Source organism: Ursus americanus, chromosome 3 (assembly GCF_024610735.1).
Source record: "Ursus americanus isolate L20-20 chromosome 3, mUrsAme1.1.p, whole genome shotgun sequence".
NCBI lineage: Eukaryota > Metazoa > Chordata > Mammalia > Carnivora > Ursidae > Ursus > Ursus americanus.
Genome location: NC_142129.1, coordinates 67,387,175 through 67,675,532, shown reverse-complemented (window position 1 = coordinate 67,675,532; position 288,358 = coordinate 67,387,175). Strand labels below are relative to the sequence as shown.

The window sequence follows — 288,358 nt, the reverse complement described above, 5'->3', positions numbered from 1 at the left end:
GGCAATGCTAGGAGGAAATAAACAGCTCCTGATGGCTACTCTCACAAACTCAACCCATACAACCATGAAAAAATACAAAAATTCCAATGATATTGTTACAGGCACGATCATATTGTTTTAGAATCATACTGTTTTAGAATTGCTGTTCCTTATGTATTGATGTACCATTTTTAAAAAAGAAAAAAAAATGATAAACCTGGCACAGTTTTGAATATTCAGATAGTCTGACCCCAGTGGAGTGGAATGTCTGTTGAGTGACCCACTTAGAAGAATTCATGATGAGGAATGTTCTTATCCTGGGAGTGGGTATCAAGCTCCACTCCCCATTCCCAAATATGTGTGCATTACTGGGGCTTCAAAATGCAGGACTAGAGAAGAAAAAGTCCTATTACTGCTTTAAACTGTTAAGGAGCAGTCAGAGAAGAGACACTCATCTTGGGACATCAGCAACACCTCTCAAGGATGTGCCCAGTATTCTAAACAAGATATTCTTGGAAAACTTTCCGTCACTAACAAAAGAATAGCAAAAGATTGACAAAGACTTGAAATTATCTTGTCCCTAATATAAATTATAAGTTCTTCATTAAAAGCATCAGAATATGTTCTAATGAGGAGTTTTCAGCTTAGAGAGGCTGTTCTGCCACTCTCCACGTTGAGACCATTCCAGGGAGAGTAGATTCTATGATTAAGGTGATTAAGGTAATCAGCCTGGCTGATTCAGACACTCAATCCAGCTGCTGCCAGTGGACCTGCTGGTAATCACCAGAAGAGTGCACTTTGGAGGAGAATTTCTCTCTACAAGTGCTCTTGTGTTTGTTCAAGTTGAAACTTAGTTGGAGAAAAAACCGTGCTTGAAAGTTTTCTAAGCTGTACAAACTACAACTTTCATTAAAGTGTGTCCCTGACCGGAAGGCCCTGACCACATACCAGGGATTATGCTCCTAAGGCCTGCATCACTTTGTCATAAACTGCTCTGCACACAGTGAGTCCTGGATAAATTGTTGTGATAAGGGGACTAAAAAAAACTCCAACTTTAATTAATCAAGGTCCCTTAAACCTTATGGTTCTATCATCAAGGCCACCATCTTGATGAGATAACTTGAGTGTTGATGAAAGCTTCCACCCCTTGATAATTTTCTTTTTTATCAAGTGCTATGATATTTGCTAGCCATATTGACAAAGTTCCTCTTACCCAAAAGTTTTAGTCCCAGTGCCCTTCCCTTCTGTCTACACAGATATTCTTACTTTGGAAACCCTTCCATTTTTTAAATTTTAGAGCTGGAAGAAAACAGAGAATTTAATCCAACCACCTCCCACCTCCCACGTGGACCTATGTTTTCCAGTATAGCAGCCACTAACCACATGTGGCTATTTAAATATAAATTGGTTAAATAAACTTTCAAATTTAGTTCATCAGTTGCATTAGCCACATTTCAAGTGTTCGATACCCACATGCAGCTAGTGGCTACCATACTTAACAGCAACAATGTGGAAAGTTTCCATCATCACAAAGTTCTGTTGGATAGCACTGAAATAGACTAAGGAGGGTGTTACTAGTGCTGCATGATTGTAAGTGGTATACAAAGGATCTTTTTTAACAGCTGTTATTTTAACCTGCACTAGAAATTGCCATTTCTTTCACAGGTATTGCTGAGGATAAAAGCTAAAATATGCATTTAAGTTTAAAATGAGAGTTGATTCAAAGGAAAATATAGTGCAAGGGTTACTTAGATATGACAAAAGTGTGAAAGTGGTGTGTGAATGAGAGAGGCTTGGGAAGTGGGGGGGGGCAGTGTTAGATGTTAAAATAAAAATAAAAAAGAATGGGTAGAGTTTCCAGTATTATCCTAGAGTATCTTATGTCCTTCTAACAAAGATTATCAGATAAAGTGACCAACCAGCTAGACAAGATGAGGAGTGAGATATACAGAGCAGAGGAATGTACATGGGGAGGGTAGCCTAAAGAAGCAGAGAGGGCCACGGTAGTGTGAGGGGAAGGGGCAGAAAGGTCATGTCTGTGCACATCAGGCACTTGTTGGGGACAGCACAAACAAGGAAAGAGGGTACGGATTTTCAGTTTGGGCAAAGTCGAGAACCTCATGAAATCATTCACTGTGATTTACTAAGTTTTGAGGTTTTGATGTATATAGTGAATGTCTAATGTGAACATATTTCCAAAACTCTCAAAACTATAATCTTCCTCGCTACTTTCACTAGCTGCGAAATTTTATTAGAGAAGATTTGAGTGGAAAGGTAAAAGCAGTCACAATAAAAGATTATTTAATCTCCTAAGTAAATTTTCGAATTTACTGATCCTTGAGCTAATCCAATAAAACCTTCCAATCTTGCCAAGTCACATTTTGGGGAGCTACAGGTGTTGATGGTTCTTCTGCAATGATCTGTCAAACAGCCCCAAGTGTTCATTACATGGTCAGCATGGCAGTACAAGAGGCTGTAACTCAATATTTGATTTCACATTCCAAATCCAGTGTCCCCTGGAGAATGTTTAGTACTTTTAGCTAGATTCAAGAAGTCCAAGGAATCTGAGGATCAGACTGACATGTATATGTAGAGAGTAGAAGCAGTGTCTTTACAGCAAAAGCAGCAAAAGCAGCAGAGGGAGAGATGTATTCCTTGAGAAGCTGAAAAATGTTATCAACAAGATATCCTCAAAGAAGAAGCTTGCAGCCGTTGTGGGGACATGAGAGGTTGCCCTGGGAATTCTAGAAACACTTGGATGGATTTTTGGAAGAAAGAAAGCAAGGTGTGAGGGACTGTGGTTTTGAAGATGAAAGTAACTGGCCAGCAAAATCTGATGATAAATGTTAATACAACCTGACTTGTCACCACAAAAATGCACGTTCTCAGGTTGATTGAGTTGCACTTGGCAAATATGTCTGCCCTTAATCTCACACAAACCCTGTGAGAGTATTATCCACTGTGAGGTATCATTGCCATTTTGCCAGGACTAGAGGGTCCTGAGTTTCAGAGGAAATATGTTACTCAGCTTGGTCCATCCCAAAGAACCAAGGGAATCTGAAGTCCATACCCTGCATTTCACTGCTTTTTTAAGAAGATGAGCTAGAGACTTCACTTTCAGGGAAGTAAGTTTGCAGGCACAGTACGTAAAGACCTTGGGTCACTGGGGCTGGGAGGCAATCAGATTTCATTGTACCTAGGATTGGTTCTGCTTCCTATATGTAAGCACACAAGAGCCTCTTTAGGTCCAATGATTGGTATGAAAAAGCAAAAATCAAAAGAATTGCAAAAGGCTAATGCCTGTCTCTCCCTTCCAGGAAATCTTTATCACAAAAGATGGGCATATACTGAGCCCCACTAAAGATGGCCTCTTCTTTTTTTTTTTTCTTTTTTTTTTTTTTATTATATTATGTTAGTCACCATACAGTACATCCCTGGTTTCTGATGTAAAGTTCGATGATTCATTAGTTGCATATAACACCCAGTGCACCATGCAATACGTGCCCTCCTTACTACCCATCACCGGTCTATCCCATTCCTCCACCCCCCTCCCCTCTGAAGTCCTCAGTTTGTTTCTCATAGTCCATAGTCTCTCATGTTTCATTCCCCCTTCTGATTACCCCCCCTTTCTTTATCCCTTTCTTCCCCTACTGATCATCCTAGTTCTTATGTTCCATAGATGAGAGAAATCATATGATAGTTGTCTTTCTCTGCTTGACTTATTTCACTTAGCATTATCTCCTCCAGTGCCATCCATGTTGCTGCAAATGTTGAGAACTCGTTCTTTCTGATAGCTGAGTAATATTCCATTGTATACATGGACCACAACTTCTTAATCCAGTCATCTGTTGAAGGGCATCTCGGCTCCTTCCACGATTTAGCTATTGTGGACATTGCTGCTATGAACATTGGGGTGCATATGGCCCTTCTCTTTACTACGTCTGTATCTTTGGGGTAAACACCCAGTAGTGCAATGGCTGGATCATAGGGTAGCTCAATTTTTAACTTTTTAAGGGACCTCCACACTGTTTTCCAGAGTGGCTGTACCAACTTGCATTCCCACCAACGATGTAGAAGGGATCCCCTTTCTCCACATCCTCTCCAACAATTGTTGTTTCTTGAAGATGGCCTCTTCTGATAGAAAAGAACCTAAAGCGTCATCATCAGGAAAAAAGTCATCATGTAGTATGATCAAAATGTTTCCCAAAGCTTCAACTCATATTTGCTTAGAAATATCTCCATACGTTATTACCGGGTCTAACATTCACACCAGAAAGAAACTATTCCTTTTGAGTTTACTTTCTCTTTTTGGAAAAAAAAAAAAAAATGGAGGCATTTTATTTTTTCTTTTCTTTTTGGCTACGTAGCATCCATTTTCCTCCTCTGACATTAACTTCACCCCTCCTTTATTGGCAAAATAGCAAGTCCAAGTGCCTGCCCCCCTGCTATAGAAACCAAAGAAACTCCTCCTGCCAAAACTCCCTCTCATCACCATACCACCATCCCATGCAGCCAAAAAGTGAGTGTATGACCCAAAGTTGGCCAATTGAACTTTCTTAGAATTTTGAATCTTGAGGTGTCCAGAGATGGAAGCAGCAGAGTCCACTCTTTCCAGCTGCAGTGCCTGGGATAGAGTCAAGCAGTTCCAATCATTGAGACCCTTCAAAACTGCCTTTTCAGTAAATTCTATTTTTCACTTAAAAAATAGTTATTTGAAACTGTTGTAGGTTGAATTATGTCCCTCCAAAACTCGTATGTTGTAATCGTAAACCCCGGGACCTCAGAATATGCCCTTATTTGGAAATAGGATCATTGACGATGTCATTAGTTAAGAAGAGGTCAGGGGTGGTTCAGTCAGTTAACTGTCTGCCTTTGGCTCAGCTCACGATCCCAGGGTCCTGGGATGGAGCCCCAAGTCAGGCTCCCTGCTCAGCTGGGATTCTGCTTCTTCCTCTTCCACTCCCTCCCACTCCTGCACTCTCTCACTCTCTCTCTCTCTCTCAAATAAATAAATAAATAAATAAATAAAATTTTTATTTAAAAAAAAAAGAAGAGCTCAGACCAGAGTAGGGCATGCCCCTAATCCAATATGACTGGGTATCTTTATAAATAAAGAAATTTGGACACAGACACACATGCAGAAAGCATGCCATGTGAAGATGAAGGCAGAGGTCAAGGTGATGCTTCTATAGGCCAAAGAAATCCAAGATGTTGATCTTGATCTCAGACTTCCAGCTTCTAGAATGAGACAATAAGTTTCTGTTGTTTAAGCCACCCAGTTTGTGGTACTTTGTCACAAGCAGCCCTAGCCAACTAATTGTGTAACGAAAACACCTAACCTGACTTTTCTTTTTTAAACATGAATATTCCTGGGGGAGTTTAAGGGAACAGATTCACATGAAGTTATTGGTTAGGAAAGACCTGGAAGACCTGAGGAGGGGAGTTGCTAAACTGGGGAAATCTACATAGAAAGATAATAGACTGGCCTCTAAATTTAGATATGAATATTTCATAAAAAGCCTCTTTTCCCTGCATTCACAGTCAAAAATTTTGAGGAGAGCAAGCAGCTGATTTTGCAGTTAGCAGATAAAGAAAAGGCTGGAAATAAACAATAACACAACTTGAACAGTTTGAGTTTGAGAAAAGTTATATGATGCATGACTGTCAGGATAAGTTTCTCTGTTACAAGAATTAAGTTTTTTGCTTTTGCTTGTTGTCTAAAATATGATGGATTATATTCACTATTCTCTTGTTGATACCTTGATATAATGTTAGCATCTGCTCTGAGTCAGATGTTAATATGGTGTGGGCAGAAGGCCCAGGCTTGATCTGATTAAGGTAACTGACTTTTTCTTTTTAGTGCCCGAGGATTAAATGGTCCCTAATTAACTCTTATTTTTTTCAGCAAATATCTATTGAGTATATACTCTGGGACAGGATAGGCTGGTGAATAAGTTGGGCAGGTTTTCAACTCTACCTTGGAGGAAGCAACAAATGACATAGGAATTAATGGTCGGGTGTATTGTGGGGAAGTAACATTTCATCTGACAAGTGAAGGTCAAGTGAGATTTAGCAGGCCCAAAGACAGGGTACATTGTCTGAGGGAGGACTGTCTCTGGCAGAGTAGAAGGTACTATGAAAGCCTAGAAGAAAATGAGAATACTTTGGCAATATGGAGACAGTGAAAGAAGTTCACCATGGCCAGAAGATGAGGCTGGGGAGACCAGGAAAGCTAAATTAAGGAGTCTAAATTATCCTATTAGTAACATGAGGAACCATAAAAGAATTTTAATGTGGGAAGTGACTTGATTAGATTTGCTTTCCTTAAGAAATCATTCTAGTCACTGTTTCGAGAATGATACATGGAACAGCTAATCTAGATGCATAGAAACCGATTAGAAATCTGTTGGCATGGTGAGCAAGACAGAGATTAAACTAGAATAGTGGTCATGGACAAGGAGAGGGTATCATGTCTGGGAGAGGAAAAATGCCATGTCACCTGACTGGGAAGATTGCCTTTCATGCCGGTTTGGCCAAGGCTGCCATTCTCGCTTGTTGCCTCTGTGTTCCATGAGAATGCATGGTAGTTCTAATGTGCCTCACTATTAAAGATCAGTGAACCACCCTGGTAGATATCCCCATGAGACTTGTTGGGGGGGGGGTACTCTGTGATTTTTGACAGATGCCCAATAGACTGGCCATGATCCAGTCCTTTTACTCCTTACAGCACAGCACATCTGGCAAGCCTAAGACCCCCATCTCATCTACTTTTTCCAGACAACTCTTAGAGCCACAAAATGTTGAATTAGGGAAAACTAGGGTGTGTGTCTTAGCCCCAGGCTTCCTTTACCTGGGAGTTCTGTCACTTCTTTCCCGAATTGCCTTTTCCTTCTTTTCAGCAGTGCAGGGGCAGGCAGCAAGTCTACTGGCTAAGCAGAAGTCCAGCTGGGAAACAAAATGTAAATGCGGTGCATGCAGCCATCTTCAGGAACACTGAGTTTCCCAAAAGGGAACTAACTCTTTCTCTCCCCATAGAAGTCCTTTTCTATTGAAAGGGGTGTGGGGGAGTTGTATTTATAAGGTTTATTTTCTGCAGAAAGTTGTTTGGTCACAGCAACTGTTGGTTTCTTGCATTCAGAATTCTAGGTACCTAGTACCTTTCCCGCACAGATTTGGGACTTGCTACAACTCAGAGCAAAAATTAAAATTCTGCTCAACCTCTTGTTGTAATAACTCAAACATTTTATTATAAAATTCCTTGGGGTCCTGAATATGGGAATATAAAATTGTAGCAGGACACTTTAAAAATGGCACGATGGGTTAGCTATCTACCGTCTGAAAGCATTTGATTGGAGTATGTTGTCTTAAGTATTGAAATGCTTATGTTTTAAGTGTAGCTACTCACTTAGTAGGCAGTGACTATTATGAGTACTTAATTGATTTATTTAAATTTTTATTTAAATTCAATTTAGTTAACAGAGTATATTATTGTTTTCAGGGATAGAATTTAATGATTCATCAGTTGTGTATAACAGTCCTCATTACATAAAGTGCCCTCCTTAATGCCCATTACCCACTTACCCCATCCCCCCACCCACCTTCCCTCGGCAACTCTGTTTCTTCCCTATAGTTAAGAGTCTCATATAGTTTGCCTTCCTGTTTTTATCTTACGTTATTTTTCCTTCCCTTCCCCTGTGTTCATCTGTTTTATTTCTTAAATTCTACATATGAGAGAAATCATATGGTATTTGCCATTCTCTCACTGACTTATTTCGCTTAGCATAATACCCAATGCCCTCTAGTTCCATAAGTACTTTATTTACATATATAATGTATTTTATATATATATATTGTGTGTGTGTGTGTGTGTGTGTATGGGATTGGCAAAGAAGAGGCATAACTAATTGAAAGAATGGCATTTAGGATATGATCAGGCAAAAAAAAAAAAAAAATTGACTTGTGAGGCTATCAGCTCCAAATCCGCAATCTCATTTGTTTTTTATTAAGAGTTGATCTATAGGCCAGATCAGCCTGTCAAAAAAATAAAATTTAAGGTGATTTTTGAATACACTGAACTTGAAGTTCCAAAACTTTCCACGAGTCAAAGGTTAGGTATCTCACCCAAGTGGACCCTGAGTTCTCAATATAATTAAGGCTGCTGCTTCTGGCTGTATTTCTGAGGTCACTATGGTTACATGGCTGATTAGATTCCACTCCTGAGAACAGATACTAAACACATTCCCAATGACAGCAATTGCTTTAAACTCCTTAAAGCCTTCAAAATAGAGAAAGTTTAATTTAGAACTCTTAGTTAAAATAATTAGCAATTAAGACTCCAGGAAATTACATTTAAATCACTCCTGTAGCATCCTTGAAAAGTTCCACACCAATTCAGAAGTTCCTGTATGATAAAAGAAGAGAGTGTTCATTGTTAAAGTTTTTGAACTTCCTTTTTCTCCAACTTTTTATTAAATCTAACGCAACTTGAACGTAACTCTAACTGAGCACTAATCCCTGGGTAGGTGTACTTCCGGGATCCCTGAAGTGGTGAAGAGGCCCACCCGCTGGGGCATTTTCTTTGGCAGTTTGATGAATAATGGCTCCTCTTCAACTTCATCCTAAAATAGGAATCCACCCCTTTCACAGATCCAAAGATTTCAAAACAGCTTTCCTCATTACACAAAACGAACAACTTGGGTTTTTTAAATTGCTCTGTGCATTTATTAGCTAATATTAGTTCAGCAAAGAAGGAACAAAAGCTCACAAACACTCTGCACAGTTTCACAAGACACACTGTAGGGGGAAAAGTGACTTAGAAGGATCAACAATATTCTAGGGTCTTGGGGGCTGCATTCCTGGGGAGTTGAACCTCTAATTCCTGGTGGGAGGTGTCTCATTCCTGGAGGGGACATGCCTATTGGCGTCCTTCGAGCAGGGGGAAGCCCAGTTGGTGGGCCTGTGGGTGATCTCATACCAGGTGGAGGCGCCATAATGCCTGGAGGTGGTGTTGCCCAGCCCACAGGAGTGGGTCGTGTCCCTCCTACTGGTGGGTACTGAGTTGAGGCTCCAGCAATGCTGACAGCAGCAGCAACTGCAGCAGCTGCTACAGTGCCTTTTCCCTGTGGAGTTATTACCTGTTGGGATGCCCCCCCCCCCACCCCTTGGACAAGGCCTTCTAATCCAGCGGGTACCTGGGGAGTTGGACCGCTAGCTGGCACTCCTCTGCCAGCTGCCCTGCCAACCCCAGGGCCTCCTGCAGTTCCTGCAAGTGGTACCCGAGCAATGCCAGTATCTTTGGGGAGTGGTATTGTAAACTCCCCCTGCCTCCGAGAAGCAGTTCTTTCATCAACTGGAATTTAAAAGATGATTCTGGGAGCTGCGCTTGTGAGTTTGTGGCAATTCTCAGCCTTTAGTTCTGCTCCACCCTCCCTGTCTGCTCTTTCCCCCTATTCAGGGTCCATTATTCCCAGCATACGGTGCTCTATGCATCCTTGTGAAGGAACAAGGATCCCTCTTAAGGCAGTTCTTTCAATACTCTAGCCCAATCCTGGCTCACCTTTTCATCAAAACTACATGCCCTGTGTCCCAGAGTTTTTCAGGAAGCCAGCAATTTGACATGCTTATTTTAAAATGTATCTCTACTAAGGCATTAATGAACAACAATGGCATATCTTTCTCAGAAAACATTTGCTGTCAAATTTCAGCCTTCATTACCTTAACCTGAAACAGTGACACTCTGGCAAAGACAGAGGAAGAGATATTGTGACACAGAGGAAAACTTTGGCTCTTCCTCAGTTCATATATCCAGTTACCACTTAGTTTTATAACTGGCTGCACTCACATATTTCCTAAAATTGCAAAACCTTAGAGCTGAAAAGGATTTAGAGGTAAATCAACACTTCCACTTTAAAGATAAAGAAAGTAAAACACAGGAAGGTTAAGAAAACAGTCCCACAGTTACTGAACAGAGAGAGAAGCTGGAACTCCTGGCTTCAGTTCTGACACTTGTCCCCTTATCTCTTAGATTCTGTTAATGAGCTTTCCAGAAAAATACATGTGCACTGCTAATTCTTTCTGTGATTTCCAGTGGGATGAGGGGAGTTGGGTTGGAGAGAGCATATATATGCATTTCCAAAAGGCATGTTCAGATTTAAGAAGCATAATTAATATCAGAATATACTTCCAAATTGGGAAAAGGAAAATGCTATCGCTTTAATAACAAGAATGACAAGTAGTAACTTGTAGCAAGACACTGGCAGGTAACAATTCCATTCTATCCATGTCAGTGATTCTCCAAGACTGATGGCGGTGGGCACTGGGGGCACATCAAACCCTCCACAGGAAGACTGAGGCACCTAGCTTTATCTGAAATATAGAAAATATTTTGGCTCTTTGTTTTTTGAAAATTGTGGCTCCAATTATGAAATTTTTCAAATACAAAAATACAGAAAAAGCATAACTTCACATATCTCCCCACTGTATTCAAACCACATTGTTCTGTCACATTTGCTTAATAGGTCTCTTTACTGTTTAACTTTTTAAAAGAAGTAATACATACAGGCACAGATAAAAATCCACCAGCAGTGTGCCTTTCTTCCCCTCTCCCTGAGTAACAGGCACCCTGATCAAGTATGTATGTATTTTTGCCTCTTAAGTTATTCTCTTTTATCACATATGCATGGATGCATAAATAATGCATATTATTGTTTGATGTATTTTCAAATTTTATTTAAATGATACTAGTGCCTATATCTTTTTACAATTTGTTTCTTTCATTACATACACTATTCACGAGGGTTTTTTTTTTTGATATTGACATCTGTAGATCTAGTTAATTCATTTGACCTGCTGTATAGTATTTCTTATATAAGTAAACCCAACTTACCTGTCCAGTCCCCTACTAAGGGACAGTTATATTGTTTTTACTTTTTCACTGTTGTAAACAGTGCTGCAATGAAAATCTTGACATATGACCCCTTGTGCGTATGTATGAGTGTTTTTCTAAAGATGTATAGATATAGATAGAATTTTAGGATACATGAGTATTCATGCATACTAATTAATGAAATATTGTTTTCCAAAGTGGTTGTGCCAGTTTATCCTACTGCTAACATTACCTGAGTCCTGTTTCCCCACATCCTTACCAACATTTGTTGATATCAGACTTGTCTTTCTTATTTCTTGGGAATGAAATTGTTTCTCATATTATTTTAATTTGTATTCCCTATATAACAACGAATTGAGTATATTTTCATATATGCATGAAATACTCCAGTTTCCCCTTCTGTGAACTGCTTTTTAATATCCTGTATCCATTTTCTAAAAGGTTGTTTTTCTTTTCCTTATTGATTTATAGAAGATGTGTGTATACTGAATACTGTTCCTCTGGCACTTATATAGATGCAAAATATCTTTTCTCAGAGTGTGTTGTTTTGTTTTATTTTATTTTATTTATTTTATGTTTTGCTCTACTTATGGTATATTTTGTCATGCACAGGTTTTTAATGAAGTCAAATTTATCATCATTTTCTTTTATTTTGCTATTTTTTGCTGTTGTTTAAGTAATACCTGTCACTTGAAGTCATATAATATTGTCCTGCATTCTTTCTCGAAATTTTTAAAGTTTTGATTTTTACACTTGGTGTTCAATCCATCTGCAGTTTGTTTTTGTGTATGGTATTAAGTAGGAGTCTGCCATTCTTTCCTCTGTGGATTAGCCTGATGTCACATCACCAGTTACTGACCAGCTTTCCCTCATGCATTTGTAAGACCACTCCACTTTGCACAAAGTTTTCCTACATAGAGATGGGTCTGTCTTTAGGTACTCTGTTATCTTCCATTGATCTCTTTGTCTCTCCCCACGTCAATAACACTGCCTTATTTAATATGATTATATCAGAGTTTACTCTTTGTGGGGTATATCTCTGCTTTTTATTTTCCTTCTCGTCCTGAGCCTTATTCTTACTATTGTTGCTCAAAATCTTCCTATTTTGGTTCTTTACCACTGTGTTTGGCTGACAATATTGTTTCTTTGTTTCATTATTCCACTACATTTTACTCATTTTTTGGACAAATTGTATATAAATTTCTAGGCTTGGAGTTTCTCAAACAGAGTATTACAAAATCATATCTAAGCTCTATGGAGTGAAGCAAAGGCAAGGGTTTGTGATTTCCAGGGAAGATGTCTTCATTTTTACATTTTCTTGTTATCTCTCCATGCTGCCTGGGTGGGTTTTTTTAAGGCCACCTTTTCATTTCTCCAAGGGACTTAGCTTTAGGCAGTACTCTTAGTGTTACCTTCCCTTCCTTGTCTGGACCCACAGCCCCCCTCTTCAGATCCCATCTAGGTGTTAGAACCAAACATCGGAATTTCCAGGGCCCTATATGCTGCTCCCCGAGGCAGGATTAGCCTCCCTCACTTGCCATTGAGGTTTCTAGTTTTTTCTTCAGTTCTAACTCATGGGGAGAATTCCATTTCTGTTTTTTGGGGGAGGGGGTTCAAATATCTAATAATTTTGTTGTCATTATTATTTCATAATTTCCCATTTTCTAGTAGTTTCTAACAAGAGGGTATGTCTGTTATCCTAGTTGACCAGCTTGTTGAAAGAGAAAGTTTTCAATTTGTATTTTAAGACACATAAATTCAATATTTAGAGAATTCATACTTCTGTTTTTCTGTTAGATTATATTTAAAAGTGCTACCATTTATAGAACATGCAACAAGGTACAAGATGCTTCATTTTGATTGTTGTATTTAGTTTTTAGAAGAACTATTTTACAGATGAAAGAACTGAGGATTGGGGTTGTTAAATTATTTCGCCCAAGTTCACACAGTTATTCAGCACCAGAGGATGCAACTCACATCTATCTGACCTCAAAAGAGATGTAACTGATTCTCAAGCCCCTAGGATTCTCTCCCACCTTGGGCTGCTTTTTTTTTTTTTTTTTTTTTTGGCTTTTCTGTTGTTAAGCATCACCCCTTTCTTATATAAACCTACTAGTTCCAGGAATTTCAGTAAAAATCTGAAGGGCAGGAAAAACTCTCTATGACTTTCACCTTAAAATGCCCCCTAGACACTCTCTTTACCCCCTAAAAAATTAGTAACTATGTTTGAATAATAAACATTATAAACATTATAATTATAAACATTGTAATTTAAGAAGAGAATTAAGGAAAGAGAAGCATGGATTTCAACATCAATTGGATCATTTTTGAAGGTGAATTCCAAGCATGCAAATTTATTTCAAAGCTTCCCTGAGGATTGAGTGCAAAGCAGCTGGCTGGTACTTTTAAGCCGCTCACAGTTCGGCACATGGCTCCTAATGCTGGCAGAGCTCCTGTGTCACCAGGATCTGCAGAGCGTGGCAAGCCAAATGAAAGAGGAAGTTTGCAATTAATTAAAAATAAATGAAAACAAAAATCTTCCCCCAGTGGCTTGCTTCTCATCTTGGTTGTAATCCACAGTCAACATGTGGAGGCCACGTGGGGCATTTACCAAATGGAAAAGGTATAGGACTGTGTCGAAGAAACCACAGACTGCCGCTCTGGACCACACTAATAATTCTTTTAAATCCTCTCATTCCACCTCGTCAGGAGACACAGCAGCATTTTAAATCTGACTGACCCATATAAATTACCTTTCTACTCATCCGGCTGTGAAATTAACAGTCGAGGAAGACAGGTCCTGTCAAGCTTGCTGTGCTGAGCTGCCGAAGGGTTCAGAATAAATGGGGGGTGGGGACAAGAGACATTGCGCTTTAAGAAAACAAGGAGCTGGAGAGCTGCAATCAGCACAGCAGGCTCCAGTACAGCGCCTGCTGCTCTGGAGCCTGGTACCAGCTCGGGAAGGGGGTTCAGCGAGAAGGCACATGTTGTGTGGTGCCATCTGTTGCACTGAAATGCAAAGTGCTGTGAGCCTGGGGGTCTGCTGCAGAAGTGGCTGGGACAGATACCACTTACCTCAAAAAGGTTAAGCCTTTGGAACTTGAAAAATATATCCAGAGGTACTCTCCATTCTTAGTGTCACCTAAACTCACTAGTGTCCTGAAATAAGGCACTTAAACTTTCTTGGTCTTGGTTTCCTAAATATTTATGTAATAGTATTTCTAGATGTTAATAAAAAAAAAAAAAAAAGAAGCTACCTTCTAAAGAAGTTTCATCGGTAAATCATCCTATAATTTTGTGTTGTTTGAAGATGTCATTTGGAAGAGGTAGAATGAACCTCTTACTCTTAAACTCCCATAATTTATTCCGTAGCCTCACCAATCTCCAAAATGACAATGTCAATAATTTCTTTCCTCTATCCTCCTATGTCAATACCTAGTCTGACTTAAGAAGAATTGGCTTTATCTTTTGTTCTACATCAGAAAAAGACCAGTCTTATCATCAACTTTTTACATATTAGAAGATGAAAGCAACGGGGTGGGGAGATCCCCCTGCCAGTCTCCACTGGACACGTGCCTGTGCACGCATGCCTGCACACACAGACGCGAACAGAAATATAGCCTGATGTAAATGCAGCAGCACCTATGCACACTTCGGCCTGCAGTCTGTGTGAGTTGGCCACATGACAGCATGGAAATAAGTAGACAAAGAATAGCTTTGATAGCACTGCATGCCAGAATACCAGAGAAGCACAGGCAAGACCATTAGTTGGTAATTGCTATTAACCATTTTATTAATATTATTGTTATGAAGGATTATGTTGGTGACTTTTTATTTATCATCTGATGTTTTCTTCAAAAAGATTTTGGACAGATTTTATTCCTCTTTCATAGATGAGACTCTTTGGCCCAGTGATGTCATGTAATATCAAAGAGCACAACTTATAAGACAGAATTGGAATTAAAACCAAAGTTTGATGCTAAAATGTCACAAAAACTTTCAATTCCAGAGTCCACTGTAACTCAGAAAGAAGAGAGAAGACTAACATTGAAACAGTAATACTACTAATACTCAGGCAGTATAGTCCTTTCCTCTTCTTTTTTCCAAAACACCTACTTCTAAAAGAGAAAACAAAATCAAGAACATTCTAGAATGAATGACTTCTGCTCAGACTACTGAAACTGAAAAACCTTGAAGATCGTTGCCCGTATTCCTCTTTCAAATAGAGAAAGCTGAAGCTCAAAGAGCTACTTACAAATGGTCTCAGTCTCTAATGCCAGAGCCAGGACTAGAAATAGACAACACATATTCCTAGACCAGCTCTCTTAATTTCATCAAAAAAAAAAAAAAAAAAGGCATTTTCAAGATCAGAAAGTTGCTTTCCTCATTGTTCATCTGCTTCCATGGTCCTTAGTCCAGAAACCCTAGAATAATTTGGAGAATGGATGAAAAGAAAGGATGAAGAGAAGGTTTTTTCTTTGTACACCGAAGGCATGAATTTACAGTTAGTGCTCTCCCCGACCAGAAAGGAGAAAATCAAAGCTATTATATGAGAAGATGTTGTGTCACTTTTCAGAGAAAGCTATATTTTGACATCAACATATTCTTCTTTTCATCCTTAGCTCTCTGACAAGGAAAGTTCTGAATGAGGTCAGTGGTGTTAATTTTACTTCAATTTTAACTTCCCGAGTGAGTTAGTCTGTAGAGTTTCTATTTTGGTAATTTGAGTTTTAGCAGTTAAGTTGTACTCTGATATTCTGTATTCCATGAAATTAGACACTAGAGGGAATACCTTTGAGACATGAAGAAGTCTCCAAAGAAGAAATTCATAATCTTCAAGCTAGAGAAAATTTGATTTACAGGAAAGTTAAACAACAACAACAAAAAACCCAAGCAGAATAAATAGGGATGACGGGAGCAACTCTGCCTGTGCAGCTACATATGAATAAATAGGCTAACATTCATATTAGAAATTTAATCCTACTTTGAAAATGTAATTGAAATTGATCCATCTTTATTTGAGTTTCTAACCAAAGTTAAGAAAAATGAGTTTCTAAAAGTAATTTTCTGGGCTGTTTTATCTGAGTTCCAAATGCATCCTTCTTTCTTCCTTACTCTGTTTTGGAGAAACTGGGGCTGGAGTTCTCCGAAATGTATTTCTCCTTTGCTGGCTGCCTTCCTGCTGGCTTCTGCAGCTAGGAGGCCATGGAGGGAGGCTGAAGACTGGGGAAGGGGAGCAAGTTATTTCCTCTTCCTGTTGGGTTCAGCCTGAGGCTTCCTTCAACACTCTCAGAGCCAGGGTCATCTCCCTCTCCCCAGTGATAAGACCATGAGGCAGGCAGTTCCCCAAACTCAAGCGCTGAGCCGTGGCTTAACAGAGGCCCTCCTCCAAGCTGCTGAGGGGCCAGCACCAATGGGAAGCACTGCCTTCCCTGTTGTCTGATTGCCAGCATCACAGGGCTCTTTCTTGAGCCAATGAGGTATGGCAGCAGCCTAGCACCTCTCTTCAGAAGTGTGAGGGCCAGCTCCACAGAGTTCCCCTTCAGGCTCCTGAGAAACCAGAAGCAGTCCAGACAGCATTCTCTCTTCAGTCCCAGCTCTGCAACATCCCCCTCCCAAACACTGGATTCCCCTGAGAATCCCCAGCCCTAGAATGATAGCTGCATCCTGCAGTCATTACGTCTGTGTTTGCTTTTTGCTTTTTTCAATCTTTTAATTCCAGTTTAATCAGTTCCCTATATTAAATTATCTTGTGAAATACCTTAGCGTGTTTTTTGTTTTCCTAACTATACCCTGACATAGAAGTAAAAATGAAATAATGTGTGGAGAAATAGGTGAAGTTGGTGGCCTAAAGGATTTGGAGTGAGAAACACTAAAGCATGAAGTTCATGACTATTATTTTAAGTCTTAATGAGAAAGTGAGGGAAGGAATCTCTCATTTTCTTAAATGCAGCTGTTTTTAGTCTCCCAAGAGCTATCATTGGTGGACAGCCTGTAATACTACTAGATACCAAGTGGGTAGAACCTAGGGGTCCAGAACAGGACAGCATGGCAAAGCTGAACTTCCTTTTCCATGACTTTCTTAATGGTCAGCGGAATCCTTAGCTAAGATGGTCAGTGAATAAGAGTATTGTAGAAGAGATTCGATTTAATATTCTCAAAACCCCAAGATTCAATGCTTCTAGCAACAGCTGGCAATCAATAGAAAGGTAGAGGAGGGCTGTGCATTGGAGCATCCTTATGCTAGGTTTACTGTTACAGTCCAGAAGCAACAAGGACCAGTCCCATTGCCTGTGAGATCATATTGAGGACCCAGAAATTGATCTTTAAAATTCCTGGGAAAAAATGCAAATGGTGGGGCGCCTGGGTGGCATAGCGGTTAAGCGTCTGCCTTCGGCTCAGGGCGTGATCCCGGCATTATGGGATCGAGCCCCACATCAGGCTCTTCCGCTATGAGCCTGCTTCTTTCTCTCCCACTCCCCCTGCTTGTGTTCCCTCTCTCGCTGGCTGTCTCTATCATGTTGAATAAATAAATAAAATCTTTAAAAAAAAAATGCAAATGGTAATTGACTAATGTAGTCACCTCCTATCTGATATGACAAAAGCAATGTGAGAAGTAAGTAATTTTAAGAATTAAATAATGTAGGGTTGAGGCACCAATTGTTTCCATAGTAGAGTGCCATCAGGGGGTGAACTAGCCAGTGTGTGATATCAAAGACTCTGGAACCTGGAAGCACAACTCTTAAAAAAATATTCTTCTAATATTCTAGTCTAACACTATCCTGAGATTTCCTTGCTCAATATTGCATTTACGTAAACTTCCAGTCAGGAATATCCAAAGATAGCTGAGGGAGACTAACTCTCTAATCAAGTTTATAATAGAATAGAAAAGTAAAAATGAAAACACAGAGACCTTCTAGTCAGCAGGTGTTCCCGCATGCTGCCCCTTTTCTTTTTAAATTTTTTATTTAAATTCAATTTAGTTAACATAGAGTGTATTATTAGTTTCAGGGATAGAACTTAGTGATTCATCAGTTGCATAGAATACCTAGTGCTCATCACAACAAGCGCCCTCCTTAATGCCCATCACCCAATTACCCCATCCCCCTGCCCATCTCCCCTCCAGCAACCCTCAGTTTGTTTCCTAGAGTTAAGAGTCTCTTATGGTTTGCCTTCGTCTGTTTCCATCTTATTTTATTTTTCCTTCCTTTCCCCTAAATTCCACATATCAGTGAAATCATATGGTATTTGTCTTTCTCCGACTGATTTATTTCGCTCAGCCTAATACTCTTTAGCTCCATCCATGTCATTGCAAATGGCAAGTTTTCATTCCTTTTGATGGCTGAATAATATTCCAGTGTGTGTGTTTGTGTGTGTGTGTGTGTGTGTGTGTGTGTGTGTATCACACTTTCCTTTCATTTCCATTAAGTGTTCTCCCCAAATCCATGCACTTACTCCAATGCTCTGAATCTAAACTTTTCATTTCTATGATACAAGTTCGGTTGGCCTTTTCTTCTTAGCTCAGAAGAACCTCATAGTATTCAAGCCATAAGAAATTTCCAAATAACAGTGGCCCTTCGAGGCAAAAATAGTTATAAAAGACCCAATAACATGTATGTTCAATGTTTCAAAGGGTATCTGAATGTCATGTGTTTGCCCCTCAGTAAGTTTCTGAATGTAGGTAATCAACACAAATGTAGGTGAAGGAAAAAGTCACACATCTTGCCTTCTTTTCATTCCATCTTTCTCTCATCATCCCCTTGAAGTCCTCTCTAAATGCTGTAATTCTGTAAAAGCAGTTTAGAATATACGCTCATTATGGGACTTTCATTTGATTTTGGGAAATATTTCTGCCCCCTGAAAACCTCTTGGGAAGTTTCAGTTTTCACGAAAAAGTTTCAGTCAGAAATTAATGGGGAAAAAAAGTGTAATGCGAAACAGCTAAAGTTGAGCTCAAACCCCAGAGCCTAAGGATAAAGCTCTGTGCAATTTTAACCATACTCTTCACCCAATAAATATTTACAAATGTAGATATGACAAGACCCATCCAAAGAACTAGCATTATAATGTCATTTCTGAACAGCTGTTTCTTAACATACTATGTGTTATAAAGAAGTCTCACTGCTGGGGCGCCTGGGTGGCACAGTGGTTAAGCGCCTGCCTTCAGCTCAGGGCGTGATCCCGGCGTTAAGGGATCGAGCCCCACATCAGGCTCCTCCGCTATGAGCCTGCTTCTTCCTCTCCCACTCCCCCTGCTTGTGTTCCCTCTCTTGCTGGCTGTCTCTATCTCTGTCATATAAATAAATAAAATCTTTTTTAAAAAAAAAAAAAAAGAAGTCTCACTGCTTGTCTGCATCCTTTAGAAAGTGGATTCTTCTACATCTTTATAATACATTTACATATGATGGGTCTTTGAAGTTTCGTTTTGATTTGTTTTGTTTATTAACACAGTGGGCTTCAGGTTTGAGTTTCCCTCAGAACTTGCCTGGAGAGCACCAAATGCTGGTTTGGGAGACCTGCAGTCAAGAAGTCAGGTCTGCATACCAAAAGCAGAACATAGCTAAACGCAAAATGAGGGAATTTAATCAAGACCTCCACAAATTTGTTAAGAATATGGGTGGCTAGTGGGGCACCTGGGTGATTAAGCGCCCAACTCTTGATTTCGGCTCAGGTCATGATCTCAGAGTTGTGAGATCAAGCCTTGCGTCAGGCTCTGCATCGGGCATGGAGCCTGCTTAAGATTCTCTCTCTCCCTCTCCCTCTATCCTTCCCTTCCTCCCCACTTCACACCCCCACCGTCACCCCCACTCATGCACTCTAAAAAAAAAATACGGGTTGCTAGTTACATCTCTTCATTTAAGCAAAAATGGAATCTTATATGAGTAGCCTTCTGGAGGGCCTTCTGGAGGGTAGTTAGTTGTTGCTTTCCCTAAATGTTCTTAAGAATACATTAGGCACATATTAGGCCACCATGGACAGTCTGGAGACCCACACATCCATGGACCTAGAGCTGTTGTCACACAAGGGTGCAGGCTGAAAGCAATCACTGGAGTTCCTAATTTGATAAGAGATATGTTAACCACATATAAAGACTGTGGTACAGCATCCTTAGCTTTGATTTTGCAGAGTGGAATTAACTTTTTATCTTCACCTTTGTGAATCTTTCTCATTCTTTAAGACTCAGCTCAAGTTTTACCTCCCCCAAACAAATCTTCTTAATTATACTCAATCAGTGTTCTCTTCATCCCCTGAAGTCTATAACATATAGTACTTGCCTGGGTTGGCAATTATCTTGTCACAGGCATATTGTCACCTCCCCAGCCAGGTATTACATTTCTTTATATCCTCTAAAATGCTTAGCACAGTGATAAAGATATAGTAAAAACTCAAAAATACTTACTGATTAGATAATCAATCGGTTGAAGGTTTTATCCAAAATCATTTTAAATACTTCTTCCAACCTTCAGTCTTTTTTCTTTGCAGGGAAGATCTGTTTTTTTTTTTACTTTACCATTTTGGCTTTCCATTGTACTCATTAGTTATACAAAATTTTACCTTGGTTTGCACATGTAGACCAGGGATGATATTCAAAATATTTAAAATCATTATGTTGGGGTACAGACCAATCATAAAATCATTTTGTTGGGGTACAGACCAATCATAAAATCATTATGTTGGGGTACAGTTTACCAGAAGCCACCTGTTGTGTCGATCATTAACCCATTAGTTGATGAATTACAGGCAAGGCTCAGGTATGTAAGGGGATGGCCCAGGATGGCCAGAACGACTGGAAGGTACTAGCAGGGCAAGGTCTCTCTACCAACAGAAGTGGAAGTACTTTAATAGTTTTCAAATAGTTTAACAACTAGTATGGCTAGGATGGTGCAAACTAACAATTACCAACCTTGGCCTGGCCCTAAAATCTTCGAAAGCAGCAGTTGCAGGCAGGGAAAATAATCAGCCATCAGGCAGGATCTGTAGAGAATTGAGTCCCTACTCTTATATGTGCAGGTTTAAAAAAAACAAATAGAAGAAGTCCCCATCCTTCTTCCTAGCTTTGTATAGCCAAAATTTACAGGTACTTTAGATTTAGTTGAAACTATAAGAAATTTGTTTCTAAACCAAAGCTTAGAGTAATTTATTTTAGTATTACCTAATGGCATTTACTTTTGAATATTAATATTCATCATTTTCTATGCATTCACTGACCCTGCAAACATTATTATGAATAATTGTTATCTATGTGTACTCCACCTTGTTTCAAGAAAAATGCTTAGGAAAATTCAAAAAAGATCCCATGCAATAAGATAAAATATATTTGGTATATGTGGGATGAACTAGATAAAAGTAAAAGAGGAAAAGATAGAATTAGGAGTGATATTTGTATTCAAAGTACTTACTATAGAGTCTGATACATTTGCAAAAAGTGAGCTATGAATTTGGGCTCTAATCTTTCTAGCAGATAAATGCAGAGGGAAACATCAGTTATAAAACATACAGAGTCCATTGAGATAAAAACAAACCAATTGCTCAGAGAAACACACTGATTCATTCTCCTGAGACTGCTATCAGTAATAAAGGTGTTTGCTTAAAATAGAATTCTTTTACACAACTATTTTCTTTAATCAAAAGCTTGATGCAGAAAGCTAATAAACAAAAATCCTCATTTTTGCAGGTTTCCCACTTAAACTGAACTTAATTTATTCAAGCCTCTCTTCTCCCAACAAAGTTGTGAAATGATCCAAATCCTCATTAGTAAGCCAGTTTTACAATTTTGAATACTGGACTAAGTAGTCCGATCCTATTAGAAATGTTTATTCCCTCTGAACTGTCAAAACCTGAATGAAATAGACATAGGTTTTATAACATGTTTTTGGCCCTTGGATCTCCTAAAAGAAAACAGTAGTCAAGCGTCAAGGACAAGCTCAGACCTTGTAAATATGCCACAGCATTGCCAACCTCAAGCCTGGAATTCCATTTTGAGCAATTACTGGTAGGCCTATTTAAATTTGAAATTCAATTTATGTGGCTGTTAATTCTAAGCAACTCTGCTATGAGGGAGAGGCTTTTCTAGTATACATTTGGGATATGTCCCTTTGTGTTTCTGAAAAAGAGATGTGTTTTAGAACTTTCTGTGATAGATTGATGTAATTGGCTTCTGTGATTCAGAAACAGCATTCATTTCTGAGGCATTTATGGAAAATACATATTAATAAGCAAAGAGCCTCTCTCTTTCTCTCTCTCTCTCTTCCTCCCTCCCTCCATTCCCCAAGAGGCTTCTTGGAGGAAACTAGAAGGTGTGATTTCTTTCAGTCATTCCGTCGTGCTCTCTTTTTTCATACAATACGCTAAATCAGGTAAGAGCAAGGAGCAAAATTAGGGGTAGTGTTGGAAAAGAGATGGGCTTTATGCATCACTGTGATCACAGCCTCCTTGAAGGCTCAGTACCCAGAAACCCAAAGTCCAGTGGCTGGCACTGCAATGCCTGGGAGGCATGCAATGAATGTGATGCAGTGGTGGTTAAGTGAGAGAACAAAATGTGTGTCATTTTGATCATTTGGCTATCGACCCACCAAATCATCAAACCCTCTGAGACTCAGTCAATTGTTATGGTTAACTCTCAGAATACGTGATAAGGCTGAAGGAGGTACATTTTCAACTTTTTCAAAAATTCAGGATGTATAATTAGTATTACCTTGCTTACTTTAATTGTTCTGAAACTATAGAGGACTCGAGGAACTATACAAAATTATTTGGCTTAATGAACTCAGTTTTCTACTTATCTAAGTCACTAATCTTATTTCCTTTAATAAGGGCATGAACAAAATTCCCCTGGCTCATTAATCCTGAAATCAGAAGTCGACTCCAAAGGGAAAAGTACTTCATATACTTAAAATGTTGAACATTTTTACAGTCCTTTCTCATACAAAGTCTTATTTAAAACTATCATATGAGAAAGTTTTTGTTTTTTTTTTTAGCTTTGAGAGTTTTTCCCTTAGCACAGGTGCCCTTGGTGGGCATATAATAGAGCCTTAATAAGTATTCATTGGCAGAAAAGGAAGGAAGGATGGGAAGGAAGGGAAGAAGGAAGGAAGGATAAAAGGGAAGAAGGAAGGAAGGGAGGGAGAGAAAGGTTCATTTTACATATGAGAAAATTCAGAGGAGTTAGCAATTTGTCAAAGCATATTGGGCTGGTGGGAATAAACCAAAGTCTTTTTTAAAAATTTTTTTTATTATATTATGTTAGTCACCATACAGTACATCCCTGGTTTTTGATGTAAAGTTCGATGATTCATTAGTTGCGTATAACACCCAGTGCACCATGCAATACGTGCCCTCCTTACTACCCATCACCAGCCTATCCCATTCCCCCACCCCCCTCCCCTCTGAAGCCCTCAGTTTGTTTCTCAGAGTCCATAGTCTCTCATGCTTCATTCCCCCTTCTGATTACCCCCCTTTCTTAACCGAAGTCTTTAAGTCCACCATTCTTTATTGCTCAAAACAGCTTTTGCTCTGCCTCATATATAAAATAAAATTTGGCGTTTTCTGGAAAATCACAATATCATTATTTGTGATCTCCAAATTGTTGTTCACTGATAACATTTGATTTCTTCACCAGTCTCTTATTCTGATAATTTTGATCGTTATTCCACTCACTGTAATGAAATATTAACTCTAGCTGCAAACATATCCCAAAATTAGACCAGCATTTTTGAGTGTTACTAGTGGCTTTAAGGCATGACTTCAGTATTTAACTTTTTATGCTAATTCTTAATTTGTTTCCAAGGCTTTGAGCAGAAATTTCTCATTTGCAACTCAAAATAAAGGGGCATGATTCCTTACTTTTTTATTATTGCCAGTTTCTCCATGTCACTCATTTTAGCTCCTAAACAAATAATTGAATTTTTCATTCAAACCTCTCAGAAATATCATAGTAAAAATAAGAATACATAAAGGTGCAAGACATATACATGGAAGATAATGTGGTTTCCTCAGGCTTACCAGTGAATAATAAATGTATGCTCATACTATTCATTTCATACTGTTGTTGATTGCACAATCCCACTGGTGTAGATTGAACTGTATTCCCTCAAAATTCAGATGTCCAAGCCCTAACCCCCAGTGTGATGACATTTGGAGGCAGGACCTTTGAGAGGCAGTTAGGGTTAGATAAGGTCATGAGGATAGCACCCTCATAATGGAATTAATGGCTTTATAAGAAGAGGAGAGAAAGATACCACTCTCTCTCTACCATGTGAGGATGGACACAGCAAGTAGGCTGCCATCTACAAGCCAGGAATAGAGCTCTCACCAGGATCAAACCAGCCTGAACCTTAATCTTGGACTTTCCAGCCTCCAGAATCATGAGAAAATAAATGTCTGTTGTTTGTGCCTCCCAGTCTATGGTATTCTGTTATAGCAGCCATGTGCCAACAATTTTAATTTAAAATCTAAATTGTATTTAGTCCATAATTAATGAGATGATTAGGACTGTGTTTTAGGCCTTTTACTATTTAGCAAATGTTTCCTGGTCATCATCATTATTAATCTTTACCAACATCACAAGTAACATGTCAAGAATCTTACCTCCTTTTCGTAAAGTAACTGGATACAGGCAGGGCTATTAAAATATGATAATTTGCCAGATTAGCCACTGAGCCAACCACAGAGACCAGACTTCAACTTGGGGGTCAAAGCTTGTTTCTTTAGGGTCGCTCAAACTCATCCTCTATGAATCATAGATTTCTGAAAAGGGCATTGAATGTTAAGAAATCAGTGGTACAAATTAAATTGCCCCTACCTCCTTGACCTTGGACATTTTCTATATAAGTTCCTGCAATATAGTATTATATTTTTACGTATCTAATTCTCTCTCCTGGACCCTGAACCATGTCTTATTTGTTGTTGTTTTTCTTCTTAGCACCTGACATGGAGGCTGGCACAAAATGAACCTTCACAATTGTTTGGTGAGTAAATAAAGAATTGAATAAGAAGATGGAACTAACATATGAATGCAACATGATAAAGCTATTAAGAGTGTGGGCTTTGCAGTCAGGCAACCTAGATTCAGATCCCAGTTATGTCATATCCTAGTGAGTGACCATACCTCACTGAAATTTCTTTTCCTCCTCGGTAAGATGGGGCTGGTAACAGTACCTCGCTGAAGTGAGGAAACAACAAGATAATGCACATAAGACTTAGCATAGTATCAGCATCAAAGATGTTACTCTTGTGAGTTGCCCTACCTCTAACTATCTATGTTGCCTCGACAAATTTCTTATCCCTCTTTACCCTAGTTCCTATTGGAAGAATGGGGGGTCATGAGGTTTACCGTAGAGGGGTAAAAAAATTCAGTCAGAGAAGATAGTGAGTTTGAAAATATAATACAAATGCTAGGCACGGGTGTTATTATTTCACTGTACAAGAAAAGTAATCTCTTGGGAAAGCAGTAGTAACAAAGTAGAGTGAGCATCAAACCAAAATTTGAGGACGAGGTTCTAATCTTGGTTCCACCATCCTAACCCTAGACACATCATTTTCCTAGGCCTCTGTCATCTTTTCTAGAAAATAAAATGGTAGTCTAGATCATTTTTCAAATCAATTCTGCATCTAAAATTGTATAAGCTTAAATCACTGTTATTTATACATTTTGAACTTTTATCTCTTGCCTGAGAATATGGTTGTGAAACATTACTGTATCTTTCTGAGGGAGATGAGTAGTCAACAGGTATTTTAGAGATGGGTAAACTGAAGTGCTGTGTGACCAGTCCCTAGTCTAGCAAAGGTCAGTCATGGAGGACACAGATTTAGAAAAAGAGATGCCTATGCCCAGTTCAGGAATATGCTTTTCCACTGAGTTTCAACTGATTCTATATTTAAAATTCTCCTAGTTAAACAAGTTATGGTACCTGCATAGGAATACAATAGACTCATTAAAATGATGTGGTAGAAAAGTTTTAATTAGATATAAAGATACTGATGAAAAATTGTTACAAAATGAACATATTATATATCCATTATGGACACACACACAGGCACATGCAGATACTCACTCCAGACATTAGTAATAATGGCAGTCTCTGAGGATAAAAGGACATGAAAACTCATTCAGATGGGGGATATGGTAAGGACTTAAAAATATATTAAAAGCTGTGAGGGTCAGGCTAATGGATTGAGTTAAGTGTCTCTCTACGGGTGCACAGTTCCTTAATACTTCAGATTCTGTACCTTGTTTGAAAGCTGTAAATGTGGGAGCTATTACTTGCTCAACAATTTTTTGAGAAAATTAAGGGAGAAAATATATACTAAAGCCTCTAGCCTACTGCCTGTCCACACTAAGTGTTGAAGAAAAGCTGGTTCCCTTGCACACCGTGTGTGAGGCTCTACTTAGTAAAGGCCAAAAACAAACAAACAAACAAAAAACGTAATCCTTCATTCTTGCTCCATGATTCAATCCCTTTTCTCAAAATGGCCTCCTGAAGAAGAATTCTAAATAAACCCACTTCCCTTTTGATTGTAGAGGCTGGGAAACAGTAGTTTATTACTCCATGCCTATCTAACTCTGTTTTGGTTTAACGCTACACATTTACTGTCTGGACACATTTTGGGAGAAAGATTGTATGAGATGCAAAAGCAAAGCATTACTTTTTAGCTGTGCCTACAATAGGGTATTGATTTTATAACTCACTTTTTCATCTATATCTCTTAAAGTCATTAAGCATTTTTCTGACTCCACTGATAATCTACTTCTTATTGCTAAACTTTACTTCTGACACATCCCCACTGCCCGTACACGTACTTATTCCTCAGTCCTTCTATACTTTGTTTTCCTTTTTCTTCTTTTTTAAGTTGATCTCTTATTAACAAAAAAATGAAGGAGATGTTTCAGGAATAGAGTATATTTTAGAAGTAAGTGAACTGAAGTGGACTGAGTGAGTTACAGTATAACATTGTTCATAAAAATCTGAGAAGCCTTTTGTTAGTTTCATTGTCTTGGTTATTTTATTTATCTAGGGTATTAGGTTCCTATTTTTTTTCCTGGGAAACTTTTATTCCTTCTGCCAAGGTACAGCCAATGAGTTCTTTCAAACTCATGACCATTTCATTTTCCAACATTAGCTTAGGTGGGTGTCATAATAAGAAGAGGACTATAACAACTACAGCAGATGCAACTGCAATCTGTGTGTTCCCTAAAATGTTAACGTTTGGATTTCTCTAGTATCCAGTCCTCTTCAAAACTACGTATCAAACCACAACCAACAAATCAGGGAGCAGGAGCAGGATTTGAGATTTGCTTACCACTATGAAAATTTGCCAGCTGCCTACAATACCTATAAGTCTAAGATATTATGCTAAGCCTTACTCTCAGTTAAAGAAATACAAATTAAGATAATTATAAGGCAGTAGTTCTGAAGCTTTAGAGTGCTTAAGAATTGCCGTGAAAGTTTATTCAACACGGGGATTTCCAGATCCCATCTCAAGAGACACTTTGAGAAGATCTGCAAGAAAGCTAGATTTCTGAAATTTTTAACAAGCATCCCAAGTGATTCTAATTCAGGAGCTTCATCTCCCATGCTTTGAGAAAAATTGCTTGATAGTCCAAAAACATGCCTGATAAGTTAAAAAAATAAGAAAATATTATAAAATCCACAGTTGATGGGACTGTAAACAGGGACATTATTAATTATGTAATGAATTTGCTATAAATTAGAAAACATGCACAGCAAAAACTATCAAAACAACCAGAGCCTGTTGCCTAGTATTTCTTTGGGGGGAATCATAATCCAAGGAAATATTCTAGAATATTTACTTTAATGTTAAAATTTAAAGACAGCGAAGTATTATTTAAAATACAAAAATATTAAGCAACAAAAATTATTAACAATAAGGCAGTTTATCCATAAATAAATGTTTATTTAGCACTACTGTGAAAGATAAAGTACTAAGTGCTCTATGAATATTACCATTTAATCCTCATTTTAAGAAAACCTCATTATGATTGAGCAAATAAGATTTATTAACCTGAACATATACTATATAGATATTTTAATCTCATATGTTTGGGTCATAATGATTCATAAAGATATAAAAGCTAACACAAGGTGAAAATGGCAAAGCACAATAACCTAATTATAATTTTAAATAGGGATGTAGGGATTATCAAAGATTATAGAAGGGATTAGTGATATAAAAGAATAGCAGTGTGTGAGTATTAGATGTTTAATTAAATTATTCACTTGACAATTTTTTAAGAACACATAATTATGTATATCCACAAGCTAAAACAAGAAATGAAATAATTTCAGTGTGTCAGCATTATGAAAATTAGAGGATGGAAATTATAAAACAACCAGTATATTCAAATGAGTGGTAGTATTACATATAAAGAGAAAAGACAATAAAGAGTCTTGTATGGTCTAGATTAAGATCTGAAGTTCTGAGTTAATTCTAAAGGATTTTTTGAAACTGAGAAATATTTTTCAAAAAGTCTAGGTATATTTCAGAAGTCAAATAAACACTGGATTTCACCACTTCCCTTAGAGTTTTTCATTAGCTTTGGCTAGCAAATGCTGGTCAAGTGTCTCTTGCCATCAGCAAGACCACCTGGACTCCATCTCCTAGATTCCCTTCTTTCAGCAGTGAATCATGATTTCAGTTATTCCCACACATACTGTCAAATAAAAGCCACAGGACAGCAGTAAAGATAACCCCTATGTTGGCTCAGATCCAGAATTACATTTTATGTGAGATCAGTTCTCACTGAGATTTTTCTAAGTCCTTTTGAATTGGCACATGGCCAGAAAGGAGCAGATATTCCTTTTTTTTTTTTTTTTTAAGATTTGTTTATGTATTTGACAGAGAGAGAGACAGCCAACGAGAGAGGGAACACAAGCAGGGGGAGTGGGAGAGGAAGAAGCAGGCTCCCAACGGAGGAGCCTGATGTGGGGCTCAATCCCAGAACGCTGGGATCACGCCCTGGGCGGAAGGCAGACGCTTAACGACTGAGCCACCCAGGCGCCCCAGGGGCAGATATTCTTGATAATTTGTTTTAGCCTCAAAAAAAGTATATATATAAACATATATCAATCAAATATAAATCTATATATATTAATCTAATTTTACACATACACACACGTGCATGCAAATATACATATGGATTTGCACTAATATCAAAGTCCATAGGAAAAGTTATTTTAAGTTTATTGACATTTAGCCACTTGGAAGAAAACTGGCAGATTCATTCCAAAATAATTAATTTTTGCTGAAAACACTCAGAGGTCTGTTTTCCCAAAGCAGTCCTATGAGCCATGTGCTACACTGGTAAGGGCATACTTCATTGGGCACCATCATTGCTTTCCCATCTGGCAACAGGTGGCCATTAATATGAAATGTTATACCAACACTGAAATGAAATCCATGCATAATCAGTGATTTTGGAGAGTGTAGAAGTGTTTGAAAGTCTGAAAACTGTTCATTTCTTTAAACAAGTAAGCCTTCATTCCAAACTCTTCAAAAAGAGAAAACAAGCCCCTGGTATCAGCTATAATGAAGTGGTTTCCAAACGTTTTGCATTTGTAGAACTTATAACACCTGGAAAAGTGATATGTACAATTGGAATCCTTCTGGTTAAAAGCAGAGTAAGCTCTGGGGCGCCTGGGTGGCACAGCGGTTAAAGCGTCTGCCTTCGGCTCAGGGTATGATCCCTGCGTTATGGGATCGAGCCCCACATCAGGCTCCTCCACTATGAGCCTGTTTCTTCCTCTCCCACTCCCCCTGCTTGTGTTCCCTCTCTCGCTGGCTATCTCTATATCTGTCAAATAAATAAATAAAACCTTTAAAAAAAAAAAAAAGCAGAGTAAGCTCTGTGATAGCCCACCACAAAGATGGATGCTCTCTGGGGCACATTTTATCAGTTACTTTTCTGATGAAACCTTTTGGGCTCACCAGGCTTCTAAATGTGGTAACAAGGGAAATTAGGCAGAGGGCAGCTCACACCTTCGACTCGCTATGAGGGAGAAGCTTTAACGAACAGTGGCTTCAGCTCTTACGCACATCATCAGTCTATCTATCTGGCACACTCAGCCAGCCATGATCCGAACTCAAAATGGGTTGGGGCACAAGTCAAAATCAGGGATTATCCTGAAGAATTTAGATCTGTGCCTTCGTTGAATTCTGGTTTGCACTATGCCTTACTTTTATCAAGTGTTATTTTCTAAAATATACACAGAACTCTTAAAACCCAACAATAAGAAAACAAACAATGTGATTTTAAAAATGGGCCAAAGACCTTAACAGACACCTCATCAGATGAGATAAACAGATGGCAAATAAGCATATGAAAAGATGTTCCACCACTTATGTCATCAAAGAAATGCAAATTAAAACAAAATGAGATACTACTATACACCTACCAGAATGGCCAAAGTCTGAAACACTGACAACACCAAATGCTGACGAGGACATGGGGCCACAGGAACTCTCATTCATTGCTGGCAGAAATGCAAAACAGTACAGCCACTTTGGAAGACAGTTTGTCAGTCTCTTAGAAAACTAAACATACTCTTACAATATCTAACAATCACATTCCTTGGTATTTATCAAAAGGAATTGAAAACATATGTCTACACAAAAACCTACACACAGATTTTTATGGCGGCTTTATTTATAATTTCCAAAACTTGGAAGCAACCAAGATGTACTTCAATAGGGAGTGTATAAACTATGGTACATCCAGACAATGGAATATTACTTAGCGCTAAAAAGAAATGAGCTATCAAGCTATGAAAAGATGTAGAAGGACCTTAAATACATATCACTAAGTGAAAGAAGCCAATCTAAACGGCTAGGTAATACTACGTGAGTGTTAACTATAGGACATTCTGGAAAAGGCAAAACTATGGAGATAGTAAAAAGATCAGTGGTTGCCGGGGTTTGGAAAGTGGGTTGGGATGAATAGGCTGAGCACAGAGGATCTTCAAGACAGTGAAATACTCTGTATGATACCATAATGGTGGGTACATGTCATTATACATTTGTCCAAATCTATAGAATGGTGCATAATGTAAACTATGGACTTCAGGTGATTATCATGTGTCAGTGTAGGTTCGTTAACCATAACAAATGTGCCACTCTGGTGGGGGATGTTTATAATGGGGGAGGCTATGCACATGTGGGGGAAATATGTGATCTATGGGAAATCTCTGAACCTTCCCCTCAATTTTGCTGTGAATCTAAAACTGCTCTAAAAAACTGTCTTAGTAAAAAAAAATTTCTAAGCAAAGTAGAATCTTGGATTAAGTGTCTATCTTCTCACATTGACTGCTTTAAAATATGTCATACTCATTTGGGTATCTAACCTAACCATGGCTTTGCATGCCATGCTCACACCTCTACAGCAGATCACAGATATATTTGATTTGTATGTCCAATGAGCACAAATTAAAACTTGAGAAAAACTTGTGAGAAGCCTTCATCACTCCAGGCTGTGTAGAACTATGAAAAACAAACTCAAATGTTCTTTGAATCTATAAAACAATGTATTAGTGAACCCTAAAATGGAAATACTTTGCCCTTAACCTTATAGAATGTCTTGTGGAGAGCCAAGTTCTTTGGTTTCAATACATCCCTTTCATGCAAATGAGACTGACTACCTAGCCTCTTGTCTCTTCTCACCAGGATGCCTACTGCTTATTTCTAATACGTTTGTCTGAGAAGTTTGAGAACTTTGCCAAGATCACAAGCTGCTAGAACAACCTTTCTCTTTTTAATTTCCTTCTTTCCCCAACGAAATCCTTAATTGTCAAAAATATTAAAATGGAAGATAATCTCTCGCTGGAGCATTTGTGAAAATTACAGAGTCCTCAGTGACTTCCGATGTGACTGGGACCAGCTGCTGATAGTAACTCAGATAACAACGTGTTTCAAACAGCTAATCTAGTGAGGTTTTCTAAAAATATTAATAATAAAATCCAAGTGATTTAATTTCTCTAGATGAGTATAACGCAAGCTCACTGACTCCGTGCGTCATCAGGTTCTGGTTGCTAGGAAATCCATGAATAGAACTTAATATGCATTCAGCAACAGGCTGCAGACGCAATTTATCTCCATGGATGCTCCCTCAATTGCCTTTGAAATGACATTAAGATAACTTTGAAGCGTTTGAGACAAGCCAGAGTCAGTGAACACAAAGGAAACAGACCATTTTTGGGCAACCATCTGGACTTCCTGCATAGCTCTTTGAAGTTCACATTCCCTGGGCCATGCATATCTTAATGTATATTCTATATAGGTAGGGATTATGGAGCTGTGGCCATACTGTGAATAGCAAATGAGGGACAAAGAATGATGCAGAAATGTGGGCTTTGGAGACGATGCATCTAAAATCAAATTTCAGTTCAGAATCTCACAAGCTTGGGTACATAAACTTTTCTGAGCTTCGGTTTCCTCTTTTATGAGAGTCACAGTACTCACCTTACAGAATGATTATAAGCATTAGATGTGTGTATCTAAAACCCTGATATACCATACCAGCACAATTAATGATGTAACAAAGCTAGCAGTGGAGGGAAGTAGCAATAGTAGGGTTAGTAGAATCACAGCAGCACAAGTACAAGAGTAGTTATTGCTATCAGTACTACCACCACTATGATAACTACTACTACCACTACTACTACTGGGAATAATTATGTAAGAAGACAAGAATCCTTTAGCTTTAAAACTCTGCATAATCGCTGTGACCTAAAAACAAACTAAAGGGGAAGAATAGTTTATAAAGAGCCCCCAAACAGGGTGGGTGCCTGGGTGGCTCAGTCAGCTAAGCATCCAACTCTTGGTTTTGGCTCAGGTCATGATCTTGGGGTCCTGGGATAGAGTCCCACATCAGGCCCCCACTTTTGTGTGTCCCCACCGACTGGGGAGTCTGCTTGTCTCCCTCTCGTTCTGTCCCTCCCCTGCTCACCCCCACTTGTGTGCACTCATGTGCACGCACACACTCTCTCTCTCTCAAATGAATAAATCTTTTTTAAAAAAGAACCCCAAATCAGTCACGTTCACCAAATTTCACTAAATTTAGTATTATAATTAATATTGCCCTGGGGATGTAGGGGAAGAAAACTTTTCCCTTCTTCACTTCTAGGTTCTTTGGATGGCCTAATAATTAAATTATTATAAAATAGATTAATGAGAGAAAAGCCAATTTAATTACATATGTACATGAGCCCCACAAAGACATGAGAGGCTCCCTGACAGTCAGGCAATTGAGGTTTATATGGCCTCTTTAGCTAAGCAGAAAGGGGTAGAAGTCTGGGGCTTCAAATGGGAGGAAGACAATTCACAGGAAGATGGGAAGTGTAAATGTTTGGTTAACAAACGTTTGTTGTGTCAAGTGAGAAGTCTTTCTTACGTTAAAAAAAAAGTTATCTCTGGTAGTAGCTCTCTTCCTGATACAGGCTCCCTATCTAAATTCTTTTAGGCAGTTAATGCGGAGGTAAAAAGCTCTTCTTGAGTCTGTTGGGCCTTAATCATCTTCAGTTCAAAATAATCCACATGCCAAAGTGGCACATTCTGGGATGAACTGCCCTGAACCACATCACTTAACAAAGGATGTGGATAATGGTACCGTCCACTGGTAGGACAATTTGTTGGTGGTAGAACTTTGAATTTTGTTTTGCTTATACTATGAAGCCCAAGTCTTCTAATTTACATTATGAAGAAGTCCTTGTTTTTATATCTGAGTAGTCCTCATGACAGAGATAACAAAGACTTAAAAAGTATATACTCCTTCCATCTACACTGAGAGGTATCTCTCTCTTCCTTCATCAACTGGTCAAGAAAACATTGTAAAGGACTTAACTCTTAGTCTATTTGAAAGGACTGTACAAGATTCAATCAGAATAACCTTCAGGACACCTGGGTGGCACAGTTGGTTAAGCATCCAACTCTTGGTTTCGGCTCAGGTTGTGATCTTAGGGTTGTGGAATCAAGCCCTGCATGAGGCTCTGCACTCAGTGCAGAGTCTGCTTGGGATTCTCTCTCCCTCCTCCGTTTGTGCTGTCTCTAAAATAAATAAATACATCTTAAAAAAAAAAAAGAATAACCATCCATATATTGTGTAACATCTACACAGGCAGTCAATAGGTAAAGAAGTTAAACAATCCTTATGATTTAGAAGAGTAAACTTCCTCAATATTTTCCCAGTATGACTTGAAACTTTGTGCACCCATTTCTCTGCTCAGACCTGGGGAAGTTCTAGTTCTCTTTTCTTTCTAGAATTTGAACCAACATAAACTTCTGAAAACCCTAAATAAAGACTCATTTGATTTTAATCATGGAAACAAACACGTCTTTTCTTTAAAGACCCCAGCAGATGATACTGCATCAAAATTGTCTTATATACATGATTGGAAGGATTTTCCCCCAATTCTTCTGCTTCTCTGCCTGGAAATTCCCTCTTATAGTTGTACTCAGCAAAGCAGCAACATTTAAAATGTCTTGGGCATGCAATGCTTCACATAGGAGAAATATTTCTTAAGGAAAGATAGCTTACCTCCATTCTTTCTTTCTGGCACTGTTCTACTCATATTGAGTGCCATGCCCTGTCCCCCAACTCTCTGCACATACCTGGGGCACACAGGATCCATCCACCTAAGTGTCTTGCTGGCCATACCCTTCTTGGCAGTGCCCTGTCAAGGACTCCTCCCCCCATCTCCTATCTTGTAACATTTTGGGGCCAGGCTAGATAATTTAATAAAGTATTTTATGCTAAGGTGTTAAAGATTGATACTTATTTCATTGATTCAAAAACAGTTATTGTCTGGAGGCTGAGGGTGTAGAGGAAGGAGCACTGGACCAAATTAAAGAAAACTATAATTCTAGCCTCCTCTTCCTGAAGACTTGGAGAGGTGAGCTGTGGTAAGGAACACAGACTTTTTCCACATTGAGGAAAGCCAAAGACTTCTAGACATTTAAAGTGTTAAGTAAAGTAGAATGCATGTTAAATGTATACAACACAGTTGGAGTTTCATTTTGTGGTCACAGGGGAATTGCTGAAGGTTTAGTTGAGAGAGTTTTATAACCAGACTTGTAATCTAGGAAAGGTATCCAGGAGTAGAGTACAAAATCAGTTGTACTTAGGAGCATGGAAGTAGGAAGACAAGTTAGCTTTGCCTCTGCCCTCTCCATCTGGCTCAAAGATAGCATAGAGGCCTGAACAGGTTGGTGGTTATGGAATACAGGAAAACTGAGTGCGATGCAGACATCTCTCTGACTCCCTGTTCTCAGGATGTTTGACTACTCCTATTTACCCACACACATTTTTGCCTGGTCTGTCCTCAGAAACAGGTCTAAGAACCTCAGAAATACTTGGACGCAGGACCAAGAGAGACACAGGAAGTGTAATGATACCAGCTCCAACAGAGAAGTATTTTTTTAGTATATACTATTTTCTACTAACAGTGACATAATTGGATTGTAACAAACAAAAGGACAAGAGTAAGTGACAGACCTAAGCAATCATTTCAACCAATGTCCTCAAAGTACAGAAGAGGTAACTGAATCACTGAGATGTTGAAAGGCTTGTCCAAAGTCCCACAGTGAAAATAAGAACGAGCCCAGCCTCCTGGCTTCTCGAGTGCCATTTTCAGGCTCCACCAAGAGCTTCCTTCCAGCAAGTTGCACTTTTCCAGTGACAGAAGTATCCAAGTTCACTTTAAGACAGAGATTCTCACCTAGGGATAGGGAAAGGAGGAACTAGAGGACATCAAGAGGCAGTCCAACCCTGTCTCAGTTACTATCCAGATTTTTCTGATCATCATGAAGTTTCTGCAATTCCTGGATATCTTACACTAAAATCATGCAATAGTCATTTCAGTATTAAAAACCACTAAACTTTATGCTGTATCTGTTAAAACTTCCTCTACATGAATATCTGTTGTCAGGGGTGATTGAGGTCACAGGCAAGCTGAGTTTGTGCTCAGCCCTATGAAACAGGAGCCTGTTTTCCAAACCCACTTTCAGGTTGGTTTCTAATTTCACCACTGAAAATAAGGATTTTTGAAAATTATCCCTTCTCTTTTTAGTAATTAGGGAGTTTTGTTTGACTCTCAGTTTTGCTTTCCACCCTCTGCAGAGAGAAGAATGTGAAGCATGTAAAGAAGTAGGAAGGGATCAGAGGAGATCTGACTTACTCATACAGTGTTTGCTAGTCCAAGGGTGGCAACTCCTGCTTAAATGCTTTGGAAGTATTCACACATATTGATCCAATAAATAAAAAATCACAAGTGACATCTCGACAGCTAGTTTTAAAAAAGTGGTTTGGCTTGAAAACTTCAATTTGACCAGGAAATTATAGAGCAATAGAGTAAAATAGCAGTGAGAAAGGAGTGAGTTTGGTCTGGGTCTGGCCTTCACTGGCAGAGTGGCTGCCTGGCAGGCATGTAGCTTTGCCAAGTTGCAGTTCCCCATCTGAGAGATGAGAAAACTAAACCTGCCTTCACAACCTTCTGAGATAGTATATGTTACAGACAAGAACATTTAACTCTCAGAAAGTTCCAAGAACTGCCAAGTTCACAAAGCTGGTAAGAAAAGAGCCAAAATGCAAAATTCAGGTCAGCTCACTTCCAGGATGACATTCTGTACTAATGATTTTCAACCTGTGCTCTGTGGTCATCTGCAAGGTATTGGGATGGGGATGGAAGTGGCAAATGAGTAGGGATCTAGAACCTTACAACTCTGTACAACAATTATTTGTATATATTGACATTCCATACATAAGTTTGTTCAAGAAATTATTTTCTAGCTAAAAAACACATTGAAAACCTCTCCTATATTACACCGCCTTCCAACATATGCCTTTAGTTTCTCAAGCATGCTATTCCAATTAAATTTTTAGTGATAATGGAAATATTCTGTATCTGCCTTGTTCAGTACAATAGCCAGTAGCCATTTGTGGCTATAGTGTACTTGCAATGGGGGTAGTGTTAAAAGCAAATGAATTTTTAATTTTATTAAATTTTAATTAATTTAAATTTAAATAGCCACGTGTGGCCAATGACTACTGTATCAGACAGTACAGTAATCTACAGCAGTAGATGAGCAGGGAAGGCCGTAGGGTTAACTGAAGTTGAGCTATGATAATGACAAAACTTTCATTTTAAGCTTAAACACCCCATTTGACAAGAGTAACGAGAAGCTGAAGAGCTTTCACCTCAAAAAAAAAAAAAAAGAAATAATAATCAGATCGTGTGGCTTCTATTAATGTTTGTTGTTGTAGTTGTTTCCTAGAGCTGATTAAATGGCTGTTCTCATCATTATAATATCCAGGTGAGAGAGAGCTACAGTTGAGGATATCTGTGTTCTCTGCATAGCTGTTTGTCTGCACTGAAACAGAAGCTCTGCTTGTCTTCATAAGTTATTTTATATTCATCTTGGTATTTACAAACAGGTGATTTCCTAATGTAGCAATTTTTCCTGTCAATAGGATAATTGAAAGATGAATTGCAATTTGCTTCCTCTCACATGCTTTTAAAGCAGGCCACCCTCTTCTGGGCTCTGTTCCTCTCCCACCTCTGCTAGTGAAATCCCCGGCACCTGCCAGTCAACTGAGCCCACGCTGAAGGGAAAAGGACCTGGGACAATGGGACAGGGCCGAGAGAAGTCCTCACTTCAAGTCACAGCTCACAGAAGTGAGAAAGTATTCAAGTCAAATGTCTGTCTCTAATGGGTTATGTTACAGCTGTCTTCTTTCTCAGCCACTGAATAAACACAAAATCAGAGTTCAGTTTTTCACCTGATTCTAGAGAAACCAGTGCATTCATAGTTCAGTTCTCTCTGCATAGGTGTAGCCTTCCCCACCCCCTCCATATCTCAGTGAATCAGGAATCAGGCTACCTGACAACAGAGGCTGGAGCAATCATTTCTCATATTGTCATATGATGAATAGTCTGAACAATGCTTCGTTTAAACAAAATCTGAGTCTCACAGCTTCAAAATGCCAGTACCTTTTCCCCCGAGCAATTCCACAGTGGGTCTGGTTAATTCATTCAGACACACCGGAGTTAGACATTAAAATAAAAATATTCTGAACCAGATTATTCCTCTCCATTGGAATAGAAATGGGTCAATAGATCAAACCTGGAAGATAGAATGTAGAACCCAGACAGAAATAAGACTTGGTAAGGTAGAATTCTTTAAGGATATTGCTTGCCCACTTTTACCCACCAGAATCTTGACTGCAATCTTTAGGCAAGATCAGCCAAACTCAAAGTATCTATATTGATTCTCTCCTGTAACCAATATTTATAGTTAATGTAAGGATATTCCTTTACAGCAGGCATCCTGACAAATCATTGGGCTAATACTAATAGGCAAGACAAGTCTCTGCTCTCACAGACCTAAAGTTTAATAAACAGTTAATTAAATAAGATAATTCAAGATTTTGTGAACATTAAGAGCTACGAAGGAACAAAATAGGGTGATGTTGAGAGGGGGTGTGGCTAATGGTGTTGTCCAAGAAGGTCTTTCTGAGAAGGTGATGTTGACAGTGAGACCTGAAGCAGGAGTAAGTCATGGAGTTTGCTTGGTGATGAGGGTCCAAATGGAGCAACAGAAAGAAAAGAGCTGAGGCAGAGAAGATACCGCCATGATGGAGAAAATGTGACCAGTGTGGCCGGGCAGAAGAGGGGGGTGACCAACAGCTGAGATGAGCAGTAGAAACAAGATTTTACAGGACTCTGAGGGTCATAAAAGGAGTGTGATGTATTCCAAGTGCCTCCTATACTAGGATTATAAGCAGGAGGATAATAGCAGCAAGACTCAATGAAAATGACAATAGGGCTTTTTGAGAACGATAGAGCCAGAACTCCGTAGGAGATCAGGTTCTCTTCAGGAAGCAGGAGGGAACTTGTAATCCATGTGCCTAAGGAGAAAGTTGTGGGCCCAGCGGTCTTTGGCTTCTGTGAGTCCCAAATTTGGGGCTTGTCATGCCAGCTTCCTGCAGAGCCTCATCCTTTGCGCTTGTTCATTGTATAGGCCTGAAGCTCCCAGCCTCATGAAATCAACTGCTATTCCCCTCCATCTGGAATGAGCTTCTGCAACTACCCACATGCTCCACACTTCCTTGGCTTTCTTCAGGTTTCTGCTTAAATTTCACATTATCAGAAGAGATTTTTCTGACTACTCAGTCCAAAGCAGACCCCTGTCCTTCCCTTTCTCTCAGTTCCCCTTACTCTGCTTTATGCATCTTTATTTTTCTTTATGGCAATAATCACTGCATGACATGTTATATATTTATCTGTTCATCTGTGTTTTGTCGGTCTCGTGCAAATAGAATATAAGCTTCTGGAAGGTAGGGTCTTTGCCTGTGTCATTCATTTGTTCATCCTCCATGTCTCTATTAGTGTCTGGCACATCATAGGTGACTGATAAATATGTGCTAAAGGAAGTGCAGCCATTGTCCCTTGTCCTTTTATACCTGAGAGCCTGGAATCTGGTACAGGAAAACCTGTCAACATCTTCTGCAGTGGCAGGAGGAGATGAAGTCCATTTTGGAAAGAAAATCACCTCCTGCTCAAACACTAAACTCGAAACAGATGCGCCATGCAACTCCTCAGTTTTCCCCACTGAGCAGCAGCTCAGGAGCCTCATTGGATACATATTTCATGCCAGTATCTTCCATGGAAAACACCTTTTCTTGGAGAGTGAAAAAGATTAATGTATGGGTTAGCAAGAAGTGAAAACACTCTACTGTAGTTGCATTAAAAGCCAAAGACGAAGCATAAGAACCAGCCTTTGCCCATTACACCATGATTTTCTCAATGGCAGACACCACAATTGCTCTCTAAGACACCCACAGCACCAAGGAACCTGTAGATTCTGACTTTGTGTTTGTTGAACAACAAACTCTTTAGTTGAGGGAACGTGATTTATACACATAGAAAATCAGCTGGAGAGCCAGCCAGCATGATAGGAGTTGAAAGCCAGAGTGTCCCCACTTTATCTAAGCCCTCAAAGCAAAAGTCGCACTCAAAGAAATGAGCTCTCTGAAGTACAAGGCTTGCCTCCTCCAGCAAGCCTTCCCTAGCAGATCCAGTCCAAACTAGATTTGTATTGCCTTCCTACTTGCTGCCACACCTTATGTCACTTAGCAGTTTTCCAGGATCACTTCTCTTCGAGACTAACATCTTTGAGAGTTGGGTCTGCATCAAATATTCTTATATGTGCCAGCACAGTGTCAAACCATGTGAGGAAAGTAAGCAGTAGAGAGTATTTTCTAGGTATGCTCTGGTTAATTAACAAGCAGTCTTTTTCCATTTCCATTTCTCTAGACCATAAGCAATTTAACCATGTTTTTCCACTCTTATTTGCATATCTACTTACAATGTCATCATGTTTTACATATATATGTTCATTTTGCTTACACAAAATGAAGCTATTTTTCTGCAATCACCGGAATACTGTTAACATCCAGAGCCTAGAATTTCCCATCTGGTAGAAAATCCCACAACAAAGAGCCTTTTTGGAAGCTTGGTTAATCCTCTAAAGAGATGTATTTCACAACTCAACTTTTATCTGATGTCAACAAACATATTTTTGCAGAATGTGGCTCATGTGCAAGTATGCTGAATGCCTAGTTTAAAATACAGAGAGATGGAAGGGGTTGTGGGTAAATTTGAAAAGGGAGAGTAGTCTCATTAGTTATAGCCTCTGAAATGGCCTTGAGCTATGACCCCCTTGGCCAAGGCTATAAAGAAAAGGGCTTCTAGTCAATTAATGAGGCCAACATTTTTCAAGCCCTTTCTCTGGGGAAGACTTCCTGCTGGAAGGTCAGTGAAGGGAGTTCATTTGGAAAAGATAGACAAAAACTAATAGAAGAATAGAAGGAAGAAGAATTCCTTCCTTTTTCCTAGATCACTATTTCATTCTTTGTTTTTTCCCTCAAATCTCCGTACCTCCTCCCTACCTCTCACTCTCAACTGAACTGACTTCTCATTTCATTCAGGGAGAAAAGTAACAGGCAGTGAGAATCAAATTTCCACAAGCACTGCCACCGCCACCATTTTTACCACCATCTACCAAGATATCAGCGTCTGTGCCCATCTACTCTGACTTCCCTCCCATTACAATGGATAAATGGTCCTATCTAAGATCAGCCCCTCTCTTACCTGTTGACGGACACCGCTGCTGCAGTTGTCCTCTTTCTCACGTGTGTCATCAAGGTTTCTGTCTCTACTGGGTCAGTGCATCATCACAAAAACAAATGTAGGATCTCCCACTCACATCTCTTTTTTTAGCTACTTCCTGAGTTCTCTGCCTCCCCATACCCTACAACATAGAAATAATTTGTTTGCTCCCTCCAGTTCTTCTCCTCTCATTCAACTCACTCCTGTCAGGCTTTTGGCCCCACAGATCCACCAATGGTGGAGTCTCCAGTGACTGGATCATTGTTGATACAAAGACAAATTCTTAGCCAGTAACATTGACACAGTTGGGCACTATCTTCCTTCCTGAAACAGCTTCTTCACTTAGCCCTCTGTTTTGGGTTTCCTTCTCTCTCACTGGTTGCTCCTCCAATCTCATGTGCTAGCTTTTTCTCTTCTCTCCAACATTCAAGTGTTCCCAGGGGTCAGTTCTCAAACCTCTTCCCTTCTCTATTCTCACTTCATCTATGAATTTAAGGTGACTTCTAGACATTGGCAGTTCCCAAATATGTACATTTTCCTCTGTATATTAGACTCATAAATCCCTTTATCTACATCACACCTCCATGTATATACCCAATAGTGTTTCAAACTCAACAAATCCAAAATCGGATTCTTGATTTTGCTCTCAAACTTGCCCAATTGTCTTTGTCCAGTAAATGGCAAATCTATTACTCTAGCTACTCAGGCCAAAAGGTAAGAGTATAAGCTCCTTGGGGGCAGGGTTCACAACATTTACATTCATCTCCTCTGTGCAGTGATCCCATGTGGTAATCAAATAACCATTTTCCCACCATCCTGCCATTAGTTTTCGGTGGGATTCCACCATGAAGGGCTTAATTGAAGGTAGTATAAGCACCATGCCAAAGATTGGAGGTGAGAGAAAACTTCATTATTCAAATTTTCTCTGTCATCAGCCTGGCTTTGAAGAAACAATAGAAAATTCACTGTCTCCCCCCTGCACTGCATGCCTCAATTCTGCCCTGAACCTCAATTCTTGCTTGTCCTATTAGTTTTATATTAAGCTATATTATTGATTAAAGAGATTTGGAGGCAAAAGCTGGTTGGAAAACACAACATCATTCATAAAACTATTAGTATTGAGAAGAATGTGTTGAGTTTCAAACTACAGATTTATAAATAAACTTTAGTACTTTGTCCATTGACACAGGAAATAAGATTTCTTGTTCTATTCTTTGTGATTTGTATTTCTACTTCTCTGTCAATTATTCATTATTATGCAACTTCTAAGAGGGCATGAAGTTAACAATAAAAATTATATTAATAACAGAGTGAGTTATTAAAATTTAGTTTAATAGCCACTATATTTGTGATGATAATTATAGTTTTGACTAACTATGATTATAGCAGTCATTGTCATCATAATAACCTCAAGGATAGTTTAATGCTAATTACTCCATCATAAAGAAATGAGAATATAGAACTGTAAGTGAATATACTTATGATTGTGATACAAAAGAATATATGTGGATATTAATTACTAGATATTAGCCATCTGCATGAAACTGGAGCAAAGAAAAATTTTGGTGAATCCAGACTTGGTTCAGATATGCTTTAGGTCTCTTGAGGAAAAAAAAAATTGTTCTTGAAACTAAATGTCTTACATTAAAACTGATTTGAGATTTAGGTAATGTTCTGGTAAGATATTGGGACCTTCTTTAATTCCAAGTGGGCTAGAGAAAGAAAATATCATGGACCATAATCCTTGCAGCCCAGTAATGAAAGAAGCTGCCCCTCCATCAAGATCATTTAAAAATACCTAAAAATGGAACTTCCTGGGGGGCATTTTTATTGAAAAGACTCCATGGGGCCCCTGGGTGGCTCAGTCGTTAGGCGTCTGCCTTCTGCTCAGGGTGTGATCCCAGAGTCCTGGGATCGAGCCCCACATTGGCTCCCTGCTCTGCTGGGAACCTACTTCTTCCTCTCCCACTCCCCCTGCTTGTGTTCCCTCTCTCACTGGCTGTCTCTCTCTGTCAAATAAATAAATAAAATCTTTAAAAAGAAAAAAAAAAGAAAAGACTCCTAAAGCATTCTCCTCTTTTCATGTCCATTCCGACAAGCTCCAGGGAACTTGTCAGTCTTGGGAGAACAATGAAGTATATGTGCCTAATAATTATTGGGATGGATGGGTGAGATTTTGCAATTCATAAATCTTACAAAAATCAGTATACTTGCCCAGTGATTATTTGTCTTGAACTCTATCTCACCTTACTGTGCCTTCTATCCCACAAAGATGTCATTTTGTAAAAATTCCATGAATAGCACAAGAAAGCTGGTAACTTGGGGTGAATTAGTTCACTGTTAGGCATCCAAGGTGGAAGAGGACAAACTGAGCCAATATGATCTTTATTAGATAGAAGAAAATGTCAAGTACCATGTTTTTAAAAGAAACACAAGATATACTCATTTTCACACATATTTGCTGCAGATGGAAATTTCATTTCATGATGGCTGGTTGTGGACCCTGGCCAAGGGCTTGTAAATACCAAGACGACATTAGCATATGAGACGGCCTCACTAATAAAGCAGCCACATAGAGACCCCAAGAACACCTCCAGAGCTGGTTTCTAGTGAAATATTTGACAATAATGATGACATCAAGTTTCTATATTTGAACCAACATACATTTTTATGGAACCATAATAAAAAGTTTGCATAATAAGAATTTTCAAGGAAATTAAGAATAAGAGTAATTCTTAACAGTTAGAAAAGTCCTATTGGAGAAGGGAAAGAAAGAAGAGATTTCTTGCCGATTTTCAATGGTATGAAGTTAAATAAGTTTCAGTTACATCATGAGTGATGAGCATATAAGAAATCTTGAATTGATTCTCAATCTGTAGTGAATATGGTAGCCAAAAATTTTCCAAAGCTTTGTTGACTCTCCACGTTCAGAGGGCTTCTCAAGCCTCAGAGGCCCACTCACCAGTAGAGGATGCTGTTCTTCCATACATAGCAAACCCCCCCCCCCCACACACACACCATCTTCCCAATTCCATACAGAAAACCATGTGCACGGGAAGGGATTCCTATAGGGCCATTTTGTTAAGTGTGGTTTTGCACTTCAAACAAAGAGAAGAGAATCTTTCATTCAGCTAAAGTTAATTAAATATTTTAGTGGTGATTTTTAGATCTGTCATTTGTAAGAAAAATGAAAATAATGGAGGGAAGTGGGAATGAAGTACATGAGCTGTCTAAATATAAATATCAGCTACTGTTTTCTCTTCTGTGAATTTCTAGCTCCCATTAGTGAATCTGAAACAATGCATTTCAGTGAAGGGAGGATGCTTCTTGACTTGATCAGAATTTTCCCTCTGGTGAATTATGAGGCCAAAGTAAAGGCTAGGGGCTGAAGAACAAATGAAAATAAGACAGTCATTCAAATTAATAATAATAGTAGTAATAATAATAATAATAAAGCTGAAGGGGGAAAAATTTATCTCCAAGGGAAAATGAAAAAGAAAAAAGAGGAGATGGGATTTGCCAGGAGAGAGGCAGAGATAAAACATAAAGCCCAAGAAAATGAGTATAATAAAAAGCAAAATAAGAAAAGGACTCGTTCCTCTGAAAAGAAGAGCTTGTAAAAATACAAGCAGGATAAAATTATACAGGAACCCTTTCTCTCCCAGTAAGTAGCCTTTCATTCATTTGACAAGCTTTTCTTGAGTGCCTCGCACTTACAGAGAACACTAGAAGTGCAGACAAAGAGCGAATGGCACCTGGTCTGATTTCCAGGAATCTTAGCATCTAAGAGCAGAAATACACCATATAGAAATTATAATGTAGAGAAGAAAGTAAATGTCATGAGAGAAATGGGTATCAAGTATTACACATGACAAGAAGACGGGGAGTTGTCCCTGTGTTGATGGATGCGTTGAGGAAGGCCTCATAAAAGGGACAGGTTTTCAGTTTGACCCTTAAAGGATGAGTAGGATTTCAATAAGAGGATTTGGGCATTCTTTATAGAAAGACGAAATGACATGATTAAAGGTTCAGAGTTGGGAAAGTAATTTGTTTTTACTGTGAGTGCTTGAGGAGAGAAGGAGTGGGATGCCTGACTGGTGAGAGGCTCTTACAAACGAAATCATGAAGGCCTTGGAAAGTCAGGCTAAGTAGTATAGACTTTGTTCTGCAAGCCAAAGTTTTTAAATCTGCGTTTGTGCATAATTTTCAAAGAGTGCATATAACTCCTTTTGTATCGTTGTGATTGTGCTTTTTTTTTTTTTCTGGGAGGAGAGAACCATTAATTTTTTATTTGTTTTTTAATCAGATTCTCAAGTGAATCCATAGCTCAAAACAAGTTAGAACATAGAGAGGATACTTCTCTTAGGGTATCTGCCCAGCTCACAAAGTCTCCTCTTTTTCTGGATATTAACCTTGACGTAACAAGCATTTGGCCTCTGGTGGCCAGAGCTGTATAGTTTGACCTTGCCACAGTGGTCGCAGTTGAATGAAGCTGGGGAAACAACTGATCCAGGCTGACACAATCAGATCCCAAAAGTATACAGATGTGAACTGAGAAACCCGGAGGCAGGGGGTGTGGGAATTAGAACTCTCAGACAAAATATTTATGAATTCCTTATTTTCAGGTATCTATCCCAACTTTGATTTCTGAATTTCGTGGTGCTAAATTGTTCAAATCTTTCCTGAATTCTGTGAGATAGCCTCAGTATCCTTGCAATATCCTTTTCTCTTTTCTTTGGCTAGCCAGAGTTGATTTCTTTCACTTGTAACCAAGAGAACTTTGATACAGAAACTGTATTTCGAACACTGAAATGAAGCAGTGAGAAAGTATTGAAATGTTGGCACAGAGGCATGATATTATCTAAAAATTATCTCAGAAACATTAGAGTTGTCTTTACGTTTTTTCTCTGTCTCCAGTCTTCAGCATCAGATCAACACTATCCTTTATCCATTTTGTCTGCCCAAGATGTCTAGTATCCCTTCCCACTGCAGCCATCCTGGTTCAGGTCTTAATCATTCTCCTCGTAGAACATTGAAATGAGCTAACTGCAGTCTCTAATCCATTCCTTACACGTCTGACAAGTGTCTTTTGCAACTTGTATAAGATCATATGCATCAGCTCAAAAATCTTAGCCCACACACCTAGTGAAAAAAATCTAAACTTTCCAATCCATCATTCAAAGCTCTTCAGAGTCTGGCCACAATCTACCTTTCTAACATTATCAATCACAGATAACACTGTCAAAGTGACCAGACTCCATTTCAGATCGGATGTTGGACTTCCGGTCTATACACACACTACCCTCTATGTTTGAAATATTTCTTTTCTTTTTACCCTGGTCATTCAACATAGGTGTCATCTATGTTGTCCTTCCCTGCTCCATCTGGGCAAAACTGTTCTCTCCATCCTTTGTTTTCTTGCAGCAGAGCCTTCTATTACATTTCAACATAGTATAGCTGTTTGCTCACCTCTGCCTCCCCTTCTATTCTATAAGCTGTTCAAGAGCACATCTTATTTCTTTATCTTTATATTTAGGACCTAACACAGTGCCTTCCAGAAGTGGGTACTTGGTAAATATTTAATGAAAATGGTGGATATAAGAATTAATGAAGGCAATAAAGAAGACATTGGGGAAGAGGTATAGAGAGGACCTGGTATGTAGAATGCTTAATCTCAAAACATTCCAAGAAGGAGGATTTGGTCAATAGTGTCTGAGACTGGACAGAAGTAAAAAAAAAAAAAAAAAAAAAAAAAAGGATCAAGGGTGGGGAAAGCTCACTGAATTCAATGATGAGGCAATTGTTATATATATTCATAATGTGAAGAAGAGTGCCTAGAAAGGTTAAAATGCTGTTATGTGAGGAGGTGGGAATGAAGCAGAAGAAGGAGAAACAGTTTACTTCTTTGGGAAGTAGGGCAGTGAAATGAGATTTACCTTGGGGGACAGTCTAGTCCAGTAAGGCAAGGAGTGAAATCAGAATGGTCCTACAGAAGAAGGCGGAAGTTGGAGAAGTTAGCATTGTCAAGAGAGAGAAAAGCCTCCCCTTTGAAAGAGGAAATAGGTCTGGATACGACGATTATTTTGGAAGAAAAATGAGATTTCTTAAATCCAAGAAAAGAATAAATAGAAAGAACTGCAGTCCCCAGTGTTATTCGTTTTCACTCAGCAGTACAGAGTATTTTTGTTGCCTCTATCAAGAACTCTCCCCCAAGCAAAGTTCATCCAATAGAGTCAAGACAAAGGTAGAATAACTATAATTTTGTAAAGGGGAGACGTTAAGGACATAAAGACAGCAAAGAGCACTTGAATTGTATCCGTTTCACATCAAGGGCACCCTTATAATCACATTTAGTTACACATGGATGGGCTTTGGAAACAGCTGGGTGGACCTTAATTTAATTTAACTAATTGATTTATTGGTTTCATTAATTGCTGTCAGAGGATACAAATACTGTCCCCAAGGGCCACAGTTTAGTTGGTCATCACGACAGCTTCTAGAAAAGTAATTGGATTTCTTAGTTTAGCCCTCGAGGTGAGCTATCAAAGAGCTAGCAGGATTTAACAATATAGTGCCATGGAAAATAAAGACAGAGAACTACCTACTGATGCAAACAGTGCCTCCTTCCTTCTCATTCTCCTCAGTGGCAAAGGTCTTTTTCCATTAGTATTTTTTAATTCCTTTTTATCAGAGTAAATTTCCTTCACTTCTTCTCCAAGCACTCGCTCTCCTAATCTTTTCTTTGGATTTCATCTTTCATTTTTAATCTTGGCTTTTCTCTAATTATCTTAGGTGGCATCAAATCTTCATACATAAATGGGATATGAATCAGTAAGTATTTGATAAAATTGTTAACTCAGAAACTGACCCTTTGGTTTTCCCTGTTATGTTGCAGTCTTTGGACATAATGCTGAAACCCAGAACCTTGAGTTATAGACGTTTCTCTTTCTTTCTCAAATAAAGTTAACACCTCCTCAATTTTTTTTTAAAGATTTATTTATTTATTTGTTTGTTTGTTTGTTTATTTATTAGACAGAGACAGCCAGCAAGAGAGGGAACACAAGCCGGGGAGTGGGAGAGGAAGAAGCAGGCTCCTAGTGGAGGAGCCTGATGTGGGGCTCGATCCCGGAACGCCAGGATCACGCCCTGAGCCGAAGGCAGGCGCTTAACGACTGCGCCACCCAGGCGCCCCAACACCTCCTCAATTTTTTTAAAGAAAAATATCAAGAATTGGGAAGAAAAAATAATTTAGAATCCCAGATTTCTTACCTTTGGATCTTTTCCCTATGTATATATGTAGATACTCCTGAATCTCAAGGAGAAAGAGCTCTAAGTAAAACCTTCAGTGGCTGCTTTACTCTGTAGAATACCAAGGCATAAGCAGCGCTTTTAACCATGAAACTAAATCAAGGAGAAAAATGTTGTCTTGCCTCCTTCCATCTTCTCTCCCTCCTTCCCTCCATTCCTTCTTTCCCTACCCAGATTTGGCATGCCTAGAACCCGTGTCAGTGCCCAATAAAAACTTGCAGTGCCAGACATGGTAGCTAATGTACCTGGGAGAACATAAGCGCCTCTGGATGGGGAACTATAATGCTAGGCAAAACAGAGGGTGTGGTGTGCAGAAGTGTAGTAGCGTTCAAGGGAAGTTGCTTATCCCTGAACACCTATAGGAAACATCCCCTTGAGATACTTTTCAAAATATTTGATAGAAGAATGAACATTTTGAGCTGCTTGAGTCCAGTATCAGTCACATAAATAAAACGAACTGATGAAATTTGAGCCATGGCCATTGATATGACCTCATTCATCTGCAAAGTCTTATAAAGCCCAGGGAAATCCAGGTGTTAGGACATTCTTAGACTTCAAGGGCCTAATACATTTGTGCCCCATTTCATAATGTGTGTTCTGCCTTTGCCACATCCCTTCTGTAATTGATGGATATGTTCACTACGAAATGCAGATTTCTTTTAAATATTTAAATTTTGATTCCCAAATTAACTTAGAACTCCATGTCTTCTGAGAGCATATATAAAAATTATCTTAGGGGTACCTGGGTGGCTCAGTTGTTAAGCATCTGCCTTCAGCTCAGATCATGATCCCAGGGTCCTGGGATGGAGCCCCTCATCGGGCTCCCTGCTCAGCGGGAAGCCTGCTGCTCCCTCTTCCACTCCCCCTGCTTGTGTTTCCTCTCTCACCGTCTCTCTCTCTGTCAAGTAAATAAATAAAATCTTTTTTTAAAAATAAAAATTATCTTACACTGGCAGGATGAATGCAACAATGTGTATTGTGATTAATGCAGGAATAAAAAGGCTGAAGACATAGGGACAATCTCAATATACCAATGTCAACTCATAGTCTAGAACAAAGGTTTTATAAGAGAAACTCTCTATGTCCTAAGGACTGCTAGAAATAAGCGTGCCTGGCTAAATCTATAGCTCTCAGTTCTCCTATTTAGTTTATTGTTTAGTTTAGTTTATAGTTCAGCACTGCTTCCCATGGCATTTTACACTTGAGTAATGTGTGTGTGTGTGTGTGTGTGTGTGTGTGTGTGTGTGTGTGTGTGTCTGTCTGTCTGTCTGTCTGTCTACATACTCTGGTGCCTTTGCTATTACACCATATTGTTGTTATAACATTAGGGAACTATTGAAATACTAGAGTTCAGCCTTTACAAAATAATAATAACGTTACTTTAACTGCCTGTAAAATACAATTTGCTTACTATAGTGACATTCACATTGAATTACAGCACAATTTTGCATTGTACAATTTCTTAAGACCCTCAATACACTTTTAGCTCTATGACTATGATTTGATTTTAACTGTGTACGTAAAATGTAAATACAGTGACTGCAGATGATATGTTCTCTGTAGTGAATCAAATGATCTCTATAGACCAAGAAAGTCAAAAACCTTTGAAAAGTACCTCAGTGTTTTCCAACCAGTGACCTTTTTTATCAACATCACTGTTAATATCATCTTGTCAGTTGGGGGCCCTTTTACAGAAGAACTTGTTAGGCAATATCTGGTGCAAATGTCATTGTAGTAGGGTCTCAAGTGGCTGTGCGGTTACCTAGACTCTCTGGAGCAATCAGCCCTTTTGATGATAATTCTGAAAATTGATTCATGGGCTCTTACAAGTAGAAAGGCTCTTAGAGATCATCTCGTACAGCCAAACTCCTGCAATTGGGACCTGCTTCTAGACACACAATGAATCTGGTTCTACCCTGGGTATTTCACTTAGTTTTGCTTGTGCAATACCTCTTCCTGTTCAGAATCCAGAGCTATAGCAGCAGTCTCAATACCTACCCCTGTGACCCTTCAAATTTTATTTCATGTTCATTAACATGAAATGCTAGAAAGCTAGTATTTCTATGGCATAGCTCTTGTGAAGAATGGGAACTGCCAGAACAGAAACTGGACTAACCTTGAGGCAATTTGCACAAGAAACTAAGATTGCACAGCTCCGAGGACTAGCTGCCCAGCGTGCTGTGGCTTTTCTTGTAAACCTCGAGTGAATTAGGGGTCAGTCAAAGACCGATGAACCATGAACTGCTTGCCATAGGAGGACCCTAAATCCTTTTCATTCTTCAAAACTCAGTTTAAATATCTCATCCTCCTTACTAGTATTAATAATTAATATCACTTCCCCTGAGTCCCAAGTGCTTTGTATACATCTCTACTGTAGTTGTTTAAGAGGCTGTCTGCCAGTGAGATTATGTAGTTTATTGAGGAGAGTGACTCTGTCTTATCATTTTTGTTATCTTCAGTGCCTGGAATAGAATAGGTGTTTAATAAATGTCTGAATGTAGAAGAAAACGTCAAAGGAAAGCATGAAGATAGCATACTCTTTTTATTGAACATAAGGGAGCGTCAGGAAAGGAATGTAAAAATACAGGAAATCTCTTCTCTTTGTATGACCCGAAAAGCCTACGAACACAGTCAGATAATCCTAACCAGTGTAGTAAATTCATTTCTGGAAACGAGGCAAGTTTACGTTGTCTCTGCACCCTGATAACTCTGACCAGTGGTATTTAAATTGTTTACTATTTTTTTCAGATAATTCTCAGGACCACGCGTCCTCCAATAATGTTAACCAACTGCACACTCCCAATAAATAGATAGAGTGTAGAAAAATGCCAGCGTTTTCTTTTGTAAATAATCTCACACAGTACACAGAATCGTCACAGCAAGTCATTTTATTAATGTCATTTGAAAAACAGATTGACTTCAGGAGCTATTGTCTGTGCTATTTTGCTGCTGTTTTCCTCCTTTCTGCGTTCTGTACTGTAGTCTTCACAAAAGAACACTAGAGGGATCAGCTTCATATTTTTCAGAGGCCTTTGTGTTAACCAAGCCAAGTACAATTATGGCTCTTCCCAGAAGAGGGAAAGAATAATGTTGGCAATAGGGTGTTACCACCCAGAACCACACAAAAACCTGCAAATGTAACCAAAATGGCTTTCTCAGCCTCTATAAACCCAGAAAGCTACGTGGCATTTTCTCTGGCTAGCGGCAGCTCTTTAAGAAATTACCTTTAGAAAACTGGTTAGAGGTCTATCGGAGCTTTGAAAAGAACTCGAAACCTGGGGAGGGATTGAAGGAATAAATAAGCAGACTTGTTGTTTAATAAGGCTGCCAATTTTTTTTTTTTTTTTTTTTTTTTTTTTTACTTCCAAGGGACAAAATCAAGTAAATGTCAGATTTTTCCCAGCTGGTAAACACATTCAGATTTCAAACTAAAAAACCTCCAAAAGGAGTAGGGCTGATAATGACAAAGTAAGAAAATCGTGAATTCCTTTTTTTTTTTTTTTTTCAAAATAGGATGGAGAAATAATTCAGTCATCCTTAATCTGGACATTTTTCCTCTTCACTTCGCCTAAATTGTGGATGTGAATAAAGACATAAATGGATGAAACAGTATAATTTTAGTGTTTATGGATGCATAAGAGAACTAATCAAGCTGGTGATCCAAGTCTGTCAGAACTAACACGGTAACTGAATCAGATAAAATTAAAGGGGAAAAAAACCCCTCTTGTCTATAGTGTCACTCTGTAGCTTTAATCTATCGGTTTCGGAAAGACCTTGTCAGCTCCTAACTGATCTGGCTAGTGAACTACCTCACTTGCTGATCCTCTCACCCCCGCCCCCAATCCCTGTGGTTTGTCCTAATTAAAATAAAAACCGTACTGCTCTAATAATTTGACCCTACCATTTCTCTTCTCAGAACTTTGCAGTGGCTTTTAATTGCACTAAAACCTAGAATCCAATTTAAAATCAATTTGGGGGCTCTAAGTCCACGTCTCAAATGTTCTTGTGGCGCTGACCCAACTGCTGGCCTCCCTGCTCCACACAGCCAGGGATGTCACTCCAGGCAGTCAATCTGCTTGACTCCAATAACATCCTGACATGATTCCCCTTTCTCATGATTGTACCTTTCTCTTCTCCAATAGATAAACACTCAGCTAGAGCGCAGCCGCAATGGCCTATTTCTGTTGGTCATGCCAGGTTGTCATTTATAGGATCTGATGTGCAATGTATCTTTTCTTGTTTCTTCTAAAATCAGAAACTCCATGCTTTTTGACTCCTCAATAAGTCCGCAGCATGGGGGCCTCCAGAAAAGTGGTGGACTCTTTCACTGGAGGAAATCTGAAAGAAAGCTCTTCAGTCTTTGTTTTTATAAGCCAAGAGTAATAATGTAAATTCAAAAATTTCTGGAAAGTCACTGTGATTCCCTTCAGTTATCCCTCTTCATTCCTTACTCCTGATTTGGTTGCACCCTGCTCTGTAAAAAATAGAAAAAGAACTCTGGCTTTCCCATATCGTGGAACTTTCCAGCAATGTCCTTCCATAAAAGGGATGGGTCTTGTTTCAGAGCCAAGGGATCTGCCTCCAACAGTTTGGGCTGCATGGTGATAGGGTTTTTTTTTATACTTTTAGACAACGTGGAAGTGTCTGGAATGGTGCCTTCAGTCCTAGCCATCCTAGGAATTACTCAGTGTTTCAGGGCCCTAAGCCAGTAACCACTTGCCCAACCACCTCTGCCACGTTAGCTCTGACAGGGAGGTGGATGAGCCTGGGTTCAGGAAGGCCAGAGTTATGGGGTTTCCCATGCTGAGAAATCCACCACAAGATCAACAGTAATTCTGACAGGCAAAAAGCACCCACCCTCTAGTTCCTACCCCCACCCTCTATAGAACTGTAGCAAGTGAGTGAGTTGTTCAGTCTCACTCCCATCTGGGCTTCTCAAAGTTTAAGGCACCAAAAAGGCTGTGACCCACCTATCCAAGCCCTGGGCAACCCCAAATCTGGGCTGCCCCCATCCAGACAGGGCTCCTCTTTCTTTCTCCCTCCATCCCTCCCTCCCCCTCTCTTTTCCCTTCCTTCCTTCCTTTTTTAATTTTGTGAGATGGCATGCCTGTCCTCTGCTCCAGTGTTTGAGCCGTCGTCTTTGCAGCTATCAGGCTGGTAGATGCTCTCTAATGTCACAAGCTCCCCAACCTAGAACCAGAGAATTTGAACGAGTACATATCAGTGAATTTTTAAAATGATTTTATTTATTTATTTTACAGAGAGAGCATGAGGAGGGGCAGGACAAGCAGACTCTGCACTGAGCCTCTGAGCACAGAGCCCAATGTGGGGCTCAATCCCATGACCCTGAGATCATGAGCTTAACCAAAACCAAGAGTTGGACGCTTAACTACTGAGCCACCCTGGGGCCCCAGCTTGAATTTCTAGTGAAATTAAGTGTGAATAAAAAGGCGAGGCTTTGTTCTGCAAGAAAAATGGATCTCTTTGGTTCCAGGCAGTTGGACTAGGTGTCTTGCTCTAACTAGCTTTGCTGATTCATGTGAAGTGCTGCTCTATCCAGGAGGTTGTAATGTCCTTTTTACACACACTTGTATACACACACATACTCTCTCTCTTCATTCACTGTGAAGGGGAATCAAGATGGGTTTGAATCTTGCTTGCTTCTGACACTTCCAACTCTGACATATTATTATGCATGAGTCTTAGTTCATCTATAAAATGGGGTAGAACTGATGGTAAGCCCACTCCTCTCTCTTACAGTCTTTCCTTACTTTTCTAATATTTTAACATGAGTGTTCCACAGTCTCCCTTGGTAATCTAGTTGAATATTAAATCTCCATTCTGGTCATAATGTAATCTTCCTACGGGCAGGGACCTCATGTATTGTGTTGCTCTGTATCTTCAATACCTTAAAACGTGCTTGGTACAACAAACAGTGGTTGAATTAATGAAAGGCAGGAAAACCTACTTAGTCTCCAGTTTCAGCCCTGCTACCAAAAAGCTGTAAGTAACCTCCAGCAAGTCATCTGAGTTGCTTTGGCTAGTTTCTTCATCTGTAAAACAAAGTATTTGCAATACAGAGACTTTGGTTCTCTAAGATACTCTTTCTCAGTTAGGAGATTATTGTGACCTCCAGCTCTTTTCTCTGCTGAATTTTCATCATCTCTGGCATATTCACATCAAAAAGGCATCCTGTGGTGATTCAGAATGCAGGCTCCAAGCCCACTGCTTGGTTTTGTATCCCAATCCTCCCACTAACTAGCTCTGGGTTTGGAGGCAGGCTCTTCAACCTCCCTGAGCCTGGTTTTTTTATCTTGAAAATGGAAATAATAATAGTATTATTTCAGGGAGTTGTTGGGATGAGTAAGTGGCTACATTCATGTAAAGAATCAGAAAAATGTGGGATAAAGAGTAGGTATTCGATAAAAGTTCACTTTAACTATATGACTGCCTTTCCTTCCCATATTTTGAATTTAGATAAATGAAAGTAACTGGTATTTGGGACTTTTGAACAGAATTCCAGTTTTTATTTCGAACTTTTCTCTTTCTGATCAATGATAGTCTAAATTCTACACATAACAATCTAACTGGGTGTCAAGTATAAGGAAAATAATTGTTTTTTAAGAAGCCCTACATGCAATATCCATCCCATTTATCAAGAATTTGACTAATAGCATCTTCTAAAAATCAGTGTAGTATGTGTCCTTGTGCTGATCCTAAGCCACAGAGTGACAGACTTCAACCAAGTTCCGCCAGTCTTGACTTCCTTATCTTTATCCTCATGAGGAAGATTTTTATTTCCCTACATTTAAGATCAGTTTTATTGCTTTCTTATTTAAGGAATGAAGAAACTTTTCATTTTAGAAATGAAGAAACATTGACAAAATCGCATTGCTTGTTCTTAAAGTTTTTATTGTTACTATTATTAATCTTGCTCCAGCCACAGTACTGGAACATAATTTTCCCTGTGGTGGAACATGGTCATTTTGCTATTCTGAGCAAAGTTTGTGAAGATTGAAGTTGAAAGAGCTGTGAACTATGGATAACCCATATATTTCAAAATGGTTGTTACATTATTATTTTTCTCACAATTATCCAAAAAAAAAAAAAAAACAGATTTATTTAGTAAGGCTCAGAACAATGAAATAAATACAGTACTGATTTCAAATGCAAATGTCATGTCATTCCTAAATGAGTCAACCTTCAAAAGACAATGATAAATCAACCAGATAATTTCTGCGTGTCAAAGAGTTTTAAAGGTGATAGCTAGTAAATTGAAGTACACATCAAAGTTTCTCAAATAAAAATGTTAAATATAAGTTACTTCTTCATACACATCTAAAACCTGTCAAGTACAAGGGAAAATAATCTGTCTCACCCCCACCCATTAACTGAACAGATCACAAAAGTAATTGGCGTCTTTCCACCTCCCAGGAGTGGCCCCAGAGTTGAGTGGCAGCATCATAATTCCAGCCGTGTGGGAGAGTCACTGGGTTCTAGCCCCTCCAGCAGCAATTACGGCAGGGCTGCAGCATGTCCAAATCCAAGTGGCAATGCCCAGCACACAGTTAGAATGCCAGATTTGAAAGCCATTTCTGGGTATGTCAAGGCTTGAGACAGTTGAGTTCTAGCTTATTGGTCATCTCAGCCAGAAAGGACAAGCGATGATTTATAAATATATGTGCATACCCCATGGCAATGCACTTGGAGGAGGATTCTCTAAAAAACTGAACTTCTTGCAGCCAAGCAAGCAGGGTCTTGAGCTTTAAGATGTGGGCGTTCGAGTTAATGACAACACCTATTTTCACTAGCTCACGAAGCCTGAGCCCCCCAGGTTACATGTGTCTTACATATTTTGAAGAGAGATTGATGCTACCTGTTGTTAATTTATGAAGTGAGTGGGCTGAGAATTAAGGAGGCGGATAAATCGTGACATGCAAATGATTTTTCCTCCCCCTATGGATCAGAACCTTAATCATACAATAAATATTCTTATTCTTCATGTGGATGATGCAGGTGATCTCAATTCACAAGGGCATGTAAAATCCAATATGTATTTTTCCATTCCCAAGTGAAGAAGATTTTAAGTAAACTATTACCTTTTTACTGGAATTTGTGCTTATCAATGATGAACACATAAACAATGCACCTAGAAATTACAGAGGAGCAGCCCAGTTATTTGTTAGCATCCTTCTCCTCTCTTAAGCCAGAGTCCATGCACTGTGCCTTTAAGGCAGGGGGGGCTTGCTCCCAACTCGGGGCTGCACTCTGCCCTCCTAGGCAAGTGAGTCAGACTCCACAGGCTCAAATGGAATCTCCCCCTGTGAGAGCCCACAGCATTCTGCAGGCGAAAAGACATCAGAATGCCTGAGGGGAATATTTCCCCCCTCCAACTTGACCTTCCAGCTCAGAGTATTCTCTACTGAAAGGTCCAGAATGTCCTGAAAGCCTGTGAAAATTAAAAAGTGTAATTCATGACACAAGCAAAGCTTTTCCTTCCCCATCATCTAGGACCACCTACAGAAAATATAGAAATGGGCTAATGCCAGATTCAGAGGTGAGGGAGTAGAACCATAGCTAACTTTCTTTTCAGTCTTTCCATAATTCCTGTGCTACACACATACATACACACACAAACACACACACACACACACACACACACACACTTTCAAGACAGGGATGAGAAGAGAAATTCTGTGAGAGACTATAGCTCTTCCCCCAAAATGTGTGTGTGTGTGTGTGTGTGTGTGTGTGTGTGTGTGTGTGTGTGTGTGAGAGAGAGAGAGAGAGAGAGAGAAGGAGGAGAAGGAGAGAGAGTTACATCTAAAAGCTGTAACTTTTAACAACTTCTTAGATGAAAAGAGAGATTTAGAGAGAGCTTCGGTGAAGGAGGAGGAGGAGGAAGAGGAGGGAAGGAGGAGGGAGAAAGGAAGTGGGGGGAGGGACAGGGATAAGGGAGGGGGTAGTAGAGACAGCGAGATGATAAACTGAAAGAACAATCAGAAAAAAGTTTCTTCTCCCATCTTCCCACACTTGCAGATTTTTTTTTGGCAGCTTCCAACCTTGCTAACATTCCCAACAGCAAGTTTTAAAGACATGCTCAAGAGGCCCACAAAACTCAGTGCGTGGACACACTAGAAACTTTCTGAGTCTCAGTTGGCAGCTCTAAACTTGGGCCATGGAGGAGTTGCCTATGAATTTTGCTCTGAAAAAGAACTCTATAGCACTAGGAGCTGTCCCCTCTCCCTCTTAAGCCCCCAAGGAGAAGTAGTGTGGTTGCCCAGGCCACATGCACCCAAGCCACAAGCCAGGGGTCCTGTGGAATCCAGCTCACCACCCCTATACTAGCTGGGGGAAACCATCACAGACTTTTGTTGTAAATGTTTCTGTCCTGTTTGTTCAGATGTGCATAATAGTATCAGAAAGAAACCAAAAAGGAACAGCTTTTTTTTTTAAGTACAAAGAAACATTTGATGTCAGCACAGATTAAGTGAAATAGGACCTTATTTTATATCCCAAATTGAGGAATGAGATAGATGATTTATATAAGGAAAACTTTTTCCTAAAAGCAGAAATTAAAGTTTACTTAAGCTTTACTTCATAAGTTTAGTGCAGTACTAGTTTATAAACTGGTGTTGGTATTTACTTGGTTCATGTTCTGTAATGGTATTTTGATTTAAATTTGAAACACTAAAGTGGAGATTAAAGGTCTGCTAATAATTTAGTCTTAATTTTAAAATGCAATCCAAGATGATGTAACTTTTAACGACTTAGATTTTTTTTGTAACAGCATAACCTTCTTTAGTTAATCTTGTTAGCCTAGCAACAAATTTATCTACTGATTAAATATATGAGATAATAATATGAAAAGATTCAGAAACCATTGCAATGTACTATTGATTTTATTTCCCTCCTGAAGAGATTTCCATGGGTTTCCTTTCTCCAACCAATTCTTTAGCCCAGAATCCAAAGCCTTTTAATAATCTGGTTATTTTCTTTCTCCTTTCCTTCCTTCCTTTTTCCTCCTTCCTTCCCTCCTACCCTTCTTCCTTCCTTCCCTTCCCTTCTCTTTTTTCTCTTATTAATGTCCTTATGAACTTGGATCTATCTCTTTATGTCCCCATAGCTTTCCTCATGCTGTTTCCTTTTTCTGGAATGATTCTCTAACCCCTTCACTCTGCCCATTTCAGTCTTGCTCATCCTCCAAAGTCTAAAAAATACTGCCATCTATTTCAATTCTTCCAATTGGATTTTCATATATAGAGGGTTGGTATATGACCTCCATTGTGCCTGCTTGTATTTCTTATGCCCCTCAGTAGAAGACATTTTCTCTGTCTTACTCTTTATCATAGTCATACCCCCCTCAACTATACCTGGCAGAGCCTCCATGTTTAAAAAAATACTAAAATACTCCCTGAACACCACCACCCTCCCACCCCCAACCTTGCAATGAGTAAGACAGAAAGCACCAGAACAACAACTTAAAAATTTTTTTCTCAGTCATCTGCTATGATCTGCTAACATGGAGATGGAGTTTTCTTTAGTGTATACAGATATCATTGTATTACAAACAAAACAAAACTTTCAGTCTCAATCGCACAGACCTGTCAAGTAAAATGAGCAACTTAAATAATCATATCAAGCCGGATTCCCAGAAGTCCTCGTCACCCTGGGTCTCCAGATGACCACCATACCATATAACTATAGGGATGTTCTTCTGAAAATTGAATTGACCAAATGTGTCCATTTGTCTGATTTGGTTTGCCTAATCAATACAAAACAGGTTTACTACAAGGACCTTTCGAAAATGTTCTTGTCTATTCCTCTAAAAATCTTAGACCTTAATCTGTTTTCATAGGATCAGCTACTTGAACTCTTCTTTATTTTCCAGAGTCTTCCATTTGGCTTATGAAACACTCCACCAAGTTGCCTAAAGGTAGATATTAATTTACTCACAGAAACTGAACTGTTTCTCCTTAATTAAACATTGCCTTCTCAACCGCATTATATGCTTTTCAAAAGAAAAAGACAAAACAAAACAAAACAAAAATCCTTTTATTTGCTGAAAGGGTTGAGGACTTTTATGAAGCATTTCAACTGATTTGTCAGAAAGCAATATGCAGTACAGCTGTTCTCTACCCCTAAAGCTGGCCTCTCAGATTTTTTCCAGTGCCTTTTTTTCAACTCTCTCCCGCCCTCAGGCATACTTTTCTTCTCTGTTATTGCTCTTTCTTGCTTTCTCTCTGCCTGCACCCTTTCATTCCCAGCTCCTCACTTGTGTGTCCTGGAGGGAGGAGGCCAGGGTGTGAATGGAGAGCACAGTCACTTTGGCACATATCCATATCCCTAAAGGGCATCAGAATAATTCACTAATAATCACTCAAATGCAACCAAAGTATTCAACACAGAAGAAAATGTATAAGTGCATTTTCTAAACAAGTTATCCTGCCCTTTATGAGGTTCAAAGAAAAAGTACACTGCTTGGGGAAAATAACATATACCTCAGATCTTCTGCTAGATAGAAATCAATGTGTTTCAGGGGCGCCTGGGTGGCTCAGTCATTAGGCATCTGCCTTTGGCTCAGGGTGTGATCCCGACGTACTGGGATTGGGCCCCACATCGGGCTCCTCCGCTGGGAGCCTGCTTCTTCCTCTCCCACTCCCCCTGCTTGTGTTCTCTCTCTCGCTGGCTATCTCTCTCTCTCTGTCAAATAAGTAAATAAAATCTTTAAAAAAAAATAAATCAGTCAATGTGTTTCAGAAGTCTAGATTTTTCTGCCTAAAATTCAGAACTTGGAGTTCAATTTTCATATTCTTAATCAAAACAACCACCAAGTCTCAGAGACATTTACTTGAAATCAGGACATTTCATGGATTAAGATATTCTTTTTCATCAGTATTAACTGTTTTGTGTTCTTTCTCAGGTGTAAGTTAAGAAAACAAATCAAAGACAATTCTCAACCTTTCAAAAATGGAAACTAAAATGCTTGATCTAGAATTATAAGTGAGTGCATTTGGTTCAAGGTAGAAAGGGAAAGGGTCAGAATGAAATGACAGTAGCCTCCACCGAGAGTTTATAGATTTTACAAGTGTCAAGGGTATCAGAGTTATATCCAAAGCTAGAGAACACAGCCAGGCAACAGGTGTGGTATCTTCCTCATAAAATGTAGCTTATTTATCTATCTGTCCTCCATGCTTTTATATATTCATTCATCAGTGCTTATAACATGCTAGGCACTTGTGGATTCTGAAGACATAGCAAAGAGGAAAACAAAGTCCCTGCCCTCCTGAATCCTATCTTCCAGTGGAAGAAGACAGAGAAGGGAGAAATAATCAGATAAATATTATGGCAGCTGGTGATAAGCCCTAAGAGGGTAGCAGTGTTCCTTTAAAGAGATTAGTTTTAAAAGCTCTCATAGAGATGACATTTGAGCAGAGACCTGAAGGAAGTGAATGAATGAGTCATGTGAATAACTGTGGGAAGATTGTCTCAGGCAGAGAGAGAATAGCAAGTGCAAAGGCCCTGAGGCATGTCTAGTATGTTTCAGGAATGGACCTGTGAGGCTGGAGCAGAATAATTGAAGGGGAGGCAAGTATGAAGTAAGAAGGTCAAAGTGGAGACAGAACACATCCTGTAGAAGCCTGCCAGCAAATAAATGGACTCTGGGTTTTACTCTAGATGAGAAGGGAAGGTTTTTAGATGGCTCTGAGAAAAGAAGAGGCATAACCTCAAATATTTTAAAAGGATCATCTAGCTGCGTGTGTAGAATAGACTAAGATAACAATGGTAAAAGTGGTCATAGGTGATGATGTACCTTAAAGATAGAGCTGCCAAGATTCAAAAGATAGGTTGATGAAAAGAATGTAAGTGGTTGGGGACAGTGAGAGAAAGAAGGAAAGAAGATCCCAAGGTTCTTGGCCTGAGCAATGGAGAGATAGAGTTGCCATTTACTGCAATTTAGGATACAATGGCATCAGGAGAGGGGTTTCTTTCTTTCCCTCCTTCCTTCCTTCCCTCCTTCCTTCCATCTTTTCCTTTTATTATTTTTTTAATGAGAGAAATTACACCATAGTTATTCTGATGGGAATGATGCAATAGAGAAAGAAAAAAGTAACTGATACGAGAGTGTTATCCTCGAGTAAGAGAGAAGGGACGGGATTGGCTTTGGTTAAGAAGCTGGCAAGTTCATGCATAGGAATAGGAGTCAAGATAGATCTCGGTGGGTTATTAGAGGTGGTGGTGGGAAGTTGTAGACATTTTCTTCCATTTGGTTCTATTTTCTCCAGTTTTCAATGAAGAATTAGGATAAAGGATGTTTCTCATTATTCCCCTCACTTTATCTCTGACCCAGTTATCACCTCTATATCACCATCCAAACCCTTCACTGTGGCCCCCCCCCCCGGAATAGCTTATCCATAACGAGCAAGCTATTCCCCCTTCCACTTATTCAGTGTTTTCTTTCAGCCCACACTAACCCTTCCCCACTTGGATCTACATTGCTGGGGCTGGGAGATTGAAAACATATTTCTGCAGGCCCCCTGCCAGTTGCCTTCCTTCTGCCAATAGAAGACAGTGTGGAGAACAGAAGGTGGATGGGAGGGAGCAGTTTCTTGCTTCCGGCTCTGATGGTGTGGTAGTTTTTGTTGGCAATTGTGGCAGTAGGAATCAGAGAATTCTGGATTCGGGCAGCCTAGCCAGGGCAGCGCCTTCTTAGTGGTTCTAGCCCTGGGTGAGGTGGATCCAGAACTGATAGTGACAGTTTCTCCAGTAGCACAGCAGCAAGGGTTGGCTTATGGGCATTAGCAGCTTCTGATCTCCAAGAATCCACTTCTCCACTTGTACCCCTTCAGCCACCTCCTCTGTCTCCTTTTGTTCCTGTTGTCCTGCCAGATGTTTTATAACCAGTTCCTTGAATTAAATTCCCACAATATGAAAGACATGAAATAGTTTCTGTTTTCTTGACCACCAGTCCCTGTCTGATACATAAACAATACCCTCAACTCCCTTTTCAAGGGTTTCCTCCATCTTCCTGCCTTAATTAAAATGGACCTCTTCCTCAATGACACTGTTACTTTGCAACACACTTATAGGTCACTGTTTATCATCCCATGCCTCAACTGTTCTAGGGCCAGGAGATAGTATTAATATTGTCATCTTTCCCTGTTACTGCATTCAGACTGCCTCCCAGCCTGTCTTCTCAAATCCTGCTCATTTAGACCAATTCTTTTTTTTTTTAATGATTTTTTATTATATTATGTTAGTCACCATACAGTACATCCCCGGTTTCCCATGTAAAGCTTGATGATTCATTAGTTGCGTATAACACCCAGTGCACCATGCAATATGTGCCCTCCTTACTACCCGTCACCGGTCATTTAGACCAATTCTATTCGATTTTACTAATCTTTACCATCCCATCTGTACCCAAGTTATTCCCTTTCTTTAATGAAAGGTTTTGGCATCCAGCCCCAAACTTGGTTTTTATCATCCAAGCCCCATTGAAAGCTTGATCTCCGTGTGTACATGGATGACCTATTGACCCATTCAGCATCCTCAGCTTTCAGTTTTTTGGCCTCTCTCAAGTTCTTCTCCATTCCATTCAGCCCCTAGTTATTGTCATTACATCTATTTTATACCCGTTCCATAACCAGACTCACTAATTCCCTTTCTTATTCACAGTCCTACCTTTAGCATGCTGGATTGGGTACCCCTTGGCCTTTACTCAACCTCATCAGCACTTCTAGTGGGTTGAGCCCTCTATTTTCTCCTACTTAATCATTAGATTTTTTTTTTCTCTCCTCATTTTCCTCCTGAGATAACCTCATTTCATGACTCTTGGTTTCAAGCATTTTTGTTGCTATCTTAACTCTCTTGCTATCTTTTCATTGTACAGGTCCAGAAAAACACCAATCCTGAGTTATCCAACTCTTCCTCCATGCCTGTACCTGCATAGGTAAATATAGCTAGGGAGAAAAAAATCACATAAAATGGCAGACTGGTTAATTCCTTTAAAACTTCAGAAGCCCAATTTCAAACATGCTATTAACTTAACCAACTCCGACTATCTTAATATCTCTAGTCTACACTGTCTCACTTTTTCCAATGACTTAAAAAAAATTTTTTTAATTATCCTAAAGTTTTTAGCCCATCCTTCAGCCCCTTTGCTTTCAGCACATGGTGATCTCACATGTTAATTCATAGAGAAAATAGATGTACTAATAGGGGCTCTCCTCAACTTCCTGATAGGAAATGCACAAACCCATGTATAGATGCCCATCTTTCTTACTTTCTGCCTGTTAACACAAAGGAGCTGTGCCACATACTTATTTTAGATAATCTCTACTTTTCTTTAATTTTATCTCTTCACAAATTCTCAGAAACCTACCACTCTTTATTAATGTTTTTCTCTGCCTTTCATCTCAGGTTTCCCAGGAACTTCTTTCCTTTAAAAAAAATTGAGGTAAAATTCACATAACGTAAAATTAAAATTTTAAAGTATCAGCTGAGTAAGTCAGTATATTCACAATGTTGGACAACCATCACTTCAGTCTAACTCCAAATATTTCATCACCCCAAAAGAAAACCTGTTTCCGTTAAGCAGTCATTCCCCATTTCTCCTTCCCTATAGCCCCTGGCAACCACTAATCTGCTTTCTAGCTCTATGGATTTACATATTCTGGATATGTTACATAAACAGAATCATGTAATATATGACCTCTGTGTCTGGCTTTTTTCACTTAGCACAGTATTTTTGAAGTCCACTCGAATTGTGGTATGTATCAATACTTCATTCTTTTTTGTGACCTAATCATATTCCTTGTAGGAATATAGCACATTTTAGTTATCTGTTCATCATCCGATGGACATTTGGGCTTTCCCTTTCCCACCTTTTGGCTATTTGTGTATAAGTTTTTGTTTAAACACCTGTGTTCAAGTCTTCTGGATATATACCTAGGAGTGGAATTGCTAGGTCATATGGTAATTCTATGCTTAAATTTTCCAGGAATTGTCAAGTCATTTTCCACAGTGGCTTCCCATCAAGTTTGGAACATGCTCATATCTCTCCAGTTAGAGAAACAAAATCTAAACCCTATGCCCTTCTTCAGCTACTAATCTTTCTCTCACCTCCTCTAAGAGCAACTTCTTGGAAAAAGTTTATAGGCTTATCCTTTTCTCCCCAGCCATTAAATGTTGGCACTCCTCCAGACCCAGGCCTATGTATTTTTCTCTTCTTTTTTCTATTGTTTCCTCCATTGATTCTGGCATCCCTCCAGTTTGTTTCCCAAACTGCAGCCAGTGTGTCCTTTTCAAAATGTAAATCTGATCATGCCACCCTTGTTTCAAATAATCAGATTTCTTTTGCTCTTGGGCAAGACAGAAATCCCTAACCTACCTGACCCTGCCTGGTCTCATTCCACTTCCTTTCTAGTTATTCCTCCCATCAGGTGCTCTGTCCCTCTAGAAATCCAGCCATATGTCCTCCTTTCCCCCATAGGCCTTTGTTCTCACATTTTCTCCTTCAGGACAAGACCCTTCTCTACCACCATATCTTCAATTGTTAATTTCCATTCTTCACATTTTTGTTCATTCAGCAGTTCTTTGAAGCCATCCTTGACTTCCATGATATGGTAAAATCCTATCGGTTCTTAATGGCACTGTTGTCTTGGTCAGTTCAAGCTGCTATAACAAAAATACCATAGACTGGTGTCTTAAACAACAAACATTATTTCTCACAATTTTGGAGGCTGAGAAGTCTAAGATCAAGGCACCAGCATATCCCATGTCCACTTCCTGGCTTACAGATAGCCACCTTCTTGCTGTTATTCTCACATTGCCAAGAAAAGGAGCAAACTTTCTTATGTCTCATATCTCTTCTTATAAGGACACTAACCCCATTCATTTCATTCCCATGATCAAAGTACCTCCCCAAAGCCCCACCTCCAGATACCATCACACTGGGGATTGGGCTTCAATGTATAAAGTTTGAGGGACACAGACATTCATCACATAGCAACTGTAATAAATAGGCTGAACTGTGATCCTCCAAAATTCATGTTAAAGTCCTAATCCCCATAACTCAGACTATGACTATATTTGGAGATAGGGCCTTTAAGGAGGAAATTAAGGTAAAATAAGATCATATGGGTGGGCTTTAATTCAGTGTGTTCTTATAATAAGAGGAGATTAGGGCACAGACAACACACAGACCACCAGGGTAACCATGTGAATATACAGGGAGAAGCCTGCCATCTCCAAGCAAAAAAGAGAGGCCTCAGAAGAAACGAAACCTGTTGGCACCTTGACCTTGGACTTCTACCCTCTAAAACTGTGAGACAAAAAATTTCTGTTGTTTAATCTGTGGCATTTTGTTATAGCAGCCCTAGCAAACTCTACAATCACCTAGAGTCTTTCTCGTTTGATCTTCAAAGTCACCTTGTAGTTCAAGATGGCAGCTGGGGAAGAAAAAGAAAACAAAAAGATAAAAAGGACTCTATTCCCAAATGAGTAATTTTCCTTTAAACAGCTCTACTAGAAGTCACACACAACACTCACTTCATTGGCCAGATGTTGATCTCACGGCCACACTTAGATGCAAATAGGTTGGGAAATGTAATTTCTCTGGGCTACTGCTACCCTGAGTAAAACAAAGATCCCTCTTGCTAAGGAAGAATGAGAGACTAGAAATTGTATGGCAGCTAGCAATCTCTGTTACAGTAGCTAAGTGTCATATAACCTTAGGGAATTAGAAATAATTGATGAAGCAAACTAAACCCTTAGTATTAATTAATTTGAGAGTAATATATAAACACAATCTGTGTATTCTTGGTATTTTTATATTTTTAATGCATAAGAGAATTTGGCATGTTGGAGTATCCAATGCATTAGTTCTGTGATTCCCATTTAAATTGTATAATTAGGTAATTTATTAAACTTTTTATTTTAATTTCAAAGTCATGGAAGATTGTACTAAGTTTATAAATAGCACCAAGGCATTTTAAAAGAACTTAAATTTCATCATATTTTAAAGTTTAATTAATTGGATTTCTTAAGATTTACTTAAGTACTTAGAAAGATTTTACTTATTAATTAGCCAGTTTTGGATCTTTTAAAAATCAAGTATTTTAAATTTATAAATTTAATTTAAAATGTTTAAACAATTTTAATTAATTAGGTTTTAAAGATCCCCTTGAAAGTGGTTGCTGAAATAAGCTACATTGTTAATAGAATAATAAGATTCCTAAGTTGAATGTAAAAGATCAAGGAAAAATTAAGTTGGATCCATAATACATCAAATATTAATTGAAAATCCAAAAGAATCACAAATAGTCTTTTCTGTGCATAGAAACGGCCCTCAAGGGCACTAGAAAAGCTTCACATTGACAGGCATATGTTTATAAAATACTTAAAATGGTGAGTTCTACGTATTTGGGTTTTTAAAAATTTAAATAATGTGGGTTCATTGGAATTTTTGTTTCACAAGATAATTCAGATGGCATTGAAATGTCCTTTCCAATTTTCTGCCTGGTGATCCCTACTCGGTTCTTTAAGCCCCATCTCCAAGGTCACCTCCTCCATGAAATCTGAACCGATACACAACCCCCAAACAGCACTGAGGATATCTCCCAGTTCAATATTGCATTTTGCTCATCCTATATTATGACCATTTCATTTTATTGAGGTTATTTGTGTCTATCTCCTCTAGAAAACCATGCCTTATTCATTTTTAGATTTTTTGTGTGTGTGCCTAACATGGAACCAGATACATCGTAGTCATAACAATATATATTTCAATTGGATAGAATACAATTGAAATGCAAAGCTTAGGACTTGATTCTGAGTTCAGTACAATCCCACCCAAGTATAGACATCATATGACACCCTACCTCAGAAATAGATGATGTCTTCTTTTCTGCCATTTTCTAATTTTTATGGCAGTCATAATTAAATAAATAGCTAGTCATGATTATTAATTACTTGTGTCCAAGATATATCTAGCACCACAGAAAAAGAACTGGCTCTTCCAGCATTTCCTATCAACAGGTTTTCAGCCGTGTACTCACTTGCAAATGATTACACATTCGCAGGAAAAGAAATGTGTTTTAGTTGGAAAAAGTCCCAGCAGGCCCATTGGGTGGGCATTTGATTCCTTGATAAAAAGCCAAGTCCTGCTGTCTGGAAAGGAGGAAATTAGAAAAGGGGCAAAAGACCATTTGCTTCAGGGCCTGAAATAACACCAATTTCAGCAAGAACTATGAGCAGCAAGATAGCTGAATTAAACAGTGGAGAGAAAAATCGCTGTCTAAGACTTCTTTAGCTATAAAATAACTTAGAAAATAACTTCAAAATAATTTCCCAACCCACAACAATATTTTGACCAAGAATATATTGAAGGGCAATTTAGCAAGATGTTTTAGAGGACTTTAACATAGTAAAAGATCTAATCTTTTTAGATCCAGGAGAGATAAATAACACACAACCTTTCATGTATCTTTTAATCCTGAGATTATATTTTGTGTATGTGAGTTATTTTCTTTGTGTATATGTGTATGTGTCTCTTCCCATCCCATCTCTCTCTCTCTCTCTCTTAATTATACCGTAAAAATCAAGCCAGCAGGAACTACTTCTTAACATTTAATCATTATCTACCCTAGCTGTTGTAAATTTTTTTTTCTTTTCTTTTCATGGAGAAATTTTTCTTTCTATTGCCTATACTTCTTTCCAGCACATTAATTATCTTTCCTGTGACAAGCCCCTAATCCATTTTTTTCCTGTGAAATCTGTAGCACTTAATGAAGATTATTCTCACTTTGTAAAGGCTTTAGAAGGGACTTTTCAGATCCTGTCTAAATGAGGGCCTCTTAAATCATATGATGAGCTGAGATTGGAGCCCTAGTCTCTCAGATTTGATTAGCAGGTCCCGATGGCTTGCTACTACTTTGCTCAGCTCTGTGATTTTAGCAAGAAAAAAAGCAAAAAGAAAACAAGAGTAGCTATCTGGATAATAGCAGGAACAAGTCTGAGAGGAGAACATTCACCTGCCATATGCACTATAACTGAATACAGTCATTAGCTACAGATGCCTGGTAATTTGAAATGGGGGCCTTTCTGCCTCTTATCCTAAGTAGCCTCAGTGTTGAGACCAGTATATATAAATAAGAGCCTATTCATCTTCCACTGGGGCTTAGAATTAATGATTCTAGCATGTGGTTTTCCCTTCCTGTATCTTCATGACCTTTCTGCCTTTTAAACAATCAGTACTTCATGATTATGGTATGCTTAGGTCTGCTTTCACTATTCTCCCTCAAGAAGAAAAAATATATAATGCATCAAATCCCAGTTCTAAGAAAACAGGGTCCAGGTCTAAAAAGCAGATGTCATTGTGACTGTCACTAAGGAGCTTTGATGATAGTCTCCCATCTTCTCTCACAACTGGGGGGAAAGCCATATTCCAGCCTTATGCTGTCAGAAACAGAGACACCTTACCAGATGTTAATTAGATTTGGAGTTGTCATCACTCAAATATTCCCCAAAATTAGTGACAAATACACACCCAGGGGTTTTTAATCCAGGCTATACATCTGGCAACTTATGGATCGCCCATGGCTGGGATGGTGAAGTCAAAGTCTGGGAACAAGATTCCATGATTCTGAAATCAATCTAAAGAATAGAGAATAAGAGAAGTGATGGCTTTTTTTTTAGTAACAGTGAATAAACTGGCTTCTTCTACCCCCTCTGAATTGGATGAGATAGGAATAATAATGACAAAGGCAACAGTAACAATGTTATTCAGTGTATTAAGGTGTTCCTCTCACTAATTCTTTGAATCATCTTAAGGAAGATTTTTTATTATGGTTTTCATGTAAAATGTATATGGGAAGGAAGTTGTAAATGTGTGTTAACTCTCCCAAAGTTTTATATTTTGGAAGAAGAGAAATTGAGTTTTGAGGATTTTGTTATGTCAGAGCTGTACTCTTAAGTTACTAGCTCTTCTCCACTGGGGATTCATCATCCTGGAGCCCTAACTCTACCAGAGCTCCAGGGAGAACTTTGCCCACATCCCTCCTTCCAAGTCATATGGAAGCCTAGACCCAGACCTCTGGAGGAAACCCACCACCAAAAAGTATGAAAAGGAGCATAATGAGATCGCACGATTTTTGTAATATGGATGACATATGACCCAGAACACAAACAAAAATAGGAATAGTACCTCCTGTAAAAAGTCCATCCTTAACCTGATACCCAAGGCTATCAAGATCCTGGAATATAGCCTGAAACCTTTTAACTTCCAGCCCTCACACACGCTTTCCTCTGCCTAGAAAATTCTCTTTTATCCCCCTTTCTCTGCCCCATCTCAAACTTGACTTCACTTGGAGACTCTTATTTTTGCTTCAGACACCCTAAAACTTACTTCCTCTAACAAGCCTTTCCCAATCCCCTAGTCTAAGTGAGAAATCCACATAAGGGGCTCCTGTGGCCCTATATTTTCTTTTACTTCCCTTCTTCCTTTCTAGATTATAAAGACCCTAAAGGTGTAGATTCATATTTCCCTTATTGCCTAATACACGATAGACCCTATATAGATAATTGTTGAATTTGCGAGCAAGTACATAAATGAAGAAGCAACACATCCCTTGGCAGGACAGACAAATTCTGAGATACCTTTTATAGATAAAGGATAGAAATGTTCTTTTCCTGAAAACCCTAAAAAGCAAGATCAGTGGTTATCTGTCTAAGATTAGCTAAGAGTCCTTTCTAGGTCCCGTCTAGTCCCCTAATCTACCTGCCCCCTTTTTAATAGCAAAACTGCCAATACAATCTTTAGATGAATAATAGCACTGTTGTCATTATTTCACCACCGCAGTAGATGAGTGCCTACAATGGAGCTGAATAGCAGGACTGGCCTTCGTCTTAATCAAGCACTGAACAGCATTTATCTCGAGGGGTGATGGCAGCCATTCCACTTCTCAGCATTATTGCCACTAGACAAAGAGGCAATAAAGAGATTTTTGTTAAGTAGAAGTCTTTAATCTGTATAATTTCACCCTCACTGTTGATTAATTTACTAACCTTACCTCCTTTGTTCCAGGGCATATAGATTAAGTTAAAAAAAAAAAAGTTGAACTCCCATGTTACCTATATGAATTATGCACAAATATTTTACTATGTTCATCTGACAAAGATAACTAATTCACAGTATGCCACTTTAACCAATTAGCTCTGCCAATACTATTGATTCATCTTCAGGTTCTTATAGAATCAGAATAACTAGACTGAACAATTCAGTGATACTTTTTAACACAGACTATGCAGCATACTTTTCTAGATTGATGGGGCCATTGTGTATGGAAATTTATATAATTATTTTTCCACATGACCCAAATATAGGACTCGACAGCTTACTATTGAGTTTGTAAACTGAAATAGTCAACAAAAATAAAAATGAGAGAAGAAAGAGTATCAGTCATTAACATAAAATACTCCTAAATTCTCATATTCCCTGAAGGAGCCACCTGAACCCATTTATTTTATGTTAAATGAGAAAACCAAGGCACCAAGAAATGAAAGTCCTAATATATTTTGGTAGTCAAATAAGTGAATGAATAAATAGTGGTCATATGCCCATTTTCCTTGGATTAATGTTCAAAATCCTTGGCAGCTTTGATGAGACCCCTCAGCATCTGCCTTTCACTTACCTCACCAGAGTCTTCTCTTAACATCCCTCCCTTGCTGACCACCTGCTAGACAGACAGAACTTAGATTTTTTCAAAGATGATTTGCATTCTTTTGCCTTGGAAACTTCCAATATGCTGTTCCATCTGCCTGCAGCTCTTCCCTCATCTGGAGATGCTTTAGTTTCAGCCTAAATGACACTTACTCTGGGATGTTTTCTCTGGCACAGTCAGCTTCCTTTTCTATGCAACCTGCATTTCCCAGTACCAGCACCTCGGCCTCCTCCTTGGCATTGCCTACCTAACTCTAAGTCTCCCCAGCAGACTCTATGTACCGGCAGAGGCTGTGTCTGTTTAATACTGCTCAGATTTCTTTTTGTTGCAAATGGCAAAAAAACTACTCAAACTCACCTAAACTAAAAAAATAAAATAAAATAAAATAAAATAAAATAAAATAGTTAACTAAACAATTGCCCCTTGAACAACATGAGGGTTAGGAGTACCAACCCCCACCACCACCGTGCAATAAAAAATCCAAGTATAACTTTTGACTCACAAGAACTTAACAACGAATAGCTTGCTGTTGACCAGAGCCTTACTGATAACATGAACACATTTTGTGTGTTATATGCATCACGTATTATATTCTTACAATAAAGTAAGGTAGAAAAAAGAAAATGTTATTAAGAAAATCATAAGGAAGAGAAAATGCATTTATAGCACTGTACAATATTTATTGAAAAAAATCCATGTATAAATGGACCTGTGCACTTCAAACTTGTGTTGTTCAAGGGTCAACTGTACTATGGTTGGTAAAAGATTTGCAAAAGCAGTATATATAAGGTCACATAACAAGAATATCCAGTGGAAGGTTAATATATTTTGATGATTACATAATGTCCTGTCTATAATGTCCTTTAGGCTCCTAAACCTATTCCTAAACACAGGGAAGCCTGACTAGCAGTTGCGCCTACAAAAGTCTCACCTTCAAGCTCAGGTCTACATTTACTAGGGCCAGTCTGTATTCTAAGTAGGGGATGGTATACATATGTCTCAATTTTTATGGTCCTCTATCTCAGAACTGAGTCATTCTTGTGACTTTAGTGCCTTGGAGCTAGATATCTTCCTTTTATCTCATCTGAGGCTCTGTACACCTTAACCTGACCTTAATCATCCTGCCTTTGTTTTCCTTCATATTTGGATCTGAGTGGTAGCATCCCTCTTTGGTTTCCTAAAAATTCCTTTGATTCTTAGACTTTGCATAAATCGTGCTTACTGGGCTTTCTTTCATCATCTCTTCCTTTACTGACTGGGTTAAAATGGTACATCTCAAAATCTGGACCAACTTATATCACTGTACTCAGTTTAGTTGGGTCCTTTCCCCTAAAGAGATTTTCTCATCCTGGATCATCTTTACATGCTCACTATTCACAGATGAATAGCTCCTGGACACAGGCTTTGTTTTGACCCATAGATTTGCCTGGCCCTTTCCATTATGGTCTATTTTCTAGCTATTCATTCTGATTGAGATAAGTGATAATTTTCCAGAAAATTCTATCTCATTTTGAGCTTCTAGAATTAGTAAATAGAGATATATTAAATAATGACTTCTATTATATAACCTAGCATTAGAAATTTACCACATGGAAAGAATAGAATGTTTACCATCATTTTATAACACTAATTAGTTTCCCCAGTAGGATGGCACGTTGTGCCATTTGACTCTGAAATGCCCTCATAAAAAATTGTAGTCAGGTCAAATACTTCCTTACCCAGCAAAGAAAAGCCTCAATGATTACCACACAGTGTTTTATTAAACACTAATTTCTTTAGTCTCAAGAGGACACAGCATTAGCTTTCAGTTATATCCTTAATATAATCCCCAGAATGTGCTCATTTCAACATATATTTAAATGTTTGGCCGTTTGTGTTATACCATTATACATACCATTCCTAAGTGGATCTTTCTAAAAAACACAAAAACAGTTCCAAAATCTGAATGTTGATCTAGTTCCATATTTTTGTAGTCTACACATAAGTGACAGAAAAACCAAAAAGTAGCCACTAACCTAAATATCTGGAGGGGGTACTGTTTATCCATTATGTGTCAAAGTAATTTCAGTCACCTGTCAGTTTGAATTTCCAAGAGAAAGAATAAGCCACCTTGTTTTTCATACTGTTTTCAACATGGACATCTAACACGCAAACTATGCTCATGCATTCATTTGATTGTATATTTGCTTTCATGCCTATCGACATTCATCCATTAAATAAACAATGGATGCCTACTATATATCAGGACAATGCTAAACACTGCTCATAATAGTCAAACAATAGATCTTGAACCCTAAAAGTCAATACTCCATCTCACCACTAAAAAAGAAATGCCAAGAAAAATTTTATTCTTCCATCATTTAGTGATAGAATTGTAATTGCTTACCTTTAGTATGGTGATCTAAGGAAATCAATACATGTCACCATTGTCATGACTCAGATTCACACCACAAGTCTCATACATGAAAAATCTGATGCATACAGATTTCAAAATGAATTCACTAAAAAATTAGGCATGAGAGAACCCGAATAAAAGTTTGGGTCAATTTGTCAGCTTTCTTGACATTTACTATTCCTAACTTCTTAACAAGGTATTTTGAATTTGATTGAAGAACCCACAATTAATTTTATGTAAAACGCTCACAGATGATTCAGGAATATAATAAAGGGATAAACTTTATTTTGCTTCCTGGGGACGATTGAAATGAGATGCAATCATTTGGCCCATTATTCTCTTCTGATATAGCCAATAAGAGGTGCCCCAGATGTAGGTACAAGAAAGTCCCAGAGATTTCTCTCTGGATTTATCAGGGGTAGGTAATCACAGAAGACCTGCCTTCTTTTGCTTTCTCTCCCTTTGGTCCAACTGCAGCAATCTGTTAAATTTTAGGTTTGGTTCAGGTAAAATGCTTAGTAGGGAGAGGCCAAAAATAAGGACTAAAATCAGGATTGAGATTATCTATGAACATAAGTTTTGCTTTTTGCCATGACCACAAATAATAAAGGATATTTTAAAGGTTAATAATTAAAGGCAACTCCACCCCCCTTTCCCTTTGGTAAACAGGGAAAACAGGCAGTGAGACGGTGCAGTCTGCAATACTGTGGTTCTGAAGGAATGAGTGTGCTAACGTGGCCTCCTCCCTCTTGGAACCAAAACTATATCATTTGGAAAACCTTTATTCATTATGCAGAAGCTAAGAGACACACAATATTCCAGCTGGTTTCTGAGACTAATGTTACTAACAGCCACGTAACCTTCTCTCCCTTTCTCTTTCTCTCATTCCTCTTTTTATTTTTCTCTCTTCCCTTCTTATTTCCTCCCTCCCTCCCTTCCTTCTTTCCTACCTCCCTCCTCCCTATCTCCCTCTCTTCTTCTTTCTTTCTTTCTTTCTTTCTTTCTTTCTTTCTTTCTTTCATTCCTTTTTTACTTCCAAAGGAGTGAGTTTCCCATTTCCCATTATTCTTCATTTCCATAGCTTGTGCTTGGAAAACTTTTTTTTTTTTTTTTAAATGATGGCAACCAAACCTTATTGGAGTTGTTCAAGGACTGGGCTTTTTCCCCCTCCTTTAGAAGGGCCTTTGCCACTTTTCTAGAAAGTTCATCCCTTTCCAGCAAGAGCCAGGAGATATGCCCTAGAGAAGTAGCATGCTGTCCCTGAGGAAAGGGAACTACCAAGAACAAGGCAGCTTGCTGGGGCCAACCCAGATGAAATATCTCTGGTTTCTCGGTGGGACCCCATCCTCAACTAGAGGAGAGAAATGAGAATATGACATAGAATGACTGGTCAGAAATGAGGAAAAATTCTCCATAATTTCAAGACTGTGTGTTTGTGTGTATTTAAGAGAAGTCACTTTTATAAGAAGAAAGGAATTTTAAAAGAAAATTAAATTCTGGCTATAAGGGAATACAAAATCCCAGAAATTTATAACTGGAAGTGTTTCTTAGACTGTACAACTACTCATGAGTTTTTAGTCTTCTTAAAAATCTCCCTTGTAATAAAGATAAAAACATCATGAGTGTCGAGTTTCTGTTCTGCAGCTGATGCTAGTCTGCCTGCCTGGAAATACGAAGAGTCGTGACATATGATTTCAATTAAGTTCACAGTTCCACAAAATATCCTTCCTACAAAATGGAAAAAGAGCTAGAATAGGTATCGGTGTTGCTGAAGACTCCTTGGTTTATCCTTGGGCATTTTAGTGCATTGTTCCTGATAGATTTCCAGTAACAAGACAGTCATATTCCCAAATCCTTAACAAAGCCTAACTTGGAACAATATATAGCTAATAAATGAAGGAAGGAAGGAATAACATTAGACACATGACTCAATAAGAAATCAAATTTTGTATGCTTGAGTCTAGAGAATTCTTCTTCCATTTTCTAGGCTCTGCCTTGTGGACAACCGTCATCTCAATATTATTTGTTTTTTATTCTCAAAGGAACTTTGCGAGAATTTGTTGGATAGCACCTCAAAAACATTTTGAAAACCACACAAAAGTATATTTCAAAACTGTGCCCCCACATACCAAAATTACATCTGCTCTTGATTTTTTTTGTACCTCTCAACTACCATTCTCTTCTTTGTCCCTAGTTTCATGGAGAAAGAATAAGAACAGAAAATTTCCTTTTTGTACAATCCTTCTGGTTAGTCACATAATCACACCCTAGAAGCTATAAGTAGTCACACATCTAGAAAATATTTACAAAAATCATTTTGCCTCAATTCCATGTAGAAATAGTCTTTACTAATTAAAGCTATAGTCTAATAATTTTGTTTAAATAGAGAAATAACTCACTAACTTGATAATTTAAGTTGGTAGTTATTCACTAGTATCCTTTATGAAGGAAAACATAAAACTGATCTTTCTCAGAGTTGAAAGTGTTAAGCACATGGAGTAAAAAAGAACCTTTCCTCCCAAAACCTTTTGAGTATTTGCATTAAAATATTCGGATAGCTGTGATCCTCTGACCATTATAGTCAAGCATAACAGTACTCTCAATTCTAACAAGAAGTTTTCCAGTACTTGGGACAAAACAGCTGCTGTGTTTATGCATTCTACTTTGTCTTTCTGCATAATTATCTAACACTGAAAATAAATGTAAAGGATATGTCCTGGAGTCACACTCACTCTAATCTAAACGCCAAGGCCTCTGTAGGATGGCTAGGCATATGAGCAGAACTATAATAAGAAATGCCTACAATTATACTCAGTGGGAATGGTGCCATGCTACCCAAAGCCAAGGAAGTTATGTCTCTAGTCACTAACTTGCATATGAATATTTTATACTACTAGATGAAGAGTTGTGACAGTGAGGGAAAGTGTGTGATTTCCTCCTGTAAAAAGAGAGTTCCAAATCTAGAAGAGAAGTTGGAGATCATCTGGCACAATATCCTCAATTTATGGATGAGGAAACCAAGGCCCAGAGAATTCAAACTCCTTTTCTAAGGCCTCCCAACTATTTAGGGAGCCAAAGCAAACTGAGACTAGCAAAAACAAACAAGCTTTTAAATAAGACTTATTTCTAAAGTGCAACAGTAGTCTTAGCAAGCTACGTGGGTTATGTTTTCATATTTCCTGCAAGAGCTGAGCTTCTAGGAAAAGGTGTCTACTTCACTGCTAATAGACTTTCAAGCCCGAGTCTAACTAGTTCATCAGGGCCGAATTGGTCTCATAGAATTTTTTTAAATTTTAGAGCCCAAAGGCTTTAAGGAACATATAATCGACAAGGTAACATAGGGCTGCCTTATGACTTAACTCATTTCCGTGTACATATACATTAGCTTGATATGTGCTATGATAGTTATTGTATCAAAGACGACCTCATTCTGAGTTCTGCCACAAAATAATGTTTTCGTTTGACATCTAATGATGGTTTTCTTCACTTTTCATGATCTGAGAAAATGAAGAGACCTAGTCTGGGATATTCAGGGTTGGGACCCTGCCTTACCAATCACTGACAAGGTGTGATTTACTCTAGGTAACATCTTGCCTCTTCCCTAAGAGAGCACTTCAGCAAATACACAAAAGATGTGTTTCATGAGTATGTAATACCCATTAGCAAACAATTTAAGGATCAATTAATTAGTCATTAAACTTTCCCTATTAAGTGTTTTGGCTCATATCTCTATGGTAAAGCCACTAATGAAAGTCACATATGCTGAGGTTTCATTTCCCTTGAGAGAGTACATATTAAATTGTTTAAATTAGCCCTCTTTAAATATATTTAAATCCCTCACATCTAGAATATTTTAAATAAAACTTCCCACCTAGGTTTAGGAATCTCCTCTTTTAAAAAAATGAGATGAGTCTTATTAATACCTATTCCTGGAAGGAAAATCTCCTTACTGATTTTGTTTTAAACTGAGAAAATAATGAATAATTAGAATGCTGTTGAAGAAGATACTTAACATGCAAAGAATCTTTGGGAAAAAGCAGAGGTAAGTTAGTACCACCACTAGACTCTTAAGAGTAAATTTTTGTGCTAAGACAAGATTGACTGACTTGTCTGCTTTCTCTGCAGATTCCTGCTTCCCCCACAAAAAAAAAAAAAAAAAAAAAGTACTTGGGATATATTTAAAGGAGGTAGGAAACTGTAAAACAATACTAAGGGAAACTCAAGTGGAGGCAGCTGTTGGATTTATTTTGTTTTGGCAGTGTAGAAAGGTAACTAAAAACAGAGAGGCATATGGATGGGGAAAAAAAACCCACAAAATTTACAAAAGGCATAAGCCATCTAAATATCCAAAATACACACTAAGAAATCAAAACACTTTGTGCACAGACCATCATCAGCGAATAAACAATCTGTACATGACATGTGTTCCCCTTTTCTACTCTTATTGTGAGAGTCTCAACTGTCATGCATTAGTCATTCAGTCAACAAATGTTTATAAGCACCTCCTCTATCCCTGCCCTGTGCTGGGCACTGAGGACCCAGCAGGGAATCATCTTGTAGAGCTTTCCTTCTAGCAGGAAAGATAAAGACTAGAGCAGGCAACTGAAATAAGATGAGCACTTCTAAAGGAGAACCTTGGTCTCCCCTTCTCCTTACCACCATTGCCTTCATAAGTGGCTCTCCCTCCAGAGTCCACCGTTCCCCCTCTGCCCAATAATTACAATCTGATCATCTAAGGGAGTTCAGGACCCAGCTGCTCAGGCCCACGAAGGTAAGTTCTTCATCTCCTGGATAGGAATTGGCATTAACTGCTCTTGCAGATATTTCAATTCATCTCATACATACCTATCCTCTTCTATGTATAAGCCACTGGAGGACCCAGAAAAAATAAACCATGTTCTCTGTTCTTATGAAACTGATGCTGCTGAGCAGGGACAAGTATGAACATGAGTAACTCTAACACAAGACACCATATGATAAAGCATCCAAAGTCATGCATAAATGACACCATTTGGAGGAGCCAAAGTGATGGAAGGAAACATTCCATTCAAATCAAGAAAGACTACCCAGCTAAAGAAAGATATCTGAGATGGACCATAAACAATGCTTAGAATTTCAATAAACAGAGAAGATAAAGAACAGTCCAATCTAAAGACAAAAGGAGGCAAAATCCCAGAAAGGGAAAATATCGTGAGAAGAAGCGACAGCAAGTAGTCTGGAAGAGCTGGGGCATGGAAAAAACACATCGCTCAGTCCGTGTTTATGTTTGTTCACTTGCATGTTTGTGGAGGAGAGTTTGTTGTGTATCTCTTGCATACTGATAGCCCCATCACAAATTCTCAGAAGTATTTAAGTACCAAAGTACTGGCCCTGGACTCAGGAAACCTATCATCCAACCCTAGTGACTGTGTGGCCGTGGGTAAGTCATGTCTTTTTGATGTCAGGTTTTCTGCTTCTGTGAAATGGAGAAGAAAGCTGTATCTTCAAGAAGAGTCTGGGGGTACAATAAGACAATACTTTTGAAAGCATCCCACATTGTAACGGCTGTGAAAATGCATCGGGTCTTTCCTGATACTTAACAGGTCCTCATAAAGGGTTTTGCTGTTTCATAAGTCAGTACAACTACAGCCAGAGTCTTTATTTAATTTCAAGTTATCGGTTTTGCTTGACAGTTTCACCAGAGATCACTCTGTCACAGCAAATTGAACCCGCTGTTACTCTTCCAAAAATATTTAGTCTTCACAAAATAATGACACTGATATCAACATCATCTGTAATACTTAACTGTATTTTAATTTGGGGTTTGGGATTTCTGTTAGGGAGAGATGGTATATCACTTTTATTAAAAAAAATCACAACATCTAACATGGCTGTTATCACTTTCTGCAGGAATATTACGGTTTATGAAAGTTCAGGGTAGCACGATAAATTCTTAAAATTAAGGAGGAGAAAAAGTGCAGAGGAGATAAAGAAATAGTTAAGAGGTGATGCTATTTCATTTCCTCTCCATGTCTGGAAGACATCTCCTGGAAAATACACATGAAGTTCAAAAACTGAGATAAGAAACATTGTTTTAAGCCCACTTGTAAATGAAAACTTAAAATCTAGATTTAATAAAGACTTTATTTCTGAAATCTCCAATTAAAAAGTTCCAGTTTTCTCCCCTAGAGTAGCATTTTGGTATACAAAACTTACCAGAAACTCACAACCACTTAAGAGAGTAGTACATATTAGATTGTGTCTGTGAACTTCTGTCATTATGAAATGCAAACTGGTTTTCTCCTGAATCTCATATTTAGGTATCATATAAAATAATTCTAATGCTCCCTTGTGTCTGGCAAGCAGATATTACTAAATTATATTCAGTTTTCTTTTTTGAGTAGTCCATTGAAAGAAAGGATCTATATCTCAATGAAATAAATGGTATTTTGTATGTACCATGCTTTCAAAAATCTGCGCTAATTCAATTTGGTATGAGTAAATAAAAGTGTCACCTCCCTCCAGAACTGACCCGGCAACTCACATATGAGGTAAGGGCCACCTTGTCATTGGATTTGTAATGCCATCTAACATGATGGATAAAAAAAAATCCACATTAGGTGGGATGTCATGAAAAGAGCAGTAGTTTGGAAGCTAGAGAACATGAGCAAGTCATTGAACTTCTCTGGATTTTGTTCTCCTCATTGACAAAATGAGAAGCTAGCCATTGACAGATTTTTTTTTTAATCAAAAGAAACAAAAAAATATAATTCTAATGATCATTTACTTTGCGGTTTAACAGTAAAGATGCACAGGAGCTCTACAATAAATGGTCTCAGAAAATTAGCAGAAACAGGGGCGCCTGGGTGGCTCAGTCCGTTGAGTGTCTTCCTTCAGCTTGGGTCATGATCCTAGGGTCCTGGGACCGAGTTCCACATCAGGCTCTCTGCTCAGTGGGGAGTCTGCTTCTCCCTCTGCCCCTCCCCACTGCTCATGATCTATCTCTTTCTCATGCTCTCTCTTTCTCAAATAAATGAAATTTAAAAAAAAAAGAAAGAAAAAATAAGCAGAAACAGAATCAGAAAAAAGTCACAATGTAAAGAACTACAAGTCCTGCTTTCCTCATCTCTTCTCTCTTTTGGTCCCGATCATACTGGGGGGAGGAAGGATGGCATGGAAGAGAATTGTTGAAGCAAGACTGTGAGAGAGTCCTGAAATATCTTAGAAAAGTAGAAAGCTGTTAATTTGGATTGTGTTCAGTTCTAAATGGACCTCTGGTAATCATCCATTCCTGTGCCTCACTCAGCAGCAGCTGAGTCTGACGGGGACCCATCTCTCTTCAGTCAGACACAGCCCTAAATTGTCTCCATGGTGAACTCTCCCACCTCTGTTACTCTCTGAGCACTTACATATAGTGACATATTATTGCAGGATATTTTTAAAGTATAAACATTTTTTTTTCCTCAGATAGATTGCAAATCCCGCTTTGAGGAACAAAGCACATTGCATCCTGCTCTGCACTTGGGGCCCTTCTGAAACTACAATCCACAGAGCAGAGCTTTTTATATAGTGACCTTTAATAAATATTTGCTTATTAATTAATAAATTAGGTAGGGAGATTCTATAATAGCTTCCAGTCAGTGATCCCCACCTCCTGATATTCATGCCCTTGTGTTATCCTCTCCCCTTGATTGTGGGCTAGACTTAGTGATTTGATTATAATGAAGAGATTACAGGAAAAGTAATGGGACAGCACTCCCAAGGTTAGGTTACTTCCCTTCCAAAGAATGTGACTTCCGTCTTGTTTGCCATCTCTCGCTCTTTCTCAGACTCCTTGATCTAAGGGGAGAAGAAAGTGGCCATGTTCTGAATCACCCTGTGGAGAAGGCCACATGGCAGGGGACTGATGTCTCCAGCCAAAGCCATCATGACCATGCCAACAACCATGTGAGTGAGCTGGGAAGTGGATTCTCCCTAAGTCAGTTCTCAAAATGCCTAGAGCTCTAGCCAGCACTGTGACTGCAGCATTGTGGGAAACTCTGAGCTAGAGGGCCCAGCTAAGCTATATCTAGATCTGCGACTCACAGAAACTGTGAGATTATACATTTTTGTTGTAATTCTTAAGCCTCTAAATTTTGGGACAAGTTATTACACAGCAATAGATAACTGATATGACTAGCAATGCAGTGAGAATGAAGAGAACGTTCAGGAATGTAACACTCAGGGATGTGCAAGCTTCTTGCATTGATTTGCTTTGAAGCCATCCTGGGGAAAAAAATCCCATCCCCTATATTCTTTACCACTGCCCCCCCACACCTTCCATTAAAATGAACCACAAAGCCGTTTCTGCACTTGTCATAACTTTTTGTTGGTCCATAACAATATGCATGCCAGTAGAAAGATCAATCTTAAAAGAATCAAACAGAGAATGTGGAGAGGTTCATGTACAATCTTGACTATTGAAATAATTAAAGCTATGATTCCCCATAAGCCCAGTCCACTGTAACCCAAAAGAAGAAGTTAAATGGCTGCTGCTTCCTTTGTCCTCACAACCAGTCAACAACTGAGTGCTTCTGCCTGGAACTCTCTGCTTAGTGCTAGGTAGAGAAAGCAGATGGGGATAATGTACAAAGTCTCCCACTACAATTCAACAGTTCAGTCTCAACATGTAGAAATATGAAGCTTTACACTAATTCCTCTCTTTGAGTCAAGCCTGTATGTCCAGAGAGAAGAAAATATTAGGGTTGGTAGCAGTTGGCCTATGGAAAAAGAAGAGCATATTTGGAAGACACCATGAAAATTCAAAACCTTTAAATATACTCTGGGAAAAGGAAAAAAGGAAAGAGCACCTGGGTTTCTCATAGAGTCCAACATACTCAGAAGACTGGCCATTTTCTGCCGAGTTCTACTACCATATGCCAAAGGGTTTTGTTTTGTTTTGTTTTTGTTTAGTTTTTTAAAGCTTTCTCAGCTCAATGCCGTATACCTCACCCATCTGGGGCACTTTTTGGTGCGTATGTGCAATACTGTGCAACCTAAGTCCAGGTTTTACCACCTTGAGAAACAAACAGCAATACCCCCAAGCATAACAACAATGGCTTCCTGCTTTCTTAAATGAACAGGAAGTTCCTCTTTCTCCAAGGTTCCACTAATCTGCTATGCACAAAAATCCTGGAGGTAAAAGCTGGTTGCCCTTGGTGTTGGCTCCTGGAAATCCACCTTAGAAGCTGTATGTGCTAGAAGCTAGTACAACTGAAGATTAGCACATCAGGTCTGGGCCCTTACGCAGAGATCTATAGGTCATGACCCAAAGGGCATAGAAGACAATCTTTCTTGGATGGTCAGTTAAAAATTAGTAGTAAGTTCATTCAGGAGGCACTTCCCAAAGATCCCAGGCCTACAGAGATACTCTCTTGCTCTCACCACCACATCCTGATTCTTCTCTTTTCCTCACACACCTTATTAATCCAATCCTGTTGGCCTACCAGGAGTGAGCCCAGGATGGATTCTGGTATTACATACCAGGAGAAACCAGAAGCAGGGCTTCAGCCCTTGACCTTTAATATAGAAGACACTTAACACATACCTTCTCCCACAAACTTTATTTGTTCAAACCTCATAAAATCAATCTCAAAGCAAAAAATTTGGAGGCCTGATCACACTTTTGTAAGTCGTGCCTGATTTTTATATCAGTTTATAAAATCAAAAAGCATAACTGTGCTATGTAGTCTCCTAACTCCATATATCAATGGACATGTTAAAGTAAGACATTATACACCTACACAACCCCAAGCCTTTGAATGAACCAAAATGTTCTATTACCCATGGCAAAAATAGGATCTTATCCAAAGTGCGACATTAGCAGATGTTCCTGATTGGGCATCCCCTTTAAAATAGGTCCTATGCTAAACACAGTGGGATGTGAGGATAAATAAATGATCATCTCTGCCTCTGGGAGTTGACCTTCTAATAGGAGAGACAGATTAGTGATATGAGTGATAAACCCAAGTACATGCTAGATAAAAATTGTATCACTGAGCAAGATAAGGAAACACTTTATAAAGGAGAAGATGGTTAAACTGAGTAGGAGGCTGCCAGGTCATTTCAAGCAAAAGGAACAACATGAGCAATGGCCTAAAAGAGCCTGACTATTAGAGATATTTATCGCTTCAGCCTCATCTTCCAACACATCTCCCTTAGCCACTTCTACAATCACTACAATAAAGTACTTTCTGTTCTCTGAATATGAAAAACATGTACGTTCTCACCTTTGCAAGTGATGTTCTCTCTGAAGCAGTTACTCCTTGACCTCAGCTCCTAAGCCTTGGATCTTAATACCACCTTCTTAACCTTCTGGTCTTGACTTGAATGTAATGACTTCTCTGATCTCCCCAAGTCTGAGTTAGGTGTCACTTCTATGTTCCCTAACTGTATGCCATTACTTCCCTACCATAGAGCTTAACATACTCTATCATAACCCCAGCAGACTTATCTATATTCCCTGTAGATTGCACATTCCAAGAGGACATATCAAAACCATATCTATCTTGATCACCATTGTATCCCCAGCATCCAGCAGAGTGTCTGCCATATACCTGTCACTGCATGCAGAATGAATCAATGTTCAAAGTTTCCAGGCAAAGGACAGGGGTGGAGAAAGGGTAGGTGATAAGATTGAATTTATAGATAAGGGATGGGTGATAAGATTGAATTTATAGATAAGAATTAAAGCCCAGAAGACCTCATGTCCCCTGCTGTGTATATATGTTATCCTCTATTCCAGAAGTCATGAAGGGTTATAAGCAAGAGGACAGTGTGACAAGGCAGCAGTAAGACGGCCTGAAATAATGGCAGGGGGCTGGAGACAAGAAGACTGATTGCAAGAGATACTGTATTTAAGAAGTTATATCTCCAGGACCTGATGATTTATTACAAGTTTAGGTAAGGGAGTAGGAGAATAAGGATGACTCAAAAAAATTGGTAAAATGAAAGATCTATGGGGGATATCTTTATTTTTCTCTTACATGAGAGAGATGAGTAATGTAAACAATACGATGGCCCTGGGTATTCAAGACTAAAAACATGTCTACAGTTCATTACTGTGTGTCTTGATATTGTCAGCTCAATAAGCTACAGAGAATTTGTACCCTCATGGGTAGAGAATTCAAAATTTCAAAGGACTACTTCATAATTAAATTAAGAAAGGAATAGGTAGGATGCATTTTTATAATAACACAAAATAAATCATCTTTCAGTTCTTTAAGAAATGGGTAGTAAGTGGAGGTTGAATCGCTAAATCTTGACTTAGAAAAATGACACATTATCTGCCTATTTTCTTATTACTCTTTGCCTTCAGATTACCAAAAACTTTGCCAAAGATGAAAAACTCAAGCACACTGTGTCTTCTAGGAGATACTTATCCAAGTGGAAACACTGAGGAAACAACATTGTAATAGAGCAAGGGGAAGGATACGCTTGATAAGTGAGAGAAACCCTTAACGTCTAGGGAGGAAATGGTTCTTAGAAAACATTTTGAAGAGATGAGGGAGGACACCAGGCAGCAACAAAATGTCTTCATGTGGCTGGGAGATAGGGCTTGGGAAAAAAACAGAAAATCAAGAATGCTGAGCACAGAGAGAATAACTCTTAAGAAAGTTGAAAAAGATCAGAGAGAAATGGAAGCAAACGTGGTTAGAGAAAACAATTACAAAGCAGGCCCCCAACCCCCAAATTTCACTCTGAGCTAGAAAGCACAGAAAGATTATGAACAGGATTAGAATTTGGTCAGAATTCCTTACCTCAGTAATCTGAGCCTCAGTTTCTTCATCTCTATAAAAAAGGGTTATGTTTTGTGCTAGTTGGGTCAGGCCGCCATAACAAAATACCATAGACTGGGCAACTTAAACAGCAGAAATGCATTTTTTCACAGTTCCAGAGGCTGGAAGCCCAAGATCAAGGTTCAGCAGGGTTGGTTTCTAGTGAGGATTCCCTTCCTGGTTTGTGGACTGTGCATTTTCACAGTGTCCTTAACATGGCAGAGAGAGAGAGGCAAAAGGCTCTCTGCTGTGTCTTCTTATAAAGGCACTAATCCCATCAGACCAGGAGCCTACTCTTACAACTTCTTTTAACCTTAATTCTATATAGTTCCCATCTCCAAATACAGTCACATTGGGGATTTGTGCTTCAATATATGAACTTTAGGGGGACACAGTTTTGTCCATTGTAAGATCGTCATCATAAATGTGTGAAATTATGCAACGCACATTGTGCTTGGCACATAAGTAAGTGCTAAATAAATGTTAGCCAGTGTTAGCTATGAAATCATCATCACTACAGGCATCATCTCTGAAGTTACTTATACTTTTTATTTTATATTTTTAAAGGAGTGCTACAGATTTGAAAGGCACCTGTTTCCTACTACCCCTGAAAACTGCCCAGCTGCCTAGCACACTAAGATGTCCTCAGGCCTGTTTTATAAATATCATTCAATGCAGAAATAGCTGTATAAGGAGTAGAGAGATGGTGAGACAGTGGAAGAGGACTAAGAAGGGGAGAAGATGAGGAGGGAGAAGACCAGGGAAGACAGGATGAGGAAGGACTGAGATCCTGTGGATTCGGTCTTCTTCCGACACACAAGTGTGCATCTAAGCTATCTGATGAAAGAAGGAACATTAGAATTACTACCTCCAAGGATGTTCACTGCAGATTTCTACTGAGCAGGAAGCAAAAACTCCATTATTTAAGACATTCCAGTGCTAGTGTCATGCTATTCCATTCAGGGAGAGCATGGTAAACAAGAGTAACATCTCAGATGGTCACAAACTTAATAGGAAGATTGTTTTGACCTAAAATATCTTTGAGTTTGCAAAACATGCTGCAACTTTTACTCAAAGGGAATTATATATGTTCAAAGAATAAGACCAGCTATGGACTTAAAGTGTCCATGGAAGCAAAACAAACAGTGTAAAAAGGGCTATGAATTTTCAGTCCCATATCCTAGATTTTTAAATAAAAATGCAGATTAAAAAAACCATTGCATGGAAAATCCAGGAAAATACAGCCTATGTGAGTCACTTAAATGATCACAAATTTCCCATGATAGGTTTTAAAACTATCTACCTTCTATAAGAGGTGAAATGTTCTAAGTTGAAATAATGCCCCACTTGGCACTACTATAAATAGAATGGCCAACATTTGTTTAGTGCCTAGAATGGCAGGCACTTTACAAACACTATCTTATTCATGTATTCCTAAAAAACCCTGTTGGGGTTGCTATTATTTTTACCGTTTTACAAATAAGTAAACCAAAGAGCTTGCCTAAGGTTATACAACTAATAAATGAAGGTTAGAATTCAAACCTTGTCTGACTGCAAATACATCTTCTCTCCTTTATGCCAGACTCATAATCATCCTTAGGGTGTTGGGACATGTGAGCATGACTAGGAAAAATGGGCCAGGTTAGAAAAAAAAAAAAAATGTTGGCATTGATTCTTAAATCAATGTATTTTTCAATGTCATTCTTATGAGTATTTACTTACTCAAATTTTTAAAATCACCTGCAAATGCCTCAATACTGGAAAATTGCTCTACCATTCTATTCACTTGATCATGTAATGGGCTTTTTAGTCTAGATTCTAGAGCAGAAGATATAAGTTGCAATTCAGTGTTCCTACTTCTAAAGTATGTGATTTCCAGCAAATCGCTTATCTCCTCAGCATCCATTCTCAGGGGAGCATTACCACCTATGTCACAGGGAAATTTTAGGAATTACATAAAATAAAGTCTGCAAAAGCATAGTCAATTGCCACATTAGCACTCAGTGTTTATATTTTAAAAGTTAATGAAAACATTGTCAACATCTCTATTTCTGAATGAGGGTAAACAAAAGAGACTGTAAGGATTTTTACAAAGAACCCTAATGCCTGAGAATTAGGACTCATTACCATGTAAACTCCAGACATAATCAAAGTTGTTTTCAAGCTTCATTGTTCCAATCTAGTTTATCTCTTTTCTCCCCCAGTTATTTTGATGGGTTTTCACAAACTATGCAGACTTCAATAACTCACTCTCTAATAATATACTCTGGATAATTGTTAGCTTCATGAAATACAATTGCCTATATTTTAAGTTATAATTAAAGACATTACTTAAACCCTCAAGTGGCCTTTGGAAATCTGAAAATGCAAGTTGAATTCATAAATGCTAGGGAAGAATAGGAAATCCCAGAACCCTAAATCAGCAGACTCAAATTCATGTGAACTTAACTGAAAGAGAAGCCGCCTAATGCTTGGTTATAACCACCAGACTTATACTGACATTAACACCAGTACTAAATGAGAAAATTGGACACTGAGATCAGATCTTTAAAGTTCAGTATATTTACTGATGAAAAAACCTTTATGATTCAGCTAAACAAAGGAAATGCCGTTTTAAAAACAGACCTGTTGAGTAAGGGGCAGTTCTAATCCTGAAGAAAGTCCAAATGTGCTTCTGTGGCATCTGACTGAATGAGAATGGTGAGTTTTGCAAATTAGGCATCTACAATTTGATTTGGCCAATCTGGGGCCATTTTCCTCTTTTCTCATAGTATTGGCTGCTGTCAAAGAATGATATGATAAGCCATATAGAAAGACCCAAGTTATTGCCATTACTGACAGCTTGAGCATTGTATTGTTATTTTTTAAAGAAAGTAATAATTTGTCTATGTTTTAATGACCTTGTGAAAAGAATTTTATTGTATTCAATATTCCAAAATGAAGTCAAGAATATCTCACCCCAAATTCCTGGTCTTCTTTTCCATCACTGCTTAAGCTTTATATATATATATGTACATATACATATATATAGTAAATATATATATATATGAAAAATATATATATATATATATCACATATAACCTAAATTCTCTTCTTCCTGCCTACCTATGCAGATCGTAAAAATGTAAAATGTAGTCTCTAAGTATAAGACTAAACTCCCCTCTCAATAATGATTCTCCTTGATCTCCTCGATTCTCCTATTAAGTTCTGTCTAATACACATTATTTTTTTTATTCTTATGACCTAAGAATTTGCTATATTTACGGCCATATACACACAGATAAATAAGCCATGAATCTTTCTGTCAAAGGTGTCACAAAAAAAGTCAAACTTACATGACACCTTTACTTTATGAAGTGAAGATGGCCTACAGTTCATACTGTTCCCATCTTTCTTTCAAGACCTATAGTCCAAGCTTTCGTCTTCAGTTATCTCTGGCTACATCATTCCACTAACATTATTGGCTGTCCCACTTTCTCTTCTTCTTTCTTTTTTTAAATTAGAATCAGATTAATTAGAGCAGAAAGTGGCCTCAGATCATTGAGTCCAGACTCCCATTTCACAGATTAAGAAAATGAAGTCTTTCCAATTTTTATAACACAGGCAGTTGAAGAAAGAGAAACCCATGTCTGTTAAACCATGTAGAAATGTATGATAAAATGGAATGAAATTTAAAAAAATTTTTCCATACATAGCCTGCCTCCAAAGAAAGAAAGAGGGATCTCCAGAGCCAATGGGAGAAAGAAAATTCATTTTAGCAGGAACAGTAAACTCCAAGTAACACTGCCTCAGTTCCTAGAGGTTCTGGACCTCACAATTGATTATATCTCTGGCTGCCTCAGTTCTTTCTCTGGCACAGTGGGGCTCACAGTACTTTCCATGGCTGTCCCCAGCCCATGGCTAAGCATAGCATAGGGTACGAGAGCCAGTTCATTCCTACCTGATACTGGACTCCTCCAACCAGCAACCTTTGTTTGAGGATACCCATCAGCCTGGGGGATGTTTTCTCAGAATTGTGCTGTGACCAAGACTCTTCCAATCCAGTCCTCCCTTTGCTCTCTTCTTTCACAGGTGTCAAATCTGTGTTGACTTCTAAAGGCTCTCCTGCCCCATCCTATTCCTTTCCCCTTTATCCTTTGCAAACATTTTCCAAAATAAATCCCTTGTACATCTACTTCCCATGTTGGTCATCTGTTTCTCCAGGGACCTGAACTGACATAGATCTGAGTACATCTTTAATGTGGTATGGTACATCAGTTGAGAACTTGGGAAGTTATGCACTAGAGAAACTTTTAGACAAGTACACAAGGAGACATTATGCAGTGATGTTCAGTACAGCATAGTTTGAAATAGTAGGAAATTGGAAACAGTCTAAATGTTCAAATATACAGAAAGGTAAATTCAAGGTATATTTATTTAATGGTACAACAGGTAGAGAATAAATCAAGTTACAGGTATCAACATGGATGAATCTTCCAATATAATATTAAGTGAACAAAAGAAGTTGCAAAATACCCACACAATATGGCATCATTGATTTAAATCTAAAAATACATAAACAGTACTCTACATAGTTTTTGAAAATTATAATAATTTGGGTAACAACAGCAAACAGCCACTACAGGAGTGGTAATCTCTGGGATAAGAAGGACACAAAATAGGATAGGGTGGATTTCAACTATTTTCCGTGATATTTTATTACTGGTTTTTTTTTTTTTAAGGACAGTTGTTATTGATGGATACATGGGTATTTGTTATAGTATTCTCTGTACTTTTCTATGTGTTTGAAATATTTCCAGATTTTTCAAATGAAATAAAAATTTTTGAAACCGAGGCACAAAGAAATTGTGACATGACCAAGTTCACATATTTAGTTCACAGCAGAGCAGACACTCTTGGCTCCTGGACTGGGTCTCTGGCCACCACATTGTGCTGTCTCCATTGTCCTGTGTCTGTCTAATAGTGAAGACTACTGTCAGTAAGTCTTTTGTATCCTTCACAATGCTTGGTACCATCATAGCTGCAACAAAGCACTTAAAATCTACTAGACTGAATTGAAAAGTTTAGCATTAAACCTCTAATGCAAAATTACTTTATCACTGGAATTATACACCAGCAGACGAAATCTCATTGCAATAGTTCTGACTGCAAAGTTTTCAGAAATGTGTGGGTCATGCACTCAGCAGCTCTGGAGGGCCTAATTGCTGACCCAGATCTTGTCCAGAAGCACCAAAAAAAGGAAGAGGTAGTTCTTATCTAAAGAATCAGAAGTTAAGCTGCCCAATTGGAAGGCAGTTAAAATATGCCCATACCATGTAGGTGATCTTGGAGAGCTTACAGTCTTCCTCTAAGGATTCACATGTGCAAGAGCCCCACTACCTGCTATACTCAGAAATCCCTTTGTTCGGAATCTGAGAAATTCAACTAGCTCTACTCTCTATATTATAATGGTAAGATAGGTAACTTCTTCTTCTGAACAGAAAATGGGGAATTTACTGACCCTTGATTCTGTAGTCCTACAGAATCCAAATGAAAATATATATTGTCTGTTCCCAAGAGCTTTCCAACAGATGCAAGGCCCAACAGCAACCAAAACAAAGCACACTTAGGTATCTTAAAACTGAAAAGTACCTGGGATAATTAATAACCACAGACAGAAAAGAACAATTAGGTTGTACATTTATTAGGGTCCTTTTTGTATATTTCCATTGTGAAAGGCAATTATTTTTCTAACTTTAGTAGAAAAATGCCTTTATACTAATTTCAATAACATGAAAATTTGAGGTGAATATGTCCTTGAGGGTAAGCTTTGTCTTTTTCATCAGTGCATTTTTAAAAGCTGGCAAAGTGCTTGGCACATTATTAATGTTTGTTGATTGAATGAAAGGATGAATAAATGAATATAAGTGAAATTAAGACATATTTCTTACTGACAGACACTAATGACTAAAAAAGGGTTCCAACAAATGAGCAGAGTTGACAATTAAAGTGTAAATAGGAATCTAATGAATGTTTTAATTGATCTTCCCTGCTTTAAAATGTAGCCAGAATTTTTTAACCTTGAGATACAATGCTCAGCAAATTAGTAGACTGCCTTTGTATGAAAATCTCTTTAATCAATCTAATAGTTTGTCTACTCAACTATAGACTTTAAGACCTCTGCCAAATTAATGTTTTGTTTTGTTATTCTTAACAAGAGTTGTCTCTTAATAATAGATTCATATACAGAAGTTGAGTTTAGCACTTAGACTTCTGTGAAAATAGAGAGCATATGTTAAATTAAAAAAAAAAGAAAACCACCCACAACTCTTCAAAGTTAATAAACCTAAGAGGGAAAAGAAAGCTCTCATTCTTTCCTGATGATTTTATCACCAAGAAAACAATACACCTTTAGTGTCTGAATCAGGTTTTAACAAGATTTTTTTTAATGGATTCTTTTTCTTTAGTTTTATAGAGGTCCCAAGACAATGGGTGCTAAACATTTCTTTAACCATTGAGAAGTTTGATACCAAATATATAAGGCTTGTTGAGACATGGTTAAATAAATAAATAAATAAATAAATAAATAAATAAGCAAGCAAGCCTGGCCAAACCACCCATGTCTACCATATAATGGAGGATGGAGGCTAAGAGGAATTGGAATTTAAAAATAAGATTTGGGAAGAGAGCTGTTGGTGAGTGTTGCGTCCCTCTCGTTCTGCCTGACAGGAAAAGTTAGGCATGCTTTCCCTCATCTTGAACCCACAGACAATGGCTTCGATGGAACCACTTAGAGAGTTCCAGGTGTGCCCCGGTGTTGACAGAGGACAATAGAATAGAAAAACTCTACCAGACTAGCTACTGTACTTGATGGAAGACAGGAAGGATTGCTGCAAAGAAAGATTACAACATTTTTTGGTGCAAAGGATGTGTGAAAGCTGTGAATGCAAGGGAAAAGAGACAGCCTTAAGGTCTTCTGAATGTTGCCCCAAATGACCGCCTCGAGGTACACAGTAACTCTTACAAAGGAGTGTACACTAGATTCCCAGGGACCCGGGGAGAATATTAAATAAGCAAGCATCTGCAATGATGAATTTCCCAGTACATCAAGAGAATTGCAGGTCAGATACCCCAGTGATTTGGGGGTGGAGGGTGGGCAATTTTCAAATAATGCACTAACGTTTGCCAAGAGAAAGTGTCAGTTTTAAAAAACCTGCCAAGTGCAGAGAACATGACATCAGCTAATTTCACCACTGATCAAATAATACCTTTCCTTTCCTCTGACCTCCTCCGTCTCCCTCAGCCCCCTCCTATGGAGTTAGAACCTTCAGTAGCAAGCTGGAGGGGGAGGAGGAGGCATAAAAGCAGGAAGTGGTGAATCTGAGATGGAGCTCACCAGTCGGCCCTCCCATGCACATCACCTCTTACAGACCTAAGCTAAGAAAGACCATAAGCCTCAACTTCAAATAACATTAATGTTATTACATGGAAGTCAACATTTTAATAACTGAAATAAGATCTATTGGGTGACTAGAAGAGCACAAAGGGTTTCTCCCTATGTAATAGATCAAAAGAGTCACTGCGTTCTTCCTGGAATTCTTCCAGCAACAAAAAGAGTTTGAAATGGAAAGAGGGGGAAAACTCAAAGCTATCTTGTGATTCCACCCTGCTCATTCACTGTATCAAGGTTATTGCGGCACATCAAAATTCTAGGAAGTTCTATATTCTGATCTTCATAATAAGTATTAAAAGGAAAAACGAGGAAGAGGACAGACTTCCTTGTTTGATATCAGTGTGGTTAAGTGGGAAGAAGAGCTGGAGACAGGTCATGAAAGATTCCCCCAGTCTCTCCAGCCCAGTCCTACCAAGGAAGCCCAGTGCTTCACCAGCACTGAGGGAGGCAGGCAAAGAATTGCGAGAATTCATTTTGCTGCCAGGAGTTCAATACCAGCTGAGGCTGTTTGTTCTCCCTCAGCCCACCATGATCTCTCCCTAACGCCCCATACTAACTGACCAGTTTGTTTTCTGACTGTGTAATGGTAATCTGCTTTCCTGGAGAGACCTGGACCCTCTGTCCCACATGCCCTGCCATGAGCCAGGGTCATTCTCCCAATAGACTAATCTCCTGGACTCTCTGTGCCTGCCAAGTCCTATCCATCATCTGTGCTTCCTCTGCCCTGCTCCACTGACCAGATTCAACCTCTTTATAGCAACACCCGCCCCACCCACAGCCACACTTTCCCAGCTCTGTCCTCAGCCTCTACCCCTCAGCCTTTGCTGCTGAGGTTCCTGTATGCCTTGCAGCTGAACCCATAGAAAGTTGGAACAGAAAGAGAACTTGGAGTTACTCATTTGCAACTATTTCTTGTCATTAAAAGTGGCACAACCATTAAAGAAGAAAGGTGGGAGGTAAAAATTGGGGCCTTAGAAAGTAGCCTTCTGTTATCATATAAGACTAGGAAAGTAGCCACAAAGTGTTCGTAATGTTCCTCGGTGGTTATCATTTCAAATCAGACTCAGACCAGGAAGATGCAGGGTGATCATGAAATATGAGGCACACTGCTGCCGGGCACCAGTTAGTTCCAAATGTGTTCATTTATTCATTTGCAGTAACAGCCTCGAAAATCAGTGGAGTGGTCTCTAGGAAGTAAAAGAGTAAAATAATTTTCCAACTCTCATAGTCAGAGGGCTAATTCAAGTTTCAAAAGCAACACTAACTTGCTTAAAGTACCATAAAAAGAGAGAGAGACAGAGAGTGGAAATTCCATCCTGCTTTAATCACTGTCCACTGCAAGTTTCCTTAATGATTTCCAGCTGCCTCCATTTAAAAGTTGTTGCTTTGACAGAACTTTCATACAAACTTGGAACATTTTCATGTACAAAAGAAAAAAAAATTCTTACTTTGCTCTCAACTGCATTCTAACCAAAAGCAGATTTCTCTTGGATTATATAAGACTATGATGAGCTGGAAGGGACGGGGGAGGGGTGAGGAGTCAGGCTAGGCCTCTGCTTTTTTGTAGTCTCTACAAACCATTCCATAAGAGGCACAAAGGAAAATGTGAAAACCCAGGGAGAAAGTCCACACCCTAGGGAAAGCCAAAATATGCTTTTACTTCAACATACCACTGCATTCTGGTGTGAAAGAAAAGCAACTCAGAATTAAGCTAACATGACATAATTGCCTCCAAATTCATATCAGTTAAAATGTGTGTGTGTGTGTGTGTGTGTGCGTGCGCGCGCACGCGCGTGCAAGTGGGTAGTGAGTTAGTGGAAGTATTTACACCCCAAATTGTGCTGGTCAAATAGTCTGTAACCAACCCTATGTCATCCATTTCTTTGTAGGGGGAGGGGAGCCCAGAACAGTGGAAACAAGGATATTCGATACAATAAAAGGTTAGATGTTAACAGTTGAATAGGTATTTTGTTACAAATCATGAGCTTGAGGTTTCAAGCCCCCTTAGGGTCATCTTTCTTTCATAAAAGTTTGTATGCTCTTTAAAAGCAAAGAGAAGCGGTTTCTTAGCAATCTGTCTCCCCCACAGTCCCTGACACTAACATCTCCTGTTGCACATCTTCAATGAAGACATGTTACAATGAATAAAAGAAAATTTTCAGAGACGGGTTTTAGTTAAGCAATAGGATATGTGGAAGGAGAAAATATAGACAGCTTGAGAATTGAGGGAAGAATGATTATTTCATCGTCATGATTCCATGAATCTATAATTTTTTCACATATCATTAAGTTTTCCATGTAGATATGGTCTTATATTATTACCTGTAGGGCAGAAAGGAACTTTGATAGGTCTTCAAATTATTCTCTGAAACTATCCCAGACTACTGAAAATCTACTCTCCTTTTGAAAAAGAGTCCTGTAAATTAACTGAGTAATATTTTTTCTTGTCCACCACATCAATAAGGAGATTACCCCAATTCCTTTATTTAGCACATTGGATCCTTTGATGGTATGGGCCTTCCATACCATTCGTTTTTAACAATATTACAAATTCATAATAATTTTCTATTTAAATCCAAAAGAGGTACAGAGGAGGTACAGGAAATAAAAGTTAACTCATCCTCATCTTCATTCATTCTGACAAATATTTTTGAGTACTTAGGGTGAAGCAGCTGAAAGTCCCATAAATATTCCTTATAAATTCCTCATAAATCTTATCTCCATCATTTAGGGACATGTGAAGGCCCCAGAATTTCTACCTAAAATGGCCCTGGTAATAATCTGGTTGGCTGGCAAGGATGCCAACTTCTGTCCTAAAGCTGCCTGTGAATGTTGAGCACAGTTTTACTTGCCATTGTATCTTTACCGGGGGTGGAGTGGGGGACTCAAAGGGTTAGATGCCCCCAAGCCACTTGGTACTGTCCTTGTGAAGGATCTTGTTTTAATCAATTTCTGGACTTTAATTTTGAATCTTTGCAAGCTCTCTATATTATTCTTCAATTCTAGTGCCAAAAATTGTACCGAGGACTCTAATGTGGGCAAGCACGGAGATAAAGACAAACAAATTCATCACTTTATAATTGCTGGGTTTTGCCTATTTGTAAACCTCAATAATTGTGCTTGCTTTTTGAACCAATTCACTAAAATTTCTTATGACTAGATAATTTGAGCTGAATATCACTGCAGTCATTTATATTCAAAAAAGCATTCTGCAAATGAAAGCAGGCAATAATATAGAATGAGAGCCTGTTACATCTGTACTGAGCCTTCTTATTGCCACTCTTTTAATATATTCCTACTCCTCCTACTTTTTCTCTTATTTTTCTTTCTACTAAATATATTAATATATAAAATACTATTAATAAATATTCCCCTGCTGCATTTTTTTCTTTTGTAGTCTATGTGTTTTATCCTCTTTACTAGGTTATAAGTTTCTTAATTATAAAGACATTGCCTAGTTCATCTCTGCATCTCACTGGCCCACATCTGGCACACACAGAACATTAAGAATGGTTTGTTGAGTGAATAAATGGATGTACTGAACCCTGGACCCTGGAAGAAAGATATAAAATAAATCTTTAAAACTTTAATAAATGGATTCAAAAGCTGTTTCAGATAAACTATTAGTAAGTCGTCACATCCAACACTTCTAGGAGGCCCACCAGGGAGGGTCAACATAACCCCATAAGGGTGTAAACACAGCTGTTGTTCTCTTCAGGATATGATTAGTTTTGATTTATTGCACACGTCCACCTGCAAGGCTTCTCAGAGCACACAGAGTCATAATCTCCAAAGTCACCTAGTGACAAGTGAGTCCCTCAGCTCCATTGCTCACCTGGATCAGCAGCTCTCATTTATCTCTCAGGCAGCTCAGAACTGCTCCTAGCCTCAAGGCCCGCAAACTTAGACTTTGTCAAATCAAATGGGCAATAATTTACAATATAAGTATCTTTTATAGAATAGCGAGTTATTTCTCCTCTTCTTCATCTTTTTCCCTTCACAAAATAAAACCCTGGAATTATAGACCACAAATGTATTTATAGTTAGTGCTTTTCTTTTTAAAAAGATAGGTGCGTATTCCTGTCATTGGTAACAAGCAAGAGGGGACGGGGAATTAAAAGGATCCAAATAAACATATCGACATTTACTCTAAAAGGGCTCAAAGTGCATATGGTAAGCTGCAGAAGATTCCAGAAGCAAGGAGGAACATCAGGTAAAACTCAGTTTTGAAACTAAGGTAGAAATGTAAACTGGGAGGAAAGGCAGAATGTCCACAAGGGAAGCCACGCCCCTAAGGAGTTAAAAATGCTAAATTATAATTAGGCTTTAAATCAGATCAGGTTACCATGTGTACGTCTAACTTACTTCTTCTGTGAAGTTTTTTTTATTTCCAGCTAAAATAATGCATGGACAGTAAATACCATGTGCAGAGAATACCATAAATGAATGGGAAAAAGGAAATTATCCTTGGAGTTATCCTACATTAAGAACACCACTTAACACAGGATCCTTCAGTTGCCTTGCAATTAATACTCTCACCCATATAGAAAGACTGTCCCCTCTCATCCTTTTTTAGCTGTCTCTGCAAAGAGAAGGAAGCATTTCAAAAACTTATTTAGCTACTGATTCGAATAAGCACCCCCACCCCATCCCACAGAAGCAGCTACCTGTTTGGAGGATTCAAGTGACAACGTGAAACTACCTACGTAAGTAATTCTATGTATTTGGAAACCAACTTTATTTGGTGAAGAACGCTGAATTGAGAATTAAAATTCATCTTTGAATCCTGACTCAATCCCTTGGTACATGTGTGATTTTTAGTAAATTACTTAAGATCTGTTTTGTTTTTTTTTTTCAGTGATAAAATGGGGGATTAATGATACTTGCCCTAATAACCTCCCATATGGTTGAGATAATTAAATGAGATGTTACATTAAAATGTGCTTTGTGAACGCTAAAGTGCTATGCAAATGTAAGATACTGATTGAATACGTTTGATGACACAAATGTCTGTTGTGGAAATTTTTCTACCAACCTATTTGACAGAAAACACTTTGAATCTTTCCTATAACGAGAGCATATAAATACATAGCTATAATGTTACATAAACAGCTTTTCCATGTCTACAAACCACCTGTCCCTACTAAAAACAGCTACTAAAATTATAGAGGTAGGCAAATTCTTCCTTGTAGTTCCTTTCTCTTGCTTTCATTGAGCTTTGGGGAAATATTTTTTAACTTTTAGTCTATTCTTCCTAACTGGTTTCTGATGTACATATGAAGGATAACTCTCTAGATGCTCACTCTTTCCAAAAGGTATTTACTTGGAGAAAATTAGAATTTAATTTATACTGGATGATCAATACAGACCTTTATGCATGCAATACATCTAATATACTGCAGCCAGATTAATTTCTCTAGTCAGTGATTAATTGCCTACTCTGTCCCAGGTGCTGGAGAAGGTGCCTGGAATACAACAGAGAGCATGATGGGCAGGGTCTCTGCCCTTCTAAATGTCAAATCCATAGTTTCGTTTTAGAGCTCATCTTTCTCAACCTCCGTGACATTTGATTTTGTTGCCAATTTACCTTCTTGAAACTTCCTTATCTCTCAATTTTGAAGGCATAATTCTTGCTTAGTATAGCAGATACTACTGGCCAAGTTCCCCAGTCTGAATTTCCAAGCCCTTCTCCTTCATTGCCTTCGAGCTAGGGGTAGTGATGTGCTGTGGTTTTGCCCAGTTAGTTGTAAGGTGAAGTCTATGCGAATGTTCCTGCAATAGATAGGCAGCACTCCTTCCTCTTCCTAATTCCTTCTGTACAATGTAGATGTGTTGACTAGACCTGTGGTCGCCAACCTGCATCCGTGGGGAAAAGTCAAGAGAACGACTTTGTGGTAGGTACCGCCTAGGAGTAGACTACGCCAAGTTAACTCTGATTCATCCTCAGTCACAGCTTAAGTCTCCTCGAAGAGACCTCCCAAAACCTCCCAATCTAAATTAGCACCTCCTACTAGATATTTTCATAGCACTCTGTGATTTTCCTTCATATAACCTATATATTTTTAGTTCTGTATTTCACTGCGTTAGTATTTATCTTACATCTTTCTCCTCCTCTAGAAAGCAAAGGGATAATTAAATCTTTCTATAGCCATTCTATATTCAGTGTCTCACAGATTATCTAGCACATTTTATATGCCTCACAAATATGTGTTGAAATTTGGTGACTTCTCCAGACTTAGGTTTCATATTACTCTCTGGGTATCTCTACTTGAATGTTCAGCAGGTCCCTCAAAACCAAAGACCCAAAGTAAATTATATCTGTACTGAATTTCTTTTCCCAGTTAATGGCATCACCAGAGACCAAAGCCAGAAACCGCCAAACCTCCTGACTTTCACTCCTCCACTCCTCCATTCACCTGGTATCCAAGACCTGATTCCACCAACTTAATATTTCTTCACCCTCCTCCTCATCCCCTTGGTACTGCTCATCCTTCCTTACTTCAAGCCTTCATTTTACCTGCAGTTCTATGGTATTACTACTGTAGTAGACTGCTCATTCATCTTCCCGTGTATTTGAAACCCACTCTTATTAATGATCTTCAACTAACTAACTCTTATACCCATCTTAGAGATCAGAAAAATAAAGGTTCCAAGGGTTTCAGAAGCTTCTTACCTCATGTCACTCAACTAGTAAGTAGCAGAGCTGAAACTTACACTGGTCTATTCCCCAAACTCAGAAGACCTGGGAGAGATCTTCTAGACCTCAGCACGACCAAAAGCCCCAATCCAGGCATCCTGAATTAGAAGAGCATGCTTATGTGTGGATTTACCCCTCGGAAGTTTGCGTATTTCTTGAGAACAGAGAAAAGATCTTCATTTCATCCCTCCTCATCACAGATCACCCACCCCTCCACCAGCACACTGCATAGTATCTGCTTTATTGTATGATATCAAAGGATTTTTGAGACAGAAATGGAAAAAGAAAAAAAAAGGAAGAGAAATAGGAAGGATTAATCCAAGGGAGAAAAAAAGGAGGAGGATCCAAGGTGATAAGACATGAGGAAGAAAGAGATAGGAACAAGAAATACAACTCACTTTGTTTAGATTCTTGTTCAGAAGTTATGCCTTTGCAAAAAATGTTGGCTGGAATTTTGGCTGATGTTTTACTTACTTCAGCACAGGGAAAATTCCAACTTGGCCTTTTCCCTCAGGAACATTTATGAAGAGTTAAGAGTTATATGATGATGTGAAGTAAAGAAAGTCAATTCGCATATACCCTTCTTCAAAGTAAAAGTTAGCAGCTAAGTGCCACCAAGTAAATCACCTCTCCTCTAAAAGCTCTGCCCTCTCCCCTTCAGACAATTATAGTCTAAAAAGCCAGTTTGATTTGTCACAATTTATTTTTTTTTTACCATTTTGTACTTTAAGAGTAATTTGGGACTGTATTTAGGGCTGCAATTTCTCCTCTAAAGCAACTAAAAGCCTTATTCTTTTCAGTCTCATAATTAACCTACCATGCCATTTCACCCAAATAATCTTCTGGAAATTTAACAATGTACCCCCAAATCTTTTGCCTCAGCACCACTAAATCACTCCGTATCATGTTCCTCATCGGTGGCAACTGAAATGAAATATGCATACTATGTAATTGGAAAAAGATTCTGTCTCATTTGCTTCAGCTGTTCTTCCTTGTTGGAAATGCAGAAGGAAAGAAGGCAGCAAGAATACCTTCCTGCTGTCAGTTTAGAAGAAAAGCCATCACCACAGAGCCACATCAGCAGGGGCGGGCCTGAGTTCTCTGCAGGCTTCTAACAAGTCCCTCAGACCTCTAGACACTCATCATGCTCCCTTGACACAGAATGGGAAGAGTTTCGATAAAACAATATGGTGTGCAATTACAAACACATCTTAAGTGCCCCCTACTCATTGGCACTGTTCCATTTCCAAAATGCTCTAGTTCAGCCTCTCAAAAAAAAAAAAAAAAAGTACCTCCAGCCAAAGTGCCACATGTGCAGAGAAAGAACACATTCTGTTTTTATTTTTTTATGTGTCTCCATAATCCTAGTAATAAAACATATTAAAATGAGAATCTTCCTCATTAGGGTAGGGTTTCTATGGGAGGTGATTTAAAATTTTATAAATTTACTATCACTTTTATTTTCAGTTCTCTATTATTCAGAATTTAATTGTTCAATGCATGAAATAATGATAGCTAGGACTTACTGTGCTTCCCATGTGCCAGGCACTGTTCTGAGTGCCTCATGTATATTAATTTTGTCCTCAAAAAGATCCTGTGCTGGTAGGTGCTATCGCTGTCACTCCTGTCTTTACAAATAAGGTAACGGAAGCGCACAGAGGTTAAATACACTGCTCCTGTCACCAGCTAGGAAGTGGTGCCCACACCCTAGTGCCTCTTACTTCTACAGGCCATCATTTATGTGTTTGCTACTTCTTTTTTCCTTCCTCCTATGTTTTCTTCAGGGCCATTTTCATCATGGATCCTTTTAGAGAATGCTTACCTTTAGAGAATGTCCTCAGTGTATGGGGGAGGTGCAATGAGGCACACCCCCAAAGTCGTGGAAGTAAGGGAAATAAAGTGGGCTCAGAGAATCCATCAGAACGTCCCTGAATATCCACAGGACTCTCACTTTTCCGGCTTTCCTTGCAGTTGGAAGGAGCCTTGTGACTTTTTCTGGTCAACAGCCTTTGAGCAGAAGTAAAACGAACTGAAAAAAGTGTACTTGGCGGACAGATTGTTCGACTGTGTTGAATGCCACTGATAGATCAAATGTTGTGAGACTTGAGGAATGATTATGAGAATTAGCAATTATGGGATTTTAGCACTAGGGAGGTCATTGTTGAGCATGGTAAGAACAGTTTCACTGTAGAAATTCGTTAGTAGCATCATTCAATCAGTAATGTAGATTATAAGAAACTACTTTGCTAGTGGGTATAGAATGACTGGCATACAGTTATAGAACCTAGATCCTTCTTCTCAATCCTATGCTGTTCTCTTTCCTAACCCACTCAGAAGTCTCTTTTGCTTCCCTTGTTTCATTATACATCCACATGCTCACACGTCTATGTCAAGTTGTTATACATTGAACTATTAGTCCAAAGTCTTTTACTCTTTTATGATAGTGCTATACATCTGTATTTTTGCTATGGTCTTATGGTAAGTAGAGTGCACTTCTAAGCCCCTTAACTTTGGACTTGGTCCTATGATTTCATTTGGCCAATGGGGCATTAGCAGAGACAACATATGCATAAAAATGGAAATTTGCTTGAGCAACTGGACTTGCTGTCTTGTACATCTACACAGCCCTGAGCTAGTCCATGTACTCAGGATAGTTCACTGCTCCCACATAGACACCCAGAACTAACCAGCAACCTGGAGCCCACCCCAGCCAACATCAGCCAAACTTCAGCTGACCTGCAGAAGCATGCTTGGGAAATAAGAGATTTTTTTGCTAGAAGCCACTGAGCTTTGCAGTGGTTGGTATGTGCGAATATAGCTTACTGAGACAAAATTTGAATTCTAAATCTCCCAAATGACCTTAAAAAAGAAAGCACAAAGTTTTGCCTGGACTCTTCTCTAATTATAAGCCTCAGATTGATCCCAAAATGTCATGAGGCCACTCCACCCAGTACCCACACCACACAGTAAAATTGGTTCATTCTCCTCTTTAAAAATCAGACTTTAGGAATTGGAAGAGATCTGAGGAGTCATGTCCAACCATCTCTTTTTACATCTGAGAAATACCCAGGAGATGAAATGACATGTCACATATCATACTGCTAATCCCACAGAGCAGCTACTAGAATCCGGAGTCCTGACTGTTGTTTCAGTACTATTTCTACTGTGGCACACACTGCCTATCTTAATTCTAAACTCTCAGGTTCAAGCTATATTCAGAGACAAGAAATCTATGGTTTAACATTATAAACACTAATTCTCTTGTCACCCATGATATCCTCTTTCCCTTTTTATGAACTCGTTTTTCTCCAGCATCTGAACCACTCCAACACACACACACACACACACACACACACACACACACACACTCACAGTTGAATTCAGTCTTTAGTCTTTGACTATTATCTAAAAATCTTGGTTCCATCAACAATTAATATAAAGTTATTGAACTAACAATTTCATTTTACAGTCAAGGAAATTGAGTCCTAAAAAAGTAAGATGACTTGCTTAAGGCCATACAACTAGATAGCGGAAAGAAGATACTAGATCCCAGGATTCCTGACTCCTCTCTTGCATCTACCTCCCAAGCCCTACCATTTATAATCAACAATATATGTACATTTGTGCCTTTGTGGTTTTTAATCTCATTACTTGAGGAGAAATTAATTTTGGATTCTTTTTTCAATCTATTAATTCTTGACATCTTTTTATCTGGAATGGAGATAGAGGCTTTTGCATTAGAATGTAATCCAAATAAATGTTCTTGAGGGATTTCAAAAGTCAATATGACTTTTACTCTTTCAAAAAAAAATCATCTCTCAAGAGGATAGTGACTTGCCTTCGCATTGCTGTGCTTTAAAACAAAAAGATAATTTGTATATTTAAAAGGCACCTTTCATCTTCTCATCTGTAGAGCTCAGTGCTTACAAAAATAACTCATTGTTTCTTCGCCTTTTGTCTCTTTAGAAAAGAGGAGAAACACAAACACTCAAAAACTAAATCATGTGTCCAAGGTTGGATAGGGAGGCACTAATTCATTTTTTTTTTTAAGATTTTATTTATTTGACAGAGAGAAAGACAGCTAGCGAGAGAGGGGACACAAGCAGGGGGAGTGGGAGAGGAAGAAGCAGGCTCCCAGTGGAGGAGCCTGATGTGGGGCTCGATCCCAGAACGCTGGGATCACGCCCTGGGCTGAAGGCAGACACTTAACGACTGAGCCACCCAGGCGCCCCAAGGGAGGCACTAATTCAGCACGTTGCCTCTACTAAATTCTGGTATGAACTTTTGTATTAGTAATACTAATCATAACTCCCACAAAACTAACATTCACTGAAGTTTTATACTATGTTCTGTGCACCATAATATATATGACTTTTATATGCATTAACTAATTTATTCCAAATGATGGTAATCTTTGTATGTAATATTATTATCCTCATTTTACAGAGAGGAAGATGAATCTTAGAGTTAAATAATTTTTCCAAGGTAACAGCAGAATGAACATGCCCAGTTTCTGGCAAAGATGCCATGTCTTTCTTACAAAATATCACGGGGTCAGGAGTGGGAAAGGGCCTTGACTCTAGCACTGAAATAGTGAACAAAATATCTTCTGAGGTTCTCATGGTGAATTTCTGTAAGTACACATCTATACCTACTTGTTTGAAGCACTGTGAATTTATATTAAAAAAATAGATTTGAGCTACTGCATAAAGGTAAATTAAAAATTAGTCTTTGTTATTAGAACTCCAGATTGTGCTTTCCTTTGAAGAAGAAGGAGTGTTCATGATTGGAGAGAAGCCCCAAGGGTCTTGTGCAGCACGAGGAACGCTCTGTTATTTTGTTGTGGGAGGTTGTGTAGATGAGTTTACCTTGTGAAGATGTACTGAGCAAGACGCATGATTTATGCCGTTTTCTGTGCGTATGTTATATAGCTTTAGATCTCACATTAACATTACCCTTTGGAAATGTCTAAAAACATATTGAGAATAGAACCACTGTCTGCCTCTGAGGAAACTTTACATTTACCAGCTGTGAACCAGGTGAGGCAGTGCAACAGAGGTTATGCTTATGAGCTTTGAAGATGACAGGTCTTGTTCAGTTCCATCCCAATTAAGGATTTCTAAGCTTCAGCAGCCTTGCCTGTGAAAATAAAGGGACCGAGCTCCGTGAAATCTATTATAGTATTCACTATATTTTATTATTGCTTCATTTGCCAGGGAAGGTTTTTGTTTACCTTGTGTATTAGTCCAGAAAAGAGACAGTAAGATGGAATTAAAGGTGCAACAGATTTCTTGGGGAAAACATCGGAGGAGGCTGAGAAAGATGTCAGACTGCAGTGTTAAGTCTGAACTTTGTGAAGGTGAGAGGGCAGAGGTCACGGAAACAGATAACACATAAGAGGAACCAACTTTGGGAAAAGGGAGAAATAACGGATTCAGTTCTCCCGTATTGAGCTCGAGGTGTTTTTACACATCAATCCTGAAATGTCAAAGGGAAATATGGGTCTGGAGTGTGCTTCAGTTGCACGTTTGTGAGTCGTTTGCATATCGGTGTTAAGAGAAGCCTGAGGCATAACGAGAGAGCTTAGGGACAGAGTACCAGATGAAAAGGGAAAAGGACCTTGAGCATCGGTGAAGTCTGATGTTTAAAGTCAGGAAAGAGAAGGATGAGCCTGCAAAGATAACAACAAGCCCACAAAGCGGAAGCAAGCAGAAAAGGATTGTGTCCAGTCAGGGGAAGAAAGAAATGATCAATAGTGACAAACACCACAGGAAGGTCAACTAAGAAGCAGCCTGAAAATGTCCATTGGATTTAGAGACATGGAGGCCATTGTTGGTCTTAATAAGAACTATCACAGTTCAGTGATGGGGACAGGCCAATCTCCCAATATGGTGGTGGGGGTTGGGTAGGGAGGGAGACAGAGTGGTCTTGGAGAACAAATCTAAAGGGCAAGTGAGCAGATTGGGTTTTGAGAGGACGCAAACAGCTCTTCTATTAAACAGGAGGAAAGAAGAATAGATTAGATACAGATGTAGGCAGAGATATGTTTGGAAATGGGAGAATGAGAGATCACAAACTTATCTAGTAGTTTCCATTTTCTCAGTGAAAATATCAGCTGAGAGCAATGGAAAGGATAGGGAAGTTGAAGGATTCTGAGGAACAGAGAGTTTGAAAGTCTTTTCAGGAAATGGGGGCAGGAATTGAGCAAAAACTTGCAACAAGTTAAAAGGCCCATTTACAGTTGTTGAGTATACATTTATGGCAAATCCAATAGCCCTGCTGTTCAGCCTGCTACAGCCAGGTTGGGTTATGCGATGCAAGCTCAGAAAGGACAGATCTATGGGTAAACTGGGAAGGACTTTCTAGCCTGTTGGGTGCAACGAAAAGCCAAAGGGGAATGCATTTAGTGGTAATGGTGATAGTGTTATTGAAATAAATGGACTCATGGTTGAGGAGGAAAGTTATGAAAGGAAGAGAATGGTGGATTGAGAGACTGTAAGGAGTCATGGAGAGAACCCCACCCTTGAACATTTTTGTCCTCTAAGTTTAACATCTTCTAAAACTGGTCGCTTTTGTTCCCAGGAAAAACGTCATGTAGCAAATCTTACATTTGAAAAATCAACCGCATTTATGGTAGCAAACACAACCATAAACATTTCCTTGCCTTCGTGAAGTTTATATTGTAATGAAGTCAGACTAACAACATTTTTTCTAGAGCAATACTGTCCTCTAGAAATACCATATACATAATTTTAAATTTTCTAGTAGTCATATTAAAATGAGAAATGGAAACAGGTAGACTTGCCAGATTTTGTTTTAAGAAGTAATATACTTACACTAAAAAGTCATTTCTTGTTTATCTGAAGTTCAAATTTAACTGGGCATTTCGTTCTTTTATTTGATAAGTCTGTCCATCAAAACATGTGAAATAAATCTTAAGATTCTGCTTCTTATCACTTCAACATGTGACCAATGTATAAAAAATGAGATATTTTAAGTTTTAATTAATTTAAAGTAAATAAAATTAAAAACTCAACTTCTCATTCACCCTCACTGCACCTCAAGCGTTCGATAGCCATATGTGGCCACATACTGGACAAATTGTAGCTACTGTATTGGACAGCACAGCTCTATACCATAAACTCCTGAAGTCATAAACGATGTTCACCTTTGTAATCTCCCCTGTGGACTAGCATAGTAGCGAGGCTCTATAATTACCACTAACAGAAGGAAATATATTTGAATAGAAAGGATAGACAAAAGGTAGACAACAATGAGCAGAGAAGAGAAGTAGTATATGAATTGAACAAAAGGGCCTTCTAGAAGCCCAAGAAATTATACCCTTTGGACAGAAACTTATATGAAAAAGATGGTCCTTAGAGAAACAGTTTCATAACCAACTGGAATCTAATTTTAAAAGAAAAATATATATTGTGTACCTCAGCAATATATAAAGAGACAAGGAAAAGGTGCCTTTCAAGAAAGTTTCTAACCCAGCGTGCACCAGATATTTCTTTCTTTGCATTTTACATGGAACTTAATTCCTAACATGAATATATTTTCCACAGAAACAGCATAACAAACTCCATCGCTATAAAGGCAGCAAAGACAAACTCTCCCTCAGAATTCCATAGACCAAAGAGTCGTGAGGCTGGGTATCTCTGATGAGCATGGCTATTTTCTCTAAATCCTCTCAGGGTGTTTTCTGTTTTCCAAAATGAAAGCAACCTGGAAATTATTTACTTCACGGTGGAGACCCAGAAGAAGAGTAATGGCAGGCTGAAAGCTCACAGAAGAGAAGGCTGAAGCTGTCCTTTTCCTCAGGGAAAAATAATCTGAGTCTGATGCAATGCAGTCATTTTTTCCCTCACCATTCTTTTTATCTGCCGAAGCTATGTTCTCCGAGAGCATTCATCAGGCAGCTCTTTCTTGGTTAGCAGAGACACTCTGTATGAATTCTAACCCTGCTATATGATCCATCTTGGAAAGAGGAAAATATAATGAAAGAGGAGGGGAGATCATTCTTGTATCGATATTTACACTTCCCGGAACATATAAAACTATCATTTAAAATTAATTGCTCACCAGACCACACTCCCACTGAGTAAATGTTGTTTTATTCAGAGAGGCGACTGACCTGGAGCCCCTTTGAGTTGGAGACGCTGTTTTAATTATCCTCCTCGCTTCACTCCTCAAATGAGCCCCCTTTAATGGTTCAGTTTGTGCAAAGTTCCCCTCCTTTGTATTTTTAGTCAACTGAAGTTTAGGCCTTATATATCATTTTTAATTAGTCAAAAGATAAATATTATAAACTTCTGAACTGACAAAGCAGTAATTGCTTTCCAGTCTATAAATGGTGGTGGTGGTGGTGGTGGTGGTGGTGGTTTCTGGTGACAATTAGAGGACCGATTTTTGAAGTTAGCATCTACCTTTTAGTGGTGAGGTTAATGTCCTCGTTTGTGGGGAAGGATGGTATAAAAATTTTAATGGTCTTAGAGTGGTTGGGTAATGTTTGAACATTGGGAAGGTGGCGCTCAAGTACACTACCCACTAGTTTCTTGAGGCATGAACCCAGGAGCAATAATCTTGAAAAGAAAGGCCACCATTCAGTGAAGAATCATTTACTTCTACTTAGCATTTACTAAGAACTGACAAGTTACGAGTCCTTAAATACATTCACCCCTCAAGAACAACTTGTCTTATCTTTTTCTTCTCTTTAATCTCCCAAACCAGTATAGCAACCCCGCAGAAAGATAACATGGCCTAGGATGGAGTTAGAGTCCTGGCTGGAAATAATTTAACTCTCCTTGATCCTAAAAATAATGCTTTATTAGCTCTGTCTGTACAAGTACAAAATTATTGGGAGACAATTCTCTGTGGGTCACGCTCTTCTGCACATTTTGCAAGAGAAACGCTGATGGCTCTTTTATTCTGGACTATATTTTCAAGGATGTTTGTACAGCCAACAGCCTTGGAAGAAAAAGATAGCATTTCCCTCCAAAACAAAGAGAGATACTTTGCATGCTTATCTTCCAGTGCAATAAAGATGATGCCTCCCTGAGAGCAAACATGGAAATGCTTACCGCCCATTGTAAAATATTTGGGTTCCCTAAATTCAGAGTTCCCCTGCATGTGAGGCTGTCTCTTGGCCCCCATTTTTGTTTGTTTGTTTCCATCACCCTATGGGACTCAGAGAACTGGGAAAAGAGAAAAGAATGCTTATATTCTGACCATTGCTATCACTGTGAGCAATAAACAGTCTTTTGTTTCTTACTCAGGGATTTTTTTTTTCCGTCTTCTACCAGCATCCATGAAAGGGTGGTGGTCTCACTTGTACCTTGTAAGTAGGGTAAAAATCTCAAAGCCTTGACAGTTCTTAACAAGAATCAGTTAGGAAAAGATGCACAGAGATGGGGGCTTTTACCCCTCACATATCTGCTCCTGATGCTTTCCTTCAAGCTAAGGCTGGAGAGAGTAGAAGGTAAGGGCTTTCTGGGGTACAGGTTCTCAGTGAATTGTAGCACACTAGTAGACTGCAAACCCTTCCTCAGTGTAGAGTTTGGGCTCAGTATGTAAAATGTACCTGTGCTGCAGCTGAGGGCCTAAGCCGTTATGGTGATGTCCATCAGATAAGATGCTGGGCTGACCTGACCGTGCAGTGCAATATGGAATAGAGTATTCCTCACTGCGGGTAAGAGGTGAGAGGTTAAACTCAATCTAGCCGGAAAGGGAACTGAGCATTCACTGGAACGTGTGAGGATCTTGCCTCACGGAGGGAAAGTATTGTCAGCGCATTCAGAAACTTCATTCAAGTGGGTACTAGAGCTGAAGGCCCAAAGTGTGACTAGTTGAAGAGGATAATCACTTCAGTGATTTTTCTCAGTTTTCCAAAACTTTTCCCTTTATTAAAACCGATATTTACCTTTTCAACTTTTAAGGGCACTGCTGCCTGATTTAGAATGCAGTTCTTTTGTGCGCCACAAAGACGTAAAGGTTATGGACCACACATCTAGAATGTCCCCAGCTATGGGTTGGGTTGGTGTTGCCAAGCCCAGTGTCTGCAAGGAATCCCCCACCCCAACCCCAGGAGGTTTATTCTTAAAGGAATTGACAAGTTACACCATGGTCTAAATATAGAGCTGAGCAGGGACACCTGGGTGGCTCAGTTGGTCAAGCGTCTGCCTTCGGCTCAGGTCACAATCTCAGGGTCCTGGGTTCAAGTTCCGCATTGGTCTCCTTGCTCAGCGGGGAGCCTGCTTCTCCCTCCACCTGCCGCTCCCTCTACTTGTGTGCATTGTCTGACAAATAAACAAGTAAATAAATAGCTGAGCAAGTAGACAGTGCTTACCCAGTACCCTTTTACTTGGTATACCTCCCTTGGTGTCTTTTGATACGCAATGGGAAAATGGGAATATGCTCTCTCCTCAACACTCCAAGCTCCCCTCTAATTCTCAAAACTGGCTCCATGTGGGTACTCTATGAACAGAGTTAAGAGATTCTGGGTCAGCCCCAGACCTCACACATAAAGCTTTGCCAGTCACACCTAAGGGATAAGATAAGAGAAATGCATCTCACAAGTCCTTGCCAGAGGCAGAATTCCGGGAGGAGGTCTTGCGCCTCCGGAGAGGAGAGAAATCCCAAGATAAGAGAGGTATTCCACATACCACGGATGGTAAGTGACAGGATGCAAGTGACAGGATGCCTCACCCTGTGAAGAATGTGGGAGAGCTCTCTCCCTGCCAGTCCAAAGGACTTGCTGCCCTCAGACATTCTGGTTTCCTCCCTAATGATAAGGTAAAAAAAATAGCCTCTGTGCATACGAAGTCCTAGAAGTTGAGCTATAGGGAGTGACCTCTGTCAACATCCGGAGAGCAAAGAAAAGTGATTTCTCTTAGGAAGAACCTCATTTGATTAAAAGTACAAACAAACATAAGTATTTTAGGTTAATGTGCTAACTGACCACCTGCTATGTTCACAGTTGTCCTCTGTAAAGGAAAAGCCAGCTGTCTTTCTATTGAAGATGCGTTAAGTAAGAAAGCCCTTTTCAGGGAAGTCCAATTTGAGGATGGTTCTACATTCTAATGAAGACTTTTGAGCCCTGGAAAATATAAGAAGGAGCATCCAGAAGTAGTGATAATAGATTTTCTGTTTTTTAATCCTGACGGGAAAGCTTATTTTGAAGAATTTCAATTTTTCAGCAAATATATGACAGATGACAGAACTGAGTAACTAAGAGCTTAGCTCCTCCCCGGGCAGTCTTTTCAGGTTTTGATTCCCTATTAAAACTCAATTCTTGGGGCTCCTGGATGGCTCAGTGGGTTAAGCGTCTGCCTTCAGCTCAGGTCATGGGGTGTCTGCTTCTCCCTCTGACCCTCCCCCCTCTCGTGCACTCTCTCTCAAGTAAATAAATAAAATCTTAGGGAAAAAAAACCACTCAATTCTTAGGTCCACTTAGAGACAGAAGGAAGGAAAAGAATGTCTCTTGCTTCAAATTCATAATGGCATCCAGCTCTGCTTTGCCCACTTTAGGTAGATTGCTTGGTTTGGACGCTTACATTATTTTTTCTGGAAACCACTCGTACATCTGGGTTGCACTCCGAAACCACTAGAAGTCGTCTGGCTGAGAAGGAATTAGAGTCCAAGTACTTTTTTTATGGCTGTATTTTACCTGCTTCTCCTGAGCACCCTGCACTTTAACAAACACAGAAAACACACTTATTGACAACTTTTTACAATGATGTCCTACAGGAAGATTTTGTTGTTACCTACTCCTTCCCAAGTTTGACTGCAAAAGAAGCAGCCCTGCTGAATCCAGCTGGTGACTCCCATGGAAAAGTTTACCACAGAAACATTTGCAATCAGTTAAGACTTTGGTCCCATAATGCTCAGCAAGGAAGCTGAAGACAATTCAGGATGGAAATAGAACTCTATGTGCCAAACCTTAGAGCTAAGTTTTAAAGCATCACTCTTGGAAGATGTGTGTTTTTCTCATTGTTTGTTAATGGAGAGGAATATGTCTTTAAGATTTTTATTCACTGTGTTTGTGTCCGCATCTGTATAGAACATTATCTACCACTTGGCAGGTCACCTAGACTTGCCCACATCTGGTTCTGCTTTCATTTCTCTTCCCCTATTCCTTTCTGGCCAGCACTCAAAAAGAACTACAAGTTTATAGGTGCCACGAAGGCATATGGTTGAAGGGAATATTTTCCTTTTTACCAAGCTCCTACTTCTGTTTTGATTTTTCTCCCCTATTTTTCACTTAATTTTAAAGGAAGAATTACAATTGAGTAGAGGCTTTTATTAATATTTGGAAAAAATGACATGTTAAAGAGGCATTTTAGAGTGATCTGAATGCTTGGAAACTATTTTTACTACTGACTACAGACTACATAGAAAGGCAGTTCTTTACTGAAGGACCAGAGGCTTCGGGGTTGGGCAGAGTTAATTCCAAGTCTAGTTCTGCCACTTGTTGGTGACCCGAATCCTGGATTTTTGCATCTGTATTTATGTGATAAAAGGAAGTTGACATGTTTAGGTTGTTGTGAAGGTTAACTTTAAATGCATGATAAGTGCCTGGTGAAAGGGAAGTATTATTAATGAAAAGTAGCTCTTAATATTTGGCGGCGGTAAAATGCAACATTCTGATCATACTCAGCAATTAAAAGGAAAACGTGCTGGTTTTCATCTCTCTGAGATCTCATTATTATGTAGTGGTTTTCCATTAGGCCCAATAGAATGTCATTGCTAATAATAAAGGCTGTGAAGGCTTACTGAGCCGTAGAAGTTTTATTTGCTTAATGTGAGAGAATAGGCCCAAGGACAATACATTCATGGTTTGGGAAAGAGAAACAGATTACTAGAAAAGCAATAGCATGCTGAACATGTCAAAGAAAAATACAGCACTGATAAACAGGAAAATAAGTCCTGGTACCAGGAATAAGGTAAAACTGTGATTATTTACTGAAAATCCAGGGAGTTGACCTTCTAAAACAGACAAGATTAGCTGAAGGAAACCATTGTCTATCTTACTCCTCTATTCTCTTGATTATAATCGGCTTTGGCTCCCAAGTGAAGGGAAAAGAAAGGCTCCAGCTAGGTGAGACCAATGCCCCAGTGCCGGTCTCAGTTAGCCATTTGAGGTGGCCAAGTGGAGTCGCCTCAGAATGTCAAGGTTACTGTAAAATGTAACACCTGTGAGCAGTAAAATCAAGCACAGAGCCTTCTCTACACTCACCTAGGGTGGTCCTAGACATAAAGGAAAATGAAGTTTAAAATAAAGAATTTGAACAAGATCTTCCAAGATGACAGATTCAGGGTGATTATTTCACTCCTGGAGTCAAGTAAGATATATTGTATGATTCTGATAGGATTTACATAACTGGCTGGATTTCAAGTTTGTTTCTTCGGTGTGGGTGAGGTGTTCGCTTCAGCAGGGGAGAAATCTATGATTCGTAACTTTAAAGCAGCAGTTATTTTCTATAGTTCCTAACAATTTCTCAGGCACCCCAAGACAGTCACACCCATTCTCTCTGTATTCTGTAAAAATATATTTTGTTTCTTCTCTCTCTCAGGTGAGGTTGACTTTCATAAGGAGAGACAGTGATGGTGGTAAACATTGGAGTTTGTCTTTAATCAGTTTTCCTGTCTCCTATTTGGTATCGCTTACTTCCCTCTGGGTCATTTCAATGAAATTAGACTTCACCATGCCATCCTAAATAAAGGAAAAGAAGAGTATGAATTAATGAAGTTTGGGTAATATAATTCTTTTAATGAAATTCAGGTTTATTGCTTTAAAGAATCTATGGTAATTAAAACTAGACTGAGAACTGCTTCGTTGAGATTCAAATTTAATAAATAACGAAGCAAGATTTGCAATTAGATTATCATATCCAGGCACCAGCCCAAGTATTGCCGACGTCTGCTTATCTTGTAAGTATACTATTTTATTCATTTATTCATTCATTCTTTCCACACAAACTTATTGAGCAAGTATTATTTGCCAGGCTGATGCTAGATGCTTGAGATAGAATGGTTAACAAGAGAGAATTGCTTCTTCACCTGATTGCATCTTGTATAACTGGAAGAACTTTTCTTCTAATTAATCTTTCCCCTTATGATCTTATTTACATGATTCCATATATTCATATAATCACAAACTCACAATAAGTCTAAATTAATGAGGCTTTATCCTAGGCTTTTTTTCCCCCCAAGGGCAGAAACTGATCAGCAACTCTTTCTTTTTCGGCAGCCATGTGTCTTAAAAGGTAAAAGACTGTCTCAATCTGTTTTCTTTTTCTCTGACAATTTGCAGGAAATAGGTGACTTTTGATCTGAAGAGACCCATCAGGTTAGTCTGTTCCTTATTTCTGCTGTACCAATTATTACAAAAGTTCTAACAAATAAGCTAAGAGAAGTATTATGAAGTCAGGCAAATATTGTTCAGTAAAAATGTGGTGGAAATCTGCTTTGATGGAAAGAAGCTGAAGCCTCCAATAGGTCACAATAATACAGCTGTCTCAGGTGGAAAGTGACTTTGGTAAGTTACAGGTATGCACAGAAGTGTTACATTGTGTTTAGTGTTCAGAAGTACATCTGCCCCTCAGCACTAACGGTAAAGGGCACAGAGTCCTATAAGGAAAACTGAGTCTGGCGGTCCCATCTCTGCTGTGACTTTGGGTAGTGGCCTCATCACTTAGGGATGCAGCATACTCAAAAGCACAGTAGTTGAAATCGGAAGCCTGACTCGTGACTGTGGGCAAAACTCTTTCCATCAGTGGGCTCTTCTTTCAAAATGATGAGGTCAGGCCAGAAGTTCTCTAAAAGAATCTCCAGTGTTAGCATTCTTCATTTCTAGAATTAGAGTTAACACCAGAGTTGTTTCCCAGGTTGGGAAAAAAAATGGCTGTGAACAGCATCTGCTCACTCAGCACTCTTCCTGACATTACTCCTTTTGGGATCGTTGCACTAGACCATCCAAGGGCAGAGGAGAAGGTGGTAATAAACCTATGTCATGGGTTGAATTGTGTTTCCCACTCCCAATTAGTATGTTGAATCCTAAACCCCAGTACCTTAGATTCCGACCTTATTTGAAGAAAGGGTTCTAAAAGAGTTAAAAGAGAGAGTTTAAAGAGTTAAAATGAGGTCATTAGGATGGCTGTAATCCAATATGACTGATGTCTTTATAAAAGGGAGAGACTTGGATATAGAGGTACACACAGAGGAAAGGTGATGTGAAGACACAGGAAGAAGACAGCCATCTGCAGCCAAAGGGAGAGGCATGAAGCAGATCCTTCTCTCTCGCAGCCCTCAGAAGCAATCAGTCCTGCCGACACCTAGAACTCAGACTTACAGACTCCAGAACTGGGAGATGATAAAGTTCTATTGTTTAAGCCATGCTGTTTATGATACTTTGTTAAGGCAGCCCTAGCAAACTAATACACCCCATGAACTAGTTCCAAGAACACAAAAAAGGGGTCTGACTATCCCAAATAATAAAAGGCTTGGATCCTAGCCTTCTTGCCCCTTCTAAACACACACCCCAATTTGCATGTTGCCCCCTTATGGCACCAACTTTGTCTCATTCCCCAAAGCTGCCAACAGCCACATTTTAAGAACACAGAAATAGGCTGATGTGATGTCAGGGATTTCTCATTGGATTTGCGCATCCTCATTCCCTGCCTCAGAATGGTCTCCTTTGTAAAACTAGGTGGTTGGGTTTGATAGTGAGGACCCGTTTCAGCTACAGTATCTGCGTAAATGTATGTGGCAGGTAATGGGACCCACCAAGACAATTTGAGAGAAGGAATGATACGATTAAAATGGTGCTTGAGGAAGATCAGTACTGACAAGGCAAAGGAAAGATTAGAAGGAGAGAGAAGTAGAGGTTGAGAGACAACAATCATTGTAATTGCTTAAATGGGTGATGTGACCAAATAGTCAACAGAATTAGATTAGATCAATGAGTGATTCTTAAACTTGAGTGTGGGCCAGAATTGCCTGAAGATTTCTTAAAACATAGATTGTTGGGCCCCACCCTTAGGGATTCTGTGTCATTAGGTCTAGGGAAGAGGACCAGAATTTCTATTTCTAACAGGTTTCCCAAGTGAGGCTGATTTAGAGACTGCTTTAGAGACCGCACATTGAGTATCATTGGGCTGGACTGTCACAGCCATGACACTCTAGAGAATTTGGGCTCCGAGTTCTAGTTAAAAAAATTTTTTTGAGTTTGGCTTTTGGCAAAAACAGGGTTTATTTATGCTTTTGATTTTGTTTTTGGCCTGAATTATCCAAGCTGTTGAATACACAAGAGTACCAACTCAATGATAATTGATTGTGCACAATTCTGTCTGATGTGGGGCCATATTAACCAGGAATTAGAGGCCTCAGAACCTAAAATCAAAGGGGGAAAGATCATTAATTGGTGTCCTCAAATCTGGCTATAATCTTCTTCTAAGTTAAAAACATAGGTGACTACCAATCCTATTCCTCCAACTTTCCTACCCCAGTTGAGAATCACTGATTTATAATTTGCAAAGCCTTTTCATTTGATTTTCAAAAGCATTGGTAAATTCACAGATAATGGCTCTGTTCATCATTCTATGTATGTAGGCCGAGAAAGTATTATTCCCAATTTACAGATTAAAAAATGAGGCTCAGAAAGGATCTTGCCCCTCTTTCATTTTTGTTCTTGCCAGGATTTTAATAATTTTCAAAAAAAGATTAATGTTCCAGCTCCAGAAGTTTCTCTTAACATATATAATAGAAACAATATTGGACTGATCATTAAATTCACACAAGCAATTTAAAGCAAATCGCCACAGAATTAAGGTCCATTAAAAACAACCAATCGGCCCTAATGGACTTCTCCATTCGTAAATTATGGATTCTGCTTGAATATTCATCCTATCACATTGATCACATTTCTGTTTCTTCTTCTGTGTTCTTAGAATTAATCTCGTATGAAGTGACTTCAAGCTACAGATCCAGCAAATCGTCCCTTGTTAATTGAGGGGAAAATAGGCTTCTTGTTTCTGATTTTCTTCAAGTTCACAAAGAGAAAAATCCCAAGAACTGTACTTTCTATTAAATCAAGAAGAGAGATGTGTAATGAGGAAAGAATTTTGTTCAACAATAGCAGCAGTGCCACATAGCTGACCAGCTGGAGCCCAGCCCAGCTGCGGCCCCACAGCCCGCCCTTCCAGAGAGAAGCCAGCGTGGCTCAGCAGAGGTGCTCTGACAGAGGGCGTTTGCCCTCAGCCTTCCATGTAGGAAACCATCATCCATTTCTGTAGCAGTATATGCATTTAGAAAACGTACTATCTCTCTCTCTTTCATTTCCCAACTCCTGTCCTTTAAATTAGTTTCGTAGCTCTCACAATGAACATTGTAGTGTATTGAGCCAATCCAGATGATCCTTGGATTTAAATGAGACATGAGTTGTTATTTTCATTTCCTTGGGGACTTAATTTTACTCAAAAGATGAGGGTTATATACTGACACTTCGTCTTCATGAGAGAAAGCAAGAGAGAGACACACACACAGAGACACAGAGACAGAGAGGGGTGCCATTCTGAAATGGACGTTTCAACCTCTTCTTCCTGATCGCTATTTAAAGCACTTATTCTGACTTGGAGAAAATGTAATATATAGTTCCTTAATGTGTTTAGTTAAGGACCTCATGAATCATGTGGATTTCTCCACAGCGTAAGTGGCTATTATGCTGACCCAAGGGTGTGCCATTTTGTGGACACTTCATCTGTGTGTCCCTGTTTATTTGTAGCGAGCAAGCCCAGTGCTGTAAGACACTGATTAGAGAGGCAGTGGAAGTTGTTATCTACTGTAAGTTGCATACAGCAAGAAGCTGCTAAGCGGTGTTCACATAATTGAAGATGCCGAGCTCTCAGACTTGATTGTGATTTTGGTTTGGGGCTTCCAATTCTAGCTCAGGCTCTCAGTAAGTCCAAGACTACTCTTTATCCTGAATGAGTCCTTTTCAGGAACAACACTCCAACCATGAATCCTGAAGATTGCATACAGTTGGTGCATTTAAAATTTCCTTTTTAACTACAACAATCTCATCCTTAGTCCTCTCAAAACTAATGAACTAACTAACACTGCTTCCTTTGCTTACCACTGGATTTCAACTTTGCAAGGAATTTTACTAAGTAGAGAGAGGCAGTGGGGGGTGGTGGCGGGTGAGTTAGCCAGAGCTTTCTTACCAGCTGTTATACATCAAGAAGAAAGGCTTCTGTAACCCTTTCCTGGCACACTAGTGCAACACAAAAGCCAGACGCTTCGTGTGATAAAGATTTTCCCTTGAAAACATACACACAATATAACACCATGAACTAATTCATATTTAAATACGATTAGTAAAACGTGGCATTGTTTGTGCTGTGTTTTGGATTACTGCAGAAAAGTGTGAGAACACAGAGGCCCTGAACAGTGTTGGTATCGTTGACATCCCCAAATGGCACTGCTGTTTGCTGTTTCTGAAGGAAAGCCACTCTTCCCACTGAGACGTAGATCAAGAAAACACCAGTCTGAAAAGTATAAAGGAAAAGGCTAGGGTTGGACCTGACCTCCGTCACATCTCAAAAGTGTGCTCAAGGGTTAATTCCAAGGCACCTCCCAGGAAATGACAAATGTTTCCATAGCCCAAGTTTTGCTCACTCCAGGCCCCCAATATCCAGACTTCCAGGCTTCAAATAGAAAAAGTGTTTGGTTTAAAATAATTCCTGAGGTTTAGCTTGCCTCACAAACCACATTCTTTTTGCCCTCCTCCCCCAGCCCAGTTTTAAGAAAAAGAAAAAGAAGAAAAGGAAAATGTCTTGGAATTCTGATGATAGACTGTAATAAAATTGTCCACGTTGCTTGCTGAGGCAAATAGTGATAATAATAACAACAACAATAATAATAAATCTAAAGCATAGGATTTCTGTAATTGCCAAAATATTTGTCTTCAATTTAGAGATATTTGTCTTTTTCACACCTTGAATTCTTACTGTGGTTTTCATTTTGCAGTTTTCCATTTTAATTTCATTCCATTTTTACCCTATTCCCGTGAAGGCATCAACTATTTTGTGAAGCCCAAGGTCCCTGGATGGACCCAAACCCTTAAATTAATTAAATCTGTAAGCTTTTTTTAACTCTCAGATGCTCCTAAAAATTCTCATTTTGACCTGGGGCCTTAGAAAGTGTAATTGGTCTTCCAGTGATTTTAATGCAGAACGTGGCTTGGAAAACACTGCTATATAGTGTATCCCTACACACACACACACACACACACACACACACACACACACACTACTCCCATTTAATGACTACCATCAGAGAAGAACAGTCATCTTTAAGAGTTCTAATTGGAATTCTGCTGCAGAAGATATCCTCTTTTTCCTTTATGCTAAACTTCTTGAAAAAGTGGCCAGTCTGCCTCACTACTTCTTAACCCCACTGTCCACTTACACTGGGTACAATCTAGCTTTCCTCCTCAAGATTCCTAGATCAGTGGTCAGTGACCTCTTAATCATAAAGTTCCATGGTCTTCTTTAGTCCCTTGCTTCTTAAACGTATTTTCAGCCTTGATATTTAACCATCTTCACCTTCTTGAAGCCCATTACTCTTTTGCATTAGGAGCTCTGCACTCCTTCAGATGTCTTCTTATCTCTTTGCTCTCTCTCTGCATCCTCATATTCCTTCTGCTGCAAAATATTCCTCCCAAATCTGCCATTGGCCATTTTATTTTCCATCTCCACAAATTCTCATCTGGCAAGCTTATTCAACCCCACAGCTTTAAGAACACCTCCCCACCAGGAGCTCTCCGGATCCCTCTCTCTAATTCTGACCTCTCTCCCATCTCCATTCCTCTCCATTTTTTGTTTGCAGGACTCTGTCATCCGGCTCTTCCACTATACCCCCAAAGCAAAGTATTCAAAAGGCAATTAATCTTTTCTCTCAAACCTACTGGTCACATGGTATTTTGCTCAATCCCCTCATCCACTGGGGCTCTAAGCTACAACATCATCTCCGATTCCTACACTAGACCACAACTTTCAAACAGGGATCTAACCCTGTTGATTCGTCCACCCAGATGTCTCCAGTTTGGTCTCCTTTCTAGTCCTACTGCCAGTCTAGAAATAATGTTGCATTTTAAATAAGAGGCAGATTTTTTGAGAATAAGAGTATTCAGAAAAAGACTCAGAATGCTCAAGATGAGACATGAACACTCCTTGAAAGACAAGTAGGATTTCAATAAGTGAAAGGAGATATGGAATGGAATCTGGTGGAAAGATCAACATGGGTAAAGGTGCAGAGATGGGCATAAGCATGGCATGTGCATATATACTGAGGATTTGTTGGACTAAAGCCAAGTGTGCTTATTAGTCTCCAAAAGTGACTCCCTAAAAAACCATGCTTCTAGGTAATCATCCCTTTATGCCGTCCCATCCTCTGGAATCTCAGTTGGCACTGAGGCTCTTTGTGATTTTAGAATGTCGCATTGGTAGCACTGCATCACCTCCATTCCGAGGTGATGGCTAAGACCGAAGAAGTCTCGCAGCTTCTGCTTTAGAGTCTTAGAACACTCTCTGTGGGAGCCAAATAAGAAAACCAACCGCTGTGCTGGAGACGCCACATGTAGACATTTCTGTCAATAGTCCTAGTTGAGCCCAGACTTTCAGTCTTCTCTATTAAGGCAACACATATACTGCATATACGAACAGAGCCATCTTGGACCCTTTGGACCAGAGCAGCTGCCGGCTGAACCCTGAGTGACCTCAGCCGATACAGAGTAAAACAGAATAATCACCCAACTAAGCCCCACTTGAATTCCTGAGCCATAAATCAAGAATTTGTTGTTTAAGGTTCAGGCTAGCTTGTGAGGCAGAAATAGATAACCAAAGCACAAAGGCAAATTTTGTTGAGTAGTAGAAAATAAGATAAATATGTATGATGTTTCCAAATTATGGAGAGCCTTGAAAACATTAAGCAGAGTGGTTCTTTTTGCTGATATAGGATAATAGGGAGTAAATGAAAGTTTTGAGCAGTAGAATGATAATCATAGCATTGTGCGAAAGATAGTTTGGCAGAAACATACAAAATGCATACATACAGGAATGGCAAGCATTTGACAACCTGATATAAAAGATCTAGGGTCTAAGGTTGGGTTTGTTGATATCAAAAACGTTCTTGAGCTTGCTACTACCTCAAGGGATTGTTGTGCTCGCTAAATCGGTCATATACATGACAGTACTGGAAAGCTCATTCTAAATACCATATAAAATAAACTCTTGTTAGTCAGATGAAGGAGGGACTAGAGGCATCAAAGCAACTACAAAGTTAGAACAGCAATCTGCAAGTTGTGTGAAGCATTGCTTATTTAGGATAAGGGATTCAGTCCCTCACTAGCCTTATTTCCCAACACTTCCTGCTACATAATTTATACTCTAGCCCCATTAACCATGGAGGGTGGCCTCAACACTCTGATTCATACTATACCCCCTACTTCTATGTTTTGTCTCTCTCTTCTTACCTACCATGACATCCTATTCCTCTTTCAAAACTCATCGAGAGGTTTGCTTCTCTTATCGACTTTTCCTTGATTTTCACAGTTTGAATTAATAGCTCTCTCATTGTGGCCTCCACTATACATTGTACTCTACAATAATTCCACATGATATTAAATGGCACTTGTTGGTTTATGTATTTGTATTTCCAGTGGTAATACACTCTGAGCAGCTTTGATTGTCTGATGCACAGTATGGGGCTTAATCCATGTTTTCCTTTTGTGTTTTTATTAACTAGAACATTTGGGATAGTAATATTAGAAGGTTGAAACAAGTGGCATCTTAAAGGAAGAAAATAAGACATTATGATTGACTGAATTTTAGGAACAAAGACTATGGAAAAATCACAGGTGATCCTGAGGTTTCAAATGTACAACTGAGAAACCATTATGGTACAAAGAGACTCAGGAAAATACAAAGATTTTGGACATAATGGAAGAATTTTGGAAAGCTTATATGTGAATATGTTGAATTGAGAAAATGGCAAAACATGCAAATAGAAATATCGAGAATTAGTTGTATATATAAGGCTAACATTGAGTTCACAGAACAAAAGTCAACATTTACTGGTGGTGCTTACACTAGAATGATGATATTCAGTTACCTCCCCGTTAAAAGATCTTCTCAGAGGAATAGTGTACAGAAAGGGGAGAAGACCCATCTTCAGGGACCAAGAGAAAGAAAGAGGTTATAGAGGTAAACTGAAATGGGTCAGTATTTATAAGACTACCAGTGGTGATGTCACAGAAACCAGTAGCAGTTGCCTGGAGTCAGCAACAAATAACGTCCTGTAGTCATCTCAAATATACCAGATGCAAATCTAAGTTAAATTCACAAGTCTGCCTTTCCCCCTTCTTTAGACACCATCATCTACTCAGTGTTCCAAAGGACATTTAGGAATCATTCACAATTCTTCCCTTAATCTCGATACTCTCTCAGCAAATTCTGTGAACCCACCCTGAAACACAGTTCTCCTCCTCTTCCTGTCCAACCCACCACCACTATGTTATGTGGTATAATTGCTTTTTAACTGCTTGCCTCTAATCTCAACTCCCCAAGATCCATCCTTCCTACTGCCAGAATAATTGTTCTAAAACACAAATCAAACCACAGAATTGGCCTACTGAGAATCCCTTAACAACTCTCCATTCCCTACAAGATATACTTTTGCCCTCCATGACATGGATGCTGCCCACTTGTCTCCTTTCTTTTGATTCTTTACCATAGACAGCTCCCATGTTCCATCCATGGGAAATTATACACAAGTATTTCAAATACAATATGCTTGAAAGGGAATTTATCACTTTCTCAAGCTTAAATTCAGTCTTTGGCTAGGATTCTCTGTCTCAGAAATGTTATCATGGGATGCCTGGGTGGCTCAGTTGGTTAAGCATCTGCCTTTGGCTCAGGTCATGATCCCAGGGTCCTCGGTTTGAGTCCTGCATCAGGCTCCTTGCTCAGCAGAGAGCCTGCCTCTCCCTCTGCCTGCCCCTACCCCTGCTTTTGCACGAGGGCACTTTCTTTCTCTCTGACAAATAAAATCTTAAAAAAAAAAAAAAGAAATGTTATCACAACAAGGCAGAAAACTGATAGTCACATTTGATTTTCCCTTTTCCTGATTCTCATATCCTAAATCTACTTAATTCTCTTCATCCCCAATATTATCACCCCAGACTCCACTACCAATCATCTCGCATCTGGAAGAATCTCTTAAAGTTCTCTTAAAGAGTCTTGTGCCACTTACCCCTCTCCAATCCATTCTCAAGACCACAGAGGGTAGTCTTTCTAAACAAAATCTGGTTGGGGTTAGAATTAGAGATAAGGTTAGGGTTAACATTTGGCTTAGGGTTTAATAATAATAATAATTCAGTGGATTCTCATTGCTGCTCATTGCTCATCTCCTTGAGATGCCTTTCAAGGTCCTCTCTGATTGTCTTCTGGCTAACCTAGAGCATACCTCTATGGACTCAACCCCTACCTCACCCATCTCCCTTCCCTTAGCTAAATGGCACCCATTTGTTATGGACTGAATGTTTGTGACCCCACCAAATTCAACTGTGATGAATAACCCCATCCGCAATGTGACGTATTTAAAGATGGGGCTTTTGAGAGATTGTTAGGTTCAGATGAGGTTATGAAGGTGAGTCCCCCATGAAGGGATTCGTATCCTTTTATGTGGAGGCAGAGAGACTAGAGCTCTCATGCTCTGTCTTTCATATGAAGATAAAACAAGAAAGGCAGCCATTTACAAGACAAAAAGTGTGTTCTTACCAGGAACCAAATCTGTAGGCACTTGATCTTGGATTTCCCAGCTTCCAGAGCAGTGAGAAATAAATGTCTATTGTTTTAGGCACTCAGTCTGTTGTATTTTGTTATGGCAGCCCAAGCTAAGACGCCATTCTCATTCGGAGTCTGACATTTCCCCAGAGTCCTTCCCTATGTCTCATGGCTAGATCAGGGCCCCTGCCATGTACTCCCATAGCACCCCACATATTTCCTGTCAGATTCATCACAGTTTACTGTGCAGACTTGTTTAATGCCTGTCTTTTCTGTTAGACTATAGATCATGAGAGCAGGAACCTTCTTGCCATAGATTATCAGTGTCTGTCACGGTGCCTGAGACATAGTAGGCATAAAATACTGAGATATAGTAGGCATAAAATAAGTATTTAATAAATAAATGAATAAATAACTTGATTGCACCATGCTGCTATGCTTTTACATATTCTTGTTTATTTGCTGCAGTGACGACCTAACAAACCCTCACTCATCAATAATCATCTTCTCCTCCTGGAGATCCACCTTAATATTCTCAGACAAAGTTAGATACCTCATTTGTTTTCCTACAGAAAGACCTATATCATATTGTATTGTTTCTCTCTCACACATACCCACTAAATTATGAGCAACTTGAAGGCAATTATCTCAAGCATCCATTTCTCCTCAGGCCTATGATTCAAGACATATTCGCTGAATAAATGGATAAATGATTTACTTGAGAAAGAGGTAGGTTAAGTAATATTTCTTCCAATATGGAGGGATGGAGCTATCCTAACTATTCAGTGATTCCAGTTCTTCATTACCATATTTGAAAGGCATTATAAACATAAAAGGAGCAATAGTCTATTTTTTTAAGATCTAGAAAACAAGAGTATTAATATAGTCATTTTACTTTAGAAATATACCTTCAGTTAATTGTGAGACTATTTCACCAATCCCTTATTGTTCACTACAGTACATCTTTTAACCCTTCCTTTATTTTTAAAAACAACTGAAGTAGTGGAGATTCCTTAATGTTTTTTTGGGGAGGGGGGAATCCACCTAAAACATTTTAAGTTGTGTCATAAGTTTCCACTATTCTTTCTTAAATAATTATTTTTCTATTTGTAATTCTTTGAATTACCACTGTCATTCTCTGACTTCACTTTCTACAAATATTTTGGAGATGAAGTCTATAGGAGATTTGAGTTCCAAGAATCGGTGAACTGTACTATTTCAGACCTTTGCCATTGTCTGGTCACAAGACATTGATGGAACCACTTTATGTCTCTGGAATAACTCCTTTATGCTTCACATGAAGTGTGGTAATCAGGACTGTAAAAATAGAGCAAATGGTCTCTTAAATCCCTTTTTGCTCCCCGCTCCTGACATGGGCTTTTATACCCATGCTAAAGCTTTATCTGGAAAGTTTCCTTGGCTTGAAGAACAGTTTGTATTATTTGGGACAATAATAGATGGTTCACATTGATCTGCCATATTTTTTACTTGTCTTTCTTTCTCATGAGATTGTGAGCTTCCTTTAAAAAAATTGCTTGAGGTAAAATTCGCATAAAATAAAATTAACCCCCTTGAAGTGTAAAATCCAGTGGCATTTAGTAGATCTGCAGTGTTGTGAGACCATACAAATATATATAGTTCCAGAACATTCTCGCATCATAAAAGGAGACCCATACCTATTAAGTAGTCATTCTCTGTTGCCCTTTCCCCCTAGTCCTTTGGCCACCACCAGATTGCCTATGTGGATTTCTCTATTCTGGATATTTCAAATAAGTGGAATCATACATTATGTAACCCATTTGTGTCTGGCTTCCTTCACTTGGCATAATACTTCGGAGAAGCATATATCAGTACTTTATTCCTTTCTGCAGAAGAATAAAATTCCGTTGTATGGATATACCACATTTTGTGTATCTATTCACCCATTAATGGACATTTGGATTGTTTCCACCTTTTGGTTATTGTGAATAGAGCTGTTATGAGCATGTCAGCTTCTTAAGGACTGGAATTATTTATTTTGATATCCTCAGTGTCTAGATAATTGGTTAATCAAAAGTATGTTGAGTATAATGATATAAGTTAGTGTTTTTAAAGAATATACAAAGACAAGCTTATAAACACACACACACACACAAACACACAAATCCTGCTTCTCCTCTGTCTTCCTCATCTCTAGTAATGATACCAATGTTCACTTAGTAGCCCAAGGCAGAAACTTCTCCATTTTCCATATTTGATTGATTATCAAGTCCTATTAATCTTAAGTCTTGAATATCTCTCAGATCTGCCCTCTTCTCTCTATCTTTACTGCTTCAGCCTTAGGTTAGGCCTTCGTCATCCCTGCACTATTACAATGCCTTTCTAAATGACTGCCCAGACTCCTGGCTCTTTCTACTGCTCCTTGGTAGAGCACAAATTGGATGGTATCATTTTCCTGCTGAAAAACTTCCAGTGGTTCACACACTATTTATTAAAGGAAGCCTCCTTAATATGGCACAAGATGCCCTTTATAGTTTTTCTTTTTTTAAAATATTTTATTTATTTTAGAGAGAGAGAGTGAGAGAGGAAGGAGGAGTAGAAAGAGAGGGACAAGCAGACTCCAAGCTGAGTGCAGAGCCTGATGTGGGGCTCGATCCCATGACCCTGGGATCATGACCTGGGCTGAAATCAAGAGTCAGATGCTTAATCGACTGAACCATAGTTTTTCTTTAACTTACAATGGCCTTATTTTTTCACTGGCCTTTAATTATACCCTAACTTCTAACTCTGCATATGTATTTCCCCTCCCCCAATATGTCCCCTTGTCTTTCATGCCTCCATTCAATCAACAAATGTTAAATCAGTATTACCTCTGCCTGTTGACACGGGGGTGAATAAGACAGGCTACGCAATATTGACATCTGAGGTGGATAATTATGTGTTATGGAGCCTGTCCTGTGTATTGGGAGATATTTAGCAGCTTCCCTGGCCTCTATCCACTAGACGCCAGTAGCACACCTCCCTTCACCCATGATGGTAAAAAATATCTCCTGGGGCCAAAATTCCCGTGGTTGAGACCCACTATTCTAGAGGGAAATAGTTATAGCATTAATTATTTTTTAAGTACGGATTGTGGTAAATGTCATCTGTCTCTACATGTGTTGCACCACCTCCCTAAGAGGGGTTCTCCTTTCCTTTTGGCCTGATGAATTCCTCCAAGAGTCAGTTTCAGTGTTTCCTTCCTCTAGTCAACCATCCCCAGCAGAATCAGCTAGTCCTTCTTTAATCCCCTTAGATCTTGTTAATATATTGCTCAGTGAATAAACGCAAAATATCTTTGTTTTAATGAGCTAATGTGTTATTTCCTCCAGTTATGTAAGGCAATTTCTCCCCATGAGTAAATTGCTCCTACTTCAAATTTTAGTAAACAAGGGATTTCAGTATATGCAGATTTAATTTTGTATACTTTTCCCAACCACAAAATTTTAGTTCCCGTATATAAGAATTGTAAGTCACTCCTGTTGAGCATAATTAGAAGGAAAAAAAAAAAAAGAATTTGGGTGTTGAGAATGAAAAAGTAAAGTAAAGCAGATGGCATGGCAGTAACAGAGGTTTTTGCCTTGAGGCTTTAGGAAATAAGAGAATCTGAGGAGACATAAACCAGGACCTTAAAATGGCACTCCCGCAGCTGCAAGGAAGCAGGGAAGTGATATTTGTGTAAGAGGGGCCTGACGGCATGTGCTTTGGGGAGTTATCTCTGGGACTGAGGATGCAGGAGTCAACAATTCCAAATCATGAAATCAGAAAGGCATTGCGCATTTGGATGGAGAAACAGATATGGGGGGGGGGGGTCCTTTCATATGCTTATTATCTTCAGCAAAGCAAAGCAAATTTATGGGCATTTCATTGAAATGGCAGGGGAGAAAGACCCTGAGAAATTTCTATTGAGCAATAGATGGTAAATGGAAAGCAATTGTACCATAACCATTATTAGTAATTTAAGATGTGAAAAATGTTACTGATATTCTCTTTATTTAGCATGCTGTCTTGATGGTTCTACTTTAGAGATGATACAAAGATTTGTAAGGGTTTGCATTTAGTCCCTCCAAAACCTTATTTTCCCCCTTACATCTTAAGCACCTTAAACTGAAATAATCTCCTTATCCTCACAATTGGGGAGAATCTGCTGTATTTGTGACATCTCCCAAGATTGGAAATATACCTTATTCTTCTATCTCTCCCCACATCTGCACCTGGCACATAATTGCAACTCCAACACTGTTGAGCATACAATCCAAAACAAGATGTGGCTAGAGGACCTGGCAAAACACATTCTCTTTTCTCAGATGGAGACTCTGAGAGAAAAGTGGAGACGGGGAGCAGGCACGTCAGGAATGGACTCAGCTGCAGGCAATAGCTGGAAGTCAGAAGCAGGGAAAGCACAGAGATAATGAGAATGTGCCGGGCCAAGCCAGGACTGCCATCAATGAGGTCCTGCAAGAAGAAGTGCAGGTGTTGCCACAGATGTTGGAATATAGAGCCCTGGGGCAACACTATTGCAGATCCAGGCAGGCAGGTCTGCAACACTAACAGGAACATATAGACACGGTTCTGAAGTTAGGGGCAGGACTCTGGTCTTCAGGGTGTCAGGAAAGGGCAGTCAAGGGAGGGTTGCCAGGAGCATGTCTCACAGCCAGTTCCCAATACTCGGTCTTGCATAGACAGTAACAGATTCATGGAACGACTGAATGAATGGAGTGAATAAAGCCAGTCATCGAGGAAATAAGCATATTATCAAAAAAGGAACTTGGGTATAAGAAGAGACAGAATCTATGTTGTAAGAATGGGCATAACATTTAGACTGGGCTTTAGCTATATGAAGCCCAGACAAAAGAAACAATACCACAGAGTCAAATCCAAAGATTGAGAGAAAATGCTAGTACTGGAGAGTCTTAAATTCATCTTATCCAAGGAAAGGGTGGATTTTCACCATCTGGGCAGAATGGGGTCTGAAGATGTACATAAGTGGCCACAGTTGTAAAATCAGGACCCTGTCAGGAAACCCAGCGGGGATTCCCAAGTAGGAACAATGACTTCTGTGACTGCTTTAGTCTAGCGTCTTACACATTCTGGAGCTCTGAATAGGAAGATTTATTCGCTTACTTACTCTCTTGGGTGCTTCAGAAGGAAAGTCCATTTTTAAGGCTCCGGAGTGCCATTTTAATTCAAGTATCAAAACGTGACTTGGGGACCATTGGGAATAGAAGCATATATCTATGATGTCAATATATAAATAAAATGTTTCAAAACATCATCTGGGCCTTTGGGGGGCATTGTCCAGAATGAGTCACTGATTTGCAGTAAACCATGAATCTTTCCTGTCTCACCTGAACTAATTACCCAGGGAATTGCACCCAGGACCACAGAGTGGTGATTTCCAAGGTAGTGTAACAGGGAGAAGTTAATTGGTCCACAGAGGGACTGCAGCTACAGCTTAGACTTCAGTAGCACCAAGTTCCAACCATGAGGCCAGCCACACTCAGCTTTCCTCAAGAGTTCACATATACCCTTCCTCACACATTTTCCTACCGTAAATGCTATTTATCCAAATAAACTTAAATAGAGTTTGGGTCAGCAAAACAGGATTGAAGTGGTCTTCCTTTGATGTTACAAATACTGTAAATAAAAAATAATAGCCTTTCAGAATGTTCACCTACCCATTCCCTTGAACCAAGAAGAATTAAGAAAAGAAGCAGTAAGTCAATAGAAAGAGAGCAAAAGTAGATGTGAATGGGCTTTCTGGAGTGAAAGAGAATAGAGAAGAGGAGTTAACATTTTCTTAACTGGACTCTCCTACTTTTCTATCTTGTCATGTTCACCTCTATTCTTCATGATACTAGATTTAGATCTAATTCAAGTTTAACGATAAGTCACAATTCTCAATACTAAATCACCTGGAAGGCCGTTCAAACACAGACTACTGCTAACCCATGTCCAGAGTTTCTGATTTAGTAGGTCTGGGATGAGGCATGTGATTTGTATCTCTAACAAGTTCTACAATGATGCTAATATTACTGGTCCAGGGACCATATTTTGAGAAACACTGACCTGGAGAAAACCTTTAACTTTGTTGAACCTCAATTTTATCCTCTCTAAAATAATAACTAATTTTCAGATTGTTGTAAAGGCTAAATGCTTCAAAATATTCCAGGGAAATTCTAGTTGTTATTTTAATTTAAAGGAAAAATCAAGAGACTGGGAATCAGGAAACCCCCTGGTCACAGTCTATAATAAGGCAGCTGGTCATATAACCTCTCTAGGCATGTTTCCTCATTTATAAAATGTATTAATTCATGCAACTAAAATTTACTGAATACCTGATGTGTGCCTGACATTGGCCAGACATTAAAAGTATGGTCGAAACAAATCCTGATTCCACACATTCAGAATTATATTTACGTTTTGGATGATCCCTCAGTTGTCTTTCAACTCTAAAATTTTATGACTTTAGAATTAGAAAAATTAGTTTTTTCCTGTTCTTTAATCACTTTGTTCTTCAATAATTGGACTTGAAATGGTTATGAAATACCAAGAAAAAATTAGGTGCTACTGTTGGGTGAATAGGCTAAAACACATTCACGTATTATTCAAGTAAATTTCATGTGTTGATGGCCATTCTTACATATCAATAAAAAGAAAATTTTAAGTGTGTGGATTAGATGGTAAACTAACAATGAAGAAAATAACCACAACTGACATTTAAGTTCCATATTCTCCAGTGATGTCATGCCAAATCAGTCTTCGTTAACTGAGCAAATATTTGTTGAGCATCTATTATTTACCAGACACTGTGCTACCCTAAAGGGTTGGAAGTATGAATAAAATGGGCATTGTCTCTGCTATTAATGACCTCATATTTAAGTGAGGTCAGTCAATGGAAAATTAACTCCTTTCATTAATTAATCAGTTGTCATGGTGAGAACTGCTACATCTTAGAAGTACTAGGCATTAGAAAATGTACAACAAGGGGCGCCTGGGAGGCGCAGTTGTTGGGCATCTGCCTTTGGCTCAGGGCGTGATTCCGGCGTTCTGGGATCGAGCCCCACATCAGGCTCCTCCTCTGGGAGCCTGCTTCTTCCTCTCCCGCTCCCCCTGCTTGTGTTCCCTCTCTCGCTGGCTATCTCTCTGTCACATAAATAAATAAAATCTTTAAAAAAAAAAAAAAAGAAAAAGAAAATGTACAAGAAGAAGATGCCCAACATCACTCATCATCAGGGAAATGCAAATCAAACCACAGTGAGATATCACCTCACACATGTCAGAATGGCTAAAATCAACAACACAAGAAACAACAGGTTTTGGCAAGGATGTGGAGAAAAAGGAACACTTGTGCACTGTTGGTGGGAATGCAAACTGGTGCAGCCACTCTGGAAAACAGTATGGAGGTTCCTCAAAAAATTAAAAATAGAATGACCATATGATCCAGTAATTCCACTACTGGGTATTTACCCAAAGAATATGAAAGCACTGATTCGAAAAGATATATGTACCCCTACAGTTATTGAAGCACTGTTTATAATAGCTAAATTAAGGAAGCAGCCCAAAGGTCCATCAATAGATCAATGGATAAAGAAGATGTCATATGTGTGTACACACACACACACACACACACACACACACACACAGGAATATTACTCAGCCATAAAAAAGAATGAAATTTTGGCATTTGCATCAACATGGATGGATCTAGAGATTATAATGCTGAGTGAAATAAGTCAGGCAGAGAAAAACAAATACATATGTAGAATTTAAGAATTAAAACAAATGAACAAAGGGGGGAAAAGACAAACCAAATAAGACTCTTAACTATAGAGAACAAATTGGTGGATACCAGAGGAGAGGTGATTGGGGGGGACAGGTGAAATAGGTGAAGGGAATTAAGAGACATTTCATTAATGAGCACTGAGTAATGTATAAAATTGTTGAATCACTGTATGTACACCTGAAATTAAATAACACTGTTAACTACACTGGAATTAAAAAAAAAAATGTACGATGGAGACTTGACGCATTCTAAGGTATCTGGGAAGCCTTAGACAAGTCACTTCACTTCCCTAAGCCTGAGGTTTTTTACTTTTAAAATCGGGAATAATAAAACATACCCCCCCCCCAAGATTTAGATAATGATTATTGGAGGTTTGAGACAATTTGTGTCAAATTCCTAGCATAGTACTTAGCATACAATATAATAGGGAGTTAATGATGGCTCATTAACTAACTGAAAGATTATCCATGCAAATAGAGAATTCCAAAGGTCAAGATCGAATTTTAACCTCTAAAGACTTCATCAATAATACTGTTAACTTAATTTGCTGGTTATTTTTAAAAGATGAAATATAAATTCTATAAATTCTAAATATGGTATCAAATATAATTAAGTCTTTGTAACTCTTTTCCTGCATGCAGTGTAGGAACCAAAGAGAATGTATCTCAATTCAACTTAATGGGTGAATCAATCAATTACCAACACCCAGAATCTTTCTTGCAACTAAAGTAAAAGTCTCCTTATTTCTTCCAGCTACTTGAAATGAATTGAAAAATATGAGTCTGGAAACCAAGCCAACCAAAGTTCTAATAAGCCAGAGTGGACTTTTGGAATGCATCAGCATTCTGGTGCTCTTCAATTTAAGGATACATTTGGAACTAGCTGAAGAAATGTAATCAGCATCTTCTCAAAGAAAGAGGTGGACTTAATTGAGAGCTGAAATTTGTGTGCCCTAATATATTCCTCTGGAATTACAGGGCTTAGAAGAGTCAATAACAATATATCACAAAACAAATATATCCATATAAACTGTACACGAGAATAGTCAGAGTCCTGCAGAAGTAAAGAAGTGATTATTTATTTCATATTTCTTTTTTTTTTTTAAGGATTTTATTTATTTATTTATTTGACAGAGATAGAGAAAGCCAGCGAGAGAGGGAACACAAGCAGGGGGAGTGGGAGAGGAAGAAGCAGGCTCCCAGAGGAGGAGCCTGATGTGGGGCTCGATCCCATAATGCCGGGATCACGCCCTGAGCCGAAGGCAGACGCTTAACCGCTGTGCCACCCAGGCGCCCCTTATTTCATATTTCTAAACTTGAAAAATGGGACATTGAATCCCAGATTAATTCCCCAGATTAAGCTGGGATTCATAAACTATGAGATAAATTGACTGTGTCTACACATTTTAAAGAGAACTCCTGAAAAAAAAAAATGATCATTCACTATCAAGTAAAAAAAAAAAATCTGCAAGCACTTAATTGCTCCTTGCTTCAATGCTAAAAAGCAAATGAGGAGGGATATAATGTGGGAAGCCTAAAGAAGGAGAATAGCATTTCAATGGAAGTCTTTAGAATGGGGTTTTGTGTTATGATTAAACATCTGCTTCGGATGGTCTCTTTCTAACACATAATTCTCCACCAAATGAATCCTAACATCATCCTTAAACTATACCCCCAGCTCTCCCCCAACTCCTTTTATACTGTCGGTGTAACTTCAATTCTACCCTAGATGTGTTGGTTACCTCACTCTTCCACCTTCTCATAGCTGGATTCCATTCCATTCTAACCACCTTACCAAGATCACAAGTGACCTCCAGATTGCTAATTTATGTAGTCTTTCCAGCCTTTACTTGACCTCTCAGAAGCACATGAAACTTCAACAACCAAAGAACTACACTCTCATCCCCCACACAACCTGTTTCATTGCCTTCTGTGATGGAAACACTATGGTTTTCCCCCATCTCGTGTGGCTATTCCTTCTCAGTCACCTGGATGCATTTTCCCCTTCTTCTGTCCATTGCTTATATGCTGGACCTCTTCAGGGTTTTTTCCTGGGTTTTTCCTATTGTCCACTTCCACACACACATACAACTTGGGGGATTTCATCCACTTCCACGATATCAGTAATCTAATGTCTTTGACTCCTTTGTCCATAAACCTAGACAAAGTATAAGTTTTGGACTTCAGGCCTATGTAGCTCATTGTCTACGGAACCTATCCACTTGGGTGGTCCACAGTCACCCAACATTGAACTTAACCAGATTTGGCCTCTTCATCTTCCCCTCACCTCAAGTCTTCCCCTCAAATGTTTCCCAGCTCAATGGACTGTGCCTCCAGGCGGCCAGTTGCTAAGGCCAGAAACCTGGTGACACTCCTCCAGTCCTCCCTCTCCCTCGATCCCCACAACCAAACATCAGACTACTTCCAGCTCCAACGGCACTACCTTGGTCCCGACCATCATTGGTTTTGGGCAGAATTACTGCTGCAGCCTCCTCACTGGCTCCTTTGCAGCTGAAACCATCTTTTTAGACACACTCTCTCATTACATAATTTCTCTGCTTAAAATTATCCAAACAGTCCCCATAGCACAGTTTAGAAAACACAAACACCAGAATACAGTTTAAACATGCTTTTGTTTTTTGATCTGGTTCCTGCCAAATCCACCAATCTCATCTCTAGCTCCTTTCCCTATTCTCTGCCCCCCCCCACACCCCATCATCCCACCATGCTGAAATGCTTCCATTCCTCAGAACTGCCACATTTTCTAATGCCTCTGTACCTGGATCTCCCCCCCCCCCGTCTCTTCTAAATCTTATTCATATTTAAAGCTTGAGCTTGCTGCCTTCTCCAGGAAGCCTTCCTTGACTCTACCCACCTAAGTCTAGATGAGGTATCCATCTTAAATCCTCCCATAAACACAAAAGCATCCTGTCTTCCCCCATGATAGTCCTCTCCATACTCTTTTCTATCCTCCAACAGACTATCAGCCAGCCTCCTTAGGGCAATGACCATGTCATTCTGTTTCCCAGTTATAAACCCCCCAACTAGTACAGTGCCTGGCACAACACTAAATATTACTTGAATGACTATACATTTAAATGATCAGTGGGAACTGAATAAACCAGCTGATAGGATGTAAGTCAGGGATCTCCATGTCTTCCAAATACCACAGAGAGAAGGCAGCCCTCAAACCTTGTCAGCTACTGCCTTAATTATCAGCTAATCCCTTCTTGGCAATGGTCTGACAACTAACTCAACTCGAACTCGAACTAGAATGAGAGAGGGTAGTATTGGGGCTTCCCATAGAGTAGATCCTCAACAAATGTTTGAAAAGAGACATCAGTCCGATGCTTACTTTGATCCAAGAAAAGAAAGGTATAAAAGTGTGAGGCAACAAGGCTTTATCAAGCTGTTCACATCCCTTTTGCAGGCAGACTCTCATGTCATACTTTAAGGTGTGGCCCCGTTTGAAATCTCTGGGGTGTAGGGAGTTGAAGAGACCATCTGTTTTGCAACAGAGAATACTTGAGGAATAGGAACCCAGGTGTTAACTGTTAAGCAGCAGAAGACTGATCTCTGCCTCCCTTCTTCTACCCCTCCACTCCTCAGCCCTCAGCATCTCCCCCATCTACTCCCTCACTCCTTTCTCCTCCTGCTCAATCCCCAGCCACCTCACCAGGCAGCCATCACCAGGACAGTCCTTTAGGCTTTGGTTCAGCTCTCTTCCCAGCCCCACCCCCTTAGACACAAAAAGCTTCCCTCTGAGGCACAAAATATTTAACAGAGATCTAACTGTAAACACGATCTTCCCCAAATGAGTGATGAGTAAGAAAGAGTCAAAATAATGTATAAAAGTGGCTGGGACTGCAATCAGTCTTCCGCTTAAAAAAGAAAAATTCCTCTTTGGTTTTCACCATCTTCGTTGTTCTGTCTAGTTCCAGGGCCTCCCACCAAACGCTGACGATTGCCTGCTTCAAACCCTGCCACATCAGCAGGGAAGGAGCCTGGCAGCGTTTGTATTTGCATCAGTTTCCAAGAATGTGTTTCAAGATATCAGTTTACTCTGCAGAGATGTTTTTCCTTTAAGTTTATAAATGTGTGCTTGAACTGATATTTCTCTAGTTTTCAAAAACTAGCTGAGCATTTTTTATGCTAAAAAAGAAATTATAGTTGCACTTCCACAAAATGTTCTCCAATTTAAACTATCAGATTTGACTGTGGATTCCTTCTTGTGAAAACCCTCCTAGAACTGACCAGATACCCTTTCAAATTCCTTCCCCTCCATGTTACTGCAAAAAGTCTCTCCAAGTTATCTCCCAAGTCAGTGCCTTTAAATAGAATAAAAGAAGGGTTTATTATAGTTCTGTTTGTTCCCTTTTGTTTCCATTAACCTGTTTTTAAGTTTAGAGGAAGCAACCAGTTTAAGAATATTCAATCCCTATGGTTTATAGCAGATGCTGATGGAGTTAACTTAGGCAGAAATTTCTTCCTTAAAGCACAGCCAAAAAAACAAAACCCAACCACCCAACCAAGGAAGGAAGAGATAGGGAGATAGGGGAAAGAAAAGAAAGAAAGAAAGAAAGAAAGAAAGAAAGAAAGAAAGAAAGAAAGAAAGAAAGAAAGAAAGAAAGAAGGGAAGGAAGGAAGGAAGGAAGAAAGAAAGAAAGAAAGAAAGAAAGAAAGAAAGAAAGAAAGAAAGAAAGAAAGAAAGAAAAGAGAAAGAAAAGAGAAAGGAAGGAAGGAAGGAAGAAAGAAAAAGAAAAGAAAGAAAAAGAAAGAAAGAAAGGGAGTGGGGGTGGGGAGCAAGGAACTGCAGCCCGCTCACTTCTGTTTGGCACAGAGGGAATTGACCTAAAGATGCCCCTTTTACGTTGACTTCTGGGAGCCCATGGCATTCTGAGTAGCACATGACTGCCTCGTTGGGGGTGCAGAGCAGGCAGAAGCGCAGCCCCAGCCTTATGGGCCTGGAATGACATCTCAAGAGAGTTGGGGAAAGGGCCATCCACTGAAGTTGACTGCCCCCAGTATTTCACAATTCTCAGGAGCTCTCAATGAGGCCTTTCACCCTCAATTCTGAGCACAGGGTCAAGGTCCCAGCTCCTCCTCTCCCTGGTGAGGAGCAGAGAATGGGATAGGGCTGAAAGGGGAGAAGGAAGTTGAGTGTTCCGGAGAGAGTTAATATCCACATTGATGAGGGCGCTGCTTGGGGTGTGACCAGAGAAGACGGGCCCCATCTCAGAGTGATGTGCCTCTAGATGGGCTGGGCATTTCCCCCAACTTGTAGAGGGGAGCCCTGAGGAAGCCAAGAACGTGCTTGGGCGTTACCTGTAAGAGTGGGGTCAGTGAATGCACACGGAGGTCCAGGCATTGGGGGACTCTTTGGAGAGTTAGATCTGAGTCCAGGCTCAACGTGGAGCTGGTAAATCCGGACGAGGACAAGGCATCTGTGAAGAGGAGGTGGAGAGTGGAAACCTGAAGGGGAAAGGACGGAGAAAGGAGAGGCTCCGTAAGAGAGGCGTCCGGGTCGTCAATTGCACTCATTTTGCAGGGCCAGATAATCTCCAAAGCCCAAGCAGAGAGTCGGCCTCAGTAGAGGTCGAAGGACTTCCCGGATGGCTGGGTCCAGTCTAGTGTGCGAAAGCATATCCTCCCCAGTGCTCAGTGCCACGCTACCCCTCGCTTGTTCCCCCCTCCTCCCCAACGGTAGGCGTCCTCGGACTCCAACCCAACCCTGCACAGACAGAACCCTCCCTTTCACCCTCTCCCGGAGCCAGAAGAGAGAGAAAGAGTGTTACTGCTGAAAAAGTGGGAGCACACACGCCCCAAAGCTGGAAAAAGCTGGGCGCAGGCGGGGTGAGGGGACGGGGAGAGGGGGCGGGGGGAGGGCGGCCTCTGGCTGCGCCACGCTGTCGAATCCCCGCTCCCTCCTCCCTTGCTTCCTCTGCGCCCGCCGGGCGCCCTCCACCCTGCGGGTGGCCCGCAGGGCACAAGGTGAGGCAGGGCTGGACAGCTCCTGCTTTGATCTCCGGGCTACCGTCCCTTCTACAGCTGCCCGGCTGCCCAGAGATCTGCAAAGTGTGCCCACGTCGGTGTCTGCAGAGCGCTCCGACGTGTCCAAAAGTGTTTCCAAACTTGGAAAGGGCGGGGAATGGCGGGGGGATGGGGAGGGCGGAGGTATGCAGACAGCGAGTCAGAGTTTCCCCTTGAAAGCCTCAAAAGTGTCCACGTCCTCAAAAAGAATGGAACCAATTTAAGAAGCCAGCCCCGTGGCCACGTCCCTCCCCCCTTCCCTCCCTCCTCTGCGCCCCCGCAGTCTCCTCCCAGCTGTGGCTGCCCGGGCCCCCAGCCCCAGCCTTCCGATTGGTGGAGGCGCTTTTGGAGGCACCCTCGGGCCAGGGAAACTTTGGCCGTATAAATAGGGCAGATCCGGGCTTTATTATTTTAGCACCAAGGCGGCAGGAGGTTTCAGCTAAGTTGGAGGTACTGGCCACGACTGCATGCCTGCGCCCGCCAGGTGATACCTCCGCCGGTGACCCAGGGGCTCTGCGACACAAGGAGTCTGCATGTCTAAGTGGTAGACATGCTCAGCTTTGTGGATACGCGGACTTTGTTGCTGCTTGCAGTAACTTCGTGCCTAGCAACATGCCAATGTAAGTGCCTTCGGCTTGTTTGGGGCAGACGGGGGAGAAAGATTAGACGGGTGGTCACCCTGGTCTGAAAAAAGGAAACCTAAAGTCAATTCTAGGTCAAGCTTGGAGGGAAGGCTCCCTGGCATGTGGAGAAACGCAGGCATGGATGAGAAACGTGGAAATTATTTTAGAAATGAAAACAGAAGAGGCTCAATCCTCGCCAAAAGTTAAGGAACTTTTCTCTCAACTCGAAGTGAGTCTTAATTTGATCTGGATCCTCTGATCAGTAAGGCTCAAAGAGAGCAGAAAGTCTTTTTCCTAAGGGTGAGATATTGACAACTAACAGTCCCCATGGTTGCACTGGTGCCTACCTTGTAAAACTTGAGGCCTGCGTTAGAAAGCCCTTGAATTTACTAATATAGAACTCACTCCCTAAGGGCTTTGCTCTTCTGGGCGGTTTAAGGCTTGCCTGGATGATGTTGATAACTATGAGGCGCCCTCTGGAGGGAGGACGGTGAAAGCACAGGGGACCAGGCCTCACGCGAATGGAATCCCCATGAGAGACCGTACAGGTTTACACAGAGAGGTGACCTGCAGTTCTGATTGAAGCCATTCCCCGTAGCTAGTCAGTGTATCCTGGGAAGGAAAATGATGTTACTCGGAACGGATACAGTCTGAAGTGTAGAATTAGCTTCTCCATTTATTATCTGGTCATGGAAATGGTAACATTATTTAATTAAAATCTGTTCCGTCTTTCGTTGAGCCTGAAAGTTACCTCTTTATCATGTTCTCAATGACAATCAGACATTCTAAACACAGTAAGTTGGAAAATATCAACACGGACACGAAACTTAAGAGACCCGGGATTTTCCAATGACTTGTCCACTAATTTACCATGTGACCTCGGGCAAGTCCAACTGAGCCTTTTCTAAAATGCGGAATGCAGATTAGATGGACTCCGGGGCCACTTTCAGCCATATGTTTCATGACCAGACTTTTGCGTCAAGATAGACTGAAGAAAATCAGTCCGTTTTTGAAAATGGCTGCCTAATTACCAGACAAAGATACTGACTTAATAGGGTCTGAGGAGTGTCTGGCCACACCCAACACTCCAAAAAGTTTGCTCCACCCACATGCCACGGTGTCTACCATTGCATCATTGACGATGTATTTGTGTGTGTGTGTGTTTTCTCCCTTTGTCCACTTTTAGTTTACACACTGTGGATACTAAGGAGTAATTGTATAGAACAAATTCACATTACCAATTTTGTTTTTATGAGATCTGAGGATGGGGGAAAGTTGGCTCCTAAAGGAAAGATGAAAACAGACCTAGGGAAGTCTGAAGGTAGAAGAGGCAACTAACCTTCTGACCAACAGCCAACTGCAGTCTGGAATAAAAGTTACCAAACACACATTTCTTCAAAATGGCTCAGTCTGAGTAATTAAAAGGCAAATTTCCAAAATCATAAGGAGTTCCGTTAATCAAGCCTGGGCATAATTATTCTTCCTACTGATGGACACAATGAAGTAAACATATCATTTTCCTAATTTAAAAGTAATTCTCATAAATTACCCTTAAATATCAGTGCTGGATGTGGTCCACCCTCCCGAATTGTGACTATTGCAACAGATGTTCTCACTCCAAATGACACACTTCTTGGCCACCTAATTAAAGCAATTTTTAGGGGTGATTCATCTTGTTGCCAGCTTGGCCACCCTTATATCCTGTGTTAACCTATAATTTTTATACCGTAGGAGAGGAATTCAGTCTTTAAGAACTTAGAGCAATTATGGCAAAGGGGGGGGGGCTATTACTTGAGTGTGTTTTTCCCATTACTTCTCAAGATCTTTAATCCACAGTTTTTCCATTTATGCTGAGCAATTCCTTCTCAGGGACAAAAGTGATACATATTGGTAAAATGACCTTACCTAATTTAAGTGAACCAATTTAAAGCAAAATATCAGATGTCCAAATGGCTCCATTTTCATAGTGACTAATTTGCAAATTAGACCTTTTGAAAAAGGACATTAAGAACGGTATAAACTTAGTGAAGCACTAGGTAACTTTTATAAAAAAACAAAATATGTAGGTAACATAGTTCCCTAAATTTTCCCTTTTTCAGATTTTTAAGTATCACAAACTGTCTAAACAATAAATTATTTCCTCATCAGCGTTCTGGTCTTACGTTCAGCGATCCACCTATGCAGTTTACCAACTTAATTACTACACATTAGAAATATCCTTCAGACACATTAATATTTCACAGCATTTATGAAATAGTAAATAATTAACAATTTAATTCAAAATATATTTACATATTAATATTGCAAACAAATCACCCTGCTGATCCCTGCCATACTTTTGACCTGCATAATTTCCAAGTCATTAGAATATTCTTAATAAAAAATACACTTGATCCTTTAATTAGGTGAGTTAATTTTATAACTAATATATCTGTTTGTTAATCACTACTGTTGATCAATGAAATGATACTAATGATTATTTCCCTCTTTTCTCTTTCCTCTACAGCTTTACAAGAGGTGAGTAAAATTATTTTTAGAATTTGTTTTTTTTAATACCGGGATGGCTTTGGCCACACTAATGCCTTCTCTGGGGAAGGAAGAGGAGGCTACACTGGTGTTGAACAACCTGGATTTCCAAGAAAATCATGAAGAGTTATGGTAGTCAAACTTTGCTGGCTGCCTGGAAGGTACCCACCCCAATTTCCAAAATGGGCGGTGCTATTGAATGAGACCACCCTGACAAGAACGCTCATAAGAAACAGAATAAATAATCCAGTGGAAGTTTGGGTTTTAAGCATCCGCTACTACAAAGCAGGAGACTTCGCAGAACTAGAGAATCTTGTTACTCCCTTGGAATCGTTTGCAACAGTATTAGGAACAAATTCTTAGTTCATGAATTGACTTTGAGGCGTAATTTACAGATAAGTATGCATTTTGGTTCTGAACATGTTTTATTTAATTTATTGATAAAATTTGAAATCATACGTTGAAATATTGGAATAATGGTATGCACAATGTATATACTCTGTAGATATAGTTGTATACTACACAGAAATGAGAGCCATTTAAAAAAATATACAATTTTTCTCATAATTATTTCTTATTCTTTTCTAGGCAACTGCAAGGAAGGTAAGAGTCCAGTACTTTTCCATAATATCTGAAATGATAAGAAATAACTTCTAATTTAACTAAATTTATAGTAAACTACAGAAGGAAAATACTTTGTCAAGATTTTGCTCACATGGATATGCATTAGTTAAACCATAAAATAAAGTAGCTTTGATGTTTAAGATAACCAAGCTTTATTATCTTCCAGAATTATCTCTAATTACACTTATATCATACAAACTGGTGATTTACACACTAAAGGAAAAAAACTTGTTTTGATTCTGGAGATGGAATGAGTATTATATTAATTATAGGCAGTAAATGAAAGTTTATTTTATAGGGCTTTGACTGTATAAATATACTGTTAACGATGTAACAAAACAGTAATTTTATCCACAGAAATCATATTTCTAAAAATAGTAGTTATAATATTGGCCTAATGACTGGAGACTGCAGCCTCTAGTCTCCCAGTTGAAAAACATTACATGTAATTATAATAAAAACAATATACTTGCTTTCTATTGTATCATGCCATTTTTACAGCTATTTTCTAATAATATTGTGTTTAGATCAGTCTTACCGACTAATTATTGTCAAGAATGCTTGCTTGTTCAGTGGAAATTGCTTAGACATTTATTACTGTGCTGTTTGTATCTTCCTCGTAGGGCCCAGCTGGAGATAGAGGACCACGTGGAGAAAGGGTGTGTAATTTTTGAACTGTTAAAAAGCTTTGGGCCATATTTGAATAACTACAGGTTAGAAACTACAGGAAACTTGACAGTCTGTAAGAGTATTATGTATTCAGATATTTGCACCACCTTTTAGGCAGGTAATGTCCTACAGAAGAGGTGAATGAGCATTATCATATATAATCACTATTTTTTTTAGATCAAGATTATCTTTTTAGAAAGCAAAGCTATTATAAGCAGCCATATTCTTTGCATGGTCTGTCTTTCTTTGTTTTCAGCTGACCTGTCCAACTTATGCATATTGGAAATGTATCTACCTACCACCACAGTCCTCTCTTTGCACAGGTTTTGTTTGCTTTTCAAGTAAGATCTCTTACGTAGCCTGGGAATAGTAGTGAAACAGCAGTCAACAACATGTTTCTGTCTAAATTTGTAAATGTGCAATTTATCCATGGTATTCTTTGATCTCCCTGCTAGGCTTATTTGGCATGTATAACTACATTATATGACACTTTTGCCAATATATCAATACCTATATCTCGTATCTGTTGGGAAGTGCATTCTAAAATGTATTCCACTCAAACAGTCTATTAGAGGTAGCATTATGTCAATAAATTACTGTAACAACATAGTATTAATGGTAGGAAATCTGCAGGATTTTCTACCTTGTGACTAAGTGACTTTATTAATTATCATATCAATTAATCTACCATTCATACATAATATACCAAAACAGTTGAATAAGTTTATCAGTCTGAAACTGACAATAAATATACAGAGTATATCACTGTGCACTATTTTCCATATGAAGTTTATAGAATTATAAATGGTAGCTATAATTTCCATCTTTATTTGAATCCTGGAACTCCATTATGAATTAATATTCAAAGGCTGAGCTATCCCTCTTCCAGAGGAACTAGTCTGTCTTGTGTCTTCTTTGTGTATCAGTCACTAAACCTCCTTCTAAAAAAGACCCATGTCATAAGTGAAGTTCAATTAGTGACAAATATGGCATATTAAATTTTCTTACCACTTGCACATTGACAGGTCTGGAACAACTGACCTTACCACGTGTATTCTTAGGTCTCCTTTTTATATGTATAGGTTTCTATGGGGGTCTGTCTACCTGTGACCTATTTCACTTTTTACAAAACAGGGTCCACCAGGCCCACCAGGCAGAGATGGTGACGATGGCATCCCAGGCCCTCCTGGTCCACCTGGTCCTCCTGGCCCCCCTGGTCTTGGCGGGGTAAGGTGTCTTAAGTACTGCTAACTTTCAGCGAACTTCAGTGTCTTATACCTCTTTTGAAAGAAGGCTCATTATGGAACTTATTTTTAGCAGTTAAGGGAGAGTCTGCTATTTGGATATTCATACATTTTATTTCATTTCTTTGGTTTCTTCATTCAAGAGTTTGCTTTGCCCGGTCTCTTTGTGAGCCCTTGTCAATTACAGGACTGGTCTTTGTGTTCACTGAAGGTAGCTGCAGCCCTCATGACTATTATTTAATTTGGGGATTTAATATCTTTCATCAGTAGGGCACAAATAAGAGGTGTTGCATTATTAAAGAGTTTGATTAGATTGAATTATAAGTGAAATCCCTGATCTTCAGCAATTTCACAAACATCCTACTCTTTTTATTCTCCTTGGCTTGGAGTCTGCTGAACCAACATTCAAAGTAGTTTTAGGTTTAATTTGCTTGAAACTAATTTGAGAAAAGTACATTTCCCTTTTTCATTAATATCTTCTTTTAGCTTTATGTCTTTAACAATGGTATGAGTGCCAAATGGCCTCACTGCAGGAAGGAAAACATATTTGCTTAATTGGTTAGCACTATGAATCAGAAGCTTGATTCTAATACCCAACTGTATGCCAGTAAAATAAGACCTTTCTCCCCCAAAAGATCTTATTATGATTGCTTATCTACTGAGTGCATTAAAAAGCACCTTCTTTAATAGATCTACTACTATAAGAGAGATCTTTAACAGTAAAGTTATTACTGTGAACTATTTTTTAAAAGTTTAATCTTCCAAGGGGCATTTTAATTTAATTTTCCTCTAAACTTGAAAACTCTTTATATCCTTTTTGAAACTCCAGCAAGAAAAAGGTCTCTTAGTCCCTTGTGTGTAGTTCTGGAGGAGCGGGCAACAGGTTCAAATGCGAAGGTGACCTCTTGGTCTCTGCTTAATTTGTCAGGAGTCTCCAATGACTTAAAGTTTAGAAAGCTCCCCTTTCTCAGTGTTGAAGAGGGGAGAGGTGATTAGCAGGTTAGGAAAGGGTTTGAAAAAATAAGGTAGGGAAGCTTCCCACTTCAAACAAGGTGGGGACTCGATTTTACACTTGTGTTTTCTCCTGACTTTTTAGGAATTTAGCTCAATATGGAATTATAAACTGATAAGTAGATAAAAATATTGTTCCCTTTTAAACAACAACATAAAAATATTTACAAGTAGTATGAGAAAGTGAACTACAGAGCTGGTAATTTTAATATATATAATGTGTTTTTTTCCCCTCTAGAACTTTGCAGCTCAGTACGATCCTGGAAAAGGAGTTGGCCTTGGCCCTGGACCAATGGTATGCTTCTCTCTTTCTAATCTTAGTCAAAAAATTACTGAATAGAGAATTTGTTTTTATGTTAAAAATTTCACATTGCCATTTTCTTAACTACCTAGGTTAACACTCAATACTTAGATCAGATAAAAGCAGCAACTCCTTTTGTATTCAAATCTATAATAATCTAAGCCTAGATCTGGGGGTTGAATTTTCTCTACAAACATGTTTCCAATGTGTAAATAATCTCTGGACATAGTAACTATAACTTAGATATGCAAATTTAATTCAAAAGAATGATCACTCTGATTAAGTTTTTTATATCCTTTAACATTGCTCAGAATTTTAAGCAACCTTTAGAGACACAGAGCTCTAAAGTTCGATAAACGTGCTAGAAAGGAACAGCAAGTTCTAGTCCAGCCCATTTCTTAAAAAGGTTTTCTTTCTTTCTTTCTTTCTTTCTTTCTTTCTTTCTTTCTTTCTTTCTTTCTTTCTCTTTCCTTCCTTTCTTCCTTCCTTCCTTCTTTCCTTCCTTCTCTCTCTCTCTCTCTCTGTCTTTTTTTGAGTCAGGGCAGGGAAAAGCAGAAGGAGAGGGACAAGCAGATTCTTAACTGAGTAAGAGCCCAATGTGGGGCTCAATCCCAGGACCTTGAGATCATGACCTGAGCCAAAACCAAGAGTTGGAGGCTTAACCGACTGAGCCACCCAGGTGCCCCAGCCCATTTGTCCTAGAGAGTTGAAGCTCTTCCAGGGCCATGGAGGTGGTTAATGGCAAAACTAGGACTAGCCTCCAGGCAGGATGTCTGATAATCAACAACATCATGTCTCACATATCTAGCACTTGAATTAAACATCAGTTTATTCAACCAATATTTATCAGGTGCCTCCAGTGAGCCCCAAACTGTACTGTGCACTAGGGATGTAGCAGTGAATATGACAGAATCTCACCCTCCCTCAAGGAGTTAACAGGACTGGAAATGTTTCTTTTAATACCTTTTGATTAATACCTTTTTAGTCTATTAATTATAAATCCATATAGAAAAGAAAATGAGTATAATTTAGCATTCATATCACTCAGTGCAAATAGTTAGCAACATATCCTATAATTTGAGTAACATCCAGAAAAGTTCCCTATATGATTATGATGATGATGGTCTATCTTTAACAAGCAAGCCTTCCGACAAGCATTAATGAGATGTGTTAGAAAAAAAAATATGAGCGTGCACAATATATACTAGTATGTATAAAATAAAGGGACACATTGCTGGAACTAAAAATATTAAGTTGATTAAACACTACAGTTTAACATTAACATGGTCTCTAGAGTACAGATTTTACCTGGACAATGTATTCGGTGCTCTATCTTCAAAAGAAGATGTTCGGCTGGACCTAATGGTCCGCCATAAGCTAATACACCATAAGGGCAAGATAATATTTTCTGTAAATTAAAACTCTCACTTGAGAAGTAATGTGCTTTTAATTGATGATTTCCAATTTCCTGATTTTTCCTGGTAATTTAAAACATCCATATCTGAAATGAAGAAGTAGAGATTTTCTTTGGCTTTGTTTATATTGGATATTAGAAATTAGCCATTTCAGCTAATGCTGAACATTAGTCAGCTTTAAGGCAGTACATATGTCTCAAGAAGAAGCAAAAGGGGGGGGGGAAACAGTAAAACACTGATAAAATAGCCTACATAAGCCTAGAAAATTAATATGGATTTCAGATTCCCTTGACTTTGGAACATTCTCTGGGGGGCATAAAACAGAGTATTTTACTTTTAAATATCAGTGAAATATAATTTAAGCTTGCACCATCCACACACAGTCACAGACATGTGTAATCAACAGATATGTGGCTCACAAATAAGAAAGATAGGCAGCAATAAAGTATTAAAATAATTTTCCATGTTGGAAAATCAATAACTATAAAACCCCACAGGGTTCTTCTCTGAATTAATGAGTAATCATCGTCCGTCTCACAGCCTCCACAAAATAAACTGCCTGTTATGTAAATGAAATTGTTGCAAATATGCGGAAAAATGAATAAATATAATTAAAAATTCATGGTGTCAAAGAAAATTATTTTAAATGTATACCTAAAAAATTATTTTGATTGAAAAGTGACAGTTTCTTTTAATGTGGAAGCAATTTCTAAAACCAAATAATTCTTATAATTAAGATGAGGTGGTTTTTAATAAAATCCGTATTATTTCACTCTAGGCATTAATACCGTGGGGCAGACTTGCCTGCAGAGTCCCCACGGTTGGTGTGTCATGAACCAATTACCCTGGACTTGCCTATGCAATATTTTCAGCATGAAGGAGCTGGCCCCTACAAGAGCGATTGCACAGGCATTGATTACTGCAAAGGGGGGTGGAGAATGTGGATTGAACTCGCACTCTACTGGTGTGGGACAGGAGGAAGAACAAAAGGAGGAACAGTCTGCCGTGGTTGTGGGCCACATTTCCAATAATAATATTAGAACCTTACAGGAGGATGTTTCAATAATGCTTTATTTTTCCTTCACCCCTCACTACATCTGCTTTTGTCTGACATTTTATCAGTCCCCAACAGCCCTAAAAGGAGATCTAAGCTTATATAACAAACCTCCCTCTAATCATTAAGAAGGACTTGCGATCCTTTTCAATTTATGCCCCTTGTGGCAATAAAAATATCACTTTCTTAGCTAAATATGACATGGGGAGATGACCTATCTGTGATCGAGGGAATCCAAATGGAAATGCTTCGTCTGCTGCATGGAAGGCGGTTGTCTAGTCCACACTGTGAAAAGACGGATCCACTTCATTGCATTAGAACAATCTCGATCTGCCTAGTTGTCTGCAACTTTAAGAAACCTGTGGCCTCCGAGCCAATTGGGTTCTGCTGATTTGGGTTAGGAGAAAAGGCGGAAGTAAAAACAGAGAAATAGTGGAGGAAACGTTGGTCTGAAAGCCTCCTTGGCAGAAACAAAATCTATGAAATAAAACCAGGATAATTCTGTTTGTCTGTCCATCACAAAAATGTCTGTGGCACTACTATGCCAGTCCTCTCTAACTCAAACCAACACCGTAATAACTTCTCAGTGCTAAGACTTGTCCTCTTCCCAGGGTTTGATGGGACCTCGAGGGCCACCTGGTGCGTCTGGAGCTCCTGTAAGTACCGGCAGCTTATAATCTCTCTTACAGAAAAAGCCAGAATTAAAGGAGGGTGTGGAGTATGACGTACTGTTTTCTTTTAGGGCCCTCAAGGTTTCCAAGGACCTGCTGGTGAGCCTGGTGAACCTGGTCAAACTGTGAGTACATTTTCACCCGTTCTGGTAGATTTTGTCTTCAAGATGTTTATTAATGTAATCTTAACAAAATGATTGGTCTCCTGTTTTCTCAGGGTCCTGCGGGTGCTCGTGGTCCACCTGGGCCTCCTGGCAAGGCTGGGGAGGATGTGAGTATTTACTCATAAGCGTTTCCAAAATGCCATTTAAACACTCCTGCCTCGACAAGAATTTCTGGATTCAAATGAAGTATTCTGCTGAAAGCTGAATATGCCCGACATAACTCTCCCCATATGGGAGATGTTATTTTAATGAAACCTTAATTTGTTTGTATTTAAGGAAATTAGTTGTTAATTAAATATATATTTGGATCCACATTTTTCTAGAATGCCTTTTTCCCCCATTTTAAAAACCAAAATGTTCCGACTTTCATCTGATGGCTTAGCAAGAAAAGGCTGACCCTACGATGCTTTCATGTTTTAGGGTCACCCTGGAAAACCTGGACGACCTGGTGAGAGAGGAGTTGTTGGACCACAGGTAAGCTTTATCCTGGTGTCTCCAGTCACCAGTGGTGTCTCCCGTGCGAGACGGTTGGTAAAACTGGGATCAGTCTAAATGGCCACCTAGATGTTTGAACACGTGCCACTCACTGGAGGTTTCTGACGAATCAAGGAGCCTTGTTAAGAATGCATACAGTTTTTGTTAATGCCAGGAATGTTGTTTTAACGGCTGAAAGCGTGCTGTAAACTACATCATGTTTTGTACAAATACCCTAGTCTTACTCAAATGAGAGCAAGTGAATTTGCTGCTCTGTGCTTAAAAATATCCCAGTCTTTGATTCCAAACTTGAACTTCAATGAGAAGAAACACTTTGGAGGGAAGAAATCATTGTTTTCTAATTTAAAACAAAAACATTATTTTTCTTCTGTGTTTCTTTTTAAGGGTGCTCGTGGTTTCCCTGGGACTCCTGGACTTCCTGGCTTCAAAGGCATTCGGGTGAGCACATTCTCTACCCAGAGGAGAGTAAATGCTTTTAGGAAAAGCCTCAACTATATTTAAACTTCTGGCTGACACATACTTCCAAATTCCTGGAATTCGCCAGAGTAAAGACGGTTAGAGAAGAGTTTAGATGGCTGAAAAGTTCAGTGGGGTGTACTTCTCTCAGTGCGTTCCTGGCTTCTTCCAAGAAACGAGGATCCCTACGGGGAAAATTGTATAAAAGGCGTATGACTTTAAGAGGTACTTAAAACCATCTGAAAATCGTAAACTTATTAAAGAGGGAAAAGCTGTGAGAGAGCATCTAGTTCTATTTCCCTCCCTTGCAAGTGCAGGGAGGTTTAGTGACTTACCTGGGGCAATGGAGCCAGTTTGCCAGGCACCGACCCTCCATTGCTCTGAAGCGGTCATCACCCAGGAGGTCAGAATTGGACCAAGCACTATACTGGAACGGCATTTTAATAATAAGGGTTTGCATTTCAGGGACACAATGGTTTGGATGGATTGAAGGGACAGCCCGGTGCTCCAGGTGTGAAGGTAAATACTAAATCAGAAGCATTGTTTTTAAAACAATTGACTGTAATTTCCCATGACCATCAGAAAGGATATTTTTAGTGAACACTACTCCTGTTCCAAAGACTATCTTATTTCCTCTTCAATACTTTGGAGCCCTCAATGGTGAGGATATGGGATTCTGTGACAAAAGGCCAATTATTAATACTATTTATTTAATTCAATAGCTGTTAAACAGTTGAGATAAAGATAATGTTAATAGTTTCTTCCTTCAGTTCCTATCCTCCTACAATTTCAGCCGATCTCTGCAGCCAAAATAAAAGTAAATAAACATATAATCAGATATTAGAATGCTATGTTATTTTAAACTGTAAATTCTCCTTTGCTATGCACTAATTAGATAGGTACATTCATGTCACAATACACTTTTCAACCTCTTTCCTGTGATTTATCTGTGCACACTCAAAAAATTTTTAATTAGGTAATTAAAGTCTCAGAAGTGTGTTATCTCTTGGCTAGGCTCTTCTCTGACAGCGTTTTCAACTATAAAATGTTCTCTCTCCTATTAAGGAGATAATGTGATATTAAAGTGAATACCAACGTAATTACAAATTAATGAGTAACGAATACTAGCGGGACCAGAAACGAACATGAATATGGAGAATCTGTTCTGACTTTCCAGCTACCACACCAACGGCTAAGGTCAAACTCATTCTCCCTAGAGCCTAATGTAGTAGCTCAGACTACTAGTCCCAGCAGCAGAAAATGTTAGAGCCGAAAGGAGCTTTGGAGACCCCCTCACTTTGCAGATGAGGGAAACTGAGGCTCAGAAAGAATGAGTGACTTGTCCAGAGTCACACATCTAGTAGTTAGGAGGGCAGAGGCTAGCATTTCTGGCTCTCAAAGAACAGGCTTTGGGCTTATTCCCAAGGAATACACTTTACATAGAAGCCTAGAAATGAAGGGTTCATAAAGGGTCTCTCAAATTTGTTTCTTCCAGATCTTAATCTGATTACTTAGAAGCAAAGTTCCTTTATGTGTGCCACTTTATTAAATTACTGCTCCCCCTCCCCCACCACCACCATGGTTTTTATTCAAGATAAGAATTTAGGTTGGAAATAAATATGACAGCTCTAAAAAATATTACAAAGCTTTAAATTTCCATGCATATTTTACAAAAATGAAAATACTGTGTTAAAATACCTTTCAAGAGGGAAAATATAGTTCTATTGAAAGCAGTTTATCCTCTGCCATCTCTTTTTATGATATCATTCCTGATACATAAGCCGAGTCAAAATGATATCCAAAATCTAAAGGGAAATATTAGAGCTGGGGTACATAACACTCAAATGACCACATCTCCCTAGTACTGTGATATTTGCTATTATCTATATTAAAAACTCATATCTTATAATTTAAAAAATGTATGTTATTGGCATAATTGAGAAAGTCTATCTGTGTAAGAAATGTTACAAAATACATAAATGGTTCAAATTAAAATAATAGGGTAAAAATGACCCAATCAGAAAAAAAAATAATTGATACCTATTATGAACACAAACTTAATCCTTCTTTTCCACATAGGGTGAACCTGGTGCCCCTGGTGAAAATGGAACTCCAGGTCAAACAGTAAGTATCGATGACTTGATTGTAAATCTAAATGTGTACCCTCTTTGCGAGCTGGAACTTCTTTCATGTTTTTGCTAATTACCATTTCCCTTGGCATCGTACTCTTTGATATTTTTCTAATAACCTTCTGCATACTTAATTGAAATCCATTACCTTTTAGTTGGAATTAGAACAAGACCTATTTATTTCTAGTGGATTCTTGCACATGTTGGAAATTGGACAAAGCAAATGATGCCTGTGACATTTTTAAGATTAGCATTCTGGATTTCATTGAAAATATTTCTGCTTCTAGGGAGCCCGTGGGCTTCCTGGTGAGAGAGGACGCGTTGGTGCCCCTGGTCCAGCTGTGAGTGCTTCTGTTTTTGTCCCTTATCCTTTTAAAAATTCTTCTAATGACTGCCACTTAACTTTCCTCTTGACTTTGTCTCCTTATTTTCTTCATAGGGTGCCCGTGGAAGTGATGGAAGTGTGGGTCCCGTGGGTCCTGCTGTAAGTTTTAATGCTGAAGAATTTGGAAGGGCTTGAGAGGGTAGGGTGGGAACTATCTTCTTTATTAATTTATAAAGAGAACACCATTTTAGACACCTTACCAAGTGTTCTATGTGGTCTCTCGAAGGTTCTATTTGTAAGTACTACTATCCCTAGGGTTTTTCATTGCTACCTAAGGTAAAATCTACCTCACCTTGGATCCCCTTTGGCATTAATGGCAACAGACAAGCTGTCAGTTTTCTCTTTGCCAATATTAAGTAAGATCAAGCCACTCTAAGGCACTTCAATCTTCTGGTCTTGTCGTGTTGTTAATTTGCTGGGAGGAAGTTTCTTACCACATTCTACTTTGATTTCAGGGTCCCATTGGGTCTGCCGGCCCTCCAGGCTTCCCAGGTGCTCCTGGCCCCAAGGTAAAAATACTGCCAACCACTGATCAACTTCTTATTGTGAAGGGAAAGATAGGCCTTGTGTTTGCAGATAGACAATTATAGAACAGGAAACTTAACGAGTCCCCCTTTCAAAATGGATGTAGAATGACCTGTTTTCTCACTCCAAGCTTGAGATGGATCATGTCTCTGTACTTGAGCCCAAGCACATAGATACAGAAGCCAACAAAGAAATTTATTTTACGGAACCCCTCTGGGATATACTCCCAAACTAGTGAGGACCTACTAGCTGAGAACCGGAGTTTCTATCTCAGAGAGACAGAGGTAGGTAAAGATGGTAATAGCCAAGGTGGCAGAACGAGGCCAGAAAAATAGGAACCCAAATCCAAATCTGTGGTACCAAACCAGGTGAGGGACGTGATTGCAGTTCTGAAGAAAGTTCATGGAACTCGATGTCCTAGTGGTTTCATTATTTGCAGACCAATGCCTCAGTGTCTTTCCCTCTTTAGGGTGAACTCGGACCTGTTGGTAACCCTGGTCCTGCTGGTCCTGCGGGTCCCCGTGGTGAAGTGGGTCTTCCAGGTGTCTCCGGCCCCGTTGGGCCTCCTGTAAGTAGCCACTGCCATTAACCTCATGGAGTGGAAGCAGGCACAGAGAGTGAAGGTGGGCTCGAAGAAGGACAGACACGCTCCTGTTAACTGATCGCCTTCTCCCTTCTTTTTCCTCACAGGGTAACCCTGGAGCCAATGGCCTGACTGGTGCTAAGGGTGCTGCTGTGAGTATCTGGCTCTGCTTTCAGAGGCACTTGAGTGAGCGCCACCTCGTCTGCCAGTCGCCCTGTGACCCACCACGCCGCATTTTCTTCACAGGGCCTGCCCGGTGTTGCCGGGGCTCCCGGCCTCCCTGGGCCCCGTGGAATTCCCGGTCCTGTTGGTGCTGCTGGTGCTACCGGTGCCAGAGGACTCGTCGTAAGTGGTCACAGCCACAGCTCTCATCATCCTGAAATGCCAGCTTGGCTGTCATTTTGTCACCATCTAGACTTCCTCTTGTGATTTTAGCATTTTCATTTTTTCTTTCCTGAGCATTTTTATTTTGTATGTCTTCTATGAGCACGTGTACATGTCTGTTCTCTTTATGAGTGTGTGTCTCTCTATCTCTCTCTCACACGCACACGCACACACCCCTCCTGCTATCCTAGAGCACTCCCCAAAGGTCAGTGAGGTACATTTCTATATCACTCTTGTCCTTTCAACGAAGCTAGTTCCCTGTCAGCTGTTTGAATATGAACATGGGCACACCTTTCTTACAGAACTTGAACTTCTCTTTATCTTGATCCATAATTATTCTAAGATGCTGATCCATAAATATTCTAAGATGTTTGTCTGTGAGAGAGTTGTGACACATGTCTGTCCTTTGACCACCATTTTGTATTGAACCTTAGGGTGAGCCTGGTCCAGCTGGTTCCAAAGGAGAGAGTGGCAACAAGGGTGAGCCCGTAAGTAGTTATGTGATCACAGTTTTATGCATTTATTACTTATTCAATCCAAAAAGTCATACTTTTACTTTTTTTAAAAAGTGATTACTTTGTCTGATTTGACATAAAAATGATTTTTCCTGTTCACTTCTCTTTTGCTTTTTTTCCCAAAAACAGGGCTCTGTTGGGCCCCAAGGTCCTCCTGGTCCCAGTGGTGAAGAAGGAAAGAGAGGCCCCAATGGTGAAGCCGGATCTGCTGGCCCCTCTGGACCTCCTGGGCTGAGAGTAGGTTCCAAATGCTCTTGACACCCTGACACACCAGAGTGATCTGATGACACCCTTTCATTGGGAGTTGGTCGGAATCCACTGAGTGCATTTTCTAGACGAAGGGAGCATCTGCTTTCCATCTGCTTTATTAAATCAGTGACTCTCAATTTGGTCTGGAAACAATGTTGACCTACTTTTGTAGAATGCTTCCTCCACACATTCCTTTGGGGTTTGGGTGAAGTTTTTTGGCTTGGTTTTTTGTTTGTATCTCTCCCTTCAGGGCATCAAGATTTCTTGCACGCAAGCCATGTTTCAGTAAACACTGCCCTATTGGATTCAAGGGTTTTTCCCAATCCTTCCTGTTTCCTGTACTTTCTTACAGGGAAGTCCTGGTTCTCGTGGTCTTCCTGGAGCTGATGGCAGAGCTGGCGTCATGGTAAGCTGTCCATTACTCACTCCCGGGGAGGGAATGTGATGCTTCTCTGGTGGGTCTGTCATTCGCTTTAGCATCTTGCCCTCTCCCTCCTGTTAAATAGGGCCCTCCCGGCCCTCGTGGTGCAACCGGCCCTGCTGGTGTCCGAGGTCCCAACGGAGATTCTGGTCGCCCTGGAGAGCCTGGCCTCATGGGACCCCGAGTAAGTTTCAGATTGATTCGGAGCAAGTCACACCTGGCACCGTTTCCTTTTCGAAAGGGATGATTAATATTTGAAGAAATTAAAAAAAATCATCCGTAGTAAATCTGTTAGTAGATTTGCTGATGGTTGCCTTTTTAATTTAACTTTATCAAAGCCCAGAGATATTTTTATAAATTTGGTTACTTCATAAATTTCTTATTTACTACTTGATCCAATGGCTGTGAGGTTTTTGGAAGAATAGATTTATTTTAATATATCCAAATTAGGTTGGTTCTCCTATCAGCATGAATCTTTTATCTCAATTTGTGAGTTTTATATAAGGTGTCCATGAAATGTATTAGGACTATACATTCTCAGTGTATTAGATTCATAAGTGAAATCATTTTTCCAGCAATCACAAAGTGCTTTAATGTATTCAGCATCACACTAGCTGTGGAGAAATGACCTTTAGATTCGTAGACACTCTAATCCATAGCAATAGAGTGATTTTTTTTGCCTCCATTATCTCTTATGGGTGAATATCATCTGTAATTGTACCATAAACAAGTAATAAAGACACCAAATATAGCAATAAAAAATCCACTTTGAAAATTGCTTACTAAAAGTATTTGTTTTTCTATTATGAGGTAAATAACATGATACATTTTGCCCCTATAGTATGTTGCTTCACAGTTTTTTGAGGTATCCATAAATGAATCAGTTGCACTAAACTCCAATGAAAGGAAAAGCATAAAAAATAGAAGAAAGATTTCAGAGCTCTTTTCATACCTTCCAGCTAGTGGCTAATACCCCTAATGATTTACCCTAGGCAACAAACAGATAGTCGGAGAGGGGGAGTGCTTTTGTGAGATTTTAATAAATTGGAGCCTCGAGTATGTGCGTTAAAGTGCCAACATGAAAGCATCCTCCTTTATTTTATAGGGTTTTCCTGGTGCCCCTGGAAATGTTGGCCCAGCTGGTAAAGAAGGTCCCATGGTAAGAACTGCTCATTTTCCATTATATTTTCAAGGACACTTATTGCACCCTTATCAAGTCTATTCTGTGGCTTATTTATACATGAACACACTGAAGATAAATATCAGCCACATACATCATCTGGGAACGCAAAGTAATAGATTGTAATTATGGAGTCGGAGTGAACGCAGGACTGGAAGGAGGGAAGGAAAAAGAAAAGCATGGCAGGGAAAATTGAAGAGGGTGACGAGGGTACGGAAAGGGAGGGGAAGGAGGGAATTGGGTACCTATGAGATTGACTTGGCTGTGTGTGTACAGACATCCTATTTAGAAAAGGAAAATGGATTCATAATTTATTGACACTTTATACCGGCAAGCTCTATGCGTTCAGAAAATGATTCTGTTTCATCCTATGGCAGCATCACAGGCTTGAGGTCGGGAGACCCGGGTCGATGCTGAGTGAACTCTAAATAAACTCTGGTTTTAGGGCCTCCCTGGTATTGACGGCAGGCCTGGACCGATTGGCCCAGCTGGAGCAAGAGGAGAGCCTGGCAACATCGGATTCCCTGGACCCAAAGGCCCCAGTGTAAGAACACCACACCCTCTTCTCCCTTGGCCCTTCTGTGCCACCTTTCACCAAAACTCCGTTGCTCTGCAGCCCTCAGTCCACTCTGCCTCGGGGCGGGGTCCCTTTCAACACAAGAACACTGCAAGCCCCTTAGCACAGTAACGCCTGGTCTCCAGGATATCATCGCACAGCTGGTGGAAATCCGTCTCTGGAGTCTGCGCCCCTGCAGACACCCCTGTATCTCATTGTACTTGGAGTTGCAAGATGATGGAGCGTGCCTTAGCTGAAGGAATTCAAAGACTAGGAACTGTAAAAAAAGAAAAGCAAGCAAGAAATGAACATTTCAAAATTGTCATGGTTAAGTTGACATTAAGTGTGTACTTTTTTTTAATGTTTATCCTAGGGTGAACCTGGCAAAGCTGGTGAGAAAGGTCATGCTGGTCTTGCTGGTGCTCGGGTAGGTGCTGACTTCGAGTATCTGCCCACGGAGTATTCACTTAGGAAACACACATCCTTTGAGGCCATCTGATAAAGTTCTGTCATTTTCTTTTCAAAATGGCATCCCCAAAGATCCTTTTACTGTCACAAAATGTGTTTTTTCTTTTTCAACCACACTTACAAGGCAGTGGAGCTCTAACAAATCCATGTGTATTAGGTCAAAATTATTTATGGGTGCATTTGATTTTTATTTAATTTATTCTATGATTAAAAAGCTATGCATATGCGAGTAGCACTCTCCGGACTTCATAAATTGCCCTCTGTCGATGGACTCCCCACAAGCCATACCAAAAGTTGGTATTTGGACAGGGGACCCACAGTGAGTCATGCTAAGGTGATACGCGTTGAGAAAGTAACGCATGAAGCTTCGAGCCTTCTTAAACTGTTTGACTCACAGGTAACGCTGAGCCTTTCTGTGAAATATTGTAGGGTGCTCCAGGTCCTGATGGAAATAATGGTGCTCAGGGGCCTCCTGGACCACAAGTGAGTATTTCTCCCCTTCTTGTCCTTTGCTGCCCTGAATGAATCTAGTCCTGCCAAATGACGATCTCTTTTTTCCAGTCCAACAGTTGTCAGGTAGACCGCAATGGTGGCATACATCTCTACTTACGCTGTCTTTACTGTTACTTTCAGGGCGTCCAAGGTGGAAAAGGCGAACAGGGTCCTGCTGGTCCTCCAGGCTTCCAGGTAAATCAACTGAAACCTACAGAATACTGACTTTGGTCAGCCTAGCCGGCTATAAATCACCATAGCACTGCCCACCCCCCCCCCCACCACCACACAGACCATGATTTCAGAACAGAAGTAAAGAAGGGTACACTTTTTCAAGACAAACTTTTGTGTAGATCTTTAATAACATAGAATAGTTTGTTATCACATCAATATCAGATAGCATCCAGAAAAAAACAATTATTAGCAAATCCTCTGAATAGACCCATAAGATTGAGATTTGTGGTTTTCTTCTAGGGTCTGCCTGGCCCTGCAGGTACAGCTGGTGAAGCTGGCAAACCAGGAGAAAGGGTGAGTAAAACAAGGGATAGTAGGCTTACCAAAACTTGGAACTCCCCTCTCCCCCATAGTGAATGCCAAGGGCAATGCAATTATAATAGGCAAAAAGAAACTTCCTATTTCATATGTTAATGATAGTGTTCTACTTAACGTTGGTACTTTGGAGAGAATAAACCCAGTTTCTCGTTGGAATAACAACTCCTTTGTTTTAAAGACTGAATGAAACACTGCATTATGAAAGGAAAATATATCAGTGAACATTACGTTTAATAGCCTCTTTGTATTGTTCTTGGTAATGTTAACATGCAAATTATTTCCTTTCCCATAGTGAGAAAGTAAATGCACTGCTTTTCCATCAAACTAGACCCTGAAAAATTGCGTTTAATGTTTTTCTTGGCATTCAGACATGACACTGCTAGCCACAATCAGGGCAGGAGTTCTGAGTCATTTTCTCTGGTAATTGTGATGAATGTGCCTCAATTCAGTTACATTCTGTGGCCTGGTCTCCTTTGTCAACAGTGGGGCACATTAAGGAGACAGCTGGTCAGTAATAAAGGAGATACACTTGGGTATACAATTAACTAGGTAATGTGCAGAATATGATCATTTCTATTAAGAAAGCAGTCTGTTATATACCTAAAAATAGGCAATGTCTGATATTGTTCATCATTATTTATCATATTATCAAATGAGTTTGTTTTGTCATTTTTTAAAGTAATACACTAAGTAATGGAAACTTAAATTTTCAGATACCAGGTTCTAGCATAAAAATATCTTTGATATCAATGGAATTCTCACTTTTTGTATCTGTCCATATACAACTGAAAATTCTCTTGTTCCTAATAGCCCTGTACTTTTATACACCCAGGGAGCTAGAGCCTAGCTGGCTTTGTTTGGTTATTTTGAAACTTACCTAAATATCATAATCATAAGTGGGTTTCAAGAACATATATACATTTCATGATTTCTATATCATGTTCTGCCTAGGGTCTCCCTGGTGAATTTGGTCTCCCTGGTCCCGCTGGTCCAAGAGTAAGTGTTATTTAATTTACTTTCATAAACTTCGGGCAATGTGTTTTTAAAACAAGTGGTGCTTTCTCTTAAAAGCTATTGATGACCTTGCAACAAGTTCCTGACACTCTCCTGTAGTCAAACATAATCTGTAGAGAACATATGATTTCTTAATTGAAAGATTTTTTAAAATTTACTCATATTTCTTAGCCAAAAACTACAGTTATAAGAAACATAAATGAGCTAATACATGTATCATATTCAGTAACTTATATAGACAAGTATGATATATTTATGAAAGTGGCTCAACCTGAGCCAAGGAAAAGTAATATCTTACTAAGATTTAAAATCAGTGTTTGCAATGTGCATTGATGTTTAAAGTCTAAAGCTGAAATCATGAATCTGCTCTTATAAAAAAGATTTAGTCTGTGGTCATTAGAATAACTGGAATGATGAGTTTGCCCCTCAAGTATCCTGTTACATGGTTAGTTACTGTATATCTAGGAGGCCCAAACAAATTTAGTATCATAGAACCATAATTATAACAAGGGCCTTTGAAACAGTTGCAACGTGGACTACATACATGTTAAATACTTTGCCCGTGGAATACCCGTCATGGTGACGCTGACATGTAATCGGGACAGATTATCTCAGACAGGCGGGTAGATTGATACACACATGCAGACACACACACGTGTATATCCTGTTAAATATTATGACTGTTACATCACTATTGCATAAGATTATAAAAAGGGAGGGTACCTATGAGAATATCTAATCCTATCTACACCTAGCGTTTCTATTCTCCTAAAACGACAGTCTTACCCTATGAATACCATGCATAACTGGCATTTATCTTTACCTATGGATCTATTACAATAAAGCCACAAAAAAATGAATTCCAAGGTTAAATATTATACTCTAGAAGAAAAACATTCTGGAGTTGTAGCCACAGAACATTAAAGCTGAATGAGACTTGAGAGATGATCTCATCCCATCCGTTCATTTTGCTAGTAGAGAAATTAAGGAAAAACAGTGATTTGTTGATGGCAGGAGCAGGATTCAAAAGCTTGACAAGCATGAACTCTGATGTGTAAAATGGTATCTCTGAAAGAGATGAGGAGTGCAACACTCTAATTTCTCTCTCTCTTTCTTCTTTTACAGGGGGAGCGTGGGCCCCCTGGGGAAAGTGGTGCTGCTGGTCCTTCTGGTCCTATTGGAAGCCGAGGTCCTTCTGGACCCCCTGGGCCCGATGGAAACAAGGTAAAATTTTCTGTCCGTTATTGCTGCTTTGGCCCACTATTCCTCTAGAGTAACTAGATCGTTTACAATAGGAAATGAATTATTTTTCAGATTTTTTTATTTCCTACTCTGTGATGACTCCATCACAGTAAATGACAGTCTGATTCCAGTGGACCTGAATTATTCCAAAAGAAGGAAAGTCCCAGTGTTCTACGGACATAAATGAATTAGTATGGCTTTTTACTCTTGTGTCATCACACTGTTTATACTTTGATTTTAATCGAGACACGTCACATACATTTGGACACTATTTTTAAGAACAAGATTTCACCTTCTCACCGTCCTACTTCAGAGAGTAAAATTTCCAAAGGTAGTCTAAATTCTAATAATAAGAGAGGTAGAAACTAACTGGACAATATATTCATCCCCAAAACATAAGCCTGACAACTTGAGTTTCAAAATAGAATCTGGTTTACATTTTAAAATAGGTGAAATGACACATTCCTGAAAAACAGATTACTTTAACCACAATAAAGAGAAGGCAATTCCTACTACTCCTGCATCTTAGCTCTCAGGGGAAAGAAAAATGCAAAGATTAGCTGTAAAAAGCTATTTTGGTAGGTGGAAGGATATTAGGAAAAAAAATAAAAAGCTAAGAGGGAGAGAGGAAACAAGAAAGAAAACACGGTCCAGAGGATGGTACTCTCAAAGAGTTTTCTCTTAGAAGTTAGTCAATAGGTCTGAAGTATGTGGAATTGTAGGGTTTTTATATAAAGTGGAAGCTATAGTCCCCACTCTCGAGATTAAAATGTAAACATCTCCCCATTTGACAAGGTTTCTCTCCGTATTTCCTGTGTGGGCTGAGAGACTTATCCTTGAAAAAGGTTTGGGGGCAAACATTTTTCACTGTGCGCCTCCCATTGTCCGGGCCTCTTCTTTTCCGCCTGAAGAGCACCGCGAGCAGGTTATAGAAAACTCCCGGCCGCCCACTCCCACTTCTCTTCTCTTCAGCCACGGTGTCATTAATAGCATCTCCCTCCATTACAGTCTCCCTGCTTCTCAATAGCCCTCCTTTGTGTCTCTAAGCAGGCAAGAATGCCAGCTATTAAATGTTTAAATTGGAATCCTTCAAGAGTTCGAGTCTTCATTTTCTTCTTTTGCCGCTGACATAATTGATTTCACGTGTGTTTGATTCCAGGGTGAGCCTGGTGTGCTTGGTGCTCCGGGCACCGCGGGTCCATCTGGTCCCGGCGGACTCCCAGGAGAGAGGGGTGCTGCCGGCATACCTGGAGGCAAGGGAGAAAAGGTACCCTCTCACTGTGGGACCTTAACACGTGTTGTTGAGGAACTCTAGCAAAGCAGGCCGCACAGGGCTGCCCAGTTTCTTTTACAGTTCTTGGTAGGTGGTCTGGTAGCATTTGGATATCTATCCCTGCACATTTCCCTCTGCCACCTAGCACCTACGCATTTCTAAACTCACTAATCTGGCAAAATTCCTTGCTACCATGGAATTTCACGCAAACAGATGGTGTTGAGTAATACATGAGGCTCATTTTCATGCCACTAACAATAATGCCTCATCCTGCCCTAATTAATGGGAAGAAGCTATATTGAACAGCTGTCAGCCGTGCTGCTGCATTAGTTATGCCGTAAGAGGGATCAGGCACCGAAGCCCATTGTGATGTTGGCTTGTAATTCCGTCCACATGAATTTGTACCTTGCTTGATTATGCCGCAGGAGAGGGTATGGAAATTAGAAAAGAATATTTAACGATAATCTGGAGAGGGCCCTGAATTATTTTTTCCCTAATTTTTTTTTTCCTCATTCAGCATCCTAGAGAAGAGTAGGGACTCATGACATTACTGAATGTTAAATGACTAAAGGTGTATAGGATTTTCTGTAAAACCACTGCAGATTCATTTTGATTCAAAAAGTTGGCCGGAAAACCAAAAGTGGCTCTTGCTTTATACTTTCAGGGTGAAACTGGTCTCAGAGGTGACGTTGGTAACCCAGGCAGAGATGGTGCCCGTGTGAGTAGAATTCTGTTTGTTTGTACTTAGACTGTTGTTTTTACACTTCACTAGATTTGAGTTGAGCAGCTTTCCAAAACGGAGCTGACAAAAGAAGGATCCAGATTTAGTAAACAGCTTCCTTCCCTTCCTGGATCTATGACTAGTAGGATCACTTAACATGTTCCAAAAGAAAGATTCAACAGAACTTATCTCTTTGAAAATCATAACCTGAGTAATTTTCTACCTTCCTCAGTGTTAACTATACTGAGTACAATCTATAAACCAAAAACTCTAGGTAGGTTTAATAGAACTTTAAGTGATTGTTTAAGTTATTATAGGACTTTGGGGAAAAAAAAAACAGTAACTTACATTTTAAGAAGCCAGAACCTCTAACAAGGCCCCATTTATTCAAATGTGTGTCCTAAGAATTGATCACTCAAAGAGCAGCCCCAGTGATTAGCTGTTCATGCCAGCCGTTAGCTGAGATGCCGACGATCCTGGCACGAACGTATAATCATCCAGCCTAGAGCGTTGGCAGCATGACTCTTCAGGCCATCGGCTACCTGGGTTCTTCTTCAAACTTCCCTCAGAGCTGATAACTCACTCCGGCACATTGAAAATAGTCCTTTCTCTGAATCCCACAGTCCTGGAGGTTTCAAACAAGGCTACTCATTTGCTGCTCTCCAGGGAATTTGACAAGAGCAGAGAGTTCAGATCTCCCCAATTCCTAACCTGCCCTTGACTTCCACACGTCCGTCACCTTGATCACTGGGGTACATTCCTCCCGAGAGCCGCTTCTAATAGTTTTGATCATTAGAACTGAAGTGCAACCAAAAGCTTTCTCAGCGTCCACCCCGAGTGTGCAGTGACAGCATTCGGTCATGGTCTAAGCTCAGGGAGGGGGGATAGGAGGGGTCACTTTTGATGGCCTGGGGGTGTAATTAATAAGACTCGCTTCCTTTTGGTGCTAGGGCGCTCCTGGTGCCGTAGGTGCCCCTGGTCCTGCTGGAGCCACTGGTGACCGGGTAAGCATGCATTTTCACGAGTCACAGCTCTCGGAGCCAATAGCAGCATCCACAGTGTCCTGCCTGCCCTCACCCCAGAGAGCCCCCGCAATTCATTTTTATGGCTTGGTATAAAGCCTACTTATTTAAAAACCTATCTGTTGTGATGGGGCTGTAGGAAACAAATGCTGTGTGTTTAAAGTTCTCTTTCCCTTCCTATAGACGTGCCAGCTATCTGATCTATACTTTCATCCCTATCATTTGTTTTAAAGACTTTCCCTGTTGCCCATTAACAATATCCTAATGCACTGAGCCTCCTCAAAGCCTTCAATTGTAAAAAATCAATAAAATACATAGTGTGCCCATTTCACATCGAACAGTCCACTTAAAATAGACCTTATTTATTGTACTGCACGGATTGCAGCACATAGATCAGCTCTGGGTCCATCTAAAAATTAAAATGTCCTCCTCCTCATATTGTGGGCACGGATTTATAGTGTTTTTGCAAGTGTATGACCAATACCACTTCAACCCCAAAAATGAATACATTAAGCACAGTAAGAATCCATTTTATTTTACTCCCGGAGGTACGCATTAGTTTCCTCTTCTGACACAACTGCAAGTTCTGACAGGAGTGCAGTGTCTACCAGAGGTCCCTCTCCCCACCTCCTCTGTGAGCATCGATGTGAAGCCTGTTGACAGACTCCTCTTTGGTCCCATTATAGGGTGAAGCCGGTCCTGCCGGTCCTGCTGGTCCTGCTGGTCCTCGAGGTAGCCCTGTAAGTGGAAACCTGGGTCATCTGGGACACTCACAACTTTTAGACCTTAACGAATCGAAGACCGCTGTGACATTCTTAAATCCCTCTCCCACCTAGGGTGAACGTGGTGAGGTCGGTCCCGCTGGCCCCAATGGATTTGCGGGTCCCGCTGTGAGTATCCTATGATGCAGGCTAATCTGAAAACATGCCAGGCTAGCAAGGAGAGTGAGCTGGAACACCTGACCACAACTCTTCCTCTCTAACAGGGTGCTGCTGGTCAACCTGGTGCTAAAGGAGAGAGAGGAACCAAAGGGCCCAAGGGTGAAAATGGTCCTGTTGGTCCCACAGGCCCCGTCGGATCTGCTGGCCCATCTGTAAGTTGAATTCACTGGTGGTCAACACGGCCTGTGTCCGTTACCCATGAAATCTTACAGTTCAACATAGATCAATCAAGTGCCTGCTATATACCAGGAACAGATTAGATAGAAGGTGATTTAAGAAATAAGAATTAACATTTGCATTCCACTTTATAATTTGTAAATGTTTCATAAACGTTGTCTCATCTTACTTCTTCGGTAACCCAGTGAGGGTGGTCACACTGAAGTAAGAACATTTATTTTATGACACAGATAATCATTTTTAATTTCTGGATTGGCCTCTAATGGACATGGGAATGATACCTTTGAAGAAAAAAGCAACATTTCTAAGAACTGTCTTGTGATTTGACCCCATGTATTTTTTTGTTTCCATTTAGGGTCCAAATGGTCCCCCTGGTCCTGCTGGAAGTCGTGGTGATGGTGGCCCCCCTGTGAGTATTTACAATGGACTCTGATAACATGTCTTTCTTTAGACTCTATGAAAAAAAAAAAAAAAACCTGAAAGTTTGGAGATTTTTGGTTACTCTGAACTATAATGAGACTCTTGAGATCCCAGTTAACTTTTTTCAGAGAAATTCTGATATTGAAGTTACTGTTAGATCATGGGATATTAACTTAATCCCAACTGGAACTCAGTGCAGTGGATGTTGCTACCACCACACCTGAGGTAATAACCAAAGTGAACCCCAGGTTGTTGAACTGTGAAACGGATACAAATAATTTTTCTGGTACCCCCTAGCCTTTTGCTGATGCCCCCCTTCTCCTGCCTGACCATGCCCTTTCTCTTGGCGCCCAGCGCTGTTACACTGACTCCTTCAGGACCCGGGCCTCCCTAGGAATGAACTGCACTGACTCCTTCCTGCTCTCATTGGACAGCAATTAATACTCTTGGTCTTTCGTTGTTCCTTCCTCTGGAAACAAAAGTACCGCTCCAGTGTCCATTTCCTTCGCACGCAGCCAGGTGGTTAAGATTGTTAAGATTGTGGTATACACACCAAAGTGTAATAACGGCATGTGTCTTATCTGCTTGTTCTTACAACCGTCAGGTTATATGTTAACATTTCAAAAAGGACCATCAGAGCCTTAATGCAAAATAGGGGTGTTGCAACGGGGGCATGCTGGTCAGAGAGGTGCAGAGCTGGAGGGTCTTCGGGGTCCTTGTTCAATCATACCCCATATGAGGCTGCCACTACCTACCTACTCCTTGGTCCATCCTCAGTCACATGTATTGAGGATTGGCTAGCGGAGAAATTTCCATCTTACCCAAATCCCTAGAGTTGGTATTGATTGTGGAATTTTAATGTGCTTCGTTCTTAGGGTGCTACTGGTTTCCCTGGTGCTGCTGGACGAACTGGTCCTCCTGGGCCCTCTGTAAGTAAATCACTTCAAAATATGTCATTTAGTCTAGCCAAAAGGCCTTGCCTCTAGTAGGAAACTGGTAAGAAACTCTCTGGAAACATGCTACTAATATTTTGCTATTACTTTCCTGGTCTGAAATCAGTTTTCCTGAACCATTAAGGCAAAATCATCACAAATTATATTTTATAAGATCAGCTTAAGAGGCTTTTATTCATGTGAACACAAGTCCCCTTTTAGGGGCATGGTCTCTTCGTTAAAAATAAAAAACAGAACAGTTTTAGTCACATATCAGATATTTCAATATCTAATTACCCTTTATGGCCAACATTCTGCCTCCATTGTTAAGGTATAATTGTTCCTGAATTTAAAGGTGGTTTGGCCTCTAATTTAATTCTGATTCAGACTCTCCTGTCAGGACTCAAGAGAATTTAATTAATTACTAAGGATTAAGTCTTCCGGTTAAGGTTTCAAGGAAAAAAAATAGCAAAGATGTTGATTTCTTGGAATCCTTTTACAGGTTCATAACAGAAAAGTCTTCATTCCCTATAGGCATTTAATTAAACCTAGTTGAGAGCATATATGATTCCTCAATTATGAACAAAATGCCAGTATTGGCTTTCTTCAAAAAGAAAGCAGCAGACTCCTCCCAAACCCGAAGTCCCATTCATTTATGACTAACTCTTGTCACCGTCCACAGCTCTGATTCCAAAACGCCAGGGGCCTGGTAGCACAACATTGCTTCTCCTCACAGACATTTGCCATAGCCTCGACCTCAGTGAGTTACTTTATTACAGCCTCAGGAGGAGGGAGGAAGGTGACAGCGCTTCCACAGGCCCCCAGATGGCCAGGATGCCATTTTGTTGCTTCACACTGTTTGCATCTTCATCTCTAGAACCTCAGCTGCTCTCTCCCAGGTCTGTGATGATTAACAGAGAATAAATGACTCTGTCATTTGCTCACAGGGTATCACCGGCCCTCCTGGTCCCCCTGGTGCTGCTGGTAAAGAAGGACTCCGTGGGCCTCGGGGTGACCAAGGTCCAGTTGGCCGAACGGGAGAAACAGGTGCACATGGTCCCCCTGGCTTTGCCGGCGAGAAGGGTCCCTCTGGAGAGCCTGGTACCGCTGTAAGTGACTTCAAGTTCCTCTCTCGTAAAACCGTGTATTGAATTACAATAAAGCCTTTACACGGATCTTCAAGTGGCACATATTTGTTGATAAGTATTGCAGGCTCTCACGTAGAGCTCGGGGGAGCCAGGAAATCTGTCCAGCACATACTGGGGTGTCAGAGCTTCGGCAGTTGCTTAGAAGGCACTAGACGGGGATGACAGTAAATGAAGGAACTCACTGTTTATCAGAGTGGCACCTTACTGGTCCTGGGATTAGAACAGAATCCCACCGCCGTGGTCATCCTATTGTAAACCAATCCGGCTCAGTTTTTTACCAGTCTCTTAAACATGCATTGTCCAGTGTCACCGTTACTCTGAAATGTGCCTTTACTGGACTGGGTTCAGTTAGAGGCCAAGGTCAAAATTGGCTTCTTGGCATAGATTCTATAAAAACTCTATTGCACCCACCCCACATGGCTTCCTCAATCTCAATCCCATACTTTTCACTGTTGTTCCATTGATCTCAAGGAGGAACCAGGTACAAAGAGATACACTTACCAAACTGTAAACTCCCTGTCATCACTGGAGAAAAGATACCCAAGGATATGTGTTCCTACTAGGAGGTCACTAGCCTTTTTCTGAACTGAGGATAGCTTATTCTCACAATCCTCAAGCCAACCTGTATCATCACCTTAGGGCTCACCAGTGATGGTATTTTTCCTCTTGTTCAGGGCCCTCCTGGCACCGCAGGTCCTCAAGGTCTCCTTGGTGCTCCTGGCATTCTGGGTCTCCCAGGCTCTCGAGGTGAACGTGGTCTACCAGGTGTTTCTGGATCTGTGGTAAGTGTTTGACACCATTCTTCTTCTCATTAACATAATAAAAGATTTTAAAAGCTGCCACTTCAGATGTGACAGATTGATCACTGAATAACTCCACTTAAGATTTTTTATTCATGGCATTTTCTTTATACAGATCACATGTCACTTATCTACGAAGCTTTAATACCACCTTAGACACATGCTATAAAGATACAGCTTAACATTATGCAGAATGATTTTTGTTCTTTTTACCTGCTTCAGAACTGTATGAGCTCTCACTGCAGTTACTCCTCTGCAGTATGAAACACTGGCATCATTTATCCTGTAGAAGAATATGCAACTCTGGAAGTTCTGAATCATTCCATTAACTCTTACACATGCCGGCAACTAGGAATCCTCTCCACAAACTCTCTCAACTTTATGAATTCATTTCATTTGGGAGATCAGATGCAGCTAGGCTCACCTAGTACAGAGCGATGTTCCAAAATTACATAAAGCTGACCATCTGAGTGTGTAGGACCTGGGACGAGGGCGAGCGTAACGCCGAGGGGTGCTTCTTGCCATTCTGTGGCCCATTCCCTCTCACTGCACTTTCTCTTTGCAAACTGGACTCTCCTAGCGGGGCTTGTGTTGGGAGGGTGAGATCTGCACTCAGTCCAATGAGAGGAATGTTTCGCCTTCCCCGCGTCTAGGGGGAACCCGGACCTCTCGGCATCTCTGGTCCACCTGGGGCTCGTGGTCCCCCCGGAGCTGTGGGTGCCCCTGGAGTCAACGGCGCTCCTGGTGAAGCTGGTCGTGATGTGAGTCTAACACGTGGTCTGTATAAGCAAACCCAGCTGTGTTCCATTGTGTGCAACTTGTTCCAAGTCTCTGAACGAGATGGTCTGTTTCCCCATGATATCTTGTGTCCTGACCACTCCTGCTATTGAAAATATGAAAAATTACTTGGGCTGGGGGGATGGCTCTTTACATAGTATACTTCAGAGTTGGCCAAAATAGTAAAAACGCCTCTAAGAAAACTAAGCTGGCAAATTCTAACTGGCATGTTTGACGATCTGCCTGGGGGTTCACTGTTGAGTCCTGGGAGGGATAAAGACAGAGAAGCTGAACTATAGGGGCTGGCGGGGTAAAGAGCCTCACTGGGCGCCTTACTTGCTGTGGTATCTTCACAGGGCAACCCTGGGAATGATGGTCCCCCAGGCCGCGATGGTCAACCCGGACACAAGGTCAGCACCCCTCTTTGTCTTTCTCCAATTTAAAAGTGACTAAAATCCAAGCCAGCTGGATGCTCAACTTCACTTTGCCTTTGGTAGGGAGAGCGCGGTTACCCTGGCAACATTGGACCCGTTGGCGCTGTGGGTGCACCTGGTCCTCATGGCCCTGTGGGTCCCACTGGCAAACATGGAAACCGTGGTGAACCTGTAAGTTTGTAAATACCAGTCCCTTAGTGCTGTCCTCACTCTGCCCTCCCCACAGTCGGCAACTGTGGGGGCTTGGAGGGGGAGGAGCTTGGGCTCGGCTGACAAGTTTGGTTTTGCTTCTCCAATTTGCAGGGTCCTGCTGGTGCTGTGGGTCCCGTCGGAGCTGTTGGTCCAAGAGGTCCTAGTGTACGTACATGGTGACGATTTCTTCACAAATTAACATTTAAGGAAACTCAGTCCAGACTGTCCATGAAGAAAATAAATAATATACAAGCTAGACTTCCTATTTTTTAAAAAATTCAGTCCATGTTGCGAATTGCTACAAATAGCTTCTAAGTCTCTTCTATTTCAAATCTCTTCTGCCTGTTGGTATTAAATAATCACAAAAATCTAGCCGCTTAACGGAGGCTCAACTAAAGAAGATTAGGGGAATAGAAGGGTGTAACACCCACGTGGCTTTTTAACCTTTGCATGTCTTGAGTTAGCTCTGTAAACAGATAAAGCAATATATGTGGGGAAGTGAGTGTCATTTTCAAAAGAAGGTAAATGCCCTGTCTGTCCTCCTTTTTCTTTACAGGGCCCACAAGGTGTTCGAGGTGATAAGGGAGAGCCTGGTGACAAGGGGCCCAGAGGTCTTCCTGGCTTAAAGGGACACAATGGGCTGCAAGGTCTTCCTGGTCTTGCTGTAAGTAAAGTGTAGACATCCCGCATGTATACGGATCTTAAATGATCTTCCTCAAATTTTCACTGCTCTTACTCTAAAATGAATGACATCATATTCACTTCCCATTCTCTGGCTGATTCCATCTCACAGAGATAATGCTATTTCATCCCAACACAAAAAGGTGAGGGTTAAGGGAGATCAAAATATACATATATTAAAATCTCCTGGCAACAATGTCCTTCAACCCCACTTAAAACAAATATAATTAGAGGAATGACTAATATTGCACTGCTGAAATAGCTTGTAGAAAAAAATATAATTGAATATAATAGACATAATGGGAGAAAAGAGCCCCATTTTACATTTTCAATTTTCTCAATCCAGAGTCCATTGGAAACTAAAGAAGTTTTCCATTCAATTAAAAAAAAAAATCTGTCAACATGTGTTCTGAAAGTGTGATTTTTCCTGTCCTCTCTTTCAAGGGTCAACATGGCGATCAAGGTGCACCTGGCTCTGTGGGTCCTGCCGGTCCTAGGGTAGGTCAACCTAAGAGACCTTGGTCTCTGAAATCGAGCTTATGGCAGGGAGGGAGTCCCAGAGCTCTGCTTCCTTATGGGGTTTTCACTGACTCACTCAGACTTGGTGTCCTTCCCTAGGGTCCTGCTGGTCCTTCTGGCCCCGCTGGCAAAGACGGTCGCATTGGACATCCTGGTACAGTCGGACCTGCTGGCGTCCGTGGCTCTCAGGGGAGCCAAGGTCCTGCTGTAAGTATCATTCTGGGCAATAATAAAGAAAATCACAGACCTGAGGAATATTCTCTTCAGACTAACCCAAGACGGCTGTGACAACGCATTAAAGTAGTCCCCTACTTCCGTGTTAGTTCTAAAACATGTAAAGATTGTATGGAAGGAGCTATTTCAGCCCATCCCTGCAAGTATGCCTGGGATTGAATTATTCTTTTCTACTTCCTAGAAAAAGCTTGTGTGTGACACTCAACTGAAAATCTGCTGTCATTGATGTCTCTCACTGTGACCAAATATAAAATCTCCTCCTTCTCGCTCTCACCTTTGCAGGGTCCTCCTGGTCCCCCTGGTCCTCCTGGCCCTCCTGGCCCAAGTGGTGGTGGCTATGACTTTGGTTATGAAGGGGACTTCTACAGGGCTGACCAGCCTCGCTCACCACCTTCTCTCAGACCCAAGGATTATGAAGTTGATGCTACTCTGAAATCCCTCAACAACCAGATCGAGACCCTTCTTACTCCTGAAGGCTCTAGGAAGAACCCAGCTCGCACATGCCGTGACTTGAGACTCAGCCACCCCGAGTGGAGCAGTGGTAAGTCATCAGGATGTCCAAGCCGGACCAGCCCTTCTCACGAGCTGGGCGTTGCAAAATCCATTCCTGCTGACATTTAGGATGAAAAAGTTTGGGGTAAAAATTGCATTATGTGGAATCATACCTAATGAATAAGCATTTTCTTCTCCCAGCCAGCACCCAGTCTCAAGCTTCTCAATATATATTTTTGCCTTTTTTTGTGCTGATATACTCTGATTTGGCTTTTCATGGAGGAGAGGAGGAACTAATCTTGAAAATAGCCATCCTCTTTCTATTAAATGTGCAGTAGACAATGTTACTTATGGGAATCAAAATCTTTGTCTAGTAATTATTAGAACCTATGCTCCACTCAAGGAGAGGTTTTATGAGCTGGGTCTTGTTTTTGTTTGTTTGTTTTTAAAGGTTACTACTGGATTGACCCTAACCAAGGATGCACTATGGATGCCATCAAAGTACACTGTGATTTCTCCACTGGTGAAACGTGCATCCGGGCTCAACCTGAGAACATCCCAGCCAAGAACTGGTACAGAAATTCCAAGGTCAAGAAGCACATCTGGTTAGGAGAAACTATCAATGGTGGTACCCAGGTGAGGAATCCTACAAACATTCCTTCTCCTACTAAATAATATTAAGATCATTTCAATGGTCTGCATTTTAATCCTCTACCAAAATGGCATTATTAAAAAGAACGTGCTCTTTTTCTACCAAAATGGCATTATTAAAAAGAACGAGTTGCAGTTCTATCCTGGACTGCACATTAAAGATGGAGTGATTGGACATATCCATACAATCTAAAGTTATTATTCAAATTTGACTTAACTGATAACCACTGGAGAAACTGACTAGTGCCATTTAGCGTGAGGAAGTGCTGGCCAGCACACAGCCCTGTGCCCGTGCATATGTATTCTCAGGACATGTGCTTTTCTGAATTTTTAATCAAATCTCTTCACCAAGTTTATTGAATGCCTACTGGTGGGAATCACAGAAAAAAGAAAGAGGTCTGACTCTCTGTCTCTGCACTCTTATTCTAAAGAAGAAACATACATATAAAGGCTTATCTAAAACAAGTACCTTTTTGAGATGATCTTGCCTCAGCCTGGTAGTTCCTATATGGCTTCTAGGTCTCTCGTATTGCGCAGGCAAGTGAATTGAGTTTCCTATAAAAGTACCTTCTTCCTAAGGTTCAGATCTGAGTCCATCATTCCTCCCTAGACCAGCCTTATTTTTTTCCCTTTTTTGACTCTTACTATTTGAGTTCCTCTCCACTTAACTAGCATTTCTATCTTATTCTCTGTAGTTTGAATATAATGTTGAAGGAGTAACCACCAAGGAAATGGCCACTCAACTCGCCTTCATGCGCCTGCTGGCCAACCATGCCTCTCAGAACATCACCTACCACTGCAAGAACAGCATTGCCTACATGGACGAGGAGACTGGCAACCTGAACAAGGCTGTCATTCTGCAAGGCTCCAATGATGTTGAACTGGTTGCCGAGGGCAACAGCAGGTTCACCTACAGCGTTCTTGTGGACGGCTGCTCTGTAAGTAATCGTGACATACGGGGAAGGGAGGGTTGGAGTTCTAGCTTAGACCACTGAATGAACAGGTGAAGGAGAGACCTACCTTATTCAGTCTATTTTCATAAATGTATTTATTTAAATTCAGATGGCAAATCCGGAGGATTCTTATCAGATCTTGCCTTCGGAGAAATTCTCTGAAATGCTGAAATATATACATTAGCTTTTTTTCTTTAAACATGTGTTTGTTAAATGATGATGTCTGCCCATAACTTAAAATTACTTGAGGTTAAAAGGTCCCGAGGTATAATTTATAGCTATATGTACGTTATTCGACTTATTAGTATGGTCCGCATGTAATTTTTCTCTATAATATGCTACATCTTGAAGAGAAATTAAAATTCACTCACAGCATACCCACCCAGCTCCCTTACCGGTACACACGCATCCCGAAAATGATACTGTAGCAATAAACCACTTGGAATATGTATTGAAATTTTCTTTTAAAAAATTAGACTGGTAGGAAACCTCTCTCCCTAAAAACACCACTGATGCTTCTGTTTCAAAAATGAACATGTCGCTCTGGGCCGCACTTCAGAATGAACAGGCCCCAAAGCGGTTCTTAAATAGCTAAGGTTCTGATGATGATGATGCTAGACTTAGAAATGGTGCTGCTTTATATATATATAAATATTTTTTTTTCCCTTTTTTAAACAGAAAAAGACAAATGAATGGGGAAAGACAATCATTGAATACAAAACAAATAAGCCATCCCGCCTGCCTATCCTTGATATTGCGCCTTTGGACATCGGCGGTGCTGACCAAGAGTTCAGGGTGGACGTTGGCCCAGTCTGTTTCAAATAAATGAACTCAACCTAAATTAAAAAAAAGAAAAGAAATCTGAAAAAACTTTCTCTATTTGCCATTTCTTTTTCTCCTTTTTTAACTGAGAGCTGAGTCCTTCCATTCCCTCTGCACATCTACTTGCTTAAATCGTGGGCAAAAGAGAAGGAGAAGGGTTGATCAGAGCATAGTGCAATACGATTTCATTCATTCCCTCCCCGCCCCCCCCAAAAAAAAGATTTGGAATTTTTTTTTCAACACTCTTACACCTGTTGTGGAAAATGTCAACCTTTGTAAGAAAACCAAAATAAAAATTGAAAAATAAAAACCATGAACATTTGCACCACTTGTGGCTTTTGAGTATCTTCCACAGAGGGAAGTTTAAAACCCAAACTTCCAAAGGTTTAAAACTACCTCAAAACACCTTCCTGCGAGTGTGATCCACGTCATTAGGTGCTGACCCAGATGGAGATGAGCTGAGGTTCTTGTTCTGTTTTGTTCAGAATACCAAGGTGCTAATAGTATTTCAGATACTTGAAGACCGTCGATGGTGCTAGAAGAATTTGAGAAGAAATAAGCCTTTGTGATGAGTTGTATTGTGTATTCTTTTTCTTTTGATTTAGCATCAGTATTTTACATCCGATTCCCAAATAAAAGTATGCAGATCACTTGCCCAACCTTGTCCTCTTCTTTAAATTCAGCATTTGTTCTTTGCCAGTCTCATTTTCATCCTCTCCCGGGGTACCAAAAAGAAGCCTTGTTTCTTGGACAAGCAGAAAAATTAAATTGTACCTATTTTGTATATGTGAGATGTTTAAATAAATTGTGAAAAAAATGAAATAAAGCATGTTTGGTTTTCCAAAAGAAAATATTGAGTAGAATTCCTTGCTTCGATGCTCTTTGCAATATAAATATGGATTATAGCATCTCTACCAGCCATTAGACTGTTTCTCATTAGATAGAAGCTATGCAAAAAAGGCAATTTGGTATAGTAGAAAGAGCAGAGAACAAGGACCCAGGAGATCTGACCTCCAATTCTGACTGCTCCTTGTGGCTGAGTGACCTTGAGCACTTCACCTTCCTGCGTTTAATTTCCCTATCTATGTTATGGGGGGAGAGTCCTTCTCTGAACTATAAAACATTTGCCCTACTCAAAATACATAACACTTAGCAAATGGTATTGTAGACCTAAGTTTATGCTAAGCGGAGAGCCACAGAACCTTCTGGTTTATTATCTATTAAGCACTTCACAACAGTGGCTGAAGTTGGTCTATGTACAATTGATACTATTAACTAAAACAGTTTCAAATACTCAGTAAAAATGCCATACACTTAAATCTGATGCAACCGAGTACAACGCGTGTTAGGAGGTAATGTGTGTGCTGTCAATCAGCACAGACAGTTGTGGATAATAGTACCATGAACACCTACCTGCCAAATCAAGTTCATTTTCCTCCCCTGCACCTTTCAATGACATCTGTAATACACTTAAACATAGTAATGTGTCAAGTAAAATGTTAAGATTCATTTGGAGCTTATTTCCTGTTGCAGAACATAATTTTGATTGTAATATTTGCCTCCTGAAATAAGTCATCTCAAGATTCAATTAGTTTTAAAAGCAAAAGACTGAACATGATGAAAATCTAACATCAGCTCTAAACAGTTACCAAAGTCTACTTAACCAAACGGCAACTTCAAATTACGGTCCATCCACCAACTGAATCAGGACACAGGGATGCTTTTTAAAATGCAGATTCCCAGTCCTCAACCACCAAATTAAGATTTAGTAAGGAGTCAGTATTCTTATGCACCTTGCAACGTTCTGTTGTGCATCCGCTGGGAAACCACAGGTACGGAGACTGCCACAGCCCTTTGGGGTCCTAACATTCTGTATCTGGCAAGAGTGAAGCCATACACCTGACCAAATGACACAAAGAGAACAAAACCCCTGTAATCAGAATACCAGTGCTCCCGACAAATTAACTGAAATGCCAGGGCAAACTTACATGATAACCAGTTAGAAGCGTCTGGGTTCCTTCAATATGTTATGCCCTCAGGTTCACAGTCGAGGAAAGTTGACTAAAAGAAGGCAAAAGTGGAGAAGGAAGAAATCCTTTCCTGAGCACCAGCCGAGAGCCGAACACTGTGCTAGATGTTCATAGTGCTCTCTGTCACACTGAGTCCAAACAGGCAGATTTCTGAAGCCAACAGGCATTCATTTAATCATGAGTTACAGGGGATTACAGGAAAACAGTTCCATAAACAATGGTATAGCTGATAAATAACAATGAGGAAGTAAATGATGGTATATCCAATCAATACTAATGAGGAATGAATAATGGTATATCTAATAGACAGCAATAGGAAAGAATGAAATACATTTTGATATCCCAGTAACATTTATGAGGATGATTAAACAACAACAAATGCTTAGAATGGAATGTTATAATCTTTAAAATATCACATTCAAGTACACTGTCATTAGAAATATATCAAACATGCATATCAAATGCTCAGAGTAATCATAGGAATGACTTTTATGCCTAAATTTTCCAAATTTGCTGTAATGTAAGTTATATCACCCTTATCATTTACAACAAATTTACCCTTAAATATTATGAAAAGAAATAAGCAATGAACAAGTGAAAACAATCCTGGCTGAGGAGTGGCCATCTCCAGGGCAAGAGTGGTCAACCTCCTACCCACTTCTCTTCTGAAAGAGAAGGAAGAGCCTAGCCTCAGAGTCATCACTCACTGTGACCCAGCCACACTGGGGGGCCCCAGGGAGGGGTGCACAAAGCCATACGTACCAGGAGCAGCATCCTCGGGGGTTCCACAGTTCGGCTGCAGAGAGAGAATAAAATAATGTGTGAACACAATATTAAACAAAGTGTCCTCTGAGGATAGTGGAGGACACGATTAATTAATGAGAGGGAATCGCTGAAAATTAACCTTAGCTTCATGCAGCAACAGTGACATTTGGGTTTCGCTGGCCAGCTTGTGCCAGAGATCTCATTTCACTTTCAAAGCCTCTATCTGGCCAGAGGCTTCTTCTCTGGAAGCCACATATTAGAACAGTCTGGTACTTACCAAGCCAGGAGGTCCACCTGTGAGTGTTCCCAGGGCCTGGGCCGAGTACTGAAGACTTGACCCTTGCACGACTGGCCCTCTCTTTAGAAGCTAATCACCAGGCCCGAGGGACCCTCCTCACAACATTTCCTGACCCTTGGTCCTATGAAGGTCAGCCACCTCCAACTTGTGCCACTCTGAGAGGGAAGAAGATTGCATATGAGAGAAGGAAGGAGCAGGTAGCCAAGACAGGGGGATGAGGCATTAATCAAGTCTGGTAAAAAGAGTCATTTAAAATTCTAAAATCAATACAGCTAATGCACTGGCAAGGAGCAAGGACACCTGACCAATGCAGAACACATTTATTATCTTTAATGCCAAAATACTGTTTTCTGCTATTCCACTTAATATCACTGAAAAAGAAGTTCAGAAATTGGATTATATATAAGAAAAGTTGGAAATGTCGTTTTGGGTCAGAACAACAATCCATCTAGATGAGTACTTTGCCTTTGACAGCGGCACCAAGGGAAATTTGGGAGAAAGAGTGGTTGGCACTTCCTGAGAACCAGCCTCAAAACTCCCATTTAATAACCCATTGTAAATCTTTTTTGTACATAGATGTATCTAAACCCTTCCAGAGCCCTCTATCTGTTTTGAAATATGTTGGTATTACAGTACCAACAGGAGAGAGCTAATGCTGAATTGTTAGCCCGGCTTCCTGGCCCTCTGATCAAGTAGCTAAAATATGCTTTCTATCCCTGTGCCTGGATCAGCCAGGGATTCGACATCTCAGTGTCCGCAGGGAGCACCAGTAACTGCAGCAATGGGGCCATCGACAGCCCATAATGATTGACGTATCCTTGCTGTTGGGCGAAATAAGCACATAATTTGTGGTCAGCAGCCGAGGTTCTGTGCACCAGCTCCACCACCGACAGGCCAAGGGCACTTGGGAAAGTCTCTTAAGTTCTCTAAGAATTTGGTTAACATACCTGCTCGGACATTTCCATTGGCATACCTGCTCGACCCAGCCCACAGAACGCCGGGAGGACCGAGTGGGGCAGACGCGAATGCGCTTCGTGAAGTGTGGGCAAACGTTGCGTGCCATCGTTAGGTCCAAAATTTCCAGTCACTGGTCGTCACCTCTTGGGTTAATCTCCTATCCCTGGCCCTCCAATGTAGGGCGAGCAGAGCCTAGAATTTAAATTCAATTGGCACCACTCTCTAAACTGGTAATCGATCAAGTTTGAGTCATGCCTCCCCATCAGTAAAAATGTGAGCCCTTACAATTAATTTTCTTAATCTCTTCATATATATAACTGTCAAGTGCCTACTATGTACTATGGTACTAATGTATGATGTGCAATGTAAAACATACATGGAAAAAAAAGCCTTTAAAAGAGAAAATAAATACAAATAGAAAATTCCATACTCCAGTGGATCGTTTTACACCCCCCCCCCCGCCGGCGTGCACACACATTCCCAGCCTCTACTGGAGAGACCAGTGCTCCAAACCAGATTCGCAGTGGGCTGCGGGGGAGTGCAGAACTCTACTGACGTCCTGAAATAGGTGCTAAAGTTTGTGTGTACATGCTTTTTCTCGGCGGAGGGTCCACAACTTTCTTCAGATACTTCAAAAGGGTTCATGACCAAAAATCATGCTATGAACCACTGCACAAGGCAGTATTACTTGTTTAATAAACCCTGGGCTTTCCTGAACTATGACTTTCATGTCTCATCTTGGGTCTCACACCCAGAACATGCTGCTTCTCCTGTCCTAAGGCCTGAGAGAACCAACCAGCACGGACCCACATTAAAATCGAGGTTTGTCTTTCACTCTTCCATTTCCCTGCCGTGGGCCCTCTCTCCTATGTTTAACAAGGCTTTATGACCCAGAGTTGGACCTTCCAATATCAAAGTGCACTTGTCCACAAATAATATTGAACAAATTCAGTAATGGAGACTGATTAATGAGTTACTCTTTTTAGGTAAAATATGCAAATGTTACTTTTTTTTTTTTTAAGGAAGTTTAACCTAAAAGCGATTGCAATTCCTGGTACTATAAGAGACTGTAAGGACAATAATTGGAACATACTCTTCAGGGACCTTCAAATCATCCCAGGACCACATGTCTTTTCCTCATCTGGCTCTTTCCAAACAGAGCTATTATTCTGAGCCCAAGCTATAAGAATAATTTTGGCCAGAATTAACAATCCTCATGGATTCTAGAAAGGTATCCTTAAAATTGCAATTCATTACATATTTAAAGAAATTCACAAACACAAAATGCCACTAAAGTGAATTTTTTCTAGTGTAGCACTGCTCTTGGTGCCCAATGACTTAATTAACCGTCAACAGCATGGTGGGAAAAAAGCAGAAACAATTTTTTTAATGGAATCTATTAAGGCCAGGCAGAATAAGAACACCTACTCTTAAACCACCGTGCTGAGTAGATGGCCTTTCTCTCCCTACGGGATGTCACTTCGAGTTCACTGCTCCCCCTGCTGACTGGATAATAGAACACCCCCGTCCTTGAACACAGCCGCATGCACCCCATCAGAGAATGAAAACTCAGATTTCAGAGGACAAAATAGAAAGCCTCCTGTGCTTATTTCCTGTCTGCCCCAGACACACAGCCTTTTCCCCAGCTTACGTAGCAGCCTACCTTCACGTCCTCAATGCTCCCTTTTTTTTCTTACCCTTTTAAATTTATCCTTAATCTCTCTCCCATGGAGCCGGTAAAATGGAAGTCACAAGGAGGCAAGCGCCAGCGCAAAAGGAGAACGGGAGAATGGCCCTTTGGGTGAGCAGAGCCGTCCCACGCTACAAATGCTGCCCCGCAACGCAGTGAGTAACTTCAGGAGCAAAGCAAGGGGTCTGAGGGATTATACAGAACAGACACAAGAGGATGTGACAGAAAGAACAGGGGCTTAGGAGGCAGAGCTGTGTGCACATGAAGCCTGTCTCCACCACGTCCTCATCTGGAAGATGTGGGGATGATGAGGAACGGCCCACCGGAAGGCTGGGATCAGAAACCGGAAGGCACAGCAGCTCAGAGGCCTGATGGGAGGGCGCATGCAGCACCACCGCCAGCGTGGGCCCCGCCAGGCTGGGTCTTCCCCAAAGCCCAGAGCCCCGGCCTCACCTTTCCGGGAGCGCTGGCTTCTCTGAGGACAGTGGCCTAAACCGCTAGCACATCTACAACTCAGTGACACTTCAATGTCTCCTACTGTAAATGGATTCCAGCAACTTCCAAACCCTCACAATTCTGGTGAGTCCTTCTCCACAATCCAATAAAAAAGTACCGAGATTTTATGAGAAGCTTGAAAATCTTCTCAATTTTTTACAAAGAAAAAAATCAATCCCACCTCAACAGTAAAAACAAAAAGGTAAAATTCCTGAAAAAAAATTTTTTTTGGTATCCAACTGGGCTCTGCCGAAGGCCATGTGGTTCATCCGATTCGGGAGACAAAGCTTTCTAAGCTGAGACAACAGCCCCTCATTACTTGGAAGCCAGTTCGTGTACACAAATGGACTAGAACTCACACATACGTGTTGAATTAGCCAAACTCCTGACACTTAATTTTCACAATCAGTGAAATAAAAAATTTTCTAAAACTTTGTCTCTGGCAGCAGAAATTCTAACTCGAGAGTTACCAGCACAAGAAATGATCATTATTATTAAATTCATGTCCTCGCGGAAATGTCTTGGCCTATATGAATTTACTCAAGGGCTTTAAACATCATTAAATCACCTATTATTGCCAGTGCTTTGAATGTCTCTACGAGTATTATTATAAGTGGGTCCACTTCAAAGAAGCTGGATTATAGTCATTTCCAACATGGTTTTTCTATCACTGATTAGAGGTCTCCTCTTCCTTATAATACAAAAGTCTAAAAAAAATTTTTTAAACCTTATCGATGTCACTAAAGTTTCCATTGACTACTTTGTTCATGATAAGATACCTTCCTAATCAAAAGAATAAAAAAAGACTTTCCTCAGATAACATCCAGAAAACTGCCCATTTAACCATTTCTCTGGGTTTATTTATAATGAATATTTACTTCTTGTTAAATACTAAAATATAGTAAACTTAGAGCCAATGTGAAGCTCCACATGTTTTCTTGGATTTTCTTCCACTAAAATATCACAATAAACACTCACTTTGTCACCGTAAATTATAAAAAGAGCCTTGCTTTTCTTCTCCCAAGCTTGGGAGGGCTATCTATCAAAAGAGCACAAAGTCCACTAAATCCTTTGAACCTTTGAAGAAGGAAAGACAAATCAATGCCAAAAATGACGTGCCGTCTTACCAATACACAAATTAAACTGTGTATTTTGTAAGATTTATAGGGTAAGTGGGCTTCTTTTTATTATCACTTTTGCTAGGTATCTGTCAAGTGAATCTAATTCAGTAAAATAGATTGATACATTGGGAAAAATCTCTAGTCTCCATTCTGGGTTGGGAAAAAAAACCATGCAGACAGTTTAGTCACCCTATACCACTCATATTATGATTTAATTGGTCTGAAATACTGTTTTAAAACTCCCTTGGTGATTGTAATATGCAGCCAGTGCTAAGGAAAACTGTACCTGACTAGTGCCACAGGGTTTGGAAACACTCCCTTAAGATCACTGGTAAGGTTAGAAGTAGGTGCAAATATGCCTTTTCCTAGGAAGACGGTGCGCAGTATTTAAAGTTTTTCCAGATCCCATACAGTATCTACCTCACCAGACCTGCTGGGGTGGAGTCAAGGTATCTTGATTTTCAATGACTACCATTGAGGTGAGTCCCATGTACTCCCAAAGTCTGGGAACCACTGGTTAATTGCTGTCACCATATTACTGACATATTCTTGGATGATTCTGTGCCCCTCTCCCCAAAATGCTAAGGACCACAGCTCTAAAATCATGGGCTCTCTAAGCTGCTTTAAATGAGAACATGTAATGGCTCATTGAACTCGTGAGCAATTAATTTGGGAACAGTTGCAGTATTATAAATGTGATTACTTATTGCAAACCCAATTAATCCAGTCAGGAGGAATGTTAATTACTAAGGAGTATGGAAATTAGCATGAGTGCATGACTAAATGCCTAAATTCTGACCTATTATATTGTCTGTCTGGTAATTTACTTTAAAAATACTTCCACAGGAGGTCTCATGTATATGTGTGCACGTGGGCAATAAGGTAACATTAGTCCACACTCGAGGGTTGATTAGGGAACCTCGGAGATACCCTAATTAGGAAAATCCAAGCTTTAGAGATGGCTACTGTGGTATTTCAAATGGGCATTATTGAAATTTACGTCAGGGGATATATTAATTAGCATAAAAGATGTGAAAAATAAATTTTTATTGTTGAAATAATGGTCTTGAAGATAAATGACTAGCTAATAAATATTTAATATTAACAAAATTTGAGCTAAGCCTTGCTCTGCTGGTAGCCTGCCACTTAATAGCAAGATCTCCAACCACTAGAAGATACCCATATTTATCCAAAACTCTTGAGTCACTAAATTGGTTTAGAGATCAGGTCACAAAATGACTCAAAAAAAATTTTTTTTGAGAAATGGCAGGAGATAGCCAAGAAAATAACAGGCAAAACAAAACTGTATTTAATTGATTTTTAAAAAAGAAATTGCATACAATAACCATATTTCTCTTATGAGCAATGGAACATCGATCAAAACAAACCCGACAGAATAGAAAGCAATTGGGAAGGCTTCCAAAGCTCCCAAGAAATGATCTCTAATTTGGGAACAGCCAAGATTTACTAGGCCTATTGCTTATATGGCCCTTTCCCCTGCTATAACTGAAAAAAATAGAGGCAGAGCCTCGGCCAACTGGGCCATGTGACTCCTTTTTCCTGGGAGTTTAAAACTTGGAGTGGAGAGTGACAGAGACTGGGAGCCACTGAAGTTGAGGCATGCTAATGACAGCACTCTAGGGGTGGCCATAAACTTCTGCTGATGAGGTCCTAGAACAATAGCTTTGGGGTTGTGCTTTGAATTATGAAATAATCCAGTATCCTTCCACTATCTATTTTGCTTAAGTTAGAGAAAAGCTGATTTCTATTACATAAAACAAAGTTTTAACTCATACACCTGGTAAACAGGATATAGAGTGAATAGCAAAAACATAGGAGTGTGGGGCGATCTTAGAGTAAACAGGAACAAGAACCAAAAATTGGAATGGCCTAAAAAAAAAACAGCCAGAGAAAAACATTGTAGGGAGACAATTCTGCAAAATGTCTTGCAGGCAAAGGTACTGATAACATATGTTCTGGACTCTCTTTTCAGGGATGTTTGTATAATGATAGTGAACAGCCTGGAAAGAGGGAGATGGTGTCTCCTCCCACAGTGGAGAACAAGTTACTGTCCAATATAATAAAGAGAATGTGTCCCTACAGGGCAAATGTCTGGCAGGTTTGCTGGTGGCCCACTGTAAAACTTTTGGGTTCCCCACGCTCTGCGTTCCTCCGCTGGGCCACGTCCTGCTGGGCTACGCTGCACCGCCCACAGGCCTTGGGGGCGACATCAGCCTTTGCTGCTTGCCCTGCTGTGAGTAATAAGTCCTTTGTCTCTGACCTCAAAGTCACATGTCTTCTGCCAACATCCGTTAAACTGGGGCTGGCTAACATCTCAGCTTTAAAGCAGAGAAAATTTCAGACCCTCCACACTTCTCGACAAATATTTCGAAGAAAAATATGTATCAGAATGGAGAGGCACCGCATCTGTACTCCTGTCTTTCAAGTTGCCTAGCAACTAGCCGGTCACCATTGATCTGACTCTGCAGTAACGAAAGACCAGGCTATGTAGAAAAGTGTGATTGAGCTATATGCTTCTAGATCACAGAGATTGTCTGATTTGTCTCCATATCTCTTTTATCACCTAGCCCAATACCGAATATAGACTGTATGCTTGCTGTTTTTATGTTGAACAAATTGTTAAATCAAAGAATTAACTATAAAAATGACTCTGCTGGGATAGGTATGCAATTTTAACGGAGATAGTTTTAAATCTATAGCATAAGTACTTTCCCTCGGAATCATTCTGTTTCTTCCAGTTCACTTAGTTGTGAATAACAGAGATGACTCAAGGAAGCTCACGCAGCAGGGACATACTTAGAGTGGGAAAGGTAAACAGCTTTGCTGAAACCGGAGCTGGAATGTGCCTCTCTATTTAAGGTGGCTTTAGAGATCTCAGGAGCAGGAACTGGTGACTCTGCAGCTCTACCACTAATCTGGTTCATTCATATTCCGCACGCTTGTCTTTTTAGATCTACTATTAATTGGCAGCCTTTTTCCCCCCTTTGCTATTCTAATTCCTTAGGAAGAGATTTCGATGCAGTTCATAAATCCCGTGGCAGCCTGCTAACTGATGATCTCTGAGTGGACATCCCATCGACTGTGAACATTAGTCATGTGCTGTAGCACCTGGACCCCCAGGCATCAGAAGCCATGGGTGCGGCAATTTTTCAAGGGCGTGAGGGCATGAAAGGCCGTAAGCAACGTCTCTATTTGGAGGTATGCAGCCTATCTATCCTCTCACTCTCTTCCCGTCACTTCTTCTTCCTGGAAAATATGTATCTTATTTCACGTGGTTTGAGTACTTTGTCTTTAGATAAGAACATAAAACACATAAGTTCTTAGACATTAATTAAGAAAACACATACTTGCACCAAAAAAACCTGGGTGGTGGGGACAAAGAACATGAATTCTGAAAAAAAAAAAAAAAAAAGACAAAATGTCATCAAATATACCAAAAAAAAAATAAGTTCAACTTGTCTAATAAAGAAACAAAAAGCACAATCTTAACTGGTCTATGGCTATCCTTCTTTTAAAAATAACAGTGTTTTAGCCAAAATATCAGTCTCATGTACAGCTGGCATGAGTATAAATCAGTACAAAATTTCTGGGGAGCGATTTATCAGCACATATCAAAAGCCTTAAAAATATTTTTATATTTGAGCAGTTATTACTCCACACCCTGGAATGTATCCTAGGAAATGAATCCTTAATTCTTCTAAAGACTTTGAGCAAGCAGAGTTTGTACAAAGAGTTTCTCGCAAAGCTGCGAGACTCTCATTTTCTTTCCCCTGCCCAAGTCAGAGCACAGGGCTGTCCTCGCGCAGCTGCCCACAGCAGCCTCCGCTTGGAGACGGAGAGCTCTGCTGGTATGAAAGACAAGCCCAGGAATCACAGAAGTCTTCTAACTTTGAGACACGCCATGGCTATTTGCAGCATGAAGCCGACAGAAGGAACCAGTACCCCGGAGCTCTCAAAAAAGCCACAGCAACTCCACCCTTCGAACTGGCTGGCATGCCTACGCGCCAACCCGGCCCTCTGAGCAGGAGGGGTCATGGCAAGGCGTCTCCACAAAACACCAAAAGGTTGTACTCAAAAATGTCTGTCTTACTGCCTCCTCTTCCACTGAAGTCAATCCCCAGTTGGCTACTGTGAACTCACACTCTCCCACCTCCTCCCATACCTTATCAGCATGAACGGGTAGAAGTGCCTGAAGGAAAGACGCCACAAGAGCAGGAAGGACCTGGCAAAAATCACGACCGACCGGCGCTCCGGCCACATCTCAGGCGCAACAGTTGTCGTAGCCTCATTTACAGCAAAAGATTGGAAATTCACCAAATGTCTAATAGCGGATTGGTTAGAGTAGATGCGGCACATCCATATGATAGACTGCAATACGGTTATTAAGAATGTTCTCAAAGAATACTTAGTGATATAGGGGGATTAATAACTACATACTGAAATAAACAAGTAGATTACAGTGCAGTTGCCTCTCATGCAGGAGACAGGTTTTTAAACCATGATGAAAAAATCTCATATAGTTAACATTACCTTTGAAAATCTCCAGGTTGGATAGCAAGTACCATAACTGCATCATAGTTTTTCTTTTTAGCATCAGAATAGGCAACTGTGTCTGTGACTGAGCATCCAAGCAGCCGGCCCGAGTTTAGACCACGCTGTAGGAAAAATATGTATTTTTACCACTGGTGTCATGACCACTGTAGCAAGATGCACATACCATAAAAGACACGCAGGAACTGAGACACAGAGACTGAGGAAACAGTAAATTCCTATCACCCGCCTCATGCTCATTCTGGGACATATACTCGTGAACAAAATGAAGGGGAATATTTTTTAAATCTATTTAAATTGTCCTCTCACATGCACACAGAGTAAAATTCACATAAGTTTAAGGTGTGTAGTGATTAACTGTATAAACCATTGTCTACAAGTCCAAGTCTATTTTAAAATTTTCATTTTATACAGATATGCATACAAGATCCAGAAAGAGTATATGCAAAAATTTAATAGCCATCATCTCTAATGAGATGATGAGTATTGCTGGGGTTTTCTCCTCTTTTTTTTCTGTATTTAAAAAAAAATTTTTTTAAACGAACATTTATTGCTTTCATTTTCAGAAAAGAATAGTGACTGTTTTCAACTGGCACTCACAAAACACAGATGATATCTTTAAAACCAAGCCGTATTTTATTACAAATGCTTAGCACTATATAGTATTTGATGTGCAATCTCTGTATCAGAAGAACAAGCACTTGGTGACACAAACTGCTACTAAACACGACAGAAACACGAGAACATACGTATAGTGCAGAAGTCTCAATCAACAGAAGTCTATTAGTCTACCTCAGTAAAGCAGTGTTATTAGGGACTATTGAACAGGACACAGAAACAGCCTCCTTATATTGAACTGGACATTAAAACATACTTGACAAAAGAAAAAAGGTTCTATCTAGATATGGATTATGTAAATATACAGAGTCTATAGCAAATTACGTTAGGAGGTGCCTTCTGAGCTTCCCTGAATTCCAACCCTTTATGCACTTGCCTAAAATTTCATTAAAATACCTATTACAGCAATACACTCTCTGCTCCATTCATAGAAAATGCATAGACGCATTCACGTAATAAAGGAAATTTCGCACCGAAACACATATTTCACTCTGGTAAGTCTGTTTTAGTGACTGGAAAAAATAAATGTCTCGTATGAGAGGGATTTAAAAGACAGGTCAGTTAAAATAGTTCTTTGATTGTGTAAAATTACTGGTGGTTGATCCATTGTGTCAGATGTGAAATGAGATTAAACTGTAAGAGTCAGTTTTAAATTCTCAGCATTAAACTGAATTAATAAATTGAGCAAAGACATGGTTCAAGTAGGATTGAAAGGTTCTGCTGAAACCAGACTGTTTAGATCCATTAGCAACACAGCTACAAAGAAAGAATATCTTATCAGAAAGGAGTGTAGGCTGTGGAAAATTAATAGAGAGTGCTAGACCCAATCTTGGTGTAGAATTACATGGAAGGGATTAGGAAGTGAGGGGAAGGTAATTAAGTAGAAAGAACAGCCGGAAAGAACTGAAAAGCGAAAGATCAGATGGTCTGAGGTTGAGCCCCTCACCATCTGTTGGCAATCATCAAAATTTATTTGATCTTATTGTGTATTTACTTTGTAAAAGGGGGGAAAAACTCATTCTAATGAATGAATAGGTGGGATACAAGGTGAATGCCCATTATAACAGAGCTCATTATTGCTGGGAGTAAAATAATTGCCGTTGCAACATAACAAATACAATTAATGCAATCTAATTGTTCCATCTTTGTTCATGTCTCCGACATCAGCTTCATAAAAAGGTTCTTATGCTTTCCTGGCCTTTTGTGATTTGGTTGGAGGGTTTTGTCTGTAATTTTACTGTCATTGTTTATTGTATGTCTGTCTATACAATTTGCTCTTGTAAAATTTCTGAGTGACTGCATGTATCCATTAGCAAAGTAGGTCAACCAGCCACTTATGTTTCCCCCTTCTAATCGCCATCAGCACCTGCGATTTCAGTATCAGTTGAGGGTGTTAACTATCCACCCAGTTATACAAAGAAGAAAACTCAATTCTTTCCTCGACTTTACCTATGGCCCCCATATTCATTCAACTACCAGATCCTTCTGAATGTTTTTCTTACATGCTTTCCCTTTCAAATATTTTGGTGCTTCCTCCCATCTCCCCCCCACCCGCAACTGCAACTTTAGGCTTTCACGGTCTTTCACCCTAACTGCTACCTGCCTCTCTTCCTGTCCCCCTCAAATCCATCTGCCATCACGCAGAAAAAACACAAATCTGACCTTTCAATCTCCTGTTAAAAGATTTCTGTTTCCACATCACTTATAGGATAAAGTCAAAAGGCATCTGTGTGGTATATGAAACCCTTCACTACGGTGTCCCCTGACAATTTCACCTCTATCTAGCTCTGCTCTCCCATCTCACAGTTTATACCCTTCAGCAAAACCAGAGTGATTTATAAAGCAACTACTAATAAATAATTAAGCAATTTTTATTATAATCAACTCATGACATGCCTCGGGGATGAGTATTTTCATTCATTCTTTACGCCTGTGCCATGCATTACTATTTTAAAATTAGCTGCTTGGGTTTTAGAGTGCGAGCCTTGCAAGTAAGGCAGAGCGGACGACACAGCCAGCTGTCACTCAGGAGCATCTGTACAAGAGGTCTCAGTGCAGCTCAGCAAGACTAGCTGATACATCATCGTATCTCTGGACACATATTAGTATTGCCCACCAGTCGAGCAGTGTGCAGCTACACAGGAGAGCTGGATATTTTCCTTTATTAAAAAATGATTGAAACAGTGTCGTTCTTTGTCTAGTATCATCTTTCACGTACCTAGCAACACACTTTTAACATGCCGGATATTTGAAAGCTTTATCAGAAAAGGCAGGCTGCCTCAAATCAAGGGTTTTATTTAATTTAGCTCTGAAGTTGCTGGAGGAAAATAAATTGATGTCAGGTTTTTAATTTTAAAGTTACATTTGCATTGCAGATGGACTATTTAACAGTTCACATAATCAATAAAATTACTGCTGAAGCACAGGATGTGTAAATGAGAGACTCTAATATCTGAGTAAGTGGTTTCCTTCTGAAAAGTCAAATCATGTTTGCTTGCTTGTTTAAGTTTGTTAATCATAAGAAATCACCTTCTTTCAATAGAAAAATAGCTCAATGTTTCCACGAGGTACTTGGCTCCTTGCACATGATAGGGATTAACATGATCTTGATAAGTAGAAATATTCCTACCCCATTTTCCCTACCCTAGAAAAGAATGTGTAGATCCAAATTTGTGTAAACTGTTTTAAACTGCTGATTCATTACTGTGCCAAGTGCCAGTGAAGAAATATTTTTAAACGTCTTGAGTACTCCACACATCTACAAATGGGATGAAATAAACATTGGGCTAGTTAAAAGTGACACTACATTTTTTTAAACATTAAGTCTTTCTTTTCTTTAAGAAAAGATGAGAATTGTTTCTATTTTGTTATTGAGCAGTAGTTTTAAACTATATATTTTAACAACTTTATTGAAGTATCAACACAATAAACTGCACATGATTTAAAGTGTAAAATTCAATGTATATATTTGATATACATGAATTGACTTTATTGTTTCTAGTTAAAAAGTCAGAAAAATAAAGAAGAAAACTATCGACTATATTCATAGTAATATAATCACCATTAAACCTGTAAAACACTGCCCTTCCAAGTTTTAAAAAATCTACTCATATACATGTATGAATAAAATAGATATATGCTTCTACTTCTACCAAACTGTGAACAAACTGCATATACTGCAGATACTTCCCCTCGTTTAACTATTAAGTTTTCATGAATATTTTCCATGTCTTTACCTATCTCCCTAAAGATGATTTTCAGTAAATACAACATACCTTTTTGTTTATCAGTAGTAAAATAATTACAAAATGAATGATGAAGGAAATAATCACCTATAACCATAGAAATATAAACAAAGTAATAACCATACAAATAATCACTATTAAACTCTAAAACAACTTTAATCTACATAGATGAATTATAAATATAGATATGTATATATATATACATATGCTTTTATTTTATTAATTAGTAATCGAACTACCTGTATTATTTTGTACTCAAGTGAATTTTAATGAGCATATTGTATATTTGCAATTTTTTGCTGCTAAAAGTTAAAAAACACAGAAATGCATACAGAAGGATATTATCACCAATAACTCTAATAATACAAAAATTCACTATTAAGACTTCGGAATAATATTTTTCTGGAGAGATATAGATAAACTGCATTATTATTTAAACCCTATTTGTAATCTAAATTTGATATGGGCATTTTTTCCATGTCATTAAATACCTTTTTAAGGAATAATTTGAAATAGCAAAGTAGCTCTATAGTTGACAATATTGGTATCCTTTAAATTTTGGCCAATTTATACTAAATTTTTCATTTCAAAGAAACGTGCAATCCTTTGATTAGTAACAAAGTGTAACTTTTCTTTCAAATGCTCATAGGCCTTTTAAAAAAATACATATTTTGTTAGTTCTATATGCTATAAATATTTTTTCCCAGCTTCTCCTTTGTTTTTATGGTAATATTCTTACACAGACGTTTTCAATATTTTCCTTTATAATTTTTCCTTTGCATTTTTGTTTAGCTTAAATATTCATTTTTGTATTTTAAAATTTATTTTATGTTTTTAATTTTCACATGTGGAATTTATTTGGTAAATGATGTGAGGTAACCAAGCATCCCTGCACATGAAGTTGAAATGGCATCTTTATCACATAATAAATTCTTATGTATGCATTTGAATTTAAAATTTGTGCTAGTGGAGTGATGAAAGCTGCAGTTCAGTCTCAGAGCTTTTGTTCCTTTTGTATCTGTTTAGTTAAATGTGGCATTGATTTAGGGTGGCGCTTTTTTTTTTTAACATTCTATAAAGTGCTGTTATTGAAGACTTACATTTCGATTTATATACACACATATAGTTATTTTTCCTCTTCAGATTTATATTTTCTGTTAGAGCAATACAAGCTTTCTGCAGAAAAAACACTATAAATAAAAGTATAAAGAAGCAACAAAAATTAGGTTGATCCCTCTTAATCTTAGTATAAAACAGCAACCACTGATAACACTTTGGCATAATTAATTCTAAGCTTTTTTTTTTTCCACCACTTTGTAAAGGCTACGAGAGATGTAAATAAACATTTCTAAATGGTTTTATAACAATGGCTTTTTTATTCTTCCCATAAAGCTTTAAATTGTTTCATAATAATGAAATTCTTTATTCTTTTAATGGAATTTGAAATATATTCTTTAAAGAAACAAAATGTATGAACTCACACTCCGAAAACAGAAAACAAGTTATGTTTTCTTACTGGTGAAAATGAAAATTCTCTATTTCACCAGCGGGTGGCAATCTCAACATATACCCGGTCTGGCGTTGTCAATGGAACCCCTTCATGCAAAGGGGAAAACTAACCTAAAATGTCTGACAAACATAACTCCAGCAGCTGTTGTTGCCCTTCAGTTGTTGTGATTTAAAAAAGAAAACGAGAAACCTGCGGAAATAATCACAAGTGAGAACATTACACAACATGAACAAAATTACCTTGGCTTAATGTGGGCTTGGTGAAAATAAAAGCTATGTGTTAAAATATTATTCCTTAGGTGCTTTTAAAGAACACAGTGTTTTAAATATTTGCAGATAGGACTAAGAGTTTACATCAAACAAACATCCTACAATTACACGAATTACAACTATTGCTGAAACACAGAACAAAACAAAAAGTAATGGAGAATACTATTATGATGGGAAAACGGCAAGTTTGAGTTATTGGTGAAACATCGAAACACGCAGTTGAGCCACCGTTAGAGTTAAAGGCAGTCAGGATGGTAGAAGGCTTCTACGGGCAGGAGAATCCACATGGAGATGGACTTGTAAGTAATTGCCAGAAATTGCACTTATCTCCAATTTCAGAAACACAATTGAGCAGAAAATCAAAGCCCTTGGTTTTTTAAGTGCAAAATTCAATGACCCCAAACATCAGATCACGGAAGAAAGCAGTTCTTGGTACTTCCACTGATAGTTTTGACCAACACATTTAGATACTTAGTCTCCAAGCCAAATATAGTATAAATATGGCAATTTTTCTATTTTGTAGAAAACCATATTTTTTTTGCATTAATAATTTTTAAAAAAACTAACTAGCACAATCACTTGAGAGAGAGAGAGAGAGAGAGAAAATCTTCAACATGCCAGGCAGTCTAAATTCAGGGTAGGGCTCTGCTGCAAAGCCGCAGAGTGTCTCCAAACTGAGTGCATGCTCTCAAAAAGACAAAGCTTTGAATCCACTTTGTCCAACCCAGTTCTCTCTTCCTGACTATGAATCCAGGCCCGTTGGCCAGCTACAGTCTGTCAGTTCCAATTTCCCACCTGCTTCTACTCCAGCGCTTTAGAACCTACTGAGCCTCGGGGAGCAGGGCACAGCGACAGTCTGACTCAGGATTCGGCAATGCTGGGGCCCCTCCGGCAAACTGGTTAGGCGCTCCCTCAGTAAAGAGTGAAGAGCCTCTAGGCAGCACTATTTGGGGGAAAGGACAATAAAGCTGACCTAGACCTAGAAGCAAAGCCACAGTGGCTGCAAGAGTGCGGGCTTCTAAAGTGCGGTGACTCTTGTTGGTAACGACCCCCAACCCAGCCTCAGGGATTTGTATTAAAAATTGACTATAAATAGAAATCTAAAACTGCAGACCTCTCCACTAGTGGCTAACACCAAGGAAAGAGACATTCTTATCCCCTGCCTTACCCAGTCTTTTCAACCATTTCTCATATAAGATAAGGTTGCTAGATGCCGCAACTCCCCCCCCCCCCCCGCCCTTGCGTCTTGTTCCAGTGTCATTCTCAGGGTATAGATTACCATAATTAAACCCAATATCCTATCAATGAAGAATAAAACAGGGCTTCTGTAAACTGGACCCTTTTTCTGCATTAATAGAACACAATATTCCTTCAGCTTTTTTTCGTATTGACTTAGCCTTTGAATAAATATTTATCAGAGGTCAGTTTAATGTGAACAGCGCTAAAATAGGCAATCTGCTATCTTAAACACTATGTGAACCATATTCAGCACTCCAACGGGGATTAAAGTCACCTCAATAAATGGTGATAGACGAATTAATGCATGATCAAGTGCCAAAAAGAGCATGGCAGATTCCAAGAGCTTTAGTAGTTCAGAGTCAAGGAGTAGTTACGGCAGACAGGACTTAACAGCTAACATTCACTGAGTGTTTATTCGGTGCCAGGCTCTGTCCCGTGTTCCCTCAGTAGCATGATCTCATTTAATCCTCACATCAACTCTGTGAGTTAGATACTATTATTATCTGCATTTCACAAGCAAGGAAACTGAGCCTTAGAGATGTTAAATAATTGATCCAAGAGTACACAATTGGGAAGATCTGCTTCTTGAACCTAGACAGCTTGACTCCATTCTGCTCTGCACTCTCCCTACACAGCTGTGGCGCCATCAGTTTCTCAGTCATGCCCGAAAAATCAGAGGTGTCTCATTTAGCTTAGTTCATGGTGGCTGCTTTCTGATCTTCAGGGACTGACACTTCTAGCCTCCCTTTTTATGTGAAACCAGGCAAACTGGACATAATGAAACAGTCTGAAGCTTTGTCACATCTGAGTCCACTGCATTCATGAGGATGCAGCCCACGTTGGCAGGTCAGGGCTCGGTGAAAACGAGCAGCATAAACATCAAAATAACCCACAACGGAAGACTTATGAAAAGAGCTAATACTATGACCTATTCTTGATCTGGGGACAGTAACATAGATAATTCAAAACAATATATTTACATCTTTTTCACTCAAATAACAAGCATGATGGAATGCATCATGTGTGCAAGGTGCTTCAACAGACACTACGGGTATTCACTGCAGGGCTTTGGGAGATGTTTATGGAGCTTTAGAAGCAGATACACTCTTCTTAAGGTTTTTTCCTTGGGACTTCAGTTCTTTATTCTAAGCACACAAGGCTATCACGACAGATGAGTATGGAAGATACTACGTAACACCAAAGGGAAATACACCAAAAAGTAAAAAGCCTCCCACCAACATTAACTGAAAATATTTATATTAATCAAAAGCCCATAAGTCCAGACCTCTTAGGATCATATTTTCTCAGCCTCAGGAGGACAGTGTTGTGAATAATGATAAAGTAGAAAGAATTCCTTCCACAGTAATAAAGTAGTTGGTCTTTTTATACTGTTCTGAGGGGAGGGAGCAAAACAAAACAAATTTGTCCATAAACATATGAATAATCCCTATTAGACTAATGAAAAGTGAAAAGTGATTTTATGTTCTTTGTTAAACAACTTAAACATTTACCTAGACAAGTACTATATTTAAGGAGCCAAAATCTGCCTCAAAGGGAACCAGCTGGCTATGAAATATAATCTCTAGCTGGATGGAGGATAAACAAAGTTTAGTTCTTCGTGCAGAACATGCAATGAAGATGGAAAGCACATTGCCCTGGGATTTGTCCGGAGCAGGTGTCAGCAGCCTCTGTGAGATGGCTGCCAAGTCTTTATTTATTCACTCTCTCATGAACTGGAAGAGGGAAGGATTCTAGTATCTTTAGGTCAATTCACACACACAGGCCCAGAAGGGGATGCACTTTGAGGCAGCTAGGTTAAATCTATAAGCAGAAACACCATGAAAAACACCTGGTCTAGGTTTGCTGCTCCACTGAAAGTGTGGGGATGGGGCATCTCCCCCAAAGAATCTCTTTCCACAATTCCAGTTACTGCTCCTAGGGCTTCTTTAGAGTCCTTGAGAATTTTCTTTTATAATGCAAATACCCTTACGAGAGACCACACCTTATATCTATTAGCGCAAAGCCTTGGGACATTGAAAGACAGATACCACTCAAGCATACCTAGGATCTTACTACACAAGAAGAGAACATTTTGGTTCCATGTGTTGATCTGGTCCCATTGCTGTGGGTGTGAGGGGCAGAGTGACAGGGAAAGGCCAAGAGTGTTGGTTATGAAAGGGAGTAGCTGCTAATTTTCTTGCTGTTCTGCTCGTCTGCGTTAAGATCTCAGAGGAAGGTGCAGTAGATCAGCTCTGAGGCTGGAATACCACATTACGATCATATTTTACATATATTTATGCTACTGAGTAGGTCAGTAAACAACAAAAATCGAGTTCTGACCAGAAGTAGCATACTGTGTTTGGGATTTATGAGAACAACAAGAAATATTGTGTGGTTTACCCTTAGTTTGCTAGCCAACAGAATTTTTGCTACTATTTACCTACTCACCAGAGACAACGGGAGCAATGTAATTAGTCTCCCAGGTCCTCATGTTAAATAATAAGAGTCGTAAGTGCATTTGGATCAATTAAGGAAACATTTACTTTTTTCTGTTTTATCCCTATATAATTCTTTTCTTTTTTTCCTTTTTTTTCTTTTTTATTAGTTTGATCCTAAATAGTCTTTAGTCTATATATAAGGAGAGGGATGTTATGTAAGATTGATGACAGAAAATTAATTAGAGACCTTTAAAAATCTTCATAATTTGATAAATTCTGTTATCAAATAGAAACTAACGGCCACCTTCAGACTCTGCAACTGGGAGCTTTTAGCCTATTCTCTCTGTCTTCCATATCCACCCATATCTCTAAGATATTTTGTTGTTGGTCTTGACTACCCAATATTCATCTCCTACTTCTTTGAGTAAATTGCACAGTTTTCCTTGGCAAACTATTTATCCATCTCTTAACAATTTATCTGTGTATTTGGGGTGGCATACCATCGTGGTCCCTGGCCAATCAGAGCAACAGATCCCCCAGGAGATTGAGTGGTGATCACATGACCCAAGTTGGTCCCATTACAATGGCTCAGGGATTTGTGAGGAAATCGCCAGAGAAGACACTCTGTCCCTTTTCCTCTGGACTTGGAACGCTGGAGAAGTTAGGTCTAGAGATACCCAGGGAATAAAACAAACCCAGGAGACAGCAGAATTCAGAGAAATGGCAAAACTGCACCTTGATGATACCATTTGAGTCCTGCATCAAACCCTGAGATTCTCTGTTCCATGAGCCAATATGTTCCTTTTCTTAAGCGATTTGGAGTGAACCTTCCTTTCCCACACAATCAGAGGACACCTATCTGATAGACAAATCTGGTTGCTTCTTCTTACCTTGTGACTACTGTGTCCTTTTTGTTTCCCTTTTCTAATTCATAGTGATATTTAACAAAAATACCAAATTTCCTGGACTGAAGCATATTTTTTTCACACTTTATGTCCAAAGAAACCTTGAGAAGTGACAATGTAGCTGGCATTGCCTGCACATTGCAAAACTGATCTAAGTAAAAGAAGAGACTTGTACTGAGTTGGGATCTGTTTTTGCCCCAGTGTCACACATTATACAGTTGCACACTGACACATTCAGATTCCAAATTTTCATTTAAAATGCTTTCAAAACGACTGCATTATGAAATAGCACTGAAATGAAACATTGTGATAGCAGAAGATAAAGATTACCTGGCAGAAGTCAGGCAATGCAATTAAAGGCAACAGAAATTGCCAAATCTTTTTAATAAATCATCGAATTTTCAAAGCTAGGAGAGATTGGGGCACACGATGCATGCTTATAAAGAACCATAGCTGGGTCTCCAATAGTTATCTGTCAGAAATCTTTTGCTGACTTTCAAGAAAGGTTATTTAACTTCTAGAAATGCTTAATTCAACTACAGATAAAAAGAAAGTATGAGTTTAATCAAATAGGCAATGCTTACAAAATCCTAGTGCTCTCCCATGTTATAGCACCAATGTACCAATCCTAAACGTGTTAAAGAAGTTAGTCTCTAGGAAGTGTTTTCCATATGACTGTCCATAGACGAGAATGATTCAGAAGAGCCTTTACACTCAAAAATATATAGATTCAATCTCTATGAAGCCAAAGACAGAAAATATTGTTTACATAAACTAGTTAACATACAGCTACTAAATTTTATTAACAGTTTCTGGTTCTAAGATACAGACTAATACATGCTGATATCTCTTCTTCACACATAAAACCAGAGAATAACAGAAAGAAGGAAGGAATGGAGGGAGGGAAATCTTAAGAAAGGAAACTCTTGGTGGGTGTAAATCTGTAAGGTGTTATTGAAAGAAAGACTGGCAGCCATAGCAATGAGCCAAAATTACAGTCATAAGTTTAGGAGGCATCCAGGCATCCATTGTGTGGGAAGTCATCATAATTGGAAGTCATTATAGGCAAAAAAAAATTTTAGGGCCCTTTACATCTGGAGCATGTCACAGTTGCTGTGCTAAGTCATTAAGACAGCCATCCTGAAAGAAGATACTGCCCTTGCTATGGCCACATCATGTTGTATCAGGAGAACTACATCATCCCCACCGGGAGTCAATTTGGATACCATGAGGAGACTGCCACAGCCTAGCATATATGCAGGAGAATTCTGTCATGGAAGATGAATGTCTAAATAAGATTTATTAATCCCATAGCAACACCATGAAAGATTGCTAACAAGCTCAGCCCCACATCTCACAAGAAAGAACTTACACCCGAGGAAGTGAATTAATAGAAAGATTTCCAAAGAATATTTCATACTATAGAAGAAATAAAGCAGGGAATTTAATCAAATACCTTAAAGCAAGAACAAGTAGTTATGAAACAAGAATAAACAGCAATAAAAATAATCAAAGATTTTTAAAATGAAAAATTCCCTCATTAAAATATACAACTTAATAAACAGACTGCATAACACTGGATTTACTGCAGAGTACATTGGTGAGCTAGCATATAGTGCTGAGGATTTCTTCTAGAACATAAAACAGAGGCAGTGGGGTGTAAACTCTGGAGGAAATTTTAGGAGACACAGCAAATAGATTCAGAAGTTCTAATAACTGACTTAAAGAATTTTCAGAAGAGGAGAGGAAAGACAAACGGGAAGAGCAATGTTTGGAGAAACAGAGGCAAAGAATGTCTAAGAAGGAAGTGATGAAATTTCCTTGTTAAAAGAACTCACCAAGTGCTACCAGAAAAATAATTCAATAAGAAAAAAATCCAAGTCTTAGAAACTTCAGACTAAAATTTCAGACCATGAAAGATAAGAAGTAAACCCTTCTATTTCTCCTTTTTTCCCGCTATCTACTTGGTTTCCTTTCTTCCACTTCTCTTTCTTTGGAGGTGATAGCATGGCCAAAGGCATAGGAGGCAGTAGTAGGCCTGGAGCTGACAAGGTGTTTGGGTCATGGGGCCAGCAATGCATTTGAGGAGATGCAGTGGAGACAGAGGCCAATTACGTATGAGGACAGGCAAAGGGGAGCAATGAGGAGATGATGGTGAAGCTAAAGGACAAAGATACGGCTCCTGTGGTCAGGAGATTAGATGCATATAGGAGGGTTGAAGGGAAAGAGTAACTGTATTAAGGATAACGGGAGCCAGTTCTAACAGTGCTGGAGAAGTGAATTACAAATACGAAAAGAAGGAAGGCTAGAAAGAGGCCTGAGCTGTTAAATTGGAATTGGAGGTACCAATGTGAACTCATGTTTGTTTGACATATTTATGTGGGTAGATACATAGCCATGGACATGTATGTATCATAATATTGTGTGTGCATGTTTATATATGCATATATATTTTCTACCTTCTACTGAGAGGGTCTAGGAGCAGTAACACTCTAGTAACTAAAAATGAACATAAATGAGTGCCCAGATCAAGCAGATTCAAATAAGTATCAACAATGTCTGAATAACACAACTTAACATTTGTGAATATATATAAATATATACCTGTATATCTACACTTATATGTATATATAATCTACATATTATATATGTATATATACATACATAATCTACATATTATATATGTATATATACATACATATCAGAGTATAAGTATATAGGTGTGTGTATATCACACACACACACACACACACACACACATCACACACAGAAAATAAACTTCCTTTTCTAATATAAATAAGTTCACAACAAATAACCATGTGCTACCCACAAAGGAAGGTTCAACAAAATACAAAAAGAAAAAAAACCGATGTTATGTACACCATGTTCACTGCCCACATGTAATGAAATTAGATACAGAAACTAAAATAGCAAAACACAAAATAAAAACACATAAAATAATAGTAAATGAAACATTTATTTTCTGGTTCTCAAAACTATCAGTAAATGGATAGGGCATTTTCATAATTGATGGCATCTTAAAATTAAGGAAATATAAGCCCAAATCTCTTATTCAAAATTGCAAAATCTAGAAACTTCTGAAAATCTAAAGTGATTTTATATTCATTTAGTAGCAAAATATAATCTGATCTGAAATCATTTAGTAGCAAAAGCTGATCTGAACTGACAAGAGCACATTTAAAGACTTTATTCTACTAAGAGTATGGATATTCCTATGTTAGTTGCAAAAAAAAATCATATTTTTGAGTAAGCAATGCTGACCCAGGCCCCTCTGGGAGAAGTTACATAATAAACTCATATGTGGCGTATGAATTTACGGTACCATTCTAAAATCTAAAAATTTTTGAACTCTGAAACACACATCAGACCTCAAGTGGTTTTTAAAGGAAATGTAGACTAGTACAGTATTTCTTCTGCATTCTTAACCTAAGAAAAAGGGGTAATGAGGGGAACTGTTCAGCTCCAATATCTATTTTTCCACCTCCTAAAGCTTCCCAATCAAGTATTTTTCTGTGGCAAGAGTACAATTTTATGGCCATTATAATATGCAAACAAACCGTTTAATTTTTTCTTTCCTTTCTTTCATGTGGTGAGATGGCATGCAAACATTTTCCCTCACTTAGAGGCAGGTTTTCAATATCAAGAAAAAGAATTAATATTTTGGTTGTTAATGATTCAACCTCCAAGGGTAATGAGCCATCAAAACTTATTGTGGGGGGAAAAAACAGGAGAACTAAATTTGAGGAAAGGGAAAATGCCTGTGAGGAAATCCGAATAGAGAGGAGTGGGTTTTCCACCACCTTCCCCCTATCTCTAGTTAAAAGGAAGATGGAAAGAGGTGAATAAATGAAAGCGAGTACCAGAAGGAGCCCCAGGAGCACCACAGCCCAAGAAACAGCTGCATGGGGAAGAAACAAGTGGAAGAAACAAGATCTAATTAAGGACTATTGCCAAGAGCCCTATTCCAACACTCAGAAAAGAATGGAAGGTGAGCAAGCAGGAACTCTCACTGCAGTGAAAGTGTCACTACTCCAGCTGATCCTCTCTTTAGCAAAGATAAAGGATTAATTAGAATCCAGTGCTTCACCTATTGATTTTAAGCAGGGATGATGCCTTCTGGGTTATAGGCTTCTACTAATCTCTTACTGAATAACCCACTGAGGAAATCTCCCTCCTGATTATGATACTTCAGGACTTCTCTAAACCCAAGATAGGAGAGAGAAAAATCCTGGACAACTAGTTTAGTAGTAATGATGGGGAAATCACTCCTTGCATTTCTGCTGCAGGCGAAGGAGTACAGAAATGAATAAGACTTTATTTTGTAAGTAGCCTAAGAGACTATCCTACATCTGAAGGATTTGCAAACATAATAGCTTATGCTCCTAGCTTCTCTTTATTGATAGTCATTATCAGAAGTGTGGGCAGTTTTAGTTACTGAACCAATCTACAGACTTTGAAATAAAAAGTACATACACTGTGATTAAAAATAATCACAGTGTATGTAACAGATTAAATGCAAAAACAGATTTTGTATAGGCACTACTAAAACAAAGAAACAAACTCCAACAACAACAACAAAACCCCAGGCAACCTCTATAATCTTACAGACCTATTTCCTATGTTGCCTGGGTCTATATCTTCAATTTTACGGAGGCAAGCTCTTATCTTTCATGCTTCCATGGACCACCATTCTACCCATTCAAATACGCCTAACTTCCACCAACATCTGAATGCAACTCCTCCTTAAGAGTTTCTATAAATGAAAATACAAATCAAAACTATAATGAGACATCACCTCGCACCTGTCAGAATGGCTACAATCAAAACTACAAGAAACAAGTGTTGGCGAGGATGTGGGAAAAAAGGAACCCTCTGGCACTGTTGGTGAGAATGCAAACTGGTATAGCCACTGTGCCAAAAGAGTATGGAGGTTCCTCAAAAAGTTAAAAGTAGAACTACCCTATGATCTAGTAATTTCACTACTGGGTATTTACCCATAAAACACAAAAACACTCATTCAAAGGGATGCATGCACCCCTATATTTATAGCAGCATTATTTACAACAGCCAAATTATAGAAGCAGCCCAACTGTCCATTAATAGATGAATGGATAAAGAAGAGGTGGAATTTTATTTAGCCATAAAAAAGAATAAGATCTTGCCATTTGCAATGACATGGATGGAGCTAAAGAGTATTATGCTAAGTGAAATAAGTAAGTCAGAGAAAGACAAATACTATATGACTTCACACATCGGAAATTTAAGAAACAAAACAAAGAAAAAAGAGAGAAAGAAAATGAGAGAGACAAACCAAGAAACAGACTTTTAACTATAGAGAACAAACTACCAAAGGGGAGGTGGGAGGGGGATTGGATAAAATAGGGGGATTAAGGACTACACTTGTCATAATGCGTACTGGGTGATGTATGGAATTGTTGGATCATTATATTGTACACCTGAAACTAATATAGCACTGTACACCATACTACTATACTGGAATTACAATAAAATTAAAATAAAAAAAAATAAAAGAGTTTCCATAAATGAACAAGCCCAAGGAAGCATTATGTTAGATGATAATTTTCAAAAGAAGATAAAATCATGACTCTCATACAAATACAAAATTAGCATATGCCAAAGGTGTTATTTAACCCATTAATTAAATGAGAGACCCATTACAATGGGTTCAAAAGGAGACCTCAAAGAAGACACGTTCATGAATCTATAATATTGAAACGAATTTGCAAAACTGGCTTTTCCATAGGAGGAAAAATGTTTTCCCTCTATTATACAAAATGTCTGTGCATGTCTCCAGACAAGAATTATTTGCCTTGTTAGCCATTTTCTACAACTTAACTTTATTCTGTACAGAGTTGTAAAATAGCTTAGAGACAAGGTTGCATATTCCTATAGATTCAGATACTCCCCAAAGGCTCTGGCATTGTGTTGAATATATAGACAGAAGGCTTTTTTGCCTATTCCAAAGTCTTAAATTTCCCCTTATAAGCATTACTTGAATACAATTTTTAAACTGTCACAGCTATTTCTGCAATTCTATAAGTCAAGCTGAGAATTCTGTTTTAGAGGAAATGTTCATCATTCATGTGGATAATAAATGTCAAGGCTTTTTGATAATTGTCAAAGTATCAATGACAGTGAGTAGGCAGAAATGATTAGTTCCTGTTCTGATACTTACTAGATACAGTTTGCAAAAACTTAGGCAAGGATAAAGGGAGAGAAAAATATTTTGTCAATCATTACTTTAAAAATAATGTTCAGCAAAAGAAACATCTTGATAGTCATCAACAGCAATGTCAATAAATATTTTTATATGTGCTATAATATTTCTGGGTAGAATGGAGATCAATAGAAGGATTCTGTTAATCCTCAAAAAAGCTTACTGAGAGAAAATGAGCGAGTAGTTCAAACTTTATTGGCAACATTATAAAGAGACCTAGTTCATCCAAATTGTAATTCCTGGAATACTTTTTGCATTCTAAGACAAAAGTATAATGAATTAAATGCCAATGGTAACTGCCATATTAAGTGTGGATCAACATATTGATTTAATAGGGTTTTTCTTAAATATATTACATATCACATATGCTGAAGTCCCTTATATATAGCAGAAAGAAACCCAGCCCTGTTTTTACAATTTTAAATTATCACATCTTTGTGTAAATGTTATAGCACTCAATTCGGGGGGAGGGGTTCTCTTTAGGATTTTTTGGTGCCAATCTTTTGGCCACAAATAAAACCCTATATTAAAACTCCAGGAAAGTATCTGACTTTCTTAAAAACATTACTTACTGATATGATAGAATTATATTGCAGCAAATATAGGGATTTCCTTATATATTTTTCCAAAGAAAGTTGGGGAAACTCTGCTTCCAGCTATTACAGAAAAGCATACATCAGAATACTCCTCTTGTCAAAATCAACCACCAAATGCATGAAACAATAGTTTGACAACAGTAGAGAGTCCTGATGGTAGGCAGGACTTGAGAAGCTGCAGTCCTGCCAAAAAGGTAAGCACACTGAAGTGAGTCTCTGTGCTGTTTTTACCCTCCAGGCATCTGCAGGTTTGTAGCAGAAACTGATGCAAAACAAAGACTAACCAGGCTTGCAGCACTCTTACTGGGCTGAAGAAACAGAATTATGTAGTTGAGGGAATCCAGTGGGGTTAAGGTTTGAGAAAGAAGAGAAAATACATAAAAGTGAGCTTGAAATCCTGCATCAATTTCCCTGAAAAGAGTTCACCATCTCTAAAACCACACACACACAGAGCAAGAGTCGCAGAAACCTGGCCAACAAGGCAATATGTTAAAGAGCTAGGCAAAAATGTTAGCAGTATGGTGGTACTGAGGACATGCAGATTATAATTCAGGGATCACAAAAGTAGAAGGGATAAAGGAAGTAACCCCATGATACATCTGCGAGCACAGAAAGGCTATGCCTTAGAAATAAGGGCTATCTATGTCCTAGGAATAAAGGCAAATTAGAACTAGACCAGTCCCATCAGAGTAGAAAATCCACTCTCGACCAGATCAAAGTGACCTTCCATATATCTATTTTCCTGTCAAAATGAAATTAAATTACCTTTGGGGAAAGACATCATCATCTAAGACCTCTAAGATTTTTTGTTCAGGATGTCCAATACTCATCACATATTAATAGAGAAAAGAAGAAATTGGAACATATAACAAAAAATTTAGGAAACATTTGAGAATAGAACTAAAGATGACCCAGATATTGGAATTATCTATTGGAGACTTTAAAATAACAATATTTAACAGCTACATGCTAAGGGATGAAACTGGACCACTTTCTTACACCACACACAAAAATCAACTGAAAATGAATTAAAGACCTAAATGTGAGACCTGAAACCACAAAAAACCTAAAAGAAAACATAGGCAATAATTTCTTTGACATTGGTTATAGAAACATATTTCTAGATATGTCTCCTCAGGCAACACAAACAGAAGCAAAATAAAACTATTGGGACTATACCAAAATAAAAAGGTTTTGCACAGTGAAGCAGAACCATCAATAAAACAACAAGGCAATCTACCAAAGGGAAGAAGATATTTGCAAATTATATATCTGATAAGGGGTTAATATCCAAAATATATAAAGAATTTATACAATTCAAAACTAAAAAAAATCCAATTACAATGGACAGAAGACCTGAATAGACATTATTCCAAAGAAAACATACAGATGACCAACAGACACATGAAAAGATGCTCAACATCACTAATCATAAGGGAAATGCAAATCGAAACCACAGTGAGGTATCACCTTATATACGTCAGAAGGGCTAAAATCAAAAACATAAAAAATAACAAGTGTTGGAGAGGATGTGGAGAAAAAGGAACCCTCATGCACTTCTGTGGGAATGCAAATCAGTGCAGCCACTTAGGAAAACAGCATGAAGATTCCTCAAAGAATTAAAAGTAGAATTACAATGTGATCCAGTAATTCTATTACTAGGTATTTTGTTAAACACACACACACACACACACACACAAATTTGGAAAGATATATGCACTCTTCTATTTATTGCTGCGTTATTTACAATAGCCAAGATATGGAAGCAACTCAAGTGTCCGTCCATAGATGAATGGATAAAGAAAGTGTGATATACCTACAGTGGAATATTACTCAGCCATAAGGAAGATGCGATATGGCTACAATGGAATATTACTTGGCCACAAAAAAGAATGAGATCTTGCCATGTGCAACAATACAGATTGAATTGGGGGGATTATGCTAAGTGAAATAAGACAGTCAGAGAAAGACAAATACCATATTATTTCACTCACATGTGGAATTTAGAAAACAAAACAAAGAAAAAAGAGACAAACAAAAAAACCAGACTCGTAAATACAGAAAACAAACTGGAGGTTGCCAGAAGGGAGGTGAGTGTGAGTGAGTGAAATAGATAAAGGGTATTAAGAGTACAGTGATCATGATAGGCACTGAGTAATGTACAGAATTGTTGAATCATTATATTGTACATCTGAAACTAAAGTAACTGTATATTAATTATACTTCAATACAATTTTAAAAATAAAATAACGATGTTTGATATATTCATGAAAATAGAGAAAACAAAGAATTTACAAAAAGACAGAAATCGACCAAAAAGAATAAAATTGTATAACTGAAAAAGATAACTGAAATTAAGAATTCAATACATATGTTTAAAAGCAGGTAAGATAAGGCAAAAGTAAAGATTAATAAGCTGGAAGACAGTAACTAGAAAACCTCCACGTGAAAGTCAGAAAGGAAATTCAATGGGGGCAATTCAATGCGGAAAAAATAGTCTTTTTAAAGGTGGCACTGAGACAACTTCGTATCTACCTGCAAAAGAATAAAGTTTAACCTCTAACTCAAAACTAACTCAAAAAGGATTGTAGCCCTAAATGTGAAGCTAAAGCCATAAAACTTTTAGAAGAAAACATAGGTATAAATCTGGAAGACCTTAGATTTGGCAATGGTTTTTTAGATAAGCCACCACAGCACAAGCGACAAAAGAAAAAAGATAAATTGGACTTTGTTAGATTATCAGATTAAAATGCTTGTACTTTAAAAGGTATCATCAAGAAAATAAAAAAACCTCCCAGAATGGAAGAAAATATTAACAAATCATATATCTAATAAGAGATGTATCTTAAATATGTAAAGAATTCTTACAACCCAACAATTAAAAAAAAAATAACCCAGTTTTAAAATGGGCCAAGGTTTTCAGCACTTTCAGTACAAAATACAATATGTTCCAAAGGTCATACAAATGACAGGTAAACACCTGATGCTCAAAATCATGACCTGAGCCAAAATCAGGAGTTGGATACTTAACTGACTGAGCCACCAAGGCGCCCCCAAAAGAATATTTTTAAATGCATTACTACCAACCTTAAAGAAGTAGAAAGAGAATAAAAAAAATATACTTATTAGTTCAAATAAAGTTAGGGAAAAAGCAAAAGGAGAACCCAAAGGCAAGAGGAATAAAATCAAGCCTAATATAGTAAATTTAAACACAAATATGTGACTAATTACTACAATTAAAGGACAAAGTTGTTCAAGAGATCTTAAAACTCTGTAAGCTGCTTACAAGACAACCACCTTAAATATAAGAAAACAAAAGTTGGAAGAAATATATGGAAAAAGAGGTAAAATACAAACACTAACTGTAAGAGAAGCGTTGTAACTGAAGTAATCTTTAAGGCAAAAACTAATAACTAGAAATAGAGACAGAGATATATAATTTTTAAACAGTCAATTCAAAAGCACATTATCACACAGGCATACCTTGTTTTATTGTACTTTGCTTTAGTGAGCCTCAAAAAACCCTTGGGGTGATGTCTTTTGGAATTCAGAACACCTTGGATTTTAAAAAGCTGTGGACAGTAAGTATCTTATGTAACAACCCGAGGGGGAGGCCTAGCTTATAATCAAACATATTAATAATTCTTTAATCATACATATGAATATTCACACAAAGTGGGATAAATAAAATCTATAAATCGCCACAGATCAGCTCATGTCAGATCTTAACCATTTAAAGAGTTTTCTATAAGATGTGCCATTTTTTCCCCAGCTTTTCAATTTTAGAATCGCAAATAAGGGATTGTGGATCTGGGATAGCAAACACTCAAATTGCATTTATCATAAGCCAGGAATATTCTAAGTGCTTTATATATCAAAATATTTTATCTCCATAAACACTATGATTAGTGTCATTTTACAAATGAGGAGACTGAGGCACAAAGAAGTTAAGTAATTTGCCCAAGTTATGTTATCTACTAAGATGTAGAAACAGGACTCTGTTCCAGAGCTTATTCCTTCATCAACTAGCCATGGTGGCTCTCTGAAATCTAATTTAAGTCCTAATTACCTGTAAAGCAACACATTGAAAGGCCATTCGAAATAACAATTTCTAAATTCAGCTGGATATCAGTCAGTTTGTGGCCAAAGGGACCATTAGGACTGTAGAAAAACTCCCCTGCTCTGTGTGCATTCTTGCACTGTGAACAGGGATAGAAAACCTTATTCAAAGTACCAATATGTACAATATCCACCAACATGTACCAATAACCACATTTTTTTCCCCCTGCCATGCAGGCAGTGAAAGAAATAGCAGGGAGTGAGAAATTGGTGGGGGAGGCAAGCAGAAGGGAAAATAACATGTGAAAATCAATAGGATCCCAAGTGGGTAGCCTTTTGTCATCCCCATGTGTTCATCCTTCTCTTGAGAGAACAGGGTAGCAAGTTGTCTGGGCTTGACTGGAAGTCACATTGCATTGGGTCTCCTAGATCTCCTCTTGAAGAATTATATAAAAGTCACATTAGAATGCTGGTTATTGATTTAGAACATTTCTCGCCTCTGATTCACTCAATGTAGTAAATACAACTTGAAAAGCTTTACCAGAATTTTCTATAACTTAAATTCAACTGCGAAAATACAATGGCTTCTTTGAGGTCTCTGCAGTAACTACAGCAAGTTATTAGCTTTTCTTTCAAAATCAAATGACCAGCATTTTCCAAATTGGATTTCTTTATAGATATATAGTAACCATACTCTGTCCAAATATCTTCTGTTTAGGTGATTGGCTCTGTAGTCTAGGGTATAACTGTCGAAAAAATATTTTTTTAATGAGATGTTTTCAATGTTAGTCAAAGAAACAAAGTATTCATTGTGTCCCTGGCCATCCCGGATACAGTCAAATCTAGGCTGTGTCTGTAGGTTGAAAATCATTTTAATTATATGTCTATATTCCTGTTGGAAAACAATCTGCCCTATTTTATACTCTTGTTTTCCTATTCCCATTTCATGCCTTGGGCCCCCCAGGTAATAACAATGTTGGCTCTTACATTTGAAAAACAAGTTTAGTGAGATTAGATTCTATTCTCCTTGGTGAAAATGTTGACTCACTGTAATATTGTAGTTTATGGCATTCGGGGTACATACAGAAGGTAAAGAACACTAAGAATCAAAGGGTCCAAGAAGTTACTTAATTCTGAAAAAATGAAAAAGCTAAGTTAGCTGAACCCATCTTGAAAAATCCAAAAAACAAATGAGAATGTAACAATAAATGAACCACTTCCAAACTGCAGTCTTGAATGGCATCAAGTATTTAAAAAAGAAGAAGAAGAAGAAGAAGAAGAAGCATAAGATCAAATGGGCAAAAGCAAAAAAGGACAAAACTATATAAAGTTTCAAATAACTTAGTAGCGCCTATTATCTCTCTCCCCAAGGGCAGAAGGGCCATTACTGCCACTGTGGGACAGTGACATATTCTCTTCATTGCGGAATTGAACCAATCTCCTCTCTTATGGGTGATCACAGCAAGGGTAAGTACACTAAGTGAATCAGGAAAAGAGATTGCTGGCGGGGATGTCTGCAGACAAGGCGTGAAAGAGCGTTTCTCCAGGTCTTACCAGGGCAATCACATTATGGGAAGAGAAACTTTCAATCAACTAGGAAGAAAAGGTTATTATCCCGGAAGTCCTCTTTTTTCACCTGGTCACCATTAAACATCACGGGTTAAGAAGAAAGAAAGTGGCATTTGAACACACAGTGGCTGAGGCACCTTGACGCGTACTTTGTTCCTGTGATCTCCCTTGTGACGTAAGAGGCTTTCTCCCTCATGAGACCCAGGAGGCCACGGCCGAAATGCTGGGTAATTTGTCCACCATCACTAGAGCAGTAAGTGATCACCTGGGCTTCAAACACAGGGCTGAGGGACTTAAAAGCATGAGCTCTTTCCACTATGTTTGGAAAACTTTGTCTCCCCAAAAACCAGGTTCCCTCCTTCTTGCTCTTGCTCTTCTCAGAAATATATCATCTCGTTCCCTTCTCCCTTACCTGAGGCAAAAATTCTTCAAACTGGAACAGAGACTGTTTCCTCTCACACAGAGACTCCTCTTTAATCAACCGTTTTCCCTCGAATATCTTCAGGGAATGCCATCTACAAAAACACTTGGGACTGGGAAACAGCAAAGTCAGGACAAAAAGACAAAATCCTTTGGAAATGTGTTTTAGAAATGGAGGGGATAGACACTGTTTTTGTTAGTAATAGCAGTGAATCCTGGCAGTCTTGGGGTTAGGTCTGAGATCTAGAGCACCCTCAAAGTGGTCGGGTGTGGCCAGGTATGCACCGTAACCTAGACCGCCTAGACCGCAGGCCTCCTCCATGCATGCGGTGCCATGAGGATCTCTGCCTCTGGGGATGGGAAATGTGGGGACAGACACTGAACACCCTCAAGTTCTTCACGTTCTTTGTCTGCCTCCACACCAGCCGTTGCTAAACAGGTAAGGGATAATTAAAGTGAGGGTGGGGTACACGTATGAAACATGGCCCATCAGACACAACCGCCAGCACAGTTTAATTTCGTCGACCACAGTTTGCACAATTCAGGATACCTCCTTTGCTGCTACCAAGGTATGCGGGGGCCTGGACCCCAAGGAGAATTACAGGCACAGTGTTTATGGATATTTCGTCCAGTTTATAAAGAGGCACGATGAAGTCTTCTCACCACAGAACACTTCTTTTGAGACAAGAATTTGTCTGCCCTTCAGATTCAGGGTCCCTCTCCTGGTCCACAAGTGGACACACCTCCCCGGCTTGCTTTAGCAGCGGGTAACAGCCGACACATGGTTTCAGAGATTCGGTATTCCTCAACTTTTCTCAGCCTTCTGAGAACACTGTGACTTCTACGTGCTGCCCATATACACATTTTTAAAACTGCACCTGTAATCTTAATTTATGCCTTACAAATGACACCCACTAGAGTAAAAGTAAAAAACAGAATTCTCCTGAACTCAGTACATGAAGGGTTAAAGTTTCCCCTAAGGCTGGGAAATGAGGAAAGACGGCTCTAAAATGGCTAAGCTTAGCCTATAATGACTAATAACCGAAGATAAGAAAGAGAAAAGAGTAGCTGACTGAGTCCTGAGTGTATTAACAGTTAAAGAATGTTTATTTAACCAATTCCCTTTGTTCTGATTTCATACTCATCAAATGTTTCAGGCCATAATTTGACACCTTGTGTTCAATTATCTACAGAAATAGAATGGACTGGTCATAGACTAGAGTTCTCTGGTTAGTGTGACGACTATACTTCCCATTAAAAATTAATAAATTGGCACTCAATTTTAGATATCAACCTGTGAGCTAGGTTTACATCAAAGTGTCACTGAGAAATGCATCTGTTCTCATTGAGTTGACTAAAACTTCAGGGCTTCAAGCCTAGACAAGCTCAGGGCCGGATCACTTACTGTGATAAATTCACCAAAATAAAGCCTTCTCACAGGGTTCTTTCTGTAAGGTGTCTAGAAAGCCAGCTGCTGGCTTGGCCCTGACAACACACCTCTCACAGACTGGGCCTGTCTTCACATTTCTATTACTTCTGCGCACTAACGTTAACCACAGCAGTCTATTAATTGTTGGCATCCCAGTCAGCCTTATGTGCAGGAATTTGCCACAAACAGAACACATTCCTCACAACTAATTGGGGGGAAAATACACTTCAGTTGTTGTCTCATTCTGCTTGTGTCAACTGTTGGTTGTCACTTTTAGAAGAAAAACGAAATTAAAGAAGGGAAAGTCGATAATCATTGCCCTCCTCTCACCACCAAGAACACCAAGCTAACACACAAAAGATAACACTTAAAAAATATTCCAGACTTACAGGCTTTTTCCAATTTACTATACATGTTTACTTTCCCTGGTTTTGATAAGGAAATACACGATTTTTTTCCTGTGCAATTTTTCTCTGTCTTGAACATCTGAAAGCAGACAGATTTGCAAATCCATCATCAAGGTAGGATACTGTAAATATATTTTATTCATGTTTACCCATGTTATCTAGAGAGTTGTTTGCTTTCCTACTGTTTCTGGGGAAAAGTGAGAGCTCTACTTCACAGGACTACCACAAACAACAGTAATGTAATTTCATGACAGCCAACATGAAGAAGCACTTCTCTATCAGTTTCTAGATGTATTTTGAATTAAATCAACCAATATTTATTGAGTCCCTAATATGCGTGCTCAGCACAGAGAAATCCCCAAGTTTATATTCATGAAAATGTTATATTTGAAGGCGGTTTTATGTGTTTATTTGAAATTGTGTCAAGACTGAGACAGAGACAGGTGGGGGTCTTCATTTGTTCTCTCATAAAAAGTGTGTTTTCCTTTTTCTGTGAAAAGTGAAATAAGATCGATAAGCCTCAGTTCTCACTCTATTATGGGTGAAGGGGAATTAAAATTTAACTTGAACATCTCAACCACAGAAGCCTACGTATAGTCTGCTGATCATTAATAGCCTCTGAAACGGTTAACACAGGGATGGCTGCTGCCACACAGTCCTGTGGAGAGTATGCTTCTTCTGTTGCTAGAAACTCTAAGCGCCATCACCATATGAACCACCCTATTCCAACTCATCAATAAAATGTCGCTGAAAAGGGAGAAGGAAAAATGTCCCACAAATAATAAATGATACTCGTAACGAAAGTGTATGATTTCTTATCTTTTGTGTTAGCTCTTTTCAAATATATTTTTGTGCTTATTGTTTTTGTAACATAGATGAGGTATTTTCCGAATGGGTGGGGAGACTGAGGAAACTCAGTGTCTCAGGGGCCTGGGACAATGCCCTGGGAATGCATTTTCAGGATGCCTTTGGAAAAGGAAGGAGCATGCTCTCTGATGAGAAGATGGAATTTTGCGAGGTTTTGGTGAATAGACTGTGCTAAGAGTTACACTGTTCTCTTTCCCATGAGTGAACATAAAGCCTCTCTGAGAACTAAAAGGTGCAATATTGCTGATTAGAAGTAATACTGAAAGTTCCACAGACTGAATTTTGGTGGCTTAGATATAGTTTGCTTTTGTATTTTTGTGTGTGGTGTATGTGTGTGTGGTTGTTGTTGCTTCTTTCCTCCTTTGGTGTAGCATTTTTCATCTCCCTCCACTGACCTCATCTCAACTTCTATTTATTCATAAAGTTTCTCAACAATTCCAGTATAAACTAAGCTAGCTTCTCCAGTCTCTGTGATTGAATACATATGGGGACAACTGTCATTAACCATTCTATTTCAAGGCACTCTAACGTCCTTTTAGGGAACGATTTCCCGTTTTGCTGTACAACCGTAGTTGCAGAGTAATTGTAGGTGCCTGCCCTATCCGGCTCCCATCTCTAAGTACAGCTAGAGGGTGGGCACATGGCCTAATGTCAGCCTACTGAATGTTTTCATCCTACACTCTGAAGCTGAGCAAGCGAGGCAAGGACAAAACGAATGGTTGACAGTCACATGCGGCAGTGTCAGTGTAACAGCAGAGTCCCGACCAGACTGTTCCAGCCATGCCACCGTGGCTGTACTTCCTGCTTCTCTGCTCTTCAGAACTCTCTGGAATATTCCCCATTCCCAAGCCTGGCCCTCTACCTAATCTCCAACTAATTTTGAGAGCCCCCTGATACTTTCTGAAGTAAGTTCAATTTTGCTTAGTCAGTGAACTTCTGTTGCATGCAACTGATATCCCTTACGAACATACTCTTTAAGTCAGTACTCGATTGTACATTTTTCCATAATTTTTGTACTTCAGTTTTGTCTCCCCAGCAGGATTTTAAGTCACAGAGTTAATATTTACTAAATGCTGAAAATGTTAGGATAGCAGAAAACATAAGCTGAGGGGATTTTAAAAAAGAAGTAATAGATGAAGAAATAGGCCCTGCAGCTAAAGCAACTTGCCATAGTTCCCATACTTAGCAGTGGGATCAGGACTAGAACAAGGATTACCTGCTCTGCTGTTTATTACTCCTTCCACGAGAACAAGCCTCCTTCTTGTTCATTAAGTCATTTTTTGGGAAACATTAAGACTAAACTATGAATCATATTCTCAGATAATATTCAAAGAGAATATAACACGCATTCAAACACGGAGCCCTAAGAGCAGTTACAGAGCACTCTAACAAAACAATAGAACTGCATCCGTCATTTTAGGATGTCATCCCGCGGAGCTAATGGAACACAGGAAATAATTCCCAAGAATGTGCCAAAGAAAGTAATTTCCCATAAGAACTCAAGGAAATATACTCCTATAATGATGACTGCAATAACTGATATACTATTCATAAGCCTTCATTTATCATGAGCTTTATAGAGTTATTTCCATACTGAACAGAAATTTTTCTCTCAGTTCCTTCCATGAGACAGCTGCAATACTTAATGTTCCAGGATTAACCAAAAGGTATCATGTTGGATTCAGAGTGACTATTTGCATAAGTGTAGCAGGGAGAAGTTTAAGAATTGTGCTGAGAGGTCTGTAATTCACATTAGAAAACAAGCCAGGAACATTGCTGCAAGAGGGCCGAGCACACGTCCCTTGCTGTCTGTGCATTCTTTAATGTGGTTACGGAAAAACTGCACTCTAATGAGAGACAATGCGTACTGCTCCTGCCAGAGATTTCCATCTCTGGAGCTTAAAGCTAAGTCCAAGAGGAAAGATTTCCTGTTCTGGGGTTTAAATCATAAATATCAAAAAGCAGAACCTTTAGCTGCCATGTTTTCATTGCTTTCCATACATTTTCTAGGTTAACAAATTAATAGTTTGTTCTTTCTTTTGGCATGATCAATGTGAACTATAACAACACTTAAACCCATAACTTCAATCTTACAACAAGCAGATATATCATCCAGAATCTAGATGTCAATTATAACTACGTAAGTATGGGCATCCCCCTGATGGGCAAGGATTTAATCCTTGGGTGTGAAGAGTTGAGTGAGAGGAAACCTGGAATAACATAAAGGAATTTTTTAATAACTATCTTGATAAAATAGTAGCACTGAGGTTATAAGAGAACAGATGGAAGATGTCTTAGTAGTTTCTTATCTCTGAGACAAGAATTACTTAGAATTATATGGTATATGTGATCCATTACATAAAATTAGGTTAACAAATCTACAGTGAGGTTAGGGCCAAGAAAATGCTTGAAAAATTTTTGCAAAAAGCAAAGTCACCATCAAAATATTTTACCAAGGCCTACAAGGCCCTTTGTTAGTTGGCCTCTGCCCTTTCCCAGAAGTATTTTTTATCACCTCCAGCCTCACTAAATAAACTCCACCTATACTGACCTTATTTCTTGACCTTACCTTAGAGCATTTTACGCTTTTATCCCAGAGTTTGGAACGAGTGTCTCTTTCTCATGAAAGTTTTCAACCCAAAGAGCTTCCCAGACCACCAAAGCTGAGGAAGCCTCCTATTGCCCACCATCTTCAGAGCTACTTTCTACTCAGTCCTCAATCTGCTTCATAGCATTAACACCAAATACAATTATCCCACCCATTTGTAACCAGTTTACTTAGAGTTAGTACTCTATGGGGGAAAAACATGAACTAAAACACATTATTTTTTTCCAACCATTGCCTTCAACCTTGCACTGTTCAATTTTCCTTTCCTGCCTTTTAACAATAACTCAGGCAGCTCTCAAAGCTGTTGGGTCACTTTCAGTTATTAAAAATCCAGACCAGCTCATTTATAAACTTCAGCCTTATTCTCTTTCTCAGGATGTCTCTTCCCGGCATCTTCCTCCACTACTCCTCTCCAATCCTTCCAATATTAAGGCTTCTGGAATTGGGGATGAAAAGGAAGAAAATAAAGCCAAGATCTAATGTAACCGTCTGCTTGTCGGTGGTTCTCTCTCGGTCACAGAGGCTTCTCTAGGTGACACCATCTCGCCTTTGACGCTCTCCCTCCAGCAAACCTCCAAAGGCTGGTTCCTCAGAAAACTCTGAGGGACCCCTGGCATACGCACTCCCATTCTGGCTCACTTCTTCCAATTCTCCCAAAGCAGCTACCACATCTACTCACCAGGTAGGTTACCAGGAGGTCAACTTGAGTCCATCTACAGTTACAGTGTTGATAGGAACTGGGGAATATATATATTCACCATGCCAAGGTTAAAGGACAGGCCACTTCCTCTCTCTACTCTGCCATTTGTTGCCGACTTTTTTGTAGAAATGGCAGAGAGGCAGATCAGAGAGGACATACCTAAGCATTTGACACAACAGAAAACAAGATGCAGTCTAGCTTTCTTGCAGATACCCACAATATCTCTGGATGGCTATCTTGAAGCTCCCCTCCCTTGGTTTTTGGGGTTAAACAAAACCTCCCCAACTCTGCTAACTACAGGAGAAACAAATGTAGTAGAGGAAAGGCTAAGCACTCTCACTTCAGGCAACTGATTCTTTCTCTCTCTTTCTCCTCTCTAATCCTCTTTAAGAGAAGTGGAATGAAAATGGAAAAAGGAGATGGCCAGACACTTGGGAGAATTACTTAACCAACCACAGCCTTGAGGGGATTTCTGTTCCCACTTCATTGCTGTTGTCTTCAGAATCTGGAGTACTCAGCACATTTTTTAACCTCAGATTTGGCTTCTAGCCATCAATCTAGGAGTTTCTAACCAACAAAAAAATGTCCTAAGTATCCTGTATTAAATTGTATTTTACTTACGTGTGTTCATTTTTTAGCACCTCCCACCAGAGGACAAGTTCAAAGAGGGCACGAATGACTACCATATCCCCAGCCTCTAGTATAGGGCTTGGCATATCTGAGGTGCTCAATATTTATTGATTGATAGTATAATGAGAGAATAATGGAGGCTAAGGAAAATTGTAGTTTAGGGGTCTTATTACTACCCCATGTGCAGAACAAGAAAACGTATCCCAAGTTTACAGTAGTAACCAGACTAACTGCTATAACAAGCTAGTGACCAAACTGTAACTAGAATCAGGGGTGCCCTCACTTTCCTTTCTTTCTCTCCCTTTCTCTTCCCTTATTCCCTCATTCCTATTGTCCCTTGTCCCTTTCTCCTATCTTTTTTCCTTTCCTTCTTCCCTTGGTCTTTTCTTTCTTAAACAAGGAACAAAGCAATAATCTACCTCATTTCTATATATGAATAAACAGAGGAGATTATATTAAGGTGAAACTGTTGAAATGCTGGGAAACCAGAACAGCAAGTTGACTAATTAAGAGCAGATATTTGACATAGGACTGAATTTCAAAGGACCTTAAGTTAAGCAAACAGTAATATGTCTATAGACAAGAAACCTGGTGTTCTTCATATCTTTAACTTGAAAAAGATCCCTGGTCATATTAATGCCTTTTCACCCAAACTTTTAGAAGAGAGGATAATATTTCTCCTCCTACTTTTTTTCCTTTTTTTTTTCTTTCTCTCCCTCTCTCTTTCTCCATTTTTTACTCAGAATATTCTCTAATCAAATTCACAAGGGGAAGAAGAAAACTGAGTAGTATCTTCCTCGTTCATTTCAGGACTTTCCTAAATTCCCTCCTGATTTTTATCTGTAGGTCCAGAAATGATTCCTCATCAAGTGCATCAGAAAAGGTGATACATTCTAAGTCAATTCCAAAATGGAAAGCCAAAGGACTTACCCAGGGGCTATCGGGCCCAGCAAGCACACTCCTTTTACTTGGATTACATGACTACTTGAGGAAACCATTAAAAAGGAGGGTCTAATGATAATAGAGTGGATGGCAACACTCCCTCTCCCAACCAAAAGACCTCTTTTGACTGTCACAGAACTTGAGTTTCTAAAATGATCCATTATTAAAATACTTCCTCGATTTTCCCTTCGTTGTCCCCAGTGCCATGCTGGTAATTATCCTAACCCACATGAAGCAATCACTAACCACTTTGGCAATTGCCACTCTTGTTATAAATGATCTTTGAATCTTCCTTCCCACTTACTACATCTAAGCAACTACCAAATTGTATAGTTTCTATTCCTAAAGCACTTCTCAGGTCTGGCCCACTACTTTCTACTATCAAGTCAGTCAATCTCATTGTAGGGGAATATTATGCTTCAATGTAAAAAAAAACAAAAACAAAAACCCCTACTATTTAGTCACACTGTTCCGAGTACCTGATTCTAGTCCTTGAGAGTTACTTTACAATTTTGTAAGATATAGATAACCAATAACAATGCATAATAATTATTGTCTATAGTTTTGTAAATTCTGTCTGGTGGAGAGTCACTTAATTTTCCTCCCTTCCCACCCACCCCCATGAGGCCAGTTTTACCTCCAATTGCACACTTATTTCAACAATCCTGATGTACGAATGTGTCCTTTTTTTTAATAATTCCCCCTTGAACTTATGACACCTCACCAGTTTACTCATTAATGAGTTAAATAAAATCTTTAACATCTATTCAGTTTTATATCTGTAAAAACGTTATGATTTTACCTTTTTAAAAAGAAGTATATTTTAACACCCAATGACGATACACTGTCAACTTTTTAACATTCAAGGTCATCAGTAATATGGTCCTTCGGCCATCCTACTCTCCATGTAAACTCATCAATACTAAAATAGCTAAACCATTATGAGTACACTGTGGGAGCTTTTGTTTCCATTTGCTGGTCCTTGGCCAAGACTATTCATCTGTTCATGTCTTGTCTACCTCCACAGCTGGACCCATGGACCAGTGGGTATACTGGACCACTGGGCCAGTCTTAATTTCATGGTCAAGAAAGCCCCCCATGTATATATAAGTCTGGTTGCTGCACAGCCAACAAGTTATTCCTCACTGGGAATCCAGTTTTATGATCTAACTACTAGGTGATTCTGTAAGGACATTATGGGGATCTGTTAGGTGAGAGATGATAAAGAATCTGTTTTGTTAACCTTTTGTTTGTTTGTTCGTTATGTGTGAACTCAGCTCGGTCAAGAAAACTTTTATTCTCACTGAAAGTAGAACATCCCTTCGAGATCTGCTCTTGTGGGTTGTCATGGTTCTGTGTTTATTGTTAACCTATGACTGAGGCGGAGGAGCTAAAGCTGCAAGCTCCCAGCAAGTCCATGCATCTGTAACTGAGAAAAACTTTTACCTCTCACTGCGTGTTTGATGTTTACCTACCTCGTAAGCATATAAATAAGTCATAAGGTCTCTCAAATCCAAATTGCTCCGTTCTAATTGGTTCATAAAGAAAAATAAACACTTCTATAACTCTAATATTCCCAAGTTTCTCAGGAAATAAAAAAAATGGACATGTAAAACTAGCCTTAAAAATTTCTTACAGGAACCTCAAGGCCAGAAGCAGGTTTGTATAAAAACACAAGTTCATGTAATAAAGTTGTGTCTTTCACAATCTAGGGGACTTTGATAACTTGTGGTTTGAAAACAGCTATCTGACTCTCTGCTAGTTTTATCAGTGCAGTTGTATTCGTTTGCTATTGCTGCATGACAATATCACCACAAACTTCCAGGCTTAAAGCAATACACATTTATTAACTCACAGTTTCTGTTGATCAATCAAAGCTAAGTTCATTAGGCCTACTGCAGTAAGGGATAACACCACCTTGAGAGATCCTAGTAATGTCTCAAAATGGGAAAATTAGGGGAGGATAATTATAGGGCTCGGGGATCTGGGCTTAAGTAGTTGAAGGCAAGTTTGTCAAGACAGAAAACTAATTGACACGGGGGACAGTCCTTGACATAATAGTTTAGGATTGAGAAATATAGCAAGGCCAGCTTCTTGACATGAGTCTTAATAAGTAAATGTTTTTTTATAAGCTACCTATTTGGCCAAGTGAGCAATTTATTATCCTGATAGGAGACAGAGCTGTTTGGCCAGATGAACAAATCATATGGATAAACTGCTTTTCAGGAATTTCCTAAAGCAAATAGTAAAATTGTTTATTGGTTTATATCTTTATCCTCCTGAGCAAGAATTTCCTGAAACAAGTATTAAGTCAAATTGATACAGGGAATCTCAGCTCTCACTCCCAAGCTCTGTGAACATAAAGGATCTAAATTCTTAAATTTTTTTTTTTTTAAAGATTTTATTTATTTATTCGACAGAGATAGAGACAGCCAACGAGAGAGGGAACACAAGCAGGGGGAGTGGGAGAGGAAGAAGCAGGCTCATAGCGGAGGAGCCCGATGTGGGACTCGATCCCGGTACGCCGGAATCACGCCCTGAGCCGAAGGCAGACGCTTTAACGACTGCGCTACCCAGGCGCCCCCTAAATTCTTAAATTTTAATTCTGATAAATGATTTTCTAAGTTGTAGTATGTCTACTTAACTTAATCAAGATATTTATTTATTTATTTATAATAATAATTTTTTATTATGTTATGTTAGTCACCATACAGTACATCATTAGTTTTTGATGTAGTATTCCATGATTCATTATTTTCGTATAACACCCAGGGCACCATGCAATACGTGCCCTCCTTAATATCCATCACCGGCCTATCCCAATCCCCCACCCCCTCCCCTCTGAAGCCCTCAGTTTGTTTCCCAGAGTCCATAGTCTCTCATGGTTCATTCCCCCTTCTGTTTAAACCCCCTTCATTCTTCCCTTCCTTCTCCTACCGATTTCCTGCTATTTCTCATGTTCCATAAATGAGTGAAACCATATGATAACTATCTTCCAAGATACTTATTTAAATTTAAAATCCTGGGCTACTCTTAAATGCAGTTATTTAATGCCTAACCTTAGACACTTAGACAATTTCTAAGTGAACTATAATATTGAAATGTGGTCACTCAACATATTTTTAATACATATGTTTTTGTTTCTTACAGTGGGCATATTTATTGGTCATGTTAATGATTGTGCTCATTTTGCTAATTTAAAATGTAAAAATTAGGGGCGCCTGGGTAGCTCAGTCGTTAAGCATCTGCCTTCAGCTCAGGGCATGATCCCAGGGTCCTGGGATCGAGCCCTGCATCAGTCTCCCTGCTCTGCTGGGAGCCTTCTTCCTCTCCCACTCCCCCTGATTGTGTTCCCTTTCTTGCTGGCTGTCTCTCTCTGTCAAATAAATAAATAAAATCTTTAAAAAATAAAATAAAATGTAAAAATTTTTTAAAAAAGTAAAAAGTGTATATGACTCTAGAGAGTTTTATGTGCCTATTTAGGAGTTTTGCCAATGTGCTAAACAGTGTATGATAGATACTTCTACGTTCCCCTTCCAGTTTTCTCCATGAAATATAAATTAGCTAATTTTACTGCAAGTTATCATCCATACAGGTAATCAAAGACCAGACCAAAGCAATTGTCGCAGAAAACTACAACTATGAATATAAGGCAATGGAAGGTGTTTTTGTTTTCGAGGAACAGAGAGTAGCTTTGTCTTAAAAAGTCTGGTTCTTCCAGAATGTGAAAGATGATTGTGTGAGACAAACACTTAATAGATATAGAAAGTTATAGTTGGACAGAAAAAAACAAACTGTATTTCTCTCAAACTGCAAGCAATGAGTCTGAAAAAAAATAAAATGTATTCAAGTTTTGACAAAGTGCACTCAGTTTTGGTGAATTTATTTGTAAGGTAATTTAAAAAGTAGAGCAGGGAGCTCATGAATCCCTTATTGCCATATAATGTTAATGCAAAACCAGAATTTGCTTTTCTATATATTAAAATGACAGTTTATCTTGAACTATTTGACCTTCTCTTAACAAGGAATAGTAAATAGTTACTCTTCCACATTCTCTGTGTTCTGTCTGTATGGCAGAAATTCCATATCCCATCAAAACAGTCTTCTGTATTTTATGCTTTGTCAAGCCCTTGATTATTAAGCAAAAAAAAAAGAAAAGAAAAAGTTCCTTATTTCTGAAAGATCTAAGATTCCTTTCAGTTGTGTTACTTTCTTGTCATTTAGAATATTGTACTATCACTTTTACTAATAGGTAGCCAATTTATTGTTTCTCAGGCACACCTGATCCTGTCATAATAGGAGAGCTAAAGTACTCTGATAACTCTTTTGATTTCGGTTTCCTGTGATCATATCCCAGATTCAGAAAAATTAAAATTTCAAGATTTTTCTTTACATGTAAAACTTCTTTAAAAATTTCCCATAAGGGCCCTGGAAGTTCATGAAGATATGTTCTTTTGCCTTATAAACGAAGTGATGCCCCCAAATAGTTGTTTTCTTGCCATGTTCTATATTCCTCAATTAGCTCAACACTATTGTAAGAACTAATCAAAAGAGTGGTCAAATTAAAGAGTAAGTTTCATAGATAAAATAATACTCATATACATGTTTCTGAGATTGTATGTAGAACGGAATGAATCCAAAGGCCCTGGAGATCTGCCAGCGCTCTCACTGTTCATAATACATTCTTACTCCTGGGAAAAATACTAATCATATTATTACAAAAAATTATGTCCTGTACTCAGTAGAAATTATATCCACTTCAATGTTGGCATTGTTCATTACCATGGTAAAATAACCATAATCACTTAGTCTTGTGATTCCTGTTATCTTCTGGTGCTTGTCAAAAGGCAAAGAGGTTAAAATTTGTATCTTCAACAAAGAAGGACAATCTCAGAATTTCACAGAAAGGACTGTACTGTGTTCTTTTAATTGTTGATATTTCAATAAATTGGCTCATGAGTTGCAACTCTAAAGCGTAAAGATAACACTGCCTGAACAATTGTCAGATACACGCGGGAACGGTTGGGATTTCCAAGACCTGTTCTACTTTAGAAGCAGATGATTTCACGAAAGCAGCCTGATGATCCAAGGTGTAGCAGAACAAGAAATAAATACATAAATGAATGAAATGAACTAAATTTAATCATAAATTAAAATTAATCAAATTATTAATCAAAATTAAATCATAAACCATTTGGTTTGGAATCCTGATGACAGTTATTTGTAGTTTATTTTCTGATACTTGTATGAAGAAGTCCTTTCTTTTACTTGATAACTTACCTCAAACTCTAACTCTCAACATCAAGTGAAATCCTTTAAAAATGACTTCTAAGGCTTAGTGCCTCCTTCAGAATTTAAAACCAATTACATGTACTGAGTTTCTATACCTTACGTGAAAAGAAAGTTACCTGCATAGGGTTAATAAGAAGCTATTTTCCTTTCACCAGGTATCAAATTCTTATAAAAAAGTATGTGTTACCCCAACAGAGAGTTTTACTGTCTTCAACTATGACACTGTCACACAAGGTCCTAACCTGAGAGTCATACTTGAACATAAGTGACATTTAATCAGTTACAAAAATTCCATCATTAAGAAGCAAGTGTACTTTATGTGTAAAAGCAAGAAACCGTAAACCAGGTACCACCCAAGAACACTGGTCTGGTACCTGTTCTATGGTTACAGCCTCACAGGTCATAAGCAGCATCACTCACTGGCTGGCCAGGAACTGCAGCGTATTTGGGACTTCAAGTAGAAAGGAGTTCTCTGGAATCTACAAGCAATGAAGATGAAATCCTGGTGAATAGATTTTCCTAATCTTGGGATAGGAAAAAAAAAAAATGATTGAATCCTATATCCCTTAATGAAATTATTCAGCAGAATTTAGTTCTTTGCCCTGCAGAGTTGCTCAATACTGAATGCTCAAGGAGGCACATATGGTTAGTTAATACCTTTTGCTGAACTATGTAAACAAACATAATGAAACCAGACGTGTGTGTGTGTGTGTGTGTGTGTGAGAAAGAGAGAGAGAGAGAGAGGGACAGAGATAAAAAATAATCTCTAGAGATTATTTAGGATCAAAAGAGTGGATTGTTAAGCGAAATTATTTAAAACTTGGCAATAAAGCAAAAAGGTGGGTGGCAGACCTTTCGATAACATACTGCGGTACTGCTTAACAGATTAAATCAAGCATTATTTAATTATCAAAGGAATGTATCAGTGCTCGACTATTTTCTGTTAAACACCTGGTCTCTGTGACATATACCTTAAGTAGTAGATATTGACTGGTAGAGAGCAAATTGAAGAACAATTGCTTGTGAATTGACCAGTGACAATGAACTCTGAAAGAAGGATCTTGTATTGAGCATCTCCTAAGTGTCAAAAACCACACATTACTCATTTAGTCATAAAAACAACCTTGAGTGATAGGTATTATTATCTTCATTTTACAAGTAAGAAAATTGAAGTTCAACAGGCAAAATGATTTGCCACATTATTTAGCTAGTAAATGGTGAAGCCAGGTGTCAAACCCCGAACATTCTTTCAAAACCTACGCTCTTTTTACATTATTCTACCCCCGTAGTAAAAACTTTTTTTCTAACGACCACAAAGTTATACCTGCCACTTCTGCAAACCAAAAATGATATCTAAATGTCACCAAAAAGAAAAATATGCTAGTTAAAAAGGCAGAATTTCATGATGGGAAATGTAAGTATATGTTCTGTGTGCATAGAGTAAAAGATCTATGAGTCATCTCCGGCAACCCACTAAGTGTTTAGTTGAAGATTGCTCTTTATCATCTAGCTAGATGGCAATTAGAAGCGTGTGAGACAAAGTATCCCTTAGGAAAAACTGGCTCAAGAATAAATCATTTAAAGTGCTTTACAGACGTTACCTAATACATTTTCACACATTCCTGGGAGCTACACAGCCCCACACAAAAAGCGATTCTAATTTGTTTACAGACCTTCAAAAGTGATATAGTGTAAAGTGGAGGGCCAAGATGCTACTAACAACATTAGACTTACCTGAGGCCTAGGGCAGTTTCGGCCATTTCAGCTGAAACACCACTAAGTTAATTAACCTCTATTGTTTTCCTTAACCTGCTTAACGAAAATGTCAGTACCATTTGGGCCAGAAGGGCTGTGAAACCAGGCAGGTCGTTTAGAATTTTTTTCTCCCCTTCAAGCTGCTCCATTCTGATCTGATCAATGGTTAACATCCTTCACCTTAGAAACAGTGGGAGATATTCATATTCTCCTTCCCTAAGGGATGGGGTGCCTTTTAAAAAGCAGTGAACTGTGAATTTCCAGCTAATTTAAACAACTATTCTACAGAAAGGAGAATTTGTCTTAGCCTTTGAGGAAGACCTAGGGCAAAATAATTGTTACACTACCATCCCTCCCCCCTTTTATCTTTAAAAACTGTTTACAAAAAAAATGTTGATTTCATCTAGAAAGAAAAAAAAAGTGTGCAACTTGGAATGGAGTGCGACATGCATTTTTCCTGTCCTAGAGAAAGGGTGTTGAGAGTGGTGGGTGCAGCAGAATTTCACACATGAAAATTTAGTATGTACTGTATGTTCTGGGTTTTAACTCTTAAACATACGTGAGTGTAAACAAGAAGATACTGAAAACAACGTTATGATAATCTTTCCCAAGCTTGTTGCTCCAGTCTCTCCATGTCAGTAAATGATCCCATCCCGGAAGCCACCAGTTGCTCAAGCCAGAAACAAAGTCAACTTGGTTCTCCCTCTTCATCACCCACATATCAGCAAGTGCTATTTCACGTCTAAAGTCTGTCTCCAATCTGTCCACTTTTTTCTCATTTCCTCTGATTTCACCTTTGCCCAAACCAGTAAAGTGAATGAGAATCCAAGGGTAGGTAGTGAAGAGCTTTCTCAGAAATACCGATATTTGGAAACACTTCAGTTGGAGCAGAAGGAAAGAAGATAGAAGCTGGAAAAGAGGGAGAAATAGAATACAACTGGGATCTGCAGAGAATTTAGACAAAAAAACTCCCGAGACCTGAGTTCACTCTCACGCATTTCCCAATCTGAAGACAAGGACAGATGTGAACATAAGGTGCATTCACGATGTGTTTCTTATATTTAAGACTAATGATATCATGTATGAAACTTTTACCTTATACAACTTTCAAATGATTCCTGAGAAGATTTCTGTATAATTTTTTCAAGGTAAAATCTTCCAAATTAAAAAAAATGCAACTAAAAACATACAATAAAATAACTGAATAATACTTTAGAATTTCTTATTCTTTTTTGTATTAGTTTTTAAATACTTGAGTAAACACAAATTGGATATTTGGGTTTTGTTTTGGGTACACTCAACTTGATCAAAGACTCCAAAGGCCAATATTCAAATTCACTGTGATAAAAGCAAGTTTTAAATCTACCATAGGAAATTATTCACTTGTTCAGACAAGCCAAAATTCAGTTTGGAAAATATTTATCTATCACGTAGTCTCAAAAATTCTTAGAAGAAAAGTGTCTCAATTTTCTCCAGTGTTCTTCATTAAATGACCTTTAATTTGGATTTAAGAAACATTAATATTTATTAAGTTCAAGGCATATTCATATATTAAAAGATAATTTTTAGAAAAGGATATAGCATGACTTTCATACAGATATAAAATGAACATGTGTCAAAGCTTTTATTTAATTCATTAATTAATGAAGGAACCAGAAGATATTACAATTGGTTCAAAGGAGAATTAAAAGAACCACACATATATGGCATTAGGAGTGGCGAAATAAATTTGCTTAACAAATGTAAAACTTCAAAACTGCTCAGTATCCACAGAGCAATAATCAACTGAATCCCGATGAGATACAATTTGCATTTCTATGGACAAAAATCATTTGCATTACTGTAAGTATTATATAACTTAGAGCAATGTAAAATAACTCAAAGACAATAAAAGATTCAGAGACTCGATAGAATCAGATAATCTGGACAATGCCTACTTTTCCGTTGAAGACAGCCACAATATCTTGGACCGTTTCCAAGTCTTTCACAAGTTTTCTCTACAAAATACAAAAAGTACTAACTCCCTTGCTCCAATGCATAAAATCTAGAAGGAGGGGAATGAAGAAGACAAAGATAAACATAATAACTGAATAGATTATAAAGCACAGGGGGATATATCCCACAAGACTGAGCTGATAATTTCCCAATACACACGATATGCACAAATAAAGAAGATATTTGTTCTGATTGGATGGTGCCTGTGCCGGTTGCATCCTTAAGCACAGACAGAAACAAAGTACTATGAGAAATCAGAGAAAGGAAAGAGTTCTATTCCCATAAGGAGCCATGGGCTTACTTCATGGAAGACGCAAAATGGAGCAGGCTTTAAAGGAGAAAATTCTTCTGATTGTGGTAATCATTTCACAGACCGCATAGATCAAATCATCACATTGAACACTAGAAATATAAACAATTGTCTCTGTCAATCATACCTAAATAAAGCTGAAGTAGGGAAAAAAGACGACAGGTTTTAAACAAGTAGGATGTGAGGTGCAGGGGAAAAAATGTTTCAAAGGTTAGAGGAGGAGAAAAGTGATAGATATATAATGTTCCTGGCTTGTAGGTTAGCATGGTTGAAGGAAACGAGAGCTAAACAGAAGACATGGTGGTTTAGGCCAAACCACAGACAACCGTCAACATGACAAGAGGCTGGGAATTCTTTGTGTCCTGACAGGGAACCCCTAAAGTTTTAAGCAGGGAAACGACAAGACCAAATATAAGCCTCAGACAAGTAATTCTAGCAGCAATTGGCAAAAAAAAAAAGAGATTGAAAAACTGAGATATTAGAAAAAGGAGTAGTAGGAACCTATTGCAATGGTCAGGTTGGAGCCTGAACCAGAGCATTCTAGGAAAAGGAAAGAGCTTTGAGGAAGCCAGAATAAACAGGATATGGTAATTCACTAGGTAAGTGATTTGGGGTTTTTGACTGTGCATTCAGTATTAGTTAAAATTTGAGCATGCACCCCTCCAACTAATGCATTTTTATTTAGTTATAAAAATGTACTGCTCTACTAATAAATATAACACATGTAATTTGAAACATTCATACGTGCTCACAAACTTTTTTTGCTCTTAAAGAGAGTGGTTTAATTCCTGTTTGGATGCTTAATTTCTAAATGTCTTATTAATTTCCATGGCTTCGTATTAGTAGCATCTCACCTCCAAGCACCACAGATTTACAGCAAGATCTATGGTTTATAATGAGCAAATGTAAATTCTCATCTCAAACAATCTTGATAATTTCAAATTTTTTTCTGATTTCTTACAGATTTAAGTTGTCCATGTCTGTGTATGTCATGGATGATATATAACCTACATATATACCTGATATATCTATATGTGCATATATGACAAATAGGCATCCTTTTTTAAAAAACATGTAATGTAGTTGATGAAGAGCTTGTATTAGAAGATTCCATTCTATACATTCTTGTTTGCTAGTGCTTTTATAATTAGAATAATTTTCAATTCCCATCCACCATAGGGATTTTTAAAGTCACCTTCTATTTTGTGCGTTTAAGTAAAAGTAGATAATATAATCTGTGAATCCATTTGCTAGGCTCATAGGCACAATATGCTTAAAGTCCACAAATAAGTGAGCCATTGTTGATCTCTTCACAAATGTGAATTCTCACACTTTCCTCAGGATTTTTTCCATGTGCACTTGACATGACTCTACACATAGACCAAGTTAGAGTACCAGGGAAGTACTTATATGAAATAGTAATAAAATCTTATTTTATTGTAGTTAGGAATATTGAAATAACTTTCTAGGCCCAAGATAAGCCATTCCTGCACAGGGGTGCCATATCAGCAAACCAAAACTTGTGTAAATGCCCCCACTTGTGTCTTTGTAAATGCCCCCACTTAACCAGAAATGCAGTGAGCCAATCTGCAAGTGCCAAGCTAGCTCTGGGCTGTATACTTATTTCCTTGTTTCTTCTCATCCCAAACAAAGTTGACTGTGTGACTCCAGCCAATTAGATATTGTCTCATTTTCCTCTTCCTTAGTTATTTTTTATCCTATAAAAATTCCTTGCCTTCCACCACATTTTGCAGTTCTGTGAAAGGAGCTATCCATTTCATGAGGTGTTAAGTGAAGTTTATTTTTATCACTTAAATTGTCTTTTTAAATCATTTTTAACAGGAATTCACTATAAATAGAAGTTTTAGTACATTGTTCTGACTATCCAATGGCTCATCTGTGATCACACACCCAACTGAAAACCCATACTTGAAATAAGGCAGAGGAGAAAGATGAGTCAAAGATTAGCAGGCATGACTTGAGGAACAGTGGTGTCAATAAACTAAATGGTAAACGTAATAGGATGAATGGGTTTGAAGGAAAATAAAACTGGTTTCCAACACATTGAGTCTGAAGTACCATGAGATACTCAATAAAGCTATCCCTGAGATATATGAATGAGGTCTGGAGCACATGAGAGAAATCTAAGTTGCATGCACAGATCCAGTGTGATAGTTGAAGCCAACTTGTAATGTAGGTTCCCCAAGAAGAAAAGTAAGCAAACAAGAAAACTCTGAAAAGTACTTACATACAAGGATTTAAAAAAGCAAGAGGATTCTTCTTGGAGATGCATGAGAAAGGAGAGAGACAGAAGGCTGTAGTATCATAGAAGTCAAAAAGAGAAGATTTTAAGAAAGCAAATATTCCAACAATGCTGCTCAGGGAAGAACGATAAAGCTGTGATAAAGACATTGGATTTGGTCATTTACGATGTGGTTGACATTTGAACAAGCGGTTTAAGTAATAGGAATTTTTCAAGGAAGTTTTCAAGTTCTTGAAAATCAATAAGTAGTAAAAAAATAACAGAAAGAGAAAGAAGAAAGAAAGAAAGAAAGAAAGAAAGAAAGAAAGAAAGAAAAAAAAAGAAAGGAGGGGAAGGGAAAGGAAGGGAAGGGAAGGGAATCACAGATGGTTCTTTCAAGAAGTTCGATAGGGAGCAGAGAGATTGTGTAGCGAATTAGGAAAGGTGCTTTAAATAGGAAACTTTTGAGGCTGTATGTAGCACAAAGAGTGAAGAGGGATAAATTGAAGGTAGAAATAAAGAAGGGAAACTTATGAGACCACGTTCTTAGATACGGGTATACCAAGACACAGATAAAAGAGACAGCTTTGGGAAGAGGAAGAAACAATTTTTCAAATCAGAAAAGAAGTATAGTTAATAATACTGTATTGGGTATTTCAAAGCTGCGAGAGAGTAGATCTTAAAAATTTTCATCACAAGAAAAAAATCTTTGTTAATTATGTGTGGTGACTAATGCTAACTAGAGTCATTGTGGTGACCATCTTGTAATACTTTATATATAAATGTCAAATCATTACATTGCACATCTGAGATTATATGTCAATTATGCATATAAATAACAAAAAATTAGATCAATATAAACTAATGAATGGATATAATGAAACAGAAACAGTTTATACCAGAAGATTCTCACCTCGAAATCGTGCTCCTCCTACTGTTCTGGCTGCTCCATTTCATCTCGTTTTCCTGTCCTCTTTATCCCCATGATCTTCTGTGGTAAAATGAGAAATAGATAGTTGGTTAGAAGAAGAGGGATAAATGTGGTAGTTGTTTCTGTTTTTGCTTTAATTTTTAAGTAATGCACGGTTCAAAGTGTTCCTATCAGATGGTTTCTCTTTTTATCAGATTATTAAGGGGTGAGGTAACTTGCAGAGCATTAGTAAACATTCTGGATGGTTCAGGGGTAGGCAAATGAACATGGAGCCATTATCTAGTTTTTAACATCACCAGATTTGAGCTTTGAAAAGTTCAGTCTGGTTAGAAGTATGGCAGAGAAGCAGTAAGATTGGATTTTTGAGCCGGAATTGAGGAAGATGAGTTAAAGAAATAGGAAATTCAGGCAAGAAATCATGCCTTAACCAAGGCAACCGCAAGAGGATAGAGCGGAGGCAGCATATTTGAGAGTTATTTAGAAGGGAGAATGGGAGTGGAGCCAGTGGAGACCCCAAAGTCAACTACTCTTTCTAGATACTTGTCAGAGAAGAAAAGAGAGATGGAGAAGTAAACACACAGAAACAGAGAGTCCATGGATGTATTTCACTAAAAAGAGAAACACTGGTGGAAGGGAAACAGGCAGGAGAGAGGGAGAGTTTAAAGAAGACACAGAGAGAGGATGATTGACATGGGGATGACTGATGGAGTCATCAACACCCCTGGAAAGGGGAATGGGAAGAGATTTAGAGCAGAGGAGAGGGATTATCTTTAAACTAGGGGGAAGGAAGAACGAAGTCCACAAGCTATTTACAATATTTCAGAAAGCCTTCTGGAAATTGCAATTAAATAAAATGTCAAGTTTCTTTACTTTTGGCAGGCATTAAATCAACCCTGCAGGCTAACACTGGTTATCACACGCTGATCAGAAATTCTAATTTGCTGTTGATGACATCATAGAAATTTCTAGGATGTTATTGGCGGACCATATGCTGTTAGCAGAGTTATTTATCTGGTTTTTACAATATCTGATTTAATTCCTCCAGCATGTGATCAGCCTTGGATTAGAAGAGTGACAGCCAAAATTAAGCGACCATTTCCAGGGAGCAGTGCCTAGTGTTTGTACACTTATTTAACTTTATTGCTTATTAGCATTACGTCCATGACAGTGATGTATGTGATTTCATTTAAGTGACAAAATCTTTCAAGATATGGGGTCCACGGATGAAAAAATATTAAAAAGAGTCCTTGGATGAAAAGAATTGGGATGACAAGATCTCGATAGTCCCTTCAAATCTAACATTCTATAATTTTAAGAGGGGCTCATAAACACAAGTTCAGGAGCGGCTAAATGGGGAAGTTGTAAAGAATACTTGAAAACACCCCAACTAACCAGTGACTCACTTTAACCAAGGCAAGTAGATAGGAAAGCAATGTAAATAACCATTCCCATCTGAAGGGCGCACAGGAGAGACCAGAAAAAAAAAAAAAAAAAAGTTGAGTGAGGGATAACAAGCGCTTAATAAAAGCAAAGGCATGCTTGCCTTATCGATAACCACAAAACAGTAACCAACTTTAGAGCAGGAATGATTGTCATGAGCACACTTTTTAATGTTTGGCGCATCCACCTAGCCGACCCTTACGTAACTACAAATGAAGAGTGAGGATCTTTTCCCCCCAACACCTAAGCTAGGCTCATTCTGTACCTTCTACTCTGTACTTCGGTGTACCTTCGCCCACTGGAATTGGGCAAACAGAGGATTTTTTTTTTTTTTAAGTTTCAAAAGAAACGGGCCAAGAAAGTGAGTTTAAGAGTTAAGACTGGTTTTCTTCGTAGTTTGGACGCTAGGGCTATCAGCAGTTTCAACACCTGACAAGCATCTAGGATTGGCCAGATTGACCAGATAGGTTGACCATAAGCCCCGGGGATATTACATCCAGCTGGGCAGGTTCAGGGAGGGGAGAAAGCTCGGAAAGGGTGTGTTGGGGAAGTGGGGTGGGGGGTAGAATAACATGTACTTTTCTTCCGGAACTGTAGTTCTGTTGCCCCAACCTGGGCTCAGGTAGTGGCCAGGAAGACAGGAAAAAGCCCCGGGGCTCGCTTTCGGGCTAGGTTGAACCCCTTGTCCCCTCTACTCACATCCTCATGTCCCTGCCGCTGCCGCCGCCCGCTGGCGCCCATGACCCGGTGACCCCGGAGAGCCGTCTGGGGCCCGTGACCCCGGAGCACTGGGCATCCAGACCCCCCTCGCAGGCGCAGCCGCTATTAAGGCAGGAGGCTAAAGGGGAGGAGGAGGAAGGGGAGGAGACAGGCGTCCAGGGCGCCTGGGGAACCGGCACTGCCGAGCAGGGGTGGCGAGGCTGGGGTAAAGCCGCCGAGGCGGCCGCGGCCGAGGAGGGGCAGGTGGAGGCCCGGGGCGCCGCGGCGGCGGGGTCAGGCTCCCCACCGCGGGAGGCGCGGGTGGCGGCCGCGGGGGCTGGCGGCGGCTCCTCGCCTGGCTGCGGCGGCGGCAGCCCCAGTGCTGCCCCTGTGCGGCGCCCCTTCCCCGCTCCGCCGCGCACTGTTGTCATGGAGGAACCAAGATGGCGGCTCTGGCCTACAACCTGGGCAAGCGGGAGATCAACCACTACTTCAGCGTGAGGAGCGCCAAGGTGCTGGCGCTGGTGGCCGTGCTGCTCCTCGCAGCGTGCCACCTCGCCTCCCGCCGCTACCGAGGTGAGCGGGCCCTCCCCCTGCCTGGGCCGGCCGGGGGAGGAGGCGACGCGGCGGCTGGAGGCCGCCCCCCTCGCCCAACACACGCCCACGCTCACGCGTTCGCCCGCCCGCCAGCCCGCGCGCCGGGCCGGCGGGGGAGGCGGTGCCCCCACGTGCCCCCAGGTGGCCCCGGCTGCGGCCCGGCGCCCCCGGCCGACTGAGCGGACCCCAGTGCGGGCTGCCCCTAGAGAAGGGCCCGTGGTCCTGGGGCCCCTGAGCCGCTCGCGCTGCGGTCGGGGCAGCAGACGCGGGCCTGGCGCTAGTTGCTGCCGGTGTCCGGGCTCCTGTGCGAGCTGGTCGGGGGAGCCGCGCCAGCCCCGGGCCTCGCGAGCACCAGGTCGGACCCGCGGCCCTCGGGGGCCAGCCCGTGGCGCCGAAGGCGGAGGCCGCCCTGGCAGGGGCACCTTTGCTAGGAGTTGGGGTCGTCGATTCTGCGCCCTAGGGGTCAGGTTCTTTAGCCTTTGTTTAATCCGGCCTCTGCCCTGTACTGCAGAGCCGAGCTGTTGTTGGACAGCGGCAAGGGCCGCCCCATTTTCCTCTGCCGCCTGGGCGACAGCTGGCAAAAGATGCCCTTGGCCAAATGGAGGAGGTGTCACCCAGCCTCTGTGATGCAGAAGCGTTTCAAGGGTTCTGGTTGCACACTTTTTACAAAGTAAAGGCATTGGGGCAGATAATTTGAAAAGAAGTTATGGGTTGACAGGAGTCGAAGTGGGCAAGGAAGTTAACATTGGAAGCAGTTTGAAAGGAGGCTTCGATGTGGGTTTTGAAATTGGTGTAAAGGGGAAAAGGAAATATGAACTCCTTATTTCAGAACGAATTATCTTTCAGTAATCAAGGGATATTTACTTGTCCTTGTTGATTGATTTTTTTTTTTAATTTTCTCTGTTAAAATGCCACTAGCAGAGAGGCTGACAAGCTGAGAGAAATTAATAATGATAGGATCTTTTATTTTTGGCTTTTAGTATTATCAAAGCCATTATCTGGACAGCTCTGGGTGACTATGAGATTAATGGGTCAAGATGTAATGTGTAATGGACAGGTGCACATTTAATGCTGTTCCCATTTAACTTTGCACCCACTTTGGCAAAATATCCAGTAAGTGGGGTATTGGAATCCAAGCTTTGTTCTTATCTCAGGAGATCTTTCAAAGTGTGGGACATTTTGAGCAGTTTTGCTGCTTTGTTTTCTCCAGTTCTTGAGGATTAAAAATCTTTAGTACCATCCTGGATGAATAGCTCTGTATAAAAATGTACTGAATCAATTTTAAAATGCATACCCTTTTGGCCTTTCTCTTTCACCCTCCTATAGGTCACAGCCATATGATCTGGTTGGGCTTTGGTTCATCTGCAGTGGCTCTAACACAAGTCAGACACTTTCATATGTAAAATAAAACTAGCAATGTTGATGCATTACTTTGTGGTCGTTTTGAAGAAAATTTCCTAACTGCTATTAATCATTTTATCTTAGTTTGGTATAAGATGACAGTAACCTAACTCGATTTTGTCTATATGAGGGTAGTGAAGATAAATGTTATAACTGTGGTGCTACAGTGCTAAAGGTAAATACATCTGGTCCCCCCCCTTTCTTTTTATATTGTGGTTTTGTCTTTTGATAAGCTTGGATACTAATTATTGTAGTTAGCGTCTATATTTCATTCTTTCAAGGTCTGTCATCTGCCGGGAAAATAGAATGTCAAATGGAACTGTATGAGTCAGTGTAGCAATCTGGGGTTGTTTATAAAGCCTCCTCCAGAAGCTAGTCATCAGCTTCCGTAGGTGCTTCAGTCTTCAGTGTGAGGCAGTACACCTGGTGTGTGTACTTGCCCAGACTGAATGTCAAGAACTTGAGCCAGAGACTGTTTGGGAAAAGTAATGATCCTACCAAGAAGTTTTTGGACATCCTCAGGCTTTGGCAGAGTCAAACTGAGTGAAATGTAATGCTCTTCACACAAAGATAACCCTACACTTGAATCACAGTATCATAAATCTTTAGAATAAGAAAGGACTTTATATTAGATACAGAGGTTTATGCTTTATATTAAAGTCTCCAATGTGTGGGTGTGCGGATGCCTCAAGCAAGGTAGAGTGAATGCAGTTTGAATACACATGTTCAGTATCTCTTGCTTTACAAACTATAGAAAGAAAGAAAGAATTACATAGAAAGTAAAGCTTGGCAAACACTACATGCTAACTTTAAGTACTTATTACATACCAGGTGCTGTTCTACTAAGGGTTTTACATGTTTGAACTCCTTTTGTCTTTACAACCATTCTGTGAGGTAGATAAAATTACCATATTTCATCCTCCATCCCACCCCCACCCCCATTTTTGACATCTCTGTAATCAGGATGAATTTTTAAAATTTTATTGCATGTCAAAGTTTAATTGATAACATTTTTTCCTAGTGTTACATGAAATAATGATGTGTCTTATAATCAGTGGTCTTAGATCCAGTGAATTACGGTATTATTTACATTTTAAAGATGAGGCAGGAGAGGTTAAGTTGCCTAAGGACACACAATTAGTCAGTGATTGAGCTAGGATTTACAACCCAGTTAGTCTGCCTCATGCCATTAGGTTATAGACTGCCTTTCTCAGAGCTTCTTAGACAGTGGTGATGTATAGAATTTGGAGTGATAAAGCATTTTCCAGAGGGACATGGATTAAATCATTTAGGAACACTAATTTAGCCTCACAGTACCAGTCAAGAGTTTTCCTTTTCTTTTTCAAGTAAAATGATTTTCTAAAAGTTGAATGTGTAAAACTTCAAAATCTGACCAGCTTACTTTTTATTACCTATGTTTATCTGTTCCCTTCTTTCTAAACTCCAGGCTCACAGTCTCAAAATGCTTTGCCCTTTTATGTATCTCACAAATCCTTGGTTTTCTCTGCCTGCAGTGACCTCTCTCCTTAAAAGAAAGTACAGATTTTTCTTTCAGGGTCTGATTCAAATGTCACCACCACAGAAACAAGAATTAGGAATTTAGTGTTTCTATAGCAATTAGTATGTACTTCTGTTGTATCATAATAATTTGTATCCATCTTCCCCACGCAAACTGTGAGCTTCCAAGGGTATTTTATTCATCTTTAAATCATCCAAGCTTAACACATAGTAAGAACTCCATAAACAGTAATTGGATAAATAGATTTTCGGAGTCCTTATATCCTTCTGTTTTTCTCCTTTCATTTGATTCTTTTGGTTTTCATTGAATATCATGTTCTAATAGTAGGTTCTGATCTCAACTTTAGAAAATAGAGGGTTTTTTTAAATTAATATTACTTTCACATAAAATAGTAGAATGACATTTTTAAAAATAATCCTATTAACTATATTTTTTCTGAATTTTCTCAGTCTCTAACATTACTAAATCAAAATGTCCATTAATATTGTGATTACAGATTAAAAACATCATTTCAGTGACAAGAGGCCTGTATCTAAAGCCTTAAGGGTAGTTCCAATCTGGATAAATTTTAATTTTTTAATTGATAAAGTAAACTTGTCTCAAATGCCTTAATTTTGTTGAAATCTAATTCCTTTCTGTCACCAGGCATATTAAATGCAAATATTAAATATTACTGAATGTTTAGGAGAAAAGTAGGTTCAAAGCTTCAGAAATTAAGAAAGAAGCAACTCTAGGTCTCTTAGCCTTTTCTCTCTTTGCCAGAAAGATCCTGATCTATATGACACCGCCTGTAATAAAGGCACTCCTAGTTTGTCAAAAGAAAAATGTAGAAGGTGATTTTTCAACACAGACCAAAATGTAACCTTGCTGAATTTTAGGCAAACAAAATATTCTACAAATCATGTTAAAAACTTTATGGTCTGATATTTTCATGACTGATAGTAAGAAACAGCTTTGGTAGGATGATTCAGCCAGTCTAAGGGTACAGTATGCCAGAGGTATTCTATTCAAAGGGAAATATAAGCTTTGGTTTACTTAGCACATTAGATATTTTCTTTAGTTGTTGTATTTTGTTTTTCAGCTTTTTTTTGGACATGTGTGTGTCTTTTTACTTATTTTGTTTGCTTTTAGTGTTTTTCTGTTATAGAAAAATTATACATAAAACCCTGAGACTTTAGATTGACAAACCAAAATGCTTATGATAAAAATAATAGACTGAAGAGGAAGACAGCCATTCATCTAGATAATCTTAGTATTGGAGATAGCTGAAATAGATAGTTCTATCCCTTTAGTTTTGTGTATGTGTGTGTTTGTGTTTTTTTGTTTTTATTGTGTTTCTAGCTTATCTGAGCACTTGGCAACTTGCATCTCACACTGGTTGTTTTAAACTAGCTATCAAAATTATTTGAGACAAATGAAAATAATGAATGGGATTTTTTGTTTTCTTTTGTTTGGGGTTTTTCTGGGTGGAGTTTGAAAGGGAAGTATGTGCCAGCAGATATTTATGTATACTTAGTATACATGATAAAGATGCGGGACTTAAACTTATTTTAACATCTAGGTTACATTTAGTGATCTGGTCCAAAAGTACTTCTCAGGAAAAGAGAACTTGTTTTAGAGTATGGAATTTTGTGGGAGTTTTTTAGATTAGGTTAATTTATTTTCAATCAGATTATAATAGTAGTTATTATCACCACTATTTATATTATTTTTCAGACAAGTATAAGAAAAGTCCCTTGCCTTTTCAGTTGTCTAGCTAGCAGTTCTTTTACTTTTCTAACAATTCTTTATATTAGATTCTCTCTGTTAAAATAGCTGATACAATTTCTAGGTTCTGACAGAACCCCAACCAATATGATACAGAGGCTATCGATTTCAGATACATGGATTACTAAACAAACTTTGCTTCATAAAATATATTAAGAAGAGTCATCGTCAACTTGCATTCATTAGCAAATTAAGTTTCTTTCCTGGAAAGACCAGTAGTTTCCTTTTTTTTTTTTTTTTTTAAGATTTTATTTATTTACTTGTCAGAGAGAGAGAGCACAAGCAGGGAAGCAGCAGGCAGAGGGAGAAGCAGACTCCTCACTGAGCAAGGAGACTGATGCGGGACTCAATCCCAGAACCCTAGGATCATGACCTGAGCTGAAGGCAGACACTTAACCCACTGGGCCACCCAAGCGCCCCGAGACCAGTGTTTTCTAAAATATGGTGTTTATAGTGCCTTTGGTTAGTGGTAACTCCTAATCTGTTTTGCGGGGGTGGGAGGGGAGCTCTAACATGGATTCATCAGTTTAGAGCTGTTGTTTCCCACTACCTAACTACTAAAAATGTGTGAGTTGTAGTATTGAGGAAAAAAAGAACTTCGCATTTTTAAACACATTTTCTGGTGGAGAAAATACTGGTTATTTTAAGATGTTGGTGTTGTACTTCCATCTTCATAAGACCATATTGAAAACCCTATAGATACTTAACAAACAACATAATCCCACGTACTGAAGGTGTAGTGCAAGTTCTATTAGAAAACAAAAGTCAAGTAACAACAAAAGGAAGGGAGAAAGAAGAAAAGGAAGAAAGAGTCCACAGAATTAATACCTAGTTATTTGCAACTTCTTATAAGTTTTTTAGAAAATAGATGTTACTAACTTTTTGCTTGGTTTATAGATGTATTTAAAGAGGTAGAAATGCTATGAATATGGAATTTTTGTTCTAATTATAAACATTTACTAGATTTTTAATAGGATCTTAGTATAGAACCATTATAAAAGAATGAAGCAGAAGGATGTTTTTGGAAAAATAACTTAATTGTGTGTTCTTATAGTCCTTTCTTTACTCCTTGATTATTTATGTAGCTTAATTTTGTTTTTTAGAACTAGAATTAGTTTTTAATAATTGGAAAGAATTAAGAACTGATTATTTATAGTTTCCTTAGAGAGATGTTATTAGAAAAACTTTGAAATACGAAAAAAAAAAAACCCTGCACAGGCTACATATATAATTTTAATATTTTAATAATTGATGTTTTGCTTTCCCTATCCAGTTTTCTACCAGCACAACAATGCAGTATTTTCACTTTTCCTTCCTGTTCTATTTTAGAATTTATGACACTGAAATAACAACACCTTCATTATTTATGCATACCTATCTTGTATTTGTATCACCTTTTATCTGTATGTTGGCCAGATAAATGGATAACCAGTTGGAAAGAGAGATGTGTTCTTCTACTTTAAATATCGCTGGGTGTTCTCTATCCCCACCCTAAATGTTCAGTACCATTTTTGTACCATAGTTTTCCTCTCTCCTGACCTTACCTATTTGTGACTGTTGATAAAGAACTAGAGATTAATTTAAATAATATGTATATTTTAGTGTACCCCCATGGTTTTTCTAAATATATCATTTTTCCCTTATCCATTTGACATATGTGGACTTTTTAAATGCCTCCAACTCCCTTTTAAACTCCTTGAGTCATGTAAGTTAATGTCTAATAAAATGGCCAAAGGAAATAGGGTGACTATCTGTCCTATTTATACAGGACTGAGGGGTTTCCCAGGTGTGGAACTTTCTATATGAAACCGTGACAGCCTCAACCAAACTGGGAGGAGTTGGCTGATGATTGGAAAGGAAGGCAAGAACATCAAGAGAAGTAGAGGGGCTGAATATTAATAACTGTGAAATCTACATTTGTTATTGATACCGATGTAGCAAACATAGTTTTAAGTATTATCTTTGTAAATTATAACAGGATGAAATTTTAGTAAACTTAATAGGAAGTTCTTGAATAAATGTTTTTCTCTGTTTGCACATTTACAGGATAGGGATAGCATACTACCTCACAGGGAAGTTGTGAAAAATCAGGGAGTAGGTTTATAAAGTACCTTCATTACTGTATTTCCAGTTGTGTGAATGCACTATACATTATAATAGTTGAATAAGAAGTCATTTCCAAAGTCTTCTCTTTTGTTTCTTAAACTTTTCTTTCTCAACTAAGAGTGGTAAACAGATATAAGAGCTAGTTTGAGTTTGAGATGATGTCCCTAGAAAAAAGATTGAAGCAGAAGGAACTGCCAAAACAGTGAATATAGCATTTAAGAATTAAGAATCTCTTCTACAGTGAAGCATCTGTCATTAGTGGCTCTTATCCTCTTGAATATTAATGTATTGATATTTACTGTGCTTCTCATGGATGAGTAATATCCACCTAGAAGGTATAGTGAAACATAGAAAACTGTACTTTCTCATCTCAAGGAGCTTACATGCGGTCAGATAATCAATGTATAAAAATGTAACTATTGTTTACAACACTGTTGTTACAGGCAATGATTCATGTGAATACCTTCTCTCAAGTGGCAGATTTCTTGGAGAGAAAGTTTGGCAACCTCACAGTTGCATGATGCATAAATACAAAATCAGGTAAGGTTTCTTCATTTTGTTGTTGTTGTTGTTTTCTAGGATGGATCTTAATATCTAGGGAAGAGAGGTTGGTGAAGCAAAGAAAATACTATATGGTATTTCTCTATATGATGGTAGAGAATTGCTGAAGAGTTGGGGGTGGGAGTGGGGGGTGAGCCCAAATGAAGATTCCTGCCAAAAGCATTGGGGGGGAAAGCAATTGTCCAAGCTTCTTTATCTCAGGGGAGAGAGAACCAGGCCCAAGACAATAAGTAGCCCGTGAGTGAAGGACTCCAGCTTTAGGACTTGAATAGCTACCTCATGGAGTTATTCTGAGAAAATGGATATAAAGCACTTAATATACTTAGAGTATCTCTTAAACACTTAATGAGGGTTGTAATTATTGATCATTGTAGAGTTAGTTGATCATCCATGTGCTGGTTGGTTAAACAAACCTGGCCACCTATTTCTAAAGCAACATAACTGTGTGTATGATAATCCTGTACTACTTTCGTCACAAACAATGTGCTTTGAAATGCTAACATGCTGGTTTTATTTATTGTAATTAATGTTTCTTTGTTGATTTCAGTGAAGCAAAGAACTGCCTTGTAGATAAACATATTGCATTTATTGGAGATTCCAGAATTCGGCAGTTGTTTTATTCTTTTGTAAAAATAATCAATCCCCAATTCAAAGAAGAAGGAAATAAGGTAAAATTTATCTATTCTCATCATTAGGGTATTGTTTTAGAAGTTAACCACCTGGATAGTTACAGGAGGAATATGCCTCTCCACATTAACAAAGAGAACTATAAAAGTTTTACTTTGGTTTTGGGAAAGGTGATGGGAAAAAGGGATGATAGCCATAATGGGGAACATAATGGAGAACACAAGAAAAAGAATTGGTGGGTAAGGTATTAGTAAACCTTATATTACTATAAACTTCTAGTTTTCGGAAATAGAAAGTTCTTTTGGTAGAAAAACTTTTTAGAATTCCGTAGAAAGAAAACTAAGAGGGGCGCCTGGCTGGGTCAGTCGTTAAGCGTCTGCCTTCGGCTCAGGGCATGGTCCCAGGCTTCCGCTGGAAGCCTGCTTCTTCCTCTCCCACTCCTCCTGCTTGTGTTCTCTCTCTCTCGCTGGCTGTCTCTATCTCTATCAAATGAATAAGTAAAATCTTTAAAAAATAAAAAGAAAAAGAAAACTAAGAGCAAATATCCCTTATTCTTCTTTTCATATTTTGCCATATTTCTTTTCAGTCTCTTAAGAAAGTGATAATAACCTTGTAATCTTTTAGCATGTACAATTTTATGTCTTGCTTCTTTTCCCACCACTTACCATAATTCACCGTATTTTTATATAATCAATGTAAGTATCTTCATAATGGCAACATGTTACTGAGTGGATATATGTAATTTTATATAATTCTTTCTTTTTGCAGTTTTCTATTTTTTCTTAATTTTACAATTTAAAAAAGGACATTCTTGATTACATCTTTGTGTGAAAACTCTGCTTTTTAGATTATTTCTGTAGAATTGAATCTCTATAATGCAAATATTAGGTTAAAGAATACAAACACTTTAAAAACTACTCATTATATTGCTAAACTATTTTAATGTATACTGCTATTAGCAATGTCCATCACGACCTAATTTTCTGCAGCTTTGCTGGCACTGGGCAATTATGCTGTATACTTAAAACAACAATGCAACAAATTCCTGCTCTTTTTATAGAAAATTTCTGATTTTAAAAATACATTTGTCTTTGAAAACTAACAAGAATGGATTTCTCTCTCTACGTATATTTAATTAATTTGTTGATTAATATTTTGTGGATTATCTCATCATATCTTTCTTTTTATACATTTTTAAATGATCTAAAATTCTAATCCCTGTCTTCAACTGCAGATGATTAGGAGTGGGTGATAGCAAGGAGAGAAAAGTAAAATACAAGAAAGTTTAGAATTGTAGCGGGAATAGCTCATGATTTTATGATGAAAATCTGCTTGTTCTTCTCAGCTTGCCCTATGGTAAGGAGTTGAAAAATGAGGGACTTCAAGCTAAGTATCTAGTTACATAGTCACTACATCCGTGGGAACTATTCCTTGTGAGGAGTCCATCGGCTATTAGAGATTTTGTCCACTAGGAAAGGCTAGTATAGATTTAAAATTTGAATAATGGAAAATGATAAAGTCCACTTTTCATTTATTTTGGTATCTGTAAATGTATTTTTCACTTGTATTTATATACACAAAATTATACAGAAGAGTTGGAACTGTTAAATGACAAGAGATTGTCACAGTTAAAATACTTTGAGTGAACTTATAAAAAGTAGAGAGATTTCTGACTTCAAAGAAACAGTTTTAATATATCTAGGCTTAGAATAGTGTGAATTTCTGAAAATTAGAATAATGGATTTGGCAGCAGTTAGTTGAAAAAAACTGTAGTGATTTAGTGTACAGCCAAAAGTAGGTACAATATGGTACATTGTTTCTGAGCCCTGGTTATAACACTAGGTTTCCAGTCTTTATTTTCTAGATGTGCCCAGTTAACCCACAATTACCAAACAAGATACATTTAAATTTATGTGCATTTTAAAAAAAAACAAAGACAGTTTGTCATAGTCTAAGAGAGACAGTTGCTGAGAAACTAGTTCAAACTGCTAGTGGAACATTTGCCAAAATGTATTTTACTTAGTTCCCTTGTCTGAACACCTGGAAGACACAGATTGTGTATTATCATTATTATTTTTTATTTATTTTATTTTATTTTATTTTTTTTAAAGATTTTATTTATTTATTCGGCAGAGATAGAGACAGCCAGTGAGAGAGGGAACACAAGCAGGGGGAGTGGGAGAGGAAGAAGCAGGCTCATAGCAGAAGAGCCTGATGTGGGGCTCGATCCCAGAACGCCGGGATCACGCCCTGAGCCGAAGGCAGACGCTTAACCGCTGTGCCACCCAGGCGCCCCTATCATTATTATTTTTTAAATACATTTCTTGTGCCTCACACAGCCTGTCATATTGTAGAAGCTGATTATTATTATCTTAGACTTAGTATGAGTTTGCGGAGAATAAGAGTATTGAAGATAATTCTTTATTTGAATTTTTTTCTTCTCCATGTTGAAGGAAAAAAAAAATCTTAAAGAAGCTGTAGAGCAGGACTCTTCTCAAATTCCATTTTGGGGAAGACTAGTTCTGCAAGAAGCACTGGTCAAATAAGTTTGGGCAGAGCTGGATATCGTATCCCCCTTTTAGATGGCTTTAATTTAGGCTGGGATACTAAAAACTTGAGAAGTCTTGCAGAAAAAAACAAACAAACAAACAAAAACAAAAACCAACCAAGCAACAACAAAAAAACCCATTTGTGTTGCTTTCAGCCAGAGGGCAAACTAGATACTCTGAGGGCCCCTTCAACCTCAAACCAGCTAGATCCTAAATTAAAAAATATATACTTGTTGATGTATTTCTGGACTTTGAGGAAATGGGAGACACTCCCCAGAAAAGCAACAAACCATGAGTCAAAACCAGAGATGGGAACAATAATAGCAGGCACTCAGTAGAGGTCCAGGCTGGCCTGCAGACAGATGCCAATAGCCACAATACTCTGTATTTAGAAGACAAAGCTTTGGGCTAGCAGATTTCTCAATGGTAATATTGGAAGCCAGAGGACACTAGAATAATAGCCTTAAACTTCTGACAGAAAGGAAATTTCAATCTAGAATTGTGTACCTAGCATACAAATGTCTATTCTTGAAATTTAGAACATTCAGATAAAAGCAGTAAGGGTCTACTGCTGGATAGATTTATAGTAAAGGATTTTCTAAAGGGTAAATATCAGAAAGAAGGGAAGTAATTCAGAAAAAAAAATGATCTGAAATATAAGAAGAAATGGTCAAAGAAAACCCTAAAGATGTATGTAAATCTAGACCAAGTGTCTATATAAAATGATAATGTCTTTTTACACTTTATAAAAAGACAGTTTTAAAGAACTGGCTAATAATAGCATGTAAGTCAGAGGAATATGATCCCAAAGTTTTCTAATGTTCTCTTTATTCTTCAAGGTATTATCTTACTTTAGAACTTAAGTTAAAGATAGTAAAATATCAAGAGCAAGGACTAAAAGGATAAAATTCAGATGTGTGAATTCCAAACCAGAAGAAGAAAAAAATTAAACTGAACCAAACTCCTCTAATGCCAAATATATGTCTCACACGTATGTAACATGCACACACACATATATGCTCATACACATACATTCATATCTACATATATGAAAACATGTACATGTAAAAATCACTTTTTATATATATTCCATATGTATTTTAAAAACCTATGTATGTGTGAGGGAGCTAGAAATCAAAAAGTAAAGTGATAGAAACATAATCAGAATAAGTGCAAGTAGTCTAAACTTGTCAACTAAACACAGATTTTCTGATTGGTTTTAAAAAGAACTTTCTGCTGCCTAAAAAGACATATCTAAAACAAAAGGATATGGAAGGTTTTAATTAGAAATGAGAAAAGATTTACTAGACAAATACTTAGTAAAGAAAGATAAGTCATATTAATATAAGACAGAATAGATTGTAAGGCAAAAAGTGTTATCAGAGATACAGATACTTTTTAATGACAAAAGTTTCAAATCACTAAGATTTTAAACTCGTGGGCATGAAATAAATTAACCTTAAAATGTATAAAGCAAAATTAATATGATTACAGTGAAGAGTTGACAAATCCTCCATCAAAGTGAGAGAATTGCTCACTGCTCATGCATTTAATGATAGGACAAGCAGAATTACTAAGCATATAGTTGACGATTAACATGCTGATTTTATGAACTTACAGCTCAATACTTAAAGAATACACTAAAAAATCAGAGAATATATTTTTTCCAAGCACACGTGGAATCTTTTTGACAACACATTGGGCCATTAGGCAAACCTCAACAATATCAGAGAATTGGTATCGTTCTTTCTGTATTAGATAAGTTCCTTTATATTCTAACTTAACCTGATAAAAATTCTAGAAGCCTACAGTAAATGTTCCGAACGGTGAAATGTTAGACATATTTATGTTAAATTCAAAGAGAAGACAAGGAAGGATGTCCATTATTGCTGCTTCTATTAAACATTGTATTAGAGGTCCTTACCCAAGGGAAGATAAAGACATAGAGATTGGAAAGAGGTAGACTCAGAATTTCGTATGATACAATTATCTACAAAGAAAACTCCAAAGAATCTATAGAAAATTACTAGATATAATAAAAATTTTAACAAGATAGCTGATATTAAGATGAACGTACAAAAATTAATTGTAGTAACTCAATAAAGCCGTTAAAAATGAATTGCTTATCTACACACCAGGAACATAGATTTCAAATTCTTTTTTAAAAATACCGTGTCTAATAGTTAACAAAAACCATATAGTACATAGGAATAAGCCTAGCAAATGTGGAAGGTCTTCATGTAGAAAAATCATAAAACTTTACACAAGCACAATTTAAAATGATAAAATTAAATGGGAGATATGTACTTTGTTCTGGAATGGGAAGAGTCAATATTGTAAAGATGTCAGTTATTCCTAAATTGATCTATAGATTCAATGTAATTCGAATAAAATCCTAACAGGATTTGTTATTGAACTTTACCAGTTGATTCGAAATTTTATGTGGAAGGGCAGTGGACCAAGAATAACCTCAACAGGTCTGAAGAACAAGGTGGAAAAGACTTATTTCCAATATCAAGATTTATTTTTAACTCTGTTGTAATTAAGACAGTGTGGTATTGGTAGAGCTAAACAAAGAAACCAATGGAACATGATATAGAGCTTTAAAATAAGCACATGTGGAGCACCTGGGTGGCCCAGTCCGTTAAGTGTCTGGCTCTTGATTTTGGCTCAGCTCATGACCTCAGGGTCCTGAGATGGAGCCCTGCGTTGAGCTCTGTGCTCAGCGGGGAGTCTGCTTGAGATTTTCTCTCTCCCTCTCCCCCTCCACTCTCGCTTTCTCTCTCTCTCTAAAATAAATAAATCTTTTAAAAAATAGAAAATAAAATAAACACGTGCATATACAAAGACTTAATAACAGAGATGCCATTGAAGATCCCTGGAGAAAAGGAGGTCTATCCAATTAATGATGTTGAGGCAATTAATGATGTTGAGGAGAAAAGGAGGTCTATCCAATTAATGATGTATATGGAAAAAGGTGAAATTGGAATGCCTACCTCACATCACCAAGTAAAATCATTTCTAGATGAATTTAGACTTAAATGTGGAAGCTAAAATTTTTAAACCTTTAGCAAAAATTAAAGAAGTTCAGGGGAATGTCTTCATTACTTCAAGTAAGGAAAAGTTTTTTGTGTAAGAAATGAAAAGTGCTAACCATAAACTAAAGGATGGATAAATCCACATACCTTAAGATTAAGAGAATCTGTTCATCAAAAGATACCTTACAGAAGAAAAGGCAAGCTATGAACTAGAAGATAATTATACATCCAAGAGATATAAGAACTCACAAATTAATTAAAAAAAAAAAAAAGACAACCCAATAGAAAACAAAAGAGGAAAGGCATGACCAGGCATTTCAAAGAAGAGGAAACATAAATCCCAGTGTAAATCTAAAAGTTGTTTAAGCATTGGTAATTTGGGAATTTCAAATGAAGACACACAGTGAGATACCATTATATACCTCCTTTAGTGACAGAAATTAAATTTTACAATGGCAAAAGATATGAAGTCTGACAAGATTTATTAAAGCCTCCGTATCTCTAAGTGTTGATGAGAGTATAAATTGTTACAAACACTTCAGAAAATAACTTCCATTATCATGTGAGGATGAACATTTGTATAGCCTGTGAACCTACAGAACTATTATTAGGGAAACTTTTATTATTCATTTATTAAGAAACATATACAAGAAGGTAACTATCAGTGCTGCTTATAATCTAGATTTGGTCCATTGTGTCAACTGACCTACACTCTACAAAAATAATAAATGTAATATTTGATATATATATAAATATAATAAATTGATTTAGGAAGGTTTTAAAAGGCCAGGAGATGTTCTAGATTGTAAACGATTAAAGAGACACGATAACTAAATACCTGATTTTAATTGAATTCTAGATTAAAATAGAAGAGCTATAGAGAGGACATTATTGGGAAATTAGGGAAATTTGAACGTGGACTGTATATTAGATTAATATTTTATCAATGTCAAGTTTCTTTGGTGGGATTATAGTATTGCAGTTATATAAGAGGATATTTATGTTCTTAGGAAATACATGCTTTATGTGTTTAAGGGTAAAATGCTATGTCTGCAGTTTACTTTCATATGGTTCAGTAAGAGAAAAACAATGTATATGTGCAGAGAACAAAAACGCTAGTGTAGAAAATGTAAACAATTGATAAATTATAATTTTGGGGTACTCATTATAATTTTGTCAGTTTGCTCTAAGTTTGACATTTTTCTTTTAAGTTTGACACTTTTCAGAATTAAAAGTTGGAGAGAAAGTCAATTACAAGAAACAATATATCATTTAAGGATGCATATGCATGTGACAAAATTATATAATAGAAAGCAAAATAACAACAAAATTCAGAGTGGTGGCTCCTTTGGGTGAAGCAAGGAATTAAGAAGGAGAGGTCCACGTGGAGCACTCAGTGTGTGCCATGGACTCGTGAGCGCTTGTTTATGTTTATGTTTACTGGGCTGTGTGATTATATATGTGACATTCTTTTGTATATATCAAATGTTACATTAAAATGGCAAAGGGAGAGAAGAGAGAGATTGAGTTCAATTAACTGAGCTATGCAAAAGGAGAAAAAAGAAAGTTCATGACACATTATTTCTCTGAATAAGAACGTTAACAAGGTTAGGATGGGATAGTAGGAGGAAAACACACATGTGATTTTGTCTGACCCGGTATTTCCAAGATTTTTTGGACCAAAGGAAGTCTTTTTATAGAACACACCTTAAAGTACCATTGGTCCCAAGAGTCCTTTTGGGAAATGATGCTTGAATTTTACCCGTTAGCCTGCTGATAAAAGCAAGCTCTATTTCACAGAGATACAAATATAAATACTATTTGTCTGGTTAAGTTAATGAAGACATTTCAACCTTGGTTTTAGGAAGAGAATTAGCTTCTTAATTTGACCACTTCCACCCCCACCCCACCCTGGATTCTGAACTCTGAAAGGATTTCTATTCTTTATGTGGAATGCTTGGTTACAAGAAGTTGTCTCCAAACTTTATTTTTTTCTTCAACTGTACCACTTATGTACGGTCTTCAAAGCGAAACCCAAAATAACCTAGAATCATATGTGTGCACCCCTGTTCAGACAGGACTGGCACGAGTATACTGGTGAGAACAGACTAGATGTTGCTGCAGCAGCAAACCACTCTACAATCTTAACAAATTCTTTTGTCGGTGCTGCATCTTGTGGATGGGCTGGCAAGAGGCTTTGCTCTGTGTGCTCCATCAGGGGTTCCTGCTTGTTGTAATTTGTACCATCTTCTAGTTGGAACATTCTGCCTCTGCAGTCTCAGCATTAGGTTAAGCCAGACTAGAGAATTGCCCTGGGAAGTGGAAAGTGACCCACATCACATCTAGCCACATAACATTGCCCAGGACTAGTCATGTGGTTCTGTCTAATGGGGGTTGGGAGGGGCTGGGATAGAACTGAGGAAATGCAGAGGAGTAATCCATTCCTGCCCTAGATAATACTAGGACTAAACTGAAATGTGGCAACCTTGGCAACAGATAATTTATGTAGGCATGTTTACATATTTGCTTGCATATTTGGAGTTGAGGTTTTATCTTTGAATTATATCTTAGATGTTAGAAATCACATATGAACAATGTAGTTTCACTTATATTTTAGTATTCAATGCAGATCTTTTTCCCTTCAGGTTGAATATAGATAATTGAGATGTGGTGCATAAATAAATTAACAAAAGCAGCTAAAGGGAGGATTATTGACATAAAATTAATTTATACATGAATGTTTCCCTTTTCTCTCTTTTTTTTAATGACAGCATGGAAACATTCCTTTTGAAGACAAGATTGCATCAGTTAAAGTGGTAAGTGCATGTAACAGCTAAATGTTGTGTTGAAACTATATTCATTGGTTAATTTATTTGTAGATGAACTAATGCTTTGTGTATACTAAATATATTTCAATGTATTTAGAGTAGATAAAAATGTTTAAAATGATTGAATAAATGTTTGTATGCCCTGTTTTATGTAATAAAATGGAAAACTTGGTCTCTCAGATATTTTTTTAATCCAGAAGAAAAGAATCTTGTATTTAGGTGTTCAGGATTCATATCCATAAAAGAATATGTGTGAATTTTCTGAATCCCTAGCTGCAGTGACTTCTCCTAGATACTGAGAATACGGTGGGGATCAAGACAAGGATGTCCTAGACCTAATGGATTTTGCAAGTCATGGTAGTTCTCTACACACGTTAAATGTGGAATAAGGATGGTAGAAAGGAACAAGTGGGACATTAGGAATGTACAAAACAAGGAATTAAAAATCGTTTCCTCCTTGAGAAAGAGATGTTTTAACTGACGCTTCAAGGATCAGTAGAAGCGAGTCAGGCTCAGTGGAAGAGTTTTATGAGCATTGTACACAGAACAGTATGTGCAAAGTCCTGGAGAAAAAGGAGCACATAGAGCTTCCTAGGAGCTGAACGAGAACCAAAAGGGTACTTAGCATGAGGGGGAGAGTGGCAGGAGAAAAGCCAGAATGTCTTCGTAGAGGCCAGATCCTGCACTTCGTTAGTAGTTTTAAGGACTTCGGAATTTATTCTGAGGGCTATTAAAAGTCCTCGAAATATGTAAGGAAAAATGTGGCAAGAGCAGACTTAAATTTTGAAAAGGTTACTACAGAGAGTAATTTGAAAGAAAGCGGAAGTGGATACAAGGAGAAGTATCATGAGACCGTTGGGAAACTGAGATGGGAGTGAAGGCGTTGCAGACAAGTGGGGGTGCACGTTCGGTACTCTGTATGACAGGTGCATGTTGATTTTGAATGGCGGATATAAGTTTCTTTGACTTTTTCTTTTCTTATGTTTCTTTTTTAGGATTTTCTGTGGCACCCAGAAGTTAATGGTTCTATGAAACAGTGTATCAAAGTGTGGACCGAGGTCTGCATTTGAAAATATAGGCCTTTCTAGTTTTAAGCAACCAAATTTTAAAATCTCATGAATACACATTGTTTTGCTCCCCCTTACTCACCTGTCCCTTTCCTCTGTACTTTATGCCAACTTTCTTAATAGCGACTAAATTGTGCTGGATTGATGCTGTCACTTTACTGAGAGGAGGGAGTTTTGACCCAGTACCTCTGCTGCCACCACTCTGACCCTACAGCCGTTATGCTTATGCCACACTTTGCAGGCAGAGTTTTCTGTTACTGCTGTGGCCCAGTTCATTTAAGCCCAGGTCGTCTTCCTAGCACAACATACATTCTTTTGAGTGTTTTCCCACTTTGTCCTTCAGACTCATGCCCAGGTTCTTCAGGAACCTATTTTTTGTTAAATAGCCTATTTTCTTCCCTTTTTGTTATTACACTTGTGACCCAAAAGTCGAGCCTGGTGTATTTTGGCTCATAACGTTTGGAGATAAATTAGATATAAGGACAAGCATGCTATTAACCTCAAAAACCCCAGAGTCTTCACAAGTCCACTCTGGAATCTCCACAGAAGTCTCCATATAGCTCTTGGTCTGTCCTTTAATTAAACCTGTATTCTTTCCCAGGGGTGTTTGTATTCGGGATGGATAAAGCAACGTTCAATTTTGTTCAACTTGTTTTGCTTAATTACTTGTGCTGCAATGGTATTTTTCTTTGCTTCTTTTCACTTTACATGTTTAGTACTACAACCACTTCATATACCCGATAAGCTTTTGTAGTCAACATTTCTAACTTTGTTTCTTTGACAAAATGTGTTTAAGTTTTCAAAAAACAAAACTTGCAGACAACTTCTAGAATTCAACTTTCTGGTAAATTGCAGTCTCACATAATTGTATTTTGTTTTCGTTGATATGTTTATTGCAAAAGTATAGAATAATGTTACATGTATATTTCAAATTATTTAAACACATGTTTTCTATTTGTGCTGGACCGAAAAGTATATCCCTTAAAGCAGTAGATGTTCACAGTTAAATAAATATCAATGTAGTATAATTTATAAGTCCTGCAAAATCACCAAAGACCTTCGTTATTTATAACCTGGATATACATTGCATATCCACCTTTTCAGTTCTTATAGTTTGCTAAAACTAGTTTTTGGAGCATTAGCTTCTGTTGTAAAACTCCATATGACTATTGGGGGAAAGGAAAGATTGAGCTTAGTTAGGGAGATGGCCGTGTCATTACCTAAGATTGATTAGTTGATTGATTTCCTTTATTTTTAAGAGTATGTATGTATGCATGTATTTATGTATTTATTTTTTGGCTGTTTTCATAGTAAGCTGCTAGATCCTAAGAATATAATGATCCATATTTTTATGATTTATATAGTATTGCTAGTTTTATGCTGGGTATTAGGAGTGTGCTAGAAATTAGCCTCAGTCTCAGCCTTCAAAGAGTTTGCAATATCTAGTAGATGGTGACTTTCTGATGAATAGCAATATGATAAAAGGAAGAGTAACTACAGAATTGAGCACAAAGGACTATGAAAGCACCATGGATAGAGGCACTTACCATGGGGGTTGGTTAGATACAAGTGAGGGTTTAAGAAAGCTTTACAGAGGAGATAATATTTCCAGAAGAACTGTGGGGTCAGAAAGACACACTTATTAACTGAAATAGTGTTATTGAAGCCTACAGGCATAAAAGCAAAGTTGAATTTAGACAACTCTGCTATGATTCAACAGATATTTATTAATCACCTACCATTTTCTAGTACTAGGCTAAAAACTGGATATCTTGTTTAACATAATAGAGTTCTTCTCCTCAAAGAGCTTCCAGATGAGTGGTAGATATAGTTAATTAAGAAAGTAATGTGACAGGTACCAAAATAGGGGGAAAATAGGGTGCAGGATGATTGCAGAGCCAGGCACTAACTGTAAGTTTTCAAAAAACTAGTTTTCAGATAAAGTGATCTTAAGAGTGAGGGCCGAGGGGTGTCTGGGTGACTCGGTTAAGCATCTGCCTTTGGCTCAGGTCATGATCTCAGGGTCCTAGGATGGAGCCCCACGTCAGGCTCCCTGCTCAGAAGGGAACCTGGTTCTCCTTCTCCCTCTGCCTGCCGCTCCACCTGCTTGAGCTCTCTCTCTCTCTGTCAAATAAATAAAATCTTTTTAAAAAGCGGGGGGGGGGGGGGTGAAAGCCTGGTGTGAGAAAGGAGGGTCGTTTCACGCACAGGAAATAGTATGTGCAAAGATACTGAAGATAGAGTGTAGTCTATTCAGGGAATTTTTTTTTAAGTTTTTTTAATTATTTGAGAGAGCAAGAAAGAGAGAGCACGAGCATGCACAAGCAGGGAGAAGAGGGAGCTAAGCAGGGAGCCAGACTTGTAGCTCTATCCCAGGACTATGGGATCATGACCTGAGGCCGAAGGCAGACGCCCAACCGACTGAGCCACCCAGGTTCCCCACCTTTTCAGGGAATCTTACCAGCAGTTTTAGTCTGGCTGGAGCTTGAATTCAAAGCGCTCCTTAGTTATGTTCAGTTTTGGCAGTCAATTTCATGTGCCTCATCTGGGGAGAGAGCGGGTAAGAGAGGAAGTAAGCAGATACTAGTTTATGAATAATATCCTAAGCTCTCTTTGGTGTGGTATAGATTCACTTTAAATACTTCATGGTATATTTACTAAAAATAAGGGTATTGGATTGAACTTATCTTGAGGGTAGAGGAGAGCCTCTAAAGGTTTAAACAAGAGAATGATGACATATAGTGGGGTGGTTGTGGGGAAATTAGGCTAACCTGTGAAGAAACCAACAATTTAGATTTAATACTATAGGTGAGTAGTAGTCATTAAGAAGTCTGAGCTACTCAGGTGGATTTGGAGAATATGGGTACAGTGTGAGGTGAAATTTGAAGTTACTTGACTAGAAGACATCGACTAGGCAGCGGGTTTAGAGATTAAAGAGGGCTTATAATGGAATGATCAAAAAACTTGTGAGAAGGGGCAGTAAAGGGAGTAAGAGGAAAAGCAGAAGGATAATTGTAACATAACACACAGGGGAGGAAAAAGTTTTAAAAAGTAGACAGTCAGAAGTGTCACTTAAGGAACTAGACAGGGTAGAATGAAGCTAACAGAATGTGGCAATCCAGAGTTCTTTAATGGGGAGGTCAAGCCCCAAGTCAAAACGTGATCAATTGAGACATACATGAGAGATGAAAGAAATTGTCATAGCGAGGGCAAAATGCTCTTCCATGTCATCTATGGGTTAACGATGTGAGGGAGAAGGATTTGAGAGTCAGGTGGGGTCGAAGGAACATTTTATGAGGCTAAAGATGATTTAGCATTTTGTAGGTGGGGGAAGGAAAGAGCCTAGAGAATGAAGACAAGATTGATGAGTTGGAGATGGATCATTCACGGGTATAGCCCTGGATGTAAAGAGGGAGGCAATAGAAAATAGAGTAAGGATTAGCCATTAAGAGGAATTGGGAGATATTTCTTGACTCTGTTGTTCAAGGAAGATAGACTGGGTGAGGTTGTAAGAATGGAGGAAGGAAGGCTAGAGTACACAAGCCAGATGAATTCTGTTTTCTCTTTGAAGTTTGAGAATTAAATTTTATATTGAAAGTGAGAAGGAAGGCAAGAGGGACCTGTAGAAGGGAGGTAAGATTTGGGATAACCAGTGTGAAGAATGGGAAAGGGAGCCATCTAGAGCTGAGGAAAAGTTCTACTAAAATAGCAGTGTAAAGAAGCACACTAGACTGGAAATAAGAATATCTAGGAAGGAAATTATTGTTACTCTTCTTCTCTGCTTTCATAGTCTTCTACACTAGCATGTATTACCTTTATGTGAGACAATACCTGTCATTTTTATTTTTATAGATGAGTCAGATTTTTTTCTATTTAAATTTCTTGCTTATTTTTAATTGTTTCTTGTACACATGATTGTAATGTCACGTCTTTGATGTTGTGGAAAGTACACTTCAGGAGTCACAAGACTTAAGCTCTGGCTTTGTCCCTACCAGGCCTCAGGAATACCCTACAAACTTGACTGAGTCTGTGTGCTTAATTTTATAAGATACATATAATATCTTCTTGCCTATGTCACAATTGGCAAGAATCTATATTAAAATGAACTAATTTAGGAGAACTTAATAAATTACCAAGTGCTATATAGTTGGTAATATTAGGATTAGGACAATTTGCATTTGGTGAGGATTTCTACCAAATTTCTCCTTGGGTTTTTGTTTTTTGTTGTTGTTGTTGTTGTTTTCTTTTTGCACATTGTGGTCTATAATAATTAGTAGTTTATTTTGTTAAATACACATTGGATTTAGCTTTCCCAAAGATGACATTTCTCGTATTTTATCTAACATTTACACCATGTACCCTATAGGCTTCCACGAATATTTTTTTAATTTGCTGCCGTAATATATTAGAGCTTTACTCTAAACAGTTTACTCAGAATTCAGAATAATATTAGGCCATATTAGATTTTAGTGATGTGTTTTGTTTTGTTTTAAGAACATCAAAGAATTAAACATACCAGCTTCTTGCCATCCTGTTAACCACATAACCATGTACGGTTTTAGGCATTGGATGTTCCATCTTGTTGTATAACAAGAATCCAGTAAGGAACTCTAGAAAATTAAAATCCATTTAGAAGGAAAAGCTTAAATTTAAGGCAAAAAGTAAGTGATGTTACTTATATTAATTCCCTTAACTGGATAGAACACTATTATAAAGATTTTCTTTCTTTAGGATTCTGTTACAAAGCCCCATGTGATTGTAGCAGGAGCTGCCACAGTAAGTTATTATCTATGTTCTTACATAATGATTTTTGTTTCATACTTAAGGACATGCTAAGAAAAAGTTAACTTCTGTTAAATAGAATTCTTGATTGTACTTATATTTCAATTCCCATTTCTGTTATAATTAATGAGGCTGATGAATTTTCATGAAAAAATCTGAGTGAACTTCATAAACTTGGTGTTAAATGTCAATATTATTTTATATCTAAAATTACATTCTTCTTGAATGTTATACATTGAGTGTCTAATTTGATATCAGCTTTTTCTAATTGCCTTCGTAGATTTCAAGAAATACTTTGACCAAATTTTATTGTAATGTTGAATAAAAATGGAGTTACCTTAAAATAATAACTTCTGTTACAATAGAGCAAATTATAATTCTTCTGTGATAAATACTGAATTAATGCTTAATTTTTACTTCTTAGTGGTCTATCAAGATTCACAATGGCAGCAATGAAGCGCTTTCGCAATATAAAATGAACATTACCTCCATAGCACCACTTTTAGAAAAACTGGCAAAGACTAGTGATGTTTATTGGGTCTTACAAGGTAAGGAATGAGTAATGAACAAATGGCATTTTGTATATTTTTTGAGGCATGGGTTTTTATTGTCTTCTGTTTCAAGAAGCAAAATTACTCCTTTATAAGAATAAATCTTGAAATAAGATTTGTAAAATTAGAATAATTTGAGTTATTTGCTTTCCTTTTTTGAACCTAAGGAACAGACTAATAGATATAATAAGTAAAAATAAATCATAAATAAACAAAAATATCCTTCAAGGAGCCTCCGCATATAAAGTGACTGTAGAATATAACAAAGAGAATAAGTTCTCAAAGGCAAATGAGATGTTTAACTCTGATTTTGTTTCTTGCAAAGTATATTTATTATAATTGGAAAATACAGAAGAAATTATTAAGTCTGTTTCATAATATTAGACTCATTGGAAGTAAATGTACTTTGGAATTGACAGAATATATTTAAATCATACCATCTAGTTTATACTTGGTAATGAAATTCTTTAAGAAAAGTTGACATTAGATCAAGTCGTTTCAGGAGTTTATTGAATGTCCATTATTTAATGCCTAGCATAATATGAAATTGCCTTGGATATTTTAGCAATTCAACTTGCTTGTTAGAAATTCTTATGATTATTTCCAAATTGAATGTCAAGTTGAGTGGAACAGCAAGGGTGGTGATAATCTGTTCTGCAATCAATATTATTTATAGGACTCATTGTTAACCTTTCTCTTACTAAAATGAGAAAAATTTATTTATGGTAAGTGATAAGGGACCTTGGTCCTCAATAATATTACTTCCTAATTGTGTCAATAAAGCAATGACAGGAGAAAAAAAAAAAAAAGATTGACTGCTACTCTTAATTAGGCAGTCTTCCCCAATCCAGTTTTAAATTCCCATTGCCCAGTAGAACTCAGCATCCCCAAATATTAAACTCTTAAGACATGCTAGAACATAAAATTGTTTCCTGAAAGCTGTGTACATAAGAGAAAAAAGGGATAAAAGTTCTTTAAATTTGAAGGAGCTACTGATTGATTGAAAACATCTGAACTTTAACAACAAAATATGAAATGCAGTCAACTAACTTGCATGATCACAATTTCTACCAATAGGGATTTTTTAAATGTGTTTTCAAAAATATGTGTTTCATGTGCAGATCCTGTGTATGAAGATCTATTAAGTGAAAATAGGAAAATGATCACTAATGAGAAAATAGATGCCTACAATGAAGCTGCAGTCAGTATTTTGAATAGTAGCACCAGAAATTCTAAATCAAATGTTAAAATGTTCAGTGTTTCCAAATTAATTGCTCAAGAAACCATCATGGAATCATTGGATGGCTTACATCTCCCTGAATCAAGCAGAGAAACTGTAAGAATTCTTGTATCTGTCAGAAGATAGAAACTATAATATCTTATTGGTTATAGCTGTACATCACTATAATATGGTAACAAATAATTTATTTTATTTCAATCTTAATTACTTGTAGTTATTCCATCTAAACATATATCCACACATAATTTTGCTTTCCATCACCTTGCTGAATACATTAGTGAGAGTTTTAGTAAAAAGGGGAAGAAGTTATGCTAGGGAGGAAACGAAGCTTCATTTATTGAGTGCTAGTCACTCTTAATATACCTTATCTCCTAAGAAGCTTATAAGGTCTCAGCACGCTCATGTTTAAAACTATTACTTTATGTTCGCTTTGCCTTAAACCTTAAATTTATAAGATTAAGCTTCTGTGAAGAGCACATTTTTAAAATATGTAGAATCATTTTTATTTCCTTACAGTTCTTAAACCCTAAGTATTATTCAAGGTATGTAGTAGTTACTGAACAAATCCAGATTGACGGATGGAAAGGGATTTCAGGTTAAATAAGAAAGAGAACTGCATAATTGTAAATTTTCACACACAGTACAACAGATACTGTTATTGTTTTATCACAAAGCAGAATCTTCGTGAGGATCACATAACCGCTTTGAGTATTCAATAAAAGGCAATGATTCTGTTCCTGTCTTGCAGAAAAATATGTGTTTGCATATATACACACATGATTCTCCATATACTTTAAGGGGCTTTGTGGACCCCCTAGAACTGGTTAAGAACCTTAGGTTGGAGTTTGTAGGCTAGTATCATCAAGAGTGCCAGGTAAAGAACTTCGTGAAGTCACAGGGCTAAAAGGAAGAGATTTTTTAAATAGTTGAGTCTTTTTGAATGCTTATGCATAAAAAATATAATCATTTTAGAGTTCCAAAATTGCCTAAACTATAAAATTTTTATAAAACTAGATTTGACTGAACTTTCAACTAGACAGAATATTGGCAGCTTGTCTAGAAGATTTTTATTATAATGAAACCATGTTGAAGATTCCACATTTTTATTTAACATTAGAAATCTTAAAACATTAGAATCCTAAGTGGTCCGTAAACTGTAAACCAAATGAAAAGCAAATTACAAATATTGTTAGCTACGAATTAGTGATTTTTTTAGTGCCAGTAATTTTACATCTTTTTTGTATATCTAAAGACTGGGACTCTATCTTAAGTATCCTGGTATCTTCTGTATTGAAAGTCTGCTAATTACAATTCTTTGGGCTTTGACATCTGTCAGTATTTTTTTCACCAAGGTCATGGCCCATTAGCAGCCATGAAATGGGTATTTCTCTTTTTAAAAGAATAGAATAGTAAGGAGGGCACGTATTGCATGGTGCACTGGGTGTTAAACGCAACTAATGAATCATTGAACTTTACATCAGAAACCAGGGATGTACTGTATGGTGACTAACATAATACAATAAAAAAACATTAAAAAAAATAATAAAAGAATAGAATAGAAAAATGTCAAAGTGCGTTCCAAGTAGTAAGGAGAGGTATTGTTTCCTATATATGTGTTCTGGGTCACATTATTAGATGAATCTTTCATTTTGGATCATAGTCCAAGAAGTTTGAAAAACCCTGAACTGGGTGTTACAGCTTGAAGGAATACCATTATTTGCATGAGTGTTTGGGAAGTGGTAGCAAAAGGTACAAAGGCATTTTGGTTTCAGTGCTGAAAAGTCAGTAGTATTCACAAGAGAAAATCTAATGCGAGAGATATCACTGACAAGATAATAACCAAATAACTTGATTTGTTCACAGAGTGCAATGATTCTTATGAACGTGTATTGCAATAAGATTTTGAAGCCTGTAGATGGTTCCTGTTGTCAACCTCGGCCTCCTCTTACTCTCATACAGAAGCTAGCTGCTTGTTTTTTCACTTTATCTATTATCGGATATCTAATTTTTTATATAATCCATCGTAATGCTCACCGGAAGAATAAGCCATGTACTGATTTGGAAAGTGGAGAGGAAAAGAAAAATATTATCAATACCCCTGTGTCTCCGTTAGAAATACTTTTACAGTCTTTCTGCAAACTTGGCCTAATAATGGCTTACTTCTATATGTGTGACCGTGCAAATCTATTTATGAAGGAAAACAAATTTTATACACATTCAACTTTCTTTATTCCAATTATCTACATCTTGGTTTTGGGAGTATTTTACAATGAAAATACTAAGGAGGTAAGAGTCGTTTTCTTTTTAGCTAATGTTATCCTTTTTGTCTCATTATAAACTCTGGATTAAATAAATAATATCATTTATCATGCCAGAATATTCAAACATGTATATAGAAGACAAAGGGATATTGTAGTTGTTCTTTGCCTCATGGACTGTTAACAGTTGCTTTTTCGAAACAGTTTGGAAAAAGTTCAGAGAGTCACATGAAGGTTGTTGAAAAGTCGGTAAATAACGATCTGTGAAAAAGATGTCGTAACTTAGTGTTATTTTGCCTGTTTGGGGATGGAGAAAATGGAAGTGCTCCCAATTGTATAATGGTCTGCAAACATGAGATACTATTATCTTATATCAAGTAAAAAAAAAGTAACTGAAAAAAATATATATATATTTTTAAAGATTTTATTTATTTATTTGGCAGAGAGAGACAGCCAGCGAGAGAGGGAACACAAGCAGGGGGAGTGGGAGAGGAAGAAGCAGGCTCCCAGTGGAGGAGCCTGATGTGGGGCTCCATCCCAGAGCACCGGGATCACGCCCTGAGCCGAAGGCAGACGCTTAACGCCTGCGCCACCCAGGCGCCCCTGAAAAATATATTAACAAATGCCTATATGCACAAACATTTTATATTTTTGTATTTATACAGGCAGACATGTATACACACAAATTCGAATATATAGAATAACGTGGGCACTGCTTACAATATTCTGAATTTCCTATTTTAGAATCGTTGTAATTGCTTAGAGTATTAGTGCAACTTCTTTATAAGGAATGATTTATTTGAATTAATAAACTCTGTTGTAAGAAATAACTCTCATACGAGGATGACTAATCAGTTTTTTCATCTCCAGTGAGAATATCCTTGGGAAAATAAACCATAATAATAGATCCTTTTTTCACAATAAAGTGTAAGAGAACTTAAGGTCTTTTCTAGCTGAAACTCTTAAGATTTTTTTTTTAAAGAAAATTATAAAGTGCCATTTTTTAGCTTTACAAACATATCTGTCACAGTATAAATGTAATCTTAATATAAAACCATGAGTAGCAACTCAAATATTTAAAATCTCTTTGTTTATATTAATTTTCAAATTCATATTGTATTTTAAATAGTCTTATTGTATCTTTTATCAAATCAAATGCCAATCTTTGTTTTTCCCCCCAAGGTTCTTTTGACAGAAGCATTAGCTTTATATCCTATAAGAAAAATTTACTTAATAATATCTTCATAATGAATTTTAAAACAGACTTTGGTTCTTTTCCACAGACTAAGGTGTTAAATAGAGAACAAACAGATGAATGGAAAGGCTGGATGCAACTTGTGATTCTGATTTATCATATCTCTGGAGCAAGTACAGTAAGTATTTTGAATTTACATTGAGAAGACATAGGAAACGGTGGGACTATACTGTTTCTTTCAGGGCATCACCTCTTTTGGGTTTTATATTCACCATTTAGAGACCCATTTTATTTCCCACCCAAACTATGCCTTCCCATTCTTCTCCTAACACCTGACTCTTTGAGAAGGTATAGTTTTAAGGCAATAATTTGTTTGTAATACTTGGCCTTAATTTTAATATAGTAGAAACAGCTGATAACCTAAGGCTATTATTTCCTGCCACCCTGTTGAATAGCTAATTAAACTTAGGAAGAAACTGTGTGGATGCAAAGGACTTCAAATAGGCAAGTTACTATCAAAAGAAATCAGGTTAGATGATTATATTTATATTCTACCTTTACTTGTGTTTTAGGAAGTTTGGCTAACTGTTTTTACTCCTTTAAAGTTTAAAAACCTTAGAACTCTTTTGCCCCAGTATTCCAAGAACTCAGGTCCTAGTGGACCACCATTGTAGCATTGATGAGCCTTACTTCCTAAGTATTACCTCCTCCATGAGCTGGAGGACCCTTTCTTTGCTCACCTAGTGCTTCTGTACCTGGACAAAATCATTTTTTCCTTCTCCCTAGGTGTCTTAAAAGACAGGATTCTCATGGTCTCGGAATACCCTGGATTTATCAGGGGTAGAAAAATGTATTCCAAGTTGTAACATTCCAGCCTACATTGCAGTTAAAATAAGCTTTTGAGGGTGAACCCAGGTATCTAATAACCACTTTTCACACAAGTTTTATAGTGAAGATACAAACTAATTACTATAAAATATGTTTTGAAAATTTAAGAAACTCATAATTATGGAACTGCCAAACTGTTTTTTGTTGCTGACATAAAGTACACCTCTGTAAATAGTATTTGAATCAGTGATAAATTGAGATAAGAGGGGGAGTGTTGTCCAGACAGAAATATTTTGAAATTTCCATAGCAGCAGTTAAGAAGGTAAATAATACTGAAGTTTTTTTCTCTAACAATTTTTCTCTAACAGGTATCTCTAAAAATTTGAAAATAATATTCTTCATTGAGTCTTTTCATTATTTTCAAAAATTGTCAGTGATCTTATGGAAGGTTTGTTTGAAGGGCAAAAGGTAAAAGAATGCAGTATAATTTATACTGAAATTGTATGGCTCCAATATGTGTATTTGTGGCGGCAGTGAAATTCCCGTGACACTGCAGCTGAGGGGGACCTGGCGTGTTCAGGTGTTTGCAGAAGACCCCAGACAGTGGAAGAGATCCGAGGCAAGGCTAGAGGAGGATAGTAAGATTTAGCTTATAAGCCCAGTTCAGAATTTGGAGGATGTATTTGTCAGATTGTCTAAAAAGTAAGTAAAGATGAATATTGAATCCTAGAAATATCTCTGACATAAGAATAAAGATTAGATTAATTTGAGAGGGAAGAAAGGCTTTGTTTTAAGAAAATGCCACTTAGAGACATAATTAATTGCGGACATATTAAAGGGTGATACTCCTATTAAAAAAAATCAGACGGAAAGAATTAATGGCAGATTAAGTTCCTCAATTCAGTGATTCCAGAAAGAATTTGGATCATAAAAGAATGAAGGCAATTTGGCATTCTATTATAATCATTTGCCAAGCTAGCGTTCTAATTCTAATATATCTTAGACTACATCCCAATATGTCCTAAATTACAATTTTTAAAAATCCGTGTTCTGGAAGGACATACTTTTCATTAACAGACCATTTGTTATGATTAATTAACATATTCCTGTTCTTTTATATAATAGGATTTTGTGGTTAAAAATTACCTGTATCTACATTGGCAAAGCATTATTAGCATGGGTTAGAACGTATTTTGGGACTTGATTCTTGGATATTTGAGGGATTACCCTCATTAAAAACTCTTTTTAACTGTCACGGTTATTTTAATTACCTAATCTTAATGTTTTTTATTTTGAGTAAAATATGTCAAACTTTAGTTGCGCCATGTTTCTATACTAAAATAGAAACCATAAAAAAATACAGAGAATTATTAAAATAATCCAGATGGTCTGGCAGATTGCAGTTGTTGGTATAAACACTCCTTTAAAGCATAATTTATAGGAAATATGGATAAAATACTGTGAATTTAAATACGGAGAGTACAGCACGTTAGGTTTATACAGTAGATGATTTTTTTTTAAAGATTTTATTTATTTATTCGACAGAGATAGAGACAGCCAGTGAGAGAGGGAACACAAGCAGGGGGAGTGGGAGAGGAAGAAGCAGGCTCATAGCAGGAGAGCCTGACGTGGGGCTCGATCCCAGAACGCCGGGATCACGGCCTGAGCCGAAGGCAGACGCTCAACCGCTGTGCCACCCAGGCGCCCCTATACAGTAGATGATTTTGTCTTGCACTGCAGGTTTTTTTCTTTTGGGAGTTTATAAGCAACTTTCATGAAAGAATCTGAATAAAAGATCTTGAGGGAAAATTTGTGGGACTAGAAAAAGAACAGAATCAGAAGCTAGCTAGCTATTAATTATAATGCAGTTGGAATTCCAAATATATTTAATACTAAAATTTTGTTGTAATACTTGACTCATGAAAGATAAAAAGAAAATAATTTGGATTAAAGGAGAATAAAGAGAAATGACAACCAAGTGCAATGCATGATCCTTGACTCCAGATTGCGAAAAGAAAATCTTTTAAAACCGTGAAGGGTGTTACCGGGACAATCAGGGATATTTGAATACAGATTTACAATAGATACTGTTGTATTCATATTAAATCTTGGGTATGATAATGATAATATGGTCATGTAAGAAACTATTCTTTCTTCTTAGAAGATACTTGCTAAAATATTTAGGGATGATGTCATGTAGTCTTTCTTTAAACATTCTTTAAAATGGGTCAGCATGGTTTATGGGTGTGCATTGTACTATTGCAATTTTTCTGTTGGCTTAAAGTATGTTAAAATAAAAACTTGGGAGAAGTATTACATGAAATTTGTAATAATGCAACTTTGCCAGGTATTTGGCAGATTATTGTGATGGTGCTTAATTTAATTTAAATGAATAGTATTTACTATTTAAATGTAATAACCAAGTCTTGACTCTGTAGGCCCAGCCCCAGTCTTGAGGGGATTTCAAAGCACGTTTTATGGACAGTGGTTGAAGTAACTGGGAATAGTTAGCCTAGGTTGGACAGCCGTTTTCAGATACTTATAGAACAATCAGATAGAAGAGTGATTAAGTGTGTACAAATGGCTCTAGAGCTAGACTGTCCATTATGGAAGCCACTAGCCACATGTGGCTGTTGAGTACTTGAAATATAGCTGCCTGGAATTGAGATGTTCTGTGAACATGAAAGACATACCACTTAAGTATGATTCATTGTGATAAATGCATAGTAAGTTCAAAAACTTAGTATAAAATATAAAATATCTTACTACATGATTATTACATGTTGAAATGATAATATTTTGAATGTATTAAGTTAAATACGTTGTATTTGTTAAAATTAGTTTCACTTGATTCTTTTAACTTTTCAAATATTCTGATAGCCATATTAAAACTGTATTATGTCGCTCGCATTTTATTTCAATTGCATAGCACTGTTCTAGAGGGCTGAAGTTGGTAGCTTTTATGCAGAGGTATATCTTTTCTTGAAAAGGAAATTTATGGTAGTAAATGATCATCTGAAAATGGAATGGATTGCCTTGGGAATTTGTATGTTTTCTGCTATTAAAAACGTGTTCAAGGGGGCACCTGGGTGGCTCAGTTGGTTAAGCATCCCACTCTTGATTTCGGCTCAGGTCATGATCTCAGGGTTGTGAGATCAAGCCTCCTGTAGGGCTCTGCGTTGGGTCATGGAACCTCCTGAAGATTCTTTCTCTCCTTCTCCCTCTGCTCCACCCTTCCCCACCCTCTAAAAAAAAAAAAAAAAAGGTGTTCAGATACTTGAAAGGAATATTTTAGAGTACTCTCAAGAATAAGGTAACAGGCTTAGATTAGATAAATCCTGAGGTTATTTTAAGATGACATTTGCTACCTTCATTATCACTATGATTCTAGTGTGTTACACCTTCATTTGAAAATTTGATTTAATGATGAGATAAGAAATTTTAAAAGAACTAATGATGAAGGGCAATAAATAAAAACTATGATGTATGGATTGTGAGTGCTTTAAGAACGCTGAGGAAGGAAAAATGACTTTCATCTGAGAGTAAAGATAGGAAATTTTGAACAGGGCTCTGAAGAATAGGATTTGAATAAGCAAAATTAGGTCACAAGAAGAACATTCCTGGGTAGAATAAACAGATAAACAAAAGGAAGGTGACGGAGAGGAACAAGAAGGACCAGTATGGGACACAGAGAATCTTAACAGTTTGGCTAGAATGGAGGCGGTATTAAGGAATTTATGACCTATTATATATTCAGGGGGGTTTGCCTTCTCAGAAAAAAAAAAAAGATATGTTCAAGGGTGTGTTCAAGGATATATACAAAAGATGCATACGTTCAAGGACTTATAAAATCTCTTTAGGGTGTCTACTTAATTATTTTTTCCTACAAAGTATCACTTGGGGAAGACACATGAACCTGAAGTGGCCATAAGCAGTGTCAGTGCTGGATAATTACAGAGGTGATCAGATGAGTCTATAAAATAGAAGCCAAAAAATTTTTACATAGATTTAGTAATTATCCCTGAAAGAATGGTCTTATAATTGCAAGGGTTGGATGTCACTGAATAGGCTTTTAAAAATCATTTTTAAAAAACAGAGTACTAGTTGTGTTGTGGAGATCATGAATATACTTGTAAAGGACCAGTGGCTGATGGACAGGGTGAATGACAGTGTTGTAGGGTTATGAGAATTAGGACTTATAAATGAGATGATATTTCCAGTGATTCCCATAAAATATAGATCAGAAATGTGTTACATTTCATTTAACTTAGAAGTGAAACTAGGCTGCTCTGAAAAACCATCATAAATGATTCTAAGGGTCTTGGTCATGATGAAACATTGATGTGGAAGTGTAAAAATTATTTTATAAATTAGGAGTGGGAGGAAATAATATTTCTAAATTATGTTTGCATATGTTTTTTAATATATATTTGTTGCTAAATAAATATTGTAAGTAGTTATATGACAGTTTACAAATCTAAAGTCTATGTATTTGAGGGGGCCAAAAATGTGGGATTTTGTTTTGTTTTTTATCTTCTCATTGGTCAAATGTGAAATCTACAGTTACCTTGTACTCAGCATATCTGGTGATTAATAATTATGGACATCATATCTTTAATTCCAAGTGGAGGAAATGTACAGTGTTTCACATTTATTAACTCCTGCATTCCTCATAAGAACCTTCTTGTTTTGCAGTTTGGAAAACTCACTTAAAGTCACGTAGCTAGTAAGTGGCAGAACCAGAATTTGAATGAGGTCTGATTCCAAAAATCTACATTTTTTTTAAACTCTTGCTATGTTGCCTAAGTTTTAAAAATAAATCTTTTTATTGAGCTCATGCCAACTGGTAACAATGATCCTTTGTCTTGACTAAACGTATTGGTTATGATAATTCAAAGTATAGTTAGTGCCAACATATTTCACCTATCTATTTTTGTCAACAGTTTTTGCCTGTGTACATGCACATCCGGGTTCTGGTTGCTGCATACCTATTTCAGACAGGGTACGGGCATTTCTCATACTTTTGGATCAAAGGGGACTTTGGAATTCATAGAGTCTGTCAGGTAGGAACGTATTCGGTTCTTTTCTTTTTCTTTCATTATGGCGTGAAAATATAAATATGGTCATTATAAGGACGCGGATAATTTGAATTTATGAAATTACACTTTAAAGTTGTGTTATTTCTGTGTTCTGTGGTTAATAATTCAAGATAAATAATTTATTACTGAGGGAAGGGAAAATGTAATTTAGATGAGTGTCTAATAAAAGCACTAGTACACAAGGGACAGCATTGCTAATTCAGCTCGGTTTTGTACAGGAAATGTACAGTTACCTGGGATTATTATAATATGTTTTCTTTAAGAAGAGGATTAATATTTATTAAGTTGCTGCCTTGTGCTGGGCACTTTCTGAATATTATTTTATTTATCCCTCATTACAACCCAGAGTTGTGATTTTCATGTTTACAGAAAGGACACTGAGGCTCAGAGAGGTTAAATAATTTGCCTACGGTCACATAGTAAGGGGTACAGCTCTAATAGCAATCTGCTCAAATTCTCCGTTCTTTGAATGACATCACACTGTCTGAAATGACTGTTACAGGGGTCCCAAAGACACTTTTTAATTTGAGTAATATTATTTTGTATCTATGACAACTCTCAATTTAATCGTAAATGGGGTAAATCAACATCAAACAGAGATGAAATGGACACCCTTTCGTTGAGGTAATCTAATCTCTGCTTATAAACTGTAGCCCTAGGAAGGAGGCTTATGATTCTTCCCCTGCATTTAACAAGATGGCAGTTGTAGCCAGAGGACAGCTCAGCCTGGTGCTTTGCTTGGATTTAGTTAATATAATGATGCATAAATATTTTATATTCAACTCTTTACAGTGATTGTAGAACGAATGTAATTTGAAGGATTAGTAAAATGTACTTGTACAGTTATTACTTTAGACTTAAATAAATGTTTATACTCTGTCAGCGAGAATCTGTCTTTCCTCTTCTTGCATACCTGGAATGAAAACCATTTTCTTCTCCTTTTTAATAGGTCCTATTTCGTCTCAATTTCCTGGTAGTGGTGTTATGTATAGTGATGGATCGGCCTTATCAATTCTATTATTTTGTTCCCTTGGTTACCGTATGGTTCATGGTCATATATGTTACTTTAGCCCTATGGCCACAGATAATCCAAAAAAAAGCAAATGGTAAATATACTCTCTTACTGCTAATAAATATATTCTTTTAATGTACTAAATTTCTTTTTAGTTGTTAAAGGCTATTTTTGACACTTGAAACTTTGTTCTTAAACTATGTTCCTAAAATGTCACAGCTAAACTAATTCAAGTGATATATAACAGGGCCGATTAATAAGTGGCATGTATATTGTATGTGTCTGTTCTTTTTTTTTTTATCTAAATTTTTCAAAGTCATTTTACATATCAGCTAATGCAACAGTCTTCAGACTGTCTTGTACAGAGCCAGAGTGAAGAGCGCTAGAAGAGAGAAGAGTGAGCCAAATAGGGCTCCGGTCCCCTACATCCTTCTCCAGTCTTTGGCAGCTCTGCTTTATTTGCTTTTTTGCCTATATTGAGAATTTTGGATAAGCATTCATTTGCAAAAAGGCTTTTTGTGTTAGCCAGGTTTAAAGAGCACTAATATAATTTATCGTCTAGACAACCCTTCACACAGTTATTCTCAACCTGTTGTACATACAAGGAGACCTAAGTGCCCAGAAGGTCGTCACCTTCAAACTCCACACAGCCAGTTACTGATAATGTTCAGAGTGAGACCGTGCGCATTTATCTTAATGCTTCTTACCCTCAAGATCAGATCACTGAAATAAAAGCTTCCCTCTTTCAGAAACATTAAAAGTTGTTGTTTTTAATAATTTTTAACTCTTTCAACCAAATACTGTGTATCAGAAATATTTTCCACTGACTCCCATTATAATGTTGAATAACTTTTTCAGGTAAGAGTTGAATTCCAGCCTTTCATCAAGCCCATGAATGTCTTTAAACAGCCTCTGTAGCTTAATCCCGTGACACAAACCTAGCATATTAATCAGATGAAATCAATATATATAAACTGTGAGCACATAACTTAAAATACGCATATGTTAAAATACATCTTAAAGTTAAACCCTGCTCCATGAGGGAGTTCGTAAGTTCTCTCCTTGGAACTCTAACGTTTCAGCAGTATTACCTAAGCTATATTCAACATGAATGTTAGAATTATATTGAATATATTGTTCCAAATATTGTTGTGCCTTTGAATAATAAATAGGTATAGTTGAATGCAGGAGGTTTTTTCAGATATATTTATAGTAGATGAACAGGAGATACAGAGGGTGTCAGGCGTAGGCTGTGGCCTTTTCCCTTGCGAGGATGTGCTTCTTTTTCTTTTTGCCCTTCTTACAATTTATACCACTTACATATATTTTATGTATCCTGTGGGCAGCCTTTAATTATTTTAAGAACTATGCCGGGTGTTAATATGTTAAACAGATATGATTAATATGTTTTCTCATGGAAATTTATACCTTTTAGTAAATTAAATATTTTCTCTCTTAGGAAATTGTTTCTGGCATTTTGGCTTACTGTTGAAACTAGCCTTCTTGCTGTTCTGTATATGTTTTTTGGCATATTCTCAGGTTTGTACAGTTTTTTCAGTTTATATTTTGTTCTATTTTATTTTAAAGTTCAAGTCTATTAAAGTATGTGAGAAGAGTCAGAGCTTTTTTTTAGCTTCATTTTTTAATGACTGTAATAAAAGTGTCACTCTGTAGTTGACTACTCCGTGTAGTTCTTTTGAGACCCATCTACTTTTGTTACCACTGTTTTTGTTGTAAGAGCAATTTAAAGCTCTTCCTCTGGCAATTGTTCAAAATCCATTTTACTTGACTTTGATCAATCAGACGTTTATTGAATGCCTCTTATAAGACGCTACTCTAAGTGGAGATCAAAATTCTCTTGACAGACTTTGCAACTTGGTTTGTGCATTATTCATTGCATCAGAGTGTTCCTTGATTTTTCCATAACTGCATAGAGCAAAATTTTGGCAGTTAGCAAAACCAACTTAGGAGCAAATGGGTTTGTATATGTGTAGTATGTTTAATTTAATACAATTTTTGGTCATTTTCTTACCTCTGCCGTTTTCTCCCATTACGGTGGTTGAGGTTTGCTCAGCTACTTCAGCAAGGTGGCAAACTGCTACCTGCTGGTCAGTCCATCAGGCGGACAGATTATTTGGGCAGCATGATATTTATAACAAAATATGTTAATTCGAATGCCTCTAGTTGTGACATATTCTGCAGTTTGCTCCCATTTCCAACATTCCCTGTGTTGGACTTAGCTGTGTCACGTGCAGGTGCCACATAAGCATCGTGTGTGTGTGAGTGTGTGTGAGTGTGTGTGTGTGAGTGTGTGTGTGATCTTATAAGCTGGTTTTCATTTGTTTGTTTTGTAGGCTTTCATACTTATTTTCATACTTAGAAATAAGGTATTTTATTTCTGCCTGACCTCCAGGGTTTTTTGCAGGAGATTTATAAAGTAATAGGGGAACGATAACCAGTGTATAAAGATGTAGCCAGGTAACTGCAACAGCTGCTTGACCCTTGTTAAAATTCCAAACACTCTGTGGTGCATCTGAGGGAGAGAAGGGAAGGTGAACCAGGGTTCAATAAAGACACTAAAGAAGGTTTCCCCAGCTTTGGATCAGTGCACTGGAAAAAAAAAAAAAAACTCGTGGCTTGGTATAGCCCAGTGTCCTGCACAAAATGGGTGTTCACTAAATACTTGCCCTTTGAGCACATAAGAAACAAATTTTTAATCAGAAATAATATTTTAAATGATAAATGCGTCACATATATCTGATCTATAAGACCGTGTATCTCTAATAGATGCTATGTATTTCTCTGTTTCATGTCGATATATTTATATTTCTGTATTTCATATCAATATATATGATCTATAAGTACTTTATATTGCAACTCTTGGTAAGAATCGTCCTCTGTTTTCTAAGGCATTGATTTTGATAGAACCTCTATTTAATAAGCTGTAAGTATTTTAAATTCTTAAATGGTTAAATGGAGACTATTACATTTCATTAAAATAATAAACTTCTTCTAACCTAAGCATTCAGCCTTACCTAAAATACAATGCTGTTTTTCTTTTTTCTTTTTTTTTTAGTTTTTAATAGCCTTTTTAAAAATTGTTATGTTACATTTTTTATGCGGTGGCATTAGGTCTAATAATGGAGCTTTCCTTAATAGAGTTTGTTGCCATTCTTTAGTCTGGAAATTGAGGTTTTTGTTCTCTTCTTTGAAAGACTTCATTAATGTGCAGGAATGCACCCAAGACTTCTGCCCCTTCATTCCCAGATTTTCCAGGCTTGTCAGATTAGTAAGAGTGTACCATTCACTAACTTGACCACAGTAAAATTGTAAACTTTGTTTCAAAGGCTAGTAATGGCATTTGGGTATGGTTGATTGAGTAAGGTGACAAATTCAGAGAATTCTTTTAACTCAAATGGTTAATTATAGATTATTAAGAACATTTAGAGAAAGAAAAACTATTTTAACCTTAACCATCATTCTTTAGGATATCGATATCATATTGGCTAAGGTCTTTTGTATTTTGGTGTTTTGATCAGTAAATATTAGCCGTTTTGTATATTAGATTAAAAACCTTAAATGGAAGAATTTTCCAGTTACTAGCTTGCTTTTTTCTTTTTTTTTTTTTTTTTTTTTTTTAATTTTGCAGTCTCAGTAGCCTTTCATGTGCAGGGAAAGTAAGTTAACAAAAAGTTTTAAGTCATCTTTGTTAGCCTTTACTAAAATAAATTTCTTTTCAAATGAATTTCAAATGAAAGAGAACTTTTAAATGACTCTTATAAAATCCTAACTTTAGAAAACTATAATTTAAAATAGAATTAGAAAACAGGTATTGACTTGTACCATCTTAATTTGTGTTCTGGATTCCTTTTCATAGGGTGCATTTGAGAAGATCTTTTCTCTTTGGCCATTGTCCAAGTGTTTTGAACTGAAAGGGAATGTATATGAATGGTGGTTCAGATGGAGGTTAGACCGTTACGTATGTATTTACCTTGTGATCTTTTGCCATTTCAAATTATACTTAAAAAAATTATTTGGAAAATTATAATTATTTTTTTTTGAATAAGGAAACATGTTGACTTGGTAAATTAAAGCAGCCCTGCTCCCCCTTTTTTTATAGCAGGGTAAGGGAATCCATGGGTATGTTTATCAGCAGGAAAATACTGTAAAAATGTCTATAAAGGGGCCTTTGTTTGAGTCCTAATTTTGACTTCTAAATGATCCCTCTTAGGGGTTCCTGGCTGGCTCAGTTGGTGGAGTGATCTCCAAGTCGTGAGTTGGAGCCCCACATCAGGTGTAGAGTTTACTCAAATAAATAAACTTAAAAAAAAATAGATGATCCCTCATGTATATGCTTCAGCCATTCGACAATATTTATTGAGCCCCGATATATGCTCTAGATGTTGGTTTTGTGAGGCATAGAGTAGAGAAAGAAGACATACCACCAGGCTTCTAAGCCTTACAATCTAGTTTAAAACCCAAGATTGCTACTTATAATTAGGTACTAAATTATGCAGTGTGGATTTTGTGGTAGAAATGTGCAAAGAAGAGAGACCAGTGTCATGGGGGATTCCGTGAATTTAGTCTTGAAGGAAAGTTAAGATTCAACTGACCAAGAAAATGTAAAACATCTAGCACAGCATTTGGAAAATAATGGACAATGAATAAATATTAATTACCTCTCTTCTCTCTTTCCCCTTTTTCTTCCATATTTCACTCATCCTTTTTTTCATTCAACAAGTGTTTTCTTAATGCCTGTTCTGTGCCGTTTCTGGTTTCTAATACCTATGCACTTGCCAGTGTACTACAGGGCATTTCAAAACCACATAAGAATAAAAAGCTTTGCTAAAGGTTTGATATTAAATAATTTTAAATTCTCAACTTTGTCATTAGAGCAGTGTACAATGTGACAGTTCACTTTAAGTCGTTTTTTAAAAAAAGAAACTTTGGGGTGCTGGGGTGGCTCAGTCAGTTAAGCATTTGACTCTTGGTTTTTGAGTCAGGTTGTGATCTCAGGGTGATGGGAGGTCTCCGCACTCAGCTGGGAAACTGCTTGGGAGTGTCGCCCTCTGCCCCTCCCCCCACACGCATGTGCATACGCACTCTTTCATGCTCGCTCTCTAAAAAATAAATCTTAAAAAAAAAAAAAAAGTGCAGCTTTATGTGCTTTCTAGCCCACCATATTTTTTTTTCCCATTCTTGTGTGCATATGCCCCTTATTAAAAGCATGATCTTGGCGGTGTTAGTGTTGACTTATTTGCTTGAAAGTATCAATGTAAAATATGTTTATTTTGGTTTAGCATTTAAATTTTATCATACATCTCCATAATAGTTTTATTTATTATTTTTGTTCTTTTTTTCATTTTAATTCCAGTATAGTTGACCTGTAGTGTTATGTTAGTTTCAGGTGTACAATATAGTCATTCAGCAATTTTATACATTACTCAGTGCGCATCATGATGAGTGTACTCTTAACTCCCATCACCTATTTCACCTCACCCGCCTCCCCTCTGGTAACCACCAGTTCTCTGTACTTCAGAGTCTGTTTTTTGGGTTATCTCCTTTTTTCTTTGATCGTTTGTTTTGTTTCTTAAATTACACATGGTAAATATTGTTGTGTATATGCTCAAAAAAATTACACGAGTGAAGTCATATGGTATCTGTCTTTTCTGATTGACTTCATTTCACTTAGGGTTGTACCCTCTAGATCCATCCATGTTGCAAATGCGTTCTTTTTTTGGCTGAGCGATATTCCATTGTGTATATATACCACTTCTTTATCCATTTATCAGTCAATGGACACTTTGACTGTTTCCATAATTTGGCTATTGTAGATAATGATGCTATAAACATTGGGGTGCATGTATCTTCTTGAATTAGTGTTTTTGTATTCTCTGGATAAATATCATAGTGGAATTACTGGATAAAAAAGTTCTACTTTTAGTTTTTTGGGGAACCTCCTTACTATTTTCCACTGCAGCTGTGCTGCCTGCTTTCCCACCAACAGTGCACAAGGGTTCTTTTTTTCTCCTTTTCTCCTCAACACTTGTTGTTTCTTGTGTTTTTATCATTATTTTGAAATTATCGTTATTTCTCTGCTTGCTGCTGAGACTCCTCAGAATGAACCACCTTATCTCCTATTGTTGCTATTTGCTGTGTCCTATTGCAGGTAATTTCTAACAATCATTGACTTTATGTCATTTCTTGAAGTTTAAGTCCCTCATAAAAATTTTCAGCCTTTAAGCTTTTAACCGACTTTTGTACGTATTGTCCTCATTTACCAAATATTTATGCTATTTATTGAAAAGTTGCTGTTTAAAACAAATTTTCTCTTCTCATTTTTCAGGTAGTCTTTCATGGAATGTTGTTTGCTTTCATCTATCTGGCTTTACAGAAGCGTCAAGTACTTTCTGAAGGAAAGGGTGAACCTCTTTTTTCAAACAAAATTTCAAATTTTCTATTGTTTATTTCAGTAGTTTCTTTCTTGGTAAGTTTCAAAATGTAATCTTACAACTTTCCAAAGTCCTAAATGGTACATAGAATTAACTTTAAGAAATAGGAATTTAATCAATTATTTTTAATATATAAAATCTTTATTTTTAAAATTCTGTTTCTCTTTTTCTAATTGAACATAAATGCTAAGAGAATATATATGAATATGTATAAGTTAAATATGAAGAATAACTGAGGATCTGGTGAAATAAATTTTTAAGTTGTAATCAGTTTGGGGAAAAATGTAACTTAAGATGTTTGACAGGAAGAGTCATCACTGCCTCTCGATCACTGTTTCCAGAAAATCACAGACCTGTGCTCCTCTTTCTCTGCTTTCTTTCATTTGAGCAGTTGAGCAAAACAAAAGCAAGTGATGACCAAACGTGTGGGCAGGTTTTACTGAAGCTTTTCAAATAGCATCATGGAGGGGCGCCTGGGTGGCACAGCGGTTAAGCGTCTGCCTTTGGCTCAGGGCGTGATCCCGGCGTTGCGGGATCGAGCCCCACGTCAGGCTCCTCTGCTGTGAGCCTGCTTCTTCCTCTCCCACTCCCCCTGCTTGTGTTCCCTCTCTCGCTGGCTGTCTCTATCTCTGTCAAATAAGTGAATAAAATCTTTGGGAAAAAAAAAAAAAAAAAACAGCATCATGGAGGATAACGTAATAAACAAAGAAAACTGTGTAGATGCTGAGAAAGCTGCCTTATTAAGGCATAACTTTTTCATGAACTGATCCATATATTTTTCTGGTTTAGACCTATTCCATCTGGGCTAGCAGTTGTAAAAACAAAGCCGAGTGCAATGAACTACACCCATCTGTATCTGTGGTACAGGTAATTGTCTTGATTGAGAAAATTTTTTTTTCTTAATTCTTTATAAGAATACAGTCTTTAGAGGCAGTGAGATTTGAGATCAAACTATAAAATGTAGGTGTATTTTTTAATCTTACTAAGCCCTACCTTCCTTTATTGTACAGGGACATTAAATTCTCTTTTAAAGGATTGTTATCTTAAATGTATGGAAATGATTGGCATTGGCCACTTAGTAGGCACTTAGAAAATGTTAGTTCTCCTCGTATTTGCTTTGTCTCCATTTACTCATATGTCTTCATTTATGTATTTATTTAATCGTAACTATTAAAGTGTTAGTCCCATGCTGTACATACATGTACATACATGTGTAAGGAGTTCAGTGTTAAGATGCATACGGCTCCTGCCCTCATGGAATTTACCGTCTAATAGAGATAGGGACCAGTGAACATTCATTCATTGAACATTTTTTATTCATTTAACAAATATTTGATACCTCCCATGCACTAGATATGAGGCTGGGGGGATACGGTGGTAACCAAATCAGACATAGTTCCTGCCATCCCAGAGCCTCCATTCTTCTATTACAGGTAGTAATCGTAGAATCGCCGTGTAATTATACGTAGTAGCACATGATGCTACAAGAGAGTCTCTAAGGGCATCTGACCTGGTTGGAGTTGAAGCAAGGCGTGGTCGGGGGTCAGAAATTATTTCCCTGGCAAAATTAAGTTGAAAACAGAGGGATGAAGGCAGACAGCAAAACCTCAGGCCCTCTGGGGGAACGGAGCATATTTACATTCAGGGAATTTGAAGAAAGCCATTGAGGCTACAGCTCGGAGAGCCGGGGTCTAGAGAGGTACGTGGTAGTGCCTGGGAGGTGGGCAGAGGCAAGGAGCAACTCAGACTGACGTTTTGCTAAGTTACCTCTGGTTGCCAGTCATTATGGGACATTGTGATAGCGCGGTGGTAGTTAAGTACCAGGCACTTTGGTAACGTGTGGGACTTCTTCCCAACCCACCCTGGGATCAGAACAGGGTTCCTGGAGAAAGCAGTGTCTTCAGCCGAGACCTAAAACATGAGCAGTGCAGCAAAGAGGAGCAAGGATGATTTCTAAAGGATCTGCTCTTAGGTCTTAAGTTCCCTTCAGTGCAGGAACTATTATTCCCCTTACGTCTCTATATAGTCAATAGAACCGAGCATGTGACAGACTCTTCAAATAAAACTGATAATGAAATTTTAAGCATTATACTGCATTTTCAAATATAGCATTTTCATGACTTCTGTAGACAGTAATAGTGCTTACCAGTACCTTTTTGCATATCGTAGGTGATATCCTTTCTGTTACTCCTGACGGAAGGGAGGTGTTACCATTCACAGTGCACCAGTATAGAACGATGTAAGGAGAGCTGAGGGAAAGAGGCTACCCACAGAAGAACACGCAAGCGCTCCCGAGCCTCATCACCTTCCTTTCCAGTCACTGCCCTGCACACACTCCTATTGCCTTAGTACTTTTTCAGCAAGGGCCTCAGCTCCTCCAGCGCAGAATAAAAGAGTGGAAGCAAGTACTAATTTTATTGGCAGCTACTTCTTTTCAAGGGCACTAGTCCCCTGTTGTAAAAATCAGAGCATCCAGGGACCCCCAAATTTTACATCCTTATCACGTTTCACTCTTATTCTCAGATACCAACAAGTGATGTAGGTATGGGGGTGTGGGTGTGGATGTGATTATTAAAAATTTATAGATGATTATAAATCCTTAGCATACTTATCTGAGGGGACTTCTTAAGATTTTAACGTGTACAAGATTCCTTGTGCTGCTAGAAAGTATTTTCTCAGCCTGACCCTGCAGAAGGCTTATGGATCAATCCCTTTTTTTTTTTTAATTCAAGTACAGTTAACAGTGTTATATTAGTTTCAGGTGTACAATATAATAGTTCAACAATTCTATACATTTCTCAGTGCTCATCAAGATAAGTGTACTCTTAATCCCTTTTATCTATTTCACTCTTATAGCTCAATCCTTGAATCCTGACCTTTTAGTTTTACCCATCAGTCTGGATAGAAATTTCCAGAAAGGCTTGCTGTAGAGCAGCATACAGGTGATTAACCGTAAATAATGTATATTAAGTGGTAGCATAGTACCCAGCAAGTTACAAATGCTGAACAAATTTTAAGTGTTATTAGTTCTTTATCAAGCTAATAAGGATGACTCCCTAGACCCCAGTTGTCTTCTCCATGGCTGTCATTGCTTTGATTTTTCTATTCCCCTCATCACATAGTTTACTAAGTGTATGACAAAACGCAGGCTGGCATATGCTAAGAAATGAGCACACATTGAGAAAGGGTAGATTAAAGTTAGAAAGAGGGAAAGTGATTTGCTTAGGGCTATTCCTAGATTTTCTGACGCTCAGACTAGTGATTTGTATTTATCTGTGTCATTCTTTCTGGCATTTTACAGTTTGTGCAATACTTTAATTACAATAACTCATTAAAGGGTTTCATGTTTAAGGGCTTTATTTAGGTCTCACCTTGATGACTTTTACCATTTGTGTTTACCACCTGTGCTATTAATTACCCAATATGTTTCTTTAAATGGCTCACAGTGCATGTTTTGATAAGTACCTTATATATGTTTGCCCATCTAATGTTCACATCAACCTTCGAAGTAAATCTTATCCCTGTCCGTATGGATGAGGAAACAGACCCAAGGGAGTAAAAGTACCTTACCTTCAATCCTGGAACTAATACAAGACAAAGGCCAGATTCAAACTTGAGTCTCTTTGGCGCTACTGCCCATGAAGATCACTCAACTATCTTGTACCTGAATAGTTCGCTTTGGTTCCTTTTTTCCAAAGATAGAGTGACCCACAAATCTCCTATTTGCTCCTCCTGTATGCATCCCAAAGGCCTCTTCCTAAAGCCTTTGACCAGATGCCCAGAGTGATCAACACTGAATATGAGATTTTTCTCTGAAGTATAAATAGATTTTTCAATCTTTTTATGAGAGAAGGTTTTTGAAAGGTATTTGTGAGAGTGAAAACAGTTTTTTTCTTTACAATTTCTTGCTTCTTTATAAGGAGAGTAGATTCCAAAGAGAGTTCTTTGCTTGATACGCTGGTTACTGAATGTGACACTGAATTAGATGTTTAGAAAGTTCAAGATTGTTCCACCTGGTGTAAAAGGATGGGGGAGAAGGGTGAAAGCCAGGCATCCAAAAGCTGGAGGTTGTCTTTAGGGAGAAGAGATCAAAAGGGCAAATATATGACATGTGAATGTAGTTCAAGATGTCATTTGCCTGGCCATATAGAGCAAACATGAGGACATCTGAAAACTCATGCCATTTCTCATATTTATATGGCTGTTAGTAGAAGGGGGCTTTTGCAGAGTGCAAGAGTGGTGTATGTGGCTGCCAATCAGGTAGATACTTTATGGAAGAAGCCAAATTGTATCATGGGATTTTTTTAATTTGGCTACACAAAATATGATATCATTTCTTTCTACACAGAGGGCCTCAGGTGGATTTATAATTTTTCAAGTACACATAAAATTGTTCAGCCATGTGCTACCTAAAATCTGCACTGATACACAGTATACAGACCACATGTTGAGAAATCTAGTTTGGACAGAGTCTAGAACAAAAATAACTTGCTAAAATATACTGTATTGCAAAAAACCGTTGTGTATGTATCAAAATCAAGAACATAGATAATAAAGTTACCACTTGAAGGAGAGCAAATGCTTTTAGTAAACAGATGATTTATTTTGCCTTTGTGGTTTTTCCTTAGATTCTAGCCTTCATCCTAATAAGGAATATCCCTGGATATGCCCGATCAGTTTATAGCTCATTTTTTGCTTGGTTTGGAAAAATTTCATTAGAGGTTTGTACATTAATATTTTGTTTCATCTTACACAGCCAAGTGTTATATGCACGTGTGTATGTGTATGAATCCGAAATACATTTTTTAAAATCAAAGCTATGTTATTTATGGAAATACAGAGAAGAAACTCAGAACTTTCAACAGCAATAAAGTATATTTTTAAAAGCTTATTTAAATGACTGGACATAGATGACTTTCAAATATTCTTTATATTGTCTTAAGCTTGTAAGCACTAAATTGCTGAGATCAGAAAAGAAAGAAGTTAAGTAGATATAAATGAAATTTATAAATAGATATAAATGAAGTCAAGGGGAAGGGATTTTGATTTGTTCTTCATCGCCATAATTAAATATTACTGGAATTTAGTTTATCAATACTTATCCTAATAAAATTCACCCTTATGATGGGAAATCTTGGGGAATTTTTTAACCTTATTACATTTTGTATGCAATACTGAATATGACTTATTTAAAACCTTAAAGTAGGTTTTAAAAAACATTCTGAATATTCTGAGTCAATTATACAAAGTAGAACATTTTAAAACAGTAGAATTCATATTGTAATCATAAAAGATACATTTTAGAGTATAAGATTTATTAAGTTGTCCTTAAAATAGGGAAAATAAATTTTTGAGTTCTTTAATAAATGTTCTATTTTTTTTTTTTGCCTCATAAGTTAGACTGAATAGAATTTAGAATTATTAATCAAGAATGACTTACCAAGTCATTCAGTACATAAAAGAATGTTTATTTTGCTATCCCCTTAATATTTGGAGCATGAGTGTTTTTATTAACTTTAATGAATGAATTTATAATTTGTTATTTCTAGTAAAAATATTGAAATTTTCTAGTCTCATATTTGAGAGGTAGCTTAAGCATTTTTCTACTTTCTGATATTTCAAACCAATGTGATGAAAGAACCACACTTGTAACCATCATCAAAAGTTTTAATGGTGTCATCGAATATGCATACTCACATTGAAGTTGAAGTATACTTTAGGAACTGCATTTAGGGAAAATGCAGTTGAAAACATTTGTCTGGCCATGCAGAGCAAACTTGAGGACACCTTAAAGCCTATAGCCACATACAGAAATATATTCACAAATATGTATAAATATGCAGTATGCACGTATGTCCACACATACGTGCACACACCCGTAGCAATTCTTTATTTGGGGTCTAAAGACCAGAGTCCAGAAGTCCTTCTGTCATCTGTCTTCTATGTCATGCCAAAAAAAAAAAAGTTTTTTCAAGTTGTAAGGTTGCTGTTTGATTTCTTGGGGACTTTGAAGCCGCGCTTCATTCAGCAAGTAGGAGTTCTGAAGAGTAGACCGCAGTTGACTTTTCAGGACCAAGAGTGAAACAGAAGTAAATGGCTTGGGAAAAGCCTTCTAACGTAATTATGCTAGGAAATGTTTAAATTAGGCAAAAAGTGTGATGTAATCGTTGACCCTCTGTTCGTATCTAACTTTAAGCGCTCTCCTTCCAGCTCTTCATTTGCCAGTACCACATATGGCTGGCCGCCGACACAAGAGGCATCTTGGTACTCATCCCTGGAAACCCTATGCTCAACATCATCGTCAGCACTTTCATATTTGTTTGCGTGGCGCACGAAATTTCTCAGATCACTAATGATCTTGCACAGATTATTATTCCTAAAGATAACTCCTCTCTGTTGAAAAGGTTGGCATGTATAGCTGCTTTTTTCTGTGGACTTCTCATCTTATCGTCGATTCAAGATAAGTCAAGACATTAGGTTCCTAAAATCCTAAGAAACTTAAACTCTTCAGGCTAATTTTGTGTCTGCCTAGAGGAGAAAAACATCTATCTGGAGATATAAATGTGTATGTAAATTAAAAACTCGTGCGGCAAGAGGACAGCTCCGTGGCGTCTGTTGAACACATGTGGTTGTATAGATTGGAAATGTACGTCTCCAATGTGAAACACTGAAAAACAGTTGAAGCAGACTGCATTGTGTAGGATTGCATGTGAAACGTCTTTTCTACTGGATCTATATGTCCATTTGTAAATGATTTTAAGTTAACATGAAGGCAGGGAAATAATTACCTTTCCAGTAAAAACATAATTTAATTAGCTTAGTGGCACCACTGAGTGTTTTGATCTTTACTAAATTTGTGGTAATTAGATTGCCTACACCTGTATTCATCATGGAACTTCCTACTTCACTGAAAACGTCCTTCCTCAAGAATTACTGCAGTATTGTCTTCTTACCATATGTGCAATGATGTGGAACGATAGACAGTATGCCTTTAATTTATATATGTTCACGTTCTGATGTTACGTGTTTCCTGACATGATTTTTCTTCCTAACTGTGGTTTTCAGGTATACCTAAATCTTTCTACACTTTGTCTCACAGAGTTGTTCTAGGTCCATGACAGGGTTTTGTCAATGTTGATGTTGTTGTTGCTTCTTTTTATAAAAAGGCCAAATTTTCTTTCCAATCCAAACATTCATCTGTTTCCTTTCCTTAAGCTATACCAGTGTGATACCAGTTACCCTGTGGATCCATTTAATATGTTTTCCTCCAGCTAATTAATTTCTGTCTATTATTTCCTGTGTTTGGAAAGCTCCTTCTAACCATTTTGGTATTTCCTATTACCCCCCTGCTATTTTAAAAAAATATATATTTATCAATCTAACTGGTGCAGTGTAGTAAAGATTCAAGCTGTTATGACTGAGATGTATAACCGTAAGTAGAATTTTAAGTAAACCGGTGACTTTGGGCAGTATATGTTTTTCATTTTGTTTTGTTACAAGCTAACTGTTAGAGGTATAAATTTATTTATCTGTTGTACAGATTTGATTATAACGTTTAATGTTTGAAAGATTGCACTTGTTTGCTCTTATTGTGTGGGATAAAATATATTTTCTGTTCATGGTGTATGAATATATGGAGTAATTTAAACAGTAAATAAACGTTCTGCGGATGCTTATTTTTGTATTGGCAAAGTATCAATTAAACTGTATGTGTCCTTTTTTTAAAAAATCTGGATCCATTAATGATTGGTTCAAATTTCTAATTCATTTTTTCAGCTTAAATGTACTTTTCCAAACTCTTCGTGCATAGAGAGAGGGGTCACTATGATAGTGGAATAAGGAATGATTTAGTTATCAGAGCGTCAGAGGATAATCTGCCTTCTGCCCAGGAAGTTCAAGCGCTATGGTTTATTAGTAGTTTTACTTAAAGATCTTAAAAATTTCATTATTATTTCTTTAGCACTGAATTTATTTGCTAGTGGTATCTTCCCATTAATTGTGGAATGATTCTGAGACAGAAATGTGTGTTCTTTCTTTTTTTCTCTTCTTCTGCCCTTACTTAATCTTTTGACATTTCCCAGATAGACAATTGTAATGATTCATTGCTCTGCCTCCGAGACTGCAGCCTTAGAAGTAGAGAATAGTATAGTTATAAATCAAAAACTTCCAAGTACCATGATCACATTATTCTTGCTGGTGTGGCTTGCCAATGAGTAGAGTGCATTTTAATTTAGCTTGTAAGTTTTATCACCTAAAAAAGATTCTTCCCGGTGAAACAATTGAAAAAGAAAGATGACCAGCACTTCTCTGTTTTGTTGGAAGCACTTATGTCTTCCAAAAGTGATACCCAATGAATATGTTTTCTCTCCTATTTGAATTGAAGCCTAAAACTTAACTAGCAAGCCCTTTCTTCATCACGTGCTCTCATTTAATATGTCCCACTATTTTATAGTTATATATAATAATTACAATACAGTGCATTTGTAATTAAAGTATATCCTATTTACATTTAATTTTCTTACTGAGTCTTATGGATAAGAGGTGATTGTGGTAGAAGTGGCTGTAAGGACAGCATCTCTACATAGGGTGTATGTTTTAATACCCTTTCTGCACTGATTCGGATTCTGACTAGCATTGCTCATTCATACCATTCTTCAGAAAAAGGTGTTTAACAGAATATTTCGACACACAAAAATTGAGATAAAGCCACAGAGGTTCTCTGAAGTCGGATTTGCTCTACCATAAATTGCACTGAGGTATCAGCCATCTGGGCCCAGAAGGGACTTGCTTGACTCAAATCTACTGCGATCCTTCCCCGTTTCCTTTGCCAAACCTTCCCATTTTTATGGATAACCAACATAGCATTAAAGATTCAGAGCATTGACCTAAAACTACTGTACCTCCAAGCCAGATCCTATGATCTGTTTCAGGCGCTGGTATAAAATAACATTGGCACCCTACCATTCCATTGTAAGATAAGTTAACCAGTTACAATTTTAAAGGGGAGTAAATTTTTTTCTCCACAAATGTCTTATTATTTCAAATGTTCGCATAGGAAGCTTAAGTATAGTAAAATTAACTTTGATAATAAGCATATCTGTGTTTACGTTTAATTTTTTTTACTAGATTGTAAACATTAATACTAAATAAACTATAGGACCAAGAGTAGAACCTTCATGTAATACTCAATAAAAGCTGGTTCTTTAAAGAACATGCAGTTTCTAGAACAATGCCTTGCTTCCTTTAGATTGTCCCTCCCCTTTGAAGTTGGGACTTTTAACAAACCTTGGGAGAGCCAAGTTGGAATTTTATGTTAGGCCAATAATTAAAACACTACCATGCTATCATTTTTAGCCCATAAAAATGCCCGTTTCATGTGGCTCAACCTCACAGCTTCCCTTTCGTAAAAATAGAGTAACTCAGGTAGTTATCTTCAGAACTTATCCTGACAACTACTTCAAAAATTCCAAATACTAAGTCTGGTTTTATTTAGGTGATTTTGAGGATTGGTGAAAACTTAAAATACACCTATTTGAAAAACTCCATTACATCTTTATTTGTCTTTCTTTTAATGAAATCCCTTCTAGTGTCTTGTACAGATTAGAAATATTTTATATTTTTTCAAAGTTAGATCTATAATATAAACAAGAGACTATTTTCCAGAAGTAGAGTTGATGTTATGAACAGTAAAATATCTAATGGTTTAAATAGAAATGACTTATTTCTTATTTATAAAATACTGTTAAAATACCATTCCAGAGCATAAAAATGGGATAGATGAACATTTTAAAAGGAAATCTGTGGTTCCTTGGAGGTATTTTTGTCTCCCATAGGGCAAAATCCTCATGCTTAAAAGTAATTATTACGATATTTTAAAATTCAGCTAGTTTTATTAGTTTTTATTCCTTATTGAGAAAACATTTGAGAGAATTTTCTAATAAAGTCACTAAAAAGAACGATTAACGAGACTTTATTTTTTAATTCTACAGCTACTGCAGATGGATTATTTAATTCTTTTACTCTCCATTGCCAAAATAACAAAGCTGGAATTCACTGATGGGAAAAGCTCTCTGTGTTTATCACCCCATCTCTTCTTAATATGAATTCCAGCCAGGCCAGTCTTACTGTTCCCCAAACATCATACTCTTCTTTTGTTCCCACTCTTTTCATCTACCTAAATCCAACTTATTTCAAGAATTAAGAATTAAAGAATTTGAACTCTACCATCTCTGTGAATACAATACTTCCATTATCTTATTTTTTTAAAACTATTCTAGCACTAATTACCTGGTCCCACTATTTTGTCATTTCTTCCATTTCTTTAGTAAAGTTACAACTCCAGGGTCAAGAGGGTATTTCTTCTGGGTATAGTAAGGTGCTGGACACAAAGTGGACATAAAGGGGCTTAACCATCAGCTAAGGGATTCTGGCTTGATTTGTCCCATCTTAAAAACAAAACTTCTCTTTATCTCTTGTGTTCCCAAAGCTACTGCCTCATTTATTTTCTCCTACAGACCTGAGCTGCTCTTGTCAAGATCAACGAGAACCTCCATATTGCTAAATCCAATGACCAATTCTCGAGCTTCACCCTACTTGACCTATGAACAGTATTTGACACAGTTGATTTACTGCCTCCCTGTTCAGCCACCTTCACTATGCTTCCGGGGCATCATCATTTCCTGTTTTCTTCTCTCCTCAGGAGCCATTCCTCCGGTCTTGTTCCCTGGGTCCTCTTCCCACTCTCAACCTCTAAAATGCACTTCCCCAAAACTCAGACCTCAGACCTCCACACTCACTTCTTAAGAGATAGCCCCTAGTCACACGACTTTATTATCTTTATTCTGAGGACTACCAAATTTATATTTCCGTCTAAACCTCTTCTCTACAATTCAGACTCAGATATCCAACTGCCTACTCAACATCTCCATTTGAATATCTAAAACACATATCAAACTTAAGTCAAAACCAAAACTAAGCTTCCCCACTACTGGCCACAAAAACACCACGATTTTCCTCTTCTCGGTAAATGACAACTACATCCTTCAACTTGCTCAGATGAACAATTTTGACTCCTTTTTCCTTACACCCTAACATCATAAATTTTAGTAAATCTTGTCATCTTCATTTTTAAAGTATATCCATAATCCAGTAATTCAACCACTTTTCATCACCTCCAATGTGATCACCCTGTTCCAAAACCCCACCAGCTCTTTCCTGGAATACTGTAATGGCTTTGTTTTTTGCCCCATAGTTATGACCCGCTTATACTTTTTACTTACCTATCTTTTTATTTTCCATCCCTCCCCATTAGAACATGATTTTTCTGAGGACAGGGAATTTTCTGTTTTATTCACCACGCTACCCCCAACTCTTAGAACAATGCCTCTCTCAGTTATTTGCTGGATGAATTCGTGAATGCCGCAAAAAAAATGGTGTCAAGCACTAACCCCACTTGAGGCAGGGAGGCAGTCATACAAGGGTGAAGCAGCTGGGAAAAATACTTTTCTGTAGCCATGGGGACAAGAGACCAAAAATATACTTTCTTTGGCTGTTAGAATGTTGATTTGCATTATGTTATTAAAAAAACGTAACTCACTCATGCAGCCAGGTAAATAGTGACTCTGGAGCAGGGTAAGGGTCTTTCTGCCCTCGACTGCAACTACCCTCAGAACTGAGCACCAGCCATACCACATAGACCATAAGTCTTTTACTCACTGTGGCTCCATCCTATCATTCCTCATTTTCTTGCTTTATGCTGGGCCAGATGTCAATTGCCATTTTGCCATTGTACCTATACAATTATTTTTCTTGTAGAAGAGAATTATTTCTTTGGACTCATATGTCTATTGGAAGTAAGAAAATGAAAAGCTGAACCAAGAAAGCCGTGTATTTTAAAAAGAAAGAGAGATTGTGCTTTTTGTGGAAGTCAAAAATATTCCTCTGTGTTTAATAGGCAAAAATATAACTGTGTCAAAGAATACAACTTAAAAAATCATTATGAAATAACTAAACTAAAAGCCATTGCCAGTACTTAGAAATGTATATGTGAGTGCCAGTATAAATAAAATAAGATTAATGAATTAAATGAGCCTGACATTTCAACAGGACTTGATTTTAAATGAAAAATTTAAAAATAATAATGCCGTGAAATTCAGATATATATTAAGTGAAAAAATTGCATCAAAACATTTAACAGATGGTAACTTTTAAAAGCATATCCACTGAATGTAGCAAAAATTACATGCCAAAAGAAATAAGCAGAAATTATAGGCCAAAAAGAAATAAGCTTTTGAAAATAGAAGGCTAACCGGGAAAACGCTTATCTTCATCAGTATATCGAGATATAGCTGAGAACTTACAGAAAAATGTATGAAAGGTTCATTTGTGACATTTTCTATTGCAGTTGAGAGCCCAGGTATCAACAATACCACCTACTTAGTTATATTTATGTGTACTTTCAGAGAAAATTCTAAGGTTACCAAGGGACTCAGAAACACACCTATATCAGTTTCATTACTGATCAATTTGCTTGGAAAAAAATCTTAACTTTTGATCTAGGCTAATAGTGACATTAATCGAATTATAATTAATGAGTATGATAACAAAGTTCTATTGTGATGATCCATGGACTTACCAAATGAAACTAAAATGAGTTTCGAAAGGATAGAACTTAGGTCCACCCATTTCATTCCCTGGGAGTGATTTTCTGCTAAGATCTTAGGATGCATTCTGGACACAGTCATTTATACCGCAAGGAGGATGTGTTCCTTGGCTTGTGTTATAGACAGGTTAGTGTTTCGCTTAATAAACTGGATGCACCACATGGGAGTCTGCCATATCACAGGAGGCTGGGTGGCACTATACTTAGAAAGGTTTGGAACTATTGCAAGAAATTTAATTCTTCACATCATTCGAGAGAAAATGACCCCATTGGCTTAACTGCAAACAGTGGAATGAAGATGGTCCATCTTGACTGGCAGTTCAACCCATCTTACCAGTTTGAACATTTCTCTGCAAAGACTTTGGAAACTGATTGTGTAAATATACAACTCCATTTGTTCACTCTTGGGATAATCGTGATTTGGGGAAACTTCCTTGGCAATGTGTATTTTGATTGATTCATTTATTCATTTTTTTAAAATATTTTTGATTCATTTTCTTATGCTAAAAATGGTTTCCAGAGAAAGAAGTGGTGACAACTACATTCTCGAAGTTGTGAGGTTGAAGACTGAATTCTAGAAATTCTTTTCTGGTTTTCAACCTTACAAAACTTTAATAACACTGTTTGTTTGACCTTTCCATATGAATAGTGGTAGTAAAAATGAGGAGACACAAGTGGAAGTTATATGACGGCCATATTAATATGGCCCCAGAACCAAAATATGACAAAATTGGAATACCTGAATTCTACATGGACATTAGGAATAGTGGCCTTAAAATATAAATCCTATTACGCAGATATTTTAACCATGTTCAAAAGTAACAATTACGAAGAATTTGGGAGATAATAAAACTGAATGAAATCACATACTCCTTGTCTCTAAAGGATTCAAAGGTAAAATTGTACTAAATATCACAATGAAAAATCTGACATTTGCAGCTTAGTAAAAAGATGGTATCAAGATGCTTATCCCAAGAAAGAAAACATGTCCTAATTAAATTTATTTTCCCTTAATTTATTTTCAAATTTAAAATCTCTCCAATATTATAAATGTTTGTCATATCAAAGGCTTATCATACAGTAAAAATAAAGCTCGATTCGGTATCTGGCAGTTTTGTGGGTTGTTTTGTTTTAATTCTTCGCCCTCTTCACAGCACTGTCTGTGTTGTCACAGTAAGTATCTGATTTTTGACTATAGCTCTTTCATAACGAAGCCAGTTATGTTGTTTTGTTTCGTTTGACAAGTCATCGGGTCAAAGTCCTGCTAATAAAAGGAATAGATTCTCCTCTGTGAGAATACACGAGGTGGGTTTCAGGAGATAATTAATGTTTGGAGGGGCAAGATGTGTTTCTCTGAGGTAACTCGAGAGAAAAACAGTGACAGCCATCTCTGGTATAGAAAGAGCAAACTAGAACTAAGAAGCCATCTATTCTTTTCTTTGCCTCCTTCCATCTCATCTCCACCTCAGGACACTCAGTGGGAGAGAAAAAGTGATAGAAAACATGTAGTTGAAGTCCGAGGGGCCCAGCACTTTCCAAACATACACACACAAGGGACATGGAGCTGGAGCCCTTTCTCAGAGACTACAAAATTTGAAGTGGAAGCTGTAAAGAAGTAATACATGGGCAAGAATGTCCAAGAAAAAATTTAAATAGGCTAACGAGAAGGGTAGGACTCGGACTATTGGATATTCAGACATCTTATTAAGTTATAGCTATATCGGGGTGGAATAGTAGGTTCAACACTATGTAGATTAATGGACAGAACAGCAAACACAGACACAGGTTTAATCCAAGAGATATTAGAGTAAGGTGATAGTTTGATTTCACATTACGAGGGAAGGTAGAAATATTCTTTAAATAGCCCAAGACAATTGCTTAACCATGGGTATGGGGACAGTAGACTCCCGTTCTTCCTCTATATACCAAAAGACATTTAAGATGAGTAATGGGTTTAAAGACTTAAAATAAGAAGTAGAAAATGTAAGTGAATATCTCAAGACGAGAAAAGACCCAGTAAGGATAAAGCAAAGGGTAAAAACCAGAATTGCTACATCCCATTACAAAAAAATTTAAAACCAATATACCAAAAGTCATAAATAGAAAAAATACAAGCTGGAAGATCTTAGAACATGAGTATTTGACAAAAAAGTAATATCCTGAGTATATCTAGAGCTCTTGAAGTTTAGAAAAACCAAAATATTTCCCAAATTTCAGTTGGTTTCTGATTACTTCTATACAGAAGGTCACTTCATTCAGCTACCTTGACGTACATTACTCAAATGACTTAGCTTGGAAGAACTTCAGGAAATCACAGGACTCAATGCTAGGCTTTCTATGGATGCTTTTTGGGAGTTGGGGGGTGAGGGTTAATGGCCTCTGTGTTTAGTTAAGCCTTCCTTACAGATTTTCCAGACTAATATTAATTAAGACGAGGTTATATTGAGCAGAAATTTGGAACCTAATGGCCCATCTGTCTGCGTGACAGTGCATATTCAATGTTGTTTCTTTCCTAAAGAGAATCTTGGCCAAACTCTATAGTATTCCCTAGAAACTACTGATCATTGGGTTTAAATTTCCCCAAAAGATGTCGCTCCTACACTAGTTCAATGTCCTACTGAAGCCACTTTTTTCCCAGATCCCTGGAACAGCTGAATTTCACGTATCGGATATGCAGCATTGGACTCCCAGCTACCTAATACCTGTCAGCTATGAGTTTGAATCACAGTGTTCATAAAGGAACATTAAGAATTTGCTCTTTATCACCTCCTCAGATCCTTTAAAATGTACCCCAGAGTTAAGTCAGGCAAGCACCTAGCAAAGACCACCTGTACAGCATTTTCCCTATGGACCCCTAGCATCTCTCTTCAGTTTGAAGCCGCTGGTCAGCCTTGCAGGACACGCTACAAAACAGTTATATGAAATTCATTGTGTCAACTGTAAGAATGTTGTTGATTATGTTACACAATGGCCTCTTTATGTGGACTCTCGAGTTATTTCATTCTGGCCCTAGTACTGGAATATTTGTGCTTCTCCTCAACAGTTCATCTGATACTATCTTATGGACACTGGGAGTTGGCGTTTCACATTTGCTGATAAAAAGCTAGAGCTAAATTTGTGCTTCATCCCCAAAACCAGGGCACTCTGGCCTTCAATATTTTTATTAGCCTGCTTCTTGGCCCCTTTTTCCTTCTCACCTACTTCAAACAACATCATCTGACTTTATTTTGCCCAGGCCAGTAAGCCTTCTTACATCCTTTTTGGAACAAGACAATGTGATGGTCCCAAGTGTTTCTTCAGTCCACACCAGCTGGATGAGCAAGAACAGCTCATAACGTTTCCCAACAGCAAATGCTCCCGGTTCTCTACACCTCTTCCCAAAAACAGGGCTCCCCCTCCTATGCCCTCCGCGCTCTTTCTCCTTCTCCAAACAGTGCTCTTTCCTCTTTCTTTCTTTTCTTTTTTTTAAGTTCACCAAAAATCTAGTGGTATCTGTTCTGGTTCCTTCTCTAACTACCAATTTTGTTTCCTTTTCGGAGGTTAACTTCTCTGAGGACCAGATACCAGGCCGACTCAAGACCTTGGTACACATTCATTCTAGGCACAGGGCAGTGACCACTTCCGTGGACACTTGCTTCTTACCACCTGTCATCATGAGAACATCTGGCCCCAGCGAGGGGCTTTATAAATTAGACCTTGAATCAGGGGCTCTTTCCCCCACTAGATTGTGGTCTCAGCTGCCCCCTTTTTCCCTGTATCCCAGAGGATGTTGGAGGATTGAAGAAAACTCCTCTCTCTCGTGGCGTTCATCTTCCTGGCCGTTCAGTAAAACCTGAGACACCGTCACATAGGGTGGTGCTGAGAAGGGGAATAAAGGTAACCCCACCCTACACACAGAGCGCTTGGGGAAATAACAGTGTTACCTGTAGGGGGGCTCTAACCGGGACTCCTCAGTCTGTGATCTATGACAAAGGGAGCAGTCACCCTTAGCAGAAAAGAGAGTGGCAAGGAGGCGCATGGAACTCGGAGAAGGTGTTAGGTAAACCACTCAAGACAGGAGGTGGTCCTGAAACTAATGTAATCTTGTGCATCGACTATACTCAAATAAACGAATAGGTGCAAAGCAGCATATATTGTATGCTACATTTGTAAGCAAGAAAACAACATAAAACCAACATCTCTATGTTGTAGGGAAAAAAGGAAATTATACCACCTCCTCCCTTACCCCCTTTCCCCTGTGTCCTAAAAGGAGGCAACATTACAGAGGCCCTTCCATGCAGAAGTCAGAACAGGCCTCTCAGAGGAGAGAATATTTCAGCTCTGAGAAACTCCGTCATACACAGCTAAGGAATTCTTTGAGGGAGGGTGATGTTTTGGTTGGGCCGACAGGAGAATCGGGCCATAATTTGTTATTTTCAGCTTTCAGTTTTGTTCTTAATAAAAGAAAAATCGTCTACTTATTTCTTTATCCATAGGTAACTTAAAGGCTTACCTTTTTCTTGGTAATCTTGGGGCATTCTTTGTAAAATAAAGATGATAACCCCTTGTCTGATGCTGCCAACACTTCCCCCAGTTGCCATTAGAGGGAAGGACGGAAACTGGAGTCAGAGGAGCGTCTGCTAGCATGAAGCTCGGACAAAATCTCAGCCAGGCTGTGCGATGCCCCGAGCAACACCACGCATTCCGAGGAGTCCCGCTCCTGCGTCTGAGAGGA

At 38.5% G+C, this 288,358-nt stretch overlaps 2 protein-coding genes, 1 long non-coding RNA gene and 1 pseudogene across 3 annotated transcripts; 2 read left to right on the top strand and 2 right to left on the bottom strand.

Moving 5' to 3' along the window:
- Window positions 1-8,811: 8,811 nt before the first annotated feature.
- Window positions 8,812-30,352, bottom strand: LOC148110409 (small nuclear ribonucleoprotein-associated protein N pseudogene; annotated as a pseudogene).
- A 107,112-nt stretch (window positions 30,353-137,464) lies between these two features.
- COL1A2 (collagen type I alpha 2 chain) lies at window positions 137,465-172,529 on the top strand. Its single transcript, XM_045793235.2, has 52 exons — window positions 137,465-137,687; window positions 140,197-140,207; window positions 140,805-140,819; window positions 141,464-141,499; window positions 142,644-142,736; window positions 144,003-144,059; window positions 147,146-147,190; window positions 147,277-147,330; window positions 147,423-147,476; window positions 147,790-147,843; window positions 148,249-148,302; window positions 148,786-148,839; window positions 150,400-150,444; window positions 150,737-150,790; window positions 150,889-150,933; window positions 151,290-151,343; window positions 151,829-151,927; window positions 152,050-152,094; window positions 152,189-152,287; window positions 152,761-152,814; window positions 152,971-153,078; window positions 153,443-153,496; window positions 153,597-153,695; window positions 154,617-154,670; window positions 155,137-155,235; window positions 155,621-155,674; window positions 156,145-156,198; window positions 156,349-156,402; window positions 156,682-156,735; window positions 157,711-157,755; window positions 158,899-158,997; window positions 160,175-160,282; window positions 160,953-161,006; window positions 161,960-162,013; window positions 162,718-162,771; window positions 162,868-162,921; window positions 163,017-163,124; window positions 163,505-163,558; window positions 164,445-164,498; window positions 165,449-165,610; window positions 166,324-166,431; window positions 167,103-167,210; window positions 167,583-167,636; window positions 167,724-167,831; window positions 167,964-168,017; window positions 168,409-168,516; window positions 168,978-169,031; window positions 169,152-169,259; window positions 169,569-169,827; window positions 170,230-170,414; window positions 171,125-171,367; window positions 172,061-172,529. The coding sequence occupies exons 1-52, from the start codon at window positions 137,618-137,620 to the stop codon at window positions 172,205-172,207; spliced, it is 4,104 nt and encodes a 1,367-aa protein (XP_045649191.1). The 5' UTR covers window positions 137,465-137,617; the 3' UTR covers window positions 172,208-172,529.
- On the bottom strand, window positions 172,416-230,092 carry LOC123789276 (uncharacterized). Its single transcript, XR_015724014.1, has 4 exons — window positions 229,971-230,092; window positions 227,350-227,427; window positions 220,555-220,613; window positions 172,416-176,446 (listed from the first exon to the last, which is right to left on the bottom strand). It is a non-coding gene; the product is annotated as an uncharacterized LOC123789276 (long non-coding RNA).
- On the top strand, window positions 229,498-278,659 carry CASD1 (CAS1 domain sialic acid O acetyltransferase 1). Its single transcript, XM_087861072.1, is given in 21 exon segments — window positions 229,498-229,812; window positions 229,815-230,082; window positions 237,340-237,436; window positions 238,005-238,125; window positions 246,443-246,487; window positions 247,495-247,557; window positions 252,298-252,342; window positions 252,773-252,896; window positions 254,021-254,235; window positions 256,003-256,425; window positions 257,681-257,770; window positions 263,364-263,483; window positions 264,469-264,625; window positions 265,991-266,070; window positions 267,747-267,809; window positions 267,811-267,828; window positions 268,409-268,510; window positions 270,878-271,018; window positions 271,773-271,850; window positions 275,612-275,704; window positions 277,194-278,659. Coding segments are annotated over 21 exon segments (2,910 nt in total). The 5' UTR covers window positions 229,498-229,512; the 3' UTR covers window positions 277,461-278,659.
- The last annotated feature ends 9,699 nt before the right edge of the window (window positions 278,660-288,358 follow it).

Excerpts from the sequence above, each read along its gene's own strand:
- COL1A2 (XM_045793235.2), top strand. The coding sequence starts at position 137,618 with ATGCTCAGCTTTGTGGATACGCGGACTTTGTTGCTGCTTGCAGTAACT. Across the intron at positions 155,675-156,144 it reads CTGGTCTTGCTGGTGCTCGG|GGTGCTCCAGGTCCTGATGG; the intron begins GTAGGTGCTGAC and ends GAAATATTGTAG. Across the intron at positions 169,260-169,568 it reads AGGGGAGCCAAGGTCCTGCT|GGTCCTCCTGGTCCCCCTGG; the intron begins GTAAGTATCATT and ends TCACCTTTGCAG.